The sequence below is a fragment of the Chiroxiphia lanceolata genome, chromosome 1 (genome assembly GCF_009829145.1).
Source record: "Chiroxiphia lanceolata isolate bChiLan1 chromosome 1, bChiLan1.pri, whole genome shotgun sequence".
NCBI lineage: Eukaryota > Metazoa > Chordata > Aves > Passeriformes > Pipridae > Chiroxiphia > Chiroxiphia lanceolata.
The window spans coordinates 110,490,951-110,779,308 of record NC_045637.1 but is presented as its reverse complement, the minus strand read 5'-3'; the positions used below and the strand labels follow the sequence as shown (position 1 = coordinate 110,779,308).

Sequence of the window (288,358 nt, the reverse complement as noted above, 5' to 3'; positions counted from 1 at the left end):
TGTGGCCTGCTCTGCACTGAGAAAGACCCCAATTTTCACTGTATTGGATTCACCTAGAGCTACTTCCTCCCTCCTTTCTATTTTTCCTCTATTTAAAATCAGGGAATTTATTGATTGTCCACAGACACCTAAAATTCTGATCTGCAGTAACACTTCTCTGCTCCATGTTTCCTTCTTTAAAGCCTTTAAAGATATTTTCCAGCCCTTCCCTGCTGGAAGACAAGGTGTGGTTTCCTTGCCTTTACCATCAGGAACCTCTTTCTAAATGTAAATATCAACACAGCTTTACAAGGACAACATGTGGTCAGATACCTTTCCCTCAAGCTTGAGCTCAGAGTAGCTGAGAGATGATCATCATTTGGAGTTTCCTTCCATCAGGTGAGGCTATTTTGCTGTCAGTTTGTTCTTTTTTTAACAAGGGCCCAGTTTATTCCCCATCTACTTTTCCTTCCAAAGGCTGCACTACTGGTTGCATGATGCCGCAAGGGTCCTAGACCTCAAACTTTCTGCTGTTGGGAGGAGGTGAGTAAAGGAAGTGTGGAGGTCTTTGCAGTGAGAGGAACATGAGAATGCACAATCTGGGTAGCACTGTCAGCATGAATGCACCAAACAACTTGTATTTCACCAGCTCCTCACTATGACCCCTTCCCCACTGCTAGTAAAAGACAGCAGATTTAGTGCCCAAGCAAAAATTGCTGCTTCTCTGGCAGTGAAAGGGTCATACACCAGGCATATATCCCATAGGCTTGTTCTTCCAGGGTTTCTTTCTGTATTCTTTGGAAGTACAGATGTGGTTTTGTGGCACTGCCACTTCACAGAGCAGGGGACTCTGGCAGTCCCTGGCAGACCCAGTCACACTGATGCCATGCAGCTGGAGTCAGCACACCATGTACACCTCCAAGGCACAAGAGTGCAGGCATGTTTCGGTCAACAACTTTCCTTCAGAAGTGTTTAAAAATGAGCAACTTCTTTTTTTTTTTTTTTTTTTACCTGTGGATTTTTCATCAAAAGAGGAGCTCCTGTGTGCCCCCTTCTTTCCCTTTCTATCATTAAATGTGAAATAAAAGGATTACAAGTAAGTTTGGGTTCCCCTCCGCTCACTTTTCTCTTTCATGATTTTCATTTTGGCTTTCTGAAGCTTTTTTAACTTTGGAGCTAGTAAAGGAATTGTAGGATAGTCTAACTCTGTGCTTGACTGAGGTTCTGACCTGAAAGGAAGGGTTGAAAATCAGCAGAAAGAATGAAAGACGGGGAGGAAAAAAAATGATAAAATAAAAATCTCTCTGAATATCATTGCTGTATTTTCTCATGTAGGGAACTCAGTGAATCTTTAGCTGGTACCTATATCTGCAGGGGAAACCTCATCTGCATTTCCTTAGCAAAGATGCAGATGTAATAAATATTAACTGAATATTGACTTCTTTGGAGTTCTTGAGATTTAGTATGATAACAGGATGCATGATAATGCTCAAATGAATGCCCTAAAACCTTCAGCACATATCAAGGACTGCACCAGTTATGTGTGAATTTTATTTTCCTTATTTACTTGGCCAGCTCAGGCTCCTGGAAACAGGCAGGTAGTCTCCTACTTTCTTTCAAATAGGGGAAAGCATCCCCTCATTTGTGCAGGAAGAAATCTCTCCTCCCGGGGACCTGTCCTGCATCCCCACCACAGATGTTGGCTGCAGATGGGGTGTGCTGTCCCAGTGGGGCCAGATTTGGGGTCACTATGACCCAAGGACCTTTTACATCCTATTTTCTTTCTCATCCCTCAGCATTTTGAAATTGTATCCCCCTGCTTCCTCTTGGCTGAGAACGTTGTCTGTTGTCACTTGTTTGCCAAATTTTCAATCACGTTCTTTTCTGCTTTCTCCTATGCTGTTCTTTGTAGTGGAGAAGAAAAAAGAAAAACCCTGACAATGGCCATAAATCCAGATTTTCAAAAATTCTTCCAGCAGACCTCACTCTGAGCTTTGCACAAGTCTGGATAACCCTGAGCAGGCTGGGGAATGGGATGCTGATGTGCATTGTGCGAGACGGCGCTGCCTCCCCTTCCCTGCGTTCATCCCCCAGTCAGCCCCATAGATATCTCCCGTCTCAAGCACACGGCATAATGAGCTCCTTGGGGCAGGGAGGGGCTTTCTTCCTGGGGCAGGGAGGCTGTTGCTTGTCATGAGAGCCCTTAGGGAACATAGGCATTAATTATAAATAACAGGCAGAGACCTTCACTTCCGTGAGGGGGTTTAGCAGCTCTGTATGTGACAAGGCAAAGATTCCTCGGCACTGGTTTTCTCAGTGTTCCTAGTGTGTCAAGGATAATTCGCACTCACGGGTGTTATTTTTACTGTGGCATTTCATTAGCTTTTTATCTCCCCTGAACCTTTCCATAAGCTTCCTGCTTTAAAATGCAGGCACAAATGCAGTTGCCACACGTTCGAGATTTAAAGGTGAGCTGCTGCCAGCTCCCCTAGAGCCAGCCGTGGGGAAGCTCAGCTGTAGGTAGTGCTGCAGATGCTGCTGCTCTGAAAGGTAGAGGGGAACAGAGAAAGGGAAAGCACAAGTGAAGAAGGAGGATGGAAGGCAAAGCAGATGCATGACAAGAGAAAATGAAAATAGGTCTGTTCTAAAATAACTTATTTTCTTTTTAAAGGGAAAGGTTTCCATATATTTCTATGTTGGACAACTTAACTACAAATTTTGTATAAAGTTGTCTGCATTTATAGCAATTCATTCAAAAAGAAACTTAATTTGGATGTGTTAACATGAACTGTAATTCCCTCTAAAGCACCAGTAAATATGAATATATTCATATTCCTACCTCCCATGAAACAGCCATGGGCAAGTCTGATAATTACTAACTTCTGCTTACAAAACAAAACTGCATTTCATCTACAGCCAAATGTTCAGTTCTTCTGAATGAAAAATACAGTATTTTTCCATACCAGAATTTGATTTCTGCACAAAAGCAAGTGTGGTTAAACCTTATCTAACTGCTTATGTAAGTACAGCTCTCAATTTACCTTAGTGTTAGTAATAACAGAGTAATGTAATTTTCCCTCAATATACGTTAGTGTTTGTAATAACAGAGCAATGTAATTTGAGTACATTTTAACCCTGCTTTGAAGTAGTATGTTTGTTATAGCAAGTGTTTTCCTAAGTAAGGAGCCAAACAAATTGCTATTCAGCTAGAAGAAGAGGTTGTAAAATATTCTCTGACATATCACAAAAGCATTTTCAATTGATAGCAGTAAATAATAGAGGGATGTACACGATTGCAGGACTTGCCTCATTTTGAGAGGAGTCACAAAGGAAGAGTTATACTGAAGTTATCAGTAAATGTTTTATCTTGAGGTTAAAAGAGGACAGGAAAGAAAATCATGTAGTCATGAAATTTAAAGACTGAACATTTTCAGTGACCTCAAAATCTTTCGGATGACAAATAGGATGTTAGTTGGTTGTGGACTTGAGGGTGCTGTCAGCGCTGAGTTTTTCATCCTGAGATAACCGGATGTGCCATGAGCTAGCACATACATGTCTATCAGTGCACTTGCATATCCTTGGATGAAACTGTCTGCTAGTGTGTTACATGTTGAGCTGACACTGAGCTTTGGTCATCTCAGAATTTCAGCAGAAGCCTTGTGCCTTTCTCTGTGAAGTGATAGGGTGCAGGACACAGAGCCCTCAGGTTGGGTGACAAATAATGGAAGACTTGAGCCCTCACAGAAATTACAGACACAGAAATATGTTCCTGATGCTGGAGCAGGCTGATCTCCCAGGAGGGACTCCTTGGCCAGGCTGGGGACAGTGGACTTACCGCAGCAAGAAAGGGAGCTGTGTCTTAATCCAGGGAAGCTGCCACAAGCTGCACAAGGGACAAGGACAGCAGTGCCATAGCACCTCCACTCCTCCCATATACCTTTCTTCTTCTCATGGGGGAGGATGGGAAGCCAGGGCCGTATTTATACCATTTGGCTTATATGGAGCAACACTTGCCAGAACAGTTTTACTCAGCTTCTTGCATGGTGCTTCACTTCTTCATTATCTCTGCTGCAGACATCAGCTCACAGTGCTGGTGCCCTGATATGACTGCTATGGGACCTGGCTGCACCTCCAGCTGTGGTGTCCAAACAATGTGGGCTGGGAGACCAGATCGAGACTGATCCCTGCTTGCCAGTCAGCCCACCCTAGCCTGTGGTGCTGTAGGGCTTGTCACTTCCCAGCCACAAGACTGTCTGAATTTCAGGATGTTCCTATCCACACTCTCTCCTGCCTGCCCAGCCCAGCTCTCTGAATAGCAGCCTGACCTACCAGTGTGCCCATTGCTCCCCCAGGTTGGTGTGGTTTTGTGAACTTGCTGAGGTCACTTCATTCTGCTATTCTGGTCTTAGCAAAAGTGCTTAACAATAGTGGCTCAAGTATCTGTGAGCTGCTAGGTGGATTTTTTTCTGTTGGTCATAACCCTTTGACCAACCAGGTTTCCACCCACCTTATGTTCCACTTCTCCAATTGATACCACACCAGTTTGGTTACGAGGAGACTGTAGGAGGGAATGCCAAAGGCCTTGCTAAGTTCAAAATACGCAATATCCAGTTGCCTAATCACAGCCTGTGGAAGTCAAACCCTCATGAAAAGACCATTTTAGCTTTGTGCCGTACTGATACAGACACACAGTCTCTATTTTGGCACTGGTTTGGCTGGTATTTCTGGCTGGCACAGAGCTTGAAGAGAGCAAAGGCTCATGTTCTTCTGCACAGTTACTCATGCAGATCTTTTCAATGTCAACCCAAACAGTCCAGCCCATTCACAAAGAAGACCGGATAGGCAGTATGTCGCTTAGCTCTGACAAGATGCAAAACTCTGAGCTGGCCTCAGGGAAAGGACTGAGTAATGTTCATCATCAGAGTTTAAACAAGGATTACAGCTTTTAATATTACTTGCAGCCTTGGAAAGGCTTTCAGTGATTTCTCTAAAGCCACAGTGTTGATTTTGACCATTTTTAGCTCAGCTGAACTTTAAAAGATATTGAAAGCTCAGGTGCCTTTGGGACACAGAAAGAGCAAACTCCAGATAATGATGATAAGATGTACTGTTCATCATAGTCAAAGGGTTGATTCCAATTCTGACTAGAAGTCAGCAAAGAGTATACAACCATAAACGGGAATTTGCTGATTGGCAGAAAATAGCTTTCTGCTTTTGTGTTCAAGATTTTTGTCTCAAGAAATTTCCACTTGATTGGTATTCTGACTGGGAGATGCATGGTAGAAAGTGCCCAAGCAAGCAAACATGATCCTACTAAGAAATAAATCATCCTGCTCATGGAAAAATGCTTGCTGGCCAGGAATATTTTGTGTTGGAAAGCTTCATATCTGCTAGGAGATCAGGAGCAAAGCACCGATGCAAAGCTAATTAGTGGAGCTGTGTCTGAAGATCTCCTCATCCACTTATGGACTGATTGTACAGTGATTGGAAGGAAATGTGTTTATGATATACCTATTTTTTGAGACAGTTTCTTCGTAAGTGCTTCTGCTGCGAAACCTGCTGTCACTAAGTAATGGCTTTTAATCTCTAGGGCTCTGAATCCAGTGTTTTCTTCAGTATTATGTTCTGTCACTGGGGCTTTTCTTGGCTGGTAGAAATTGTTTGTGCCTTTGAGTGTCTTGCTTGGAGACAGAATAGGCACCAAGTCTGGGATTCTTAGTGCACTGGTCAGGTTGGGTGTTTGTATACCTTCCCTCATGAGACACACTTTTGAGAGTAGGGTTTTCAGAATAACATCAGTACTAAGCTCATTCTGAAAATCAGCCCCTTTGAAACTGCTCTAAATTGGATGCCCAAAGCCATAAGCCAGACTGGAAAATGATTGACCAGCAAAACATTTTTTAGTATTCATTGAATTATATAAGAACAGAAAAGAGAGATTTCCCCTTGGCCACATTTGGGTTTTTAAAGACTCTGAAATGAATCTTGTTTAGAGAAGATTTAGAGGTAAGGTTATATCTTGACCCTAAGCCACATTGTCAGGGCCATGGATGAGAGGGAGAGATGTGCTCCTTTTTTTGCCAGTATAACTGGGCTTCTCAAAATCCCTGGTGAAGTGGGAATGTTGGGTGTCTAAGGCATGGTACAACTAGTTCTGATCTGCAAGGCGTGAGGAGCTGAGCTCTAGAGAAGCCAAAACATTTGCCATCCCTGCCATGATCACCAAACAGGTTCAGATTTCAAGCTGAGATGCCCAAGACCATGTTTCCCCACGTCTAGAGCAAAAGCATAAAAGCAACCCTGAAGTTCCTTGTGTTGGCAAGGGAAGGGAGGCAGGGGCATGTGCTGGGGAGAAGGAAGAAAGAACATGGTCAGAAAAGATGTTATTGCTTTGCTAAAGAATGATACCACTCTCATACCTTGAGAGAGGTGTAAAATGTGGCTCCCCAAGGAATAATGAAAATGAATTTGCAAAGTCTGAAGCAGTGAAAACAAATAAGTCCTAAACTTTAAACCACCCACACCATGACAGAGCTGGTTTAATAGCAACCTGTACATTTTGCAGAACTGTAGAGTGTCGTAAAACAACTTTTGAAGAACAAAAGGAGCTGCTCTCTTCTCTGCATTGCTGGTCTGCCAGCACCAACAGGAGGATATTTTGCTCCAGATCTTGTCTCTGTGTGGTACCATTATCTGAAGAAAGTCATTACATAAAATTGTAAAGTGCACCAGGAATGAAGGTAACAAGCAACTGATTTACTTCTGTTTTCTTTACTGCAGATACGCACAAGTATACAAACACACGCACAAATAAGTAGGGAAAGTCTAAGAAAAAACTGTTGTTTTGATGATCTTTTTGATAGATACTTCAAAAAAATAATAATCACAGTATCATGCATATCACCACAGAAAACAGATCTGTTTGCTGGGAAAAGAATAAAACACAGAGGATGGGAAAGCTGCAACTGGATAGACAAGTAGAGGTCCCTTTAGAGATCCCACTGCCATACTCTTGATGCACTATTTGGGTTCTCTATACAGGGACAGAGCCACAAGATTGAAGTGAGCTCCTCTGCACCACCTCATGCCCCAGCACTGCGATAAGGATTGCTCTTTTGCCTTTGTAAAGTTTTTCCCATCAGAGATGACTAATTAACATTTTCAAGCCCTCGTGCAGAATCAGTTTAGCTTTAACCTTTTTGTCACTTGTGCTTCTCCTTTCCCTTCTTCCGGCATCCTCCTTTCTCTGATCTGGTTTTCAGCTCCAGGTGCTTGTGCAGGCAGGGGAGCAAGATCCTGGAGCTCCCAGTGCCTGACAGCGCATTGGGAGTTAAACAAAGCTCCACCATCTCAGCAGATCCCTCAGCATGCCTGGAGAGAAGCAATTTGCTTGGCAAAGACTCGGCACTGGGTCCCTGGCAGGCTGTGAGTGCATGGCTGGGCAGCAAGAGGCAGAGAGCAAGGCTGCAGCCCTCTGTTTCTGGCTTTCAAAGAAAGCTTATTGTGATCTTGCTGGTAAGTGCAAGAAAAACTCTTTGATGAGTCCTGGAGTTTTTGTTCAGGACTTGAAGTGTTTGGTGAAGCTGAAAAAGCCAGTGTCTACAGGATAGAAAAGCACTTCAGATATCCTGCTATTCCTACAGACATGAAAGGAAGTGCCCCTGTGATTTGGGGCAGATTTTAATATGGAATACTATGAGCAAGCCAAGTAGATGGCTATGGTTCATAGTCCAAACTATGATATTACACAACTTAAAATGTCACATATGATTACAGCATGCAGTATAGAGACAATGGGGTAAGGAAGTGTTTTGTTTAGTTGAGGTTGCTAGTAATGTGTGAGTACTGTTGATGTATATTTAATCAGAGTAGTTGAATGCAAGACACTGTATTTCACATCTGAAAGCTTAAGCTGAATTGCTATTCTGTACTGCTTTAGCAAGAAAGCTACAAGATTAACACAATTATTTTGTAAGCAAGAGGTGGAGATCTGTGTGTTATAGAAAAGCACATTTCATTGTCTTCCCCTTTGCACATTCAGGTAAGGAGTGGTGGAAGGCAAGAAGGTGTTTTGAAATGACATGGAAAATGCTTTCCCCAGAGGAGAGGCGAGTTTGCCTGGGTTCTGGTGATTTCCCACAGCTTCTAAGGAGAGAGATGACTCTCTAGGGCTGTATCTCCTGCTGTGCCTTTGATCTGCCTTCTGTGCCTCAGGGTGAGAGAAGGATGTGGTGGAGAGTCCTGCAGCAAAACTCTGGTTTTGTTGTCTTCATCAAGTAAGGACTGCAGCCTACACTGGCCCGGGTGCCTTTTATAGAGTTCAAAGCTCTGCTGTCCTCAGGTTAAGACCTTCTTGCTCAAGCTTAAGGTCTATATGGGGGATCTTTATGCAGCACAAGGCTTGGAGGCCAGGATTCATTTTGCATGTTTAAATTCATGCATAATTTAGCTGCAAGTCAGAGGTGCCTAGGCCTGAGGGCTCCTTCCAGTGCTTAATGCAATAGCTGACTCAGGAAAACTGCAGGGCATGAGGAGATTTGTTGATGGGGTTGCTGCGTTTTCCTGTAGACTTCCGGTGGATCTAGCCAGTCTTTCAGAGGGCTGACATCCATGTTTTGTTTAAGGGCTGCTGTTTTGCTTTCTTGTTTTCTTTCTTTGCCAAATACGAAATGAGATGTCTAAGAGCAGAGTACCATGGCATATACTTCAGCTCCTTCAGAACAAAGGAGCTCAGCTTTTGCTTGAACACAGGCAGGTAGATGAGACACAGTTCATATTTTTATCCTGATTGTCCAAAACTATGAAACATTTTCATTATTTTCTACATAAGCCCAGGATGCCACCTTGTTTCTATACAAAATGCAAGGTTGTCCCTTTCCCTACAGCATTACCTTTGCAGGACAAATTTAAAATTCTGTGTATTCGTAACAGCAACAAATTAAAAAAAAAAGTAGACATTTTAAATTAAAAAATGAAATCTCATGAGGACCTGAGCTTATGAATGTCCAGATGACATTCTCCCAGGCTGAAAGGGTAGAAAGGGCAGCTGACCCGTACCTGAGCTTGCAGCCAGCCAGCTTACGAAACCTTGGAGTAGGGAACAGAGGAGATCCTGTGGAACTTGTCACTATTCACTAGAATCTACCAGTTCTCTCTGAAGAAGTGAGGGATCAGAAAAGAAAAAAAGACTAAAGATTTTTCTGGGGAGGAAGTGGGGGAAATATTCTTTTGTGCTCTTGTCCCTCCAGCGGCTCTTTCAGAGATGACACTCAGCAGCGGTCATGCAGAATGGGTGGAACTGGGAAGAGCAGGCACTGAAATGGAGCTCTGTGTGACCTCCCCAGTGTCCTCTCCCAGCTGTCTGCCCAAGGCACTGAAATCCAGCACCAGGCTTGCATTCCTGGCCCTGCCAGTAGGGCATGGGAAAAGAGGGCCTCCAATAGCTCTGCTAGTAGCAGCCATTAGTCTGGGAACATCTGATCTGTCCCAGTAAAACATGGACAGTGATATTTCTGCAGGAGTATAATTTTCTAGGATTTCAAACATGTAAATCTGAGTCTCAGAGAAACATCTGCCTTCACCTGGAACACCAGATTTTAAATTCCATCCAGGACCAAAGCACATAAGGCAGTTACTTGAAAAAGAGGTGAGGGTCTCTAGGTTTCTTCTAAGGTATAGGGAGAGGAGGAAGTGCTGGCAAGACTCTATCTGGTAAGTAAAGAATGCACTCAGCTATATTTCACCCCTTCTAGTCAGGAATGAATGCTTTAGAAAAGGGGAGGAATGCATCTTCTACATGATGGATTTTCTGAGGTTGATGTCCCTGTGGTTTGCAGCTTCCTCACAAGGGGCAGTGGAGCGGCAGCTCCTATCTCTGCTCTCTCTGACCAATGACAGGAGCCGAGGGAACAGCTGGAGCTGTGTCAGAGGAGGTTTACATTGGACATTTGGAAAAGGTTCTTCCCCCAGAGGGTGGTCAGGCACTGGAAGAGGCTCCTCAGGGCAGTGGTCATGGCCCCAAGGCTGCCAGAGCTCAGAGAGTGTTTAGACAACGCTCTCAGGCACATGGTGGGATTGTTGGGGTGTCCTGTGCAGGGCCAGGAGTTGGTCTTTGATCCCTGTGGGTCCCTTCCAACTGAGGATATTCTATGATTTTATGAAAAGCCAGAAAAGGGAGAGGGTACTGGCAAGGTCACTGCTAAAACTGGAAGTGCAGCTGCATCTCTGCTCATCCTCTGCAGCAACACATCAGTGAACATGGACTAACAGGATGCTTTGGAGGTGTGTTGGCAAATCCTGTGGGAGCTGATCTGTGTGAGAATTTGCACACTGTAGACATCAAAAAGCCCCTAGACAAGGGCTCTTGTGTCCTAACACACTGCAAGCTCATGGCACATCAATACCCATCAGGGGGCCAGACCTATCACTGTATTTATTGTGGCATTGCATATACTTAGAGGAGAGGCTGCTGCAAACATCACCATAAAATTAAAGACAATAAATAGAAATATTGAGTTTTTAATGGCAGTTGTGGTGTGCTGCATCTCTAATGAACAGTTTAGGTTTGTAATGTGATTAATTTGCTGCCACAGAGGAGGTTTTGTTAATCTTGGAGGACATAGAATTTAAAGGGGGGAGGGAGTGGAAAACTGGCTTTTTAAGCCTAGAAATTTAATTGTGAGATAGGTCTGAATTGATACATATAACTGCTTTCGGTTACCAATGATGGTGGTTTCTGGCAGACAGGATCATCACACTTATGAAAAAGATACTGCTGTGGGCTTTACTTTCTAATTTTTATGGACATGAATTTGACATAATTGTCTTGGCTACTTCTCATCCTGTAACATGGCAGTGAAGCTCTGAAATCTTGCTATGGGCACAGGACTTTGTGGAAATACCCAGATTCTCCCTGAAATACAGAGTTGTGAGAATCAGGTTTATGATGATTTTTTTCAAATTCCCTTAAACCTAGTGTTGAATTCACACTCCTGCACTGGCGTAAGTCCTTGAAAGGAATAGAAGAACTTATATCTTCCTAGAATAAGGCAAGGCAATTTCCATTTATTGGGATGTAGCTGAATTATCTCATAATAATTAAAATAATAGAGGCAGCACTCATCTAATTTCTTTATTGCTCTCGTGTGTTTGACTTTCCAAGCACTTGGGATTTTTTGGGTGGTTTTTGGTTGGTCTTTTCTGCTTTCTCAAATGTTCAGTAATTAGTAAGAGAGACACATAAAGCGTTTTCACATCACAGAACATGGCAAAGTTTACAAGTACCTTTAAAGAGTCTAAGACAGGATTCCCACAGTGATAATGGATGAAATGTTTCTAGGAGCCATTTATGCACTGAAATTGACCTTTTCTCTGTTTGAAGGCTTGAAATAATTATTTTTCTTAATCGTGACTTCTGAACCATGTTTAAAAGTGGAAAACTTTGAACTCACAGCTGTGCTGGTCTTCTGCCTATCTTGCAATAGTACTGTTGGTTTCTGGTAAGGCAGGTGACCACCATGTGCAGGATCTTTGGAATTACCTGCTCCTGCGTGGAGCTCCTTCAGGCTGCTTCATCCCTCCTTGGTAATGTCACACAGTGCAACACCAAACCATGCAGAGGTACCAGCTCTGACACAGAAGAAACATAGCCATACTCATGGGGTGCTTTAACTCCACAGCAGATGTGTGCAACTCTGCATAGGCACGGCTGAATTGCTTCTAGCAGCGCAAAGCCCACGTGGTGCCACCTGGTACAGTGATGTGCTTCTGACTTATGGGTCCCCCAGGGTCTCGTTTCCATCATCCCACCTCTGAAACTGGTGTGCCCCTACGGGTGGAACAGCTCCCCAGTCATGAGTGGAGCACCTCATGCATCTGAATGTATGACTTTCAGAGACCAAGAAGGGGATTATCTCATACGCAGTCCTAAATGAACGCTGATCCTTTCTGACTCTGGCAGACCCAACACCCTCAACTGTGGAAACTTAAAATCAAGAATGCATCAACTTTCTGGTACCATTCTGGATTTAACCCACTTCTGAAAGCTTGTTTTCTCTTTTAAATTGTATTTTCAATGGAAAATTACAGTAATATCCTTAGGAGCTTGACCTATCATATAAATCCCATATTGTATGTATTTCCAATTCATCATGTAGAGGAACTGTGTGTTAAAGAGAGCAGAAACAACTACAAACCAACAGAGGCAAAACAGCTGGATTTACAGCTTTGCCTCCTTGGATTACCAGGGACCCACAGTCTGTTTGTAATTCCAAAACCACAGTAACACTAAAAATACACTGCTCTAAATCAGAGCAGCCCTGATGAGGGTTGCAAGAGTGTAGAAGGAGCAGAGACCAGGAGACAGAACTGCTTGCTGGATGGGTTTTCTCAAAGAAAAGGTAGGTGCCTGACCCAGGTACTCGAGGTATTTTTGTATCAAAAATTTTGTATTGCAACATGTGTGAACAAAGCACATTGGTTGAGCGCACCATATATAATATTAATCCCACCCTTAGAAGGCAGCAAGAGGAAAAGGCATTTGATTATCATCTGAGATAAAAGCAGGGAACTGCAAGAGGGGCTCAGATGAGCTACCCTAAGTTCTGCCCAACCTGAAACCAAATTTTAGCTGAGGCTTGATCAGATTGATTTCACTTTCTGCCGTGCTTAATTCCAGCCATAGCATGAGGTACAAGGCATAGCCCTCTGAAGAGACTTGTGCCTAGTAAGTGTATTTCATCTCTGAGAAGTGAATAAAGAAACTAAGGTAAGAATAACAACGTTCCAGTACTATATAAAATATCTTGTAAGTAAACTACTTTGGCTGTAATCTTCCTATTGTAATCACAGTCCCTTTTCTACACTACATCTCCAGCAGGTTATGTAAAATTATTGTAGGGGGCATAATTTATGACAATATTTAGTAATCAGATAAGTGGTGTAGTCACAGGAAGGAAGACGTTATAGCATTCAGCCCTCTGTTCAGCTCAAAAATAGCTCAGATGTTAAAAAAAAAAAAGAAAAGAAAAAATTACATGATTGCAGGCACTTACTGACGCGAGGTTCCAGAGCTATTTTCAGTGATATGCAGTGCATTGCTAGATGATATAAAAGCCATTTGATACTTAACAAAAGAAAACCGCAGTGGCTCAAACAGGCCAAATACACCCAAGTGGCCACAACACGGAGCTGGATCAATGACTCATGGGCAATTATTTCTGGCAGTAATTTGAATTGGCAAGAAACTAAACTAGGAATTTCAGTTCTTGAGAGAAAACCTTCCCAAGGTTTGTCAGCCTACTTGTGAGTCAGAGGCTTCCTTATTATTCCCTTAAATTAATATTTTAGGTGATGTCCTTTTTAACTGGCTTAGAGACTTAGAGGGGGAAAGCATGCCTATGCACTTACTGTAGCTCAGAAATGTGGCCATTAGTGAAAGGCAGAGGACAGGTGAAGCATGTACAGGGCAAACACTGGTCAGATTTTGCTGGGTATAGCAGGGGCAGCATGCCAAGCTGATGCAGGAAAATGCTGATACTGCTGCCTCCCAAAGTGCTTGCCCAGCAGCACTGCATGAAATCCCTTAAAACTCACAGCCCAAGCCTTTACCCAGCCACAAGCATAATCCTCACCTTCCTTCAGACCAGCTCACCATTGGCATAGCTTTGATGATTCCAAACCCGAGATGTAGCCTGGGATTGCCTCCTGATCCCACACTAATCCCTAGCTCAAATGAAGACAGGATCTTTAAGGCCAGTGTTAGCATTAAATCTAGGTTTGTAAACTGGTTTAAAGTGCTAATAACAGGAATGTTTGAGATTAGACATTGGACCAGGCTCAGGGGGGAACTGGAGTTGGTGCAGGTGCCTGTAAAGTCTTTCTCCCCAAAGTTTGGCTTGACCAAGTCCAAAAATAATGTTGGGGTTCATGCTGGAATCCATGCCAGAAGGATGGGAGAGGAGTTGTGTATAATAAGGCTCAGTATGTTAGTGGTTGTTTTTCTAGTTTTAATGTTAGAATGGCAGATTAAAATAAGAGTTAAATGTGGGGTTGGGACTAGAAGGGGCAAATGTACACGGTATAGCACTGCCTGGTTTCAGAGCTCTCTCCGGTAAGCACCTATGAGTTCATAGGTTGAAGATGACAGGGGTCTAAAGCAATAGAGCTAATGTTAATCTTCCTCACCTCATCTTTACCCCCCAGCTGCAACTGGAATTTTGCTCTAAATCCAGAAATACCTACTAATGCTAGATCTAAAACCAGATTTTAACGTTGTTTTGGCCTGAGTCATAGACTTCATATGGCAGCTTTTTTGGGCTTCAGTGAAATTCTATCTCATCAGTTTCTGATTGCATTAAAAGTAGTTCCCTGACTTCTACAATCCAGCAGCATTTGCTTAGAACAGGCTGCATAAATACATGTTTTTGCATTGCTTAAGTCTTTACAAATGAGTTCCTGCTAAGAGAGTTCCAGATGTCTTAACTATGCTAGATGAATCAGTCATTAAAACACTTCCATGTTGGTTGTGCTATTTCTGCTGTAACTTTCTTTATTCCCTTTCCCATTAATGACTTATACATGTCCTGAAACTAGGCATAAAAAATTAATAATCTCATTATTAAGAGTATAGTTGCAGCATATACTTTGTTCAAAAATATCTAAAACTAGTAGAGATGAGTAGAGGTGCAAGAAGGCACTAGATTCTCTGCAGAGCAAGAGAGCAAAATATTCTAGAAAAGGCTTTTTGGAAACATCAAGCTTAGTTAAGAGTTTTGCATCTCTAGTGGTTTCCTACAGCCAAGATTTAGACATGGCTATACAAAGTCCATAGTAAAGATTCAACCCATGGTCTGCTGATTTATGGGCAAAGAATATATAAAAGAGAAAACGTAGAGAAAAACTACCCCTTTCCGTTTTTTATGTGAGTGTTCCTTACATCGACACTGCTGCAATCCATCTGACCAAAGCATGCTTTGGTGAACCTGGAAAACTAGCAGTTGTTTTCTTCCTGTAGGAGCTGTAATGACCAGCCTCAGTGCAGCCTTCCTAACACCAGGAGCTGTATATTTGAAATTATTGCACTTTGGGGAAAACTGATCTGAGAACAAATTGTGCAATGCCTGTGTTCCTTCAGTTCACTCTGGGAGCAAAACTAAGGCTGTGCACCCTGTGCCCCTCACTGAGCAATGCCGTCAGAAATGAAGGACACAATTAAACTTAAATGGGATGAATTATTATTATTATTATTACTTGTTAGAGGTCATTAACTGAAACTGAAATGAAATGAACAGGCAGAAAACCAGTTGGAAAGTTCCCAGAATTCCTCGTCTTGGTGTTTCAGTGAGGTGTCTCCATAAAATGACAAGAACTTTGTAACAATTTTTCAGTGGTCAAGGCGGAGTGGAAAGTTTCTTAAGAAGACAACAGGGAAATCCCTAGATTTTCTGATGAAGGGCTACTGCTGACTTTTCTGTCAAACATTAAATTGTTAATATTAAAATGGAAATTCCCCTCACCAGCTTGTGTAGAGGAGTAGGAACCAGCATCTTGATGGGTTTCCAGCTGGGCCTGTTTTCCTGTAACCAGCAATGTGCCAGTGATGTGCTAGTGATGTTAGCAGAAGCGTGTTGGGATGTTTTCAGGGCTCTTTTTGGCTTTGCATCTCTGATGTGTTGGCAAGTGAGCTAATTCAGTGGGAGAGCTAGATGCACACAATTGCTAGTGAACAAGGGCAGCAATAAATCTTGATTTGTTGGTAAATGAAGCAGACAGGCCAGTGTTTGGAATACCTGCTCTGCCCTATCTCACATGACAGAGAGCATCCTCACAGAGAAGTGTTGAAACACATTAGCAAGCACAGCTTACACAGTCTCTTCTAGACTACTGCATCATTTTCTCTTGTCATCAGTGGAGAAGCTTTTGTGAGCATTGAATGAAAGTATTTTAATTCCATACAAATAAAGCACAAAACCACAAGCAAGAATCTCACAGATGCAGTGATATACACAGATCAAAAGCAAAGTAAAAGTTCTTTTGTATGGCATTAAATGGCTGCAAAAGATGGATATGCAGTCACCTATAATCATGTAACAGATAGCAAGAACATCTTACTCTTCAAATATAGTTGTTGAAACCTTTGATGTTCAAATATTATAAACTCTGCAAGGAATTCCACCATCTTATCCTGTCAATCTCTTAACCTGGGTATAACAGAAGATAGAAAGCATAAAGAAATAGCACCAACAAGAGGGTTGCAGAATAAACATTTTCATCATTGAACAAATAGACAGAAAAAACTCTCTATTTAATGAAAATGCCCAATATGATATTAGGATAATACAGAAAGGCAAAGATGAAGCAACTGATATTTAAAGCAATCTGGAAAGCCAGTAGAGCAGTATCTCATGGCAAAGAGAGATATCTCACTTACTGTGCACCTCTGACCCTCTCATATCAGCCAAATGCTTCCCCTCTCAAATCTGAAACTTCTACCCCTTTTGGGATTTCACACCATTCTCAGGTTTTGATCCACAGTTGCCAGCTATTTGCCCTGTGTCCCTTGAGAAGTGGGGAGAGGTACCTGCCATAAGCTATCATGGCAGACTCTAAAGACCATGGTCTTTCAGCAAAAGATGGGTTATTCAAAGGCAAAGTACTGCAGCAGAAAACAATCTTAAGGCAATAAATGAGCTAGAGGTATGTCAGGTTCTCTGGGTCCCATCTGTTTACTTTTTCAGTTCATGTGGGAAGCTCTTTTGAGCAGCTACTGTCTCATTTGACATTTCAAATAATATTTCATTTGACATGTAAAGAAACTTAAGAAAGTGTATCTCAGATCTAGTTGTAACATCTGCTTTCCATGCTGAATCCAAGAGGATAGTGTATTGACAATAAGAAATACAGGCATTTCTGCTTACAACAGCGTTAGGGAAATGGCAACACATCAAATCCTCTTTTTAAATATTCATTTGTTTATTTTGGTTCTAGAAATATTCATAAAATTGGCCTACAGTGGCACATTCACCTGTCTTAAAGAAATCTGTTCGCTGTGAATTGTGGGAATCTAGGTAACAGGGAAAGACCATTGCAATATTATGGAATGATGTCAATACTAGTCACTGGGGAAAGAATCTGGCACTTACTGCTGAATTGGAAGACATCTTTTTCCAGAGAGATTAATAAATTATGATATACAAATTAAACATAGTAGAATCCAAATAAGCATGGAGATGTTCCAGGACTGGATCTGAGAGCAGCTTAAGTCAGAGCTCAGAGTTGTAGAGTTAGTCACCGGAAGGAAATCTAAATAGTTGCTCTGTCCCTAGGTCACCAAGGATTCTTTTCTCTCTAGTATTTATCAGTACCTCTGACAGGTTTCTTTCTCTTGTCACCTCCGTTGCATCTTCATATAAAAAACCCTAGCTCATGGGAGCACTCCCATTATCAGAGTGCAGATTCTGAGCCATGGGAAGAGAGCATTTGGTTTAGCTCAGGAGGGCTGGTCCCCTCAGCTCATTGCAATCTCTCACAGAAATCACCAATGTGAATCCATCCCAGCTGCACTAGCCCTAAAAATCTTATCTAGAGGGATATGCCTGTTATAACTGCTGTTCCAGCTGCTTCAGGGAGCACTTCCCAATCCTCTGCTCACAAAATGCCTCATGCATGGGACCTGAGTAAGTCCATCCCACCAGCATGTTGCCAGATAGCACTCACACTTGAGAGAATCAGGACCAAGTAGTTGATATCTGTGGATGCCTGTGCTAATCAAGGAATATGCCCCAATGCTCTCCTACAGTCACTTTGCAGCTGGAGGGATCATGATGCAAGTGGTAATTAAGAAGCATGTCTTTTCTTGTTGTTTGGTCTTTGTCCTGCTAGAGCTCACCACAGGATTTGCAAAAAGGGAACAAAGACAGCTTTGCATTTATTTATTTATTTATTTTTAAGTCAGTTGCCTCACAAGGAAATTACTCTGTAATCAGTGCAAATTGCTTACAGTCTACTGATACCACTTTGATGTTAAAAAGTTTATTAGTGGAACTGCATTTTGTATCTGAATAAAGCATTATTTTGTAGGGCTTCTCTCTAGACAAACAGTCAGAAGAGAATGGGCAGTCCTTTCCCCTCAGCATCTTTTGTACCATCCTTGAAATCTCTGACGTTTTCATGCAGAAGATTGAGCTGCTTAGAATGAGGCATTGCTTCAACATGGTTCAGTGTTGACATGCATCTTCCTATTTTTAATAATTAATTCTTTCTGTCACTCAGTTACTACCTGAGATGGATACTACAGAACCACGGTGCTTTGAATAGAGAGCTGGAAGGGACTCTGTGGGACCACAGCATCATGCCCCTAGTGTGGCAGGCAAAATATGCCAGACTGTTGTTGCTGGACAAACTCCATATGGAAAGCAGCAAGGATGTTTTTTGAGGCCAGTTTAGCCCAGATCTTTCAGACTCTCAATAAAAATGTCTCCACTTGTTTTGTTTATAGATATTATTCCAACTTGATTTGAATTCTCTTAGATAGTTCAAAGTAACCAGGGATGTGGACTGTACCGTAGATGAGGCAGCAGCAGTTGCTTCTGCAGTAGCATTAATAGTTTCCTATCTCTCCTAGAAAAGCTTTTTCTGATGCATATTAATTGCATTTGGCTTCTGCCTTGTCAGCTCCTTCATCAGCATGTACTTCTGGCTTTTACTTCACCCTGGGGACACCAGCTCTCAGTGCTCCAGGTGACCTCCAGAAAGCTATGGACAGCCTGCTATGCTGGGAAAAAATCTACCTTGTCAAATTAGAGTGAATGATGATATTTTAGGATGTGTAATTCACATAATTTGCTGAGAGTCATGGATTGCTCAGGTGAACTACAGATATACTGACAGTTCATCTGCAGAGATGAGCTGTGGATGCAGGTTAGGACTGCCTAACTGCAGGCAGTGTTAGGGCTGACTGCAAACTCTGATGGCACATGATACTCACAGAAAGGTGAAACCGAAGATTACACGCTTGCAGCAGCAATATTAACAAAGCTAACATGAAGCTCTCTCCTGCAATGAAAGGTACTCTCCTGCGGTGCCCACAGAGGTCTTGGAAACGTAACTGCTTCTTCCTTGAATGCAAAGCTCTGTATAGTACCATCAGCTTGCATTAACCCCATATTAGAGGCACTTGCTGTTCCCCTGTTGTGCACCACTGCAAGGTTACCCAGCTCACCTCTGTGATTTGCCACCGCTTTTCCATTGTTTTAATCTCTAGCTACAAATTTCCATGTGTTTGTAAGATTTAAAGAACAAACTTAGCATTCTGGGTTTCTTTCCAGTGGAAAGTGGAGTCTCTAGAAGCTCGTGTATCTCCTATCTGCTGTCTTCCACCATATTTGCCCGTTACTGGTCCTGGTAGAAGTTCACTTTAGATCTCTAGATATAATGTTTTAGGCTGTTTTTCACAACTTTGATTTGCAGTTAAACAAGTTGTCCAAGCAGCTAGGTGGATGAATGGATAGATGGATAAATACATAGACAGATAGATGTTTGTTCAAGTAAGTGTAGTTCAGCTCTTCTGGTGAATAAATTATTTCAATTATTGTCCTGCAAGTGAAAAATGTTGTCTCAATTTTTATAGACTGAATATTCATAGGAGGTGAATGTTTTAGCTGTTTGCAGAGTGAATACAAATGCAAACATTAACATCACAGATCCATGTCTGCTAGAAATGTCTGGCACAAAACAAGAGAGATTTGAAGTGACAAGACTTTCCCACTTCACAGGAGATGAAAAGCAATAACTTAATTATAATATTTAAAACACCAACAATTAATGCTTTGATCAGAATCTCTTTCAGAATTTTAAATTAATGTGTACACGTGGGACATGGACAGCTTATTGCTGGTCACCCACACTCTACCTTGCTGTAGCTCTGCCATTTCTCCTCCTGGGAGTTTAACACTGATGAAGCAACCGAATGCCTCCAGGTTACTGTAATCATTCAGAGTAAGTTTAAATCTGCTAGAGAAAACGAACATTTAAGGCAAGGACTAAGAAAGAACATCTTCTAGAGTTTGTCTTGGATTCTTAAGTTTATTTCCTACTGCAGATAGGTTTTGTCACTGCTATGTTTGATTGAACACAGTACAATGACATTGCTGCCTTAAAATTATTTTGGCGGAAAGAATGGAATTCATAGGGTATTTTTTGAAAGAATTTGTTGAATACTTTTTTTCTGAGGCTCCACTGAAGTGGTTTCATTCTTGTAGGTTGTGACTTTGGTGATGAGAAGCACTGTGTTTCAAACCTCATTAAAGCATTTAATGCAATAAATCAGGTCTCCTAGGAGTACAGGGAATGTAAGAATTGTCATAAATGATATGGTGATTTTTACCTCAAAGACAATGAAATGAAGTGACATACTGGAGCCAAGAGGAAAAGATGGAAGCTGTGGTTGGACCCAAGGATACATGGGTTATGATTCTGGCTTAGATGGTATGCTGTTAGAATCCTTTCCTTTGGGTCCACTGATTTTCACTTGGTAACCTGCTGTTGATTTTAAAGGTCTCCATTAGTTCCATGTCTTGAGGATGAAGGCCTGATTTTTCCTAGCTGTCCTGGCTAAAGAATGACAAGTATGGAGAATTTTTGGTGTTACCTGCACTGCTTTGTCTTTGTGCCACCTAAAAGCCATGAATAGCACTGTCTTTCAACCATCCCTACACAAGCAGATCTCCCTTCTCTAGTGCCTAAAAGTGCCTAACATACCTGAAACTGCCAACAGTTAATCTGCTGGAGTGCTGAGATTATTCATTATCGCCCAGACTGACATTCTTTCCTCTCAGTGCTATTTCTTGATGTATCTGAGGACAGGAACTCTCTTTGCACTCTGCATTGGCACAGTTCCTGGTGAAACAACCATCTGGCATGGGGCTCCTCAGAGTGTCAGTGGTGCAGATGGGAAGTAACATCAGATCAAAGCTCTGCATGTTTGTCTCATTGCTGTAAAGATGTTTAATGTAAGGAAAAATGGGTTCCCCTCCAAGGCATGGCTGGCTGGCTGCACAGAGGGAAGAAAAGGCAGGCCGCCCCCTGCCACACTCCTCTTTGTTATCTTGGAGGGTAACACAAGAGCTGTCTGGGTTCCTCACCCTATATCCAAAGGTAGGGACAGAGTGACTCTGACACGGAGGCGGTGAGAGGAGCTGGAGGCAGGGACTGACAGCCAGCTTTCCAGGCAGTGCCTGAGAACCCTGACTCATTCAAAGTCTCTTCTAAAGGATAGAAAGCTGCCTGATAAGCATATAGGGAATGTCCGGATGGAGCTAAGTCTTTTCTCTCTCTGTTATACCCTCTGCAGTATTAGGATTATGTTGCACTTTCATTTAGGACAGTTATTTTGGGTTGCCTTGGTCTTAGGCAATGACTCAGGCTAAGAGAGGTAGGATAGTATTATTCTGTCCCAAAGCCTGTGGGCTGAGAGAAGCAACTTGAGGGTGTAAGGCTGAGAGCTCTGTTTCATGCTGGGGAAAACACTGATCAGTCACACAAGGGATATACAACCACATGGTAATTTTTTCCATGTAATTGAAAAACAAATAAAAGAAAAAAAAGTGGGGGTGTGGACAGTAGCCAGCGAAGTCTTAACACAGTTTTTTTAGGACTTTTTACAGATCTTTCTTGACATTTTTATTATTATTGATACCTCTTATTATTTGTTTTGGAAGTAATGATTTTTTTCCTTACATTCTAGATTGACAGAGAAAATATATAAAATGCATAATTTTTTATTATTTCTTGATCCAATTACTGACATTGTTTTCCCTGTTTGGTAGGACATACACTAACCTTCTAGGTAGGACTCTGCCAGAAACTCTCCTTTAGGTCCATCAATTACCTCTCAGCTATTACCAGTGCTCAGGACCTGAGCCAAAGAAACAGAGTTAATTCAAACACCAAAGATCTTGAGCAATAGCAAAGGGGCTGAGAGAGTACAGAAAATTAATGGAAAAGTAAATTACTTTATGCATAGATATAGATACTGGGTTTTTTATTTGCCCTACTGTGAAAATCACTCTTTGAAGTAAAATTAGCAGTGGCATAGCACTTTGTGTTTAATCAACATTAAAACTACAAATGAAAGGACAGCTAGATAGACATGGAAAATAATTATATAATCTGAAGGAAACAGTAGCAGTAATTAACTGGAGAGTTATATGGCTTTGGACTTGGACGGGAAATGAAAATACATGAAGTGTAAAACTTATTTCTAAAAATATAGACAGATGGGGTGAAATGCCATAAAATTATTGTTGTCTGTGTGACATTTTGAAGAAAGATAGGGGTATGCTTCTAATGGATAGAGAGTTGCATTCTGAGAAAACACAATAAGCCAGACAGGGAACTACAAAGCATAATTGTTTTATCCAATTTCAAATTTGATGCTAATAGAAAGAAAAATTGATGCCTGTGGATGGAGTCAACAATACCTTTTGGGTGACTGACTATAACTACTGAATTAAAGGTATAAATTATTCTGGTGAAGAAAGGGAATGTTCTCTGCTCATATCCTTGTGACTTTAGTATTGAGCAGAGATGCTCACAGTGCAACAACCTAAGGAAATGGTTCTCTCTAGAGCTTTTTTGATTTTCAGCTGATGTTGGAAAGCAATAAATCAAAGCAACTCCAGCAGATGGCAACTATTCAAATTTCTGCTTCCTTTCCTGCGTATAGTGCAGGATGAATTGCTCTCACATTTCATCCAGCAGAAGCTAGTGAAGTAAAGAAGGAAACACAAAATCTAGCTATTAGGGCCTGGAGTCTGGGGTGGCAATGAGAGCACCTGGCTTCTTGCCTCCGTTCTGCCAAAGATGAGTTATGTGATCCTGGGAAAGTAATTTAACTACACCACGAACTCCATGAAGATATAATAAACTCAGTGCATAAGACACAAGTGGGTGAAAGTCTGATTGTGTCAGCACCCAGCAGTAATAGAAGCACCAGATTACATCTTTAGAGGCACTGAGCATTGGTTTTGCAGTATCATAATTTTTTTTTTTTTTTGGCAGCTCAGTCTATCTAAATAAATGCAAAATCACTGACTGATCAGACTTCATAAAGCCATCCATCCAGGCTCTGTGCTATGGAGAGGATTGTTAGTCATAAAGAGCAAATTTATTTCTCTGAGTCTCGTATGTGTTCAGATTACCTGCATTCAACCTGCACCACATGCAGCAGACCAAACCTGCTCCTGCTACCTCTGTCCACAGGGCATTCCTTCACTGACAAACTGCTGCACAAGGGTCTGTTCACTGGGCTTGGTCAAAAGCCACTAGCAAATTTTTACTGTTGACTTGCTCTCTATCCACACAGTCACACATCTACAACATGTCTGTAGTTGCCTCTTTTGCACACCCTGTGTGTGTGCTTTGAAAAAACAGTGTCAGTCACAGCAGGAAGATAGTCCTTTAGAGGATCTTCTCATTCACTCCCTCTGCTTTGTTAGATCTTCTCCATGTCTCAGCTACTGTATGTACCAGCTTGAAGCACTCAAAGAGACTGCACTGGCATTCCTCCAAAGCTAACTGTGTCTGGAGAGCAACTTGCTTAATATCGGCACCTCAAAAGTAAGCAAACCTACTTCTTCAGACTGCATGTGAGTGAATTTGGTCACTCTTCTTTTGTTAAACCACTCTGTTGTGGCTATTCAATAACAAATGGTTGACAAGGGAAGTGGTTTGGTGTTCATTAAGTCACTTCACATTCCTGCAAAGAGAGAAACCAGTTGTAAAGGATTTTTAAGACTGGTCTAGGTGTGGCAGCCTGAGCTGTTGCAGAGGGAAGCATTCACTCATAGCAGGTGTACTGTAAGACTACCTGATTCTTGATTAGGAATGGACTAGCTATCTCTATGAAATGATCCTTTTCAACTCAATTTTTCCATGGTGTAGCAGTAGAGTAGCTATTTAATTGCACTGCTTAATTTTGCAGAAAATGTTGATGTCTTCATGTGGTATGAAATCCTGCGGGATTGAGTGGACTGTATCTGCAAGCAGGAAAATGAGGTTCCTTAGCCCTGAAGGATCATATTTGATCAAGGTCCTCAAATGCTTTTTTCATTATATTAATTTTGCAGTATCATTCAAGGCAAGCTGGGAAGATCATTTTAGGAACTATTAGTTGGCTTATTTGTTCTTTTGCCTTTAAAATCTGAATACCTTCTCTCTATTCTAATACAAACTTTTCCTTGGGGACATAAATAACTAGATGTTAAATGATGGTAACTTAATTTTGCAAATGTGTAAATTGGCCACAGAGTTTCCAGAACTGAATTGCACTACCACATGTTTTCACACAGATCAATGTTAATTCTGTAGCAGAGCTCAGAAGTGGCAGGATTAGCAGCAAGATCTGGCTAAACTGGCTTAAGAGACCTCCACGTGGTGAGGTCTGACTTCCAGAGCTACATTCTGCTCATGTAACCATGACTCCAGAAAACTGGTATGGATTAACTTTGCTTGCACAGAAAATCATGTCCTATTTCTTTCCATTAAGGACCAAAACCAAGGGCAAGTTTCTGCTCAAACATTTTGCTAAGGTGGGAGGGAAGCTGTGATAACACTTCCTGTGTAAAGATGGCCCTGAAGTATTTGAATCGTGGCCATTCAGTTTCCCCCCATGTTTGCTATGTGCTGAGGTGCTAGTAAGGAAACTGCATAGAAGCAGAGAAACACAAAATAAACCCTAAAACACAGTATCTCAGAAGTTCCATACAAGAATAGTGAGGATAATTGAACAAGAGAGAGTTTCAGAGGCTTTCTTGGTTAAATATCTGAGTAGACAGTGTTCCAGAATGCCTTAAATTCGTGTTCCATTCCTTGTCCAGCCCACTGGGCTTAGGTCAGTCCCAGCAGCTATCTCAGAAGCCCTGTCTCTCAGCAACAGAGTTTTCCAGACATTGGTTCTTCTAACCTTTACCCCAGGTGGAACTTTGCCCCCAGTACTCAAAAACATCATGTTCAAATATCACAAATATCATGTTCAATTAAACATGAAGCAATTGGAGAACCTAAATCCATCTTCCTCATGGCACTTTGATATTTGCTGCTTCTGGTTGTGGGATTTCTAGATGGCTTGCCACCACTCTGCCCCCCACATCCCCATCCTCCTTGCCACTCAGAACAGTGCTGGTGTTTATTTTACTTGGATATTCACGGAAATCTGACACACTGAGAATTTGGGCTTAGTGCCTTTGCTTTCGATTCATCTCATTTGGAGGATAATTACTAAGCTCCTGTTCAGTGATATGATGAGGTTGCTGTTTGTGGACACAGAAGCAGTTTCCCAAACACTGACATTAGTCTTTTTATTGTTATTTGTTAACCTCCTCCAAGCATTAAGATGCACTGGCTGGAGTTAGAAAAGAAAAGCGGTTCATAAAAGGACTGTCAAGCAGCACAGGGAGATCTAAGATGTCCAGTCCATGTGCCCCCTGGGCCAGGCAGACCTGGAGAGGCAAAAGAAAACAGCCCTAACCCTGAGCTTAGAACACACAGAGCCTAAATCAATGTTCTGAACATTGCACCGATATGGGAAACAGCATTTCCTGCTTCGCTTTCTTCTTTAATTTATCTTTAGCTTGCAGATTCCCTTTCAGTTTCCACGTTTCCTCAGTATCACTGGTGAGATGGCATCTGGTGAAGTGACACGCGTTCACCATGGACCCGCTGTGATGGTATGGTTCTGTCCCCTTCCACATCAGAAGTGCCCTGGGACTGCACTGCCATCCTACCTCTCCAGGGTTCTTCCTACCGACCCAGATGGGGCAGACAGCGGACAGACGCCAATCTTGTGGTCATTGCCTGTCTCCTGCTCTAAGTGCTGGGGGGATGATGTAGGACTCTGGGCAAGGTGATAGAGCCATGTGGATCTGATGGCTACTCCCTCACTTCATCCCTAGAACCACCTCAAATAACTTTTAGAAACAGATTTCAAAGGTTTTGTCACAGTAGAGTGTCTGGGATTAAATACACATTAGTTCTCCCCTACCCTCATCCCTATCTGATCTTCATGGCTATCTTGCTAGCCTAAAGCCTTCATCCTGATCTACTGTGACAGGTCAGAACAATTTGTGCTATTCAGGGAAGCAGTGCTGGACCCTTCTGCCACCTTTGTAATTTAATTTGGCCCGGAAACCATTGGTTCAGATGATTAAATCAGCTCTGGAATTATGATGAGTTGGGATTGGCAGTTAAACATGTGATTTTTTTTGGTGGACATTGATGCCATGCTTGTGTACCTTAATGGACCAGTCATGAAAATCCTGGTGTTCTTCTGGGCTGCAGAAAGTGGCAGTAAAACTTTGTGACTCAGAGTTCCTCCAGAGCTCTGTTGGTAGAAACACCCCTATGTCTCACGAGAAGGAAAAATCATCAGGGGTGGCTGGCCTGTTTCACATAACTGCGTGCTCTCCTAATGAGGAAATTTCCCCTCAGGGAGAATAGGTTTGTGCTGTCTGTGCCATCCTGACATGTGCCCCCTGAGACAATACAAACTGGCTGGAGGGTGCTAAAATCTGAATGGGACCAAAAAATATCATTGAACAAATGCTCTTTATGTGAAGTCCAAGAATGTCAAAGTGCATGAGAGACTGGAAATGTTCAAGATTTTGATTATCTAACTCAAGGTATCTGATGTGGTTTAATGAAGGATGTCAAGTCTTACTAGGGAGGCAGAGGAGAAAAGCCAAACCAGAATAAGGGCCCTAGAAATAATTGTCTCAAAAATCACAATTCTTTTTTGAGTGATCCCACTTTTTTTTACTGCTTTTTTACCCTGTTCAATTCTTTGTATACATGTATGTATTTGATTGTTAGAGCTCAGCAATTTCATTAGCAAGATACACCTGTTCCAGACCCAGAGGGGAATGTAGGGAGGTAAACCTATCCACTTCTGATGTGTGAGAGCCTGACTTTCCCGCTCTCATTCAGCTGATTTAATACTGAAAAAGCATTTTGCAGTTTCTCTAATTTAGGCTACCACCTCAGTAGGTGTAGGCAATTGAGACAGAGGCTCTACTCCAGCTATTTCATGTTGTGTCACAGTGTGACGTCACCTTTCCGCTCTGAGATAATGGGTGCAGAGGTGAAAATTGGCTCTCAAGTTACACGTGTGGGAGGGCTCTTCTTCTGCCAAGATAAGTGGTAGCTGCCATCCCGCTGGGATTCAGGGCGGTGCAGCGATTGCCTCAGGGCATGGCGTAAATAGGTGTTGTAAACTGAGTCATAGCAGGGGCTGGGAGAGATCCTGGCTCTGGTGCTCAGTGTGTGAAGCCAGCAGACCAGCAGTGGGGAAAGCCACTTTGCTTGTAGGTAAGAGTTTCAGAGAATGACCACGTCATAGTGGTGGATTTATCATTACAGGGAAGGAGCTCTGCTACCCCACGGGTATCATGGAAAAGTCTATGGCTCAACTTGAGGAGACAAGACAGACTACAGCTCTCTTTGCCAGCTCACCTGGCAGCATAAGGGCAGAGAAGCATTTTATTATTTATTTTATGTAGTTAAGACTCACTTTCCCACCCACCAGCCTGCCTGGATGCAATTTCATTTGTAGGAAGGATGGATTTAACCGTGAACTCAAGCCTGGCAACAGTTAAATATGAACTGAAAAATTAGGAGAAGCACCTCAAAGTAGGTGAGACACAGATGGGGAAGAACACAAAACACCCATCCTAACATCATTCAAGTTGTCTGTTTGAGGGAGGCAGGGTACATCTCTCTCTGTGGTGGCAGACCTGTGTTTGGCCCCCACTAGAAAAGAGTGGCTAGGAGTAGTTGGGAGCTGGTCAGGTTTTCTGTACTGCCTGAGCTGATGAGTTCCTTTGCCAGCTCATCTAGCAAAGTTACAGTGTAATTGCATTTCATCTACTTTGCCAGTCTTATATATATGAGATGAAATGCCATTTTTTTTGTGATTGCTCCCAACTCTTCTTCACCTTTTCCTAAACGTATTTCCACTTCAGGTATGGAAGGAAAAAGACAAGAATACATATTTTCAACAGAGATGCAGATATAGTATCTTAACTTTTCAAAGGGGCAGATTCACAGTAGAAACAGGAGGGGCAATACTGGGGAAAAAACCCCACTCGCAAAAACACACACAGAAACTTTATGAGACTTTATAAATAAAATATATTCTTTTTTTTTTCTTGTTCTCAGTGTCTAGCAAAAGAAAATTCCCTTGATACTCTCCAGTACCAAAATGTTCCAGTATTTCAGCAAGAAATGTTCTTTGAAACAATTTAATCCAAATAAGATTCTTAGAACTAATCACCTCTCTCACAGTAATGCTGCAATTTGGGATAGCACAGATTGATAATCTGCATCTGATATGGAATAATCTGCAACATATCCCAACCCTGAAACAATCTTTTGGAGTTGTTTAATCATTTGAATGTTTCTCTGCCATAGGAGAGTTCTGTGCAAAATACCAGTACAGTGAGGGAGAGGACATCATGAGCACACTGCCAGAAGTTAATTTGATCATGATTTTTTTGGTTTAGGAGCTGCAAGAACAATGTGGCATAACAGAAATGGAAATGTGTTTGCATTTTAACTACTCTGGGATGTTGACTTGCACTTAAACCAGACCTGGGGTATGAATTGTCCAAGCATAGCAAGCAGGGAAATAACTTTGCCACCAGTCTTGGAGATAAAGGTGAGTTACAGGACACAGTGTGCTGGAGTTTCTGAGGTGCCAGTTGGCTGCTCCCTCCATGCTTTGACAAAGCTGAATGCTAGATGAAGCTGAGACTCTGCCTTGGCATTATGCCTTTTTAAGTTGTTTTTTATACTTAAACTAGTTGCCAGGCTGCAAGGATGTGCTTCAGAGATGTACAGGAGGAATGGTAGTGCCTGGGATTACTGTGGGACTGACTGTGCCAGATACCACATACAGGGTTCCTAATATTTGCAGAGGGCCAGAGCCAGTGACCCTCCAATCTTAATGCCCCCCTGGTTCCTACCAGGAGGTGTAACATGGGTCCTGACATAACTTTTTTCTATACACATCCAGCCCTGGAGCTAAATGGAGCTGAAACAGGAACAGATGAGCAGTACCATCTCTGGTGGGTGGTTGTAAGCAGGGGTTTTTCATTCTAGATCTCCTCAGTTAATCTTTTCTGTCTTGCTTTTTATTTATTGTTGAACAAATGAGAAATATTTTCACTACCTCTTATGCTGCCTCTAACTTCTTGTTAATCTTCTCTAACTTTCACTTCTCTTAGAAAGAATTTTTTCACTACCAGCATCTGAGGGGGGAAAAAAAAGCAAGGACTTGGAAATCAACTTATTTTGTTTATTTTTTTTCCTGCTTTAGCTAGCAAGTTTTGCTAAGACTGTATTTCTGCTGGACAGTTTATGATCTTCTAAGATCTTCTATAGTATCTTCTATATTTTTCCTGAGATGACACCTACCTCCAGAGAAAAAGTAAAAAAGAAATACATAGTCTGTGACTGCTCACTGAAGGGTAGCCAGCTTTCTCTAGCCCAGGGATGAGACCATACGTGTCAAAATACATAATGTACAGAAAACAGGAGTGATTCACTTGGATTTCAACAGCTGTAGGAATCAAAGGTTTCAGAAAGCTTTGCATGCCCTTTTGATTAATTTCTTTTACAGCAGCATGGTGACTACCCTGCAGCAATTTATGCTGTTCTGTTGGTAACAGATCCAAGGAAACCTGCTTTCCTACAGATTTGGATTATTGGCTCCTATATTTTCCCCTGCATGTCTCAGCAGTGTTGTGCCAGTGTTGTGGGGTCAGTGGGGTGTTCTGGGCACATGTAGGATGATTCCCCTCCGTCCTTCGCCAGATATGCTCTGCTGCCTCTCTGCCTTCTGCACATCCATGTTTTCACAGGCTTTGAGGCATCTCCTTCTCTCTGAGATATGGTTGAAATTGTCCTTTGGATTAAATGTAATTATGTAGGCACTCACTGACAGATAAGACCATTTCATACCTCTATTCTTAGAAAAACAGGATAAGAGAATGTGTCACTGACCAGCAGCATAAGGCATTTGCATTAAAACTGAGAACAGCTCTGGGCTGCCAGGAAAGTAATATATGCAGAGTCTGAAATGTAATAGCAGGATATACTCTTCTGCTCAGATTTTTTAATAAACTGCACAAAATAGTAATTTATTATGAAATGGGATTGCACAATCAGGAGGCATCACAAAATACACCCATCAGGCCTGCTAATGCACTGCCTGCAAGGTTTTTTACTGCTTTGCCTCTGAGTGTCTCTGTGATGTTCCCGTTTTTGCTGATACACCCTCTCTTAGTATAATTATGTATAAGTTATGATAAAAGTAAAAAGAAAAAAAGACGAAGAAAAATAAAAAGATAAAGAAAAAGAAAAAAGTAACCAAAATTAATTATCATTGCAAAATCAGTTATCTGTCCATTTACATTGGAAAATAACAAAATCATTTGCAGTGGAGGACACCTCCTCTCTCAACATTTCATTATTGTAAAGGAAGCAATACTAAAACTTTTAATGTAACAGACAAACCAAAATATTTCCACCAGCATCACTCAGGGGAATAGAAGATAAATTTCAGCTGAAACCTTCCATAGATATTTTTGCAAGCGAGCTCTCTTCAAAATTTTAGCCAGAATGGTTTATTACATTTAAAATTTAAAAAAATCCACATATTTTAAAAGAACCAGCATTACAACCTGAATGCCATACTTGCCTGTGCTAAACATTAGGCTGAACTAGTCTGCCAAACTTCAAGGCAGATTGATGCAGGCTGTGGTCAGAGGACTGACTGGTTGGTTGTTAGGGTATAAGGGGAATAGTGGCACACCCATTGCAGCTTCCTAATGAAAATTGTGATTTACCTTTCATAATTTCTTTTGGTAAGTTATGAATTATTTTTTTGATAGGACAAGGAGTAATGGCTTTAAACTGAAGGGGGGTAGATTTAGATTAGATATTATGAAGAAATTCTTTACTGTGAGGGTGATCAGACAGTGGAACAAGCTGCCCAGAGAAGCTGTGGGTGCCCCATCCCTGGACATGTTCAAGGCTGGATGGGGCTCTAAGAAACCTGATCTAATGGAAGGGAAGGTTTCCCTGCCCAAGGCAGGAGTATTGGAACTAGATGATCTTTAAGGCCTCTTCCAACCCAAACCTGTGATCTTGTGATTTGTGTGTGGCTATTTTCAAACTAGAAAAATGTAATTCAGATTTTGGAAGCCTAAATATGATGTGATCTTAAACCTCTTTATAGAAACATGTGTTGCCGTTTTGATGTCTGCCTGGTTTCACCCTTATGCAAAACCAAGAGGTTATTCCTGTGCTTGTTTATGTTTATTGTAGCCTAAAGGAGAGTGTTTGCAAATAGTCCAGCAAGAAGAATTTGTTGCTCCTGTAATGTCATGGGTAAGAGGGCTGGTCTTGGAGGTTTCTCAGATACCCCTTTGGTTTTTAGCAGGCTGTGGAAGAGCTGAGCCTCCTGCATTCTTGCAGTGGGGACAGCCCCAGCAACCCACTGGCAGGAGTTCCAGGTCAGCTGGGGCATCCAGGCTTTCTCTGGCTGCTCCGTGCTGGCTCAGAGCCGGCTGCTCTGGCTGTGAAGGCTGCCTGGGGCAGCCCTCACCTTTCTTAGGTGCAGAGCACACAAAAAAAACTCGGTCACAGGGGTTTTCCCTCTAGTTCAAAGTGACTGTTTAGAGAGGTGGGTATTTTAGAAAAGACCTTTTTTGACATGGCAAGCTTTTAATGTAAGAAAAAAAATGTGTGTATCTCTATCTCCTTTAGCGTCCAAGAGCAGCCTTTTTCTGACAGCTTTGGGACTGGTTGTAGTGCTGAGCAGCTCTAAGGAAAGGAAAAGAGAGAGTAGACAACAAGGTACCCAAATACCGAGGGAGAGGGTGGCTATGTGGGGTTACCTTGTTAAAAGATGAGAAAAACCAATAGGAAATTCCACCTGGATCAAGCTCAACTTTGAAATTTGGATGCAATGAGAGCGTTTTCCTGAAATGGAAGGAGAAAAGGAATGTGTTGTTCTGTGTCCAGCAAAACACACTGTCTTCCCAGAAAGAAGCTGTTTGTTTTCAGGCATTTGACATCAAGGCCAGAAAGGAAGTAAAATACTTGATTTGCAGAACTGCTGGTGTACGAACAGCCCAAGGCTTTGGGCATGTATCCGGGGATGCTGGAAATCAACATCTAACTCCCATCAGTGCCTTAGGGAAAACAGACCTCAGAATTTGGTAAGCTTACAAGACTGACTTTTCAGAAAAAAAATGCCATTGGGTATATTTGTTTCTCTCTCATCTGTAACTTATGCTGTGGGCCACTAAAAGTGGCTTGTTAACAAAAGTTGAACAAGCTGTTATTCTTGTGGTACCCTCTGGTTTAGAAAACAGAATTAAGGTGATATCTTTGAAAATGACAATAAGAAAATGGAAACAAGGGTCACCTTTAGGTGACCTGGAAGCATAGAAAGAATGATTATACATCCCAATATCACAACTTCTATTGCACAGACACAATTAAAAACATAGTCTCTGTATGTCTTGATTTCCTGCACAGAAGCCACAGGCCTATCTGACAAGCAGACATGCTCACTAAGGATTAGCTTCACTACTTGAAGTTTCTTAGGGGAATCATTAGAAAAATGTGCGTACCTTGATCCTTAAGGGAAGCACCAGAATGGTATTGTCCAAAATCACTGCCTAAGCAGTAATGATTTTTTAGCTGTTTTAACACAGCTTCAGAAAAGGCATCTTTCAAGCAATGCTGGGAGCTGATTGTTGCTTTGGTGGGGATAAATTGGAACTTAAGAGTCATTTGTGTTAAATTAAAAAAACAAAAAGCCCTTAAAAGTATTGAATTGGCTAGTCTCTCTGTTTATTGTCTGTGGGCTCAAGCAGTAAAAATATCTACTCTATTCCTGCTCCCTAATTGCAGGGAAAATGGTTTTCAGTAGGCCAAAAGGGCAGTAATGCTGCTGTTTTCCTGTAATCACCTCCCTCATAGCCCCAGAGGGGCAGCCAGCACACAGACCAGCCAGATAGCAACATGATTAATCCATAAAACGAACACCAGCCATGTACTCACATGCTGATCTACTGCCCCATAGAGCCTGTCCAGTTGGGACTTTTGGGTGTTTGCAGTCTAGGTCTGTTCACTGCAGATGTTTTCTGAAACTGGATGTGCTCCCTTTACAGTGGTGCTGTGCAAGGATGCTCTCTCTTAGTCATGGGCATGCTGTAGGGCTCTCAGGAGATGTAGCTGCAATGAGTTCTCTATACAGTGACCCACTGACTTTGAGCAGCTCTGTCAGGTCTGAAAATCCTTATGGGAAACATTCAAGTGACACTTGAGCCTGCAGATGCTTGGAGAGATTTTCCATTAAGAAAAAAATATCATGTGGCTTGTTTTGTTTGTGGGTGTTTAATCGCTATTTTGATACATTTCTGTCAGTCAGCAAGCTGATCCTGCAATAAGCTGATCTGTGAGCTTTTTTAAAGGATACTTAACAATTTAATGCACCAGTTTGCACCAGTTCCTCTCAGCCAGCCTTTGATTGTGCCATCCACTTGTATTGTTCTGCCAAATGTACTTGAAATGCAGTCCTATAATCAGGAGCCTGAAAAGAGCGGCTTCGCTGCATTTCCACAGCATATGTCATCCCAGAGCTACTGCATCACCATCCTCCCAATACCGGACTTCATTTCTCCCCATGCCAAGCCAGACAGAAAACTCAGGAAAGGAAAAGGTCATCCATACAGAAAATGTGACATTTATAAAAATAGACAGGTTAGAAGAGGATTTGCTATTTAAGACAGACACAATTACAGTAGCTTTGCCCCTCGAGGCTCAAACGAGTGCGACTTTGCCAGCCGAACTGGAAAGTGGACGTAGGGACAGTGGGTCCAGGCACAGTAGAACCAGCCCACTTTCCAAGTGCCATAAGGGTTTACACCACTGGTTTGCAGTTCATTAAATGGGTTATATCAGTAACACCTGGAAGACTCACTGGGCAGGTTAGCATCTCCATGTAACCTACCTAAATAAAACCACTCTCTCTTAAATACAGCTGGTGAAGGAAGGATCACAACAGAGCAAATCTCTGGGCACATTCAATGGGAAGCACTTGGTGCTCCAGAGTCCTACCAAGAGCAGCAACATTCAGTATGTGACTGTAAGAGTGTAGGTGTGTGTGAGAGACAGGAAAAAGATTGTGGGGGACTAGTGGAAGAAGATACTGCTTTTCTTCCAATTATTATTTTTGATCCATCTGGTGTTTAAACCAGCCTTGCCAAGTCATAAGAAAAAGATCTTCTCTTCAGCAGTATTTCTGTGAGTCCCAGTTGATTTATGTTCATGGATCATTAGGGAAGTATCTGGAGAGGAAACAGCCCTTTTGAGGCCAGGAAAAACCTGACAACTTTCCACTTCTTAAGCTATGTGAAAAGCAATCCAAAGTTTATAGGGTCAGTCATCCACTCTGACTGCACTGCTACTAAAAGGAACTGAGAATATTCTTTTCTTAAAATATTATATTATTCAAGTTGGTCAGATCTCAGTAGGGTCAGAAAAATCTAAAAAGTCTACATAGGTAAAATGCAAGTTCTAGATATAATACAGATAATTAAGCAAATTAAGCATATGCCTAGTGGGTTTTTTTTGCCATATTAAAATCTCGTCTAAGCTGACATATATTTATCAACCTATCTCAGGAACACATTTTGTTATGCAGTGTGGAAATTCAGGTTGGAATAAATGATGATGTTTTGTATAAATCCATGAGTTGAAATTTAATTTTCTAAAAAATAATTGCCTGTTTCCGAAGACTATTATAGCAATTATCTGGGGACAGTTTTTACTTTAAAGAATTTGTCCAAGGATTTTTCAGAATTTTATAAGCAGTCATTATTGAAGAACTGTATCAAATCTGTGAGGAGGCATAATATGGTTCATGATACAAAAAATAGTGGAAACATCCATCTTTAAAGACTAAATATTTCAAAACTTCTAGATTGTCCATCTGACTAAAGTCATCTTCAGAAAAAGTTTTGACTTTTTATCTCACATTTGAATAAAGACTTCTCACATACTTTTAAATTGTATGAATTGTTTAAACTACGAAAGAGAAATTACGGGAGTGGGTCAGTCTTTACTGTTCTGCTCTTTCCCAAACTGTAGGGCTTTCCTTTTTCTGTCTCCTAGGATGTGTTTTAATATCCTCATACACTATGTGTAAGTTTATATTAATGTGAGATTTCAGGGAGTTTGTCTGTGAACAGTGATTTCATCATTCCTTCATTAAAGCTTCCAGGTAGAAAATGGAATTTGAAGCATTTTGCACAACAGAAATATAATTTCAGGTTTTCCACAGGTAGTTTTAGAATCTGAAGTTGTATGAAATACAAGCCTTGATCCCCAAAAGGCCAGTTCTGACCATGATCACTAACTTTCTCCGGGGTGGCTGTTCCAGGTAGATCCAGTGCGAAAGCTGAGACAATGACAGTGATGTGTTTTAGGCAGATGCAGAACAGTGGGGTGCATTTGAGGATGGTCTGGGATCCAGCAAATCAAAACCTCCAGATATGGGGCCAAACATCTTACCTTCTCCAGACATCCCAGATCCCTAAACAGCCTGGGGCAGGGAGGGCAGAAGGAATATGCTCTCTTTGGTGCAGCATCTTCCACTGAGCAGGCAACAAGCACTGCCTGTATCTTGTCCAGCTGTAAGTTTGCTGCATGGGCAAACTAGGACTCATAGGCTAGTTGCTTAGGGCAGCAGCAACATGTTGGTTTTGAACAGGGCTTCCTTTGGGTTTCTGTGTGCCCACACACAACACAGAAATAACACAGTATTACTTTTTTCCCTAGAGCTTTTTTTTTGTGTACGTGTTTCAGAGTGCAAGCATATCTATTTAATCTAGATGATTTAAGACTGACAGGTCACATTATGAAGAACATGCTTAGTCTCATCTCATGCATAACATTGGTATGAGAAAATTTGCCAGTGCATCATTACAAATGTTGCTCCAGGATAAATGCAGAGGTAGAGGTCTCAGAGGAGAGGCTGTTTATTTGACTGTGCAGGGATCACTCCTTAGGACCTTTCAGCTGAAAAATTTAAGTGCTGGAGTATGCCTGGTTTCTCTACAGGGACAGAAAGAGTAGGTGAGAAGCAGATCCTGCTTTGGAACCAAAGGGATTTCTGATGGAGGAGCTGAAAGTTGACGTCACTGGGGGAAAACCCATGCAAACACACCCACTCAATGCCTACACACAAAGGGCATCCTCTGTTAAGGGGAATGGAGGGGAACAGTGCAAGCAGCATTTTGATCAGAGACGCTGTACCCTGTGCTGTGGGCTTAGCTTGGGAAGGACTGAAAATCTCCTGCTAAGAGGAAGGTCTCTGCTTAGATTGGATCTGTCACAACTGAACAAGCAGCAGACTGGTGCTCTTCGAGGAAAAATATAGCCTGTGGGTGGTTAAGCTCCTCTGAAGGAGTGAAGAAATGAAAAGAAAATTTATAAAGGTATTACTTGGGAGAGAGATAAAAGGGACATATATTCCTGCAGCAAAAATAAACTGCATAATAGATTGAAATGGGAATTTATTGTTACAGTTTTAGGGAAAGTATGAACAGTAATATCTGGGTATTAAAACACCTGGGAGTAACAAGAAGCTTATCAAGGAATACTGCAAAGAGTCAAACGTAGCTAGGAAAAAACATGATGTTGAAGGCATTTCCGTTAAGAATTGTAGCTAGAATGGGTTTCTGTTCTAAGTACTCATGTAAAATGGATAAATAGCACTGGCTTCTGCCAGATACTGGGTAATTTTATTTTCTTTTCCACATTCATTATGTTACTGGCTTGTAATGTGCAATGCCACCTTTTCTTCTGGATAGGAAATGACTCTGAGATTTGTTCCCAGCTGTTGTTTGAAGTTTCCAGAGTTGAAAGGAACCGCTGCCCTATTACAATAGAATTTGGAGTTCTCTGGTATTGTCCTTTAATTTTTGGTAATTGGGGGTGGTGGGAGGCTTTCTCTTACAGTTACTGCAAACACAACTTGAGTGTATCTGTACAAGTCCTGCAAAGATTTACAAAAATATTAATTTTTCTGTTCACTAATAATAGGAGTAATTAATTTACTCTTCTAGATGTCATCTGTTGTTCTCCAGCACCCCAAGATGGGATTCCTTTTTAAAATGAAGCAGGTGAGGGAACTTCCCTCGTTTCTTCTGGGACTGTGTGGTGCACAAATGTAGAAGAAATTTCTTCCCACTTAAGCCAGGTCAACTCCACTGATACTCTGGACCTATCCATAGGTAAGAATCAGGCCTACTATGTGTGATACTTTACTAAAACAATATAAACATCAGAGATCTGCTAAAACATACTGAGATCTGGGGCTGGCAGGTAAGCCAACATCAGTAAATTCCTGCAGGACTACCAAAGTCCCCAGAAGAATATTGCTGTTGGTCTCCGCAATGCCTGCACTGGTTGAAATTTCTCAGTAAACTAGCTCTTATTTTGTAGCCTAGAATTAAGGTGCTGAAATCAAAATTCCTTTTACAGAATAATCCACTGATGACTGTGCAGAATTACTGAGCCCAGTGTGTATTTTTAAAGTGAATTTCCTGTGCGTATTTCTCATTTTTAGTATGCATTAGTTGAGCATTTGATAACTGGAGGATTTTCCATTTTCACCGATATATTTTCCCTGCAAAATAAGAATTTAAATATAATGCTTTTGAATTCCTATCACAACAGTTTTCTCTGTCTTAATGCCAATCTGAAATTTAATTTGCCTTGTACAGCCTTCCGCTAAGCCATGATAAAAACTTATTTAAATAAAGTGGATATCATCTCCTTAGAATTGTGAATGCCTTCTTCTTGGTAGGCAGGGGTGAGTATATAATTTCTTTTCAGCCACTTCTAGAGGTAATAGGAACTTTCAATTAATTGCAACTCTCTTGGCAAATCTGATCTTTCTAGCCAAGCCAAGACTGTGCAATAGTCTCTACTAAAGCTGCTGCTGTGGAAAATTGCAGAGAAAACACATAAATTGGTTGTTAATTGTATGCTTGATTGGTTAAAGAGTTTGTGATATTGTGCACCGCTCCTATTAATTTAGGAAGGGAGACAAAAAACATGGGACTTGTATATATTATAGTAGTTTCCAGGAACTTACTGGATAGATGGCTTAGAAGGATGACTTGAAAGGGGGAAAGCCCAGCCAAACACTAACACATCCCCGCTCTGTTTATAGTTCTTTATCTGTCATACATATATCAAACTGATCTGGGGTAACCGATATGTTAATTTTTCTACTACAAATATGGCAGGAAACTTTGTAAGCGATTGAGACAAAAGCTATATGATTTTTTTTTTTGCAGTGTTGGAGGAGCAGATTACATAATGATCCCAAACCATGAAATCCTTGCATTTTGACAATCATCTAGCAGTGGGCCTTGCCATACTAGTTAAACACATATTAAATCATGTAGTGACCCTATCAGCATTCAAAGTACCAAAAGAAGCTGCATGTGCAGGAAAGAGACTCTTATCTTTTTGTACCCTTTGTAGCACATCTATTTTTAAAATCTCACAGAGGACCTTGCCCCTGTCTTCTTCAGAGCACGTACATGTCAGCACTGCTTGTCACTTTTATTTTCCTCTGACTAGAGTAACTTGTAGAGGGAATTCAAGAAGTAAGCAGACAGCCGACATGACATGAGCACTGTCAAGGTCTGATGGCAAGCAGTTTCAAGCCATGCTTGGAAATAGAATCAGTTTTATTTCCTCCTCCACCAGTTTGCCTTTTCCTCTTTTTCCTCTTTTCCCTCTTTTTCCTCTTTTTCCTCTTTTTTTTTGTTATTCTAAGACTCCACAATTCTGCTCAGCATTGTGTTAGGGAAATTTCCAAAATAAAGATATGCTGGAGAAAGCCAATAGAGATGGGGCAGAAGCACACTGAAAACGCTGAGAAGATGAGGTTGTGTCCAACCCTGTGAAGTGCAGGGGGTCTGGCCTGCAAAGGATGGCTTTGGGGCAGCAACTGCTCTGCAGCCTGAGCACACAGCGAGGAGTAACAGAGTTGATCCACCACTTTGTTCTGCCTGTTTGATGTCCATGCAGATGCCACTGAAACCCACAGCTGAGTATGAGTAGCCCCTGAATGAGCTGCCAAGCTGAGATGTGCAATGCAAACTGGAGTTTATCCAGGGTGAGCTACTGAATGATGATCACAAGTTAATTTGGTGATAGGACATGGGTCCTTCCAGCCATTGGAAATCAAAGAAGGTATTAAACTGGCAGGTTTAAATGTCTATAATTGTATGGAGAGATATGAGCAAATGGCAGCCAAGCAGGAAGCTCTGGGCACATTTTATTGTGCACCAGGGCTGTTTCTCTGCACCTGTCTGAGCCATTCTCACAATTTCTGCTCCCCTGGTTTGGCAGCTCATGCCTCCTCACTCTACAGACATGTCCCTCGCTGGTCACAGCGCATCCCTTCCCCGGGCACAGCCAGCTCCAGTGGCATTTCCCTTCTCTCCTGGCTGGCTCCGGATCAGACTCACTGTGTGCGCATGCACCCAAGGCAGGAGGCATTTTTGCTCCTAATCTCTGTGCAGACAGTGCCCAATTGCTCTGTTTAAGCACTGTGGGGAATACATGAGCACAGCTGTCATCTTTAACACAGCCAGTACTTGCTGAGAAGTCAAAGCCTGGTCATGGCTGTTTGAGTGGGTAAAGAGGAACTTGGCACCCACTGGAATCCCTGTCTCTCTTATCCTGTCTCATGGAAAAGCCACATCCACTCCTTGCAGACTATTTCCTCTTCTGAGAAACTGCTCCATTTGAGGTCATCTGGGAGGAAGCAGACCCTGCTCCTCTTGCTTTCTTGCCCACCCATTTCATCCTAGCATCAAAAGATGGACAATGTGAGATCAAATGTTTCCAAGGGAATGGGAAGATGAATGCCTCCTTGTACGCCTGTATGCTTGGTTAGGACATGTCATTGCCTTCCTCAAACCAAACAGTGAGAAAGAACACAGGGGTTTGTAATAATTTTCAGAGAAACTCCCAAGTAGTGATTTTTAACTCAACCCAGCCAGCCTGGTAACATTTCACCATAACAGCTGGGAAGTGAGGTTCTGGCTGGGCTGAGGCCAAGAGGGTATGATGTCTACACCCTCTGCTTTAGTTAATTATCTTTAATGCAACAATAGAAACTTGTATTTAGGAGTGCAAGGCCTGGGCTGTGAAATGCCCCAGCTCTTTAGTGCAGCCCCAGCCTCTGCCTGCCTCCTTTGTTCTTATGGAGGAAGACTGCACACCCCAGTCTGGCTGCAGATGGGCTACACATCAAGTAATGCAGCTGAAGGGTTGTGATAGTCCTGAATGCAGGTTGTGATAGTCCTGAGCACCTTCCCAAGGCCCCTGGATGGGAGCAACATAAACTGGCTGGGGAGAGCAGATGAGTCTGGGTGGCTGCAGCAGTGTGAGGTATGCAGGCACACGTACACCAACATGGTGGTGTGGGCTGACTTCTCACACCTGCCTTAGTATCAGTGGCATAAGGCAAGAGTCTAACCTGGAGACAGGCAGCCTTCATACCATTGGCTGTTCTTGTCTACGAAGAGGTCAGAAAGACCCTCAAGTGAGAATATATGAAATACTGCAACTAAGATGTGCTCTTCAGCTACCTAATTCTGCTGCTTATGAGTTATTTACAGAGTATTTCTTTCCTTTCCTTCATCATGCGGTTTAGCCTTAACGCCTTACCCACCCCCCCGCCTTGCATCTCCTGGCTACCTCTCCAAATTGTGATGAGCTTTAAACATTTGCTTAGCCATCCTTGACGCTGAGCTAGGCTTTTTTAGTCCATCTTAACAGTCTTTTCTCCTTTTACAGCAAGGTTATATACTTTCTCACACTATCAAGTATATGATCCTCTTCTCTGAGCTGCTCAGCAAACATTTCACATTGCCATCAAGCCTAATGGTGCTTACGATCTGGGTTTTTTACATTTAATTTTAGTAATCTCCCCCTGTTTCTACACTCAAAGCTGCAATCTGCCAGGCTGTGATGGGGGAAAAAACCCCATTAATTTTATAGGCCCTGAATACCTGTGTTTGCTGAGGTTGTACCAGTAAAAGCAAAACAACCTGCACTGCAGAAATTAATCTGGACTCTCCATGCAAACAGCTGTACAATGTGCCCAGACTTGGAAACTTTCCCTGTGGCTCTGCTTTCTCCAGTCCACTTGATTGTGAATATGCAGTGGATTTCTGTTCCAGGAATAAAAACCTCAGCATCCCAGTGCTGTGACATGGCTACTTGCTGGGGTGCATCAGCCACCTACACTGGCCTCTGGAGAGCTCAGCTTTAAAGAAGATCATCTGACTTTCTTGCTGTGGTTGAAGGAAGACAGTAACACAAACCTTCGTCAGTGGCAAACAGAGAGGTAAAAGCTTGTCAATGAGTCATGCTGAAAATCAATATTCCTTCTGTAGGTTAGAGGAAGGGATTATAAGGAAGATGGATGTCCAGGGTATGTTGATCTGAGCATGATCCATACCAGCACACTTCCCCACATCCCACGGGAATACATGGTGGCCTAATCCAGCAGAGTATGCAAGTGGACCTCAGTGTTGGCATGTTCACCTGTGTTGGCACTGTAGGTTAAAGGGCACCTCTCAGACACAAAGATAAACCAGAGACAGAGTGACCAGGTCCTTCTGGAAGGAGAACATGTGGTAGGTGAAATTAAGGCTATATTAAGGGAGAACCTGAATATGTCAGAACTGTGGTCAGGCTGTGATTCATTCTCTCATTAAGTTGACTGAAGTACAAGTTGCTGGATCAAAAGAAAACAAAAAACTTTTTGAAAGGTATATTAAAAACTATATTTTGGCTGGACACGTTCCTTGAGCTAACTCACTATGTGACTGCCAAGGGAGAGAGAAAAACATGACTGTGGAGGAACACAGTGGCAACATCATTTGAATATAGACTCCATGTAGACTGGCTTCTCTTGAGTAAGGAACACTCAACCTCAGAGAATTGGTTTCTTGCTATTACGATGTTTAAATGTTTACAATGTTTAAAATGGCAATTGTCCGCCACCTTTTCCCATTCACGTGTTCCCATTCTGCTTAACGGAGAGCAAACTTTAAACAGCAATTCACTCTCATCACTTGAATGAGGTTCAAAGTGATGTATAAATCATGGATTTGTGATTAATTCTCATGCTATCACATGATGTACCAGGGTGAATTTATGTTGATATTTTTGGTCTGTGTTTGGCCCAGATAACTGTAAAAGTTTTGTTCTTTCCCTGCCAAGTTTTGAGAAAACAAGTACTGATAAACGGGTACATCATCCTTGGAGAGAGAGCTTCTTGTATAAACTGTCTTAATTGGTGTTCTGTGATTGGCTAGTTGTCCTCCAAGGTCGCTTGAAGGAGAAAGTGAAGACTATAATGATGAAGTAGCGCCCCCAGACTCATTTGGAAAAGACCCCCCTGAGTGCAGTGTACAGGCGCAGGGAAAGCCACGTGTGCACAGAAGAGATGCACTTAAATAACAAAGGGGGTGGGACGGAGGGCCTCTGGCTGGGCGGTGGTGACCACTCCTGCCCAGGTTGAGGTCACTCAGTTAGTTGTATAAAAGCAGATAATGCTTTCTTGGAGGAGAGCTAGCTTTGCCTCAAGGACAACATTGCCTTTGGTGGGGACGCCTGCCAGTTTGTGAACTTACTGACTCTCCAAGGATGCAGCTTCTGCTATGGGTAATTATAGGCATGCTAGGTCAGTAAGATAACTTTATGGGCAACAGCTGGATAACTGGGGAGGTCATGTTGGGGGCTTATTTCTCTCCTCCTTCATCCCTTTTGGGTTTGTTCGTTTTGTTGGCCACCTCTTGGTGATAAATATTGGTTTTTGTTGAGCTTTTAATGGTGTTATGGTTTCAAGATTCAGTACGGTTCGAACCCTCCCTAATACACATGACTATTCAAGCTTAAGTCCCTATAGAGAGGAGGTATTGTAAGACGAAATAGCATAAATATAGCCAGATCGTTGAAGATATCTATTGTCCTTATCCATGAACTACATGGAGTGAACTCCAGGGGCATGGTGCTTTCTGTGCTTTATTACAAACACAAAGGTCAGATCTTAATATGGAAGGTCTTGAAATTTCCTATAGGAAAGATTCTGTTTCAGACCAGTAGAGGGAGAAAGTAGGCCAAAGACTTGTTTTCATGAAGATTTATTGGGGGGAAAAAAAGTCCAATTTATCTCCATAGTTAGAGAGCAAGAACTGTTATTTGGGTTGCTGCTGGGTTCTTTGCTGATACCCTTTATTATTCCATTCATTAAAAACCTAATGAATAGTAGGTATATGCTATAGTTTTCTGACAAGGGAAAAAAGGAACAGTTTAATTTGAGAATCAGAGTTTTAGTAGTCAGAGCTGGAAAATGTACTTGAATATTTGGCAAAGTAAAAAGAAACTATTTCTGCACATGTGAAATGCTTGCTGCAACTCAAGTAAATTAATCTGCTGAATGTGTAAGGTGTAATGTCACAGAATACCATTCAAAAATCTTCAAAATAATAAAACATAATAATAAGCAAAATGATATGTGTAGTAACATACAAATTTTGGAAAGTGGCAGAAGTTGTCACTTTCATCCAGAATAGATTTGGTACAGCATAGGCAGAGAGGGGCAGAATAATTTGCACATTCAGACCCTGCAAGACAAGGAATAGGCATTTAGGAGAAGAACTACCAAAGTAATCACACCCAGCGAATAATGAGGTTGTCTGAGACTCACCTTGTCGGTGCCACTGTTTCAAATGTAGTCATTCTGATACAGATTTAGATATCGTTCTCTTTGCACAGTCTATTCTCATTTTCTTGTAGAAATGAATATGTCTGCCATTTCCAGTGTAGAGTGTATTCTCTCCTTCCCTTGGTGTCCGTAGGATGCGCTGCAAAGTGTCTGGGTCTTATTGCATTTACTTTAAAATGCAAATTATATCAAACATTAAGACAAAGTTGAAGCCAGCAGCATGATTTTATAGCAGAATGCTGGTAGCTTTTGACTGTGTAGCTCTCTCAGCGTTGGCTTCACTGATAAGCAATACCTTTGGGAAGCTCTGTCCCCTACCAGGGCCATGTCAGGGGAGCTTCAGAGGAACAGTCAGCCTAGATGTCTACTCCAGAGCCTCAAGAACCTTTTATATACTGAGCCTGGGTCATTACGGACCTGGAAGAAAGGAATGAGATGCTGAGCTTCCCACTCCAGCCTGTGTAATGTGGTCATACCAGGGCTACCTCAGGCTGCAGAGCTGCACTGCAGTGTCCTGCTGCTGTTGGAATTTCTGTAACAAGGCCAGAATATTGTTCACTGCTTTGAGATGGATTCTCTTAGTCAAAAGGAGATCCTGCGATTTTGGAGTGGAGTGGCAGGAAGGAACCAGAGTTTACTATGAAACAATGATATGACCTCTCCAAAAATGACTTGTGACTCCTGTGAAATGAGAGTTTGTTGCTGCTGAGAGCTCTTGGAAATGTTTTTGGAGATTTTTTTCTTCCTGTACATCTTTGCACTTTTGTCTTTCCTGAGTTCAGCTTCTGTTGGATGAACTGATCTAAACCAGTACCTAGACTGTTTCACTGTTGCTTTGTTCTCGTATTGCTGAAGTCAGCCTTTCACATAACTTTTACTTTTAATAATAAATTTAAGTAATCCTATGATTACCACCTGTGAGTGGTAGTCCTGCAAAGTAACACACGAGTTATGTCACAACATGGTCACACAAAGGAAGTTTGAAAGGCTTGAGTTTTTCTGCCTAAGGGAATTACTGACTGTAATTACTGACTGTAGTCTCTGTCATCACTGATTATAAGAAAACCATCTCTCTTAACATATTGGGTACAGTATAAGCAGAGATTGGAAAATGAAATTGGATATTATATGATTTTTATCTGTTCATGTAGTGACTTTAAAGAGGCATCAAATGAGTCTGTCTGGAAAGACAACTAATTAGTGTGTGTATCTATACTCAAGGGCTATCTTGATGATCCTTGTGGGTCCCTTCCAACTCAAAATATTCTGTGATTCTATCTTGGTTAAGGGGCCATATTAATCACAAACTATTGGAAAAATATTTAAAAGGTTTTAGCAGATTCCCTGAAATCTACAGACATTTCTTTATCTGAACAGCAGGATCTATGGCCTAGAGTTAGTTAATGCTCCAGGTAAGATTAGGGGAATGGATTCTTCCATTAACAACTGAACACAGTACACCAATAATAAATTTGTACTTCATTTATAATTTCCCTTTTGCCTTTCTCTGAGCTCCTGAGATCTGAGATACCATTTTCCATGACTGTGTGTACCTGGTCCTCTATAATTTTCTCAGTAAGTAGGAAAGGATGTTGAGGCCTTCGAGCTGGTCAATGAAGCTGGTGCTAATGTCCTGCTCCTGAACTACACTTGCTCAACAAACAGCAGGATTTTTATTATTCATGCAGCTGGTAAAACCCTATGTATTTCTGTCTTGCTCCTTATCAAGAGTTCATCCTTATCTTCGCTATCTTCCATTCAGAGAATCTCACTTCACAGATAAAGTTGTGTCTTGTGGCTACAGGCATCCTGATTTTTCTCAGCTTATCCACTTGCATTCCCATTCATTTGTCCATTGGCAAAATAACCCCTTCCACCAAGTGAAGAGCCTTGATAATGCCTTCAAAGATAGAGCACTTTTAAATTGTTTAGTGCTTGATATGGAGATTTTTTAATATATTTATGCATCCAGTAGAGCTAAGATTACATTGCAAGAAAGGGCAAAATAGGTGTAAGTGAAACAAATGAACCTCAGATATAAAAGCTGAAGTCATACAGCAACATTGTCTCGATAATTTATTTGCTATTCTGTTTGAGGGTTTGGTTTTCTTGGAAAGAATTATAGCTTGCAGTAAAGCTATTTACATCAAGTACATCAACTGGGTATTAAAAGTGTAACTGAATTTATTCCCATTAATGTTGTTTAATATAGACCATCGAATGGTTTAGAAGTAATGAAGTCACATAATGCTCATGGTATATGCTGGGTCCCCACTAATAGTTACTGTGGAAACACTGTCTCTTCTACTACAGCAGTACATAATCGTAGTGGATTTATTTTTTCAAGGATCACATTCCTTGACCTTCACCAAAGATAGTTTCATTAAAGGACAGCACATTTTTCACTTCTCTGAGCCAGGTGTGGGAATATGAGTGGCACTGCATTTCAAATGCTACCTCAGGACCACTCCAGCTTTACTCTTCAGGTATGAGTAAACAAAGCTACAGAATTAGGAGCACAAAAATAAAAAGGGCTAAAGTTCCCAGTAAGAGCTGTGGGCCATTCATGGATGCCTGTTCTAAACGGGTCCACATACAGGGAGGATCCAGATAACAGGAACTTGTTACAGGGAATGTGGTAGCATGTGTGCAGCGTGCTGGTACTAACCAACACATGGAAAACTCACCTGCCCAAGAAGGCCATGGATGGCCATGCTCATGCCTAAGTGTATTTAAATTAAATAAACATCAGCCTGCAACTTTATATTTACCTTACAGTTAGGGATCAGTTCTTTTCCACCTGGGTAACCAGCCTGTCAGCCCTCTCAGGCCCTGCTGGAGGGGTCACGGGCATCTTTCCTGACACAGAGCTGCTTTTCAGTGAATAGTCAATGCATCAGAATAATCTCTCACAAGAATGACCACAAGAAAACAACTGAGGACTTCCAAAGTGAATGTCGTAGGGTTGGTTTTATATATATATATATATATATATATATATATATATATATATATATATATATATATATATATTTTTTTTTATCAGAAGGGTTGTTGGATTAAGACTTGGCGCCAGAGCTTTCTGTTCCTGGCATCACAGACAGCCTGGGCACAGGAAGACTAACTATTCTCTGTGCTAGACCCTATTTCAGTACAAATTATCTGTGATCGCTTTAATGACTTTGTTAATGATTCACAGATATCTTATATGCCCTATTTACTCATCTGTCTTCATTACCCCACGCCGTACAGCGGAGATGCCACCAAGGAGAACAATAATTATTGGCACCCATAGGAAAATGAATAGTTTGAGCTGTGCAATTAGAGACCAGTCTCTCCCCTTAAATACTTAATTAATAGATGTGGGTATTTTAGTTTTTTTTTAAATTCCAATCACTGTATTTTTATACATTCATGAGGAACTTGCATAAGGAAGTGAAGCTTGGTACATAAATATTTGTCTGGAGTGACACACCCTGTTGGTCTGATAGCTGAGAGTTTCAGAGCTGAGCAGGGAAAGAAGACATGTCATCTGGTCCTGGGTCTACTGGAGGGCTGGTGGTTTGCCAGTTTGCAAACTGGAAAGATGGTTCCCATAGGAATTACGAAAATGAGTAACCCCCGAAGTCTAGTTGTTGTTAATTTGTGCAGGGTGGAAGGAGGTAAGGAATAAGTCTTGCAGGGCTGATGCTGGTCTTGCAGAAGAGTGCATCCATGTGGTGCCCACAGCCCTCCACGAGGACAAGCCAAGGTGAAGTAAGTGACACGGTCTTGTCAGACACAATACTTCTAAAACAAGATTTAAAAGTAAAATGCCTGCTGTCAGGTCCCAAGGCAGACATAAAAAAAAAACCCCAAAACCAAACTTGTGTGGATTTGGGACAATCCCTAGAGGATTTGATTTGCATAAAACCACACAGTCATTTCTCCAGCTTGTGACAGATATAATCCTTCTCTAGTACATCCCATGCTCTTTTGGGGGTAAATTAAATAAGAAGAATTTTGCTCTGTGTGTGAGAAAACACCAAGGAACAAACTGATTATAGAAAATCCAGGGAGAGGAATTAAAGCATTCATGGGGTAAGCTCATTGAAACAAGCACAGTGTATTTTCTATGAGCTTGTACAGAACAAGCTCAAAGGGTACTGAGCATAATCAAGGCATGTGATAGGTTGTGCAAGAATATGTCAAACAATAACATGATTAGATGTGCCAGCATCCAACACATCTACTTTCACAACACTTCGACTAAGTTCTTTTCTGGAAAGGGGTGCTGGCAGGCAGCTTTCTTTCAATTGTCATGACTATTGCTGCTATGAATTTGTCTCTAAGCTTTGGGTTTGGGAACAGAGAAACTACCTTTCTGAAGGAGTCATCGCGGAAATAGCTCTTGCTTGATAATTTTTATGTCCATCTCTGCTAGATGCATTGTGGAGGAAAGTTCCTCAGAATATCCGTTACTACTATGTCTGGGTAAATCTTACCAGTCAATGTATCTAATTATTATGGTCTGCTTCCCTGGCTCAGAAATATTCATGAACTAGCTTGTGTCATTTGCAAAGAACTTGCCTCACTGTTAACAGATATTTTTGCTGCTCACAACATCCATTTTTTTCTCAGCTGTGTGCTACTGATTCGGAACAGATGAATATCACAGAAGAAGGGACTTGGATGTAAGATGGCTGCCTAAAAGCTTTGTAAATGTGGATGAAATTGTGCCAATGGTGTAACTGGAAGGGAAAAGTTGAGTTTTCTCTTTGACTCAGAAGTGGTTAAATCCTATATCCCCAATTAATTGGTTGGAAAATTCTGCTGAGCTGGTTTTGTTGACCTCATTTCCATGTAGAAATTACTGTCAGGATTAGGGTTTCTTTCAAAAAAAGAATTTCTGAAAACTGCTTTATTCAGGATGTACTAAAATATAAGAAGTTAATATAAAGTATTTTAATTTTGACTAATCTTGCTTAAAGGAATTCACTGGTTTTGTACTGCCTAGGATTTTTAAGACTCTGTTCATGAGGATTTGATAATTATTGCTGTGCTTTTTCTTGTAAAATATAAGCATAGAGTTGTATAAAGTATACTTATGCATCTGAGGATAATTTGTCTGTATAGAGTTATAATAAGGGGCAGAAAAGCTTTTAACACTATCATCCAAGTTTGTCACCTTTAGCCCAAGGCAGTTGGGTTGATGACAGCTTCTAAAATTTAAATTTTTATAATTTCAAATAATGAAAAAGCACAATATATTTGAAGAAGAAAAGTATTTAATACTCTTTCTATGAAAAACAACCTACTGTAGTCTTGTAGTCTGGCTCTAGGTATCAGAGGCATTAAATAAAAGCTATGTTTAAAAGTAAATGAAAAATTTCTGATAGTGCTAAAGAGTTGAACCAACAAACACAGTAGAGAGCTGCAGGCATAATAGTTTTAGATGGGTTTGTTTTAAACCCAAAATTTCACAGCCATCTGTTGATTCTGGTACAAAGAAACCAAATGAGGCTGAAAAGAAAATACCACTGAACATAAAAGATCAAGCGGTAAACCAACACTCACTCCTGTTTGTTCAGTGCTTGAATCTGTGAAGTCAAAACTGATTTAATATGAGCATTTTCTTGTTTAGCTGGAGACTTTCATGGTTTTTCTTATTCCTCCCCTGGGCATCACACAGCTTTTTCACATATTTTTTAATTTGTAAAGAAGAGAGCAGAGCTGAACCACACTAAAGGTGCTATCACATCCTCAGCACCACTTTGCACAGGATGCAGCTCTAAAGAAAAGCTTCAGTAGACTATATCCCTCCTGCAACTGCTTGTCCTCAGACTGATGAGCAAGAGGGAGTTATTGCATGAAAAGTGGGGAAAATGATTGATATAGAAAATGAAACAAACAATCTAAAAAATCCCCCGAGGATGAAGGACACTTGCTGCATGTGTTTCAGCCACTGTCACAAAATGAAGTGAAAGGAAATTGAAGAATTCATCACACCTTTTTAAGAATTTTCTTTTTAATTGCAGAAATGAGTGGCCATTTACTTGCAGTTAAATCTTGTCCTCACTGATATGCATTTGGTGGCAGACATAAGTGAAGAGCCTTCATTTCTTTGCATGCAGCTTCTTCTGCAGACACCTTCAAGCTTGCATTTATGCACCCTGAATTTTTTAATAAGGAAATCTGTATTAGCAGTGGTACAGTCCAGCAGCATGTTCTCTTCTGCAATTTATTCCCATTTTGATTATTCTTTCCAGTAATGATGGGTAGCTCTTACCATTGATCATAATTATTTTTTTCTCTACCATCTCTCATATTAACTCATATTCCTGTTGCTACTTTTTAATTGACCACAAGACCATCACCACCATAAAAAGAAAAAAAATCTCCCTCTTGTTTTCCCCCCACTGATCATAACAATTTTTACTGTCACTTACAGTTTGTCTGCTAGTGTTTCCAACCCAGTTGTGAGACTTTGGTAAGTTTGTTTCTTTTCAAGATGTTATCTTGCTCAAGTTCTGCTGCTGCCAGTTAAATAGCAAAACTATTTTTGCTATTTAAGGAGACACTAGCTGTCTCCTTTGCTAGTGTAAGTTTATAACCCTAATTCTGACTTCTTTCAGCTTTCCTTTTTCTCTTTTCACACTTAGCATTTGTCAGAGCTCCTACATGCATTGCGAGGCTTGCAGGGCAGGGAACCTGCCTGTTGAAATCTCCAAAGAAAAGTCATGGCAAGGTACTGTATCAAATTGTATGCCCTACATATTAATTACTATTAAAAATTTGTCCATTCTTCTCAGTTCTTTCACTTCTTTCTCATTTACTTATGGACTATGAAATACTTAACTTGTTTAACTGATTTATAATAATATTCCATATTTTGTATACACGCTTTATAAAACGGTTTTTATTTATTAAGTTCTTTGAGACCCTAAGTTAAAAAGTTACAATGACTTCCAAGTTATTGCCATCAAACTATTGTTAACTACAATTTGTAAAAATACTCTGAAGTCTTAAGAGATCAGCTGAAAGCAAGAGACTTCTAATTACTTGTTACTGTCTTCATTTCCTGCTCTGAAATACCAATAGACTGGAATAAATTCATAATCAGTCCCCATGGTTAACAAAGCAGCTTCTGGCTTTCCAGCAGGTACTGTCTGCATTTGGATGTCCAGTTTCCTTACCTACCATTATTGAAAAGGTTGGGACATTTGGAAAGCAAACTTCCAAAGTTCTCCCAGAGTGGTCTGTGATTGTTAATGAATAACCCAGCATGACTGCATGCATTGGCTAACATCATATTTCTGCATCCCCCTGTAGATACTCTGAAGGAATCCAAACCAGCACAAATTTTTTTTTCCCAAAAATCAATTTATTTGAAGGTTTTGCAACAGTCATATTCTATACAAAAGGTGGCCATAACTCCTGACCATATGAACCATGCTCCAGAAATCTTCCCTGTGACTGGGGGCTTCATTCCATGGATGCTGAGGGCAAAGGGAAGCTTTTTGTAGAGAGGGACCTCCTACCCAGATCTCTCACTGTCGGACTAAGGCAGGTACCACAGGTCCTGGGGTCAGCCTGCCCATAGCTCCTTACACAAATGCAGCCAGCTCGTTACACAGCAAAGTTTGGGGACAGGCTGAAGAGTCACCTGTTGGCCATTGCAGCCCCATAACCACATATAGCTTATGGTATCAGTGGATTCAGTGGTGAGCTTTCCAAGCAATACCAGCCTCCTTATTTCAGTCTACCTTTGGCTGACTTTTTTCTTTGTGGAAAAAGGCTGTATTGTGACAAGACACACTCACCAGCAAGAAAATACATATTTTCTTATCCTGCACCCCACTATTACTAGATCTGCCATCTATTTTTTTACAAGATTTTTTTTCCATGCTACTGCTTATTTAGCACCATATGGCAACATGGTTGCTGTTACTATAGATACATACCATGGGTCTGACTTCTTTTTTGCTTCTCTCCATACTGAGGTCATTATTACTGAAAGATTGCATGGCCTGCAGTTTAACCTAACTGTTGTGAACTTAATGGGAACTGGGAATTTCCGAGCTACACGATAGGACACAAACATACAGGGCATTCCCCTTTCCCTCATGACTGCTCAGTCTTGCCACTATCCCTTGCACCTCTCAGTGCCCTGCTCCTATCTGCAGTCGTAGGCACTGGGAAGGTGCTTGGGCATGTATTGCTCATGGGGTAAAAACTTCCACGCTACCACTTGGGACTTGTCTTCGGCTGAATAGTTTCCCTTCCTTAGACTTCTGTTTATTCTGCATGCTCATTTAGATACTCATTTTAATTATTCAGTGGCTGTGTCTCATGTGATTCCAGAGAAAGCCTGGCATATCTCCGTTTTCCCATCTATCCCTGAAAAAGAGATATTAGTTGGGGGGGAGGGGTTTGCCTTTTTTTTTTTTTTTTTTTTTTTACTGCAAATGTGCAAACAGCATCCATCAAAAAATACTTGCTATGGATGCAAAGAGAAGTTTATTTATTTCCAAATGAGACACCCAAACCTGTATATGAAGACAATAAGGCATTCAACAACTAGGGAGGATGCACTCAAATAGAGAAGTCCAGCACACTATCCATAAGGCCATTACAATATTGCTGCACTTATGCTTTGTTCTCTTTTCTCTCTCTCAGTTGCAATCTGTAAGTTATTGGCTGGTTTAGCTATGCCCCAAGTTAACACCTTCTTCCTGGATTACATGCAGTAAAAGCATGTAAACATGTAAAAATATACTGATTACTGTACTGGTGTGGGATGGAAGAGCCTCTAGTTCAATGCTTTACCTCCAGTGGATAAGAATTTGAAATATTACAGAGAAAGGAGTAAACTCTCTATGTATCTAATTGCACACTGTTGAGGCAAAGGCAAAACATTACTTTCGAACTCAATATTGGCTTAGTAGCTTGAAAGTGAGGGGCCAGACAGCTTCACCTGTTTGATCTCATGATTGTATAGTCCTCGGCATTATAGTTAATTGGTATTGATGACTGACTTTTAAACGTTATTCTTTCAGTGTTTCAGCTGGAACTGTAAGATTGGAGAGGGATTTCTATACAAATATTTTTTTCAATTATTAAAAATGCTCAGTGTGTGTTATTGATTACTCTTCTAATACAGGCAATGGGTGACCTTTTGTTTAAGTCAGTCCTCGATTTGTTGCCGTGTCATGCTGCTCTTGAAAAATGTTACTGCTGAAAATGACTGGTTCTTTTTCTTGGTTTTATTTAAAGAAGTAGTAAGTTTCATCTGTTTGGAAAACACTCAGACGTGTACTTACCTATAGGTGTGTTTGGGAAATACAAAATAATGCCTGATGCGGAGTACTTCCTGAAGTTGTTTTTGTTTGGGTTTTTTTTGCATATACATTTGAAATGAATGTGATCTCTGCCTCACAGTGTGACACCCATTTTACTACACAGACAAGTGTAGGTTAGCATAGAAGTAAACGTTTGCTAAAGGAGTTTATTTGTAATACTGTGAAATTAATGTAAACAAAAATACTCTCCTAGAAAATATTTTCCTTGAAAACCTGCCAAGATTTATTGAATGCATCTGTCTTGACAGAGCACTTCAGCTGAGATCAAATAAACCTGTACCTTGCAGCGAACAGCTGGAGCTATTTTAAAATGAAGTTAAGCAAGCATGAAGAAAAAAATCAAACCGGGGATGGAAAATAACACCAGGGGGAAAGTAATTAGCCTGATACAGTACAATCTGCAGTGATTCAGGACATTAAAAAGCGCGGCCACGTTACAGCGGTGACTCACTGATGAGCTGAACGACTGACCAGGCCGCATTATGACTGCCCGGTGCGCCGCATCCATATACACGGAATTCTCTCCCGTTCTTAACAACCGGCCTCTCTTTCACTTTGCTAGACTCCACCACGCACGGCCCGCACCACGGCCGGGCCCAGACAGGCACCGCCTGGCAGCACCTGTGCCTCTCCCTGCTTCGCGTGGCGCCAGCTGGGGGTTTGGTGTGCCCCCCGACCAGGGGTGTGACAGCGGCGGGCAGCCCCGGGGCACACGCCGGGGGGCGGCGGGAGCGCGGTCGCTGCAAGTCAGGGACGCAGCTTTAGGGATGTGCGCTGGGGCGCGGGGAACGAGGAGGTGCGCGCAACTCCCCCCCCTTGCCGGGCGCACCGCCCTCCGCCCATCCCCTTCCCGCCGATTGGCGGCAACGCCCGGGCAGGTGCCGGTGCGCGGCGGGAGCTGCTGCCGCCGGCACCGCAGCAGCACTCGGTGGCGCGTCCGGCGGAGCGGGGAGGGCTGGAGGCGGCGGCAGCGGCGGCGGCGGCGGCGGCGGCGGCGGCAGGAGGAGGAGAAGAAGAAGAAGGAGGAGGAGGAGGAGACGGCGGCTGCGGGCTCTCGCCTTGCGCCGGGCGGTGCGGGCGGGAGCGGCGCACCTGTGCCCGGCGGCTCCGCGCAGGTGGCGGCCGGGAGCGGGCGCGGGGCGGCCGCAGACCCCGCTGTGCATGAGCGACAGGGCGCAGCCGCCGCTGGTGGCTCTGCCCGTGCCCCGAGCGCGGGGCACTCGCTGTCCGCCTGCCATTGCGGTGCAGCCCTCGCACTTGGCCGAGGGTGAGTACGGCCGGGGGCGCGGCCGCCGCGGGCTGGGGCCGGGGCTGGGGCTGGGGTTCGGGTTCACCCTCTGCGACCCCGCGGCGCCGAGGGTTGGCCTGCGGCAGGGCCGTAGCCGCGGGACCGCAGAGCCCCGTCGGGGGGCGGCCGGCGCTGCAGAGCCCGCGGCGGGTCCCCTGGTCCCGCTGGTGAGGGGTCAGACGGGGCCGGGTCCCGCTGGTGGCCCGGGGGCCGCCACCCTTCGCGGCGTTCGGGGGCGAGGCGGGCCGCTCCTCCGCGGCAGCGCGGCATTAGGCATGCTTTTAATTACCGGACAGATGTTTCGCGGCGTTCTGCTGACCGCGTGGCTATTCGAGCGCTGTCACTGCAGTGCATCATCATCATCGTTGTCATTGGAGTGTTTTACTCTTGATCAACTTCCCCGCGAGCCCGGGGAGGATTTCAGCGTGGCACTGTCGCTGCCCCCGTTCCTCGGGAGCATCCCGCCACTCTGCGCTTGTAATTTATGCCTCAGACAGAAGCAGCGTGCATTTTCTAGTATCAAGGTCAGTTTATCGTAACTGCTGAGGAAAATACCATATGGCTCGGACTGACTTTTCTTAGGGAATCTAATTAAGTAGGAGCCTGTGTTGTGCTGGGATTTGTGTTATGTTTCAGGCAAGTGTAACCAAATTAGATCACAAAATGCCTTAGAGTGCATGTGCATCCCTCCTCAAGCGTGTTTGCAGGGACATTAACTATATCTACAATCTGTTTTTGACAAATTATGAGTTTTGCCTTATATCTACCATTTTACTATTTCCTGTATTTCTGAAAATATGGGTAGCTGTCTTGCTATGGAGACTGGAGTTTCTTAGAATAGGCACAGCAAGGATTTTGGGAATAAAGGCTTTTGCTCATTCCTCTGATAACCGTTTTCTGGAAGGCTGGAGAGAGAGAACAGAGGGATAGTTAGTTTTGTTCTCACATTACCAGACATTTTTTCTGGTCTTGAGGGACCTGTCATTAGGCTGGACAGGTTTTTATGTTTTCTTATTAATGGTGATAGCTGTTCCCCATGAACTGCATTGAGACCACTGACTCAGTCCCTGCAGTTAAATGTCAAACAGTAGTATTTGATGCTTAATTCTACCTCTAGAAAGCAAACAGAGCTGTGTAAAAAGCAGAAGGTGATGTATCTTGTATGTAAACCCTCAGGCTACTGCCTTACCCATCATTGCTCAGGTACCAGATTGTATGAGAATATATTTACTGATGCATTATGCCCAAGTGTCTAAAAATGTACAGGGCAATTCTGTAGCCTTCCTGTAGAGTTTGATAACTTAGTACAATGCATTGAGCAGTTAGAAACAGGGAAGTAGCATTTTCAGTAGCTGTGATACATTAATTGCCAGTAGGGAGAACTCACAGAAGTCAATTCCACTCTAGTAGCCCCTACTGGGGCAAGAGATACTTAGAGCACTGCCCCCTGTGACAGGATTTGCCTCCTGGACCTGCTGATGATTCAAATGACACAACATTGTCCTTTTTTTATATCATCTGAACCAGTACTGTCTGAATCCAGAAAAAAACAGGATCAAGAAAACTAAGCTAAAACTTCCATTTCCCTGAGCTGGTTTCTTGCTTTCACACTAATCTGATGAATACATCTGAGTGCACTACATAGGGTGTACCCAAGTGTATGAACACAGTAGTAATTCACCTTTTTCACTTCATACTTGCAGTAAACAGAACACTTGAAGGCCTTGTACTTAAACAAGAAAAAAAAAATCCCCAAGTATGCATGGGTGATGCTGAAGAAAAGCTGTATATACCAAATGCACTCTTATTCATAAACAGTACAACTGTATGAAAAAGTGACTCCTTTGTATAGATGCCAACATTAACATACCCTATTGTTATAAGACTGGAAACTGCTGTTTGGCAGCATAAATCACCTTAACTTGCCCTTGGAAAGCTGGACAGGTCAACAGAAACTAGTTGAATACAGTTCCATGGAAGCTGTAGGGACACCTTTTCTCTTTGAGAAAACTCATTAATTTGAGTGGACTAATGCTGCCTTCCTGTGGAATGCTTTATTCACCTTCCTTTTTGGATCCAGGTAGGTTATTTTCTAGATAGATTCTTAGAGATAATAAAGGCCTCTGGCTTACCTGTGAACCACTGACAGTCAGAGAATAAACCAGCCCTGAGTTTCTTATATCGAGAGATTTATAGCAGCTTACTTTCAAAAGAAGATTTTTGGGCTTAAGGGAAGAGGAAGATGACTGCTATATTTCAGTGTGAAGTAAAGCATGTAATACTGTTGCTCAAATTACTAAAGAAACTTTGCCTTTGTCTATGACATAACCAGGGAATTTTGCAGAAGGTCTAAGTACAGTGTAATTTGGTAAGATTTCAAGCTATAGTCTAGTTCTGTGTATCTCTTTGTGAGATTGGTCAAAGGTGCCTATATCCAAAACTTATGTGAATTTACAGAAACCCAAGAGGAAGTTGGCACATTAGTAAGATCTGCTGTTTGTATGGAAGACTAGTGGCTGTGCTTGCTAGCAAGATGTGCTTTCTATTTAACTTTCAGTTGAAACAAGTTATCCTTTTTTATTTTTTAATAATCTTATAGAAAAATGGCATGCTGCATTTTTTTAAAACTTCATTTTCAGTAAATATCATATTTGACATTTGATGTCCTGCAAATTAATTAATAAAACACACTGTAGCGGAAAGCAGTTAAGTGAATCACCTAGCAGCTTTTTCCTAGATGAAGAGGGTATAAAGACTGCAGTTGCTTGACTGATCAAAAGTTAATATCAGCATTATTGCAATAATGACAGATTTTTAGATCTTAGGGATACTATTCTGGGAGTAGGAACACGACAAATTTCCAGGCCAATATGCATTAAATTTTAACAGCACAGCAATTTTCTTTTTTCTTTTTAAGAATGTTATACTGAGAAAACCCCTTGTCTTTCATTTTTTTACTGACCCATTAGTCCCTGAGCTGGGTAAAGGAAACAAGATCTCTTGCTACTTTTTATTACCTGTATGCTTCATTTACCTTATGATCAATTGATGATCATAAAAGGAAAAACTAATATTCGGGTTTGGTATCCAGATTATTGGAGTTAGTACTATCTACTGGTTGTTTTAAGATATAAACCATTATCAAAGGAAATGAATTTTACATTCTTCAAGGCAAAGTATACTTCCAAATAAAACATCACTTACTGAAGTGGAGGTAACTACTGCAGAGGTTAGTCTTGAAGATGAGGTGCTTTCAATGGTATTGTCTCCAGTTGACTCACAGTAGTCAATTAAGCAGTCTTCTTGAGTTTTGCTGGTGCTGGCTAACAGGCAGGAAGGAAACTCTAGCCTTTCCTCCTGCTGAAGACCCAAGCTCAAGTTCTGCTGTGCAGTAGTTTCAAGAATCTCCTTCTGGACAGCAACATCTGCTGTTTATTGATGGAGAAGAATAAATGGATTAGTGACTTAGTGCACCCATAGTTTCTGGATTAAGTCTGTTTAAAGGGTGCTGAGGTAATTTAGTGTAGAAAATGAGATGTATTCTCTTGTGATAGCAATCTGAAGTACAGAACCTCTTTCAAAGGCTGTTAAAGTTCATGGCATTCTCACTGGCTTTAATGAGTCTTGAAGCCAGGCAACAGCTTGAAATTTTTGGGGTTTTAAATAACAAAAGAAGCCCTTCCCCAGCACCCTCCACCTATCTCCATGCAGAAAAATATGTGGCTTTGCTGTTGTAAACCAACCTTCTGTTCTTTGAGGAAGGCAGTACATAATCTGTTGTTTTCTTTCTTGAAAGGAAAAAAAGCAAAATATATTTATAACTCATGGAATAAACTTTTCTGCTCTTGTGATGAGTTTTGTCTCTTCTGAAACTAACACAAGAACTTCTTTGCTTATTGAGTATTACTTCTGATACTGAAATGGGTTTTAATGATGTTTTTTTCTGTCCTTTTTGAGCTGTGTGAACAGGATGTTGTGTCCCAGGGTAATCCAAAAAGGAAAGTGCTGGTTTGTGCCGTTATCATTAGTTGCTATGGCATGGATGTTCAGTGGATGATTTAAGTGCTGTTGACTGAGATGCAGCTAACGCTGACGTGAAATACCTCAAGCTGCAGAGTGTACCTATTTTTCTAACCATTGTTTATCTTGCAAGAGATTAATTCCTTTTTTTCCCCTTAAAAGTACTGATCCATCTGCCCCTTAGTGATCATCCCCAGGAGTGCTTGGTGTACCTTTCTGGAAGTTATCTCAATGCTCACATCTAGCTGTCATAAGTGCTTTGACATTTGTTTGACAGACCGTGACTTGGATTTAAGTTAAATCATAGTGCGTGAATTGGAGCAACATCAGGTTTTAAAAACAATTGAAAGAGCTTTGGGGAGGACTCAAAAAGGTATATTCTGATGATGTTGTTTTTCACAGTCTCAGCTGGTCTTGATCTAAAAGGCAGTGCCAAAAATTGTCCATATTTTAATCACTGTAAGCACAAATGCCATGGGTTGCGTCCCAAATGAGAAGAAACCAGTTTACCTCTAGAGAAGGATAAACCTGATTATTCTACCTCTCACAGTTCTTTTCTAATGTTTAATGATGAGGCTTCATATTCCTGCTTCAAGGTAGTATCACAGGTCAAAAAGAGGCAAATCAACGGAAATACTGTGGTCTTAGGTTCTGCATGTGATTAAGTGAGGCACCCTAGTTAGTTCCTAAAGGTGATGGCTTAACTGGATTATGTTGTTCAAATAATATGTTATGTGGGACTCAAAAATCTGTCTGTGCTGGCTGGATGGTTCCCTAAACCTACAAGAGCATGAACTGTTTTGGTTCTATAGTTTAAACTAAAGGAGCTGTGAGACTGCTCCAGTTTAGATTCAAATATAAGTGAACCAGCAGTCAAAACCTGGCAGTGAAGTTGGCCTTTGAACTCCAGAAAAGGCCTGACAGTGTCTTATGCTTGAATATAAACATTCTTTGTTTGTATAGACTTGGGATCCAGAACTTCAGGTTTGTGTTTGTTGGTCCAGGCTCAGGTTATCTCCATGTTGTGCAGTGTCAATATAAAAAACTTAGGCAAACCCAGATCCAAAGCAGAGCCTCTTCTAAGCACAGTGTGGAGTAGGTTCCAGTGTCAACAAAGGAATGCATTAACTCCCCCACCTGATAGACTAATATAGCTCCTAGTTTGGTTTTTCATACAGCTCTGGCTCTATTTTACTCTTGCTTATTGTCACTTGGCAAATGATTATCTAAACAAATCAAAGATGACCTGCTACTGAAACCTTTTTTCAGTGCATGGGGCATAAATTGTGTGTCCACCAGCTACAGCGCATCACTGTCTCAGTGAAATGGGACATGTGGCTTCACTGATATCACTCTTTATTGTTGTATCTCTTATGATTCATGCTTCTTCAAGCGTAATTCAGGGTTAGAAACACTTTGTAGGTGTCACAGTGAATGTGGAAGGCACAGTCTTATGAAATTATTTTTGGTTTTTATTTTGTTCATTTACTTGCTAATCTGTAAAATTCAGTAATTTGCAGCAGGGATTCCTGTCAGTGTTTGAATTAGAAGTGATTTACTGTATTAAATTTGTTTTCACATCTGGCAGCACTAGAGAATACTGCCTCATTGTGGCAACTGCTGCTGGAAGCATTTTCTTACCTCTAAAAATAGAATTTTTGTCTTTATTCTAGTCCTGCAGGAATATCCTCTCAGTCAAAGATTAGTTTTTGGATCAAACTTTAGGATATGCTCATGAGTGATATTTTGTAAGAGGGATACAGGATATCATATGTTGTGGGGAAAAAAATCCATTTAATTATGTAGAATATTTTAAGTATGCCTGTGGTGTGTTTGCATATTGGTTGGATTTTATATTATGGATGTTTTATAGCAGTCAAGCAATCCACACTTTAATGTTTACTTTTGTAGTTTGCATGGATTAATCACAATATGGCTTTCAGGCTTTGAGATTCTTAATTTGTCATAACCCTTTTGCCTGTATTATTGAGATGCAAAATTAAATGCAAATGGAAATTGTTTAGTGCTTCCAGAGTCGTTTAAGCTTTTACAAAAGCGTCACCTTCCCTCTCGATGTTTTCTTCTCTAGATTAAAGGTATGAATAAATCAGATGAGAAGCCTTTCCACTGCTTTACCCAATAGTGATGCTTCGGCATCTTGAAGTTGAAAAATTTATCTTAATGGACCTATATTTTCTTGGTTGGTTTGTTGAATTCTGTCTGTAGAATGGTCCTACAGATGGTCTCGGATCCTACAGATCCTAGAGCACATTGCACAGAAATGGTTCTTGAGTATCTCCAGTGAGGAAGACTCCACAACCTCTCTGGGCAGCCTTTTCCAGGGCATGGTCACCTGCACACTGAAGAAGTTCTTCCTCATATGCAAGTGGAATTTCCTGTGCATCAGTTTCTGCCCGTTTCCTCTCATCCTATTGCTTGGTATCATCGAGAAGAGCCTGGATCCATCCTCTTGGCACTGTCCCTTCGGATACTTACAGACATTGATAAGATCCCCTCTCAGTCATCTCTTCTTGAGGCTGAGCAGGCCTAACTCTTCCAGTCTATCCTCATAAAAGAGATGCTCCAGTCTGCTAATCATCTTTAGCCCTGCACTGGACCAACCCCAGGTTCTCTATGTCTCTCTTATACTGAGGAGCCACAGATGTGGCCTCACTAGGGCTGAGTAGAGGGACAGGATCACCTCCCTTGACCTGCTGGCCTCACTCTTCCTCATACACCCCAGGATGCCATTGTCCTTCTTTGCCACAAGAGCACTGCTGGCTCATGGACAGCTTGTTGTCCACCAGGACTCCCAGGTCCTTCTCTGCAGAGTTGCTTTCCAGCAGGTTGGCCCTCAGCCTGTACTGGTGCAAGGGGTTATTATTATACTCCAGGTGCAGGACCCTGTATTTGCCTTTGTTGTACTTCAGACATTTCTTCTCTGCTCATTGCTCCAACCTGTCGAGATCCTTCTGTAGGTCTGCACAGCACTCTGAGGTACCGACCACTCCTCCAGATTTGTGTTGTCAACTTGCTGAGGAGGCATCTGCCCCTTCATCCCAGTCATTGATGAACAAGTTAATATCCTGAGTTGTGTTCTTTTACATACTCTTCCACAAGGAGGGAGATAAGTATTTGAGCCTTCCCAGGAGGCTAAACATGGCATTGAACCTGAGTCTTTTTTTGAGTGCATGTATTAGACTGGTATTTACATGTATTTCCACGGGTAAAGCAAGTGCTCACTTCTCTGCCTGCCTTTTAAGATGAGATAGAAGCGTATCAATTCTTTGAAGGAACAAAGAAGGATTCACTGTTTCTTTCATGTCCTTTCGATCTGTGTGGCTCATTTGAGGGCCATTGACTGGGAAATGCTGGGACTGACAGGTGTCTCCGGAGAAGTTTGTGACGTGTGTAAATGCAACACAGGTGAATCTATTTTTGCAGTCCTCACTCTTGATCTAATGCTGAGGAGAGAGGTAGGAATACAAATGAGCTTTTTGTTTAGTATTCTCTTCATGCTGGCTCAAACTTAGAAAGTACAGTGTGAAAACTGATTTGCCAGGTGTGTTCCAGTTTGAGTTTTGACAGGAAGGTGGAAGAAGGAACGTAACTCTGTTCAGTGGCTGCTGTTTTCTCTGTGTGAAGTGTCTGGGTGCAGAGCATTAAGCTCCGAGCCCCACTTTGCAAGTTGGACATCCAAAGGGAAGCCCTTGCAGTCTCGTGCTTATGGATGTGCAAATGTCTCATTGCGTTGGGCATTTTGGGATCAGTTGCATTCCCTGAGAGCGCATGCTGGCTTTCTAACTGACCTGTGATGGTTCACCTTGGGGTTGGTTGACAGTCCGTTACAGTAATGAGCTGCATTTCATGCTTTAGATTGAAGACACATGGAAAAGAGGGAAATCATCCAAGATAGAATGGTGTGTCAGCGTATTACCACTCCAGTTTTGTCTTTTTTTCCAAGCTGTCTTCTTCATTTCTGGAAGAGTGATAGTCCGTCTCACACAGTCAGAATACTGTCAGACACATCATCTTGACTATGCATTCTTCAATAAGACAGTTGCTACTAAATAGAGAAAATAGAGCTGAACATGATTTGCCTAAATTCAGCATAAACAATGGAAGATGAGACTGAAGTAGAATGAGAATATACAGTAACTAGAAATCCAATTGCAATGAAATATGTGCTAATATTATATGGCAGATAACCTGTGATCTTTAGCAGCTGTAGGGCCAAATTCTGGATAAACCTTTCCTCTAGTTCAGTTTTACCAGTGAGAAGATTTTTCTGGTCAGTGTGTCTTTTGTATCACATTTTGTATTCCCAGTGGGTTTTATACTTGTGTATCAGTTGCAGACCTGATACCTAAGTATAAAATGGTCATGATTTATTATTCAGACTCTCTTTTAAAATGACTTTTTTTCAATCTGTCAAAAGTAGATGACAGAAATTAAGTCCTACAGTGTAATTTTTAGTCTTTTCTAAAAATATTTTTTCTTTTTTTGCTATTTAAATAAAATAGCTTCTATTTTTTTTTAGAAACAGTTTTATATGCTGTGTTCTGCCTTTGGGAGAGTGCCATCCTTAGATGAGAGATGCCATTCTTTCTTGAATAAAATGGGACTGAAGTGAGTTTTTTTACTTCTGTGTCATGGTTTAACCCCACAGCGCTGTACCAGCTACCAAGAAGAAAATGATCTCTATCCCAACTGTCACCTGGACATTCTGTTATTTCATATTCAGTACTTAAAATAACGTAAAGTATAGAAACAAGAAGAGTGTGAAACTCCTATTTCCTAAATAGATTAAAATTTAAAACCATGCAGTACTAACCTTTAACCTTTAAGGTTTACGATTTCCCCCATTATAGTATGTCCCAGCACTCTTTTAGACAAAAATACATACAATTATTGTAATAACTTGCATTAATAAGGAACATTTCTCCCAAAAGGAACTCAATGAACCTCATGTCTTCTTTTAAAACCTGCTGCTGTTCCCCTTACACTCCCCAGTGAAACAAATGTAACTTTGCTCAGGGACTTGCAAGTTGTTTCCTTTACTACTTACAAATCTCACATAAAATTAGTACATTGCTTTGGTTATAGACCAGGAAATATACGCAGTAAAACTCAGTTAAAATCAGTGTGGCTACAAAGAATAACAGCCTCTTTAAGATCCTTATCTTACATCATTTAAAATGTGACACACCAGATAGGAGTCCCCATGTTGAAGTCTGTTGGGCTGTCCCTAATTTTTCAACTGAAGAGGTGGCTTTGTATTTCTGGTGAGTAAGTACATCATTATTTTGGGACATTTGTTCATTTCCAGTGAAAAGTATTTTCCAGTGAAAAGTCTTGTTTACTGCAGCTTCTAGATGTTCTTGTTTTAAAAAAGATTAAGAAAGTTTAAAAAATATTAAGAAACTTGTTGTCAGTGTTAATTATGCCTCATTTTAGATTTAATGATGTGCTGCTAGCTGTAGTAGAAATTACTTTGGACAGTAATGTTCTTCAAATGTTGGTTTTTTTGCTAAGGTTTGTTTTGTTCAAGTGTGTTTACATAAATCAAAGCACTTTAAACATTCAGATAGATCTTATTTTTGTCATCAAATAAAGTGTGCAACATTATGTAATTTATATGCTAAATATTGTGACATTTACATTTAAAAAATTACCATAATTACCTTGTGCTGGCAATGTGGTCACTTCTTTTGGACATTCAGTAAATGTTTTAAAATATGAGGTATGGTGAAAGAGCCTGTGTTTTGGATGAAGTGTTTGTCTTCCTTTTTGGCTTAGAAAGGTGGTTATCTTGTTTTATGATTTCAAAGGGGAAAACATTCACCAGTAAGGCTATACAAAGAATTTATTTTGGTACTAAAAGAATTCTGCAAATAATGACAAGACAGATTGAGTAGTGTCATTTAGGTCCTGACTGACTACTGAAGGAAGTAAAGATGAGATTGTAAGTGACAGAAGCAAAGACATAGTTACTAGCAGATTTCTTCTTAATTTTCTACCTGGAAAAGTCTAGAAGTGGCAGAGTAGCAAAACAGAGTAGAAAAACTCTGGTGAAAAGTTTGGTGACTCTAAAGCTGGGAGCATGTGGGAGAAAGGTATTCTATATTAAATATTTCAAATGCAAATAGCTGCATTGTAGGAGTTTGTGGTCTTGGTTCCTCAGGTATCACATTTCATCAATGCACATAAGCAGCATTTTAAAGCAGAAGTTATACTGTGTTGTGGAAACAGCTGAAATCTTGATTAAAAATGCTCGGAAATGGAAAAAAGTGTAGGACATTCTTGTTTGCAGTTCCAGTGTATTGGAGGGGTCTCTTCCAGATACACACTGTACAGCCCCCTGGAGCCTTCTTCAGGCTGAGCAGTCCTAGTGTGCCCAGCATCACCACCTGTGAAAACTGCTTCAGTCCCTTAACTATCATTGTGGCCTTAAGCTGGACTTACTGCAGTAAGTCCACATCTTTCTTGTGCTGGGAAAGCCCAAATTGGACACAGCGCTCCAGGTGCAGCCTCACTAGTGCTGATTCCTTTGCTACAGCGTAAAGTCTGTCTTGTATAGTACTCAGTGTGACCACTTGCATAATTAACTTTATAATGTGGCTCTTTGTCATGCAGAGAATCTGTTTTAAATATTAGTTGGCACTTAAAAAGAAAAAAAAGTTTCTGGGCTTTCTACCCTCCCTCCCAGTAATGCTAGTCATCTGCTGAGACTCCAAGTCCGAACAGCTTAGCTGTCATATGAATGATGAGGAAATACACGACTCACCCTCATTTCTCCTGTTGATCCCTTGTCCGTTTTAAAATTCAGAAGCATTTCTCGCAGTTCTTGAAAAACTTTTCATTTGCTTGGTTTTGGTTCTGTTGGGGTTTGATTTTGGTTTTAAGGTTGAATTCAAGAAATGTTTTCAATGTGGAAGTTTTAATTAGATTTTAAAATAGACTGTAAGAAGTATTAAGATTAGAATATTACTCAAACAATACCCAATCATGTCTTGTAAGACTAGGCTTTTCTGTTATAGTGTTTTAATTTGTTGAAGAAAAGTTTTCTAGGGAATGATACTGTTCCTTGTAAAGTCTGTGAGAGCTTAGATTTTTTTATTCAGTTTGAGATTTAACAAAGAGTTACTCATGAAGGCAAACATTTGAACAGCCTCACGTAAGTTATTTTAATTGAGGCCAGAAGTTATTTTAGGCTGAGAAGCTATTTTGTTGTCTTTTTTTTTTTTTTTTTCCTAAGTGTAACATTTCCTCTAGAGAATTTCCCATTGTGTATTTCCAAAATACATAATCCGGATCTACTCAAAAAAGGACACTTGAGAGTTGTTTATAAATATTTATGAACTGCTGTGATACTCCCAGATCAGAGGTGATTTAGTAATGTGATGAAAAATTATTTCCTGGGGAAAAACACACTAGTTTCTTACAGATAAATGTAATATTGGAATGCAGACTGAGAGTCTTATAGGGAAATAAACCACATGGAAATCAAAAGTTAAAGTTGCTTGTGATTTTAAAGCATATCTATACTTGAAATTAAGTCTTTGCTAACCTGAAAAAATCAGAGGTGGTGGGGCTGCCCACTTACTCCCAAATTTAGAGGTAAATTTACCCCTTCTAATAATACATGCTCACAATCAACAATGGTAGCTGTATAAAAGGGATAAGTTTCTTTACTGATGAACCAGTTTGTATGTGTGAAAAAAGAGTATTCATTTTTACACTGTTTCCAAAAATATTTTGATGAAGACCTGAAGGGAGAACTTATTATGACGATAATTACAGTTGTTAACTTGATGCTGAAGATAACTGGAATTGCATCTTTGATCTCCTAGTGTCTTCATCATCCTGTGTCTCAGAAGACTGCAGCCCTACCACAAAGGTGTCTCTACTGGCTCCAGCGATTGCTTAAAAAAAGTTTATTTCCTTCTAGCATGTATTCTGTGTTTTCCCCTAAAGTGTATGTGTGCGAAAAAAATTTAATTGGAAAAGTCCTGCTTACTTCCCCATGAATGTGGCTTTCCTGTAGTGAAGCCGTTCCATCCTTTTAGAAAGTCAGAGGCACCTTTGCACTCAAGTGCTTTGCATGGGAAGAGCTCAGCAGCTATCCCAAAGCCTGAAGGGAAGGATATGTCCCAGGGCGCTTCATGTTCTGTCTTTGAGCTGCAACATGTCCGTGTAACCTCAGCAAGCCCTACTTCACCTTTTTTTATGCTTGACAGTGCTCAATGAGGCTTTGGTACAAGGACTGTAGATGAAAGGGGAATATCTTAACATTCTGGTGAAAATTTCATGAAGATTTATGCATGTGTGTGGCATGGAAAAAATCCTGCCAGTTGTTCCCTCACTGTGTTTTAGCCAACTTTAAATTTTAAAAAATATATTCCTGGTCTTGCAAGCAAGATTAGTGAAGATTACATATAGTCCTTTGTTTCTGTGGCACTTTTTTTTTCTCTACAAATCAGGGAAATTTTGCTTAGAAGTACATTTTTATAACCTTTATTAACGTGTTGTCGGCTTCCTTAGTAGGTCCAGAGTCAAGCCAGAATACTGTGACTTTTTTTTAGCTATATTGTGAGCATGTGTCTCGTTGGAGGGGTTTTGCATCTTGATTTCACCTAAGCTTCTATCCCATCTGCTTGGTTTTGTTGAAATGTTTTCTTGAATGAAGAGTTTATGCTAAACTTCATGGTCAGCCTAACCAAAGTAGAAAAAGTAATCAGTACCCTCCTTCCATGTGATTGTTTTTTTCTTGTTTGTAATCTGGTGGTTGTAGGAAGGTAGAAATTGTGTTAAACCACCCTCCCAAACTAAAAAAAAAAAAACAAATAAAACCCAACCAACCACATCCCACATAATTATCTGAGTAGGAAATGAGTTATATTTAGAAAATAAAGCTGGTTTTTTTACCCCAATGCTTCTAATTGCTATAATGTTTGGAGCACTTAATTGTATGCTATAAGTCTTGCTTAGAGGTGGTTTTTTTGAGCCAGAACCAGCTTGTATGCTTACATAGCCTCATTCACTTGACACTCATAATGGATAAAGAGGCAATAATAGTTGCCTCTTTTGTATAGTGTAGGAATTTTAGTATGTTCATAATATTTATATAAGTTTCTGGGAGCTCATAACAGAGATGCAAAAACTGTCTGATGTTTCTGAAACCATAACACAATGTGGAGATAGATACCTTTATGATTGCCCAAATAATTACATACATCAAATTACAAAAATCTGTACTGAGAGCTGAATTTACTAGAACTCACTTAAATTATTAAAAGTCCTGAAAGAATAAATTAGAACAAATTTCCTTAGTGAAATTAAATGGACCAAACTCTAATTCAAACTTTCTAGTACCTTCAGTTCAGACTTAATATTGACTACACTTTTTCTCCACCAAATATGAAGTAATGATACAGTGGTGATAGTGGCATCTAAATCTATCTAAATCTTTCCAGTTACTGAGAAAACACGTTTGAAATTCATATGCTTACTTTTTTTTAACAGTTCTTTAATTCCTGATTTTGTAGCTGGTAGCATAAAATATTTTTGAGTGTTACAGGAGAGTGTGTTCTCTGTCCATACACAGTCACGGGGATTGCACTGCAAGTAATTTTGCAAAATCTTGGCATAAAATCTTCAGAAATGTCTAAACCTGATTTCACCTGAGTTAGTTAAAAATGTATCTTTTTGCAAGCAACACTGAGATCTTCCCTCAACATTTCTTAATATCCCAAATAATTTATCTTTTGCATTTATGTTTAAGTTGGGGCTGATTGCTTTCAGTGCCTGGAACCTGAAAAATAATTCTGAAACAAATCCTTCAAGTTGTACTGGGGAGGTTTAGATTGGATATTAGGAGCAATTTCTTCACTGAAAGGCTTCACAGGCATTGGAACAGCTTACCTAAAGAAATGGTTGAGTTGCCATCCCTGGAGATATTTAAAAGATGTGCAGATGTGGCACTTAAGGACATGTTTAGTGGTGGATTTGGCAGTGCTGGGTTAACGGTTGGATTTGACGATCACATCTTTTCCAACCAAAAAGATTCAATTATTTTCTGATGTTTGTGGTAGCAACTTTCCTTTTGTTAGGCAGATGGGCTTGTGATCTCAACACTTATGAAAAATAGCAGTGCTTTCAATTTATTTTGTTATTTTCTGTCTCTGATTTCAGATATTCCTTATAGTTATTCATATCCAGGACACAGTATATAATGGGGAGAAAACTGGATCTTTCTGGCTTGACTGATGAAGAAGCAGAGCATGTACTCCAGGTGGTTCAGCGAGATTTCAGCCTTCGTAAAAAAGAAGAAGAAAGGCTGAGGTAAGAATAAAAGCATTGGTCTATTTGGATTATTACAAACTGGTTTTGGAGGAAACTGGAAAAGACAGCTTTTTTCTGGTGTTCTGTGCATTAATTCCTGTCACACAAGCGAGAAACATCCGATGTCCTCTACCTAAATTCAGTTATTGAGTAGTCATTCATTTTTGTGTTTAGTCTATTCTAGCCTAGACCCCAGTAATGGTCTCTAAATCATCTCTGTATATTTCCTGAGTAGAGGCTAACCAGTGTTCGACTTTATCAAAAGCAGAAGTTCATGTTAAGGGAATTTTTTGCTTGCTGTAGTCAGTTTCTTTTCTTTTATTCAGAAACTTTGTCTACCTACAAACATCTGAAAGTGAAGAAGTTCAACCCATGTCTTTCCCCCAAAATAGTCAATGGGATTAAGCTATCTGTTGTGTTTTAATTTTGCTTTCAGTAGTCTGTGTACAAAATGATTGCAAGCAGAAACAACCCAGAAGAAAACAAATGGAATTTCTTGGCAAGGTAACTTTCTTAGCCCAGCGTGCAGGTTTAAAAGTAAACCAGAGGAGAAATGAACCAAACTCAAGAGACTACAAGTCAGAGTTACAATTTACTAAAAAGATTGCAATAAATACAATGATACAGAGAAAACAGCCCTTGTTTAAACCCACAAGGACAGATGTATAACCCAACACCCTGTAACGAGAACAGAATGGTGTTTGTTAGCTCCGTGGCCCCACTGGTTGCAAAGCAAAAGGAAAAGGAAACCTGTTGGTCTGGATGATTGTCACAGTCTTGACAAGAGTGGCAATCACAGTCGTGTTGAAGTTCTGGTTCTCCTCTGCATTTGAGGAGACCTGAAATCTCAAAACCCCAAGATTGTATGTGCTCAGGTTCAAGTGGTAATGTCCAGTACTTCCTCCAGGGTTTAGAGTTTCACAATGGGTGATTTAACTCTGTGAGTCATGGGATATTTTTGAAATCTTCGATCTAGGTTGTTGCAGCTGCGTCTTATACCAGTTCATTGTGACCCATTAGCAGAGATCACCCCTCACGCTGGGTGTGAAGGTGTTAATGCTCTCCCCCTGAGGGGAGTTATCACAGCTGAGTTACTGATATGAAGACAAAGGAACACTCCTGTCTTGCGGTGGTTTTTTAACACCTATCTTGTAGTCTGAGGTGTCAGGTGTGCCCTGGGCAGCTGCTGCAAACAATCCATTTATTAACAGTCCATCAGAAATGACATAGAGGGTGTAGAATACACAGTTTTGGTTATACCCACATAGTGATAAACTGGTCCCAGCCCTTGTAACTAGGACACTCAAGAACTTCCGTATGTGACGAAGGGACCATGGACAGAGACCTGAATTGGTAGATGCAATATTTCCTTGAATTATTATGTTGGATTTTTATATTACCTTCTTTGAAAACATCATTATTTATTATCTAGCATACTCTGAAGTCTCTATCTATGGTTGACAAATGCACCTTCTCTTATTGTGCTATTCATATCTAAGGCATTCAGCATCAAACTGAAGTCAACAGAGCAGGAATATGACTGAAATAAACAGAAAACTAGGTATATGTCTTATATGCAATTGAAACTAAGGGAATCCTTTCTTTGTCAATTTTCTGTTACTGTTTTCTGGAACTACTTGGAACATTAGGAACAATAAAGGCGGCTTGCGGCATAGACCTAATTCAATTTTGGCATGCTGTGCAAGTTCTTTTTTGGGTTGGTAGTGAAAGCTTGCTGCGGGGAGGAAAGACTGGATGAGGATGGCATGCAGATCTTTTTTTTTTTTAATGACTGTTTGTTTGTACTGGTTATTTTGGTAATCTTTCACAACAAAGCCAAGAGATACTGGAAGCAGTTTTAGGAGAGTGAGTGCATGAACTTTATCTGTCTTTTATAATGTAACTGATTGTATCTTACTGGAGCAAGCATACCACAGTTAGGAGGTGCTGGGGCATCTTGCCTTTTCCGTACAACTAAATCCTATAGTGGGAGGAAGAAGGGGAAGGATGTAAGGCACACACACAGAAAATTGACCAGAAAGCCTGGATAGATTCTGTTGCTTGTGTTTTATCATTTTGCTACTGAGGTTTTTCATGAGACTTGATAATTGAATGATCACGAGTAGAAAACTGGTGTGAGAAGAGAGATAAACCACTGGAAAAGTAGGAGAAACACACAGACTCAGTTTATATATGAGTATGTACTCTTTTCTTCTTGCAAAGTTCATGCCTTTTGCAAGTATTAAAGTATATTATAGTGCTGCAAATAATGAGCTGTACGGACAAAGCAGAAGTTTTGAAATGTAGGCTGATATTTAAGATATGAATTTAAATAGTTTTAATGACTTTAAAAACTGCCTGTGAAGTTCAAAGCTTACTTCTGACTTAAAAGCTACGACTTCGTGGGTTTGTTTTAAATCATGCTAGTCTGGTTGGTTTTCGTTCATTGGGGTTTTAATTTATTTTTTTTTTTATACAAAATGCAGAGCTAAAGGAAGTATGTAGCAACACATCTTTTTGTTTTACTATGTGATTGAAAATATAATCTTATAAGAAACTTCTATGATCTTGCTATAGATTAGATTTTTCAACCTGTAAGAAAACAGATTAGATCTTGTGTCTGATTTGATATTCTTGACTCTATTGCATTTGTATTTAGAAAGTTATCAACTGACAAGGCTTAAAGTATAGTTTTACTTTAAAAGTGAAACTTTGTAAAGCTTTGTGATCTTTTATAGGATAAAAAAATCGGCATCTATATTTTATATGTTGGACTTTTAGACTTTTGTTAACAAATCCGAAACTAAGCTAAATCCGAAGGTATGTTTTTGTAATTAATTTGAGGTAACAGTTCTAGTCTTTAACTAGAACTAGTTCTAGTCTTTAACTAGAACTGTTAATGTTTTTGCATGTGATACTTTATTAAAATAGAGCTTCTGTATAATTCTTCATGTCATAGATAGTTTTATTTTTGGGTGCTTTTCCCCACAAAGACTGAAGTAGCTGTTTCATGGATCTGTCTCTGGATTATTCCTATTGTAGCAATTATTTCTAAAGATCAAGAACTAGTTAAGGGAAGATATGATACATTTCCACTGTATCAGGAAAAGCTAAGAGAACTGTGAGTGCTTGATGGCTTCAATTTTGCTTTGCTAGTGGCAGCTGAACAGTTAAGTAACATACTACAAGAAGTGCAGCTTATCTTTACTTCTAATAAGTGTTTTTAAACTAGTGAAGCAAAATGGTAACTGTTTTAGAGCTAACATGCCAATTTTTTTTATGATATTGTAGTTGTTACGTGTTAATTTATTTTTCATATTCTGTAAACAAAATGACATAATGAATGTGTGGAGAAAAGCTATACTGATCCATCTGCATTTTCCACTGCAAAGCTGTTTTAAATCTCTCTGCAGTGAGAATTTTTTGCAGCGGTTCTCTAATTTAAATCTTTCTCACAACTTTATCCTAGTGTTATCAGACAGGCTCTTTTACATTTTCTGAAAGAAAAAGATTGGCTAAAAATAGTAAGATAATAATAAGATAAACATATGCACATATGTAGTGTTTAGAGTGGTTGATTTATTATGCCTTACTGCTTCATATCGGTTTAGTTTCTTTTTTTTGCAATGGCTTTCAGCCTGGTATCAGATTAATAATATTTACTGTTCTTTTTCCCTTGTTCACCCATTATCTTTCTATTTTGATTATGCACTGGCTCTGTTCTTTGGCAGTAGCGTTCTATTTTTATTTGCTCTCAATGTTAGTGTAGTCATCCAGAGCCACTGAGGCTAAAACTGTAATACAGACTTGTAAATAGATGGGCTTAGTTTACTGTGAATTAGTTGAAGTAGAAAAAACAGGCAGATCTGGCATAACTAGGAAGGTGATTGTTTTGAGTTGCTTTTCGTGTGTGCTCAGATCGAGGCTATGATAGTACAAACTTGTGTACATCCCCTCTGCCACTGAAGCTCTGCCAGGCTGTCTCTGAGCTCCTGGGAAACTAGGAATCATCGCTGGCTTTTTGAGGAAGTTGACTGGACATGCTAATGATTGATTTTTCTCATGTACATATTTATTAATCTTGAATTTCAGACATGCAGATGCAGAATGTTGCAGTGGGGAAGATTGGACTGTGTTGAGAGTTAAATGTCTAACGTTTTGCTTTGTCATATCTGCAGTTCATGGTGGGGTTTGTGTGCTCTTTTTTTTTATTTAATTTTTTTTAAGAAATGACAGAGGAGAGCTTGCAAGGCCAAATGTGTGTTTGTGAGATATTTCTCTTTACAGAAACAGACGTGTAAAAGAGTTTGCTGTCTTTTATTTGTTGCCATTTACTGCCTGTTTTCAAGTGCCACTTTGGTTTGTTTTTAGAGTTACCACTGTATTTTAAAAATGCTTGTCCATTTGTTTTAGGTCAGTAATGCTGAGAAGTAAGGGTGTTTTAAATAAGTGAAATTATCATTTTATGGAAAATAATTGATGAATCATCATATCGTGGTAGATGTTTCTGACCTACTACATTTTAGCCGTGTGGACAGGTTGAAAGATGGCTGTTCTGATTCTAAATTTAACATTCAGAACAACTGCAAAGGGAGAAAAGTTAGAAGGGTGGAAGAGGGCAGGCATAGAAAGGGCTCAGTGCTGATCAGCTGCAAACAAAGCAGATGCTTTGCCTGTCAGCAGCCGCTTTACTTTAGGAGGCCGTGGTCAGAGTGACTTAAACTGTCTTTCTATAACTCTTAGTTAACAAAAGTGTCCATTCTGGTAGTGAATGCTGGATCAGCCATTTGTGTGGTGGTATTCTGCTGAAAAAACTTAAAAACTTGATTTGGGCAGGGATGAAAACATTTTTTTGCAGGTAATGTGGTTCTCTTTTGTTTAAAATGTTTCTGTTTTCTCACCTGAGAAAATTACTGACCTTATGGTGCCACATTAACAACTTAAAACAGTTATGTGGGATTGCTGGAATAGCACAAGGGAAGTGTTGAGAATTGACTGTCACCCAGAGGCAGAACCATGACAGTGTTTTTCATAGCTGGGTTGATGAATATCAGCTTTGCTACCTTTATTTATACAGTCACATTTTCAGCTGTAGTAAAGACAAACATAGTGATTCATGATCAAATCTCCAGAAGTATTTTATTTGCAGAAAAAAAATTAGATGTCTGTGCTCACTGGAGGGCCCTCTCTACTCTGGTTGTTCTAATTATCTTTTTAGTCAAAGAATGGATAAGGGATTAGAATAGAGCCTTGTGTAAAAGATGATGAAATGTTTTAAACTGAGAATTGGTTTTGCCTGCTTTCTTCTTTCTACTCTCTTTTCAGAATATTCCATTGCAGCATGAGTAGGCCTTATGAAGAAGCTTCTGAAGAAACAAATTCTCATACCTGACAAAACCCAGAAACCAGTTTGACACTTTCTCTTGTCAGACTACTGTAAACTTTGGTGTTTTTACAGTATGTGTCATGGGTCTTATAGTGGATAAAATATTGAACTTCTTCCAAACTCCATTAATCAAAATATTGTCAATGTGAGTCATATCAAACTGGCAAAATGCCAAGTCAGACATTTGGATAACTATCTGTTGATTCTACATATCAGTTCTTGTTTTTCCTTCCTGTGGCAGGCTTGTATCAAATACCTTAAACCAAACAAAAACCAAGCAAAAACCCCCCTGTCTGTCTTCCCTCCTCTCCTCGCCTCAAAGCAAAGCAATTTTATAGCTGTTTTCCTAGTGAGGAAGGAACAGGAGATTGGTCTCATTGTCACAAGCTTCAGTGTTACAGCAGATGGACTTGTGATCAATACCTTGTTACTTGAAGTAATTTCATAAGGTCAGCCTTGCTACCTTTTGCTCTGATGAAGTGTGGGGTGAGCCCAAAGAGCATTTCTGTCCAGTACCCTGAGTTTGTTTTTTTTTTTTTTTTGAGCAGATAGTCACTGTTCTGGTTCCTGTTCCTGCTCTTTGACTTCTCAAGGGATCCAGAGAAGGAGGCTGTAAAATACCACATCATATCCCTGCTTCTGCTCATGAGGCTTGGGAATAAGGCCACACTAATGAGTAGCATGTCTTTATGTGTTGTCCTGACAGACGTGTTCTCTCCCTATGAAAAAAGGTCTTAGAGTGTTTACTCCTTCTCTGAAAATGGTGCTCTTTGTGCTTCCTGTGTTAAAACAGCTGCATGCTTTTCCAGGGCAAGGCTCTGGTGAGCTGTCGTAAGTTTAGCTCTCCTATGTCTAAAATTATTTTTGAGTGCAAATAATGATTCCTCAGAATCATATTTGCAGCTTAATACATTATTTTGCTACTGCTTTGACTTATAAAACAGGATTAAAACATATCTAGGGCACTACAGCTGTTTCCTGGAAGTAAGAATTCATTAACAAGATTAAGAGCAAGACATCTTTTTTTATAGCGTATCAGCAGTTTTGTTACATAATGTTCCAAGATTCAAAGGAACCTGTTTTCTAGCTCACACAGACTGTCAGGATTAAGAGTTGTCAGTAGTGCATCTGTGTACTAGATGCTTTCCCTCTCTCAAAAGCTGTGTTTAATATTTTAACAGATACCCCTTAGCATTATTCTCAGGTCAAGATAAGTTGCTTATCAAAAAACATTGACCTGGACGAATTCTGTATGAAAGTCAGATAATTAATGGTTGTTTTTGCTACAGTCAGTAAGGATGCACTTTAAAATGCATTTAGAAACCATAACTTGCCACTAATTTCAGGAAATATTGATCCAAGCGTTCTGCTTGCTGTGGAATTATGCTGTGTTTGGGGTTAGACAAGGAAGCAGGCATCTCAGCAATGATACAACATCTTACTTCATGTGCAGTACAACGTTTTGAGTCCTTTTTGTGATTTGCCCAAAAGTCCCTGCTCTGACACCACCCGGTCCTGGTACAAAGGTAGTGAGGATGTAAGTTCTGCTGACTCAGCATTGGCCCTTTCTGCACCTATAAGTGGAGAAAGTGGTTGAAGTTGACAAGAGGGTAGATTCTAGTTTATGGTTTACAAGACAGAATTCAGGGCACTGGAAAGAATCTGTCATTAGAAGCAAAGATTAGTTATAGATTTGGGTCCAGATTTTTTCTCTCTAATTGAGGAAAAAATGCCAGAGTACTTCCAAAGAGCTTAGGTGCCTCTAAAGCAAGTTCTGTGCATCTTGCTTGTGCACGCTTGTGACTACAATGGGAACCTACTATGACTGTTCCTGTTACCTGAATGACATGTAGATGCTATAGCAAAAGCACAGATGGAATTTCTCAACAAATTCTTAGTGCCAGGTGTTTGAATACAGGCAATTCCAGATGTGAGTTTTGGCTTTTTCAAAACATGTTTACAAATGCAGCTTCAACTGAGAGGAAGTGAACCGAGCACCACCTCTCAGGTTTCTTGATGCTTATGAAAAGGTGCAAGAAGCCTGGTTTTAGGGAATGTCAGAGAAACTTGTGTAGAAAGAAATGTCTCCAGCTAACATTTTTAATATTGGACAGGCTATGGAGATATACCTGAAACACAGCTGGCATACACTGTGCTAAGCTTGCATAACCTGTGTGTAAGTATTAAAAGGAAGCAGTATGATGTTGCAGAGATGTTATAAAACTTATTGCAGGCTTTTTTTAATGTAATTTGGTCTTCGTTCTGGGTTATGACTGATCAAATTATTGGCTACAGTTTAGCTAAAAGGAGTGAGTGTTCCTAGTGATAATGAATGGCTATAATGTAAAATCAATATTTAATCTCTGATGCCTTGTGTATGAAGAGTCTAAGATGTTAAACGTGACTTGTAGGAGTAATCTTCTCTCACTGGAGTAGCCCTGCAGTGTGGGTTGTTTTCTTGCATGAAACTCCTGTCTTTACAATTTAGTCTGCCTTAAATATTGATTTCTCTGTTCAGGTGTTACTATAGCAGTACAATTAGTAGTACTTCCAGGTTATGGAAGTAAACATGAAAAGAGTGGCTACATAATGTAACCTATTCAGGATTTATTCTTCAGATTAGAGTTTAGAGAACAGGAATACTCTGAATTTATTTCTGTACAACGTTCACTAAGTTGTAAATAATATGTGCGAAGTCTTAGTTTTGGAAGAGGTGTTGTATTTAAAATGTGGGTTGGTTTCAGGTTTGGAGGTTTTTTTTAGTGCCAAAAAGGAGTAGTTTTACTCTAAGTTTCTATAGCAACATACTATAAGACCTGTCCTTGGCTTCACTGATCTGGATGGATCTGCCTGAAGCTGCATGGCTTCCTATCTTCATTATACTTGCCTTTGGTTTTCAAGAAAATAAGAAATACTGATCATCATTGTGAATGATGAGACTTGTCATTTAGATCTGAAATTTGACTTTTAATCCTTTTTTTCAGAAACGTGCATTGTGGAAATGTAAAAGTACACATTTAAGAAACACTAATGTCTGTGAAAGGAAAAGACTTGTGCTTCTGCCTACGGAGCAGTAACCATTCTTAAGAAGTATTATAATATTTCATAGTTAGTAGATTTAAGGAAATTAGTATTGACTAGAAGTTGGATTTGCTGATATTTTTATTTCAAGTACTGTTGGTGAATCAAGGGATTGTCTTTGTCTTTCCTTACTTCAGGAATTTCCATGCTCTGTGTTCTTAATAGATGATGAAATTTCTCTGGTAATTTTTTGTGGCCAGTTCCAGTGCCCACAGCTATGAGTAAAACCAAGAACAGCTGTAAGTAACAGCAGGAAGGTGACAGTGGAAGAGGACTGTTGTGAAGTTGAGTTACCTTTACGTACTGAGTAGGGAGCTGTATCCTACTGTCCATGCTTTTGATTATAAAAAGGTGCATTTTGTATACTTGCTAATATTTCCTTTCTGAAGCCTGTGAAGAACCAAAAGCATCTTGGAATACACATGACAAATGTTCAAATAAATGTTCAACAAATATTCATGGCAAATAAAAACATGTGGAATGAACACTTTGAGAAGGTAAGGCCATTGTATTAGAAAGAGCAAGTTCAGGTTTTTGTTCACTATGCTGACGCTTAGGGAGTATGTCACAGGATCTACCTCAAACTATTGAATCAGCAGAGGTGAATGAATGTTAATAAATTGCTTTGGTGAGCTTGTATTCACCTAACACCTCATCCTTCAGGTTCTCTAGAACTTATCTTGTGCAGCTTCCTACTTCAAGCTGCCCCAGAAGAATGAGCTGTGCTAAATGGAATACCAGTTCTTAGAAATCTGTCCCGAGTCTAGGAACCTGTGTCTTGAGAAGTTATGAAAAGATAGCTACTTTGTAAGTTACTTGGTCCAGATTCTTCACTATTCTACATCATTTCAAAATGAACTATTGCAAACTATGATCTACTTGCTTTCCAGAAATGTCACAGTGTGTAACTAGAGGTGAGATCAATTTTTAGTGTTTATAAGCATGTTCTCTGTTTATGGTGAGTTCCAAGGACTGCTGGACAACTTTTGGGAGGGGAACGGAGCTGACTGAGTTGAGGTGCACGTTAAAGATCACTGATCTTTGTTTCACAAATGGCAAACTTCTCAGCGTTTTTCTTTCTAAACGAAATTAGTGAACATTTTCCAAGAAATGAAAGAGGACTATACATGTATGGGAGAATACCAAAGGTGTCAAAACACTTCGTTGACACTCCCAAAGTGTCGCTTCAGAAATGTCTTTGGAGATACTTTTTACTGTAACACATTCTACCACTTGTTGGTTCATATGTGAAATGAAATGGATTTGCTTTTGTTACCTCTGTGAAAATAATAAATAAAAGAGTAGTGGTAGAAATTTAACGTGTTAAATTCAGTATTTGTAATATTTTAGACGTACAAAAATTGTAAGCTGTAACTCAGCTGAAGGTATTATGCAAGTTAATATACCATAAGGTTTTGCTGCAATGGGTGTTGCTAAAATATATGATCCTACCCTATGATAAATGCAAGATAATTATAATTTACCCCTGAGGAGTTACAATAAAGAGCTTCATGTTTGCTTAGGGGAAGGAATTAACATATGGGCAGTTACTACGGAGTCATACTTTTTCCTATAATTTCACTTGGGGTAAATTGTTAATCTGCTGTTGCCTTTATTTACAGTTGGTATGTATTTGGCTCTGTGCCGGAGGCAAGTCTTTGAACTGCACACTAGAGAAGACTGTGTAACAGGCTCGTCCTTTGTCTTTGGTTGAAATGAATTATAACTGGTCAATATATTTGCTTATGCCTCTTTTCCTTTATTGCTGTAATAATTTGATTCCTAAAGGTGACCTAAAGTTCTTCTGAAAGCAGCTGAACTCAAACATATTTTTTAAGCTTTTTTGTCTATGGTACTTATTTTACCTATTCTTCTATACCAGCTCCATAAAGGAAAATAATAAATATCTCTATAAAATTGGTTTACAACAGAATTAGTATCTTAGAGAATCATAGTAAGTCTTCATTAATGCAGTTCTTCAGTGCACTATGAAGGTGCAAAACTAATACCACTTTATGGCAAATCGTGTATGGTTCTTGATACAGTGTGGATTATAATTTGACTGGTAAATATTGGAGGATATGGGCTGCATAAGGTTTGATGTTTCTGCAGCACTTTCAGCTTGAAAGGACGTTCTGAATTTATCTTGGTTTTGTGAAGCACATTGGAAATGGAATAAAGCACAGAAGTTGGTGTTTGCATCTTAACAAAAGAACTCTAGATCAGGAAGCAATTAAAAGAGATGGAGGTGGCAGGGATTTAATAAAATTTTTCTGCTGCTCAGAAACACTTTGGTTGAGACTTAAAAAAAGAGTCTTTAATATCTCTCTTGGCTACTGTAGTATTTGCCAGTGAAGGCAGCTGATTATGTGCTAGTGGCACTTCTCTCCTTTTCCCCACCTCAGTTTTCCATCAGTGCATGATGGACTTTATGGTTTTGCTCAGAGCATAGCACTAGGAGGAAGGGGGCCTTTGTATTGTGATAGAAGATCTGTCCTTAAAACAGGGCAGCTCGTTAATGTTGCCACTGCGGTCCTATGGTTTTTATAGTTCTTGAACCTGCAGGAAGCTATGAGTTACTTGCTTCCATTTTGACTTTGTGCGTTTTTTCTCCTTTAGTTTCCTGTTTAAGAAAACAAAAATAAACTTGTGTTGTTCTGGTAGGCATGTTGAAAATATGATTAATTTTAAAGGCTTTTTTGTAACTCTGTGTAGGCTGTCAGTCATCCTGGAGATAATCCTGTGGTAATCCTTCCATACCTTGGTCACACAAAAGAATGAACCTGTCTTTTCAGTTGATGTTGCTTCAGTTGATGGCAAGATGTCACCTGTGACTGTCTTTTGAAAACTTTATTTTAATGAATTGTGGACTAATATGAAAATAGTCACATATTTGTATGACAGGTGTGGAACATCTCTTCTTAGATTGGAGACTAATCTAAATAATGTCAGTAGTAAAGAAATTTGCCCTATGCCATAAGATACCATATGAAGTTTCTATATGCCTCATAAATGTTGTCTGTTGTTTTTTCACTATTGTATTATTACAGGTGATATGCATTTAGTATATGCATTCAGTGCATAAAAGTGGAATGTGAATTTGTGTTGTGTATAGCAGATCGATCATTTTGATAAAGAAAAATGTAATTTTACTGTACAGGTAGCACTCAAAGGTGTTTTTGATGTTTTATAGTGGGTCTGAGGATGAACAGCCTTTAAATTCTTTACATTTGCCAAACTTTTAGTTTAATTCCAGGCTGGTATTTTTATCTTTTTGCATTCTGAATAAAAATGAGAACGGAAAATAAGTATTAGTAGCACAAGAGGGAATAATTTTTCTTTCTAATCAAACAAAATATTATTCTAGTCCTTAGCAGAGTCTGTGATCACCAAAAAGTATTCTCCTGGCTGACAGTTCTCTCAAACTTCATTTGCCTTTAATCAGTTGAGGAAGCAGTTCCAGGCGCTCTAGTGCAAAGCATTTGTGCCCTTGGGTAATTTAAAAAGATGCAGCATTCCATTAATCAACTTGGGATTTAGTTTCATAAAAGAAAGGACAGCAACTCTACCATCACAGAATTTACTTTTGACCTACATTTCTCTGGTTAAGTTGATAGCATTGGCACTTTTTGTGATAACATAGGCTGTTCTTAATATTCCCCCAGTCTCATGTTTACAATAGCTGAGTTAAGTAATGTAGGCTTTGGATGCATTAGTGACTCCTGCTAGGAATGGCAGTTGGAACTGGTGACATTCAGCAGTTAAGCAGTCTTGTAGACTGTCGAACAGGAAATGCCCAACAACAGGTCTCTACCTTAAAATGTTCTTTTAAGCAAACAGTCCCATCCGTACAACACTTACTTTGAATAAATTAGCTGAGCGGTTAATTTTGCAAAAGGAAAGTGCAATGTCATCACTTTGAGCAGAAACGATGATCTTAAATAGATACGATATCTTGGTATTGCAAGCATTGCTGCTTTAGCGTCGATTATCAACATTAGCATTAATTACAATTGATGTGATGAGTAAATCAGCAGTATACAACTGTAGTGTATACGAAGAGGTAGGAATTTTGAAAACTGCTGTGATGCTTTTTTCATTCAGTGAAAAAAATCTTCTAATACTGATGCTTGCTGCAGAATAGTAATCTCATAAATTTGGCAGAGCATTTCAGTCATATATTTGATGTCTCCACATTTAGCTCACCTAGTGTGGTGTCATTTTCCTTTGATTACTTTGCTTCAGCATTTTACAACACTTTGCAATAGTGATTTGTGTTATCTGAGACAAGGGAGCTTGGAAAAGAGGCAGAAGAAGAAAATATCATGGAAGTCACTGTTATCTGGTGAAACCTGATGGTCTCTTTATCCTGCTTATATTCTCTTGATTTGGCTGCCTCTAGTGTGGTTTATGAGTCTAGATCAGTTGGCTTTGCATGGATAAAACTTCTCTTCAGTACTATGGATTTCTTTCTTAACTCAAACAAATACTCGATATTTGTTCTCGATAACAGCAATTAGCATGGAGGATGTAAAGTCAAGACTTTGTCTTTCTGAATAGTAAAAACCAAACAATGAAGCACTGCAACTCCAACATACATATGTATTTAGTCTTTGCATTTTGGGAATCTGGTCCTATCTCCCGCCTAACACTGTAGATGCCTAATGTAGTAAAATTTGAGACCGAAACAGCTTGCCGTAGAGATGATAATAGATATTAGCTTTCATGAAGCAGTTAGGAATTGGGTGACAGAAATAACAAACACTGTTTCTTTTTATATGCTGCAAATCTTGGAAAAATAAATATCCTCCACAGATATCTGTGATGAGAAAATATGTCATGACTTGGGAGCAGTTATATTTTATTGTTGCCATGTTCTGGGTAAAACATCAGCAGATACTTTATGTTTGAGCATGTTAGGCCATCTTATTATTATGGCTTTTGTATTTGGGATTGCAGAAGAAAGGTTTGAGGATATAAAGAGTTTCTCAGACCTCTCTCTTTCAATTTGAGCAATTCACTTAGGAAAGAGATGAATTCATTAATTCCTTTCCTGCTGGTGAAGAGGCTGGTCTGCCCTGAAAACACTTGATGAAGGGGCTGAGTAGATAATACCTTTTGTTTCTTTACACCTCTTAATAGCTGGCCAGGTAGGATGTTGTTTACTGACAGGAATTTTTGGCAGGGAATCCATTTTCCCTCCATGTTTTTTGCAATCTGGTGAAATTATACAAGAAACTGACTGGAAGGGGAGCCTCGTACAGAAGGAATTTGTACAACGAGCAGTTACCATTAAAAGCAGAAAAGCCTGATGTTTCCTGAGGACCAGAACCTAGATGCCACTGCATTGCAGTGATCCTGGCTGTTGGTTTAAAGCACTGTGGGTGTAGGAACTTTCTCCTTGTGCTCGGAAGGTCTCAACTAGCACTCGGATTTTGTCATGCTACTCTTAGTCTCCTGCCTCTTCCTTGGGTCATGAAGCATGTGGTAGGGCGAGAAAAATTACACTCATCTCACTGAAGTGACTGTCTGTGTTTGTGCACAGAGGGTGTGAGGTGTGGTCTTGAAGATCTTCCATGTGTTGCCATAGTAGACTCAAAAATCTCTGTCCTGCCTTGGGGAGGAAAGGGAGGTAGTTTCACAGATGTTGGCGGCCTGTGACTTAGCAAGGTGCTGCAGGTGTGATTGTTTTGGCTTAATGAAACCCTCTAAGGTATGCCTGGTTCAGAAAACTTAAATGTAAAAATTCTTATTTGAAGTCCTGTATTTACTGTTTTGTGGTGTTCTTTTACCAAATACATTCTCTATCGCCTTGATATTAACTGCAAAACTTGACTGCTGCAAAAGTGGAGCTAAATTCTTTCAATTTCAATTTCATTCATTACTGTCCTTTCAGGGTCCCTTAAACACTGGATGGAAGTATTGCTTCTGCAGCCTTTTCGTCAGCAGTAGGGTTGCATGGTTGCGAGTAATTAAAATTTTTTGTAAAATATTACACAAGAAGTAATAAAACCATCTGTGTTTCAATTTAGCAATGTTATGTCTTCAGGGCTTCTGAGGAATAAGAAGTTATATACTGATTTTCATCAAACAAGTATAACTGAACACTTACTGGGAGAGAGTCTGCAGCATAAAAAAATAGGGGAATTGTGTTTCAGTTCAAGTTAATGTTTCTGGAACCATCATCTCACAATTCCATGCCTGAGGTACTAACACTTCAAAAGCTAAAATTTTAGACATACTGAACCTTTTGTTTAAGACCTGTTGCTTACCATTGTCCTGATGTTTTTAGTCTCTGTAGGTTAGATGCAAATCAAGTACCATTTCTGCATCTGTTTCCTAAAATGAACCTATCATGAGAAGCTTTAGCTTTTATTATAGACCTAAATCTTCGATATTTAGAGAACTGGCATTATGGCTATTTGTCTTTTGTCCATCCATTTACAATTGTTACTTGAATGTTAATGATAACGAACTAAATTGTCCTATAAAAGATAGGTTGTAGTTTATTACAAACATGCATATAATGCACAATATTCGTATTTCCCCTTCCTTACCTGATTTCTACTAGCATTAACAGATAATCTGTCATTAACTTTTGTAGCTAAAAGTGAATTTGTTATAAAATGTTTAACAGCGAAGTAGGCTTTTAAGGTTTTTGCCTGCTAATGTTTGTCTTGTGCAAGAAACAAAAAAGAAAAAATACATGACATTGCAGAATGTACTATAAATACTTTGAATTTTTTTTTTTTTAGTTTCTAGACTCATCACAAGGATTTGGTAAGCAATATGTAAAAATTAGCACTTTTTCATAATTTTTTCTGAACACTGAATTACACTGTGATTGCTATTACTTGCAATCCATACTGAAATATTTGTCTATATATCATGCAGTAAATTGCTGTAGAGAAAGTTGCAAGTGGTGACTTACAGTTGAAAGTGTCTCAGAATTTATATTCTGTGGCAATTTCTCATTTGATCATAGAACAGACACATTTTTACTGTTTGATTAAATTTAGGCTATAAAAATTAATTGTCCTATACTTAAGGTTGTGAAATACTAAGAGATGGAGGAAGTGTAATGTTTTTCCCCCTCTTCTTTCTAATTTTGTAGACCAAAGGAGGATATGCTCATCCTTCCTTTTTCTCCTCCCTTCTTCCAGATGATACAACTGCATTCTCCTCTGTTTCATGCTTTGCGCAAATGTAATGTTTCTACTTCCAGTCTACTATATCTTTTTGCCTAACAAATTTGATTAAAAATTTATTTGTTATTTAGTTACCAAGCACAATGCAGTACAGTCATTGTATTGGCATCTGACATTGAGGGAGTTGTTCAACGTTCTGTGTAGCTGTTGTCCCCTGTTCAATAGGTAAGGGTACTTACCTATCTAGAGAATAATACTGTAAAAACTTTGTTGTTCATGTGAAGGGAACTTTAGATGGCCGAAGTCTGTATCATCACCAGCAAATGCCTGTGTGAAGAAGTTTATCTGCTTATATAAAAGAAGTGGTTCAAAACTCACTAGATAGCTAAAATACCCTCACCACTCTGGAAGGGGACAGGCATTCACTTGAATGTTCTTGAAGCATTGCCACGGCCTGTTTTCCAGCTTGACAGGAAGAGGAGGGGGACCAACCTCTGGTGCCAAGACACTCTTCCAGGGACAAATCAAAGCTCCATTCACTCAATTGCATCTTCCTGTCTTTCTTGCCAGCTGGTCTGGTATTGTTTCATTAATCTGAGGAGAGTGGAAATAGACGATTTGAGTAAATTATTCCCAACAGCAAAGAGATGGGAGAGTCTGCTTGTCTCTGCCTACTGGGAGGAGGTTGAGAACACCTGTAGAAGAGAGGCCTTTCTTGCGTTGACTGCCAGATGCTCTGAGTTCCTTCCAAAGCTTTTCTTTTTCCCTATAGATCAATGCATCAGTTGCATTGACTGGAAGATGTGACTCGTAATTGTTAAGCCCATCAGCATGCTTTTTTTGTACTTCTTGCTTAGGGAATGCCTGTTTTGGGCAGTAAAGCTGGCAGAGATCACAGTCAGTAATGTAGCATGCAGCAGTACTGGATCTCACCAAGCAGAACTATGGTCTTATGACTGAAAGGGGGTGTATCTTTCCCTGCAGGGCTTACTAGCTCCTAGGCAGTACAGACAGGACTAAATTGTTTCTGGAGTCAAACAGATCTGTTGTATATCTTAATGTGCTCCAGCATAGGTGCAATCCTAAAAAAATAACGTGTGCAAAGTGTTTGCATGAAAGAGCCTTGCAACAGAGAACCAACTGCTTTTGTGTAAATGGTGTTTTGCTGTAATTGCATGTACGAGAAAAGTCAAATCACCTCAGTGTGGCTAACTTAGGTATTAAAAATACAATGGACCTTCCAGTAAATTTCTCAAAGATTTTTGGTTAAAGAAGGCAAGAGTTATTAATTTTCCTTTCCAAGTCCAGGAATAGCATTTTCTACTTTGTGTAGAAGAACAAAACCTAAAATGTTATCTGGTCTTAGGCAAGTAGAACTTCACTTTTAGGCGTTTCTGTCATCTTTCAAAAACATTTGCGGAAAAAAAACCCCACGATGTAAGTTTCTCATTTTTATGTGTCTCATCTTGTTCGTGTGGAACTTGAAGTGTGTCACAGTGTTAAATAATCTATTCCTGATCTAATAAAAGTGAACTTGACTCTTCTGACTGTAAACACTAAAACATGGCTGATGTTTTAAAAAAATATTTATTATTGTAAGCAGTACATGGAAGCTTATATTGATTGGTTTAATATAATTAGCTTTATGACAGGTATAAATTACTCATTGAACTAGAAAGACAGACCTTTACAGCATATCAGAAAAGTCTTTCAGTTTGATGAACTTATTGCAACCGAATAGTGCAGTGATAATTGGTTACAATATACTTAGCTGCCAAGTGTGTTGCAGTGGCTTTTTTTGTAAATGGGAGTCACACATACCTGACAGGGATAAATGCAGGACCTTTCTGGGTTATTTAAGTTCTATAAAATCCTCTGTAATTGATTTGATAATACTTGAGGTTCCATAGATGACAGAGGCACGGGTCAGAGGGAGTTCAGAAAGGTTTTGGGGAAATAAGCTTAATCTGAGTTGAGTGTGTTCCTTGTTTTCTTTCCCCCATCTCCTGCAACTGTTTTTTTTAAACCAGATTTCTGACAGATCTTTTTACAGTAAAAGTGTACTGGTGAGTTTTGTAGTTACCAGAATAAAGTATTTCATAGGACAAATGTAACCTTTGCAAGTTCTGAAGTGTTAGTGCAATTGCTCTAATCTCCATGAAGCGTTACTGATTGCTGTTGTGACAGCACTGCTCTGGCCTCATCTCTCTCAGCTGTCTCACTACAAAGTTCTTCTGAAAAGTCACGTTTGTGCTGTATGTCTAATTCTGACTAGTTTCTGATTAATCTGTATGTACTGTCAGTCTCTCTCCCTTGCAGGCTTGCAGCTTTTGGCATGAGTCAAGAAGCAACAGAGGGCTGAACCTGTCCAAGGAGCAAGGTGTACTTATCTCACTATATCTGAAAGGCAGCTCTAGTACAGTGTAAATAGTGTTGTATTTCATCTGAAGTTAACTCTGCTATTTGCTGCTATGTTTCTTCTACCAATTCAGAACTGGTTTTAGCTTTGCTCTGCCTCAGGGGAGCATGGAACAAAGGAATTAGTTTGCTTTTGTGGGTCTTTGATCCTGCTCTGAAACTGGTGGCCCCTGTCTGATTCTGAACTGTGCTGCTTCTTGGAGGTCTTCATTTTGGTTATTGACTCTTCATACAGGAATTTGAAACTGGACGGGATTGACATAAATAGAGGAGAAGCTGGTAGCCAGTTTAAGCACCCTGGGTAAAAAGCCTGATCCTCATCTAGTAAGACTTGCAAGCTTAGCAGAGCACATACTCAGCCTGAGGAAACCAACAGTGTTCTGTGAGTACAAGGACTGTAGCTGCGCAGAGACCTTTACTTAGCAAAGGGTTAGCTGGGTGCAGTGACCAGCCTCAGCCTTCCTGAGATTGTCTTGGGGTTTTCTTTAGCTTCATGAGTTTGAGTTAGAACAGTGGCACTTCTTGAAATGAGCTTATGTATCTGATTTAACAAGGTTTTGTTCTTACTCTTTGTAGTATTAATAAAAAAACAAGGGTTTAATCTTGAAGACGCAAGCTCTATGGAACCATGTACCCATGGAGATTTGTCAGCTTTAATCCTGTATGTGACCTTCTCAGCAGAGCATGAGAGGGCTATTGTTGCTGCCTTGGCTGGTACTGATTACACATTGTAACAATGGGTCCAGTCATTTAAACTTGAGGTTTTTCCTTTTTTATGTCTTAAAGAATTCTGTCAATATGCTATCAACTCCATTTTTATTTCAATGAAATAATGCATAAACAAGTACTTTCTGTTTGCATAGGATATTCAGTCAAGAAAATAAATTAATAAATGTTGGAATAGAGGATCCTGGCAAAAAGAGTCAGTTTCTCAAGCCAGAAAAGTTTCTTTGAGGTAATGGGCAAAGGAGAACAAATAGCTCTTCCTGTGTTAGGCTGTAGTCGATGAAGCAAGGCAAGTCAGATTAGTGTTGCATACAGATTTATCCCTCTGGAATATCCTCTGTGTGTAACTTTGACACACTTAATATTGGTCCTAATAGCTAGAAGAGTTAGGACAAAAAAAGTTGGGGTTTGAAAGTTTTTTTCTGGGATTTTGGCAGTAGATGGGGGGATGGTATGACCAGCTTTGAACTCAGTATCATTTTATCATGTCTGTTTTGCTACCTGCTTTAGTTTCATTCTATTTTGCAATCATGACTTCTTACTTCATCTCATTCAAGAATTTGTGTATTGAATACTACTTTTTTCACTTTTAACCTTCCCCTCATCAATATACTGTCTTGTTTTCTAAATGTTAGAAATGCTAGAAGAAGGCAGTCTTAGAATCGTATCCTTCATAGTGTGTTATTAAAAAAAGAATTCCAAGATGGTATATCTTTTGGGGAGCATTTTATGCATAGGTATGTCTGATCTATATGAGACTTTTATCAGACTTTTCACAGGTGGAGTTGGTCATTGCACTGAACTTGTCCTTTGCAATCTATTTATTGTGATGTTAATGTCAAAAAGGAAGTGGTATGTGCATGGAAAGAGAATATATTCAAGCTTCATGTTATTTGTACTTCTGTTTAATGTGTTGTTGTTTATTGTGGTTTTTTCATCTTGTTAGTAAGAATTTAAGTCAGTTGCTGGCATATATCTGCAAGTTCACTCCCAGCTGGTTTTCAGCATTTTTTTTTCTCCAAGATATTGATAAAATCTTAACATTTCCGGCGGTGCCTTATTTTTTATGTTTGACAGCCCCCCCCCTCAGCTAATAGCATTCAAGTACAGTGTTCTCTGGGCTGGACATATAACGCTTAACTGACGCCTGTGAAACTGAAGCATTCAGATCCTGCTTTCAGAACAGATATATTATAAGTGACAGGTAGCTCATAAGTATATATTTTGTTCCTTTAAAGTCTGCTTGGGACAGGTTCTCTGCAAAGCTGCTGACCTTGGCATGTGTATGTCTGTAAAACATAATTAGAATCCAGTGTTGGAATAGCTGCTCTTGCTGAACAGTAGATGGAGGAGATGAGATTTGGATTGTCTTCATAGTCTTCCACTGAATTTTGAACCTTTGATTTTTCAATGTTTGGGAAACACTTTCAAGTGTGGCAAAGACTGTCAAAATAATTTGTAATCTTTCTAGTAAACTGAAGTGTGCGCTGCAGTAACTCGCAGCAGACAGAGAGGTGCAGCAATTGATTTGATGGGTATTTAAGGTTCTACACGTCCAGTAGAACTATTATCTGACCTTTATTAAAGCTTCAGCCTCATTACATGAAGACCACAGGAATAATGAATGTTTTGTTTATCTGTGTTTTCTCAACAATTTTTTGTCAGATGTGAAGCCCTTTATGAAGATGCAACAACAGCCCAATTTGTGTTCTAGTTCCCAAGGCAGTTGTTTTGGGTGTAGCTGCCTGTGCACTGAGTGGGTTTTATTTCCCATTGTTTTCATTTATTGAACCTCTTATCTTCTTGGTTGTGGATAAATCTCTTTCTAGATCTCAAGTCAAGCCTAATTGTATGTTTCCTGTGATCTCTGTCTGGTTTTACAGCATCCTTGGTCTCTCTGCTTAAGTGGTAGGAATACCTAGCTGAAGGTCACTTGAGTACAGTGTCCTGCAGAATCCCTCTTCCCTTGTGCATTGGACTAGTTGAGGCAATAATGGCTGCATTAGTCCCAGCATGTGAAGAGTACTTCTGGCAGCAGAAGCACAGTGTGGTGGCTTGTGCTCATTCTTAGCAAGGTTGTCTGTGCAAGAATGTTGTCTTTTCTGATCTTCTTTTAAATACATGCAAGTTATTGGCTCTCTTTTTGACTGAAAGTATCAGTAAGCGGATCTGTTGAGTAAAAATGTGTCCTTTTTTTCCTCTCCTATAGGTAATTTTGTAGTGAGTAACTGTTCTTTTGGTCTGTCTGAAGCTGGCATGTATTATTCATAAAGGTTAGATTGGTTGTAATAAAAATAATTCTCTTCAGATACCATAGAAAAAATACTAATTTATTAGGTTCAGGTTCTTCATGTTCCTGGGTCACTGGTCATGAACAATAACTCTGATATTGTAGGTTTTCTCTTTGTGTTAAGTGGTTTGGATTTTTTTAATTTTATTTTTTTAACTTGAGCGCTTCCGTAATAAACAATGGCTTTTGTCCTTCCTCCTTCTGTATGTTGGCAAACATACAGAAAGTTGAAAGTAGGCAACATAAGGTGGCTAATCAGCTTGAGTGCTCCAAGTTTCTTTCTCTGCTCCTTTTGGGACATCTTTAGTTCAGGCTCAAACTACCTTTTTAAGCTAATGAGCATTGGGAACTCTTCTCTTGTTAGGAAAGCTCATATATTGGTCATTGTATACATTTATTGCTCTGCCTTTTAGTAGAGTTCCATCAACCTTCTGATAGCAATGGCTTCTGACAACAACATGGGAAATAAAGACAGCTTCATACTGAAAGTACCTGATTGAATAGTCAAAAATACCCTGAAGGTCATCAAGACTATTTATCAGTGGGAGAGCTCAGGAGTATCTTTAAGCTCTAGCATGAGATAGTGTAATTAAAAGCTGACTCCTAATTCAGAATTAATTTATGACACATTCTGTATGAATTCATGTATTTCCTGACACTTGTTTAACTGTGGAAGCATAACATCCTGTGATGCTACTTTTTTCAATAGAGTTCTCATTTGTTTTTAATTGGAAGTAAAAATAAATTTCGTTGTCAGGAAGAATTTCCTCATCATTGTCTTTTCCATGCATTAGGCTCAGTAAATGAAGTCAGGGAGGCTACCTGGTCCTCTCTCATTAAGAGACTAATTCAGAGAAGTACTAAGTGCCCCTAGCTCTTATTCTCTCACTGAGAGTTGAAAACACACAGTACTTGCACAGCAGATGAGGTGTATGACCCCAGCTCAGTGAGGAGATGGATCTTGTAATGTTATCTTGTTCTGGAAGGGTGCAAAATTGTAAGAGCTGCGTATAATCTATGGTTTCAGAAATGTTTTGGGTTTTTTTTCCCCCAAAATCTTGGGCATTGTAATCAGAGGACACTTGTAGAATAGTGTATCCTGTGCATAGACGTAGATAATAAAGCTGATGAATTTAAACCGAAGCAAGATGTTTTGGGGTAGTCAAACTGAATTAGTGATTCATTTCATGTGAAGCCTGGAACTGCTGTGGAACTATTCCAAAAGTTTTGATTGAATGCCTTGGGCCATCAGGGAATATTTTTTCATATATTTGTTTCCAGATTTTTATTCCATAGAAGATTAATAATTGATGACTTTAAATTTACAATGGGGAAAACCCAATGATATTTAAACTGGCACACTGTAGATGAGTATTTCCGTTCAGATGCAGTTTAACATGAAAATTGTTGCATTAGAGTTATTGTATTAGGTGATGCATTAAAGTACTATATTAAAGTGTTGTCTTTGTGCTACGCTTGTCCAGTTCAGGGTCTCATTTTGGAAACAATGTGGTCTTTGCCTGGATTTTAGTTTTTGATGAACGTCTCTTCTTGTTCTCTGTTTTTGCCATGGGTATCATTTGTCCCATGAGAACTTCATATTTGATTGATATTGCCTTATTAATTAACCTTGCCAGGGGCTTATTAACTGCTGTGATTTATATTTAATATCAAAGCATAGTAACAAAGCAGAAATTTGTTGCCTTATTACTGCTAAAAGTAATTTTGAAACGTAATTTCATCCATTTTAATTATTGATCCAGCAGTGATACTTATTCAGAATTTTCCCAATCTGTATTTACTGAGCCATGTTCTAAAGAGTGCGGCATCGATGAGAACTACAGCTCAGTATTTAATAACGTTGCTGAGGTTTGAACAGCATGTGCCATTTAGAGTGTAGTTTATTCTGAAAATGATAAATCTTACTTCATTGATGTTCACAAAATCATAACGTGGTTGGAAGGGACCTCTGGAGGTCATCTTGTCCAATATCCCTGTCAAGCAGGGTCACCTAGAGCCAGTTTACCAGGGCCGTGTTCAGATGACTTTTGAATTTCTCCAAGGAAAAGCTTCCCACTGCCCTGGGCAACCTATGCCATTGCTCTCTTTTCATGGAGGTGACTGCTGTTTTCTGCTGTTCAGGGTACCCATCGTCTATGATCCTGTCACTGGGAACCACTGAAAAGAGCCTAGCTCTGTCTTCTGTGTGCCCTCCTTTCAGGTATTTATGAAAAATTGGTAAGATCCCCCCCTGAGCCTTCTCTTCTCCAGGCTGAACAGTCCCAGCTCGCTCAGCTTTCCTCGTAGGAGAGGTGCCCTGGTCCCTAAATAGTCTTACTGGACCTTTGCTGTACTCCTCAGTATGCCCGTCTCTCACTTGTCCTGGAAGCCCAAAACTGACAGTTTCTTATGGATATTCTGAACACTCATTTGTTTCAAGGTTTGATGTCCACATTTTTTGCATGATAGCTAATAGATGACATGATTTACCTATAGGAACCCCTCAGTCTCCTGTAGGGCTTTTTCTTCCCTTCAGAAGAAGGAAGTAGCACCATGAGGTGTTGGAGGCATGACTTGTTTTGTGCATCTCTGGAAAGCCAGTCCCACTGACAAAATGCATCTCCTGTTTGGGTGTGCAGGCAGGCTGACTTTTACAGGAGTGATTATATAGGAAGGTCTTTCTTGAAGAAAGATGCTACTTCACTTAATAAATTATCATATTATATATGAAAATGACAGAGGAAAAAGGAGAGGTGCCAGACGTCAATTTGCCCCTTTTTCCTTTTACTGAAAACTTCATTTCAAAGAAAAATGTACTAAATAGGGGGCTGGAGAAGAGGACAGTGAGACAGGCAAGCAGGCCTTAGTACTTTCCACCTTATTTCTAATTTATAAAGGGATTTGTATTTATTTTTTTCATATTGTAAAGATGAAAGTCCATTTCATAAAGTACCTCAAGTGGCAAACTTACTAATAGCTTTAAAAAGAAAAGACAGAATAAAACTCCTATCAACCTAAACTGCTTGGTGCCTCTAAACTGGAACCTTCCTGTCTGTGCAGTTGTTTGGGACTAGTTCTGTTGTGTGTTCTGTGAGTGTACTTTTGATTCAGGTGAATGCTTGTTGCTTTTGAATTGTGCTTCTAAGGATAGGTGTGGAAGAGGTCTTGTACTGGTTCAGTTTGCTCTGGTATACTATATACTGTTGCATGAGGATTAAACCAAGGTCCATCTTGTAGGCACAGCACAGGCTCAAGTGAATTCTTGCAGAAGTCGAGTTCAGTAAGTTTGACTTTCTGGACTATCTGAGCTTTTCAGTAGTGGTATATCCTTGTTACCCTCTATTTATGTTTTGTTCTCTATAAAATAGTCCTGCTATTGCCTTCTGGAAAATGTATGAAAAGATATGCTTGTGTTCTTCCCATAAAAGCAGATCAGTGGTTCTTGAAAATGTATGAAAAGATATGCTTGTGTTCTTCCCATAAAAGCAGATCAGTGGTTCTTATAAATCCGTCCGCTCCTGATCACTTCCAACGTGACATCCTAATCCTCTGCATATGACAGCACAATCCTCTTCACAGTAACCAATTGTGAAAAATATTTAAATGATTCAGAATATTCATGTAAGTTGGTCTTAGGCATGATTAATTTTTATTAATTATTATATTCTTATTTATAGGGAACAGAACTTTTTAAAATATGTTGTGAAGGTACCTTAGGCATATGTTACTCTAGTCAGAGTTAATGCAAGTCAGTTTGTACTGGCTTTTTTTCATTTAGTGAACCCCAGCTTTTTAACTTGAGCAACTTGCTTCAACTGCTTATAATCAATTTTCTCAAAATATAAATGATCCCTTATGCAAGGCTGACTTGCAGGAAGTCATCCTGGAATACTAATTCATTGTGTCTGAAAGACCTACTGCAGAAGCATTTCTTTCTTTCTTATTGAAAGAAAATGAAAATGCGACTTTCAAGTTTAGATTCGGTTGAATTGTTTCTTGTTGGTTTGGTTATTTCTTGCTAACCAGCTGTGTTTATGTATTGAAGTTACTGGTTATTTTAACTTCTGTAATTTATCTTTTCTTGGCAGAAAAACAGTTACGTTCCACTGTGTGTCAAAAGCATTATATTCCACTGTGTGTGTCTTTTGGGAGCTCAGTCTTTTATGATCTAACAGAAATGTTTCTACCAGACAAGTAAAGGGACAGAGTTTATGTGGCAAGGCTGAGCCTTAGAGATTGCTGAAGAAGTAGCAGTAAGAAGGGCGAACAAGCTAGAAGCTTTCAAATTTTATCTTTGCATCAAAATGAAGAATTAAGTAACAGCAATATGTATATCATTACAAACCTTTAATAAATAAGTAAACTATTAGAGTGTAGAATATGGGCTTACATATTTTACCTGTTTAGCGAGACGACACCAAACCTACATAAGTTTGGTGTGTTTCTTTGGTTTTTTCCACTCAATGATCCCAATTCTGTAATAATTTAAGAAGCATAGAATGGCTTGGATTGGAAGGGACTTTAAAGATCGTCTAGTTCCAACTGTTCTGCTGTGAGCAGGGACATCTCCCACTGGACCAGGTTGCTTAGGGCCCCCATCTAACTCGGCCTTGAACACTGCCAGGGATCGGGGAACTGCAGTTTCTCTGGGCAACCTGTTGCAGTGTCTCAGCACTTTCACAGAAGAGAATTTTTTCCTAATATCTCTGTCAGTTAAAAGCCATTCCCCCTTGTCCTGTCTCTACATGCGGTTGTAAAAAGTCCCTCTCCATCTTTCTTGTAGCCCCCTTTAGGTACTGGAAGGTATTGTAAGATCTCGCTAGAGCCTTCTCTTCTCCAGACTGAACAGCCCCAACTCTCTCAGCCTTTATAGCAGAGGTGCTCCAGCCCTCTGATCATCTTCATGACCCTCCTCTGAACTTGCTCCAACAGGTCCATGTCCTTCTTATGTTGGGGACCCCAGAGCTGGATGCAGTACTCCAGATGGGTTCTCTGGAGAGCAGAGTAGAGGGGCAGAATCACCTCCCTTGGCTGACCATACTGCTTTTGATGCAGCCCAGAACATGGTTGGCTTTGTGGGCTGCCAGTGCACATGACTGCCTCATGTCCAGCCTCTCATCCACCAGCACCCCTAAGTCCTTCTCAGTAGGGCTTCTCTCAGTCCATTCTCTGCCCTGTCTGTATTTGTGCTTGGGATTGTCCCGAGCATGTGCAGGAACTTGCACTTGGCCTCAAAGAAGCTTATTCTTTTCTTTAGAGGGGATGACTTAGCTAACTTAGCTGTAGAGGTGCACTACATAAAATTTTTGGGGAGGGGGGTGAAGAGAGAAAAAAAGGCTTGAAATTTCCAATAATCTTTATTAATTAAGCATAGGAATGCTTTGCATTGTGAAGTCAAGTCCATATGTAATCCTGGAATAGTTATGTTATGAGCACACAATTAAATGTTTAGGTTGCATTCAATGGTAGGACTAAGCAAGTTTTGTTGTCAAAGTTATGTCACTAATTGAATAGTGTCCCTGAGTTTTTAAAACTTTCCTTTTTTTTTTTGAACTAAATCTTATGTGTCTTTTGCCTGAGACTGAGGAACAATGGCTGTGAATATAAAAGCCTTTTATTTTTTGCAGAACATTTTCAGCAGAGGAGGTAGTGGCACAGTGCTGAACCCTTGGTTTACTTTTGTCTAATGTTTTGAGATACAAAAAGGATTTTAATTTAAAAAAAATAAAAGGAACAACTAAAAGGGAGGGTGCTTGGAGTCAGGATTAATAATGTTGAAAGGTAGAGACTCAAGTAAATGTGTCCCAGTTAAAGGATAAAGTCTGAAAAGAAAAAAAAAAAGGCATCAAAAGCAGAATGAAAGATCCGTTAGAAATAAAAATACATCCTTTAAAAAGTGAAAGTATTATCCACTGAAGAAAATTGAAAAGAATGTAAACTCTGACATTTTAGAGACAAAATAACAAAAAAATAAATATTTCAAAGCCAAATTTTAAGTGCATAACAACTATTAATAAATACATAATAAGCAAGAAACAAGTCTGCTAGGGAGTCAGCAGAGCTGATAATTATTAGGATGAAAAGGAGACACTACTGATGGATAATGTGATTGCAGCACAGCTAATTTAAATATGTTTTCATTGGAGTTCATGTCTGAAAAATTTAAGAGTTTTTCCCCCATTGAAATATTAGACAGGAGGTCCAATATGTTGTCACCTTTTCATTATGGAAAAGATTCTTATGAATAAAAAGCAACTAGGAAAACTTCTGTAGGACTCTGTAGTTGCAGTAATTAAATGCGGATGAAATTAAACTTTGGCAAGTACCAAGCAATGTACATGGTGAAGAGGAAAAAAAACCTTTAAAAACTTTAGCCTTTAAATGAGTAAATCAACTATTGCCATTAAAGAAGGACTTAAAATTGGTTCAGTACTCAGTGGTACTGAACTAATGAATCTAGAAGGATGTTGAAAATATAGTAGTAAAGGAATAGAGAACAAACCAGAAAACTTGACTTGTGGGAATGTGTGAATCTATACCACATCCATTTCTTAATACTGTGAACTTCCCCAACACTTTAAAATATTACAGCAGTAGTAAATGTATAGCAAAGGTTTTCATGTTTGCTCAAATAATTTCTGTCTTAAGACTAAAACGTCTCAGCTTAGGAAAAAAACCAATGGTATGGGGGTAGATCAAAGAGGTTTTTTAAATCCTGAGTGTAGTAAAGAGTGTGAATATAGACTTTGTTTTCATCATTTTGCATTAATGGTATGAGTTAGAGTACATGGCTGAATAGGGAGGAAACAAATTATTTAAAAAGAGCAAATGAATGAACAAACCAGACTCTCTTCCTTCAAAGACCTTAACCTGTTTGTACTGGCAATGCAGTCAAGATTGTCTACAGAAATAAAGAAGATAAGGTCTTCTTAGGAAGAGGTTATATCCTTCATTACGCTAATAGTCACAGTTATTAAAATCAGAGTAGCCCGAAGAAGGCCCCGTGTGTCCAAAAAACGTGTCTTTCTTCTTCACCTTCCCTGCTGCCTTAAATTCTCAAATAACCAAGTTGTAGAAATTACCGTGGATTAAATAAACATATAATTTATGTATAGCTGCATAGTTTAAACAAAGGAAAAGCATTTCTTTGGAATGCAGATTTTCTTGCATCTCTACCTGTTTCTTCTAATGACCCCTTGGCTCTGTGATAGTGGGGGCATTACAGATTGATGTGTTTCTGATAAAGGCACAATTGTTTTACTCTTTTTTAATCTTTGTGGCAACTGTTGTGCCAGTAATGCATTTTACTGTAATTTTATTTTTTGTAGGCTTTACCTTTTAAGTTTTACAAAGTTTTAAAGTGATTATCCCCATTTCCAGATACACAGCCTAGTTATTGATGAAGTCTGCATGTTCTTAATATGCGTAATTGTGAAATATTGTACGACTTCATATAGTGTGTACCAAATTATCAGATCCATATTTACAGCTAGTTGTAGCCTAGTAAAAGCTCAGATGTCTTTTGCATTGTTTGCATATTTTCCTTGAGAAAATCCACAGTCCATTATGAAATCTAGAAGGTCTCCATTTGATGTTGTTTTGTTTTGTTTCATAGCATGACTTCAGTGTATTTTTATGTGGTCATTTCATTTTAAAGTAACTTGGTTGATGCATACTGCAGTATGTTAGATTAATGAGTTGCTAAAGAAGTTAGCAATTACTTGCTGGGGAACTAAGGAAGAGAAGGAAGCTGAAAGACAGTCTAGTTGATGTGCCTGTTAGAGAGATGGAGTCTCTTTCAAAAGGGAATTAAAGGAGACCCACTAGTAAGCAGGGGTGTATGAGAATCATCTAGCCTTTATACCAGACATAAAAACTGTTACTGTTTCAAACAGCAGAAGAATCTGCACTCTCCTTAATATATGTGAATATCTTGTAGTTAATCCTTTTTTTCTTGTGTATAAGACTGAACTGGTTCATATTTGTTTTCATTCTGCAATTCCTGAAACCTTCAATATATGCCCTGTAATCTTTCAAATAGTCTGGAAATGATAACACTATCCACTGATAAGTCTTTAAAAGATATAAATGTAGCAATGGTATTTTAAGAATAATTAAAGTAGTCTTGTTTAATGAATCACTCATTTGAACAGATAGCCCACTGGCTTCCTAGATTATATTCATTAAACATGAATACTGTTTAAAAAAAACCCCACACAGCTGCAAATTTATTTTTCCTTTTTAAAGTTAAAATCTGACATACTTATTTCCTAAAAGAAAAAAAATGGACCATTTCAATATTCTTGTTCCTTTATCTTACTCTTTTGATATCCTGTCAGATTTCCATTAATTTAATTTTTTTTTTACTTTTTCTGCTTATATACATACATTTGTTCTAGTTGTTTATGCTATTTTGTTAGTCTTTTAGACTCTTAATGTTTTGGTTCCTTCCCCTCCGCCTTAATGTTTTCAGCTTTTTGACCTGTAATTATATGTGGTTTTCCTGGTTTTACAAGAACAGCTTCTGACTTCTGAAATGTTGTGCCTAAGCCTTTCCTTCCTCCAATTGTTGCTTACCTCACTGAAAAATAAAGAAAATCTCAACTAGGAAATTACTTGACCCTTTCACTCAGTTGCAGATCATCTTAGTTGTTCATTTTTGTCAGGTTGGATAATTACACAGCAGTAATTCTTAGTTCACGAAGTCCTTATGAAGTTGTACAGAGTTGACAATAGTATTGTTCTATTTGGAAAAATACATAGAATATTAAGCCAAATAAACAAAGTTCTAGTTTGAGGGAAGAAATGTAAGGACTTAACTCCTTCTCTCTTTACTTCTTAATCCTCCCTCAAGTGTGGCCCACCATCTTGGTGTAGCTTCATTTTTTGTCCCATTGGCGTTATTCTGGTCTGCTCACACTCTGAACACTGAATGGACTCTGCCTTGGAGTAGGGGCTGCTTGAGTGGCAGTTGTTGCAGCAGATAGTGATGGGGATCTTGTTGTTCAGAGGGATGACCTGGGAGGATATAACAAATAACATGCACTACTTCAGGAGGGCTGAAAAGCAAGAACCAGAATGGGGTGTTGAAGCAGTGTTTTGGTACATAGCCACTATGCTGAGAGCAACTGGTTGGTGACCTTGTAGTTTAAAATCCATCTCTGCGAATAAGTTTGATGGGCATAAACCCTTAAAGGGCGTTTAGTGTCCTCCACCACCTCTCAGGAAGAAGGGTGAACAGGTCCATGAGGTGGGCACTGTCATGCTGGATGCATGTGGCAGTGAAGAACTGCCAAGCAGATGTACAGTGTACCCAGCATCCTCATTTTCCTCGTGCACCATATACAACCTCACCTAACTATTGAGTTACAAACCTGCCTTAGTCTAACAAAAGCCTTTATATTCTGTTAAGTCTCAGAACAGTTATAATTTTGCATGCCAAACATCTAGAAGAGTTCCTGTTCCATGATCTCAGGGTGACAGATGGCCTGAGGTGCTTTGTGGAGATGAACCTCTAGATATAAGGGTGCTTTGACTAAGGCCAAAATGGATTCTAGCAGTCACCATAAAGTAATGGCTTCAATAGAAAAGGCAGGCTTATTTCAATGGATGCTTTCAACTGAGATGTAGAACTTTCAGTGCCTTGTTTAGTTTTATTTGTTATTTGCTTCCACTTTACTGTATCTGGTTCTTACTTGGAGAGCAGGCTGATCATACAGTTTAGAAGTTCCCTGTGGTTGCTGTAGCTTTCAGTAAACTTTTAGAGTGGGGTCAGGATTTGAGTTGTTTGTAAAAGTGATGTTAACTGGGGTTTTCTCCCCCTGCCCCCACTGTAAGTATGTTTATTTCATTCAGTAGTACATGCATCCAGGACGTCAGGGTTATGTGTGTGTATGTGTGTTACATGTCAAACAGCATGGACTGGATTGGATTCACTTTTTACTTTCCCATGGTGGGGAAGGAAGGGAGTTTGTAAAATGTGATGTGTGAGAATAAAAAATTGCTCTGTGCCTTTTAAATAGTGCAGAAGTTTTTCTTATGGTGACATGGAAAGGAAGAGGTAGCAGCTAGAAGTGGTACAGGTGGGGAACTGGATACCTGTGTGTATGGAGAGGGCACAGCAGCCATGCCAAATCTGTGTGCAGTGTTGTTGGAAAGCAAGCCTGGTTTCTCCCACCTCCAGAGAAGCAAGTTCCCAGTACCTTCACAGGCCTCTCTTTAGAGTTATGTGGAGGGCTCCAAGGAAGAGACCATGAAGAGAAAGGTCTAGTGGGCTGAGCAGAATCATGCCTGACCCATCAACAGCCTTGTCCAGCAGAAAACTTGGAGCAGTCTTGTCCAACAGAAAACTTGGTTTCTATTGCTTGTCATTAGCAGTAGTATCTCATAAGTAGGAACTCCAGAAGCAGCATTTTATTCAAAAAAACTTCCTGGAAATAGGAACCATCTGTGTTGCAGTTCTCACGAAGTGCGATGACAAGCATCCCTTTTCTGATAGGATAACTGAGAGGAAATATCCCTCCCCAAAAAGACTGGAGGTAGAAATATTGTCAAAACTGAGGGAGTAAGAGGAGAAAGAAACAGTTAGCATCAGCTGGCTACAAACACAACATTACAATCTCCTCCTTGGTTATCCTTTCTTTTTTTCCCCATCTTTATGGGCCTTTTTGGGTGCTCCACCTTTGCTTTCCGGTGCTGAGACCACTGGAGGAGTGAGACCCCAGTGGACGCAAACCAAAACTGGAAGTCCTGTTAACTGCCAGTCAGCGTCAGCATCCTCAATTAAGAGCCACTTGGATTCTGAATTCATAGGTTCTATTGATTTTTGTTTTCAAAAATAAACTCCCTGATGTTGCTATGTCGTACTTGAAAAAGAGAAGAAGCAATCAGTGTACTATATTTAAACATTGGAATTATTAATAGGCACAACCACTGTCTTTAAATGATTCATTAAATATAAATAATAGAGCAGCTTTGTCTTCCTTTTTTTCTAAAGGAGAAGAAACAAAGTGCACTAATGCTTGACTCAAATTTTAGTTTGAAAAGGTACTGTCTAAGGTAACATTTTACTTTTTATTATCCTTTATCTCAGGATCAAGATAGTTTAGCTAGACCTAGTTGATGACTTCTGATTGTCTTTGACTGGAATCCCATTAAGCTTCAAAATTATTGTCTACCTCAGGGAGCACTGGGTGTTGGTAGAGGTCTGACAGTACAGGGCAGCATTCTCTCCTATCTCCCTGTCTCAAGAGTTTAAATGAATTTACATAGAACAAATGGGATAAAAAAAGGAAAGGTATTTAATGCTATTTTATAGTGCTGCAAGATTTGGTTGTTAGATAAATGTCTGAGTACTGAGGCCTCCATCTACTTGGATGCTTGGGGGAAAAAAGAAATCTGTGTAACTTTTTTTAGTGTTAAGAAGGAAGAACCCAACAAAATAATACAATTAAATACAGAACTAATTTTTAGCTGTTATTTCTGTGTCATGTAATTAAAAATCTGGGGTTAAAATATTACAGGTGTACTAGCTAATACTTTTAGAGGAAAGGAGAAGAAATTAGAGGCTTCACCCTCATGGGGTAGCTGCTGCTGCTGTTGGAGCACAGTCCAGTCCTCTTAGACACCACACAGGAGGAACACATGGAAGGGAAGGACAAAGACCAGAAGCAGCATTCATTTCTGCAACCAATTCTCAGTGCTGAAGGCAAGGGGGCAGCATGTTCCCTCCTTGACCTCTGCTTGGCAAAACTTGTCGACTTCTTGTCACCAGTGAGCTGCTTGAGACACTGACTTCAGTATTGCCTTGAGTTGCTGACTTGCAGTAGTAATTGTGGAAATTCAGTGGTGTCAGTTTGGAACAATAGGTATTAGAATTTGTGTGGCAATTTTTTGACTGGGTTCCATTTGTTTTAAAAGTTAACAGGAAACGTTTACAGTAGCTAATTCATTAATATTTTTGTACTTAATAAATGTAAATTACTTGTTTTCTTCAATGTCCTCATATTTTCCATGGTCCTTATGAAAATCAAAGCTTCTCGTTTGTTTCTTATTACTTCCTTAGTTGAACCAGTGAACTGCTGTTGGCTCCACATATTTTGTTTCAGTTTGTTTATTGCAGGTGGGTTTTTTATTATGCAGTGTGTACTGTAATGAACATTTCTTTTTATCAAGGTTGCAGTTTTTACTGCATTTAGGGTCAAATGAGGAAATGTTCATTCAACAATGTCTCATTCCTAAAAGATCCCATCATTTTGCTTTCATTTACTTCAGTACTTTCTGTACTATTATAAGCAGTTGAAAATAGCATCAAAACCATCTCCCCTAAAATCATACCAGAGTGTAGAGAAACTTCTGCATGAGCAGTGACAGCCTGCTTTGTGTCCTCTCCACCCCAGACACTCTAGTCCCCACCTATCTTCCTGTGACTCCTTTTGGATAAACAAAACTGACGTCCTCTCTGTTGGAGTGTAACCCTTCTGGTCACTTAATTGTCAAACTCTATGCAATCTTGACTTTACCTATTTCTTAAAATTTCTTGAAACGTGCTAACAGGTTCAACCCACAGTAAAAGTACTGCTCTGAGAAAACCATCATGTAACAATCTAGTAAATACAGGCAGATCCAGATTGTTTCTCCTAGATAAGAGAATTCAGGTACTCTTAGACACAACCAGTCTTGGGATTATGCCTTTTCGGCGTACAGTGTTGGTGTCAGGTTTCCTTCTGTTTGCACCAGTTTATCCTTCATGTCCTGTGGCTCCCCATTGATTCTGCTGGCAAAAATTTGCTGATATCTTTGAGTGTTCTCCGATTTTGCTCAGTTAAAGAAACTTTCTACGTTTTAGAACTGATTAGGAGCAAAGAGGCTAATTTCTGTATTTCATCCATACAGAAAAAAAATTGGTATGCATAGGCAAAATTTACAGTTATATCGTGCTTTTTGAACTAGAAGAAATGAAATTCTGGTTTCGTAGTTGCTCCTAAGACATCAGAAACAGTGTAAATTTTCTGTGTATCAATATAGAGAAGTATATGATGTCGTGTTGCAAAGTAATGGATCATTTATGACTGTTCCATAAAGCATGATGAAGTTCTAAAGACAGAAAAGAAAGTTAATTAAGCATGGTATTAAATCAAGCTGTTTATTCTTCAATTCCATTTAACTGAAAGATTACTGGTAAATTTTCATGCTGGAAGTAACTTTTATTAAATTTCAATGTGTAGTCAAGATGGCTATGTAGGACTTCAAAATAATAGACTTTGTGTTCTTCATTCATAATTTCTTGCAGTAGGGGTATAGTTCACCAACAGGAAGTAAAAAGTCCTGCACCTGGAGATGAACAACCCCAGGCACCAGTATATGTTTGGGGCTGCCCAACTGGAAAGCAACTTTGCAGAAAAGGACCTGGTGAGCACCAAGTTGAATGTGAGTCAGCAATGTGCCCTTGCCACAAAAAAAGCTAATACTATTCTGAGATGCATTAGCTAAAGTACTACCAGCAGTTTTAAGGTGGTTTTCATCTCCTCAGCACTGCTGAGGCTACACTTGAAGTGCTAGGTTCAGTCCTGGGATCCCCAGTACAAGCACATATGGACATGCTGAGCGAATCCAGTGAAGGGCCACTAAGACTATTAAGGAACCAGAGCATCTTTTCTATGAAGAAAGCCTGAGAGAGCTGGGACTATTCAGCCTGGAGAATGAAGGCTCAGAGGGAAAACTGTTTTACATAAATACCTGAAGGTAGGATACAAAGAGGATTGAACCATGCTCCTTTCAGTGCTTCCCAGTGACGAGACCAGAGGTGCTGAGCACCAACTGAAACACAGGAAATTTCCCCTGAAAATCAGGAAACACTTTTTCACTGTGAGGGTGACCGTGTTTGCCCAAGGCTGTGTTGAAGTCTTGGTCCTTATAGATGTTCAAAAGCTACCTGGGCAATGGTCTGTAGATGGCTCTGCTTGAGCAGGAGGGGGTTGACCTGAGGAACTCTGGAGGTTCTTTCAAACACTAACCATGCTGTGATTCTGTGATGTGTAAATGTTCCTGCAATTGCTGTGCTTGTGGTAGTGTCTAAAGGCAGTAGCATTTATTGCACAGTATTGATAAAACAGTAAGTAAGTAATGATAGAGTAAAAGAAAACCTTGCAACCCAGTCTGAAAAACACTGTATTTGAAAGCCACTGCATTAAAAGCAAAGCAGAAGTGGTAAGTAGATTCATGCTGTTATACTGCAGATGAGTGTAATGGAAAAGAATAAAATAAAAAGGTATCCTATTGTAATACTGTTGCGTGTACTATGGTAATATAAAGGACAGTGACACACAGATTGATGTACTAACATATTTGCTCACTCTGGGGATTTAATTACATAAAGAATTTTATAATTAGAAACACCGCCTCATTAAAATTAATTGCAAAATGAAGAAGTTTAGAATTTCATATACCTTTGTCACTCTTTGAGAATGAAACTAGTGACAAATAATTAAATTGCCAGTAATAAAGCCGTACAGTGGTTAAAAAGAACCCCTCACCTTAATTGGGCAGGATTGTACTTTGTGATAATTAGTAAAATGTGAGGCACTTCTGCTCTTCAGTCTTTCGAACTGAAAAAGTCAGGATGCATACATCATCTATATTATGCTATGGTGAGAGCAACAGATATCACAATATCATCAGCAAAGGAAAGGAAAAACTGAAAGGTACACTACAGTGCATCATATTTCATGGCAATGACTTCACAGAGCACTTCCTCCACTAATTTTTTTTCATCAGCATTTGCCATTTACATTATTGTTCCTATGCTTAAAGAACTGAATAATTTTAATACATTGATGACAGGATATGCAGCTCTTCACCTGAAGATCGCAAGTTCAAATTAAAATATAAATTCGCAATGACAAAGTAGTTGCCCTCTGCTTAGCAGTCTGTCTTAGAGTGGGTTGTTGGTCCTAGCCTCAAGCTCTGTGGAAACATGCCTGTGTAGCACATGGCATGGGAGTGATGAAGCTTGCCAGAGGGTAAGAATTAAGTGGCCATCTGGACACTTAATTATTCTCTGACTCCTATAAAATATGTTTATTTTTGCAAATATGTTGTCAGACAGCAGTCAAACCCAAATGGATTGCCTCTGAGTATTTTCTTTGCCCTGACTCTTTCTGAAGCTGAGATGTGATATGAGCACAAGCTCAGATGTCTGTGCATGCTTCTTTAATGCAATGCATAAATGGATCTGTTAAGAGAGATATGTTTAGGGGGAATTAATTTTTCATGCGGTTTGCTTCAACTAAGTTTCTCCAGTAATGTCAAATGTAAAACTTTCCTGACACTTATTATTCATAAATAAAATGTCTTATTCATTACTATTTATAATTTTTCTAAAAGAGCAGTTGTTTGGGTGGGAGATGAGCTTTTTTACTTTTAAATATTAATGAAGTTTTTTGCTTTTGCCAAATCTTTCTTATAACTGTAACTCTGTGGCCAAAATGTGTTCTTCTAAATACCTCTTACGCACTTTTTAATCTGATAAACAGCTGCCTCTATTGTGTTGGTGCCTATATTACTGAAAAAGGGTACCTTACCCTGGTTTAATGAACTTTACTGAGACCTTATCTGTGCAGAGCAGGGTGATTTCAGGTGTTTTACAGGCTGTTACATTTAATGCTTTGTGGTTGTGCAATAGTATTGAAAACATTGTTGCCTTATACTCAGCTTTTGCTGCTTTTCTGGGAGAATTCATCCTTAAATAACTACTCCTCCACCACTGTCTTCACCCTGTGTTTGCACAGTTGATTCTCTCTGTGTAAGTCTTCAGGCTTACAGAGGTTTCTTTTCAGCCAATTTATCAATAATCTCAATCATTTTGATTTTCTTCTGACTGCCTTTGTCATCTGCAAACAAGCATATTCTTTCTTCAACATCGTTAATTAACAGTGAATAGGTTGCAGTGCCACTTGATCTGTCTTTCCATTGTGAGCGATCCATTGACAGCTTCTCTTTGTCTATACTTAGCCAGTCCATTCTGCGTCTACATTTCTTATGTCAAGACTGTGCAGCACAGATTAATTCAACATTATTTTTAATGATTTTTATAAATGATATCTAAACATTTAGCTTGTAAAGTTTTCATCAAGAGGTAAATGAGAAGCTTTTTATGAAGATTACTGAAAAGCTTAGTTCTTGCTGTAATAAAATCCTGTAAAAACAGCTTTTTCTGGCAGACGCAGTTACTGCAAGTTGCATAAGTGAAGCTGATTAGGTTAGGTGTTGCTGCAGGTAGATTGAACTTAAATAGGAGATAGTAAAAGAATTAAATTGTAGCCACTATTTCTTTGTTCTGTTAGAAGCTAGGTTGCCTGCTACTGAAGTGTATTATTTATAAAACCAGTTAATCTACATTACCCCATCCACTCAAATGGGTGAAATGCCAAATTATGTAGTGAGGTAGTATGGGAGACCCTCTAAAGCAATTTTGCCCTGATGCTTTTCACTCTGAAAAGAACTCCTCAGTCACTTTATACAGCCTGATTTGCACCTGTGGTCTCACAGAAGAGATGGAAAATCCTGTGATCAGAGTTGAAGTGGAGTTTATACAGAAGACTTCAGTGTCTGACCATGGAGAAATAAGTTGGTTCCACACCCTTTGGAGGTATCGGAGTTCCTTACTTCCATTGATTTCCTTGAGTTAAATACTAAATGCCTTGAAAGGGCCAAGCCTGACAGTGCAGTTTGATGAGTTGAAGTTGATGTTAAGGCTGTGCTCAGCACGGACATGGGGCTCCTGTCATCACAGGCAATGAGTATTAGCAATCACATTGCCATGTTTATCTAAGTAAAATCTAACTCTCCAAAACAGAATTGGCATTCAACTGTCTTCTCATCTTCACGGCACCTTTGAATACATTAAAGAACGTGGGAGCCCAGATCATATGGACTGTGTAGTCCCCTAACACCAAAATTGGTAAGGACAAAGACACTAAATAACAGTCTTTTGGTTTATAAAAAGTTAAAAGAGATGCTGGTTTTGAATATTCTATAGACTTTGGTTCTTAAATTGTCTCATCCAATTCTAGCCACTGATTTTTTTTTTTTTTAACTTGTATGTTTTTCAGTACCTACTAGGGGATATCAAATATACTTGTACATGCTCTTTACATTATGAAAGATCAGATTTACTCACAAGAGGGTTCACCCTTCCCGCAGAGTTCTTTGTGCCGTTTTTTTTTTTTTTCCTTTCAGAAACTCTTTAGGGATTTTCAGGTAAAGGACGAGTTACCTTGTCTCAATCTACCACTAGCCTTAAATCTTTTTTTGTGGATGTGATAGTCAAATTTGTATAATAGCAGATTACTTGCAATATTACCCTGGAAAGCCTTCCTCCACTTTGTCATTCTTCATTATGTTGGTAGCCAAAAAGCACAAAATCTTTCCTTCCTTTTCCCATCAGATTATATTGACTGGTACCTTCATAATGTAAAGAAGGAGTGGGTTGCGTCCTTGCGTATTTTATCAAATGTGCATTTGATGTGAACTATTTCAAATCTTTTGGGAAGTCCTACAGAGGCAGCTTTCTTCTGAAGCTGCATTTGACTTCTGCTGTGAATTAGAACTCCATATATTCCATTGTGAAAAAGTTGAAGACCTCTATGATTTTAGTCCATTTAACTAAGTTTTAGAAAACAAACTTCTGCCTACTGTTTGTCAGGTTTTTGTGTCTTGAATGGTTCCTGTAGTTTGTATTGTCTTTACTCCAAGCTGTTGAAGTTGCCTTTGCAGGAGGTGATTTCTTTCTATATCACCATACTCCTAATTAATGCGATGGGATTTTGAAGTGTCACCTTTATGACTAGAGGAAAACACAACAGCAATGAGTATAGATCGTTTTGTTTCTGCAATGTTTATTCAATAATATTTTAGTTAATTATAATTTGGGGAAAACTAGCTTCCCTGCAAACACAATTGTGTGATTGTGTATGATCCTACAAATGCCTGTATGATTAAATTAATAGTTAATGGTATCAGGATCTCGACATAATTAAATTATGCAACCACATTTGTGTGTAAATGATTCTTTACAACTGACATTTTAACAATGATAGCCTCAGGAAATAAGAGTGATTTTCTCTATTTTCAGCAGCCTTACATTTTGCCAGGCTCAGGAAACTATTCCCCCCTCTTGCTGAAGGTGACCAGATGCCACCGTGGGTTTAAAACAACAGTTTGAGTCAATGTGTATAGCTCTGGTCTGGAAACACGAGATGCTTTTCTTGAGTGTCAAGAGCTGGCTGCATGCTATTTGTGCAGGAACTCTGCCCCTCTCTATTCCAGCACCTGTTTCCCTGTTTGCATTACACTTTCTTGTTTCCTATTAAGGCTTTGACAAGTACCAAGATTTTCTGTATATCTCTTTCACTTTAGTATTTACTTAATTTTTAATTGCAGTAGCATCTGCATACTCTGGTCTTTAGTCTGTGCAACCTTTTATGTATCCCTAAGACTACATGATAGCCAGGCAAAACTGGGGATATGTGTGGGGCCTGGAGGCCAGAAGGCAAGTGACTTGTCAGATGCCACACAGGAGCTTTCCATAGTGCAGGTCACTACCTCTTGTGACCAAACCTTAGCTCAAGCTGGCAGTTGTCTTTCCCCTGCATAATTGTTCTGAAACAACCATTTCCAAGATCTTGTGTTTTCCACAGTGTGGAACAGAGTGCAAAATATGCAGCTGAGAGATGTGTTATTATGACAATGATGCTGTCCTTCCATCTTGAGAAATATTAATAATAAATTCTTCCAGTAACTGCTTGAAACAGGCCAGAAAGTATGTTTTTTCCACCTCTTTGAGTTGTATGTATGTGTACACAGAGAAGTTACAGCACAGATTATTCACAGAAGTAGCCTGTTTTGCCTGTTTCTGTTTCAGATCTATTTTTATTCACTGCTTTCGTTTCAAGGTCCTGTATAGCACTGCTTATTTGTGGAATTGTGCATATCCTGAATCTTAAATTTCTACTGTATCTAAATTTGTGCCCTCCTAATGAAAGCATCATAAATAAGTATCCTTTAGAGACCTGGCACATTATGGATGCAAAAGCAAATGAGATACAGCCAAGCTTAGAATGTAAAAATTTGTGATATTGTGATATTGGTGCTTTTATACTAAGATATAAAAGCTAACTTTCCTTGGGATTTTTGACTCATAGCATCTTTTCCCTTTATATTATGATATATATTTTTTAATCTAACAGAGTACAATAAATGTTATTTTGAAAATTAATATTTAATATTTCAGTTTGTTTTCTTGTTTCTGCCCTGTGCACTCCCATGTGGTTTAGGGTTATGCAGACATGGAGCAAGCATGGAATCACCATGGGACAGCTCTATGTGTCCCTCCTCTCCGAACCAAGCATTTTGAACCACTTGTAAGATTCCTGTTACAGAAAAAGTAGCTTTTCATTATTCCTGGGTACATAGTGTACTCGGAGCTATCTAGAATCCATATACATTATTTAGACTCTATATAATGGCAAGCAACCAGTATGTACGTAATCATAAGATCAAAGAGACTTGGAAAACAGCAGCAAAAAGACTGCTTTCTCATTAAATTTGGAGATAAGGACGCAGGCAGAAGTTGAAATAAACTTTTTTCATTAGGGAAAAAACTTATTGCCTGCAGAGCATCCCAACTGTTTGCCTAATACTGCCAGGCTTTAAAGCGCTTGCAGGGCTTGTGTCCTCTGTACCTATTTCCTTCATAATGCACCTTCCTTGGGGAAGATAATCTCTGTGAGAAGGGGACAGTGTGACCCAGAAACAAGGCAGCTCTGGTCTTGGGAGAGCTGAGAGAACATTGTGAGCTCTGTGACCAAGTAGTTGTGTGAGTCTTGGCAAGTTAATTCCAATTGTCTTTCAGTGCTTTGCCTAACTAGGCAGGGCAGGCAAGACCAGTTACTGGCACAGTTATTGTTTCTTACTATACCTTTGTATAGTGTCTGTAGTACAGCATATTCCTAGTTGTAAAAGGCCTCAGTGCCAGAGAGAACACATGCTGTAAGCTGTGCAAAACACAGCTTCAGAGAGACCTTTCTGGACAGATTGTAGTGTGACACAGCTTTACAAACCAGAAAAACAACAATTAATCGCTTATTTTTTTTTTTTAATACTTTAAACTTCAATTGATCTTGTGACTTGTTGATCCCTAAACGATAAAGGTTTATAGTGGCTAACTGTAGTGGAGAGGCAATGGGATAATGTGCTGGTTAGCTAAACAAATGTTGTGAAGAATGTGCAGTATTTTCCATGATTAAAGATTCTAATTCTATTCTCTCAGGTAAATTTTTTGGATGTGTGTTTTTCATGGGTTTGTTGATTACCCAGGAGAATGGAATTGTAGTTAAGCAATATTAAAAAATGCATATTATGTACCTAATAGGCCAGCGCTGTTGAATATACATAATTACATTTCCATAGCTTTTTTTTCCTGAGTTTGGGATGTTAATTACTTCTGAATGATTGAGTATTTTGGATATTTCCTGTTGAAGGAAGTGAAAGATTTGTTAATGTCAAATGGAGAAATCAAACTGCAACCCTAGAAGAGGCTTCTTTATTTACAACTGAATTCATTCTTGTGTTGTTTAGGACTGTAGCTGGTCTGTTTTTCCCTTTCTGGGGTAGTCAGCGCTGTTGATGGATACTTTGGGAATATTCAAAGGGGCATCTCCTAAGCTTAGCAGATGTTACATTAATTTAGGAAAACAATTTAAAATTCACACACAGAAATTTGGACCTAGTCATATGCAGAAGTCCATATGACATTACTTATTCGTCTTCTTTGCTGTTTACGTTGACTATATGCAAGTGTTAAATCCTCCAAGTCAGTTCTCTTTCTGCAGTTATTAAAAGAATCACAACACGGAGGTAAGTTTTCTTTCTAGGCTATGTTGTCCAAACACACACAAAAAAAAAAAGTGAAGTCTAATCTAAATTATATGAGAATTTATTATTGATCATAATGGAATCTCTCATTTTCCATCTGAAGTAAATATTTTTAGAATATGCAACATTCTGAATTCAAATGAGCATGTTTGCCTTATTGAGATAACATTTGTTTGAAATTCAACACACTTTCAGTAGTGTTTAAATGGACCAATGGCAGTGATAATGTTTCACAGTTTTTGTGGAGTATAAGAGTAGTGAGTATCTAATGTAGCTATCAGTATGCTAGTTACGTGATCTTTTTTCTGCTGCCTTGGTTAGCAAAGGTAATCAGGTTAATATTGCATGCTGCTAAGTTCAGTTATTTGTGATGCAAAGGATGGAAGATTTCCATGAAAAATCAAAGCTGCTTTATATGTAAGTGACAGTGAATTGTATTCCATGTTCAAGTGTTGAGCATACTTCCTGGTTTACGTGCTTGTACATAATGCATTCAAGAGCCTGAACACCCTGAAGCGTGCAATAAGAAGGCAAAACACAGCTGCAACTTTAACCTTATTTTGTTTGCACAAAGCTCTACTTCTACTCAGTCAATGCAGAATCAGCCTTTCCATATTAGTAGCACGTGTTGGAGCAAAAAGCATATAAACCCTCACTAAACACAACAAAAGATCAGGAAAATTAAAATGTTGCCATCTTTATTTATATTTTAGAGAATTTTGCCATCTTGTGTTTGGTCAAAAATAGTTTAATTATGTTTTCTATTTTACAATTGATACCATCAGTGTATATGTTTGCCTTTAAAGTAATTTTAGTTTCTGTCTTGCCTCTGGTGGTTTTTAATCTCTGTGAGATGTGTCTGAGTGGGATGTCTCCTACCTTACTCAAGAAAGTCACTGTAGCTTTGGAGAATCTGAGAAACTTTTACTGTTTATTCCCTTAATGGCCAAGTTGAGGTAAGAAAGTGCTTTTTTGTCCCCATTTCGTACCTGGAGACTTAGTAAGGCGATGCAGTTGAAGACCAAATGTATTCAGGAAGAACTTTCTGAAGATGACTATGTGACCTCTCCAATATTGAAAAAAGATACAGCTCCTGTGCAAGAGAGGGTCTCTTGTGCACATCTGGAAGGAACAGGCATCAGAAAAGCTGGCCTAGGCACCCCGTGGGAGCAGGGCTAAATATCGTGCACTGAGGCTTCTCAACCTTGACATTGTTGTAGGTATTGCCCTGAATGCTGCCTCAGCTGGGTCCCTTTTCTGATTCTTGTCCGTTCTGGATCCCTAAACTGGTTGCTGTCCTACTTAATACTGGGGAAAAATGCGTGTCACCATAAAAGATGATTAAATTCCCTTTTACCTCTCTGAGAAACATTTTAGTACATGAATTTAAGGGGATTGTCATGAAAGCCTTACATTTTGTTATCGAATCAGATAAATTTCCATGCTTCCGTGTCTTCATAAATGCATCTTAAGATATTTTTGAACTCACTGACTGTTTGACTATATAAATAGAATCTTTTTAATGGTTGTGGTGGGTTCACTTTGGCTGAATGCCAGGTGCCCACCCAGCTGCTCTATCCATCCCCTTCCCAGCCAGACAGGGGAGAGAGTAAGGTGGGAAAGGAAAACAACACAAATCATGGATTGCGTGCGATAAGGTAGTTTATATTTATGCAAAGCAAAAAAAAAAAAAAAAAAAAGGCAAAAGCAGCGTGTGCATGCACAAAGCAGAAGCCAGCAGTTAATCTCTGCAGCGATGGTCTTCTTCTCCTAGAAGCAGGGCTCCAGCTCATGTAATGGTTGTCAGCAGGCAGCCATCAGAGACAATGAGTGCCTCCGGTCCTGCTCCTTGCCTCAGCTCTTATATCTGGGTTGATGTCATATGGTATGGAATATCCCCTTTGGTCAGTGTGGGTCAGCTGGCCTACTAGAGTCCCCTCCCAGGATCTTGCCCTCAGTGCTGTGCTCAGCAGTAGACAAAACGTGGGTGTGTTATCAACGCTCCTCTAGCTACCAATGCAGAGCACGATGCTGTGAGGGCTACTACAGGGAAATAAATTCCTGCTCAGCCAGACCCATCACAATGGTCCTTTTAATAAGCAATAGCTAAGGGTTATTTCTATAGATTTATATTTCTTGCCCAGATGTCACTGATTCTTTACTAGTTTGCATGGAAGTGGCAAACTCTCTGTTCGTCAGCCCTAAATAGCCAGAGAACAAGAGTTTGAGCATATTTTTATTAAAGAAACCCCTAACCTTTATTAAAACTACTTCTTTTTCTTTTCAGAAAATGGTGTAAGCTTGTGAGATATCTAATAAAAGAACACCATGAAACTATCTCTGGGATATTAATGCAAACCCTAAGGCTTTTTTCTATATGTTAAAAGTAAAACAGCATTTCTTGGAAATTCATTCTTCTGTCTTGGTGGTGGTAGTTGTTGAGGATAAAATACGATTTAATTTTTTGTCCAAGCAATTTGAAATGAAAGAAGCTTGAAGCTCACCAGAAGTACTTTATATAGTCAAATTTGAGAGACTCTGTTTATTCCTTTATGACAACAATATCCGAGTGTTCAGATTTCATGGAACTGTGTTTATCTCATAACGGTATGACCAGATTCATCACATAAAGTGTTGTGAGATCATTCAGCAAATGATTACAAGTTTAGAAGTTGCAAAAGCAATGTGTAATTTTATTTACTGGTGTATCTAGTGTTATGAGTAATATGTGCACTTGTGAGTGATTTGCAACAGCTTACACTGTTTTAAGATAATGAAAAATGTCTGCATACTTGTCAAATGAGGGCACGGTGGTTGGTTTGTTTTGTTTTGTTTTTACCGACACTCTTACTGTGATTATTTAATATATACTGTATTTTCAGTGGTGGTGTGAAGCCTAGACACACCAACCTGAGCTGAGTTATACACTTTTGGGATGTGAAAAATAGTATAAGATGTTTTAAAGGGAAAAAACACAAAACAACCAAACAACAAAAAATTCCCATGATAAGTTCAGTCTCTGCTGTTATTAAATAGCATTATTTTACCCTGTTTCTGTAGCATTGTATTTATTCTGTTGTATTAAAATCAATTTTCATTTTGTTTGGGGGGTGATGTGTGTAGAAATCCATCCAGTGGGGAAAAAAAGTGCAGTTAATTATAATTACTGTTCTGTCTGGCAGAACAGTACGTGTCACGTTGTACCCTACATACAAGGTAGAAGTGTATATATATTGTGTAATCCTGTTCATTCTCACGGTGAAATGGGAGACTGTTGAATGGATTTTGTGGGTTTATCTCACTCTGTTCACTTGACAGACAGCATCAAAAGATGAACTTAATGTACCTGACCTGAAATGTTGAACATCATGAACCACGGAATTCTGAAGTAAAACACAAATTTGAGTATCTTTGTTACTTGCATTGAGGTTTCTATCACTTTAGGTTTCTGATAAAATTTGTTTTCCCCCAAGCTTTTCTCTTAATGCAGGATGGCAAGAATTTATATGTATTGGTATGTGCTTTGAACATATCATGCCAATGTATACTGAAGATACACTTCGTTTCTTTTATCAGTTTTGGATGAAAGCAGAAAAGGAGTATCTTGAAATGAGCCAGATTATTTTTCAGAATAAAACGTTAATTATTTTGTTATTTCTAGCATAGACCTTTCTTGTTTTCACTTAAAACAGGTCTAAATTTCATATAGGTGTTTGGTTTTGGAAGCTGTAATGTAAGTAAACTCCCTTCTATTGTAAAACCAGAAAACTGAACATTGTAAAACTAGAAAACTGGACAACTGACTAGTTGTCCTACTCTGTCTTACATATATATATGTGTGTGTGTGTGTGTATATATATGTATATAAAGCGTTGAAATATTTAGTTTCAGAAATTAAGATAAATGAAGTGGGGAAATAATAATTTCTCTGTAACCTTTTAACATTCTTGGTTTACTCTGTAACAACAACTCAAAGAAGTATTTGAAGTGGGTTCCAACCAGTTTGGATAAGAGTGAAAATGCATACAAAATTTCCATAATTTTGAGCTACCACATCATATTCTCATTCTTAATTAGTCCTTTCAGGTTCTCTAACTCCCCAGGGAAATTTTAGTTTATCCTGCTGAGTATTTGTAAAATTAATTAGGCCTTTATGGCTTGACCTTCTTTGTTGAAATTCAGTTAACTGAAGCTGTCGTGAGTAATTATAGATGTAGATTAGTAAGAAGCAAAGGAAAAGCTTTTCATCTTTGTACCTTTTTTGTTGGATATTTTATCTCTATCAAAAGCCAAGAATACCTTGTGTAGTAGTTTGCTATACGATAAAAATTCAGGCAGCATTATGACTATTAAAGCAAGTTTTATTCAAGCTCTGGAGATGAGAGAATATGGGGAATGTGAGTTTCAAAGAATCAAAAACAGGCACTCTTCATCTACCCAAAGGTTAAAGCCTAATTCCATGTTGGTGTGATCCAAGAAATTTTGGAAGAGTTGTGCTCTTTGTTGCAATGTCAGACCAAAATGAAAATAAGAATCCTTCTTGGGAAATTTCAGTGCAAGGTAAATAAGATAACCTGAACTCAGTCAGCTGCCTGAGGAAATATCTTCTAAAATAAAGTGTAAATAGATTGCAACTTCCTGTTGTAGATTTCCTCTATTTCTGATTATATACCATTCCATATTTTAATTATTTTTAATAACAATTTTCAATTATCAATTGAGATTTTGGATGAATGTGGTAGCATAGTGTGGATGCATCTTTATTGGTGCTTTTGATTAGTTAAGACACTACTGTCTTTCTTGAAAAATCTGATCAATTTGGATGAGTAGGAACTGAAGGCTTTAAAGAGGCCATGAGTTATTATTTCTGACTATTTAAGATTGAAAGTAGCTGTGAGGACTCCATCTCTGTAAGATGGATACCACAGCACTGACTGAAATTGCAGTGTTTCAGTGTTACCTATTTTCTCCTAGAATTGATTTCTGCAGCATATTTTATTGCCTTTTGGCTGATCTTACCCCCTTTGTCAACCCTAAACTGCTTTCTATTTAGAGGAAAGCTTTTGCATGTACCTCCTCTTTTGAGAGGAGTATTTTGTGACCTCTTCTCTTACACTTTTGTGTCTTGTGGTTTCAGTGTGGGTGAAATTGCTTCAGAATAATCCTGTTTGTGTGATCTACTCAGGAAATGTTTTCATTGTGTGCTCAAGAGATGATCAAATGAGTGAGTCAGTGAGGTGCATAGTACAAAATGTAAAGCAATATCCTTAGAGTACATAAAAACAGGACAAGGCCTAATTTCATGGTTGGTATAGTAGAGTAGCAGAAGTAATTAATTTGAGTTTTAGAAGGATTTGTTGGATTTTACAAAACTTTCTGTACTTCTTAACTTTGTAAAAAGTATGACAATAATATTTAGTAGACCTTCTCATGTCCATTCCTGTCTTCCTTTGTAAAGATTGATCTTATTAAGCTGGGGGATATGAGTAATACGTATGCTTGAGTCAAATAGGTTAAATTGTCCTAATTCCAAACTCATTAAAATGATTATCATATACTACTAGCCTTTAGATAGATGATAAGTAAGTAGACTAAAGCTAATTTGCATTTTCCTTTCCATTGTGGACTTCATTAAGTGGGGCTGGGGAGAAAGAGAGGGTGACATCATTACGTTTGTGTGTTGTAGACCTGATTGTAACACAGAAAGCAGATAGTTTCCCAATAATCAAATTCAATTCATTGTATCTCCTGTTGACATGTCATGCAAGGTACTACTTTGCAGTTTCTTAGATATAAAGTTGTTTTGACTGACGCTTAGTAAGGTGTGAGAGGCAGTGGCATGAACTCAGAAAAGGATGAATGGTTCCTGACCATGACATGAAAAGAAGGAACGTCAAAGTGTATTGAATTAGAAAACATGAACATGTGTGCTGTTCCCATGTCCTCATTTGACCATTGCTGACATACAATGAAAGCGCCAGAAGGTGGGAGCTGTCCTTCAGGAGGTTTACAGCTCCGATAGCTGTTAAGCCTGAATGCTTGTTGAACAGTAGCTCTGTAACACAGAGAAACCTCACTTAGAGAGGTGAAATAAACATAGTGTGCACCAAAGAATGAGTCTAAAATACTTCAGAGCTCCTGCAGGCTAGCACGATCAGGCTGGCTTGTACTACATAGACTGATAAGTAAAGAGTCTTGGAATAAGAGAGGGGCTAAATGGCTGGTGTTAGGATATGAATTAATGTGTTGAAATTGAAGTGAAAGTTCACACTGAAAGCACTCTTAAACACTGAGGGTAGTGAGACCTTGTAGTGCTTGCCCAGGAAGACTGCGGGATCTCCTTTTCTAAAAGCTTTTTGGAATAAGGAAATATTTGCTAGAAGCTATATAGTAAGTTATTCTGTCCTGGGGGAGGTGTAAACCAAATGTTCTCATACAGACTCTTCCTTGCCCAAATTTCTCTGTCCCAGCACCTCAGGTGAAGCACCAAGGCAGACATATTAGCTGCGTTGATCTTTGCTTTTGTTGCTCAAAGCACTTTTTTAGTTACCCACTCTAGCAGAATAAAAGACGGGAGGTAGGACACTGAAGATAACTGAGAGAATTAGTATTACAAAGTTTTTTGAAATTCCATGTTTTGAATTTTGTGTAAAATCAATGTTTTAATTAAAAAAAATATATATAGAAAAAGACAAATGAATACAAGGTGCCCAGATGCTCTATGGCCATATTACTTGGGAAAAAGCAATGTCAAATTTTGACCTATGTACTCTTTATAATTAGTATCCTTCTACCCATCAGCCACAAAAGCTTAGAGTTTAGTTTAATGAAATACAAAGATGTATAAACACTTAATGAAACATTTAATTAAGTCTCTTTTGTTTCACTTTATCTTTTCAGTCTTAATGCATCTGCAGTAACTAAGGTTGCAAGTAATTGCAGCCAAGGCTCCAGGTAGTAAATTGTCTTGATATTGAAAATTAGCCAGATGAAGTTTTAAGGTATCCAGTACTAAATGAAGAGCAATGTTTTCTCACCTAATCACTGTGAGAAACAGAACCGTACCTCGATCATTTCTTTAACCTGTGAAGTACAAGCAGTATTCCACTGTATTCTGAAACAGACTGAAAAGATGTAAATCATGGTTGCAATATCAGTAATCAGTATGCATGAAATTTTTTGAAAGCTCAAAATTGCTCTAATATTTTATATTAAAAAAAAAAGTATCTAATGGCCCAAATCCCTGTCATGTCTGTGTATTTTATTTCCTTAGTGAATTTTATTAAGTGAATTTTAATTTCCTAAGTAAATTTTATTTCCTTAACATGTTCTAAAGTATTCCCATTGCATATGTAAGGAATTGAGGGAGAGAGAACTTGTGATTTTTTTGAATCAAGAGTGATTCTTGTATTGAATCAGCTCATCCTCATGCTCTGTTGGACCTCATTTGGACATTGGGTTAGCTTGTATTCTGACCCTTTTTGGGATGCAGGTCTAGATGCAGCCAGAGTGGTCTTCCCATGTACCAGTCTTTTTGTTCTTGCCTTTTTTTAAAAAAATAACAGCAGAAAAGAAGAAGAGAAAGGCATGACTTTGATTTCTGCTATGAACATTTTTTGCCTCTGGAATTTAATAAACTAAGAATTTTTTTTTTTTATAAGACATATGGAACCCTTAAGGCTTGGCATCTGAACAAACGCTGCTACTTTTTTCAGTACAGTAGAGCTTTTGTTGTTACTTTTAATAATAAAGTGCCAATAATGAACCAACTTATTTTATGCACATTGTTCTGGTGCTATGTTTTCTTTTTTGTCCACATTTTTTCTTATATTTTTACACTTTTCGAGAATGCTAGATTTATGCAGTTAATAATGTTACAATATATGAGAATAAAAGTTTATAATGACAGTAAATACTAAATCTTTCAGAATATCTTAGCTTGTTCTTTCTGATAAAATTCTATTAAATTCTCTCATAAAACACTAACCCAAAATCATTGTTAAGGCACCCTTTCTGACTTACTTTACTGTACTAAGCAAAAGAGGACATTACAAAAAATAGAGGAAATAACATTAAGCTTTTAAGTATGTTGTGTGAGTCTGGCTGTATGTTAGACTTTTAGACGCAGCATTTGCCAGGATTTTAGAGTATTTCACATTTGATCCGTCTAAAGAAATACAGGATTTACCTGGTTTATCCATAAGAAAGAAAAAAATTACAATTACCCAATTTATTCAGACTGAGACACATGCAAAACATAAAATTACTAACATTAGTTTTAATTGCAACAAATATTTTTATTACACTGATGCTAAAGCTTTGCCTAGGATTGCTTTTATCACAGGGTTCAAAATGAACTTTCTTGCTGTACACTGATACAGCATGCTCATGGGTCTTGATTGTTTTCTGACTGGACTTTTCTAAAGGAGGACAGCCCATATGTTTACTCTGCTGCAGCAAAGGTGATTGTTCATGGTTCATGGCACACATTAATGAAACTTGATAACGCATACAGTGACTTGGAAATCTCCTCTACAAAACTTTTGGTCCAAATAGCAAATGTCCGCTTCCTTAGAGCTGAGTTGTTAAATTGTGGGGGTTTTTTGCAGGTGAATTTGCTGAGCTTTTTTCTTGCAGTGGGCAGTGACACAAATATTAAGTGGCGTAAGTGAATGAATAACTGTGGCTTTTCTGTCTCGTTGGACATGAAAATCAAAACAAGATCAGGAAAACTGCAGCTTCACTGTAGTCACATCAGGTTGTGCCCAATGTCATAGCTAATTCATGTATCCCTGTTTGAAAAGCAGCAGAAATTGCATGGAATTTAGTTCAGCTCACTAGTGCATTTATAGGCATTGCTTTTGGGTGGGAGTCTGTGCTTCCCTGCATGCATGGATGGTACTGGCCACTCTCTTAAAGTCAACTTGAACTGTGTAGTTCAGCTTGAATGGTGTAGCGTTGATGAACACAAAGCAAAGTATGCAGCCCTGTATCAACATACTTAGTTTCTGAGTGTCTCAGTGTGCCTGAGAGAGACTAGATAATAGCAGGCAAGGGGAGTGCTGTTGTGGCAGGGCATAACTTGCAGGACAGTCCTTGTGGATGCTTGAGGTGAAGCCAGGCTTCTGCCAACCATGTTTTCACTGCAGGGAAAGGGAAAAAAATGTGACTTCCTTGAAATGGACGCGTTTCCACTTACTATCATAATAATTGTGGACAAAGATGCTATACAAGGCATTTAATAAAAAATTGCTCCTCGTTTAAAAAGTTTTCATATTTATTGACTGGGTCTCTATTTATGAAAAATGAGTCTTACACTTGCAACTTCTGTTTTTGAAAGTTTTGGCAGCAGTGTGCTGCTGGTAACTGTACTTACCCTTCTGGTTAGCACCCCATGGAAAGGGTAAGAAGGTTTTGCTGCTTTTTCCTAGAGTTAGGTTTTATTAGTATATGTATCCTTCTGAGCTGTGCTGCTACTGAAATATACTCTTATTGAGTGTGTGCCCCACTGTTCCTCAACCATAAAAGCTTGCAGTGCCATCTACTTGACACAGTGTCAGATCCTAAATTTAGGAGCTAAAGCAGACTCTAGTCAGAATGAGACAGAGAAAGATTACTAGAATAAGGATCTTGGTATGTTCATTGCAAGTTTGCATTCTGGGCTGTAAGCTTTGCATTTGATGGCTTCACATTTGGCAGGTGACATATATAGCAGCAGTGAACATCAGGGTGAAGTAGTGTGACTCATGATCAACCGGAGGCTCTGGGGGAAGATGGCAAAACTGTGTGAAAGATAAGCCATATGCTGCTACTGTGACTTCTGTTCTATGCAGCTCTCTCCTCTAACGCCATTACTTCATTGTCAACCGGTACAAGCAAATGAAACTGGGATACTTTCAAATTCCCAGCACTACTCTTCCCTTTAGTAGGTGTATTACAATCAGTTGACATGACTCTTCATACCAGTTGGCTGTCGTATGAGCAAAAGTCAATTCTCAACAAAGTTAACCTCAGTGTAATTTATTTGAATCATCCTAGTCTTATTTTAAAAAGAAAAACACAACCGAAAAACACAACCAAAAAACACTTAAAAGAAAAAAAACCTAGAAAAATTTCCCAAGTATTTTTCTTTTTTTTTTTTCATGACAGGTATTTCTTCCATCTTAAGTCACAGTAATTTCAAACTGCTGTTTGCAGTTACAAATCTGGTAGTACTATTCCATGCTAGGGTGATAGATGGTGATGAATGCTGCCAGGATACTGCAACTGGGAAGTCTCATGACATTTTTCAGAGAGCTATCTGGACAAGCTCTGCTCTGAGTTTTTCACAAGCAGGTCATAGCTCAGTTTTTCAAAGGTGCTTAAAGCCTGCTGATTAGGGTAGGAGTTATAGGTGGGCTATATTATTTTAATTTGGAACATAAGAAAACTGACTATCCTATAGAGCATATAAATAGTATCTGGGTTAATTTTATATCTGTTGAGTTACTAGTTACTTAAACCAGGAAATTTTGCTTTTAAAATGTTAAGTTAAATAGACTTATTTTTCGCTTTGAAGAATTATGTGAGTTACAAACCATAGTTTGGGGAACAGTCTCAAAGACTGCAAGTTGTGTTTTTCTGAGTACCATATCACTGTAGTATCTGAATATTTTTGTCATACTCAAAAGGGAAGGGAGTACAGTCTGTCTTTCTTCTCCATTGATATCTGATTTGTTCAGAAAGCAGAGTTTCACTGAGAAGAGCTGCATTAAAAAGCTGAGCAACTCCAAAACTTTAGGAACTGGTCAGATAAATTTTGGCCCTTGATTGGATAGTGGTTGATACAGTGTTGCTCCTCATGTCATACAGAAGATCCAAGCTCAAGCTAACTGTCTTTTCCTTTTGCTGGATACTCTTCCTCTCATACACAAGAATCTTGCATGTTCAAAATTCACAAAAAAATCCACAGCAGATTGTGTCAGGCTTTGATTTGGCCTATGTAGTGCCTTAGTATTTTCCAGCTAGATGTGTTTTTCCCACTGGGAGACAGACGACAGCAGTGAGAGGCAGCTATTTTTGCAAGACACGAAGAAACCAGGACCTGCTGGGGAGCATCTTTCTCTTCTCTTGTAGCACTGTGTCAGGAGCTGAGCAGTGGGTTTCTTACGCTTTTTCTGACTGGGATGGGGACCTTCATCTACCTAAAAGACATGTGAAGAACTTCAGAGTGGGATTTTACATTACTGGTTCTTTTCTTCTTTTTACTTTGATATTAATGTTTTTCAGACATAGCCCTTCATTGCAAAGGGGCAGGCTGGAAAGGATCTGTTGTATTTGCCGCAGCCTGGAAATCTAAATTTGGGAAATGCTTTCCTTGCTTCTGGGACAGTAGGTGGAGCTGTTTATTGCACACTTGAAACCTGCTCCTTAAAAAAATAAAAAGCTCCAAAATGTTGTTGAGAAACAGTTTTCATTTGCATTGATGGAGTGACATAGATGAACTAGCTTGATCACCTTAGGGATCAAAGATGCTAGTTCCTTAAAGATCTGTCAGTTTAGAAAGAAGACTAAACAGGCGTTTTAAAAATAATGCAAATTCTTGGATGCTGCTTTATCTGTCCAGTCTTTATTCTGGTATTCATGTAATTTTCCATGCTGATCAAATGGAGCAGTTCTGTCCTACTGTGCTGCACATGACTCTTTCAGTTTTCTGCCTTCTTTTTGTGAGATTACACAGATATTTGCAATTAAAATGATCATATTTTTAATGTGACTCATTTTGTGTTGGTTTTGTCACTGTGGTGGGGTGGTTAATTTACTTTTTTTTTTCTTCTTTACCAGTATAAATTAATTTTTTAAAAAAGTCGTTTTGAGGACTCATCCAATGTTCTTTTCCATACCTTCAATTTGCAAAAGTGGTGGAAGTTGATTTTTCCTGCACAGAACTGGAGATCCAAGTAACCACAAAATGACCTTTGAGTAGTTTCCTTTGCACACAGGGACTCGGTTTCATTTACGTGAGATGGAGGAGCTTAGGCTCAGAAAGGATAGACTTGTTTGTATTTTAACCTTGCTTTCGTTCTTTGTCTGAATGAGGATCAGGGAGATCCAAGGAGATAATCCTGTTACAGAGGGTGTTCTGAGAGTTTTCTTTAAAAACTTGCATCACTTGCAAAGGTCCCTGGCTCCTTCGCTATTTGATGAGTGACTGTGTGCACTGTAGGGCTCTTGGAGGTTTTCTGCAAGAGCTTTCTCAGTCCCTTCTGGTGGTGAGATCTCCTGTAGCATTATAGTAAATCTGTCCAAAATATAACAGATTGGCTTATGGGAAACTGACATTGTAACTGAATTTGCATTGATATATTGAGAATTAAACATTTATGTTGCCTGCTTGCGAGCTTAAAGAGCAGAGTCAGTTACTGAATTAAGTCAGAGAATACTTACTAGTAATATATATTCTTCTGTTTTCTTTTGCCTAATGAAAGCCAATAAAATGGTAATTGCAGTATCTTTTGCCAATCTGTACTTAATGACAACCTTTGATATAAATTAACTTCTTTCATATAACAGACTTCTTTCCAGTGTTGGCAGGTGAGAAAATTCATAAAGTAAGCATATAATTTAATTTTCTGCAGCAGGCAATGTAGCAGAACATTACGATACACAATTAAGAGCACAAGCAAAATATTATTTGTAGTCTTTATTTTCTTGGTGTTGTACAGGACCTCAGTTAATAAGGTTTATTGATGAAATAATCAGGTTTACAGGAGAAATAATAAACAATAAACAGCAGTATGTCAGTTGCAGAACCCCTGGGTTCTTGCTTAGTTAATTGTATACTCAGTAAAACTATTCTTGGAAACCAGAGGGATCTGCTTTTACAGTATTGCATAACTACAGGCTGAAGTCAGGAATCTGAAGCTTAAAAAAAATAGCAGCAGTAGCTCAGCATCTCATTTCAAACTCAAATTGCCTAATGACTTCTAAAGTGAATTACTCAGTAATGAAAAAATAGCAGTGTATCATTCGTTATTGCTATTATTCATCTTATCATCAGTTCTGGAAGACTTCAGGATGTTCCATGAATACAGGATCATATTTTATTCCAGTAATTTGAAAGCTCCTGCATAGACGATGGTGCCCTTCTGTAAGTCAGTGATAGTAGATTACTTATTTCTGAAATGCTTTTGGCATTTTCTTGAAATGTGATTATTTTCATATAAGAAGAATTTCCTGCAGACATATCCTCTTTGATTTTGAAAATCTGAGCAAAATACTTGGCTACAATTTTGGTTGTTTATCAGGGAAATAAATTTAGCTGCTTTATGGAGAAAGCTTTGGAAAACATGGCTAGAATCAAACAAATTAAGTCATGTTTGCTGAATTTGTAGAAATGATGCTTTGGAGGTGTAAACTGTCCCATTTGTATCAATTTAGATGGCAATAAGGCTGCTGGTGGTGTTAACTGTATTTTTGGTTATCAAAATGTGTAGGAAAGGAGAAGCAGCAGCCTGTTACTAGGATTTGAAAGGGAAAAGGAGTTTCCTTGTGGAATGATTAGCAATTCAGTTTTGATTACTTCCTTTGGTTTTCTGTTACATGGGTGACTGAACCTGCCAGTGAATTAAGACAGCTAAAGCACTCTTTAAAGGTAGGGGAGAATAATTAAAAAACCCCCAAACAAACAGAATTTTGTACAGAGCTATCATGAGAAAGCTTTCTGGAGAATCTCTGAGTGTACTGTCTGAAGAGGAGGATGAAAGAGCACTATGGGAAGATAAAGTCAGTTAATGACTGCAAAAGAAATTTTTTACATTGGCTTTATTTTTTTTCTGGAAGAGTTTAGAAGAGTTTTCACATCAGTCTCTCACAGTGTGGGGGTTTGCCTTAGTTGGAAGTGTCAAGAGTAAGTTTTAGACTAAATCAGTGAAGAGAAATTAGTCTCCAGAACCAGATGGCAATTGCTCACAGGTTGCACAGGAACTCAAAAATTAAATGGTCGAACTGTGATATGAAAATTGTCTCCTAAATTGTTCTTGATACCAGGAAAATGGATGGATTTGATATGTGATGCTAGTTTCTAAAAGGAGCTGCAGGAACGGGGAAGCTGCACACTAGGAAGGCTGACTTCTATGCTGAATGAATGATAAAGTTGCTAAAGAAAATAGTCATACTAAACCCAGGAATACTGGGGAGGAATCCACCTGATTTTGGAGGCAGAGTCACTCCTTGCTAATCGAGCAGAGGGCCTTGAAGGAGCTAAGAAACGTGAATTATGATGACCAAGTTACTGTACTACACTTGGATTTAAAAGGTTTTTAATGAGTTCGCTCAACAGAAGCTCTTGAACAAACAAAGCTTTTGAGCAATAAGAGGGAAAGTATTTCATGGATTAAATGCTGATTTTCAAAAATTGGGGCAGGCAGAAAAATAAGACTAAATCACTGGTTTCCTTAGCATGAGGTTATTACTAGATTTCCTTTAAAAACTGTGTTATTACAATTTGAAAAAAGAATAAATAGTGAAACTATCAAGTTTTCTGAGAAAAGTTGCATGGAGACTTCTTGTTTTTAGTGACAAGGCAGCAAAGCAGCATCTGAGACTGAGTGTTGATAAGTTCTATTTTTTTATACACATGTGTACTAACATACCAATGTTCCTATATATAATGTATCCTTAATTTTAAGAAAAGCAACAAACACACCTACCAACCTTAAGACCCTTGTAATATAAATGTTTTGGTAGGGAGAATGCAATCCATCATAGAAAAAGTGTTAATGAAAACAGTGTACATTAAGCAGAGTTATGTTTTAGAATGACCATTTGTGTCTCAGGCTCAGCCTCAACTGAAAGGTTTTCTGATCCAGCTGAAGCCTTTTACTGGCTTCAGCGAGGTTTTGCAAAGGTGTAAAATTCGTCTTAATGTGCACCTGCTTGAAAAATTTGTGCCCAGTTTGTGATTTATGGTGTTGTTACATTTGGGAAGGCAATTTCAGCTGTTTCTGAAGACTATTTTTATTCATTTTTATTCTACTTCTTTATTCAAAGGTTAATAGCCATTTTTGCTTACTAAAGGTTGAAAAGATTTGTGACCCGATCACAAATAAATATGTAGAAAATTATTTATTTAGGCCTATACAGAGGCAGAAAATGAAGCTTCCATAGCTTAAAGCTATTAAAAATAAAAAAAGTTTTTAAAATAGTTTTGATTGTAATATTTTCTCCCATAGATGCTTAAATGTGCAGGGGGAAAGTATATATTTATTTTTGAGGGAGACAACGTTTTCTTAGGCATGCCTGAATAATTTGAACAACAGAATATGTGATGGATTTGTTCATGGTTCAGGAGATAATCTCACCATCATTTCCAGCAAAACGTTTTGATGTGGTTTGGAATTCAGCTAATTTTCTACAGGCTGCAGTGTTTCGTGTCTACTTTGGTTATTCTGAAAAGTATTTGAATGTGGTTGTTTTGTTAATATAATAAAAATATTGGTAGCTAATTTTATGTTAGCTGTTAATTAATGAAATGAGAAATTATAATAGATTTGGAATCATCTTACCTTACATTTAAATTAAAGCATGTTTTCAAATTTTTAATGCCATTATCTCTAGCAACAAAGAATAAATTAAGGTGAATCCATTATATATATCTCCTATAGCACTTTTCACTTATAGGTGTGATGGTTCCCTACAAAGGAGTTGGGTAAATATTGTCATCTCCATTTAGCAAATGAAGAAAGAACAAAACCAGTACTCTGAAAGATTGTTTTATTAATTAATTGTGTCCAATTTCATTTTAATCCATTAGTGTTTGTTTAAACTTTTAAAAAAACAGTAGGCAAAACGCTTGTAGTTTTTATCAAGCTCCAGGTGCTATAGTTAGGTTTTAGTCTTGAACCATTTTGCTATTTGCACTGCCTAATTCCATAGGATTAATTCTTTTGATTTCCAAAAAGCTTTTTAAAAAAATTCTCATTGGAAAAAAAAAAAATGAAGAAAAGGTCACGATGTTATCAGGAGGTTAGAAATAAAGAAGGGTTATAGCTTAGAAACTGCAACTGAAATTGAGGAGTAGGAACAAATAGCGAATTTTCAGCTTTGTTTAGAGACATGTGGGGCTTCATATTAAAGGGCTTCTTTTCTTTAGCTTATTAAACAGTGATTTAGAAATGAATGGCAAGATGTTCAGAAGCAACAGAAGGATTTAGATTAGGTGAAGTCAAAATGTCTGTAAGGATGTAGGTAATGATTTTATTTCAAGCTCTGACTGGATTGGGATTTTTATTTTCCTTTTTTTATTTTTTTTCCCCTCTTCTTTCTTCTCCTTGCCCTTTTGACAAATGCTGGGCAATGCCACCTGGATAGAGGAACCTAGTCAGGTGTGCTGTAGTGAGTTTGAAAACTCATGGGAAATAGTCAGGTAGATGCCTCAGCAAAAACTGTACTTGTGCAAGGTAAATACTAGAGGATGTAAAAATTATGATAGAATATAGCACAGATGTTCTCATAATTCCACTAGCAATCTGAAGGTACCTTGTTGCCTAAAACAGTCATTGCTTCTGATCAGGATAGAATCTAGCATATAAAAATGAGAACTTTCATTAGCAGCTTTCTTGTTAAAAGAAACATAAGAGTTTAAGAGTTTGCGTTACAGAAGAGAGAAGAAAGGACACAATCAAACTACAGGAAATATTACGTGGTATAGAAGTGGTCTTGAAGTTCCTTTTGATAACAAATGTACCATCATCAAATTTACACTACATAAATCTGATTATTTTTGCACGGTTAGGCTAGGGAATTAATTTTTCAAATAATATTGAGATTCAGATTTAACAGGACTTTTGAACAGACAAGCAACAAAATTTCATGTTACAAGTCCTCAATATGATACCAACTTTCACTCTTTGAAGAATAAGACTATTTCTTCAGGCAGGAGCAAGGAGGGAAATTACAAATAAACCAAATAAACCTTTGTTCTGATGATCCCTGCCCATCTGATCTGACATCTAAGCCAAGTGTTACAGGGACCATAGTCCATCTTGGAATTTACTTTCCAAGCCTGAAGTCTATCACTTCACAGCTGTTGATCACTAAAGTGAAATATGGGGTGGGGGTGGGGGGAGTGGAAAGGGAAGCCATACAAAGAATAGGCAGGGGAGGTACCCTGATCAAAGTGAGGGAGGTATGTGTAAGCTTCAAAGTCTGTTACAGACAACCCAGGATGCAGCCTTGGCAAACTGTTGAAATGCTGATTGCAGGTTTTGATTATGTGTGTTTCAAAAGAAAGAGATGGGTGAAATTTAATCCTGAGATTGGGTTTTTAAGTGAAGGCTGAATGAAGAAGCTGTTGAGATAAATTGCTAGCTGTTGTTTAAACCATTCGCTGAAAATAAGTTTTAAAAATTTGATTTTAAGAAGTTTAAAAGTCTCCCAAGCTTGATATGTGTGAAAATCCAAATTCTGAGAGCAGAAGGGAGAAAATGATAGTGCTTCTGAATAACAACAACAAGAGCACAATCTACAGTAAATAGTCTGTATGTCACCTCCTTTAGACAGATAGATTTGAGCTGGCATGGAAAATGTATGGTGTATTGCAGGAGCATATTGATTTTTTTTATATATATATACACAATAAATTTCTGTGCCAGAGTGTCTGATATCTTTGTAATATGGTGATGAATTCTGTGGTCTCTGGCAGACAATTAACAATAGTGGGTACTCTAGAGTCAATAGAAATGAATGCACTCAATGCTCTAAGACTCAGAAGACTGAATGAAAGCCTTAAGGGAGGCAGATGATTTTTAATTAACTCAGGTTGAGAATTTTGCTCAAAAAGATCATTGGAAATCTAAAAAAGAAGATTAAATTAACAATAGCGGAGAATATGAAACTAATTTTGTTCTTAAAAAAAGCAAGATAGAATTAATGAAGCAAAATGTGGGATAATAGGGTTTAAAATTCATATGGGTGAAAAATGTAACAGAGACAGTTTGTGTTGAGCAGTATTTGAGTGAATAAGCATTTTACAATGGTGAAATGTATTTCCAGAGGCCAACACTGTAATGATACCTTTATAGTTCCTTTTCTCTTAGCAACATCTGGAAATGTGAAATGAAGTGGGAATCGTTTCTGCATAGTTAGGCCTAATGTAAGATGAGGTAAATGTTACTGGCCACACATCTCCAAAGCAATATTGGTGCTCTCAGAAATACATCAGTTGGCATGACTTCCTTTCTGAATGTGCCAGCACAAAGCCCTTCATGAGAACAGGTGTGTGTGTAGTCATTGCATGCATGCATTATGGGATGGACAGCTGCATTAGCAGAAGGTAGAGAAAACAGGAGGAGGAAACAGAGGAAAGAGGAATAATAGCAATTAACCATAATATGGTGAAATAAAAGTTAAAGCAGCTTCTCCCCTTGACTTCCACTTGCTTCTGAGAGCAGACGGACCATGGCCTGTGGGAAGGCACAGTATCTCCTTACAGACAAATATAATACTGTGAATTTTCCTCTCATCAGATTTGGTAGAAGGACCATTCTTCTGAGTGACGATTGAATATGGTTCTCCTGCTTCTCCTTGCTAAAGCAAGGTTCTGTATTGCAAAGTAATAGGGGACTAAAAGGTTGTTTAGTCAAATATCTGGGGGGTTTATATAATTTGCTGTGATTTGGTCCTGTTGCCTAAACAAAGAATGCAGCTTGGTTTGGTCACTTGTTTTTGTACTGTTATAATTAGTGATTGGGTTGTGGGGGTTTTCGCTGGGAGAGGGGGAGCTGAGCTGAAGGGTGAAGTTGTTTCTCTTAGCATTGTTATGGTTTATATACTGTTAGCTGATAACCTGCAAACACACAGGGTGCTGAAGGAAAGAAGTAAAAGAAATCGCAGAACAGTTGTTGGTGCTCTGGGAAGAGTATCCTAAGTAAAATGTTGAATCCTAAACAGTGTGTTTTGATATGAATACATGTCCAAGCTTGAGAAAGATATCCCTCTGAGTGTGAAGGTAATATTTTCACTGACTTGAACGGAACTTAGATAGCTTGAGCTTCTGAATTATATAATTGTCCTTAAAGATACACTTTCAATGGCTTGATAAAATAGATCAGTATAATTGACACTGAGATGCCAGAGACATCTTAGAAATAGCCAGCCTACTAATTAAAATAAATGCCATTTATCTTACCTTTCTTTGTTCCTTCCAAGTACCAGATTCTATTATACTTGCTGTATCTGATGTACTGTGTAATATTGAAATTGGTGGATTTTGGGTCATTCTTCTTGGGTCACATGTAGTCATACTGTGTGGGTTATGCTAAATGGCTTGTATTATGCTCTTATTTCAGTGAAGGGCAAAGCCCCTGCCAATTTCAGATGCGCGGATAAGGGTCCTAATTACATGTAAATTACATATTTTTGTTTTATAAGGGTTTTTTGTGTGTGCAGTATTTTTGGGTTTTTTAATAGGGTAAACCAGAAAGTCAAAATCTGAGTCACTTGTGCTTTATTGAATAGAAGATTAGACCTCCTTAAATAAACTACTTGCATGCTATCAAGGAGTTTGGTTGGGATTTTGGTTGTTATAATTGGACACACGCAAGTGGAACAGGCATATAATGCATATTTTAAAATGTTTCTCCAATTTATGTAGCTTACTGCTTTTTTTACTACATCCGTATTTCTTTGATCTCTTACAAACATCGCTGTATGTTCTCCTGATTAAATAATAAATCTGGGGATTTCTACCCTGTTGTAAACAAATATTTTATCATTTGGGCTTTTGAAGAAGTTGAAGTCATTGAAGATTTTTTAAAGGATTCTTGAAGAAACTTCTCAGCTACACAGAGTAGAGGCAATCTAAACGGTTTACTTCAGCATAGCATTTTCTTTTACTTGGATATTTATAATATACCTTTAAGACAGAAAAAAAAAGATGCAAATATTCTGGGTAAATTATAGTGTGTTGAACAACCCATTTTAATGGAGTGTGAAAAAAGGGGATATTGTACTAACTAGCAATAGTGAGTAAAAAACTCTATTTGATCAATGCCTTTAAAATTTGAGGTATGCAAATAAAGAAGAAGAGGGAAAGAAATTTAAGGTACTTGATTTTCCAGAAAGGCTAAGCCTTCACTAGAAAACAAGCTCCAGTAAAGCATGTGTCATTCTACATTCCATAACTACGGAACCAAAAATCCGATCTTAATCATGCAGCTAAAGTTATATGCTGTACATGAATGGTATTATCTAATATTCATACGTATCTGTACAGACAGACTGAAAACATTCAAAATGTAATATTGAAAACTTGTCCTGAACACAGAGCACAGACGACCAAACATAATAATGATATTGGGGGGTTTATTGCTTTTCATTGCTTGGTTGTGCTCTGGGGCTTAGCTGGACACTGTACAGCCAAAAATCTCTGAAATGGCTGCTGGCTTTTACAGCATCACTGTAGTTATTTACGTGTTGTTATTTGAGCTCAGTCTGTTCATTTTCTAGCTGTTGGGTGTAACTGATGTTGTTTTGTCCCATGTGAGCCTGAACTGGTATTTCTGCAAAGTTAGAGACAGGTTCAGCTTTTTAAGTGTGCTGGGGAACTTAATTGAGTTTGTAGAGTGGTTTAAGTACTTCTCAGACACAGACTGTGGTGGCACCGTTCAAAAAAAGAGCTGAACTGCAATTAAGATAATCTTTCTAATTCCAGTGTTTCTTGCAATGGGGAAATACTTCAGATGCTACAGCTTTCTCCATCACTGATTATGTGTGTTAGACCCTGTGTGTGCTTTGCCTATATAAGCAGAAAGAGAAATGCTTTGCTTTAATTGCTTGCTGATTTCAAATAGTGTTTTTTATAAATCAGCAGCTCTTCTCAAGTGTGCCTCTGGTTTTTGAAGTAAGGCTTTGCTTTGATTTATAAGCTATTGATTATAAACTGAGCTTTTGTTTTATCTGCTTTTGTAGCTACATACATATAACCAGCTTACTGAATGCCTCTAAAGCTTCTCTTTTTTTTTTTTTTTCTCTAGGGAAGAGTTCTTGATTATAAGTATTGTTGCATCCCAATTTGTGTTTTAGAGCTCTCAAAAATGTTGTATATCATTAGCCTTTTGCTTTAGGCAAGAATTTGTACAATCTCAGTAAAGATAATCAGCTGTCAATCAAGATTTTTTAGAAAATTTTTGTGTTTTGCTGTAAGTTCTAAAGTACTTCCTTTTTTGTGTCTGACTTAGACGTACTACTGTAGTAACTGAAATTTGCACCCTTAGCCTAGAACAGTGGTTTGAAATATGTCTAGGAGTGTAGTACAGAATTGGGTAAAAAATTATATAACGCTGTATGTGAAGAAAATCATCACCTTTCTGTGTCAATATTTGCTTGTATTTTTCTTAGTCTTGACTTAATATATGTGGCTGCTGAAATGCCAACAACTAACTCTTGATTACATGCTTCTTTCACCCCTGCTTGTGGGGATAACTACTTGACTTTTGATTCTTGTGATCTGCCTTTGACCCTCTATGTCATATTTTCTGAATTTGGCTTGCACCTTTTCCAGGATGTTTATGCTTTAGACAGAAAATACATAAAAGTGTAAAGGGTGTCAAAAGTGTGGTATGCTATAGAAGTGAAAAAAAAATATTATTGTTTTGCTTTCTGTGGAAGAGAAAGGAGTGGGAAGAAGGGAGCATCAAGACAGCATCCTTGTATGCATCCATATTGAAACTGAAGTACCTGTACTCCAGCAAACTTCTCGCTTGTTTATTTGTGACATCTGCATCACAGAATGACTCTGTATTGGACACACTCTTTTACATAGCACTACCTACCATAGACATCACTTTTTAATAAAAGAGGCTTGCTTTCTTTCTCTTTATTTGACACAAGATGGTGCAGCAGAATGTGCTTTGCTAAGCTTGACCCTCCTGCACCCAAATCACACTGCTGAGACAGATGAGGCACATTTCAAACAGAGAGCACCTCCACGGTTAGGGGATATTTATGGAAAACATAGTTTTGCCTTTTCTAAGCAGTAAAATCTTGATTAAATATGCATTTTAGAACTGTTGTGAAGGAGATCTCTACTTGCATTTCTCTTACCCTCTGAGCATCAAATGGTCACTTCTTAGTCTTTTCATATACTTGCAACTAAATGTATAAAAGTAAACTGAACAATAAATTTATTAAAAAGAAATATTTATTTTGTCAGCACTAGAATTTTTAATCCTTATGTTGTTATGGTTCCCACTGGCAGATCTTCCTCCACTTTCAGTTTAATTACATTTACAGAATCACAGAATATGCTGAGTTGGAAGGGACCCACAAGGGTTGAGTCCAACCCTTGGCCCTGCACAGGACCATCCCCAAGAGCCACACCATGTGCCTGATAGCATTGTCCAAATGCTTCTTAAACTGTCGGGGTTGGTGCAGTGAGCACTTTCCTGAGGTGCCTGTTCCAGTACCCAACCACCCTCTGGGTGAAGAACCTTTTTTTGTTATAAATCAACCCATATTTCAGTTACAGAGATATTCCCTTGTGACCCCTTAATCATGCAAGTTTTGAAGTCCTGAATTTATGACATGACAATGCTTTTATATTCTGGTTATTTTGAAAGATTTGTGTTTCCTAGTCACTCTTTCTTTTCCTTAAGAATAAATGTTTGGTTTTAAGAACAAATTATTACTCTTAAACCAATAATTGTCCTTTTGATGTATTTAACTTTAAATCACTGACAGTCACACATCAGAAGCAGATTTGATCTGTAATTCAGGTGATGCTGCATCAGTGCAGATGAGGGCTTTAGGGAAGGACTGTCTGCTGACAGTTCTCTGCCCACAGACTGTCAGTCCGGCTGCTGAGTCCGGAAGGTAAATCCAAGCTACATTTATCTATGAGGAAAGCAGCTTGGTAGAGCTTTGGTTTCATTTGAAAGCATGCTGAGGGAAGGAAGATTTGCTGGAAGCACAGACATTTGCAAGGGAGCAGAAAAGTCTGAGGAAAGGTATATGTGTTTTCCTGAGAGAATGCCTAGGTTACTCTGTACCCATTTTCTACAGCATTGATGCGATTTGTGGAGTGACACCAACATGAACCAATGCAGTGAAGTATACCAATCCAGAATATGTCTTGAAATGAAATGGGTGTATGATACATTGAACTTCTAATGTTACTTCAAGGGAAGTTTTCAAAAGCCCATGAGTAAGTCTTGTGCCCCACTGAATTATTTTAAAAGAAAAAGAATTCCTAATCAGAAACTTCTTCTTCTTCTTACATATTTTTAGAAATCAGCATCATGCATCTCTGTTAACTGTCAGTAAGATAGATGTAGAAATGTATAAAACTTTGCCACATGTAAGTGATGTCTAGGTACATTGCAGGTATTGAAATGGTTTTCCAAACCATCAGTAGATAAGTTTATTATTGTCCTGTTAATGAAAAATGACCTGCTCAACCTGTGTTGAGAAAGCCACTTCTAGTTGTCTATGACTGCAGTTATGATAGCATTTCAGTTTAGAGCTGTTATGGAGCAAGCCTACTCCTCCTCACTTATCACACCATGGTTTACGTCACAGGCTAGTTTTGGTGTGCACAAGGTAGATTCTTTTTGGAAGTAACTGAGTCAGTGTTTCTGAACCAGTAAATCATGCATTCAGACAGGTTCAAACTGTGTGCAATGTGGGAATATTTGGTGCAGGGAATCATACTGTCTGTAGCCTTCTGTGTCCTGTCAAGGCTGAGAAAGAGTTACTAGGATTCATCGAGCTGTAAGAGCATCTGCACAATGGGACTTTAGTTACTAGTTCCATACTATCCCCTTTGTCTGGTAACTTGACTGTGTTTCCTCTTCTATAGCTGAATTGCCTTGTCAAGGACAGTCTTTAGTACTATGTTTCCATGGGGATGGGGTATGGGGACTATTAGGTGGGTGAGGTTCCCAGTATTTGCTTGCAAGGAATATTGAACAATGCAGTTTATCTATCTCTGTATGCATGCTTACACACATATGCAGAATAAAGCTAAATAGCTGCATTTGTAGTCACAACTACAAAATAAAGATGATTATCTTCTAAATAAATTCTGAATTATTAGCTTGTCCTTTTTTTGTGTGTGTGGTTGCTTGGCTTTCAATCCATTACTGTACATTCTTTTATATGTTAAAATATCAGTATGTTACTAAATTTGCAGAAACATTCTCATAATAAAAAGTTTCTATATTAAGTTAAGAACATTAACTGTGAGATATTCGAAGTATTATAAAAGAAGATTTTGTCTTTGTTAAATATAGGTGTTACCATAGGAATAGCCTATGCCAATATTTTTTAAAGGACTACTCTAGATATGTGTATTTGGGTGGGGAGGTGGAGGTGCTGTTGATATTTCCTGCCCCTTTGCAGACATTTCTCTGGGGGATATGATACTGCTTTCAGAAAGTATTAATATTGTTGATATGAAACACATCCAGGTAACACATCATGTTAAATATAAAATGCATTCTGTAAAAATAGATTCTTTTGTCTGCCAAAATACTTTCTTGTGTACAATACAGGTAAGTGGTAATTTTAAGCTTAAAAGTCTTTGGCTTTAAAACAAACAAACAAAACCTACATGGATATTGCAAACAATCTCTATACTTAAGAGAGCATAGAGGTAACTATACTTCTATATACTTACTATTGTTTATGGGCTTAAATTTACTAAAAGTTTTATTTTTTTAACACATGTTGACTGTTTGGAATCACAGGCCTTGCCTTGCAATCTTTAAGCTACTTGAATTGCGGAGTCTGTGTGGAATATCTAAGAACAGTATTTACTATATGTTAGAAGCATGGGCAGCATGAAGAGTTGTTGGACTAGGGAAGTGGACTTTGGGAGCTATGCATGTATGGACTTCTTGAAAATACAGAGTTAAGTGCTACAGTTGCAAGGAATTCACACGGAGACCAAGTTAATGGGAACCTCTTGTGTGCTCCTAGGATTTCATAGGGGGGATTTCACCTGAAACAATCCCAGGGATGGCCCATTTGTGATGCCTTCTGCTTTCTCCTTGTGGCACATTAGGGTTCTCATGGTTGTTACAGGAAGTGGCAAAATACTCACTGGACATTGATGTGGGAGGACACCCACACAGATTTGTCTATGTTGTGTTCCCCATGCTTGTGGAGGATATGACTTTCCCAGTGTGTCCATCCTGCCTGGGTTCTGGAGTGGTAGCCACTCTCTGGGAAGGCAGTGGTCAGGATGGGCAAATTTTAAAGCCAACTTCATGGGGCAGAAAGCCCTTGAGTATGTAGCATTACTCATCTTGTCTACCTACACACCAGGATGAACGTCTTTGTGCTGCTATTTTGAACAACACAAACTCAGTCTGATGCTCTGACTTGTCAGGCTGTGAGACCCACTTTCTTAGTGAGCTCTGCTGTTTGCTCTGCTGCCTGCGCTTGTTTATTGTGCTGTGTGTTCTGCTGGAAAGGGCCAAGTAACAACACTGATTCTAGAGCAAATCTTTGTAGGTCTGTGTTGCTGGAAGTTCAGCCAGGAAGAGGGAAGAATGACTCACAGTGAATACTTCAGAGATTTTCAGAGTCGATGTCTCAGTTACTCTCCTGCTGTACGCTAGCCAGGCTATGAATTGTGTTTCACAAGGTCAAGCCAGATGGCACTGCGAAAGGAGCACTGAGAGAACTGTTCAAGGTAGTAGGAGTGTTTCTATTATTAAATGAAATTTGTCAAGCTGATATGGGCAAAAGATTGGATTCCAAAGGATAGACTCACAGATGCGACAAGTGATGCAAAGAATGTATTGCATCTAAGCATGATGGAAGAGTATATACATTTTAAAAAAAACCATGTTTTCACTAAATATTTTTGGTCTCTTTGAATTGAACAATACTCTATTCTAAAGAATGCTTATCTGTATTTATCATTCTCTAGGTATGGCTCTGTACTGAAAGTCAGGACCTGGTAGGAGAAAGGTGAAATTCTTCAGTGAGAGGCACAAATGGAGGGGAACAAAGTGTGACAAATGGCAGGGGGGAATGCAGGTCAATTGTGCAAGTGTACCAGCATTTGATGAATACTTTCCTTTCCTTTACAATGAAATAATCAGAGGAAGCTGGTAAATATATGACTAGGAATTAAGGTTTTATCCCTTTAAAATTAGATGCACCTGAGAATTAGTTCTGTTAAACTATTTTTTCCACTTGCTACAAGGAGAAAAAAGATAGGATTAAATATGTGATGAAATACACTATTATAAGCTGCAAAATGGTAAATAGAGAATGACTGCTACAAAAATAATGCATTAAAGAGACTTTTAGAACTGCACTTTGGTTGCTTCATATGTAGGATAACAGTAAATGCCAGGGAATAGAAAGCTTTTAGGCTGAGGATTTTGTTGGTCAAATAAGCTGTTTGTGGTAAGTAGTTATCAATGCTGTTGATGCAGTGCGATTTTATAAACTTCTTGCTGTTTCTGGAAATTACTTGGAAAGGACATTGAAGGATAAAATAAAATTCTACTATAATTAGCTAAAAGAGACAAGAAACACTGATATACTAGTTCAAAAAAAATACCAGGCAGACAGTGAGAAATACACTTTGGGGAGAGCAAAACGACATTTATTGAGAGGAAATGAGATAGAGGGGAATGTAGCAAATGTTTATGTTACTATAAATCCCTACCAAATGTGGGAAGGAAAAAAGCAGAGAAGGTATATAAGAAAGGTGGTAAAACAAATGATGTTTTGCTAGGCTGTTAGGCAGTTTAATAGGGTAGTATCACATAAAGTATACATGTTTGTAATCTAAAAGGAAGGTGTCACAATATGCTATTGTAAATGATAATTGAAGCTTACCATTCTATAGTCACATTGTGGGGCTGTGGCATATGCAGGTGAAATTATTTGAAAAATCACTCAGATAATAGTGGTCAGTGGTTCAGTATGAATGAAATAGAGAAAAAGGGGGGAAATTTTTTAGCTTGTGGTTGATGTCCAGCAAGGATAAACACCTTTTGGCCATTCTCAGTCAAACCCAGGATTTACCCAGAAGGTTCTGCAACTGCAGCAGAAGTGCTTGACCCCAACACTGATGAATTATTTCACCTCAGAACACTGTACCTCACTGCTGACCAATCTTTAACTGAGATAGGAGAGCACACGTGAGGAAAGAGTGAGGGGGAAAAAGTATGTTAAAACCCAGATTTATTTTCATGTGTCCCATGTGACAGTATTAGAATGGGAGGGCAAAGGAGTTCGTACTCTCGGCACTGTGTCTTGGAAAAGATCATTTTAGCTTTCATGTGGAGATTTCCAATATCCCCAGAGCTCTCCAGAGTATCTGCTCTATAATGCTAAACCTGCCTCACGCTCGCTGCTCCACTTACCCGCAGAAGATTTCAAAGCCTTTCAGTTAAATGTGGTGCACAGTCTGTGCTCCTGTGATATCCAACATGACAAAAGAAAATGGGGTTAAATACAATGTCCCTTGACAATTTATGGGTTTAGAAAATGAGGAGGAATTTCAAATAATACCAGTATATTATTTATTTCATTTTATCTGCACTCTGACATGTCAGTCAGTTCCAGCTGATGACAGAAACCAACTAATAGTGCTTGTACCAGCAATAGAAAAGGAAACATCCTTTAATAACCACTAGCATGGTGTCTGTAGAGTAATACAGCAGGAGTCACTCATTTTGTGAAATGGCTTTACCTGACCATGAAATTGTTAACAGATTAGGGTAGAACCTGATAGAACAAACAAGGTACTGTTCTGGGGCAAGCAAACCACAGCATATCTTGGTGCTGACTGGATCCATTCTCTCTCTAGCAAATGCAGTGCTTGATATGCATTTTTTTGACTAAGCTAAGTGTTGAGTATGTTGTTGTTTTTCTGGTTCTATGAGCGGTTTAATTGGTTCAGCTGTGATTACCACAAACCTTCCACAGGTTAGTCTTCACAAAATTTATTTTATGGTATTTAATAAGAAATATGAAGGTTTCAGTGCAATTATTTTCCCATGATAAGAAGTGTTTTGCAAATCTTCAAACAAACAAACAAAACCAAACAAACAAAACCAACAAAAACACAAACCAAAGAATCCCAAACCAAAAGTAAAACCACCAGAACATTTCCACTGTGATGGATTTCTTTTAGTTTTAGAAAGAGATTGTCCACAGAATCTGCAATATGTTTTTATGAATTAACTTTTTTTTAATGATGGTGTCTCTGGTTGTAGAAGGATAGCTGTATTTTTTAAAGTTAGGGCATACATCTATCTTTTAGAGTTAATTCATTCAGCTTTGAGGAACATCAGTTGCGGCAGATGGGTATTTTCAGTAGGGTGGTATGGAGTCCACTTAGTCTGCACGTTTTTGCTGCAAAGGCTAGTTTGAAAAATACTGAAATAGGGTTTTATTCTTGCACCTCATTTAACCTGAGATAAACATAAAAGTAAGTTATTTTAAGTTCCTAAATACTTTTCTATCCTATGAGACCTCTGATGGCACTGAAGTTTCATGCTAGTCAGCTCATCTTAAATATGTCTGCCTCTGTTACTTTTTCTTTGACAGGTTTCATACCATTAGTAACTGCATGGTGCAATGCTGTGGGACACAGTGTTTGGTTCGAATGCACAGTAGTTGCTGAATCTATAGCATTGATTTTTAAGGGCGATGGGATATCATTGTAGGCTTTTGAGTTAAGCAACAAAAAGACAAAACTTGGACAACAATTGTAAAGAATTTCATAAGACCAGATCGTAGCATGGCATGTATGCAGCACTATCATGTGCTGCATACAAGTAGGAGCATGTTTGCTCCTACTTTTGAAAAGAGAAGGAAATCAAAAAGTGAGATTTTATAGGAATACCCATTAATGTTATAGAAACTTAATATTACAGAAATGAAAAGCTGAAGAGAAAAAAAACTCAAGAGATGTTAGTAAGATTTAGGTAAAAGAATCAGTGAAATATTAATTTTCCTGATTTTTGTACAAGTGACCTACTCATAACTATTTATGAGTTTCTAAGTGCTCAAATCCCCGTCTCCCCCCAAAGACTTCGTGTTTTGCTCTTTTGCTTTAGAATGTTTTTGATGTTACCTTCCCTCCTGCTCCCATTTATGTTACACTCCCTGCTGTCCAATTCTCTCTTAAGGTCTGCTACTGCTGCTGGACTGATACCTCTCTGAACAGATTAAAGTGATGTATGTTCTACGAAGGCTCCCCAAATGCAAGTGGTGTGTTTGTAGGTGTGCTAGCATGGCTTTTTGATAGTACCAGCAATGTGTAGAATGCTTCTTCATGTACTAAGTGTTAAATATAGCATGAGGCACAATCATGGCAGGGTTGATAAGAGCATAGAAAAAAAGGCTCTGATTTTAAGATAATGAATTAACTTGGCTTCTGCTGTAAAGGGACGTAGTACTATCCTGTGCTCTACTTCTTCAAAGAGAGCAAGTAGAGTTTCACCAGGGACAATTTAGCAAAGGTGTAAGAGAAACAAAAGGGGGGTGAGGTGATGGTGTAGCCCTCTCTGGGAGTTGTGTTTAGTTGCCCATTCTGATAGAGAAGAATAAACTACTTGAGAAGAAGAGGCGGCAGAAAAAAAATAGCACTGAACCCTAAGAGAGTAAATAATGATGGAGGCATACGCCTGGGAGAATTTGGTTCTTGCTGTACACCACAGGCAGGAAAGATGTATGACCCTGTCAGCACATAGCTTCACCACTCTTTGCATCATGCCACACGTTGAGAGATACAAAGAACATGGAAGGGATAAAATGCTGAGGAGCTGTCCTTGGCAGTTTTGGCTAGTTCTCTCTGATCCCTGCCCAGGAGTCGGGCTTGTAAACCTTACAGTTTTTTCCCTAAATTTAGCAGCATTTTACTAACCTGGTTGGTCTGCTTCTGGGGTCTGTGAGGTTGGGAGAAGGAAAAAGGAAGCAAGGGCAGAGGTGTGAACCACTTCTTGCAATCACAATCTGGAATCTTGAACATCAAGTTGAAAAATTGTGAATGGGAGAGAAATTTCAGTCACAGTCAGCCTGTGACAACTCCTCATTGTACTAGTAGACAAGGAGTGACATCATGTTGTCCATGAATTAAAGGACCTATACCACAACTCCAGCATCTGGTACACATCTGGCAGGTCTAAGGAGAGCAGAGATGGGAATACTGTATGCATGTTAGCCTCTGAATATGGAAAGCCCTTTTTCCTCCAATATTGTAGTTTAGAGAGTATTGGTGGAACTTATATTTTTAGCTGATCTCTGTAACCCAAGGAAACTCCCAGCACAACAGACCAAGTCTGGATTCCCTGTGGGAGTGGAAAAACATGAGATGCAGCTGGAAAAAATGGTTTCTCTGAAAGGCTGGGAACAAGCACATCAGAACTTGTTCACCTGCTCTCCAGAATATGCAGAAATGCAGATTTTTGTGCTAAGCAAAATGCCTCAATAGCTTGTTATGTATAGGTGAGTATTAAGGATGCCTGGATAGAAGAGTGACTGAAGGCATTCTCTTCTGTGGATGGAAACAATGTTTTAAGGCTCTTAACAGTTGTCAAACTAAGATTAAAACCAGTTTTGAGACAAATTGGTGATCTTCTAGTTTGGGAGGTAAGATACTGCAAACAAATACAGAGAAGAGAGACAACCAGTTACACAGCTGAGCTGAACACTGCTCCCCTAAGAAAAGCACTTTTCAGTGTATGCTGCCTGCTCATTTTTCTTTGAAGGAAAAAAGGCTTCAGTGCCAAATGGATAAAAAGTAGCTTATCCTATGAAACAGTTGTAATTTGAATTAAGAGGACAGGAAACAGAAGCCCTCATCTGTAGTACGGAAGGAGAAAGTTTCTACCTGTCCTTGATAACCTGTGGTCAAAGCACTGCTCCTCTGTTCAGCAGGAGGGAGTGATGTGAAGGAAATAGGATTCTTTTGTAACTCCTACGAACATTGTCCCTCCATTTTCCTCTTATCCTGTGCAGGCAACTAGAATAGATTTAACCTCTACTCTACTGGGGAAAATAAAAGGTGATTAAATAGTAGGAAAAATTGTATTTGTCCATCACCCAAGAAAGTAGCAGAGCAAATGGGAAGCAGTCCAGCTGGACTTTACCTTTACACTGCCAGGTGCCAGTCTGAAATGGAGATAAGAGTAAGCTAGCTGCAGCCCAATAATTGGGCTCAGAGAAACCCTTAAAGAAGAACAGAGAGCTGGGTTTCAGGCAGCCTGTCAGTCAGACTTGCATATGCAGACTGTCTTGGAGCTCAAGCTAATTATCAGGTTTTCACCAGGAACTGTTCTCCTTGTTATATGAAAAACAGGTGGGTTTTCCTAGCATTATGTTGTCACATACCTGACCATGGCCTGCTGTTTTTTGGACTCCCTTTCATTGCTGCAACCAGTGGAGAGGCTTGGAGTTTGATCATCCTAGCCTTATATATGCAGCAAAGGCTTTTTTAAATTGTTTCTCAAACTCATCATAGGCTTCTTTCAAGCTTTTTTTTTTAAACTTCACAGTATCATCTTATTATGGCAAGTAGTCAACATGTATATTATTGTTGACTTTGCAGTTTGAGGTTATAGCTCCACCTGCCCCAGCCCTTGAGTATGTAATCACAGTAATGTCCTTGGTGGGAAGCATACAGGGTCATCTAGGATTTGTTTCATTTACTAAAATATAGAATAATTACAGTCAGAGAGCTTTGTGAATATCCAACTGTAGCTCAGTGAAAAAACGATCATTGTCACACTGCTGGTTCAAAACAAACAACAAAAAACGTTTCTGTATTCAGGACATGCAAAATACCAATTGTTTTAAAGAAATTTATTAGAGGAAAAGGCGTTGTTCAGGCAAACACTAAAGAATTATGTTTAAACCTGCCAGCCTGTTTTTGAAGCTGAGGCCGTTGCAATAGCACAGGAAAAAATGCCTCAGTCCTGTTTAATCCCACCAGAATAGTAGTAAGTAGTATTAAGTCCAAAGAATGAACATTCAGTATTACAATAATGCACGGAATACATCTTATCCTACTTGGTTGTAAGTAGGAACTCAATTTGCTGTATACTGTAAAAGTGACTTGAAATAGAATTTTATTTAGATAAGGCAATCAGGTCTTGTGATAAGAAAAGTTTGAGGATCATTTGCTCTGAGCATTAGTTGTAAATATGTTGTTTACTATAGTAGAGCAGAGGAGAGGACTGTATGACAGAATCACAGAATGGGTAAGGTTGGAAGGGACTGCTGGAGGTCATCTAGTCCGACATTCCCTGCTCAAACAGGGTCTCCTAGAGATCATGGTACTCAGGATTGTAACCAGAGACAGCTTTAAAATACTTCCAAGGAAGGAGACTCAAATGGTCACTAAATGAAAGATGCTGTAAAGGTGTTCTACAACTAACTGAAAGAAGGTTTGTAGTGAGGTGGGGGTCAGTTTCTCCTCCCAAATAACATGGGATAAGACAAGAGGAAATGGCCTCAAGTTGTGCCAAGGAAGGTTTAGATTGGATACTAGGAAAAAATTCTTCACCTAAATGTTTATTGAGCATGGAAAGAGGCTGCCCAGGGAAGTGGTTGAGTCACCATTCCTGGAGGTATTTAAAAGACATGTAGATCTGTCAAATTAGGGACATGGTTTTGTGATTGACTTGGCAGTGCTGGGTTAACATTTGGACTTGATGATCTTAAGGGTCCTTACCAACATAAATGATTCTATGATATATTTATCTATATATGTAGACAAAAAAAGTTTATTATTTCCATTGGGACTTTTACTGTTATTGCTATTGTACAGCAGTTAAAATGAAGCATGTAAAAAGCTTGTGACTTTGGACAAATCACTCTGTAAATCAGTGGCAGTGAAGAGTAAGGAAGGCAATCCTGTAGCTTCAGTTTACCAAGTTTCATCCTACTTTTACAAGTCTGAAGTAGTGTTATTTGTAGAAACAAAAGGGGATGCCATTCCTAGGATCCAAGGATGACTTATCAAACAAGGTATTTCAGGCAGGCTGTTGCTCAGCTGCTGAAGGGTAGTCATGCGATGAGGCATGTTGCATGTCTGCACAACTCACCAGCCACATTTCAGCAATGTCCTCCCTTGCAATCTGCTGTGGCATACCCACCTTCAGCATAACATGATACCTAACCTACCATACAACTTGCAAATCAGCAAAGCAGAATCTCATTCTTCCCACAAATTCAGTTAAAATCCTCGAAGACACTAAGAAGAAATAAACCATGCCAATGAAAGCTATTTAATTTATGTTTTAAAAAGTCACAAAAACATAGTGGGTGATGAGGGAAAGACAACTATTCACCCTCAGAATATAATAGCAAAACCTTTATCCAAAACAGTATGCTGGAAAGTATTCCTAACCTGACTGTGTGGGAATTGCATGCCAGGAGTTTATCACCCCAAACATTTACTGAAATTAATTGCATATTTTTTATGCAGACGATGTAAATTAATTGATAAAAGCCTCTGGAAAAACCTAAATATGCATCTGCATATGTATTGAACTTATAGTTCAATAAAACAATTTTTGACAGAATTTTAGTTTTAGTGACAGACGTATTGGGTATCTGTTATGTACTTTTTGCTTCTTTAGTATTTGTAAGCAATCAGTGAAATGCAACCACTCAAGGCTGAAAATGAAATTCAATCTGAGATTCATTCAAACAGCAGGAGTTCTCCACAGATGCTTATTACTATGTTACACATAACCATAATAGCTGAGCACCATCAGTTATCACTTGTGATGTGAATAAATTCTGTCATTTGTGGTTCCCACTCTTCTGCGCTTTCCCCAAAAGAGACATTTTTTGTGCAGTCTTTTTTGTTGCTTGTTTTATTTGCACACATAATATATCTATATCTATATCTATATCTATAAATATATTACGTTCCCTCATTGGGGAAGTATGCACACATGAGTGTCCACTTCTCCTTTTTTTCTCTGTCCCATCCCCCTCATCTGTGTTTTGTTGAGGGAAAAGGTGTTGCATGGGAAGGTAGGGGGAATGTTTGCAACGACTGGGTGGTTTGACCTGCTTTGTAGAAATAGCTTCTGCACAGGTGGCTGTCGTCTTTTTGGAAGTGAGTTTCATTGTGTGAGAGATTGACTGCTCACTGCTTTCCTTAGACCATTCTTACAATCTTCTTGTGCCAAGCCATTTGAACGTTCTGAAAGCAAAGTCTGAGACTTTCAAACTCAGGATGCCTTGAGCTTCAATTTGTAACTCCTGAATTTCAGTGCAACTTTCTCAGTGTATTGAGATTAAAGCCTGCATTAATTATCCCACTCACAGTAATCATCCAGCTGGAGTCATGTACGAGTCAGGTTTTCACATATTGCTGGGAGTAAACCAGAGCTTATTTTTCATTTTGACTAATTTTCCTCAAGCCAGGCAGGTTGAGTTGACTACCACAGTTGTGCAGCACTTTGCTTTCATATGAAACCCATGTTTTGCTTCCAAGGAAAGAGTGTGGACTGTAGCGTTTTGGCTTGAAGTGACAAGTCCAGTTGATGGTCCCCTTTGCCATTTGACTCCTTATAGGAACTAGAATAGTCTTTGGCAGGCAGTGCATGAGAGCCTTAATTTGTTACAGCTATCAGAGAGATGTGCATTTCTGTTCTGCCTGGTTTCCTGTGGAAGTAAGGCTTTTTCTGTCATGCTCTTTATCCGCCAGCCTGTCCAAACCTATCCTATTTACTTTTTTAATTCGTTGCCCAATTTTAGTCCTATTTAACATTGAGACAGATGCCTTAATGATATTGAGGTTCTACCACTGTAATGAATGTTGGCAGCCTGATGGAGGAGAGAGATGTAATTAATGCTGTTCTGATGTGTGTGCTCGGCTTTTTCTAGGTATCAGGCTTTATTAGCTCTGTCCTGAATGAAATTCCTGGTTTTATATTGTGTGAGCTTTATTGGAGCACCTTTAATTGGTGGCTTTGCTTCTGTGGTTTATCTTGAAATCACGCATTAGAGCCCTAATTAGGTTCAAATGACATTGAGCATGACAGTGTTTAGTATGGGAGCTGATACTACCAAGTATCAATGTTACTAACTCTGGCAGATAATAGAACTCCATAAGAACAAAAACCTCTTTTTTTCACCACTCCTCCTGACCTCAACTCCTTAGCTGTTCTCATTTTATGGGGAGGCCAGCCTGCTGCCTGGGGTCTCCATCCTGAGGCAAATTTTGCAGCACTTTGGGCTGCCGATGCTTTTCCATGCCAGAATTTTTCTGTGAATCATACAGCCCTCACCTTCATCAGCTTCTCTTCTGGGACCTAGGGTTCCCACCTGACCCTCTGTGCAGGAACATTGCTCTGTCTCACTCCATTGCTGCAGATTAGCATGCGTGCTGTGGATGAAGGGGCGACGTGGGGAACAGTTCACTTCCCCTACTGCTTCCCAAGAGAGATTGTCCATGTAGTACCATGGTAGGAGGGAGCAACGGAGATAAGACAAACTAGTCTAACCATCCCATTTAATCTGTGGCATAGTTCTATCTGTTTACACGAGGAAGCCAGTTTGACTTGCATATTTTAGGTATTTCCTCACATGATAATCTCTTACTTTTTTCATTTTTTACATTCTGTAAAAATGTGGAGTGTGTTTTGCCATCTGGACAACAAAATCACAAAGAAAGATTATTGACTTGAAAGTCCAAAGAGTATTTATCTGGATTTGAGCAGCTAGTCTAAAACAGTCAAACCCTTATACAGGGAACAAGCAATAGATACATACATTGTTTTCAAGTTTTAAATTTATAAGAGGCATATATCAGGATTATGCTTAAATATGATGCATGTGCAAGATCAAATATTGTATGCTTTAGACCACTAATTGTTTTTTAGACTTGACATTTAGAATTTATCTGTCAGAATTTTATAAAATAAGCTGTTTTTATTTTGAATTATGAATCTGGGGCAGAAGTGGCAAATAAGATGTATAGCCCATTAATGTGATCCTTTTTAATATTCCAGGCTTAGCTCATAATGATGTCTATAGATTATCTTGGTTGAGTTCCTGAATAAGTATGCAATAAGTGTATTCTTTTTTTTCCTGTAGCAAGACGCTTAAGCATTAATTTAAGTGTAAGTCAGCATGTCATGACTGTGTCTTCCTGCAACTTAGTCTGTGTTTTGTGGTACCTTTAAATTTTGTTTAGACCTCTGTGTTACTCTAGTCTTAAAAGTGGTTTTTATTAGCAATTGAAAATAGTAAGATAGTCACCACTAATTCTGAGAAACTGCAAGAATGAATGTAAGCATGCTGTTTTATAACCTTTTATTTTACATGTTTTTCACTAATTCTGATTTTTTCTTCTCTTAGAGTATATCCTTCTCTTAGAGTATATCCTTCTTATCTTAGAGTATATGCCAGAAAATGTGTGATGAATTTGGAGGCTTGTCTGCTTACACAACTCTTCCTTCTGCATGCTTTTTTATTACTGTTATCACAGAATATATTGCCTCATTTGTAAATATCAAAAGCACTGTAAAATGGAAGATAGCAAAGTACTTAATACCATGCATACACAATTTATTTTAGTTTAGTTTTTTTAATAAGTGAGCCTTTCTGCTGGAATACAGGAAACTTTATACAGACTGTCTGCAAACACTTTCACAGTCGGTAGTTGTCTTAGTATTGGTCCTAACTAGAAAAGCACCCAAATCTCTCTGAAATGGTGTGTTATTAAATGACACTATGGCTTGGCAGAAATGGAATACCTGTCATAGCAGCCTGGCTCTCCTGAGGGTTGTCTCTCTGGAGCAGAGTAAATTTTGCCCTGGTTTACGACTCGGAGAGTTTAAATGGGTTGCACATGGGTGACTCCAGGGAACGCAGGAGTTTTTGCTTCCCCATTCTAAATCTAGAATATGCGTTTCTGACATTTATTTCACATCTGCAAAAGTTATTTGAAGATTATAACATGAATTTGTGGAAAGAGGAGAAAGATTTGCCATTGAAATCTTGTTTACATTTTTGTTCTTTTGCTTTTTATTCCAGTGAGATGAAGCAGAAGTTGGATGAAGAGGGTAACAAGTGCAGCATCCTTTCCAAGCAGCAGAAGTTCAACGAGCACTGCTGTATTCGCTGCTGTTCCCCTTTCACATTTCTTATCAACAGCAAGCGACAGTGCCAAGACTGCAAGTACAACATCTGCAAGAACTGCAGTACTTACCAGAAGAAGGAGAAGGCTTGGATTTGCAGCGTCTGTCAGCAAGCAAGGTAAAGACTGTTCAGCAACCTGTGCAAAGCAACTGTGGCCTGACCAGATCTTTTCCTTTTATTTGTCAGTAGTTAACTCTGGTGGGATAGGACATGAAGTACCTGTTTATGTAGGAGTTGATTTGTTCCTGAGGTGTGACATGCCTGGTTTTTGTAGAGGTTAATTTGTTCTGAGAGTGTTTGGTCACGTGTTGCATTTTCCAGGCTTGCTTAGCTGGACTGATGTATCAGCAAGCAGTAATTGGACATAGCTTGTGCAGGACCAGGCTCTCCTGAAACACCTGGGTTACTAATGGAACCTGAGCACAGATGGTGGTAAAGCAATTAATCATTTTGCAGCAAATCCCTTTGATGGGTGGGGAATGGAAAGAAGAATATTGGTGAATAGATCATACAGCTGTGGCTGTTTTGGAGTGCTTTTCTAAATGCCAGCTTATTGGTGGGTATGCTTTGAGCTTACTTTGGCAAGTACCCAGAGAAAATAACAGTGCAACATCTGTTAAGAATATGCTGCCAGGCTTCTATTTACAGAGAGTATCAGGGATTCGCTCTCTCACCCTTCTGAAGGTAACAGAGCCACCACATTTAAAGATAGCATCAGAAAAACAAAGCAAATTCAAGCAAATGTTTTACAGCAGCAAAGAGGCCGTTCCTTGGATGACGACTGTGATAGTCCTTGTCTGCACTGCAGGCCAAGTTCCAAGAGCAGCCCTATCTGTGACGATGTAGCACTGACCAAGGCCTTTTAACTCAGACAAGAAGGGTGAATGAAGTGACTCAATTCCTTATGGTTTAATTTTGAACATTGGTAACTAAAGCAACTGAGCAAACGTGATGAAGATGGCTGTTTATTCTTCATCTTTCCCTTTAGTGGAGAACACAGGATGAGGACAAGAGCAAAGTCCCTTTGCAATGCTATATGATATTCCTGTGCTCAACAAAGATTCAGTGCTCCCTCATGTTTCCCATAAATATCCACTTGAAATTTAAGCTTTCTTATAATATCTGTGAAAGAAGTGGGTGCCCTTTGACACAGGGCCTTAAAATCATAGGGATCCCAGATAGATGATACCATGTTTCCAAATGCTGAAGTGTTTGACGGCAAAGGTGGTTGTATTCTGCAGGGCACCTGATTCTCCTCTGACTTTTATTCTGGAAAACCTACAGACACTCCTTTTCCCCCAGTGAGGAGGCAGGTGAATGATAAGAATATCTTTTCCAGCAACTCAGAGAGATGTGGAGCCAGTGCTTGTTTCTACTTTAGTCATGCAACCATTTCATATTACACGTCTGTCTTCCATTTATCCTGAGTTCACCCATATAGGCAACAGCACAGGCAGCCAGGTTTGTGGATGCTGATGAACTGCACTTAAAATAGCTTTTGCTGACTCCACAAAAAAAAAATCTCAAAAGAATTTAGTTTCAGAAGAAAAATTTGTAGCTGTATGACAAAAATGCTATTTCTGACCCTTAAAGTTGGTTACCCTCCTGTAAATAAGTTATAAATATTTTCTTTATTTATGAGACCTGAGACACAGCTTGAAGTTACTTTTCAGTGAATAAATTTCAGTGATTATATTAACTAACACTGCTGCCAATCATTTTATGTTCTGGTTTATTGGACTAGAACATTTAGCAGAGAGCAAATATTCAGGTCAGCATTTGAAAAATAGAACATCTGTAGAAAATTGGCCAAAAAGTTAGTATCCACTTCTTCCAAAAGCAGAAAATTCAATAATGAGCCAAGGAAAATTTAGGCGTTTGAACTCCTTTAAAGCATATCTCCTTCACAATGCATCTTTTAAATGTTAGAAATTTGTCTTGGTGTAGAATCTCAGGCTCAAAAATGTCTTTACAGCAATGTCTGTATTGATCTGGTGAGGAACTGGAGAACCTTCCTTCAGTTTCTCAATTTTCCAGATTTAGCACACATTCCACTAGTGCATTTTGATTTAGACTTATCTCTGGATACTGTTATTAGTGTTCTAGGGTTTTTTTCTCTCATGCATATCTTCTTAATCTGTAGGTACATTATGATAAAATTATATATTTCTAATTTCAAGTTTTTGATTTGTGTATAGAGCATTTCTGATTATTTCAAAGTTTTGTACGATGTCTCCTTGTTAGACACCCTTCAGACAATGTATTTAGGCAGCTTGCTGAGGTCTGTACTTCTTAAGTCTTCTTGGCTAAGAAGATTCCAGGCAGTTTCTCTACCCTCTGGATTAATGCTTTTGATGCAAGACAGAAAGGTTCTTTGCTCATTTAGTAGAGATAGGGAGTGCTTTCTATGTGTCTGAGACCACTTTTCCATTCTTCAAGGAGCTGTATCGCAGAACACCCTGCTTGTGATACTCTGCTTTCCAATTTAACACCTGTACTAATAACAAACAAACAAAGTGTGAGCCATTAAAATGCACATTTTTGCAGGTTTTCTAAACCAATCACACTTTACTTTGGGACAGTAGGATGAGTATGTAGATTCCAATCCAAAATAAGGTACACAAACATCTGACTGTGGACCTCAGCTTTTCATGACTGTGGCTGTGGCCAAGAGGACATCACCTGAACTGCAGGAAATCATTATTCTGCTTTATAAGAGCTGTTTTGTTGGTAATAGTCTTTTGCTGGTGACAGTTATTAGGAGATGGAGACCCAGTTACTGCTCCTTTTCTTCGTGTCATTAACTAATGAGAAACACAGTCATGCTGCTTACACTTGGACTTAGTGCAAAGTAGTGTTCTGAGTGGCTCAAAATGGGTCCCAAAAATATCACACTGTTGTTTGCAACACAGATTTATTTGAATGTTTAAGAGAACTGCTCTTTTCTTTTGTTTTCATACTTCCGATTTGACTGCTGCTTTAAAACAAAAAAATCAAGACAATAACAATTACCTTCATCAACTCTTCAATCCAGAGTTATTGATTAATGTTGATTACATTTTCTTTTGAGCTTGGTGTGGTGGCCAGTTGAAAAATAGGATTCTAACTAGAATCTAACAATTTGCATCAGTAGTAAATGTAATTGTTTCACTGGAACTTGAAAATTAATTAGGTTAGTTTGATATGCATTAGGGTTTCTTAATGCACATTAGAGTGAGACTTAGGAAAATCTATTAAGGTTAGTCTACCTGCAGTGTCCAGTACATTTGTCTGCAACTAGCATGTATTGGGATTAATGGTAATGTAAAAATGGAGCAATGCTTCTGATAAAATGAAAATTGCAACAGGAAATAAAAGTCTAGGCTCATTTAGCAGGCAGAACACTTCTCAAATAGAAAGGAGCTTTGCCAGCCTGAGGAACAGTCCTTAATAAAAGCTTTATACTTCACATGGTTTAATTTGTAGGGCCCTGTAAAATGCTGTAATGTGCTTTAATGTCAGCAGAACAGTGCAGGTATTTGTGGAAACATGATAAAGTTGATGGTAGACGGGATTTTAGCCTGCCAAAGGATACATCTCTTCTGCTTAGCTGATGCAAGTTTTAGTGTAAAACTTGCTACAGTCTCTAAAGCGGAAAAGAAAACAAATCATCAAAATTTGGCAAAACCTAGTGATGGTACTTGAGAAAAACTAACACTCCTAGTTAATAACTAAACCTTGTATTTGATTGTTGATGCATTCGTCTATAACATAACAGTCGATTTCAGGACTTAGTTGTGGAAAGCTAATGAAGATTTAATGCTGCTTAGCAACCTTGTTTTCCTTTCAAGCAGGCTAAACCATCTGGTAAAAGGAAGCTGAAATATATTTTAGGTAGTCTGCTTCAGCCATTGCTTGGAGCTTTGTGTATAGTTTTGTGACAGTTGCTATTTCTGCTGTTTGAGGTCCCTGTCTGACATTAGAGAGAACTTCTACAGAACTTGGAAGCTGTGACTTTGTCACATAAATGCCAAGAAATGTGTTTTTTCTTCCAAGATCATAGAATTGTATAGGAACATTCACTGTGTGGCATAGCACAGAAGATAAAGTCTTAGTTCTGCCTTGTGCATGTTGTCTTCATTGGACACATATGGATCTTGTTCTGCTTTTTTAAAAGTCCTCTGAATGATCCTATTCCTATTGTACTTAAGGGATTTACTAATTTTAAGTAAATTGCAGTGAAAATTATTTTTCTCAGCTGTATGTACTTGTAGAAATTGATGCAATTCCTTCCAAAAATGCCTGCCACTCTATTCAAATTTTCTTCCTCCTCTTTCTACTGCCGCTGTCTCTCTATTTTGTATCCTGTCTCTTGATCTCCTTACTCCTTACCATGCTTTAGCATTGCAGTGGATCATAGACTCCATATCCTTTTGCTCACTGTACCCACGAAGAGCAAGGGCAAGAGCTTGGATTTTGTACAAGAGCCAAGAGCAGTCTTTGGTTTATTCAGTTGTTCTCTAACTGGAGGAGGAGAGAGAGGAATGTGCCAACTGGTTGCTTTGACAGGTTGATCTCTGCTGGTTTTTTTGCTATACTGATCTGTGTTAATTATTTTGAAGTATGCACTGTGAAGAATTTAATTTCTGCTAGACAGAATAAAGCCGAACTTGCATAACGTACAGCAGACTGCAATGCTACACTGAGCTTTAAGAAAAGTATCTAAAAATGGAATTGAAGAGGAGAGTAGGAAAGAGAGGTCTATTAAAACAGCTAAATACGAGTGCTAATTAAGCGATCTCTTCTAGCTTTAAGTAGCCTTGAAAGTGAATGTGTGTCTGAGTGCCTGGAGGACTAATCAGTGTCTTAAGTACTGAATTCCAGTTTTAGCTGTCGAGTGACCTTGGGATAGTTTCTATGTATCAAGTTTCCCCATGTGCAGAATGGATTTGATGATGCTGAACTCTTGGAAGTTGGTGGTTGAAAAGTTAAATGCTACGGCTGTAGAGTGCTAAGTATTATTAATGTACTCTTATTATAATAGTTTTGCTGCAGTCAGCACGGTTAAGGCCTATGTGTTTTAGTTGCACAGAAAAGTGAGTGCTTGGATTCTTGCATAGAATGAATGAGGGTAGAATACCACAGCTTTATATTCAATTTTAATATATAAATACTTGTCTGTAGGCTCCACCTACCTTTGGCAAGTCATAGTAGGAAAAGTTATCAAACATCTTCTCTAGTAGGAATAAATATTATGTAAATAGTGTGCAAAAATATTGGGACTGCTAAACTGGGAGGAGTGGAATATGAAAGGATGTAACAGTTTTTCCACATAATAAGCAGCATATAAGTTGCAGATTCAACTTAGCTTTTCAGTTTCTCAAAAGCTAAAGGACTTTCAGTCAAGGTGACAAGCTGAGACCTAATTAAAATTACACAGGATTCTTTAATTGTGGGCACTTAAGTGGCAAGTGGGAACACCATGCCTTACAGTAGCTGAGATAGATCTTAAATATCAAGCACAATTTATGGAAGAACTTCCCTTGCATCATTTCTGCAACTGGAACTTCATGTGCTGTTCACCTTGTCATTGACCGCTGTTTTAGGAGACTTGGAGGGCTGTGGGGCACCACAGCCCCTACGTTGTGTTGGTGGCACTCGGGGAAGACATAGGGTTAATGGGGGTCAAACAAGGAACAATAAGAGATGGCATAACTAGGGGGCTCAAGTTTACAAATATGTAAAGGACAAAAAGGACTGAAAGCCAAGATTTTCCTACAAGAGTGAATTGAAAAGAAGTTATGTCAAAAAATAGTCTGTCATTCTGATTGCTGGGCAGTTGACACAATAATACTTGTACCTTTCTTTTTAAGCATAATATCAGATTTATGCATTCCTCATTAATACAGTGATTCTGCCTAAAGCAAGACCACTTCAACTAATTCTTTGTATCAGTAGTATAACTATTCTTAGTTTTTAAATGTATCAGATGTTTAATCTGCTGTCTTTTTGTCCTGAAGAAGAAAGTGATTACTTCCTTTCATACTGTCTTGCCAATGGCTTGATGTTTTCAGATGCTGAAACTTGAGAAAGTTGTTCCTGGACATATGTAGTCTAAGTAGGGTGCTATTTTTGTGTGTTGCAATGGAGTTTTCCCGGTTGACAGAAGGGATGAGGTTTGCTTTTCTGACAACTCCTCTACTGTGGAAGATTTTTGAGCAAACTAAGACAACTGTTAGGAATGGTAGTTATAATAAACTCGACATGTCCAGGCAGCTTTGGATTCTAATAAACATCTCTGCTTTACCCATGCTGAGTCCTCTTTTTCTCTCCAGCTGGCGCTGCTGTCTGCTTCTGGGTGACATTTAGGGTGTTTCCCTGATACCCTGTGGAAGGTCACAAGTGAGCTCCTTTTGGTTTTCTGAGAAGGGTGAGCATTTTGGCTCTGTTCTGTATTAACATTAGCTGAAATGCAAGACACTGTGCTTCAGAGAAGGGCTTTTCAGCCAGCCCAAACTGTAACATTCAGGAGGAGACGCTGCCCAGCCATTTCAGCCCCCCTGTCCCCCTCCCAAGGTCATGCAGCAGCACTAAACTATCTGTTGGCCTTGGAACACACTGGGATATTCCTCAACACTGGCAATCATCACCCTTTCCTTGTCCTCTTCAGGACCACTGTATGTTTACTTCCCTAACAGAGACTGATTTCTGATTTATGTTTTTCCTCTCTGTGTTGGGTTTCCAAAATCCTCTTAGCATAATGTTCTTTGAAAACTGTTTTTCAAAACATGTTGATCTGAAACCCAAATCTTCGTTCGCAAAGCCTAGCCATGATGATGATGATGATCTGAAAAAACTGTTAAACTTCTTTATTTTAAAATACACTGATTTAGTACCAGTAAAAGTCCCCTTTGATAAAAAAGTGAAAATTTAAAACTAAATCTGCTGATTTTTTTTTGTAATAGTAAAAACTTGTATAAGCAGAGTTTTCCATGACTGCTCCTCTAGATCAGATGTTCGATTTTTGGGTCAAGTCAGCGTACCTTTTTATATCATTGCCTCATTTTTTCTGGTCTCTATTGAACGCCATCTATGCTGGATTATTTTTTAAAAGGGAAAATCAGATTTAACTTGTTAAGTCTTATTGTGCTCTATTACTTTTTTCCACATCATGAAATGAATGTAATAAAGCAAAAAGTCATGCTGTGGTTAACACTCTTGAAGTAACTTTAAGAAGTAACTTTCTTATAGACATATTACTCAACGTTTTTTAACTATCAATAATGAAAGATTGCTACTTGGCTTGATGTATGTTTGTTTCAGCATTTGCTGAGTCATCATGTTTTCTTCTGTTGTATTTGTGCAAATGTCAAGCTTTAACAAAGTACAGAAATCAGTCACTTACTTCAGCTGATTCTGACATTGCCACCTTGAGGAGTGAAGTCAGCTTCTGGCCTGTACTCTGCTGGTCTCCAAGGGACATGTTGTATGCATGCTCTTTGCTTTTTCTATTCTTAATGTTTGGTGGGGCCCACTATGGATTTGAGGAACTGTGGGGTGATGTCTCTTGGGCAAGAGGATTGATGCTATGTTTGCCATGAAGGAAGAGTCTTCTCCCACTAAATCACCACATAGATTTACTGCCTATACACCTCTTACAAGGAAGGAAGACTGTTTTATACCTGTATTGTATGCCGCTCCGACTCTGTCATTATAAGATGTATATGAAGACTATTTTGACAGTCCATGAGAAATTCAGATTACTTTCCCAAATTATATTATTTTTATCCCACTTCATATGGATAAAGACCCTCTCTGCCTCCTCAGTGTTTTTTTTATTCCAAGAGATTTATCCTGTTAACTGTGAATAACTGCCCAATTATGTATGGGTACCCTTAGAATCATTATAAATGCTGTAGTTAGCATAGGGGTTTTTTTCTTGATGAGAAAATTGGAAATCCTCCAGACTAGCAGTAGCCACTAGCAGTGAATGGCAGTAACAAATGTGTCTTTCCTCTAGCTAGCGCTCTTAAAACATTCTTGTGTTACCAAAAAAGTTAAAGTGAGAACTTAGTTTGTCATTTTAAAAAAGATTGGCCTCACCAATAAATAAGTCACTCTATGTTCTTACTACTCAGGCCAGCCTCTCACATGAAACAGGTAGTGAAGCACTTACTGCTTAGTATCTTCAGTAAGCATCTATGAGATCAGAAGTTTGCATATTTCATCCTACTTCCATAACTTGGGAAAGAAGGAAGATGGAAAAAGCAATTGCCCTGTCTTTCTGCCAAAGATGACAGTTTCAAAAATTGTGTGTAAAATTAAGTATTTGGGTTTCTTGTACTTCTTTCATAGTAGCATATCTTTTCTGCATCTAGCTTTTTGTGAAATCTTATTCCAAATAAGCACTGCATGAGTCTGGTTAGAGAGTGAATTGTTCTTCTTGCATCTTCCATTCCCTCAGCTTTCAAAATATGACCCTACAGTTGTGGATCATGAAATAAGTGGTAATGCTTGCCAGTTACCTGTGCTGGAAGTATGTTGAATGCCTTTTCCTGTCTTACATCACACCTACGTCTTTTGCTATAGCTGTCCAGGCAAACGTCTTGTTCACTTCAACCTGGGAACTAACAGGCAGCTCTTTCATTTATTTTGTATTCACAAATAAGGTCTTGTTAACGAAGGGGGAAAGCAATCTGTGACCTAAAGCTGTCTTTGAATTTGCATCTCCATTCATTTCAGGTTGTTCTATCCCTTTTTTTATTTTTTCCCCCCGAAAACAGCTTCAAAAAATGAAGATGAAATTTTGACATAGTGCCGAAATAAAAATTGCCTAAAACTAGAATACTTTTGCATGCAGAAATTGCGAACTATTTGAAAGTGCTGTTTGACCATAGCAAAAGAAAACTTCCTGTTTGTTTTCAGATTAGTATTGGATTTATAGTGCTCTTGGGATTTACTTTGATAAATTGTTTTCATCCGAAAGCTGTTGTAGTAAAAGTGAAATTCTTCACATTAACTGGAAAATGATGAGGCTCGACATGAAAAATCTGAAAATGAATCTGTAAGAGATTGTAGTTCAGTTGCCTGAAACATGGGCACTGAAGTTAAAACTTTTCTTCAGAATTATACCCAATATGTCTTCCGCTCTCCTCATAGCTCTCCCTTCCCCCTCCATAGTTTAAAACATGGTATGGTTTTACAGTTTGACTTCTGTCTCTGGGTTGTTGGATGCCAACAGGGAGTTGCTAACACTTCTTTGAAGTGGTTTTGTTGGTCCCTTTTAGGGGGAGGGCTGTTCTGTGAACAAGGGGTCTTGCTTCTTGGGTTGAACACTTTTGCTTTGGGAAGGAATCTTTGTAAGGTAATGATGTGGGTGTGGCTGCTGGACCTGTAGTACTGCCAGTCTTGATCATTTTGATTTGAAATTTAATATGCTGTAACCTTGTTGTTATAATTCAGGAAGTGATGTCTCTTGGCAATATGTGGGAGTTAGATGTCCATAGTGGTTCATTTATGTTTCATCTCTGTTTCTGTCCAGAGATGTGAAGACTTGAGGGGTGCTTCTCCAGACCTCAAGTTGAGAAGGCCATCCTCTTTTCATGAGGGTCTCAAGAGAAAATTAGTCTTGAATGAAAGAGTTTATTCATCTAATTAGGCAATATTATTTTCCATCATCTGTCACACTCTGAGGTTGTATGTGAGGTTAATAGGGTAATGGAGATATCATGGTTCACATTGTTTTCAATTTGCTGATGACAGATTTGCTTCGTGTTCCTGATTTTTCCTGGCTTTCAATTTAGCGGCTTGTAGAATAGTGCCTGGAGTATGGAAACTTGAATGAATGCTTGTGATGTAGAGGAAATCCGTTTAAAGGATGGTAGAAATTATATCAGGAGTCATAGCTGTGATTTTGTCTCACTGATGTGTTTGCAGGACTTTGTAACCTAGGGGATTTCCTGAGTTCTCTGTAGCTCAGTTAGCTGCAATTGTCAAAAGCACTTTCAAACTCTGGCAAGATAAAAAGTGAATTAATATCTCTTAGCAGCAGGGCAAAAAATTGTGATGACTTGTCCCAGTCCTGCAAACACACCAATAGCCAGGCCTCTGTCTGTGATGGCAGTGCATACTTCTGATGAAAAATGCTTTTAGAAATTGTCTCAAGGAAGAAAAAAATCTGTAAAGTGCTCTACTGAGAAGTGTCCACTGTGAGCTACATTTTGAATGCCCCTGCCTCCTGTGCTCCGGAAATTCTGAGCCATTCATTTTGGGGGGAAGTACTTCTGTTACCTGTTTCAAAAAAACCCACCACATTACAACTGATGCCTTTAAGTCTTGGGCATTGTGACCTATGATAAAATGCCTTTTTGTGTTTTGCTTCTAGGATCAAAAGGCTATTGGGTATAAGGGAATTTAGGGTTAATGTTTTGGAACATGTCTGTATCAACATTGCTCCCTGGAACTCTATCCGAGTACAGAAACTAGACTGCTCACACAGAGAACATACATAACTAGTGTCTCTGTTGCTCCTAATCATAGTGTGGCAATAATGGTTATTTTCTTATCATACAAATTGTAATTACAGATTGAATATTCTTGAGAAACACCAGCTTTCAAAGCAGTCTTCCACAGGGTTTAGGTAGAGAGGGTTGGTTTTGAGATCTGCCAAAGCATATTTTTCTGAGTCTATTCTGTGCAGTACATTTAAATACCGTATTTTCCACTTCCAATGTTTTGCAGTTGCGACCAAAGAAGGTGGTTCTGGTAAGAGAAAGAGCAACAGAGTAGAGTGAAAGGAGATTGACAAGAAAAGTGTAAGGAGGAGGGTGGGGGAAATAGCACGATTGTAGTTTGAAAAATTAGTCATGTAACGTGTCATGGTAATTCCCAGCTGGCAATTAAACAGCACATATCTGCATAAAGGATTAGTAACACTAGAGGGATCTTGAACAGCACTTCCACTATATAATTAGCAAATTTTTTGGTGGATGCCTGCCTCACACGCTCCATACACTAACATATTCCAGTGCTTAATAGAATTAGTCTTAGCAAATCCAGACCTGCAGCTCCATAGGTAGCTGGCTATGACTTTACAGTATGACTGTTGCATGAATAGACTTTATAAAAAAAGGACAGACAGCCAGAAAAATTACACTGTTTATTCCTCCTCATGTGTCAGGGTACTGTGCCAGCCACCTACTCCCTGGGCTGTAGTGGCTGGGGCTCCAGCAGGCCCCTCTCTGGTGATAAGGGAGGTCCAAGGTGAAACAGAGCAAGTGATTCACAGCAGGTTGTACAGGGCTTGCAAAGGCAGCACTGCTGGAAGCTGAACCAGCTTGAAGGCTGCTAGCAGATGTGGGATGCAGCTACACTTGCACATGTGCCTGCCCCTCAGGATGGTCTCTGGCAGGCAAATTACAGAATCATTCAGGCTGGAAATGATCTCTGGAGGTCTCTGTCCTAGTCCCCTTCTCCAAGCAGGACAAGGAGGAGCATTTTACTTGGGGACTTTTCCAGTTAAGTTTTTAAGCGCTTCAAGGATGCAGATCCTGCAGCCTTTCTGGGCCTCTATCCCAGTGTTTGAACACAGTCATGATGAATAAGTGTTTCCATGTATTTAATCAGGATTTCCCATCTCCTCAATTGCATCCACAGCCTCTTGTTGCTCCCTGAGCACTTCTGAGGACAATCTGGCACTTCCTTCTCTAAATCCTCCTACAAGGTAGTTGTGGGTGGTGGTTTGACCCCCAGAACCTTCACCTGGCCATTTATGTGCAATTTATGTGACTATGCAACTAAAAGTTGCATACTCAATTTCTTTTCACGGTTTTTCTTTGCAAAAAATAGCCTGAGAAAAATGCAGAGGTAAATTCAAAAACATACACTTTGAGCTCACTGTAGTGATATCACTTTTTTGATACCTGTTTTTAGCAACAGCTCACTTTTGATAGGATTAATGGATGACAAATAAACTTCTCAGGTGACCAGCGTGGACTAGCTGCAGTAATAGCATCTAGAGTAATCTGGATGTGAAAATCATCGAGGAAGTAGTTTCAAGACAGAAACCTTTTGTGATCTCAGACACCCAGGACTTCAGCCTAGCAGGCTTTATTTAAATCTGCTGACTTTCAAAGGGATATGGAGTATTGTGTTCAGTGAGCATATATGTCACCTCTTGAAGGCTTGTATTGAGTTTGGCAGTGTCCTTCCCGCAGCTGCCATTGCTCAGATGCACCAGCTACTGATATCAGAGAGTCATGTGAAGAAATTACTGCCTTGAAATTCTGAAAGTCAGGACTTAGCTCCTGGCTTTCCTTCAGATGATCTCTATCTAAGGGCAGCTGTGTTAAACTTTGCTTGCCCCAGGTCCTTTTTGGCCAAATAGAAGATGATGACAATTCCTTTATGTTTAAGTATAAAGCTTCTTGGGAAAGGACCACCTCTAAATTCAGCTCATAGTTCAGGTACAGAGTACATCTCATGGGTGCTACTAGAATGTAAATACAGATCAGCACCAATTCTGAATTCTCTCATTTCATAAACTGCCTTTGAGTATGTGGTTTGGCCTTTTCAAGGGCTTTGTTAGCGCCTGTCACACAAATATTCTACTTCTCTCAGTTCAAATGTACCACTCCAGTTACTAAAGGGCACATTGAAAAGTTGCCATTGCAGCATTGCTTAAGCTGAAAAGTGTTGTCAGAATTACTTTGTAAAATAGAAAGTGAATGTATGTATTCTCGTTGTTGAAGCCAGGCAATGACTTCTGAATTGTGTTGAATCTCATGAGCTATCTGATATTTGCACACTTTTCATTTAGGTTATGAAGGCATCACTGTGGCTTCCAAAATTATTTGGACACTTCTGTTTTCCTGAATGGTTGCTGATGCTGATTGTGTGCATTTCAAATGTCTTTGAATGGTCTGTGAAGGGTAGAAGAACTTCAAATCAAAACATAGCTTTAGTGTTTATTTAAAGGTAGAAAAGTAGTGCACAGATCCTACTACAGAGGAAAAGAGTGTTTCCTCCATGTCTCTACGTATCTTATATCACAGATCTATATGAGGATTTGTAAATATTTTTTTATAGCACATGAAGGGAGGAAATATTTTTATTACTCTGTAGGTGACAGAATTCATCAGGTGAGGAAGTAGATGGTGGACCTGGGTCCTGCTTCCTACTCAGAACCTGCTCACCATCTGGTGTTGAGTAGGTCACTGTGGCTTTCACTTTTTTGCTCCATTATGACAGGAATGTAATCCCTACCTTGATAAAGTGTGCTCATGTGCTCTTTCTTTTTTTTTTTTTTTTTTTAACTTGATATCTTACAGACCTGGAATGTTTGAATGACAAACAGGGATGTGACAGACTCCATATGGGAAATCAGGGTTCTGGAAGGTTCCAGGTTCTGTTAATCTTACTGCGTCTTGAATGGGGAACAACAGATACACCATCCAGTTACCTAGGTCAGACATTTTAAAGCTTTTCACCTTCTGCATCCTCCATAAGAATCAATCCAGAGTCTCATCTCATCTATCAGAAGTAGGGTATCTCTAGTCTACTTTTCTCTTTTAGCCTTTCTGTGTGTTCATGTGTGCTCTGTGCCTGCTTTTGGCCAGAACATGAGTTTGAAGAAGGGCTTTCCAAGGCAGAAGAGCGTGTTACTTAGTTTTATCCACAGGTAGGTCCGTGGTCAGAAAAGCATCAAGATGGCTCAGATTTCGCTCCCCTGTGTGCTATAACATGCAAAAATGGTGAGATGGTGGGGACACAGAGCTGTGGTTTCTGCCTTCAGATCAAAAAACCCCATAGACTTTTAAAGGTTGATGACTATTGCTGTTACTGCAGTGATGTTTTTTCAGCGGTCAAGGCACTGCAATTGAACCTGAGAGACACCTGTGAGAAAAGCAGCCTTTCCTGTCCAAATGATTGTCAAGTGAAGTCTGAAGAGATCTCTCTGAAAAATTCGTAGTTGATAACATAGCAGATGGGAAATCTTGATCAGGAAAAAAGTAAAACATAAAAATAAAGCCTTGCCTTTAGCAAAGGGAAACACCTCCTCCGTAGTAGCTGTCTTTAGCTGTTAGATTTCATGGTTTTAATAATTTTTTTAATAGTGAAGCAAAAATCTAAAAGTGGTGCTTCTCCTAGTTATCACATAGATAGACATTATCATACGTTCTAACTACAGACTTTAAGATTTGTGTCCGAGGCTAGCTAATTTGGTTGAAATCAGACAACTGATATAATAAACTCTTAACATTTTCTTCTAATGAGATTTTTCACATGTAGTCTGATGCATTGTGATGGGATTTCTTAAATCCTAGCAAATCTTTTTCATGAAATCAGATATGAGTGTACTCATACAAGCAGCAGCTACTCCTTGTTCTTTCTGGGGGGACCAGCAGATGAAGTTTACAAAGAAGATATATCTGGGGAGCCAGGCCAGGAACAAGTACTTAATATAAATGAGAATTTGGATTCTATAAGGAATTTCCTTTTAGCAGGGGTTGTAGAAATAGAGTGAGCTAATGTAGTTGGTTAGAGCATGGTGCTAATAACAGCAAGGTCGCAGGTTTGGTCCATGTATGGGCCATTCACTTAAGAGTTGGACTTCACAATCCTTGTGAGTCCCTTCCAACTCAGAATATTCTGTGATTCTGTGATATATATCCTACATGTTTCATCCTGCATGTTACTTGCATTGTTATAACCTATAAACATGCATGCAGAGAAAATCAGCATATAACAAATTGAATGATGCCCTTCATTAGTAAGATCTGGATCGTTCTGCAGAGGCGCTTTTGTGTGTTGAGGAAATTTTTATTTAAGCATTATTGATGGAACCTCCCAAATTCCATTTGTATTTTACAAGAAAAAAACCCTAAAACAATATGTGGTGGGAAAGAATTAGCTTCATCAGAGAATTCTTTTAACTGGGGCTCTGTATTAATTTCCTCAGTAGAGTGACGTTTCTGTTAAGACAGAAAGCATAACTGCCCTACCATGCTTTTGAGATAGCTTCCTCTTGCTAAAAACATCTTTTCCCTTTGGTAGCAAAGATTCTGGCAAATCTAAAGAGAGCTGGGGTGGGGAACCAGGTGCTAAATAACTTTATTGCTTCTCTGTGATGTGACTTTTCCTAATCCCGTCAGAACAGTAACATATTGGTTGCTTGGCTTTTTTCTCTATTTGACATATACACAAGATGAGCAGAAAATCCTCTCTTTTCCTCATTTAAAATTGCTAGCTTTCACTAGTGGACCATCTTCCTAGATGAGGTGAAATGTTCCATGGTACTGAAACCCTTACAACAAATCTTCAGAGCCTCTGCATTGGCAGAGTGCTGTTTCCAGTGCAGAAAGGCTTCCTCCTTCCAGACTCAAATCTCACAGGTCTATTCTGCTTTTAATTCTAGCTAAATAATTGTCTCCAGATGCTCCTACAGATTCATCTCAATCAGAACACTACCCTCAGAATAAATGTAGCATTTACGGCCTCTGAGAGTCTGCAGAAAGTAAAATACTTCTGCCATTATCATTACTGTTGGGATTTATTAAGAATGCTGCTTTTATGCCTAATAATTAAAAAAACTGCAGTGTCAGGGAATATTGCCATGGGTCTAAAATAAATTAATTCAAGCTGACATCAGGATTTAAATGAGCTTTGCTTTTTCTTTTGACAGGGAGCTGTACCATCTCACTTTTTTTTTAACAAATTGCTAAGTTAGTATGTGTGAGTTTGCAATAGAAAAATATTTTTTTCCAAGAGATAATAAGCTCATCCCATGAGGTGAGTTGCCTAGCTTTCTACTGTTCCAAAATTATCTCATTTTTTTGGTTATTTTCCTCCACTTACTCCTGTTCTCATAAGTTTACAATGAAAGATCACAAAATATTTATGGCCTTTTAACTGGTTTAGACAAAGCCTCTGCAAAATGTCATTTCAGGTTCTGTGTTTCATTTGTTGCCAAGGATTTCATTGTATGTAAAAGTACCATGTCTAAATGGCTTTTCTGTGTATTTACAACCTCTTCGGCCTTATTACAAGAAGGATATGAGAATTGCTAATTTGGTATGTTTAGAAATTCACAGTGGTGCTGTCAGAGAGAGGAAAAACCACTCTAAACCCAAATTTGACTTTCAGAGTCAGTGTGTATATGTCTAATGGGATCATGTGGTCCTGGTTTCATTTATATAAATAAATAATCGTTATAAATAAATATTCCCAAACATCATCTGTGAAATTGACTTGATGTTATTATGTCAATACTGTTTGTGCTTCCATAATTGAAGTTAAAATGAATTTAATATTTGAATCAGAGCCCCACAAGAGGGATACTTCACAACAGGGATGCTTCATATTACTGCTAAGATTAACAAGTACATTTAGGGGTTTGAAGTAAATATTCTGAAAATTTTATAAGTATCTTGATTAATTTGAATTTAATCTAATTTCAAAATAATTTCTGTCCATAATACAGCATAATGGCAGAACAGGGCAAGCTGTGCAGACTTCCCATTTCACTAAATCACTGAAACCTTTTGGTATATTTGGAGAATTTGCTCTTAGGTCATGATTTTTCTGCCATTCTCTATGATGAAATTTCTTTTTCAGCAGGGAATTAAAACATAATGTTTCACTGACACAAACTCTTAAAATCCCTTTGCTCTCTCAAAATGGCTTCCCCATACACTTACATTCAGCAGAATAGCCTTTTAAAATACGCATTACTCACTGATTTCTTAAAGGGACTAGAACTAAGTGCTGTCTGGAGCAGACAGTGACCTTAAACTATCCCTGCTGTGTTCAGTATTGGCATATTCATGTTGCATTCCCACATGAAACACAACTTTTGTTGTGCCACAGTACTGTATGAGTGGGCATGGAAAATATTGTTTAAAAATCTTTAAAATCTAAGCTGGAGTTGTGAACCTTATAGAATTGTAGGCTTTTAGTTGTTTGAGTAATTCTGCCTTACAGTGACCTACCTTAAGGTAGCTGGATCTATTTCAGATGTAAGTTGACCTTTTAGTTTGCTGGGTTTGGAATAGAAATTACAAAATTGCAGATTTTTTTTTTAACATAAATTTACTTCTACAGACTCTTGACTGCAATGCCAGATTGAAATAGGCTTAAAACTTAGAACCAAATGTTGAAATTTTAAAAGGGGTAAAAAAAATTCCTAGATATTTGGAGACAGTTTTGACAGTTCATTTCCCAGTAAAAATACCAGGAATTCCAGATTGTAAACAATAGTCGAAGTACTCAGAAAACTCAGAGCGAATAAACAGGCAAGTAACTGAATGCAAGGAAAAATGTAACTTAGTCTGCAGAGAGATTCCTTTTTTTAGGATTTTGTGCCTACATTGGATACCTGCTGTTTAAAACTTCAGCCATTTTCCTAGAGACCTTCCGTTTGTCTTTGGTGTCAAACATTTCCATGGTAACATTTCACTTTTCTGTTTTCCTTTTCAGTAACCTTACCTTGAAATATAAGTGTTGCTTATTATTGAGAAAATATACAATTAGGTCAATCTGAGTGGTCCTGGTTATTTTTATCAACATTATGTTTCATTAGCTAATACAATAGATTTAGTCTTTGCATTGGTAGTGATCTAATTACCTTTATCTTTTCAGTTTCTTTAAAACATTTTTAACATTCTGTAGAAGGGCTACAAAAAGAAAATCACTGGGATCGGTTAAAGACACTGTGTCATCTCAGTGACACAAAGATGTTTAAAGAGCAGTTTAAGTTGCAGTAGTGAGCACATGAAAGATATATTTTGCAATGATTAAGAATACTGTGAAGGGATAACTCAGACATGTGCATTATAAATTTTTTTCAGGCTGTGATTTCTTACTGATTTGCCCACAGGATGTCTGCCTTACTGCAGTCCCACTGCAGAAGAGAAAAAAGGACTATCTAGAGGCTAAAGCAGTTGTTTTGTTTCGTTTGTTTCAGAATCTGAGAGTAATGTGGTCAATAAGCCAAAGATTGCCCTGGAGGCACAGCTTACATTTCTACAGGAGTCACAGCTTCTGTAGTCCTTTTGCGAAGAAAAGAACAAACCAAAAACAGTCTTCCTCATGTTCTACTAGACTGAGATCTATGTGCATCTTTAGCAACATCTGTATGTTTCTGAAGACCTTGCAGGTCTTTGGCATTGGAGGCAAGAGGAGTAGCAGGTGGTTATTACCCTTTGAGAGGCAGCCTGGGAGCAGAAACGGGACGCTTTGTCAGTTTGTTTCTTAAGAGATCTGTCAACAGCAGATGACTCAGTCTCTGCTCCTGCCTTTGCAAGGGTGTGCGCTTTAGTGAGCATTTATTTTTACATAGAGTGTGTTGGCAAAGTCACACTACTCTGAAAAGTCTCTGTAAACTTTACTGTGGTTTCTCAAAATCACATGACTTGGCCAAGTTCGTGTTGCTTTTTTTTTTCCGTGGAGATGCACAAACTGTCCGGTGTCTTTCAGAAGCTGTCCTCCAACCCATGCAAGAGAAAAGCATCTCAAAGAAAAAATCAGAAGATTAATGTTTCCATATATTTGAAAAATATGTTGTTCTTTAGCCTCATCCTTAGAAATTGCAGAACAACTTTGATATTTTAATATAAGGCAAATTCCCAACACAACACAATTAATTCAAAGGAGTTGAAGTTTATCAAAGTAACAAACAACAGATGGAGATGTAGGGTAATCTTAAGAGTAACAGTAAATTACAAGCCAGTTTACAATATACTTCAGATCTTACCTGCCCACCTCTTGACAACCATTTAATTAGCTAATTTAATAGGAACACACTTCCTACCACTGATTAGTGTTTTCATTTCTCACTGTCTGTTTTCACTGGTGATGCTAATAAACCTTTTTCTGATCATTGTACCCCCTTTGCACTTAGAAGCTAATTGCATTACAGGGTATATTTATCTTTCTCTACACTTAAGTAGCTGGTTTCAGCAAGGGAGCCACCACATAAGGATGTCACACTGCCTTGAAGCCATATTGCTTTTTATTCTAACTCTACCAGTTTTTGCAGTGCCATTTCATTTGCTGGAAAAGCATTAGCATACCAGCAGGTGCTGAAAAAGAGCAGAAAGCAAGAGTCTTGTTTCAGTTATGAGCACTTGTTTCTCTCATTTCAATTTGCATCGTGGGGATCAGGAATTTATTCAGGATTGTAAGATGTGCTCTATGAAAACACCCATGTTTCTTGTCTGTAAAGGAGTGCATCAAAATACTATTTTTTTTTTAATGCTGGTAGGAAGGTTTTCTTTCCCATTGGAGTGTGAGTTTATATAAAGTAAAACCTCCTATCTAAAGCAGAAGTTTTTGAGTTCTTTGGCTGCAGCCTAATCAAAATCTTGGAGTGCATTGCTGTAGTGGAGCCTCCACATGCTCTGGTTAGGAACATCCATCAAGGTTTTGGTAGATCAGTAAATTTATTTTTTTCTCATAGATTGTTCCACATATTGCCAGACTGAGGGCTCTTCTCTGCAGAGGGTATCTCCTTACACTTGTTTTCTTTGTTGTCAGGAGGGGTAGGGCCTTAATATTGATGGACTTGCTGCAGAAATCCTGTGTGATATGCAATAGCTAATGCTAATGCTGATTTCCTTCAGGTCTGGAGGGTTTGCTTTCATCCTCTCATTCTTCTGTGGAAATTTCCTTTAAAGCCTGAAAATCAAGTTATAACCTTAATTAACACAGAGCTGGGAGTTGTTCCAGCATGGATTATTTGATCATGTGAATGTGGCTTCTCTTGTCATTGCAATCCAGGCTGAACTCAAGATCCTTTTGCTCTTCCTGATGATCAATTAAGTGTTAACCATGTAAGGCAAAATTCAGTAGTGGGAGAGATTGCCTTCTCTGAATATAAGGGTGACATTGATATTGAAGTTTTAATTAAAAGTATTGCCAACTTCTCTTTAAATTTTGCCCTCTAGGCTATCCGTTGTAATCATTTTTTTCTAAGGAAGTTTAACCAAAGATCACAAGATCAAGACCACTCGAATGTGAAAATACATTAACAGGATTTTTTTCCCATGCTTATAGTACCATTAACTAATAATTCAAAACAATAAATGTTTATGTCTATGTATTTATATATATGATATGTACTTTTAAAAAAAATTGTTGCATGCACATTCCAAAACTCTTTTCATTAATTATGTGAGTTAACATGGAAGTTTCATGTCAGCATTACTTAATGAAACATACCTTGCATAAATACATATACTATTTCCAGGCCCGAGGAAGCAATTTTGATGCAATATATATGAGCATTTAAAATAACAATTGGACACGATCTGAGCTGTACTTCTCAAATTTGCAGACATATTTGTTGACTGTTTCAGAGCCATTGGATTTTAAATTTAATTGCAAAAGGAGGCCTGCAGTCTTAGAGATGTATGAAGAATAACTCTTAATTTTGTTTCTCAAAAGCCTCTTTAAATATTACTGTCCTCATCGCTGTTGGACTTAGTTTTACCTAAAGCATACAACAGAACAGCTATGGGTAGTTCTTACACAGGACTTCATATAGAGGAAAGTATGAAAATTTACAGCTTCATGCATGCATTCTCTTCTAGTAGAAGAATGTTCAGTTGTGATCATCTTTTTAATAATTTTCTATGATACCAGGCAAAACAGTTCACCTACAGGTAGAACAGTGTATACACAGCTATTTTAAAAACCTGTGGGAACTAGTATTGTGAAATCTTAATCCATATTTCTGCTATCTTGCTGTCAGATTGGGTTTGTGCCTAGAGCAACTGTGGTTTTCTTTTGCTGGAAACTACTTTTTCAACAGAGTGCTGCATATCCAGAGGTCCTGAGGAAGTATGTTTTCCTGTAGGCAAGTATGCCCATTCCTGTACTAATTCTTCGAATAAACTAGCCATGGTAGTCTGCTTTGTAGTGTACAAGAACCAAAATTTAGTTTGAGGGTTTTTTTGTGCTGTCTCTTACTTGCTTTCCTTGATTACACAACAGTATTGACCTGAAAGTGGCAAGTTTTCAGGATTTGAACTCTACTGAAGTAAAATCCATGTGCAACTTAAGCATATAGTGGACTTCAGAGCAGACTGAAGGGAAACCACAGCTTCAGTTTTCTTTCTTTACTACTGATCTGGGTTATGTACTTGAGCTGTTTTGGAAAACCTCATTTTAACTTTACCACCTTACTAGGGGTTTTAATTTTTTTTTTCTCCAGGAAATTACACTACATAAATTTCCCAACCTTGCTTTTTTTTAAGTCTAGTTTGACAATGTTGTATTTTGAAGTGTTGCTGTGCTGTGCAGATTACAACAGGAAGCCAGAGTTGCCATAGCCACAGGTGTTAGTATCTGACTGTTAAATCTTAAGACCAGCTCACTGTCATCATAATACAGAAGTCAATATTTTATTTAGCTTTTAAGGTATATTATTTTTAAATATAGTCAGATTCTTTGGGAGGGAAAAAAAAAAAAAACCAAACCTCCTTGGATGAGGAGACCTTCTTTCTACTGCTGTCAGACGAAGTTCAGCAGTTCAGGTGTGAATCTTGGGGATTTGCTGGTAGATAATGGTCTTAAATAGATAATGTCTAAACAAGAAATGGGAACTCATAACTGTTTCATTTGCTGTGGTAGTAGGAAGTCCCACATCCCTTCTCCAGTCTCCCCATCCTAATTCTCAGATCCCAAAACTGCTTTTTCAAAAGTAAAAGGATTCAAAGTAATTTTAGAATTACTGCTTTTAAGTTCATATAACTAATTTCTCTTAAACTTTATCAAGGCCTTTGTATGTGTTCAGGAATTTTTCACATCTCATCATTTTAAAAAGTAGTTGATCATAGCTGCAGAACTCGTATTCAAAAATGTTGAGTGTGCCGTGGGTAGCTACCCATGGAGGAAATTTATTTTTTCCAATAAGGTGGATCTTCTTAATCCTCTTGCGATTTAAATGACAAGAGGATTCTCCTGAAAGAATTAGCAACTGGTGATATTTATTCTACTGGTGATACTTACTCTATTATTATTTTCTAATATATTAGCCAAATATATGGAAAGATGCAGTACTTTCTCAAAATAGAGAACAGACTATGCATACAATTCTGTAAAATCTTTATCTGTACTTCATTTCATTTAAGAAATTATAGTCAATTGATGCATAATTGTTTTGTATAATTCTGAACTTCTGATGTTATAGTGTGTCACCCTGTATTATTGAAAAGGACTGCATTCCTAGACAGTATTGGAAATGTGGATATGTGGAATTATGAAACTGCTTCTGCCCTCTATTTTCAAATGTGTTTTGTATATGGATATCCTAGTATCCTAGTAGATAGAGAGAAATCCTTATTACAGACATCTAGGATTACTAATTTCTCAATCAATTCAGTCTAGGAATAGTAGAAGTTTTACTCTTCAGAAAAATAATTTTCTTATCTTTTTTTTCCTAAGAGAGGAGCAAGTACTATATATTTTTATTTGATAACACGCTGAAATCAGTCAGCTTAGTGCTTAAAAAGGTTAGAATGCTTTAGCATTGGTAAATTAAGTATTTAAGATACTTCCCTTCTTTCAGTTAAGGTATGGTATTCTGACTCATTTCAGTGTCTGAATGTGAGTCTGTATCTTTCCTGTATTGATAGTTGACTGCAATATCTTTATAAATAGAATTGTTTCCCTCTTCTCACAAATTTCTTCAACTTTTGTGCCAGACATGATTACTTCCGTTGAAGTAGTATCCTCTACTTCCTATACAGAAGTCACAGTTGTGTATTTGCCTTTAATTTCTGCATTTTCATTTTCAGTGGGAATGGGTCAAATGAGTGCAGTTCACATACCAAAAGGTAAGAATTAGTGGAATATGCACAACAGCTGTAACAAGGACCTGAATACAAAGGTGAATTAGCACACCTTACTAAGGAATTAATTACTTGTCCCATTTAAGTCTTCAGACTAGAATTAAATTCTTCAATTTGATGGAATCTGTTGTTGGCAGAAAGAGAGAAAGCTCGCCAAGAAACCATGGTGAGATGTTTGCATACACCTGCACCAATTGTAGTATGGTCATTGCAAGCAAACTGCTGTTTATGTACTGAAGCACCAGCAAATCACAGAATCACTGAGATTAGAAGCAACCTCTTGAGATCATCTTGCTCAGCCCCATTGTTCAAGCAGAGTCAGCTGGAGCAGGTTTTCCCGGAACATATCAAGTTTTTAATATCTTCATGGAGAATCCATGGTCTCTCTGGGCAACCTGTTCTATTGTTTCACCACCCTCAAAATGAAAAATGAAGTGTTTTCCTGTGATTAGACAGAATTTTTTCTGTTTTCATTTGCCTCCACTATATCTTGTCCTCTCACTGAGCATTACTGAGGAAAGCCTGGCTCACTCTTTTTCATTCCCTCGCATCAAATGTTTATACACATTGGTAAGATCCACACACTAGTCTTCTTTTCTCCTTTATAAAGAGTCCCAGCACTCCCAGCCTCTCCTCATCGACCTTAATCATCTTTGTGGCCTCGCCCTGGACTTGCTCCATTAAGTCCTTATCTTTCTTGTACTGGGAAGCCCAGAACTGGACACAGCAGTCCAGATGCATCCACATCAGTGCTGAGCAGAGAGGAATATCACCTGCCTCAATCTGCTGATGATGCTTCTCCTAAATACAGCTCAGGATGCTGTTTGTCCTCTTTTTGCTGCAAGAGTATGTTGCGGGTTCATAGTCAGCTTCTTTTCAACCAGGATCCCCAAAGTCCTTCTCAGCAAAGCTGCTTTCCAACCAGTCAACTGTCTCGCCAGGTGCAGGACTTCGAATTTCATCTTGTTGAACTTCATGAAGTTTCTCTCTGCACAGTTTTCCAGTCTGTTGAAGACCCTCTGAATGGCAGCACATCAATCGTCCTAGTTTTGCACCACCTGCAAACTTACTGAGGGTGCCCTCCATCCCACTGTACAGGTCATCAATTAGATGTTGAACAGTAATGGCCCCGATATTGCCTGTAGGATACACCACTAGTGACTTGCCTCCAACTGGACTTTGTGCACCTGATCACGTCCCTTCGGGTGTAGCCATTCAGACAGTTTTTAATCTGCCTCAGCATCTGCGTAATTAACTTGTGCTTTTGTCAGCTTGACTGTGATGGTCTTACAGGAGACAGTATCCACATTTTAAGGTAAGTGACATATACTAGTTTCTGCTTCTCCACCAATCCAGTCATCTTATTGCAGAAGGCAATGAGGTTGGTCAAACATGATTTCCCCTTTGTAACTCCAGGCTAACTACTCCCAATTACTTTTTTGTCTTTCATGTGTTTGTAAATGCTTTCACAGGGGCATTTTGTTCATCACGTCTCCAGGGATTGAGGTGAGGCAGACCAGCCTGTAATCCCCTGAATCTGCCTTCTTGCCCTTCTTGAAGATCAGAGAGACATTTTCTGTCTTCCAGTCTGGGGGATGAAGGCTGTGTGTGTAGTACCAAGGAGGTGTGTTTAAAAATGTAACTGAAATAATTCTGTGTGATTTTGTTCTGAAATGAATGGCATAAAATATCAATGCAATTAGGAAAAGTTGTCCTTGTGTTGGAACACAGGTAACTGAATTCCTGTTCTCTGAGGACAGCGTGTGGCTTTTCTTCCTGCTGAGGCCTCCAAGTACTATGTTATACGCTCATTAGGGTTATCTGAAAAACTGCTTCAGGTACACGTTCGTGGAAGTCTTGTTTTGCATTTGCAGTGCCTGAAGTAACACTGGTGCAGCCCTTTAAAAACATATATATGAGTCTTTTGGAAGACTTTACCGCGTTTTAAAGTGACATTTAAGGAGTATGAAAACATGTGCTTTAAAAGAACAAGTGCCCTGCATCTTGGAGGAGTGTCCAGAGCAGCCAGGATCTTCATCAGTCATCAGCAATAGTTCATGTGCAGTGCCAAGTTCTGCACAGAATTTACCCTGCCAGTTTGAGAGCTACTGCAGACACCCTTACAATCTTCTGCATATCCAGGTCCTTTCTCAATTCTTAATGGTGTCTGCCCTTCATGGCATTCTTCAGCTGCACTTCTTGTCCAGGGTTTCCTCTGGTAAAGGCACTGATGCTTAGAACCTTCAAAACTGCAGTAACCTTTGTCTTTAATGGCAGAGGAGTAGCTGGTAATGGGGATATGGTCTTTAATCCCTATGTCCAGGGGCCTTGCTTTCTTCTCTTAACAAAAGTTCTCCATGGTATTGTTTCTATAAGTGCTTGTGTGGCCTCGATTACAGCAGCTCAGTACAGAGACATTGTCGTCATGCTTTATTTTTAAAAATGACAGCAGCAAAACAGAAATACCAATTTAATGTCACATTCACCATGGGAGATTCAGTCTAGTGGAGGGAACAATGGCCTGACAATCAAGGGGGTCAGCCTCTATTTTTGGTTTGCTTGCTGACTGGCTGCGTGGCCTTGGGCAAATTGCTTTCACCTCTCTGTGCTTCTGCTTTCCCTCCAACTCCCTGCCTGTCTTTTTCGTTTAGATGATTAGCTCCCCTAGGCAAGGAATGCCTCTTGTTTGTACAGTTGTCTATGTTTTGTTGGAGGCCTTGAGGTCTCCAACCCTGTAACAATAAGGATTCACATCAGTTCTACCACTTATCTCTCATATACAGATCTGAGGAGCCTAATCCTCACAAAGGTTCCTGGCCCTTGTGTTAATAGTGTACAACAGGGAGCTGTAGTGATAAGACTCCTCTCTTTTTGATGTGTCAGAGCCATCACATCTCCAGGGCCTAGATCAGGACTCACACAAGGGCCTAGATCGGGACTCATACAAGAGCACACCCTGCTCTGTGACACTGGTGTCACACACACAGGAGTGTGACATGCCCTGTGCTCGTATGGGTGGCCCAGGAGTTAGATGTGCTCAGTCAGCACGTGTTCTGTCAACCAGCTGGCCCTGCATATCTGCAAGGTATGCTCATGCTCAGGCCTGCAGCCATGTAGTAGGTTTTGGAAGAGCTGATCACCTATGTCCCTGCATGATCTGTCTGAATTGCTGTTTGGAGTCTGGAATAGTGAAAGGCCTTACACATTGTTAGAGATCTAGATCTACGTGAGCTAAGAGAGAGAATATTCAGTATTGTCCTCACTCAGGACTGGTTGGAGCCATGTACTACTGTGCTTGCATGTAAAAGCAAACCAGGATACCCACTGTAAACTAGCTGTTGTAAAGGTAAGCAGCATACAAATGTCATGAGCTCATGATTTCCTTAATCCTGACTTGTTCAAGTCATTCATCCTTGAGGGGTGCTCTTCTTTGGAAAGGTTTTTCAGCAATTTTGTTTGCCTTTTCTCACAGCTCTCACCAGATCAGGCACTGTCAGTGCAATACATATGGCACTGCCTGTTGGGCTGACATTTGTGTGTCACTCCCTTCACAACCATGAGCTCCTTCCCCTTTCCCAGCCAGAAGTGTTCCAGCCAGGCTCTTCTGTTGTACACTAAAATGACACTCATGGTCTAGCTTGCATTACTTGCTGTTTCTTCCTTGTAAGTTGTCAGCAGTTTGTATTTAGAGACAACGTGATGTTGCTAAGGGGTTTCTTCTTCATGTGCTATGTGAGGTGGCTCCTGGCAGTCATGATTTTATTATGGATCTTGTTGTGATTTCCCTTAAAGCTTCAGTTTCTACAGTGATGGAAAGCTCTGGATTCTCTTTTTAAAATAGTTGTGATGCTCAGCTCTTTGGAACAGAAAATGTGAATCTAAAATGCTAGGATATTGAAGCAATAAATAAAAATACAGCAGTTTGTTCTATTTCTTATACTCTGAGTTTTGAAGAGGTCAGGATTGAACTAATTACATAATGTAAGAAAGAAATTATAACCTGCTACCACCCACTGTCCATGCCATTTTAGTGGTAGCGAACACCCACTTTCCAAAGTGGAGGATACACTCCCATGATGGATCCATATCTCATCTCTTGTCGTGGCAACAATACAGGCTGGGATGTGTTCATCTTCCAAAGCATAATATGACTGTGATGATTTCACCAAATACATGTTCAAAATGGACAAGTATTATAATAGGATGTGTCAGTGGGTTCTTAATTTACATAAGAATTAGCATATATAAACCACATGGGGATGACAATTCTCCCTGAAACTTCTCTGAGTTATTATTACTGGATTACAAAGTACAGTCATTACTATATCACAGTGAATAGTATTAACACTTAATAACTATTACCATTGCTTTTCTAAAACAACTAATTGTAAATAATATTGTTATTTTAAAGTGGTGGGTGAGGGAAAACTGGGTTCATATCACTTAAAACTGGTCATTAAGGTCAACATAGACTGTAGTAATTTAAGAGTTAGAGTTCCCTGAAAACATCCGCTATCTGTTAGCAATGTATGTATGAGAACAAACATTTCAGCTCCTGTTTAATGCAAAAGGATTTTGCATTAAATGTTTACTAAACTAATTATTTGCAGTCACGTGCTGAGGCTAACTGTGAGATTACATGTGGAGGATCCAGCCTTGGGGAAGGGGCATCAGGGCTGGAGGAAAGTACCAGCACCATACAATGAACATCAGCTCAGGCCCTGGAGCTGCCTGGGAGCTACAGGAGGGGATACCAGATGAATAGCCCTCATGCACAGCATGAGGCTTGGCAGGTCTTTAACACTCCAGTTGCATGATGGCTAGATGAGCCTTGCATCTGAAAAAAAGTCTCATCTTCTAGCGCATGAGCTGTGTATATTTGCTGGCAATTTGTACGTGCAAAGTAGTTTTTCATCTTTATGGTCACTTAAATTGCCATTCATCAATGGGCTGTAAACAGAACTGTCTAATGACCTGCAAGGGTTAACGTCTTTGTTTTTTGTTCATCATCAGAGGGGAGAAAAAACTAAAGAATACATTGGGGAAAAATGATATCTGTAAATTCAGACAAAATTTAAAAAGTGGTAAATGGATCTTGAGGTGGAGTAGTACAGCAACACTGATTTTGCAACTAGATTTCAGGCCAAAGATGTTATCTCACACCATACTGCTGTTTATCTCAAAATGTACATCACGTTACAGGAGCTATAACAGGGAGGTGTTGATATTGCTGTTGAAAACTTAATATTTTGTGTTCCCTAACCTTGGTTATTATAGCCAACTCTGTGTGTTAGACCTTGCATAGCATCTCAGAGCCTTAAAATCTTTGGTGTGCCTATCCTCATGAGACCCCAGTGAAAGAGGGATGTACAGCATGCCTTAGCTGAAGAGAGAAGCAGCTTCCCAAGCCTTCTCTTTCCTTGCTTTCCCTCACACCCCCTCCTTCGCTTACACTAGCACTTGAGAAAATCTCTTGTTATTCTACTGCAGGCTGTTCCACTGCGAGTGAGCTGCATTTGCTGGGGAGAGAAGCGCTGCTGAGAGAAGCTGCATACACTGCAACTTCCCTTCAACAGAATCCTTCTGTCCACCTGCATCATAAGAGTTCACCTGGGAGAGCTGAGAATGGGGGGACTTCTGTTCCCCCCACCTTCTGCCTTCCATCTGAAAGCCTTACAGTTCTTCACTTAATAACGAAGAATACATATGCTATGAATAAAATATTCGTACAAAGTGGGAAATATACTTTAGGGGTGTTTATCCGGAAAGGAATATGAAACAGAGCAGGAATAGAACACAGTTACTACTTCAGGTAAATCTGCTTATTGCTTTATTTCTTATCATTTGTAATGATGATACCCATATCTTTGTCATGCATGATACTACAATGAGATGATTTCATTCCTTGTGTTGTGCATCACTCCTTGCAATGCAGTTTTTTTGGTTCATAACATTAATGTGTGCTTTAGTCATAAGATTGGGAGTACCTTTCAATATTGAATGCTGAGATGCAGTGAACATGACAAAAATTTTAAGTTTCAGTTTTTTGAACTTGTGACAAATATATCTCTGCACAATATTTATCGGATTATTTAGGGAGAGCTTTGTTTTCCTGAGCATGCTTTGATTTATCTTTACATTTATAATGACTTTAAAAAATATTTTGAAATAGTTTGGTCCCCAAATGCAGACTTAAAAAAACAAATTTTGTGACAGAGAGGCTTACATGAGTAAAATAATTTTACTTCTTGAATTTGTGAGTAAATATAAATGTCTAGTCAGTGTTTACTGGCACTGCTGAAATCCCAAGCAGTGCAGTGCTGTGTGGACACAACCACAGCAGTAGTTTCCTCAGATATGTAGATGTGCTGAAATCTCACATGATGTTTTGATGATCCATAGTGTTCTCTGTAACTGATGTAGGACACGCTTCCTTCAGCATTCCATATATTTTTTTGTAGACAGTGTTTTGATAAACATTCTGTAGTGCTCCTGCAGATGTTCTCTCTTAATGCCTTTTAACTGTTTTCTAGGAAGCAGCATGAACATTAAACACTGTTTTCTACTGCTGCAATCATAACACAGGTTTTACAAGCATCAATGTGAAGTCTTGCCAGATGCATCACAGCATCTGTGTGTTATGATGCTAGAGTAGTGGTATGTTATCCCACTAAGGTAGGGGGAATCACAACTTCTGAAGTGAGCAGAAGCTGAAACATTATTACACTGCATATACTGGCGGATATTTCTCTCTGTTATGTTCTATCTTGCCAGCTACAGCAGCCTCAAAATCTTGGATGTTTATTTTTATTGTAGGATGGACAGCAAAAAAAGTTAGGCATATTCAAGTAACCAACTGTTTTGGTTCATTGTGAAACATATTCCTGTTCTTCTGTAAGGGCAGCTTTAAAGGATGTAATGTCTCTCTCACATATAAACGCAATTTGAATTGACACAGGGCACAGGACATGCCATTAGAGACTGTACCTTGAGCTTGTTATTGCTGCTGAGTTGTTCCATCTCTGCTGCCTGTGCTATGGAGATGATTTACTGTCTCTGCCCATGACTCTCTCTCTCTGTACTGTTTGTAGAAAATAGGGCTGATAGTTATTCATAATTCTGGAGGCAACAGACAGCATAGCTCTGGCTGCCAGCAGAAAAAGTAGCTGCAAAGATACTAAAGAGACTTTAGCCCTGGGACCCTAGTTTTTATAATTATAAAAATTTCTGCAGAGTTTCCTCCCTTGATACCCAGTTTGGGAAAACAACTCTGTCATGACTCCCTCCTTTGCCAGGAGGCTAATGAGAAATTTCTGCCATCCCTGCTAATGCTTCTGCAATTAGAAGTGAAGGCCCTTGTAGTAGAAAAATATACATGAGCTCCTGGAGAGTGTGCAGCAATAGGGGAAGGCTGAGGGAGAGATCGAGAAACTATCTGTATCTTTGTATAGCCAGGTTGGCAGCAGAGGGAATTCTTGAAGGGACATCAGGTCCACCTGTTTGTCCATATGAATTTTTGGCTGGCTGAGTGGGAACCACAGGCAAGGTGTGGAAGTTCAGAACAACCTGCCAGTCAGGGCCTACCGCCTCAACTTCCTCCCCAAGTTTTTAGTAAAATAATACTTGGCACACCCACCAGAGTACTGCTCTGATTGAGTATTCAGCCTCTCTCAAGCAAGAGACTAAATACAAGGATGTGCCAGCAGGTTCAACTAAAAAATATTGTCTTTGTTGCACCCTTACAAGCTGCAGGTGCAGAGTAAAACATGCACCAGATTTCAGGTGTTTTAATTGCATGCATTGGCACACTTTTTTAATGTCTGAGTTTTCAGGGGAATGTTAGATGCAGTACACAACAAAAGGGCTTGTACAGTGCTGTGGGGAGGAGGCAAAAGTAAAGCAATGTAATATGGAAAACAAAGGGACTAGATTCAGTTGATGGTATATTATGAGCATGGATTTACCTTGGAAATGCCTTGGAAATATCTGCAGTGATGTAGGATGCTGGGAGGTGTCTTTGGAGCTCTGACATGTGCTAAGTATTTCTTTCCACCTTCTCCTTTCTTCCCATCTCCTTGAGTGACTTTTAGGAGCTTGTCTTTTGCATTTGGTTGCATGGAAAGGGTGCCAGCCCCATGGTCAGTAGCCAGGTCTGTCGGGTTTCTCTTGCTGTGCTGTTCTCTCCTATCTTCTGAGGAGTGGTTAGACCTAGCTTCTGTTTTTCTAGTAAAGCTTTCTTTGCTCAGCCTTCACTCTTGGTAAGCCTTAAAGATCAAGGCAGGCTTCTACCTACAATTTCTGAAGAAGGCCAGTCAGGGCCCACAGGGTCATCAGCTCCAGGTGCTGACATTTCCCAGTGGAGTGGAGCTGGACTTCTGGCCCTGCTTCTGCCCTGGCTGCAATAGGAGGAGGGTGAAAATTGTGATTACGTAACTGGTTACTCTCACAAGTGACTTGTTATGATTAGTTCCCCAGTAGCAACTTCCGTTATCCAGTAATCATTATAATTATCAGGGAATTAGAAAGGAAAGGTGGGTTTGCAGCTTATGCCATGAATTTAGGAAAAAGTCAATTGAATTTAAAGAGAGAAGATCTCCTTGCGAATCTTAAAATTTACACAGTTACCCCATCCTGAACTTGTATTTCAAAGAAAGTTACCAATAAACATAATCTTTGAATGCTGCTAAAATAGCAAATGACAGAGGTGCTTTTTTAAAATCTGTTGAACTGAAAGCGATGTTTGAACACATTCCTGTTATCTGGAAAGAAGTATCAGAAATATCTTGGGGTTTTCTTATGCTCTCTCATTCAGAAAAGCACTGAACAACCAAAAGCCGCAATAGGAACAAATCATAGAAAAATATCCTATTGTGTACCTTTGTAAACTGGTGAATTCTTGTCACGGACAAAATGTTTATACAATGGCAATCTTAAAGTACATTTTCTATTCTACTTCCAATGGATTCTCCAATATGTCTCCAACTGATAAAATATATTTCACTATATGCAAACAAGTTAAAAAATACAAGAATGTTTGTATATAGATACTAGAAGATGCTTATTGCTGATTCATACAAACAGCAGATATTTTGTGGGTTCATAGAGCAAAGCACAATTCATGCCTACTTTTACCTTAAGATATATATACACGTACATGTATATATATGTATAATAAGAATGAGAAAAAGACATGGAAAAGCAGTCATTCTTGTGGCATAAAATATAGGAGAAAACCCATCTAGCTGGCTAGATATGAAATCTTATTTCAATTATTAAAGTCATTTACCAGTAGTTGGCAGGATGAAAACCTGTTAGTTAATTTCATTTATAAGAGCTGGATAATAAATTTAAAGAAATAGAGAATAAGCACTTTCCCAGCACTCACTGAAGAATGATGCCAAGAATACAATTAGCTTTGTTGCATTGCTCCAGTTAAGTTTATGAATGATGCAGAACACAAAGGTCTCTCCGCACAGAGCTGATGTGCATTATAAGTTACTGATTTGTCACAAACCCATTTCAATAATGCCTTGATGTATTGCAACAGACTGTGTCACCCTAAGGGGAGTTAATCATAAACAAACAGTCAAAAGCTTTTCAGTCATTTTGTTCCTTACTGTTGTCATGAGGCTGATGACAGCCAGAAATGCTCCATTGTATCCAACATTAATGGCCTCATTTTACACCATGACAGTCCATGGCAAAGCTACCACCACATTTTGAAGTGCAGGTGTTCGCTATTTGCACCATAAAGTGCCTGTTGAGGTCTGTATTCCAGCTGCAACAACTGGATGAAATAGGTAGATGAAAAGGGAAAAAATACATAAAAGAATCACATGATAATGGATAATCATTTTGCAGTCTCAATGACTCTGCTGACTTTTCCTTCACTTTGGGAGAATAACTAGGTAGAATATTTTTAGACATTTTAGTCCTCCAGTCCCTCTAAAAAACTTTTTTTTGGTAAATTGAGGGATTTTGATTTTATTTGTTCATTTTTTTCAGGCAGTTTTAGGGTGTGCAAGAAATAACAATGAGCTGCTAATTTCCTTTGGACTCTGAAAAATTGTATTCTATATTTTTATCACAATCATAGTCTCTGTTGCTATAAAGGCTCCTGAGCAGGAAACAAGTGCTATATAATTGCATGTCGTTAATGTTCAAGTATTAAGAAGAATAAGGATCCCTTTCAGCAAAAAAAGGAAAATTCATTCATTCACCAAGGCAGAGTAAAAAAATCTGGGCAAAAATATGGTACTAATTATCATCAGTTTGAATTTTTCCAATGTCATTTGACCACGTGTGTAAAGCAGTAGCAATTCTGTTCCAAGGAAAAATTCTCTCTCTTTTCAATTATAAAAATTACTGCATATTGAGTTCGTTTTTTAATTAAAGAACTAAGCTAGATTATTATCACAGTTAAAATAAAACATGAAAAGTATTAGGAAGCAACTTGACTGATCTGATAACAAGCTGCTAAACAGGGTCTGTTAATTTTGCGATTGTGAAATCTTGCTTACATCCAAGTTAGCCCCCTGTGTCCTAGTTTTCCCTGTTATAAAAGTGAGTAATAGTATTCCCCACCATTGTAATGTAAGTTGGGCTTCCTTGGAAGAAATCATTGTTCAGAATTAGAGATAATGCTGCCTTTTCATGCCTGATGCTGGAACATGTAATTCAGTCTGCTTTCCTGACACGAGCTTCATCAAACTCATTAAATTGACCCTCGCTTATTCCTGCTGAGGTTCTGCTTGGTAATATCCAAAGTGTCAAATATTACCAGTTCATCCTACTTTAAATGCAACCTATGGTTGTTTACCCTCTTCCCCCAGCCCCCAGTTTATTAACAGAGAATTTTTGCCTTTAAAGTTGTAAGAATTGTTTTAATGAGAGAAAAAAAAGTTAACTGTGTTTTATTACATTTAGCCTTTTAGTGAAAGCAGCTACATATGTCTAATTACAGTTATTGAATTCTCCAACCTCCTCTTTGTCCTACAAAATATTAAATACGCTCATGATAAATTGTTACTCTCTCAGAAAAGAATAAACAGCCTTGAAGACTGTAATTTGTTAATTGTCTACAACTTAAGTAAATGCAAAATTTCCCTTTGAGAGATGGGTAGCTGAAGTCATTACAGTGCTCAGATTTGGCCGATGAGCCAACTCTGCAGAAAACTGGGAAAAAAAACCCCAAAACAAACCCACAAATAATATATACTTTTTTTTTTTAGCAGACTAAATCCTGCAGGTAACTCTTGGCTGTGGTGCTTAGGTCCTACCCTGCTGTGGGGCCAGCAGACACGGCTGGGAACTAACTTACCACTGCAGTGGATCAGTGTTTTTCTGTTTTATAGACTAATCTGAAAGTCTGCCATTCCCTTGCTGAGATGTAGAAGGCAGCAGGCCATGTCTTGGCAAGTGACTTTTGCCTTTTTACATGGCATCTTGCTCCTTCCTCGCTGGCATTAAGAACTGTCCTGGGGAGCTCACTGATCCCAGACAGGCTTCCTGGAGTCTCTGTCTCTTCAGGAGAGCAGGATCAAGCACCACCATCAACAAACTTGATCTACAGCACTGTTGCCAGTTAGTGGTTGTGAAACACTATATATTCTAGACTATGGTCTTGATGAAGTTCAGGTATCTAATGCTACCTGTGCTGCTCCTTTTGAGAACTTTTAGCTGCAGCTCATGCTTTGTGACAAAAAAAAAAATCCTTCCACATGCTAATTATGTTTTTCATAAAAAGTCGTTAGTCTGACACATGGATTTTTTTAATTATCTGTTTCACAAATAATCTTAGTGGACTTGTCTTTAGCTTTTTTCAGCCCATTCTTCTGTCACTGTCTCATGTGTAACTCTCCTTTTTTGTAATTCTCATTATCCCTCAGATCAAGGTTAGAGCTGATCCACTTTTCACTACCTCTTTTCTATAGGTCTGCTGCAACTTAGATTGCTTTAGTTACCCAGATCTCTTCAGTTTCTAAATATATTTCTGTCGATATCAACTGTATGTATGAAGGTATTATTTGTGTGAATGTAGAAGCACATTTTATTCACTCAGGGTTTTTTTGGTTTTGTGTTGTTTTTTTTTTTTAATTTGCACACATCAGAGCTTGGTGATCTCTATGAGCAACTTAAAATTATTTCTTTCAGTGTATCATCTTTCCCTTTGCAGCCATAAACAAAACTCAGCTCCCATCACACTGCCTCATTAGTTTATTCCTGATTGATCAACCTGAAGAATATGGTCTGCTCTGGCCAACACTTGAATGGAGCTGCTCAGGTTGTATGATAAGACAAGACACTCGTGTTTCTCAGTGGTGGCTGTCACTGAGTTACCTTGCAGGTGACAAAAATTCTCCAGTTGCCTCCTGAATGGTTAATCCATGAGCTGCTGCTGTCCATCTTTAGGGTCCCATCTAGTTTATAATAAGGTCACTTATTTAAAGTGATCCTATCACGGTCGAGCAGGCTATTGAAAAGTGGTCTGATCTCTTAATGGAGGCAAAATGAACTAGAAAGACAGTTGACTGTATGAAACAGTTGTGTATGAGTCTTCCTGCAGTTGTATTTGTTGCTTCTGTACAGGGTAATGCATACTTATCAAATTTTTCATACAGAGAGTAGAACCATCTCAGTGCAAGGAGATTTAGAGAGGCATTGCCCTTCATGAGCAATTTTATTTTAAATCTTTACTTCCTAGTTTTCTGACAACGTAGGAATAACATGGTAAAAGTAGGGCATCAGAAGAAAGGATAGAAGTGGAAAAGTTTGGAAAGGAAAAACTGTAACAAATGGAGAAACCCCAAAGCACTGGACAGTAATGACAGATTACTCTTTTTCAATACCTGATTTTTTTTCTTCATGTTAAAATGTATTACCTATAAAACCTATCTTAGTTGAGTTGAAATATAAGATCACTATTTCAGAAGTCTGGGAATGAAATAACTTAATAATTTCAAATAAAAAGTAGAATTTGACCAAAAGAAAGCATATTTAAAGGTTGTTTCTGCATTTCCTATGTCAGTATATACTTTCCTATAGATTTTTACATTATTAATGCCTGTAGGCATTTCAACTCAGAATAAAAGCTCATCATACGGAAAAAGATGAGCGAGTGTGATCTGATGCATTACTCTGAAGGGCTCCAGGATGTCATTTATGGATTCACAATCTTTTCTGAAGGTTAAGAACCAATATCCCAGTGCTGATAAGGGAAATAGTCTATTACATTTTTGGTATTCTTCTGTGATTTTCTGTAGTACTGTGTCAGCATGGTGTGATTTCGGTGCTTTTCTTTGGTGATGGCTCAGGAGGAGAAAGTTGGGGCTTTGGTGTTTTGGTGATTTTGGTTTTTGCTTGGTTTTTTTGTTTGGGTTTTTTTTGGTAACACTTTGCCTAGAGTAAGGGGTTGCAAAAATTGCTTTTGCAACAGCTTCCAATTTTGCGGGATGCTTACAGAGGCCAGTGAACTCTACAGCATAAATCAGAGAAGGAAGAGTTGGTAACTGACAAAAGTGATTTTTCTTCTGTGAAACAATTTATGAACACACTTGCTTTCTAGAAGCATAGGTTAATACCCTTTAAATATGCCTGAGAATAAATCTTTCTAAAGAGACGCAGAAGCAATTGAGGAATGAAGGAAATGTGAAGTGAAGCAAACATAGCTGAAAGCTAGACCTGCCCTTTTGTATCAGGAACCTTGCTTCAAACACACTCAAGTTGCGTGATGTTTTGAAGTGCTCTTGAACAGATCCTTGCGGTGTTTCACAGAACTGCTGTGAGGTGTGCAGGTAATTTGGAAGAAACCATGACCTGCTGTGTAGTGCTGCTGAGTTCAGGAGACTCATTTTTAACTCCTGTGGGAAGCCTGTAACACATTGATTGACTTTAAACTATGCATGGGAATTGGTGTTTTCTTGCCCAGTTTCCAAGATTTTGCATTCTTCAGAAATTGCAGAACTAATGATCCTACGTGATCCATAGAGTTTCAGTAGCTTAGTAACTTGACCAGACTGGAAGTGTTATGGGAGCAGTAAGACAAGAGCTCAGGCAAATTCTGTAGTAAACAAGTGGTTTTAGGGAGGAAGCTGAGACTGAGATTTTCGTACTACTAATCGTATTAGCTACAAAAGGAAATCCCAATAAGAAGATTTAAAGAGAAGTGGGAATGAATACAGATTCTGTTTCAGATATTTGTGTGGCCTCTCTACCACAGAGTTTCATAACCTTTTATATAATTAATGTAAGAAGAAAGAAGTGTTATTGTTGTTGTTTTAATTAGCCCCAGTTAAAAGAGAGGGCAAGGTCTAGAAATTGCATCTGCTGAGTCAGTTTGTAAGCCTGTGAGTGTTTTTGGGAAGGGAGGGGTATTGCTGGTTTTGATATCACATCAGGGATGGACACTAAGATTTGCAATTTATAAGCAAATGTGATTCTGTCATTAGGGCAGAGAAAGAGTTATTTTCAACTTTTTTCTCTAATGCTTCTAATGAGCTTGGCATACTTCTTGCCTTTTCTGTAACATTCAAGCTGCTGCTATAGCTTTTGCTCTACTTCGGCTGTCATGGTTTCTTAATGAAAAGAAAAGTAACACCTCTTTTGCGAAAAAGTGGCTTAGAAAACTGGTATGTTGTCTGTTCAGACTCATTAAGTAACAAATTAATCAGATACATTTTACGAAAACAAGTCTCTATCAAAAAATATGATGCCAGATGAGAACAATATTTTGGTAGTCTTAAGATTCTTTTCTGTTATCTGGAGTGCAATGGAGAGATTAAGAATACCTAAGTTACAGAGGGTGTTTGGCCAGACAAAATGGAGTTAATAAAGTAGGCTTTGAGCAATGACTGAAAGATCCCTAATGGCTAAAAGTGCTCATCAACTTCATCAAAGAAGTTATTTTTTTGGGAAAAGGTAAAGGCATTCATTTACTAGAAAATACTCATACTAGAAAATACTAAATCTACCGGTATTTTACCAGTGTAACACATAGTTCATTGGAATTCTTGCATTCAAAGCATAGTTCTTAGGGTTGCCCCATGCAGTTTGTGCAAAATAAGCTAGTAGAATGCGTGCACTTTAAACCCTCCCTTCCTTCCTGACTACTGATGGAGAATTTAGGTCAGTGAAAGCAGCACCATCCATTCCTGAAGAGGTTTTTGTCCACAGGCAGAGTAGGGACCAGTGATGCACAATGCTGCTACTTCATGGGGTTTGTTCTGTTCCACGTTGGAAAATGGTAACATTGCATCTCTGCTCACTAGATCATCTTTTAATCTGAACTATTTATCATTCGTTCCCTATCTCTTGTTACTCAATGTGTTTATCACTTGACTGTAAAGTATTTCGAGTTTGAAGAAATTTGTTTTTGTCAGACATGAGAAATGCAAGGCAAGTGGACTGAAAGCTGATGTGTATTGAAATCCTGAGGGTTTGTAATTATTTACTCCTTTGATATGATCATTTGAAATGACAATTTCACTTGTATGCCCCATACACAAGAGATTTTAGTCCATTATGCACTGAACCACTCCTCTCTGTGCTTAACAATTTTATCCCATCTGTAAAATGGAGGTAAGACTTGACAACCCCAGCAAGGTTCTGGATCTGCAGATCAAAAAGTGCTGCAAAAGCCTTGGGCAGTGTCAGCATTAGTGTTTTCTTGGCATACAAACTGAATGATGTTCTTGGATTTCAACCCCTTAATCCTGGCGATGGAGGCTAGGACTTCATCCCATTTAATTGCTGACCTATTAGGAGGAATAACATCAATTCAGGCTTGTGTAGTTACCTTGGGGTCTGTGAAATGTCCTAGCTGGGTTTTCAGTTGGTCTTCGTGCCTGCCCATGTCTGGCCAGTAGAGAAAGATGCTCTTTAGTGTAAGTGATTCATGTGTGCCTATGAGTAGCTGTGCTTCCAGATAGCCTTAGTCATGCAGAAAACTTCTCTGCTTCTCCAGGGGAATAAGCACTACCACTAGAAGAACAAGCCCCATTCAATAAGCCTTTAGCAATCAGTTTGTTTCCATTTCTCTGGTGGCGAAAAAGTGCAAAAAAAAAGAAAAAAATCAACTTAGTCTGTTTCTCTTTCTTTACCAGCTGCCTCATGTAACTTTTTATCTCTGGCTCAGCCTATCTCTGGAAGCAGCCTCTAAATTGTATTGCAGGCAGTGCGATAGGAATCGTACATTGTCAATAGTTCTCAGTTCATTTGCTTCTTGCGTCACTGGGGAACAGAAGTCAAATGAATGGCCTCATGCAACAATGTCTGTACTTTCATAATCCTTGTTATTCACTTGTTATTCTGAGTCATTAGATAAAGACTCTGTCTAACTCAGTTTTAGTGGATTTGCTTGTCTGCCCTTTCCTTCCCCTGTTACGCCAGCAGTGATACAGAGCTGGTTAATGACTTGGCCAGTCTTCTGCGGAGGCAACGCGATGTTTACAAGATAGAGGGTCACATGCAGGTACAAGCTTCTCTGATTAATCCCTCTGTTAGCACCTGCTGGGACATATTTTCACTTCTTTGGACAAATGCCAGATACCTGGGCAATAGGTGACGGAAGGAGTAATAGTTGGAAGGAACATGGGTTTCCTTCTCCCTGTGTAATAATAATCTTCAGTGATGCTTCAGTTGGTGATATGTTGTTCTATTTGATGCAGGTGTGTGGACATGAGCAATGTATCTCTGCCCCTTTTAGCTTCATCACCACACACTTATAAATCAGCACCACGAGAAATGTACTTGTGCATGTTAATGCACAGCTCAAGAAACTGAGAGGGGATTAGCCCTGCCAGGGTGGGTTCTGCACCTGTGCTGTGTTGCTAATCTCATAGAAACCCCTTTTCTACTCTGTTTTGGTCGATAGGTTGCAGAACAGTTCCAGTTCTTGAGCTCCAGTTCCCCCAAATTTGTTCCTTTTTGCACATCATTGTTTGAGGACCTAATGAATTTAAACCCAAATATTTTTTCCTTTTAAACATCTTAGTTCTTTATGTATTTCTGTAGGATTTAAATGTGGGTCCTAAATGACCAGGCTGTTTGGGACTGGTTGTGTTGATGTGCTGAAGGACTCTGTATGTTTTGGAGGCTGAAAAAAAAAATGCAGTTGATTTATTCTGATGCTTTACATAGAAATTAGGGAGTGTACCTATGCTGTACTCCATAGTGATCAGTGGAGCAGCATTTGTAATGCAGTATCTCTCAATTTTCTTGACTTCATGGGAACTCTAGCTCCTGGAGAATTCAAGTTCTGCTTGATGTCCAGTAGTGCAAAATTTATGTCTTTACTCTGTGTGTGCATTCATATTTTTATGTTTCTGTAGGAAGTCCACAGACAACAATACTGATGTTAAAATACTACAGCTGAAAGCTTACTGGTCAAGGTGAGCCACAAGATTTTGTATGTGAAATAACACACTCATGCTTATGAGCTCTCAGTGGACAGCAGGAGCAAAGTAAAAAGGAACAACCTGTTGTTAGTGTTGTCACTGCATGGTACTCCAGGTCTGTAGAGTGTTTGTTAAGGGGCAGAAAGTATCTACTGGAGCTCTTCTGTTTTCTCCTGGTGGAATTTCCAGACCTGCTGGTGTTTTGCCCTGGTTTGGGACAGCAAATGCACCAGCAGCACTGAGGGTGCCTGAGCATCAAAGATCCTGAGCTTCCAGGGGCTGTGCTTCAGCTGTGCCTAGCTGAGAGAGTTTTCCTGAAGTCAGAGATGCCACTGCTTCTGCAGGCCCTGAGCTAGTTTGCTTCTGGCACTGAGGAGTCCGGGTGCTCAGGCAGCAGCTCTCTGTATTGGGCTGGCTGGTAACTGCAGTTCTCAGGGTAACTCAGGTCTAACAGTGGTAAAAAGAAAGAGAGCAAAAGAGTAGGCAAGACCAGAATGAAAAGGGAGAAGAAGTGGTACACCTGAGACCAAGGGAGAACAAGCGACATCACTTTGGTACAATGGCGACTTCATTTGAAACAGAAAAGTCGTCATCAAACACCAGTGTTCATTTCACGTGTCTCATCTTAAGTTGAAAAATTGTGTTACCGTTAGTGAAGATTTTGTAAATGGATGTTCCTTATAGTAAAAAGAAGGTGCTGTGATAAATGATAAAGAATTCATTAGTTCTTGTTGTACTGAAAGCTAAGAATAGCCACCACTCTTATTTCTGGGTTACAGATACTAATATGAAGAGTAATAATAGCCGTGTACCTCCATTGCAGGAGTCTGAGTGCCTTTCTGAATAGTTGCTGCCACCCAACATAGATTTCAACATGTTTTCTCGAGAATGTTCCTCTCTGGGACTTGCATTACTGGCAGCCTTTGGCATTTGTGATTTGGTGGTCAGTTTTGCCTTCCTATGCGAGAGCTTTTTGTGCATTATTGCTCATCAAAGACTCCAATAAGAGTTTTACACCTATGGCAGTGTCTTCTCACAGCCACTGAGGCAGGGCAATATATGCAGTTTCAGGAATCCAGTTCTGATCATAATAACACCAAGATAAATATGAAATAGTGTCAATGCTAAGAAAGATGTTCATGTAGAATAAAGAGGATAAGCCTACATCTAATTTTTTTTTTATTGGAGCATTTTTTCATCCTGACGTTTTGTGGTACTTTCTAATGAAGAAAAGTACCTTCTCATTTTAGATATAAATCCTAAGAATTCTAGAAACCAGCTATATCCAAAAATAAAGCAGACCCATCTACTTCAACCAGACAAGCTTTGTGAATAGCAAGACATGAACAAATTTGGTATTAGAAATATCTTTTAATCTGTCAGACTATAAATATACGATCTTTATTCTACAGAAATCTTATGAGTTTATTTCCAAATGTCTCATCTCCTATGCAGCAAAGATTTATACCTGTTGTAAGAAGGATCTTCAGAACAAATGCTTTGAAATTCTTCTTCAGTAGGGCAGTCATCCTACTTCAAATTCAATACTTCCTTTTTGCCTGTATATATGTTCTGTAAACAAGCAAACTCTTAAATTCTGATTGCAATGAAAATGTAGTGAGTGGAATAGAAAAAGACTACTTAATGTTGTCTATTATATGCCTCTTGCAAAATTTTGGTTAATCCTTCATCTTTCCCTTTATCAGATACCAAATTAGTCTGAAAAAGCATTCTAGGGCTAACTCAGATATGCAAGATGCAGGTGTGTGCAATCTTGTGGTCATGTTTCTTAATTCTAAGGTAATTGTTAAGAATAAACCCCTTTAATATTACCTGTTACATGTACTTGCAGTCATTTGGTGTCTGGAGCAGAGGGCTGTCTGTAGCACAGAAAGTTTCTAGTTTTACATACTGCATATTTATGAATCATTAACCTTTCTTGGGCCTGCATATAAACATGAATCCCAGTCTGTATCTTAAAAGTCCAGCCACTGTACCTTTGGTTTATCTAGTGATGTCAGACGAGTGCCTGACAAATTATACAAGTGAGCAGACAATTTAGAAATTAATTTCAGAAGCTGCTGCTACAAAACACTTCCTATCAAGTATCATGAAATAATGGTGGTCCAAATACTATTCTGAATTGTCTGGCTGAACTTTGACAGAAAGCATGGAAATGACATTTAACGAACTGAGGCAATCATTAACCTATCTGTCTCTGTGATACTCCTCTCTGACCTCTCGTTTAACCAAATAGATATATACATTGTTTCCCACGATAGTTTTCATCCTGCAAGTATTTATAGCATATGTATATGAAAAGAGCTTCTCAAAGACACTAATTCTGTGTAACCTTCTGAAATACATAAATCTGCAGGTTGTATAATATTTTGAACATGCTAGTTGGCATATTCAGTGCTATACCAAGTGCAGTCAATCCACCTTTCTCTCGAAGAATGAGGAAGAAATTTTTGGTGGCATTTTATCCTTTCAGCTTTCCCGCCCATTGTAACTTGGCACACTGTTGGACTAACATAAAATTTATTTTGTTCTTTGCTACCTGCAGTAGATGTTTTTTTCCTGCATTTCTCAAGATCACTACCAACATATTGGCAGTGGGGGGCATTCTGTTCCAGCAAGCGAGTGAGGCAGTCTGATGTGGGCAGTGGGTGGCTGGTTTCCTTGGCCACCCTCAGATAACTCTCATGCCAGCATACCAAGTGTGAACAGCAAGCTGCTGATGATTGCCCAAGACCTTAAGTCTTAGGTGAAAAAATTTAAGTCATCCTAGAGTGGAGAAAAGTTTTGAAATCTGATAATCTGCAGTTTTTATTTTCTTTGAAATTCGATAGTTAAGGAGAGTATCAGTACATGCAAAGCAAGAGCCAGAAGAATTGGCAGACACAGAAGAATCAGCTGTTGAAGCCAAGGCGGGAGGCGGCATTTAATTATAGTAGGGTTTGCTGGGCTGGGGATGTTAGTGGGCTGAAGTGTTGATGTGAATTTGGCATAGTGGGTGTAATGCACAGAAGTAAGACTTCAAAAAGGCATTTTGTTTTGTGAGAGAGTTAGGGATTTTTGGACACCCCTTTCTGAGCTGGACTGCAAAAGAATTAGAACAAAGATGGTGAGGGAATGGAGGAAGAAGTGGAGCACAAGTGAACCCAACCCCCTTTTCTCTTTTCTGACACTTCACCTCCAGAAGCTGTATTAGACTTTTACTACAACACCTGCCCATCAGTTAGACCATATTAGTCCTGCTTTGAGGACTGAAAATAGGTCCAGGTGGAAGGATCAACATGAGTTAGACCTTTAACAGAATCCCAAGAGGTGCAGAAAAAAAATGCAGATCTTTCAAAATGGGTTTCTTCACTCCTCAAATCAAACTTTTAGGTCTTGTTTGCACAGTAAACCGATTTTGTTATCTCTTGTACCAAGCAAAGGTTTTTACACAGAACCAGAGCTTTTAGGACAGGCACACAGAGGCATGCAAAATTTCCCAAGACTTAGGTGATCCTTTATGACACTCACTGTGTTTACTCCCTAGGGGAAAGGATGCTTGTTATATTCCTATCTTTTGCAATAGCTGTAATACATTACAGTAGCTTGTGGTGACACCGACAAATAGCAAAAATTTATAGCTTGGTTTGCCCTAAGTCTTTTAGACTAGGCATGCACAAGTAAATGTCTGTTTAAGCTGCATCTGTTGCTCTCACCTATATTGATACATCCAGTACTGCTTCATGCCCCCTATTTTCTACCCACCTCAAGACCACAGCTCTTGCTGTGTTCATCATCTCTTTGGCTGGCAGGCTCAGCGAGAGCTGTTACACATGCCAAAAATATGTGAGCTGGCCCAAGGGGTGCAGCTGCCAGTGGATGTGCTAGCCTGTGCCTGGCTGAAGTGCTACTGCATGCCATCAAGGCTATTATTCAACAGAATTAACAGGAAAGGGTGAAAGGAAAATTTGTGAGACGAGAAAGAAACTCTGCACACAGTAATTGTATAGTCTCTTTAATTGCTTGAGATTTGTGAGTGTTCTGTATCTAATCCTACTGTGATCATGTTAATTTTAATGTTTTGATATAATGGTTGGATATGATGACCTTAGTGCTCTTTTCCAACCTTAACAATTCTATGATTCTGTGAAATATACCCCTTGGAAACTCTCTCTTCCTGAAAGAGATACAAATGTCTTAGCAGCCTAATATTCAGGGCTAACTGTCCTGAGTTAGTGTTTCAAAATCAAATGTCATCTTTCACTAGAAATGTACAATATTTTCAAAATGCAGAATTGAAATGTTCCTATAAAGCATATAATTAAACTTCTTATTACTTGTGCATTCCTTGTGGTTTTTAATGTACTCATCCATTCCATGTAAGCACTCTTGTGTCTATTTGTGACATTTTAATGGCAGTTCTCACCAAAGCCATTGCAAGTTTTTGGCTCACTCTCCTTCTCTGTAAAAGACAGCTGTTTAAGATATACTTGCTTTTGTGGAGAAAGAAACTATGAAAAATTGCTTCAGCACTGATCAGTGTCTTATAGCCACCTGTGCCACTTGAAGTGCTCTATACTCAGCCAGCAACAAAAGCTGTGATAGCAGCTTATGTTCAACTGCATTAAAAAAATAATAATGGAAGAGTGTGTGTCTCACTATAGTAACTGGCACTGTGCACTCTAAACTTTTTATTTCTCTTTTCTTGTTACTCTATTCCCAAATTGCTAATTAGAGTCAACAAATTGGCTGTAGAATACAACAAGACATCATGCAGTCTGCCAAAAGGAATGGCTGGCATCCGTACAAACTGGGTGGCGATGTGTTTGAAGACTTAATGTTGGAAAAAGCTTTCAAGATTCTCTTAATCCTCACTGTCCTCCTACTGAAGTGACTCAATTCCAAAGGCAGCAACATATTGTTCCTTTATTGTCAGAGGTTTGGTTAACAGAAAATAATTTCCCTGTGAAGAAATTTGGACCTCCACCAATTAATCATAGAATCATAGAATCAACCGGGTTGGAAAAGACCTCCAAGTCATCAAGTCCAACCCTTGATTCAACACCGCTGCAGTTGCTAGACCATGGCACTAAGTGCCACATCCACTCTCATCTTAAAAAACCTCCAGGGATGGTGAATCCACCATTTCCCTGGGCAGCCCATTCCAATGGCTGATTACTCTCTCTGGAAAAAATTTCTTCCTAATATCCAGCCTAAACCTCCCCTGGCAGAGCTTGAGACCATGCCCTCTTGTCCTACTGCTGGTTGCCTGGGAGAAGAGCTCAACACCCACCTGGCTAGAGCCTCCTCTTCTACAGGTTGAACAACTCCAGCTCCCTCAGCCTCTCCTCATAGGACTTGTGTTCGAGTCCCTTCACCAGCCTTGTTACTCTTCTCTGGACCTGCTCCAGCACCTCAATATCCTTCCTGAACTGAGGGGCCCAGAACTGGACACAGTACTCGAGGTGTGGCCTCACCAGTGCTGAGTACAGGGGCAGAATCACTTCCCTGGTCCTGCTGGCCACACTGTTCCTGATGCAGGCCAGGATGCCATTGGCCTTCTTGGCCACCTGGGCACACTGCTGGCTCATGTTCAGCTTTCTGTCAGTCCAGACTCCCAGGTCCTTTTCTGCATGGCTGCTCTCCAGCTACTCTGTCCCAAACCTGTAGCGCTGCAGGGGCCAAAGTGCAGGACCCAGCACTTGACCTTGTTGAACCTCATCTCGTTGGAATCAGACCATCTCTCCAGCTTGTCCAGGTCCCTCTGAAGAGCCCTCCTGCCTTGCAGCAGGTCAACACTCCCTCCCAACTTGGTGTCATCTGCAAATTTGCTAATGGTACACTCAATCCCCTCATCCTGATCATCAGTAAAAATATTAAACAGGATTGGGTCCAACGATCCCTGGGGACACCACTAATGACCGGCTGCCAACTGGATGCAGCACCATTCCCCACCACTCTCTGGGCCCGGCCCTCCAGCCAGTTCTTAACCCAGCAGAGAGTGCCCCTGTCCAAGCTGTGGGCTGCCAGCTTTTTCAGGAGTTTGCTGTGGGAGATGGTGTCAAAGGCTTTGCTGAAGTCCAGATATCCACCCTCATCCATCAGGCGGATCACCTGATCATGAAAGGAGATCAGGTTGGTCAGACAGGACCTGCCCCTCCTAAACCCATTATGGCTGAGTCCGATCCCTTCTCCATCCTGTAGCTGTTGTGTGATTGCGCTTAGGATGATCTGCTTCATAACCTTGCCAGGCACTGAGGTCAAGCTGACAGGCCTATAGTTTCCCGGGTCCTCCTTGCACCTCTTTTTGTGGATGGGTGTGACATTCGCCAACTTCCAATCATCGGTTTCATTGTTGCACTGAATAACCAGTAAGTGCAGGCCCTGAGTGTTCGGTAATTTGAACATAACCCAGCTGAAGTGTTGTGATAATGGTTGAGGTAGTTTGACTTGGCAAGCAGAGAAGTCTTGAGTGTGTGTCTTCTGTAGCTGCAAAGCACCATGTGTAGACCTACTACAGTCCTGTGATGCTGCACAAGATGTGCACATGTGTAGTGCTGTATGTTTGTATGCTCCCTCCCTATGTCTTGTACCATACATATGGATGTTTGAAAAATGTCAGCTGTTTAGAGTGGAGATGGATATTCCAGTTTGTTTCTGTACTGTATGGTCCACTATGACACTGCTGATACCATCCCTTGCTTTTTATTGATGAATTTGCTGTACTCATATCCCCTTGTATTGATCAATGACTTACAGTGGCTGATTTGTTCTGAATTTACATGTTAATACAAAAGTTAAATCAGAGCACTGATGTTAATTTTCCAAATATGTTTTTACTTGTACAATGGCGGACACATTTAGCTATGAATGTTATACAGCAATTTCTGCATGTATTATTTTCTAACAGGATCAAAGACTGTTGTGAAAGCTTTTACCCAAAATAACATGCTACAGGTGGATTCAGAGGTGACACTGGATCTGAGGGTGATATTGGGGAGTAAACAATTCCCTTTTCTTCTGCAATCTCCTACTTTACCGAGCTTTCAATTAGCCTGGGATTCAATAATTTTCAATAAGCCCAAACTTGGAATGATGATCTTGTGTATAAAACACAGGGAATATAATTAAAAGCATTCAGCTAGGCTGATCTGACTTCTGCTACTGTGAAAACTTAGGAAATGGGATTGATTTTGATCACACTGGCAAAAAAATATTTCTGAAATATGTTTCCCCATCAATAATTGTTGTCTTGAGCAGTGGTGGTGTTTTTTGAATGAGGCAGCATGAAAAATCTTAAAGAAGCCCATAGATGTGGGCACATAGGTTCCTGTGTCATCCCAAATCCTCTGAGAATGAAGCCAATGTTTGGGCTACAGGGCATACAGGCTTGCACAAGGGGATTTGTAGGGCAGGAGATGGCTTAGATATATGATACGTGTTTGAGGCTTGTTGGCTGTAAAATGTGAGTGTCTTGTTTCTCTGATACATTTCTGAGCACAGCAGTGTAGCTGTTGCAGTAGAAGAAGGGCTAAATAGGCTTAATGCAGATGATCACTTTTCAAGATTTGCATCTGTCCTCATGTATTCAGCCATTAATAATTCTTGCCGTATATCTTAAAAAAACAATCTGCAAAATCCTTGGTTTCCGGCTGTTTCCAGGTTCAGATATTCTGCTTGTCTAGTGGATTTGGAAGAAGATTGCACGCATTGTCACATTGCCTTATTCGACTCTTTGATCTCGCTCACAGTTCTTCGTGCGTAGAGACTTTGAGAGTATTGGTTTCCTTTTCTCTTCAACACAAGTATCTAGTCTGAAATATCTAATTTGAACAAATTGCAGATATGAAAACAGAGCTTTAAGACAAATGTTTAATGGCTCAGAATTAGAAAGGGGTCAACTTCAGTCGAAAATGCAAACTCTGGAGTCAAGATATCTGAATTCCTTTCTCAACATGCTGGATTTCCAAAGTAATTGGAAGCGAGTCTTTTGGTACCTCAGTGGATTTAAAGGATATTTGGCCATTTCTTTTATTTGCTTGTTGAGATTTTAGTCAGCTTCCTTTCAAAGATCTTTATTGATTTAAAATAATGGTGTTGTCAATGAGGTAGTAAGTTTTAAATAACTGTGATATATGATATATACTTACTGATTGTAAAAAGTAGCAAAAAAAATATAAAAATGTAGCATGAAGTAGGATATATGTAAATTAGTTTTATTAGCTACTTCACTTACTGTTGAATTGTGGCACTTTGTCCCTTACAGAGTTAATCTCTCAAAAAATTAAGAGTTGGATCATAGGCTGTATCACAGGCTTAGTAGTTGACTCTGACCTGAAAAATACTTTTGGTTACTATTTACTAAAGAAGTTCTTGTTTTTGACTCTGTTTCCAGACATTTACTGGAAAATCTCTTTTCACTACCTGTGTTTTTATTTTAGCTATACTTAATAAGTAGTCTCATTGTTGCAGCTTGAAATGTATTTGTTATTATCATCTGAGATTGTGTTATTTAATAATATTGAGATGGATCAGATGTATAAAACCTAAATATATTAGAGCAGCACTACTAACCTGTCATTATTGAAAGTATGATTCATTCTAGGTCCATGAATGTAGATCTTTTTATTATTTCCTGTAATATGCTGAAAGTAAGCATACTCTTGATACTTTATATTAGTACAGCCTGTTACTTTTGGGGACTGGGAGAGAAGAATGACTTTTTTTTCCATCTTGAAACTCAAGTCAGACAGGGGTTTTTTCTGATTTTTGTGTGTTTTCCCTCCTTTCCTGGTGTTTCTACCTGTGGGGTCTGTACTCAGTTTCAAAAACGAATGAAAAATAAGAAAGAGTACTTTTTTTAACAAAAGTTCATCATAACTAAAGGAAAAGTTGAGGGTTAACACCCTTGAGTAGTCAAGGTTTGTTTGTTTCATATCTAGAAGAGATAATTTGCTTTATCTTTTCACTTTCCTTTACACAATTACCAGATTTAATGTATCCATCTGACTCCATATAGTTTAATCTATCTTCTTAAAGACTAATCTGTTCTGTGTCTCAATGATATAATTCTTTTAATGCTTTTCTGGGTCCAAAATAATTTTAACTTGTTTTGATTGAAAATATGTGTGCTTGATCCATAAAAAACGTCCTTTAAAAATGATAATTTAATTATTTTCCCATGGGTATTTACTTTAGCAGCTTTTCAACAGGGCAAATGCAGAATTGCACCCCCTGTGTGATAAAATTTAAGCATTATATATACTAGACATTTCATATCCCTGGATCTTCTGGACAAGTCGTTAATGAAGCAACACATACACTGGGAACATTCTTAGTGTATTGCCTTCTACCTGCCTGCCTCAGTACTCTCCAAATTTGTCTTCAGTAATGCAAGTGAATCATTTATCCCAACTTTTATGTTTTGCTAAGAAAAGGAGGAAGAATGGAGAGAAAGGAATGACAAGAAAAAAGGGGGAGGGAGAGCATGAGAGCTACCTACAAATGTACTGTGTATGCGCAGAGAGAAAGAACATTTTAATGTTTTTTAAGGCATCTACCTTAGATTCTCAGGATAGACACACACACACACACACACACACACACACACACACACACACACACTCTGTCTCCAACCCACTCAGGCCCAGCAGCCATTTGGCAGCATCATGAGCCATATTAGCAGCTGGTAATTCAATAACCAGCCTGTTCAGCAGGAAATCCTATAGATAGGATTTCTTCCCCAGAAACTGCTGTCAAGTTTCTCTGTTTTTATGAGAGGTTCTGCTTGAGAAGGGACCTAAATTCCATCTCCTTTGGAGAGAGGTGAGAGTAAATGATGTCTCAGAAATTACAAATATCTTCTGTTGGTGGCATCTCTCCCTGTGCTTGTCACACACAGGAGGGATGCCCAAATAAAGACACCTCCTGTTATTACAATGGGACATTTTCTGCCACTGTCAAATGAAACTACAAGCATGTCTGTATGCAGCAAGTCTGCACTAAATCACTTAGGGCCTTAAGCAGCATGGTTGGAAAAATGTTAGATAGAACTTGATTTCTTATTTTTAAAAAATTACCTCTTTGGGTTTACCTTAACCATGAAAAGTTGTGGTAGTGATGCCTCATGCAGTTAAAGCAGGAAGAGACATCTAGGTCAAGTTACATAAATCCTTTGGCTACCACATATCAATCCCAGTTTAATGGGAACTCAAAAGTCCTTGGCATGTGAGGGAAGTGGAGACTCTTCTCAAACAAGCATTGCGGACATAGCAGAGAAGGGCTGTGATGTTTGCGCTCCACTCATTGCCAGCAGTTGAAGGCCAGCACTAAGGGACTCAAAGACCCACTGCATGCTGTCATCTCCATGTGCATGACCAGGGTAGCTTTGCAGCTCTTCCTGTTTTCATCCCACTTGTTCATACACTGATTCTTCTAGTTCCTCCCATTTTTCTTGATTGCTGTTGTTCACACTTGCTCATATCACATACATCTTAGCACAACTGCGTGGCCCTATGAGGAGGATACCCCTTGCCTTGTGCAGATGAGAATAAGCTTGCCGTGGAGAAGACAGGAGGCTTGAATGGCTTTGAAGCTTTCTATTTGTTAGAGAAGTGAATCCTCTGGACAGTAGATCAGTTTGACCCAAGAGCTCAAAGCAGGACCAGTTTTGAGAAACAGCTGTATTTCTCTGACAGTCTGGCTAATCTGTGCTTGCAGGACTGTTTGGTTTTTTATTACTGTGATACAAGTATTTACAAAAATACCGATGTGAGTTTGTTTTTTTTTTTTTATTTTTCATTATTCAAGTAACTGAAAATCCATATGAAAAGTACATTTGTATGTGTGCCCAGATGTAGAGTCCCTGTTAGTGAGGCCGGCTGGGATTAAAGTCTCATTTGTATAATTTGTAAAGGCTTTGGAATTTTTCCTACGGTTTTCAGCCATAAGCTGGAATTTAGCTTTTGTCAGACTGCTAGACAGCTTGCACAATAAAGCTCCTAACTAAAAATATTTTCTCTGCAACCCGGAAAACCTCCACATTTTAAATGCAGTGACTATGGAATCAGTTTGAAAAAGGACAAATTATTTTTAAAAAATATATATAAAGGATGTTTTAAAGACTTAATCAATGAGAGCTCCACTCACAAGTAGCACAACATACAGAAAAGCAGAAAGAGAATGGTAAGCAAGTTAGGAGGAACACATGGGATACTCAGGATGCTCACTTGCACAGAGCAGTAGAGAGTACTGTTATGCAGCATCAGAGACCCTCGCTCAGTCCTTGCCCTTGGCTTATTCTGGGAAGAGCTGCTGAGGTGCAGTGGTTGACTGAGCCCACCTCCCAGGGCTGACCAGTTATTCTACATCTAACTCATTTTCCATTGTAGTTCAAGCAAATCTTATTGCTTGAACTTCTGGATAAACATCTGAACCATGTCCAGGTAGTTTGCTCTCTGGGGAGCGCACCATCACTCTGTTGAATTCTTCCTCCTTCCACAATGGTGGATGGGAAGCAAGGAAGTACATTTCTTACACCTCCCAGCTAGGGACCTGCATAGGTCTTGGATTTGGAGGTGTCATGTTCCTGCTGGATAACATGGCACTGCCTCCAGCTGAACAGTGTGTTTCTTAAGCTATTCTGTGGCTTAGGGAGTCACAAAGCTACAAGTATGTCATCTCAGAAAGGGGTGGTGGAATCACTGTGTGCACAACTCCTGGAAAAAAACAGTGCAGCTTACTTCAGCAGAAGTTGGGCTTGCGGGATGAGATAACCAGTACAAAAGATAGGAACCGAAATTGCAGCTCTTTGCTTCCCAGCAAAGTGTTAAGATTTTTGGTGCCTTTTTTAAAGTATTTTTCTCTTTTTTTTCCCCCTCTTTCTTTTTTAAATAATCTTGAAATGAGCCCAACTTTCTCTTTGATTTTACGTGGTGATGAATCTTCTCATCTTCCCTGGCATTTCACAGCTGTTTGTTCACAGCTTTCTCCCAATATAAGAATAGAAACAGACCTTCAAGCAGAGGATTGTTGTCTTTTTTGTGTTCTTGAGCTCTATATTAAAAGCCATGCGTATTTTTCTAATCAGGATTACAGAATTAATTTGCATGGTTTATCCTCTGGAATTTTTTTCTGATAGAGCAGAGTTTGCATCTCTTTCATGAAAATTTTTATGCTTCATCGACCTTACTTTTTTTTGTTGTTCAGCTGTTTTTCGAGAATCTATGGATTAAAAAAGCCTTCACTTAGGTAATATGAGTAATGTATCAAAGTGCCTTTATGTCCTTTTGTTTCATTTGGTATCTTCTGTGGTTATGGAAGACATTTTTTGTGTGGGTGAATGGTGTATTTATTCATAGCCATTTATGTTCAGTTGTATTTTGACTGTAAACGCTTCTGTTTCGGTAACATGAATGCAAAGTTCGATGACCAGATGTTCCTGAGGGTGTTTTGATGTTGCTCTCTGAATTCTGAAGTTTATTTACATGAGGTTTCTGTATGAATTTTCCTTCACTTCAGTGGGTAGGTGCAAAGGATAAATTCATAGCAATAGCACAGCAGGAAGTTAATGTCTCTCCAATTGAGAATTTATTAATATCTATTACTGTTGTTTTTAAGAAAAGCAGCAGGATATATTAATTTTGAGGTACTGTCAGTGTGGATTTTTGTTCTTGTTGCTTGTCGTCTTTCAGAAATCTGAAATAAAAATTACACTGATGCATTGTAGCAAGCAAAAACAAATATGACAGAGAAAGACAATATATGTGTGTTCAGTGTAGCTGTAATAACTTGCTGTGATTCATGTTTATTTGCGTTTTGCTTTGGCATGTTGTGTGCATGTGAGTGTCATAAATTTACTAGTGATGCAGTATTGATTAATTCTTACAATTTGCCTAGAAAATTATCTAGTCTCAGATGGCCAGAATATAGAATTTCTTTCCTTTGAAAAATGTGGGATATTGAAAATGTATTTTACTGCAAATGAAGATTAAAAAAAAAAATGCAAAAAACAAAACCCAAGATTTTACATGAAAATAAATTTGGGGGGGAAATTACTTAAGGGGGAAAGATTTATGTTAATGGTAATATTTTATTTGTATGTTTATGATTTTTATGTCATGAAGTAAATCCTGTGGATCATATACAAATGTCAGGACAGTATTATGTAATGTAAAATAACCTTACCGAAAGCACTTTGAAGTAAACATGTAGAAAGTTTCATTTTCGCAGTATCCAAGTGTTCCAGCTTTTACACGGGCATTTGGACTTGTTTCCATTAGTTTCAAATATCCAATGGCTACTTATTTAATTTTCGTCTGGGTTGACAGGTAGTGTTAATGAGCTGTGTAAAGATATACATTTTAATGAAAGGCTTTAATGAAAATACTTGGCAATGTGGTGGGGAAGCAATTTCCAGGCATTGAATGAAATATACACCTAGAAGGGCTGAGAAGGGGACGAGTTCTCAGTTTTCATTTACACAATTAGTGATGAGCTCTACAGACCAGCTTTGGCCACTGAGTGATCCACAGTGGCTGCAGTAACATCTGGGGCTTGTTACACACCAACCTAGAAGTGAAAGCAAGAGTAAAATGATGAGAACTGGGCTTTTCGTGCATGTGGAGTTGGTAGTGTTATGGATATGACCATAAGGCTTCTTGTGAAGGACAGGGTTCATGGTTCTCTTATGCAGGAGAGTTATTTGCTGGTTGATAACAAGGTGTAGCAGCTGAGTGCCAGTGAGAGGTCTTTAAACCTCATTTATAAAAGTGGCATCCATGTCATTGTCAGTTTAAAGAAAAGGTGGAGTGAAAATAGCCTTGACTTAGTTCAACCAGATTTTTTTTTTTTTTTAAGAGTTGACAGTTTCCATGGTGCAAGCCTCAGCAAGATTTTGAAGGATGTGTGACTCACAGCATTGCATTGCCCAGATTCAGTATCAGTATGACATATCTGGTGGGATGTCATCCATAGGGACTGTGCTGTGCTAAGTCTTATCCCCACAGTTACATTTGGTTTTCTTGAAAGAGTACTGGTATGGCCTCAAATTATCAGTTCTGGGTCTGTATTTAAACAACACTATAGACCACTTGGGTATTTTCTTCCGCATCCCAGGAAAAAAAAACCAGTGAGAATGATTAGATTACTAAAACACGATCTGAGGTGAAACAGGATTCATTAGCCTTGAAAAAATGAAAAAGGAAAAGAGCAAACATCTTAAACTCTCTTGTTTAAATAGAAACCAGGAAGGTTCAGCTTAAATGCTAAGCAAACCTTTCAACGTTAGGATAGGAAAAGACCAGAGTGGATGGCTGAGGAGCTCTGCAGCATCAGCAGTCATTAAGAACAGACTATCTGTATATCTGCTGGGAGTGATCTAGATATAGCTCATCAGGTGTGGGGGCAAGGGGAACACCTATGTGATCCTATTTCTTTCATGGCCTAAGGCTCTGCCAAAGTGCCTTGAAAGCAGCAGTAACTTGTACTGCAAGCTCTCTGCAAGCTCCCCTGCAACGCAGCCTTTTGAACTTACAGGTTCAGAAGTCAACTCTGAATAAATAAATGCCAGTTGACTAATGTTCACTTTACAAAGCAAAAATAGAGAAAGAATATTCACTAATGACTGTAAGACATGGAAAACATCTTTATCAGCGTGTTGTTATTGCAAAATCTTATTAGGTCTTGCTGAGATAATGTCAGGAGCTGTATTGGGTATGGATTCTTACATCTTTTACTGCTGGTAGATGCCTGAAGAGAGGTCCTGCCCCTTCTTAGGTCATTGCTTTAACTGCTGTTAACTCTCCATGATCATGTTTTCACCCCTGGCATTTGTAGTCAGCTAAATTACAGTGGAGCACTGGGTTTGAAAACCCTCTTCTTTTTAAAAATTGACTTTCATAACTGCACTTGGATTACCCTAAAACAAAACATGCTTTCTGGGAGTATTCATTTGATGAGCCAGGGATTCCTGACATGCAGCCTCACAGGGAAAATACAGGGCAAAATAGCTCAGTTAAATGCTGACATGTTCTATTCTTATGTCTGTTTTCCTGCTGGAGGAAAGAAAGATTAGCATAGGAATTACAAATTGCCATTAATCTTTCTCTTTTTTCTTTTATTTAATAAAACATGGGTTAAGTCTGTGATTTTTTTTTAAAATAGGGTCACCTGTATCTTCTCCATTCTTGTTTTGAAAAAGACTGTTAGAGACACATTTGACTCCTGATTTTTACATACTGATTACTGTCCAATAATTGAATTATATGTTTAAGGATCAGCAATCTCGTGGGTTTTTTAACATAGATTAGATTAGAACAGACTACCAATGAGCATATTGGTCACAAACCTATGGCACAGAGAAATGTCTGTGAATGGAGAAAGGGTTTTTAGTGGATTCTGCATTCCACATATTTAAGATATTTCTCATTTGTTAGTGGGCTTTGAAATGTTGCCCAGTAAAGGGAAATGTGATTCTACATTAACTTGGACTCATTTTGAAACCAGCTCATTATCTGCTGGTTTTCCTCAGGTGTTCTATAGTGCCTGTATTTTCACTTAAGCTTGTTCCCAGTTTTGCATGCCAGTGTTACACAGCTTTACTGCAGCATCCCATGTCAGGGCATATATGGGGCATCCAGAGAATTAGGAGGTAGGTGTTTAAGCGAAGAAAGGCAAAGCATCTCTATATGGCATGTACCTGCAGACTCTTAGTATCAGAGAGCTCTGAGCAGGCCAGAAGTACGCCTAGACTTAGGTAAGAGATAGCCAAATTTATGGAATATAAGTCCATCAATAAGTGTCTTTTGAGGGTAGTTTGGTTTAATGTCAAACAGAGTCCTGAGCTGAGAATGCAGAGTGTGCTGAGATCAGGGTTGCTCCACACTTGCAGCTTTTCTGTCATTTCTTTCCTAGTATCTGCCAGTGGCCAGAGATAGAGTAAGAGGCTAGGTGAACCCTCTATTTGAACTAGTATGGCTCATGATCCTATTTTTACAAACTAGCAATCACTTACTGCAGCCTGCTTTGTAACACAGCAAGTGATTCCTGCACTTAGGCATACACTGCTGGGACCAGTCCTTGTCATCTCCCTTCAGAAAGGCACTGAGGCTTGATTTAAAGGGGCCAGGGTGGTAGAGGTTTTAGCACCTCCTTCAATAACCAGGATTAGATGAGCTTGTTATGAGTTTTGGTCTTTCTTCCATTCATAAAGTATATGTATGTTTTCAGTATAAAACCTACTCTGTTCCCCTCGCCCAACTTCTTGATTGCTGATTTCAGAGGTAAAGGAGACAGAGTAAGCAAATTTGAGGGTTATATATACAGCTGTCTTTTGTAAACAAACAAACACAACTTTGTTTTCTCTCCGCTAACCTTAATTTATTATTTCATGTATATTGCTCCATGCTGGAATTTAAAAACCCAAACCAGAGCAGTGCATTTCTCAGTGAATGGCTGGAAGGATGTGGGGTTTTTTAGGAAATTCCTTATGTAGTACTGTACTGCTGGTTGAGCTCTCTGAATAATTAACATACTGTAGACTGCAGTGAAGTTACTGGGCTGGCACAGGAAAGTCATGATTTCACTGTGAGGGACACGGACAGTTGTTTTGTTCCTCTTGTGAGAAAGACAGATGATATTTTCACTGGGCTGCACAGTTTTCATTCTGGGGTAGATTCTTTGACCTGAGACAGTCTCTCCTCTACTGTTACTTGGACTTTGCTGACCACAGAGCACTGCTGTAGCCTTTCCTGGAAAGCACCCGCAGAGTCAGTGTGCCATGGCACTTCCACGTGTCACAGTGTAATCCATGTGCAGACTCCTACTGTGGATAATTGGAGGAAGAAATTTTCTGGAACAGCACTTCTTGAATGATAGGTGATCTGCAGAATGCCATGAAGAAAAAAAATAAATAGAATTTCAACTTAAAGCTTGGGAAGGAAATGTTTCAAAGTCTTAACAGTGGCATGCTGGACTAAATGATTAAGAGCTGTTACTCTTGAGGTGTGAACAACTGCCTTTCATAGGCAGGGGATAGATGCAAAACGATCAGGGAAATATAAGTGCCAGCTTGAAATGACATGAGCTTGGCCAAAGTTCAGGGCTTCAGGGTGCTGAACTTTCTCAATATATGTTTTTAGAGTCTGATTTTTAGAGAACTGAGCATTGGCGGCATATTCATGTGTGTGTTGTTTGTGTGCTATAATAATGATTCATCCTGAAGGGAATGAAGGTGAAGTTGCATTCTTGACCCTGGAAGTATGTTTGATTTCACTGAAACTGAAAGGAACAGAAACCCTTTAATTCAACAATTTACAATGAGCAGTACATTACAAGCTCTAAAACATCAGCCCAAGGAGAAAAGCAGATATTGCTATTGGCAGAGAAATATTTTAAGATGTTGAGTTTGAAGCAATTTTACTCCAAATCTAGTAAATAAAAAGCGACAGGTTAAATCCTAATTGTTTCCTTGGGCACCAGGTTGAGGCCACTTAGTGCTGCAAAATGAAAACAAGGGCCTTGAGCTTCATATTGTGTGTGTCAGTATGGGGAGAGAGCCCATGTTGGGGGGGCCTGTGACAGCCGGCGTGCCTGAGACAGCTTAATCTGTATTAGCTGGAGTTTCCCAACCACTGGTGCATAACATGGCAGTAATGCAAGCCAGAGGGTGATGGATGTGCAGCTCCCCAGGAGGGGCCAAGGTTTCAAGGATGTCAGTCCCACAGCACCAGTCACCTGTCTGTGAGGGAACATCAGGGTTAAAGACAAGAATATTTAATATTTAACTGCAGCATGACTCTGCCTCCAGACCAGCAGTGTGGCTAAGCAGGTCTGCTTTGGAGGCACCCTGTCCACCGCTGTCCCAAATCTGATATGGTTCAGTAGGCAGTCTTCTGGTTCCCACTCCCTCCATCACTTCACTCATGGCTGAGCCTCAAGGCAACTCAAGAAGCCTTGGGGTGCTTTCAAAGAGTGAAAACTAAACATTGATGTTGCTTTTCCACTAACAGTTTCCACTAACATCTAATATTTCTTCAGTTTGTTGTGGTTGTGTTTTGGAGTGTCCAATAGAGCAGCAGTTCTGATCTGTGGATAGTCCTGTATTTCAGAGGTGGGTTTGTTTGACTTTTTAAATTTTCTTTACTTAATTTTTAAAAATTGTCACATCCGCAAAAGTAAAAAGGCCCAATAATTGTAAAGCAGCTCCATTCCTGAGTGAAATGAGCGAATTGCTGAATGCAGATCTCGAGTGACTGGAGGTTGGATGTTACACTAGGTCCTCTGCGCAGCAGGAGAAGCACAGGATGGCCATTGAGGGGCTAGAAGAGTTTACTGGCCTAACTGTTGGCACAAAGTTATTGAAGATGCATTAACATAGATTTGAAAAGCTGAAAAAGGAAGCTTCATTTTCCAGTGCAAGTCAGCAGCAAGGAAACTCCTAGTGATTATATGTTCACTCTGACAAATAATGTAAGTTTGGATTTCAGGAAGCACCTCCAGACTTACAGAAAGACTGCAGCTCAGTAAGTGACAAGTTCACCTTGTGGAGGAAAACTTTTCACAGAGTTCATGGAAAAATGGCAAACGGAAAAATATTTTTATTATAAAATGCTTCCTTGTAGTCCAGCTTGCTTACGAATTAACAGCAAGAATGAATATTAAGTTTGTAATACCTTTTTGAGAAAATTTCTTGAAGAAGCTTCATATTGCCTTTAGAATAAGTAAAACCTCACAACGTTTTAGAACAGAAAAGAATTAAATTGGTAAATTAGTCACCAAAGAACCTTCTGTGTTTTGAGTAGTGAGTACTTGTGTGAGTGATGTTTTTCATGTGATCTTCTTGTGGCAATCACTAATAATGAGAGAGATGGTACATGTTGCCACTCCACGGCACAGCTGGTGTATTTTTTTCATCAGGAAAATATTAAAACTTTACTATTTGGGTGCTGCAGGTGCAAAATGTACTGAAAACAACTTGTAAAGATTTTAATGGACTTATTCTCTCTTATAGTGCTGTTTGATTAAGACAAACACATTGCTTCATTATAAAAAGGACAGAGACTTTTTCATACTCATTCAGATTTTAATGTTATTAAATCAAAAGTGTCTGCCTAGCTTTCACACTTGCTAGTAAGGCAGAATCTTAAAATCACAGTATTCTCCTCTGCCAAAAGCACATCAAAATGTAACTCAACTCCATAGCAATATTATGTAACATAAATAATGTCCTTAGTATTTAAAGCTACTATTTAGCAATAAAGACATAACAGTTTTTGTGGTACAGAAAGAGCAAGAAATGGCTTTAACCAGTCCTGCTTCTTTAAAATGCAGACAACTAATATCCCTAAAGTGTGAACTTTTCTTTCACAGAGAGAACTTGCACACTTTCTATTAGAATTAATAAGGGAAAGGTTTCATTCCAACAATTTAATGCTAGCGCTGTCATAGTCTTTCATTATTCTGGACTCGTGGACCGCTTTTGCAGAAAACAGCTTTAAAATATAGGTCAACATTAAAGGATTTTGAAATAAGGCAAAAGCACTCTTATTTCTCTTTTGAGTGGGTCCTTTATTTTAATACCTATAAGAGAAGTTCTCTCTTCTCCAAATCCTTTCTCCCTAGGAGGAATCAGCAGGGACATTGTGACTTATTTGAAAGTTAAGAGGCTGAAAAGCTTTAGAGGAGGCATTGTAATCTGTTATAAAACATGTACAGGCCAGAGGCATAGATTTGGAGTTGTTGGTATCTCTCCAACACATAGGAGAGAAGCATGACATGATTAGGTTACTCATGAAGTGTTAATCTTGCAGCAGTGAGGAAATCTAAAAAATAAAATCCCAATCCTCATGTTTACACCAGATTAACTAGTACAAAGAGGCAAGCATCTCCGTTCATTGTTGCTTTGAGATGTATAATCTCTATCCTTTTGAATCTTCTGAAGTTCACATACAGAAAATGTAATTATTACAAATACAAAACCTGTTTTAGTTGCAAAACACTCTTATTTCATAAAAAAACCAGTGCTGCTAGCATTCTGTTTTTACAGAAACAGTATTGATCAAACCCAGAACAAGATGGTGACACAGGAAAAAAGATGATGAAGCAAGCTTGCAATGAGTCCCATCTTTTGTTTTTCCCAAGCTGCCAGGTCAGCATTTGTAACTGGCTATCTTAACTTGCATGGGGTGTACAAAGATAGGTGACTCTGCTTTTTTTACCTTGTCACTCAGTCTGAATATTAAGAACTGGGTCTACTTGGCTTCCAAGATTACAAGTTTAGCGTTTTGAGCTAGTGAAACTGAGGTTACTCAGTAAACATGCTAAGGTAGTTGGTAGGGATCTTGAAAGCCCTAAAGCAATGTGTTTGAGGGCTCCCAGTGCTCTGAGTCCACCAATGGTGATGGTGCTGTGAAACTGTTTTGTGAATCACATGGAGAAAGCTGCATTCACTGGGCAGAAGAGCATCCTTTCTGGTCAATAACTCTTGCTAAGCCACTTCCAACCCAGTTGTGCAGTTTTATCCATCATAATGATTGTTACTCTGCTATTGACTGAACTCTTGTACTCTCAGCACCTGTAGAAACTCAGTGGACAAAAGTGAATCAAATTCAGCAAGCAGAAAGTATAGCATTCTGATGCACTTTCCATGAGAGCAAGTGGTTCCTGCCCACAAAGAAGGCAGATTCTCAAAATGCCAAAGAATTGCAGGTTTGAGAGAGAAATTTGCGTCCATTCAGATTCATCACTGTGCCAGCAGCTGAGCCCTGGGTCAGTGGGTCAGGTCTTGGGCAAGCATCTTAACAGATTTCTTGGTGACAGTATTATAGGAATTCAGAAATTCTGTACTTCACAGACAAACTAAGGCATTGCTTGTGCTCTGGACACTTGTGTTTCATCAGATGTCCATCATCTGTGCACCATGTGTAAAGACATTTTCCATTAAAAAAAGTATTTTTTCTCTTGTCACATGTTAGTTATATTTGTAGAATGGTGAATATCGAAACCAATCAGCCTCCTGGGAGCCATAGTTAGGCTTGGGATATTACTGTGCAAATAGATAGTAAAGGACTAATATTCTTACATTATCTGTAAATACCTCTCCTGCATCTACTTGCTGGCACGGGATACAGAAAAAATAGGCTTCTCTTTCATTATGTGCTTTTTCTTCACATGACTTAAGTAGAGCAACTAATGTAACTTTAAGGGTTCGCAGTTTGAATACGATAGGCGTCATTGATTTTTATTTTTAATTTCCCACTGCTAGTGTTTGCTACTAAACACTTTCCAGTGGTGACAGAAAAGTGGACTATATCATGATGTTCTGCTTTCTGTGAAGTGGATGTTCCTTTTTTATCAGTATACTGAAACTTAAAACATGTGGATTTGGACTGGAAACACATAGTTGAAACCCCAGGCTCAGAATATTTGTTTCTTACCAATTATCTCCTGAGAGTCGGTGCTGAGTAAGAACTACATTGCTAGTCTGTAAATATGTGAGGTTTTATTTGCTTATGAAATGGTGTGTGTTAAACAAAAATTGTGCATTGTCGCTTGCCTTGCACATTATAAAGAAAACTGCAGAGTCCCTGAAGGAGAATCTAAAGGTTACAGGAGGACTGTCATTTTATTTGGTTTTTCACACATAGCCTCAGCTTTAAAAAGTGGAGTTAAATCATCTGAATATGTTCAGGTCTGGAAGTGCTGAGAGTTCAGCACTCCTGATAGTAACATCATTTCTTTAGGAGTTCCTATATTGACACTGGATACTAACATTAGCATTTTGTTCTCTAAAATCTTGGTGCTAAAAATAAGTCAGCTTTAATTTATAGGCAGAACCCTAGAATCCCCCTCTCCAGTGACACCCTCAGTAGGAAACGTAAAGGTCCACTGTGGGTTGCCCTGCAGTCACCTGTGGTTGTTGTTGCCTGGGAATATGGCACAGATTCTCTCCACACTCTGCTGAAGTAACAGGTGAAGCAAGTTGTCACATGCCACATTGAAAAGAATACAGAGCTTGCCAGTATCTCATGGCTTTATAAAAGTATCAGAACTCTGGGGAGAAATCCATCAGGATGAATTATCGACGTCAGTGATGCTTCTGGTTGAAAGTGAGAAAGCAAAGTGCAGTTGTGCCATTCTTTGCTCATTCTGCTTTGAGGTCCTCTGGTTAGGCTTTTTCTACTCTACGGATTTCCCCAAATAAAAACAGTGATGTATTTTTATGTAAATGTTATTTTTTTTGTGGTGCATTAATGGGCTGGTGTTCTTACAGTATCTGTAAATCTGTTTGAATATAGGCTATTTTTAAAACCTTCCTGTGCTGTTCAAAGTCTTGTTTGTATTTTTCAAGAGGCTGTAGTGTTGGCATTATAATGTAAAAGGGGAGGCCACCTCTTCTGGTAGAACCAAAACCAAATAAAACTTTGGGTAATGTGAAGAAAATATTTACTTATGAATTACATTGTGGGGGTTTTTTTGCCTCAATATACCAAACACTTGCAAACTACAAACAAGAAAGAAGTATTCAGAAATTAATATGTTTATGCTGTGAGGTCTAAAAGATCCTCTTTCTTTTTTTTTTTTATATTTATTTTTGTAGAATCATTCTAAATATGTAGGTTATTTTTCTGTTTTAGGCTCCTAAGGACCCAGTCTCTGGATTGGTACTATAATAATGTCAAAAGCCGCTTTAAGTGTTTTGGAAGTGCCAAAGTCCTGAAGAACCTGTACAAGAAGCACAGACTGGAGAGCGGAGTTTGTCCTGATACAATAGGTAAGAACAGCTGTGTTGATTTCTTACAAGATTTATTCTAATATACTTTAACATACAAGTTGAGACAAAGGAAATTCTGAGATCATTTCAACAGAGCTTTTTTTTAAGGCAATTTTTTTTCTTTGCAAAAGAAATGCCTCAGTGGAGGAAAAAAAAAAAAGTGAAGTGTCTAGAGAGCTGTTTAAGAAATCAAAGAATGTTTTATCTTAATTATGTCACTGATACAGAACTGTCTGTAAAGTAAATTGCAGTTTGTATTCTAGCTTGAGTCTCAAAATTTTTCAGTCCTGAGTAGTCAATGAATGAGAAAATAATTTTGCATGCAGCATTTGATCTTAGAGCATATTTCTGTGGTGCTTGAAACAAAATTTTGTTAACATGGGATCCATTCAGTATCCAAGTTGACCAAAACTTAGATTCCCTCACTTAGAGTTTTGCATGTTTAAGGATCTGAAACTGGCCACACCTTTTTTTTTTTAATCCATATTTGTAAATAGTTAAAAGCTACTGATAAAGTATTGGCATCATCCTTTTAAATGAAGACACAATTCTCCCTTAACTATGGTGTTCTAATGCCTCACCCCATAAGAAGAGTATAAAATGGAGATATAAAATGGGTTGGAAGAAGTGGAGTTTGGTGTCATACTGGTAACTTCAGCAAATTATTCAAAACACAGCTAGCTGAATATTTGACATTTCATTGGATTTATTGGATCAGATACTTCACTAATGTAATTCTTTTAACATCTGTACAAAAACTGGTAATTTTTCTATGTCTTTGCTTTTTTCTGAAATTACTGAGGATGGTAAGTAGACTCTCTATACCTGAGTGGAAATTTCAGGTATTTCATATGAAAATTGACATAAAATCTTCTAGGAAGAAGTGACCTATGCATTAAATTGTGATTTATTAGTCTTTTTTCTCTCTCGGTATCAAATCCATTTTTCTTGAGAAGTTTCCTTAACAATGGAGAACAAATACTTATGAAACAAGCAAATCTGTGTCACTGAGGGAAGAAGTGGGATAATGGAAGTAAAAACTGTGGCAACGGATGCTTCAGAACTTTCTTATGATGTGTTGCCATTACTTAAGCCATAGTTTCACTTGTTCCTTGAAGGGAAGTGTGAACGGTGCAGTGATAAGTTGCAGTGGCACGTGCACTCTCTGTGAGACCTTTCTAAGGAAGGCCTTTGAGTCTAAATGTCATTGCTAACTTTCTGCTACTCTCTGTGTGAATGTAAGGTAAACCTTTTGTTCTCTTTGAAGATAAATACTAGTATAAGTGTCTTATTTATACAGCATTGCCCTTTAAAATGTAGAATCTATTTCAACCCCAAATGTCATAGTGAAGGCAAACTCCCTGTACTCAACTTCCACCATGTGAGTTTTATGCCTACTAACCTCTTCCTTTCTCTTTTACTGTAGTAATAGTTTTTAGCTTCTTCCTCTCTCTTTTACTGTAGTAATAGTTTTCTCAATCCAAAATGAATGAGAGGTCCTTGATATAAAAGCAATCATGTTTTGTACAAAAGCTGCTGCAGTCATGATTTATACAACAGCTAGGAGGAATTTTCCGTTTATGCCTCATTGTTTGCGCTGCCACCATATCCTGAGTGAATATTCTAATCTAATAATGCCTCTGCTGTTAATGGGTACATCTAATACTAAAGCAAAATTCTGTCTTTCTTTTTAGCTGAAGGGAGTTTGTTTGAAGGAAGCATTGAGAATGAAGGAAGCATTTGTGGCAGTGACTCTACATTCTACCAACAGACAGAAGGTATGCTGCTAAAAACTCGTTTGATTAAACACAGGCCTTACACTTTGAATTACTGGACAAGTAGCTTAGAGCACTGGTAAGTCTTGTTCACAGATCCAAAAATACTTTGGCTAAAACATTCAGCAGGATACTAAAAGTCTTTTGCCTACGATGCTGGGATATTTTGCTTCAGTATTTACGCTGATACGCGCCTGTTCTAGTGTGATTTTCTTAATGTTCATTTTTTGTTACTTCTCTTCCAAAAATACTGTGTTTTCTTGTGTTTAAGATTTACATTTAGGAAGAAACATGGAGATTGAGACAACTTTATCTGTCTTAAGTTGTTTATTTTACTGTGCATAAATACGGATTGAGGAAATGAACTTTTTCATGAACAATTTAAGATTTTAATATATGTCCAGAATATGTCTGAATTTTGGAGCTCATTATGCAAAATGTGCATATATAAAGAACGTGATGGTTTTATCTTATTCTTCATCTAGGACACAGCATGATGGATACCCTTGCTGTGGCTTTACGTGTTGCGGAGGAAGCAGTGGAAGAAGCTATTTCTAAGGCAGAGACCTACAGTGACAGCCTGGTAACACTCTCAAACAAAATGTATTAATTTAAATAGGACAATTATGTTTCTTTTGATTTGGGTAGTGGTACAAAACCAAGTAGATACAAAAGAAAACATAAAGAAGTAGTGGCTATCTCATGCTATACCTAAAGATTTGGGCATGGGTTTTATGTACTGGTATCCAAGATGCATGTTACATTTCAGAAGGTGACATGCAATTTAAGTGCCTGGAATTTTTTCCCACAGTGCCAGTAGGGTGTATTACCCCTTTCCCAATCTATACAACTTCTGTGGAAAGGCTGGTTTTATGTGATTTTAGCAAATACAGATATCCATTTTCATGCAGGACAAGCAGAATGAAGCGTGTTACTTGCAGGAGCACAAGGAGGACCTCATAGAAGAACTGGCCACAACCATTGTGCAGAAGGTATGGGATGCTTTTTTTCCTTAGCTTGTTTAATAGCCAAAACACAATGCTTTAGTCTGGTGAGCTCAAACTCCACTAACAGCAAAAAGGATGATACCAATATAGAAAGTAAAGTAAATGACAAGTTGGAACTTCAACTATGGCAGTATGGGCTTAGTCAGCTACATCTGACAGAGAGATCAATTTATAAATAAGATTAATCCAGTGCCTAATCCGATGCCCTACACCCTCAGAGCTGAGAGGTACCACTCCCTGAGGTCTGTGATATCCTATCTTGGCCCCTGCTCAATGGAATTTTACATTTGTACTTCACTTCCCCAAAGGCACAAAGTTTTCCAGTGGCAAGAGGTGTGGCTCTTGATCATACCCTCTGCTGAACCCTGCATCTGCAACACATTCAAAGAAAACATCAACCATTAAAATGGAATTCTGTTAATGATACTTCTAGATACACACACACAAAATCACAGAACCCTTGGTGTGTCAGATTTCTTTGGTTTTTTACATAAAGCTCGTTCTTCTCCCCGAAAAGCTCACAGTTGGCACTGATGCAGAATGGAAGTGGAGGGCTGCAGATGCAGAATGGCAGTTGAGTTTGTCTGGACAGTTTGGAGCAAGGCAAGATGAGCATGAACAGAGTGCTGTTGAGCTCCTGGGGTCAGTAAAGTAACCAGTCTGCTAAGTTAGTCTCCTTCCATATGAAATAAGCTAGTTGCCACATCTGTGTATGGGCTTTGGCATTTAACAGTGTATGTATGACACACCAGAAGAGAAACATGTTGTTTATAAGGCTATTAAAAAAAGCCAAAGAGCAAAATTTTCTCAATGAAAAATAATCTGCCTTCTTTTTTAATAGGGATGTTAGAAGATTAATTCCACTTATTGAGTCTTTCATAGTCATGAGCCTGCCTCAGCCAAGCTCGAATTGCTACCACTTTTGTGAAGAGCTGCCTAATAAGATCTTTTATGCCATATAATAATATTCTGTAGATATTTTATATTTGAGTCAAAGAAAGTTGTGGAATCTGTCAGTGAAGGGAGACAGGTAGTCTCCATGATCTCTGTCTCTTAAGATGGTGTAGATTTTCAAAAACAAAAATAGTGCCTAGACACCTAAGACCTCATTGTTTTCACTAGAAATGTGTCTAGATGCCATGGGAGCATTTGAAATTCCCCTCATATGTAGTATTTTGTGTTTCTTGGCAAAAAGCCTTGTCTGAGAAAATACTTGACACTTAGATGCTGCTAATGTTTAAAGTGTTACTGTAGCAACAAGTTTCCATGTTTATTTAATTCACCTTCATTAATGTTCCCACAGGCCTTGATTTTGATTTATTGTATCAATGCTTATGTGCTCGCAAGCAATATGACTTCAGATGAGAAGAAGTGCATGCAAGTTGTCAGAATCATCCTTTGCCCGAGCTGGAGCAAGAGCAAAGGGAAACTCATATGTTCTTCCTAGGCAGGTTGCCTTGTACACAGGGTTAATGTAGTTTTTCTCCATACAGCTCAGACAGTACTTTCTGAGCTCGTCTTTCCTCTCCCCTCCCACCCCTTGTTCTCCTACCTTACAGATTATAAAGAAGCAGAAAAGCAAAGCTGAGCAGGCCGAGGCCGACTTTGAATGGCCACCATCCAGGAGCAGTGGCCTGGCGTCTGTCGCTGTCTCAGATCAGAGCATGCTGACTTTTCCAGGGAGCCGCAGGGGGTCCTACACGTTATGGGTGAGTGGCACAGCACAACTATTGATGTTTTCTGATGCATAAAACCAGCAGATTGCAGTCATGCATGAGTATACTTCTTGCCTGGAATGGTATGTAGAGACTTGCAGAGAACAGGCATTAAACCTATGGCTGGACAACCTGTTGCCCAGTTGCATGTTTTCCTAGCATCCCACTGGCCATGGAAGTACATCGCAGACATTGTGCTGTGTTGGGGAGTAGTAAGTTTCAGATATGAGAAATCTCACTGCTTGATTTAAATGCTAATAGGACTCAATACCTCAGTGTTTATTTTTCTGAACAGTTTTTCTGCTCACTTAGCTTTTTTTAGATTTTTGCTGAGCGTTATATTTTCTTTCATATAACATTAGATTTCTGTAATATTTCTTTTTCTCTTTAGCAATCTTAAAGAAAACAGCCACCACCCTCAAATAAAAAGTAAACCCAACTCTAGAGCACCATTTATGTCTTACACTAAAGAGTGTTTCCTCCTTTAACTTATTTTGCAGCACAGTGTGTTTAGCTCCCGCTACAAAGCAGAAGAAAATCTGACAAGCTGCATTAGTAACACTTTTAAAAGAGCAGCAAGTAAAAAGAAGTTAAAATAAGCTGTAGGCTTGGACAGGCTGTTTGACAATGGGAGAGGGAAGACAGTGACAGATGAGTTAGTTCCAGTGCATTTTGATACTGTGATTTAAGTGTCCTGCTACTGTGCCAGTAACCACCTCTCCCCCACTGAGCAGAACCACCAGGACTGAACGTGGGCTATGTCTTAGTTCCCAGCTAAGTTTGCTAGCTTACACTCCCAATGAGAATAGATTTATGCCAGAATACCAGAATTGCTGAGATACAGACTTGCATTCTAATCCCCCACCTATTTCCAGGTTGGAGGTGTAATGCTTATAAGATGCTGCTGTTAACCAGGTGATCAGAAGTCAGGGTGACCATGTTTAAGAGCTTTGCTCTGTCACTCCTAGGCCAGTTGCTTGCAGAATATAAGAGCCAGGACAAAGAGTTAATTTTGCATCTGACTCAGGTGAGGTTTCTTTTTTGAGTTTAAGGACAGGAACTAGAGATATATGCTGTTCAAATCCTTGGTCGTTATACCAGAAGCTTGTTGTTCTGCATTTGGAGAGTTAAGCTTGAACTCAATACATTTTGAAATCCTCTTCTAAAGTAACAATTTAGTCCTAAGTTTTTTACCAGAGGGAGGCTCATTGGTTTTAGTAATAGTAGACTTTCTGGAAAATACTGGAGTAGCAGAAATGTCACACTAAGGTGAGCACAGCTTCAACACTTCTGTACCCATCAGTCAGTAGTAGAGATCTAGATGTGTACAGTGCTTTATAAGGACACTCTACCTCTTTACAGAGTTTTTTGTCACATTGTCACCATTTGTTCCAATTGCCTCCCCACAGTGCTTTAAGGAACACAAATGAATTTGGCCATCTGCTGTGATTTCTTTCACCTCTCCCATAAGTTTAGTTTCTGCCTTTTGCTTTGCTAGGGTTGTTTTATTGTTTTCCCTTATTCTTTGAAGTGTATAAGTGTTTATTTTTGCTTTGCTTTGAACAGAGGAGAATTTCGTTAGCATGACAAAACACCCTTGGAAAGGAAGCGTAGCTCCAGTTGTTCCATAGCTAATATAGTTGCAGTTATGTTAGCCAATTAGACTAGCAGAATTAAAGTCACAGAAGCTCTAACAAAGGGCCTGCTGGAAAGCCTTCTGAAAGGCAATTTGTGCAGAGCAAATGCAGAGCAGTTACAGCCTGCTTTATTCTCATCAACCGTGCTGAAACAACCCAGATTCCTTTTCCTGAGTTCGCTTTCCGTTGCACTTTGTTTTCATTCAGCTGCAATTGGGAAGCATGTGTCTGTCAGTAGATTTGCAGGATTAAACTACATCAGTTTCTCCTCTGTATATCATAGGAGAAAAGTTATCTTTTCTGCCAACAGAATCGCAATTATTTTTTTCTTTCCAAAACAAAGCTTAGCTTCTACAGAAGCTGGCAGAGAGGGCTTATGGCCCTATGCCCATTCCAGGCAAAGCTCCTTACTCCCTCCCAGGAACTCTTGAGTCCAAGTCTGTAGCAGCAAATCTTCGTGGGTTCCACTACAATATATGAAGTTTTCTTAGTTCCTAACTGATGATGTTACGTCAACAAAAAAAACCCTAAACTCTTGATTTGTGTACACATCCTGACATTGAGCTGTGTGTGTTGACTTAGTTTGAGCGGAGTGCTGCCTGTAATGGAAAAAACCTTTTAATATTAGTACACACTACAGCTAACAAGGGGTCTGTTGCAACAAATTTATTAGCACAGGTGTTCCTACTGTAACCAAGGGTTTTGTAGACAGACATTGTGGCCACAACAATCCCAAGGGAAGGAGAAAGAAAAAAAAGTGTTCATTTTTTTTCAAAAGCTACCCAAGGTGACTGTTGTTATGTCAGAGTTATGTATGTGAACCTGTTTCCCAATAAGGATTATTTAAGTAGAACTTCCCCTATTTAAGTATTTCTTTGGTACCTGGCAAACACATTAGGAGAAACAGGACAGATTAAATAAAAGGAAGGAAGTAACAATTAACAAAAAGACAGACATGCAGGGGAAAGGGAGGTAAGGATTGCAATATTAAGGTAGTCAGGATTTCATAATTTAAAACTGGAAATTTATGTCAGAGCAAATATTTTTATTTGTCTTCAGTGTAGAAAATAATACATGCAGTTTTGCTCACACAATAAAGCTAGTAACATACAACATAGGGCAGTTGCATGTTATAACACTGGCCTTTACAAACCCATTTTATTGTTGCATTGCATTTTATTACCAAAGTCACTTGCTTTCAGTGTCAGGGGTGCTATAATTCCAGGTATCACCTTGTGGTTATACCTGCCAAGCAATTTTTCTTTTAATGTCAGCTATTTGCATGCAGCTCATGCATATCAGCCAGAAACTTCCACTGGACTCTGGAAGCCCTGCATTACCTCCCTTGCTCATCCATAATCACTTGCTTTGAGATCATCATTAAATATATTAAACTTTCTCCCTGTTCCCCTCCCCCAAATATAGTATTGATTGTTTAACTGCAGTACTATGGTGTGGTAGTGTCTATAGATACTGTCTTTCCCTTTTTTCCTCTTAGATTTCTTTGAGATCCCTTGCCCATGCTAAAAATAGTCATACAAGGCTGAATATTTTATTTCACCATCCCATAAAAAGAGATGGATGGCACCATCTGTTTCTCATTACCAAAAAGCAAAGGCTATACAGTGTTGGGATAGGAGGAGCTTAGAGCAATGGGCAGATGCTCCTCTGCTTTCTCAGTCCAGTTCCCCTCTATACATCACTGCCAATGAGAGAGAAAACGACCAGTTGGCATATTGTATCCCATTTAAACGTTGATGGAGTGCAGGCACCCTGGTGTGTTTTAAGTGCTGTATTAGTGGTCTTTATTTTACAGCTAAAAGATTGCACATATAAACAGAAGCTCATCCATAATTTATAGTATATAAAACAGCTAGGGATATAGGGAAAAGGAGGATTTCATTAAATACACATTATGATGCACCTCAGGGGAAGCAGAAATTTACTGGTTAAGCTAATTATAAGGTCCACAGTGTACTGACTGTTTATTTTTTCTTCTTTATTTTTTCCCCCCATTTGATATGTTTTAAAGAGAAGGAAGGTTCTGCAAGGAGGAGGTTTTGCAGATGCTCAATACCTTGCTAGGTTTGTCTCAAACAAGCACTTGAAGAAAACCATTTTGAGGTGCATTCCTGTTTAGTAGTCATACAACACAGTGGGAGAGTGATTTCAGATGAGGGAGGCATAACATTGTAGGAAGTTGATACCAGCTGACATCAGTTACTACCTGTCAATGACTCTGTCTCAGAAACATCATACTTATGTCTAATTAATAAATGTGTCACATCATAGGGAAGATGGAGCTTTTAGCTTTTATACATGAGCTGCCATCTGAAGTTTGCATGACGTGTATTGCTGGGACCTACTTCCAATGAGGCAGGTGTGCATTCGTCCAGAAGCCCCTCAGCTGGATCTGATGGGTTATTTGCTATCTTGTTTCCTTCCAAAAGAAGCCAGCTGCAGCACCATCTTCTCTGCACAGAATAGGAAAGAACAGTACATTTTGAGTGCTCTAAAAAAAGGGTCTTTTTTATTAATATTTATTATGTGAAAATCCAACTTTCTCTGAGTACTTTCCAGATTGCAGATAACACTGACATCTGCTGACTTCACAGATGACATTGTAATATTGTAATCTCACTGCAAAAGTGATCTGGATTTCAGATTAAGACAGCCCTGCCTGTAGTAATCTGGTTGATTTCCCTCCTTCCACTGCTGCAGAGAGATAGGATACAACTACTTTTGCTGTTCTGATTCAGCAACTACTACTAGTTTTTAAGGCTCAGGTCACTAAATAATCAATGCAAGGCTAAACACAACAGCATTGTCCTTTTAAAGTTGTTTGTATAGTTCGAGTTTGTACTTCATCTTGAGATGTATCTCTAGCATAAGATTACTGATTTTTGGTTTCATAATACTACCCATACACTTGACAAACGTTCAAGAAGACAATTTTGGATGCTAGGTACATGATCAAGCCCATGCAGGCCTACATTTAGCTGCACTACACTTACTCTCAACAAACTAAGACAGGTATTAAGGCAGTATTAAGGGCGTAGGAGAGAGGACAGAGGTGGGTGGTCATTCTATAATGTTATTTTCCAAATAATTTAGATCATATGTTGTTCTCCCAGCTTTATTCCTGGGTATCTCAGAATTTTCAGGTCTAACTTAAAACCAGACCTAGGCTTCCTGACAAGTCTTACTTTATTTTTAGATTAAAGCAGGGTGTATGCTGTCACAGCAAGAAGCAAATAAACAGAGAACACTTAAGATTTCCTTTGTCAGTTGGTTGTTTGAGTAGGAGATATAGCAATTCTCTCTGATGGGTGCGTGCTGTGCTGAGCACAACTTTGTTGATGAGGGTCAGAACAGGACACAAAGGGTTGCATAGGGAACCGAGACACCTAGAGATTAATAAAAAAAGAATAATTGTGTTTAGTGAAGAGTATTCACTTGACAAAAATGGTAAGTTTGTGTGTGAGGCTGCAATTAGACTTCAGACAAAGATGCCAGCTCACCCCCTCCCCTACCCTCCTATATGCACACACTCTCCCAGAGGCATGCACTAGTAGCAAATGCAAATCATACTGTCCTACACCAGAACCAGGGATCTGGCTTTTGCTGTTGCTTAAGTCTTTCTTCCGCAAGTAATGTCTTCAAATAAAGGTTTTATGCAACTGGGAAGTGTTTGGGTTTTGTTTGGGTTTTTTTTTTAAGGAGTTATACAATATTCCAAATTTGGGAGGAGGAAAAAAGAATGGGCCATAGGTGAACATAAGAGGAACAGTAATGGCTAAATGCACAAGGGTACCTTGTAAAGGCACTGCTTGGATTACAGTTGCATTGGTATATCAGCCTCTATTCCACAAACTTCAATAAACTTGTTCACATAAACCCGTTATGTTGATTGAACTGTTATATTTTATGCTCCTAGCACTTTCCTAATTGTTAGCTCTGTAAGTACAATAAAAGGATGTTTATACTCATATTCAGAACCATATGAATCTGTATGAAACCATATGTATGAAACTGAATTTCATACAATATATAATATCCGTTATTATTAGCTTATGAATTCCTTTCAATCAAAGCTGTAGCACTTTCACATGTGAGGCCAGAGGGAGGGGGGAAAGGGCTGTCCCTCAGACACTGTGGGTGTTGGTGTAAGGCTACTTGCATGCCCAGTAGCAATAGGTTTATCGGGGAATAACCTCCTGTCTCTCTCCCTTATAACCCTTCCTTCCGTCTCTGGATCATCAAGGTCAGCCAATCCAAACTGAACCAAAATCAATGTGCACCCAAATGTGGATCTATGTATTTTTATACAGCTGTGTAATTCATCCTGCTGACAGACCCATTCCTGATTAACCAATCATAATTTTTGTACTCTTTTTTAAAGGAACAGTGCTTTTAAGGGGATCAGCTGTCTAAGAGGCAAGGAGAAGGATAGAAATGATCCAGTGCAGCCAGGCTATGTCTGTGTCACTAGTAAACAAAAAGCCAATTTGGGCAGACTGTAGAAGGTTGTATGCTCTAAGGCTTTTGCAGGACAGGGAGCAGTCATCTTTGCTTTCTCCCAGCCTGCTGTTCAAGGATTTTCCCTGATGGCTGTGATATTCCACAAAGGTTTTGGTCAGGACATGAAGAAGGGAGCTTTCTTTCAATTGAGTGTTAAAATCTTCCATTCATCTGCCTCTTCTTGCCCTTTTTCAGAAGGTTGTTAACAGATCCTTTGCCACATACAAGATTAACTAAGGAACAGATGCTTGAAGCCCTTGGTATTTCACTCCCACTGCTAAATGTCTGGACTGCATACATTTGAGCAGAGCGAAAATCACTTCCAGGGATAAATAGGTTGTGGCAGAGTGGCACCACTTGCAAGCTTATACTGACTCCTTCCTGGTGTGGGAGTTTTCTTACCAAAGGATAAGAAGTTGTTGATGCTTAGGGATTGCTACTGTATTTGCTACCAGACTTCCTGCTTCTGTCTGTGCATTGATTATGTTCATAAAGCACAGCTGAGAAGCAGGCAAGGGGTTTTGCTGCACTGCTGTCAGGCATAGCTGCAGAATTTGTGAGTGAGGATGGGAGGGATAAGATAAGGTTGCATTTAAGTCATCCAAGTTTATGCTGTCAATTCTAGGTTGCTTCCCTGAATAAACAAGGTAGTCCTCAAAGCTCAAATTAACATATACCCCACGGGTCAGAGTTTGCACAGCACAGGATTCGCCTGCCCAAATCCAAAGGTATCCATCCTCAGCCCTGCAAGGGCTCCTGCTGTGGTGACCCTGCAGCTGCCTTGTGGCACCCAGGGTTCTCAGTCCCTCCTGAAGCTGGGAGAGTCTTTGATCTACTCTAAATAACTGCAGAATAATTTACTGTTTTACTAGTTATACCACACTCCAGGCTGGTGTAAGGGTGGAAATAAGGTGAAATAGGAGGGAAGTAAGGAAAAAAAAACATGCGTGATCCAGAATACCTTTTGTAAATCCAATCAGTTGCTTTTGGGACCTGTTTTGAATGAACATTTTGGCTTTTCTGTAGAAGAAAGAGGAATTAGCCATACTCTTTCGTCTTTTGAGGAATGAAATAGTGCAAAATCTTCATGTTGCCTCTCTAAAAAATATGGTTACTTATATAAGGTAGTTTTTCGAGGTAAAGAATCCACAGATTGTCAGCATTAGACTCAATATTCACTAGTGGTTTGTAAAAAGCTTTTCTTTCTTTTGATTATTTGTTTTGTTTTCAATTATCCAATGTTCAGAAGAATGAACTGGTAAATTGTTATAGACAGAAGATGGAATATCTATATTTATTAAGTAATAGAAGATGTGATTACTTTTTATTCACCCCTTCTGTTTTTTAATCTTCAGAAATCTCATTTTCTTTTTTTTTTTTTTTTAATTGAAGGACATTTAGTAAACAGATGACTCATCTTAGTTCTAGCCCAGTAAAAAATGAAGGCTGAGTTCTCTCTATCCAGACATTATAACTATTCAGCAGCAATCCCTGAAGAGGGATTTTAAAAAAGAGAATAATAATGTGTGGAATTTTATTTTGAAACACACATCTTGGAGCAGATGCAAGTAGGCAAGAATTTGTAGGGAACTCATCTAACTCAAGTGTTTGGAAATACCTGCCAATACTGTAACTATATTTTGTGAGCTGTGCTGCAGAGCACAGCACTCCAGCATGCAGCCCATGCCTCCATGGAGTGTGTGCAGTGAGCACAAAAAATGGCCTGCTGGGTTGCAATGCCATCTGCTGATGTACTAATTTACTGCAGAAACTAGCAGTGTCTGACCACAAGCTCACAGGGCAGCCTTTTAATTCATAACACAAAAGTACACCTAAAATAGCACCTGCCTGACGGGGGGTGTTTCTTGCTGAAGAACCAGAACTTCTGGTTAGAAAAGACACTGGGTAGCTTTAGCTCCCTTCTTCACATCTCATGTCAATCGGCGCCAAAGTTCCTACATTCCTGCTTTCTTCTGAAATTTGTATTTAGGCTCCTGTGTTTTTTGGATATTTTTGGTTCTTCTGCTCTGAGATCTTGCTGCAGTTCAAGTATGTAGGCAATTGGTAAAGATGGAGGGGCATGGTTGCTTCGTTTGATCAGTAAATATCCCTTGTTCCAATGCAAACTGATCCAAAAGCTTACTGTGGTAGCTGGCCTTACCTCTAGGACTTGCCTGCATCCGTGCACAGGGAAAATACATGGAGCACCAGCTTCTCAGTCCTGTTCCCTTATGTTCAGTGTTTTCCTTCCTGTACAAATCTCTCCAAGGGAAAAATATCCCCTCTGGATCTACAGGTAGGCTGTTACCTGTGTGAGGAAGGGAGACACAAACGCAGTAGAGTAACTAGTTCTGCTGCTGGTAAGTGCAGCAGTGAAGTCAGCAGCATGGACAGGCATGTACATGGGATGTAGCCCATGCTGAAGCCCATGCTGTAGCTGTAGGGATGAAGGGTCAAAGCTGGTGCAAATGTGTCAGGCAAGATTAGGGCTTCTGCTGCATAGTCTCACACAAAATAACTGACTTTCTCATTTGCTCTTTATTGCAAAAACAACAAAATGAGGTCTTGAGTCATTTGCATTTCAGATAGAGTCGCCAGTCAGGCTGCTAATTGATTGGAGATGAACTTGTAGACAAACATTTGCTTTTGTGCTCTGAAAAATAAGGCTAGTTTATGCTAATTTAGGCTGATTTGTTCTCATGCCAGGATATGCTTCTCTCCTGTTCCTACACTGGACTTGGCTAATGACACTCTGAGGATGAGTTCAAGCCAAACTTTGAAGGCACCAAAAGCTTTACCCCTTCCTGTATTTAGATCGGATTTCCTGGGAATTAGCAGTAGTTTCTGGAAAATACCAATTTCCTTCTCACCACAAAGAGCTTACAGAAACTGTGAAGAGCAGTTTCCCTCTGATCTGACGCAAAAGTTTTAGCACACAATTTTAAAAAATCAGCTTTATTTTTTAGATAAGCTTGTTTGGACAAGCTTATTTCAGATCCTAGTCTACTATACCACATGGGACTGCGTCTGATTTTTTTCTGCGCTTCCTTGTTTTTCAGTGCCTTTTGTTCATCAGGCCTTTCATGCTCATCTTCTCCTTTTCAAATCCTTCAAGCTGTTGTGTATCTTCTAGTCCTTCTGAAAGCTCTATCTGGCCTATAGCATAGACACACCTGAGCCAGCTTTAAATTGCTCAAACAGTGCTAATTGCAGCATTGCTGTGCAAGCATCGATCTGGGGGCAGGAGTGCCCAGCTCCATTGGTGGGGTTTTGCATCCCATGCCAAGTTCTGTGTTGTCAGGGTTATCTGCCAGCAGCTCTCAGGTTAGTTGAGAGCAAAGTGCAGATGCTGCCACCATTGCAGTGCAGCCTTTAGTGTGATGTTTATGAGACAGTGAGTAGGCACAGGAGAAGCTGCCATTTAAACAAAAGAGAAAAGTTGTCAAAACTGCAGATTTTACATAATAACAAAAACATGTTACTGTCATTATCTGAGTCCAGGTTATCATTACATAGACTACTTCAGGTTTTTCTGATATTCTTCTTCTCCTTCTTACAGTTCAGTTCTGTAAGTAATAAGGGAAAATAGGTACTACTGATAAAACTGTAGGCTATTCCTTCTTCTGGGTCTTCAGCATCTCTTATCTCTCATGGAAAAAGAATGTGCTCTGAGGGAATATTCATGGTACTGAGAATATAGTGACAACTTGCTGCTTTCAGTATGTAACAACTTTAACAAAAAGATATCAAAAGATATGACAGATATGTACTGGACCTAATTTGTTGAAAGCACGCGAAGTTTGGTAGTTCTTGCTTTACAATGAAGGGAAGTGAACCACAGCACAGTTAAAACTCACCATAGTTCGGGTGGCACCTTGTGGCAGAAGTGCTTATATTGCCCATATATCCTGACAGGATGAAATCAAAGTTAATGAGCAAATTTCCTATAGCAAAACAATTTATGTAACTGTATGTATTGTGTTAAATTATTAACCCTTTTACAGGTTAAGGAGGATTCAGATGAACTTGATCAATTGAAGATCTAGTTCAAGGTTTGGTTTGAAACAGCCCAAATATACACTTGAATAAAATGTAGGCTAAAAATAGTGATTCATCTGAAAGATTCTCTGTGGTAAAGTTATATGGTGCTATGAACTTATTGTGAGTAGTTTATTCCCTGAATTTGAAAGGAAACACTCCAATGCATCCCATTAGGACCTGTGTCTTACTGTGGAGAAGATTAACAAAGTTGTGTGGTCATTGCAGTTACAGAAATTATTTGATTCTAGGGCAATAATTCTGGCTTTTCCTCCAGAATTCAGAAGCCAAACAAAACCCTTGTGCTTAGCCGTGTTTCTTTTTACCAAATTTGTTATGAAATCTCATCACTGAGCCAAGGATACAGGAAGATTTGCAGTTAATTAAATCTTCTGGTATGGTACACGGGTCTCATACAGGAGCATTTCAGATGAGAGGAAGTGCAGCCAGAAAGTGTTGTTACTGTGGCTTTCAAGCCAGCAAAACTCCCAGCAAAGCTTATACTGTCCTGGGAATTGAAGGGACTTGAAAATAGCTGAAAGTCAAGTTCCCCTTTACCTCATCTGCACCAGTGCAAAGCAGAGCTCTGATACAGACAAAGACTGGCCCTTTTGAGAGTAACAGTTTTAGTTAATTATCTGTAATTTGAACATCAGCAAAAATGTACAAAGATTTGAGAGTGCCAACTTGGCCTGTGCAAAGCAGCTGAGCCACTTGGAAGCACACTTCTTAATGAATCCCTGGTGTATACAGTCTTCTACTGACTCTGCTGCGAAGACAACTTGACTTGAGCTCTGTGGCCTTGTTTCTAGAACTACATATGTGATTTGATATGCAAGTGAGAGTTCTGAAATCAGTAGGACACTACCAGCTTTCACAGCTTTTTAAAATGGCCAAATTTAAATGTCTTCTGTAGCTGACCTCTGCGCCTAAGTCAAAACTAAAATGTCTGATCTATTTATGTGGAATAAAAGGAAAGTCCCTTCCCCTCAGTAGTAGTCAGGGCTGATCAACAATCACAACAGTATTTTACCTTATTTTCACTTGAAATGTGACCCTCCTAGAAATAAATAGATGTGCAACTGTAGGCTATGTTGACTTCATTAGTAAGACTGCATAAAACTGCTCAGCATATTGGGTGATATGTATGTCCTAGCAAATAGAATTCTAAATCATTTGACTTGCATATCTATTTCTGAGGAACAGGCTGTTTGTTTGCTTTTTCTAATTTTTAACTTCTGCAAATTGTTACACCAGATGGCCTGTTAAGCCAACAATACATCATCATGTCTCACCACAGTGGGATCCCTTTTGACTAACTTGAGTCACAGCAGTTAGATATCAGTCCTCACCAAGCACATTCCCAAGAACTTCACCTCAATTATTTCTTTCCATTTGGCCCGTGATAGTATAAAAAATTTCCTGCCTCCTTGCATAGCATCAGAAATGCACATAAATAAGCAATCTAATGCTGAAACAATTCTTCTGAATACATTAAATTCCATTTGTGATGCTAGCAGATCCCAGACTTCCCTGGGTAACTGAATATTGATTACAGTAAAGAGTTGGATAATTATTTCTATTTTTAAATTATACTCTTTGATTTTTAATCCCACAGAGGTCTCAGTCTGCATTCTCCCTGGCTAGCGAAGATACGACCAGTAAAGGACAAGACTCTGCATCAACTGTGCCCGAGGCTCTTCAGAGGCAGAAAAAAGGGCAGTCCAAGAAGCAGAAGGAACACAAGCTCTCTACATTACCCAGCTGGAAGAGTGTGGACAGGCTAAATGAAACAAGTAAATATTTCTAGTACGAATAAGATTCTTTTTTTGGTTCTCACTCACATGTGGAAAAATACGACTCAAGGCAAGGACCTTCCTGCTGACCTCCATGCTTTCAGAGGTCACATGCAAAATGTATATTTGATGATGCTGTGTCACTATTTCATTGAGCTGTGTCATTGCTTATCTTACTTTTTTATCTAAAAGAAGGATTCAAAATTTAGGCCTTTATGGAGTTGATTTTGGATTGTCACAAAAATTAGACAGCTAGTTTGGATACATTTCAGAGCTTCTAAGACACAAGAGCCCAAGGACCCTTCTTTGTGATCTGTCCTCCAGTTGAAGGAGTTTGCAGCTGTCCACAGTGTCCCTTCTGTTTGCACAGGGTAACTGTTCATGAGGTTACACGGTGAACCAAGCATTGAAACAATTCACATTTAGAATTCCCCCTTGCAACTTTATTTTCAACCCTGATGAATTCACAAATGTGCAGCCCTACTAACTGATGCTTCTATATGAGTTTGAGGCAGCTATGTGAATAAGAACTTCACAGACCAGCAGTTTCCCTAGATCTGTCATCATGTGTTAGGTATGGATGTAAATACAGATGATGGATCATGAGCAGCTTTCCAAGTCAGCCCCATTCCTGAAGCAGCACCCTGGGATAAAATGCAATTCCCTGCTTACTTCAAGATGACATAAGGACAGGAGGGTAGCACCAGGCAACAGGTGCACAGAAGAGTTGGTTAGTTTTCACCCTACAGCTGCACAAGGGGAAGAGCTGAACTGCTCACTGTAGCAGCATTCCCTGGCTCCAGGTGTTGTCCTCCCATGACAGAGTCTGTTTGTTCCTGCTTCTTCTCTTCTAACAGCTGTAGAACCTATCTGACCCCTGTGGCAATTGGTTCATGAAGCTACACAGGCAGAAAACTTCTCTTTTATAGGGTGTTTACTGGTGCTGTGACCCCCACAGCTGGCTCACTAGGGGCTGGCAAGCAGAAGCAGCCAAAATATGTGTTTGGGTTTAGTGGAGACCAGGGATGGGGACTACCCATCCATTCAATTTATGTATCTGTTATGCCAGTAGATAACTTGGGATACTGAAATTTAGACACTTTCAATACCCCTCCTTCCCCCCAGAAAGAAATTTTTAGTAAAGTAGTATTAAAATCTGACATAACTAATATGCATCACTTTGTGAACTGCTCATTCAACCCCCTGTCAGAAGCCTCGTTCTCCTGGGCATTTTAGTGGAAGGCCTATTTTCAGTAAAGCAGTTAATTTGGTGCTTAAATTTAAGAACCCACTTCAATCCCATTGAATTGAACTGTTGAGCAATTTAGTACTTAACAGTTGCTTAACCACAGCAAAATGACAAATTGACACAGTTTCTTTTCAGGTGCTCTACTCAGAGGATTTGTTCTGCTTCTTTCATCTAAAAACCACATTTGTGATGAAATTGTGGTACCTATTGAGCTTACAGAAAATAGCTGATTGTGCTAATATGTGTAAATATGGTCTCACCTATGCAGTAATAAGCAGCTCTGTATTAGGACTCAGAAAACCAAAGAAATCTCAACTAAGAGTTTGAAGTGATAACATCAGTGGGCTTTTTAGTCATGTAGCCAAAAAGCAGTTCACAATTCATTTTGATTACAGTTTGTATTGGTTTAAGTGATGACTCAAGAGCCAAATCATGACTTTGTGGGGGTTTTTCCCTTTTATCAATAGTTTTACAATGAAACTTCTTAAATCTTTTTTCATTTTCACATGGATGAATTATACCTTATGCCCAAAGAATTGTGTGCAAAATTGATTCTTTCGAGCAAGTGACTTTGTTTTGAAAAATCAGTAAGGGAGCACTTGGCAATGCTTGAAGCTGGGATAAAACTGAGTCAGCCTTCTGAATATAGAGTTCTCAGTGGCTTTCTACCCTGCTTGCCCCCTAAGATGTAATCAACTACTACCCTGTCCTTTCTTCAGTTAACAGAGATTGTTTGACTGATTCTCCTGTGTCTTTGTTAAACAAAATAAGGGGATATGGTTTGGGGGAGAGAAAAAGTACGTGACACTCTCTTACATTTGTGTAATGTGCAGCTGAATTCAATTCCTGTTGGAGATTTATATTTTGTTTGAAGGAACAATGTTTTTAAGGAGAGATCTTCTTTCTCTCATGATAATCCTATACTAAGATTAGTGAGCATAGTTGGAAAGAGTGAACAAGCAGAAGTTTCTTATGCTTGATAGCTTGTATTCTTTCTTTTTCTCCAAAATCAGGGGTTACAATGAACAGTTATTAGTTCTCCCTACAAATCTGACTTCAGTTATATCCTCAGCTGGTCACTGCTGCAAGAATACTAGTATTATTTAATTTCCTTTTAGGCAGGAGTAAAAATTACTTCAGTGATGTATTTTCTTAAGTTTTCTGAATTGACGTGAAACTTAGGAAGTGAAAACAAGCCAAAAGGATTCAAATGAGTAAAAAATGCAAAAATTGTTCTATATTTTGCATAGCTCCCAAGTTTAATTACCATTTAATTTTTGTTTTATTTTTGTGGGGTTGTTTTGTTGGTGGTAGTGCAGCTCAGACTGTTTTTTTTTAAACTAAGCACACCTTCTTACTGCATAGTGGTGTACTTTATGAACAATACCAGGAAAAAATAGTCTTATCATCCAAGTATTTGTAATCATCTAATGCAAAATTCTTAATTATCATCTACAACAGATCCAGCTATTACTTTGTCCATTTTAAAATAATGATGTTCTGTTCACAGTTTGAGAAAACTAATGTTTATATTAAGAGTTTCTATAATTTTCTGGAAATGGTAAATTCAAACCCATGGGAGGAATCCGTAAGTCTGAAAAGTTCATTCAGTAGGCTGAGATTACTGTGTAAATCTGTGGCATTATATATTTATTAAACTGCTGCAGAACACAGAGTCATCACACATTTATATTTCCCAAGAGGGGAATTTTCAAGTTTGATTAGACATGGAATCTAAATTTAGAAAAAAATTAGATTCTCTGAGTTATACAGCACTTTTTCACCATATTTGTGACTCTTTTTTTTCTGCTGAAGTTGTTAAACATACTCTGAAAAAGTGTAAGAATACAAGAGCAGCAATGCTTGTGTCAGACAGAAAGCTATTTAGTATTTAGTCTAAGGTACAACAACAGCAGCAACGGTAGCCACAAGCAAGAGTCTAGGAAAGATTAGGACAAAGCACATATTTTTCATGCTGCCTCTGAGTAGGCTCTGAACCTCTAGAACTTTCAACTTATCTAGAAGTGTTTTTCTATATTTAGTAAATGTCAGTGGATTTCTCTTCCATGTCTATAGCCATCTCTGTTTTATCCCAAATAATTTCTAGCATCCATAACAAGTTTGGCAGGAAGCTCCATAGGTCTGGTATCCATTGCATCCCACTTCTTTCTTTTGTTGGTTTAAATCCTTGATTTCTCTAGCTTCACTTCGTGTCCTCTAGTAGTTAGGTTGGAAGAGATTCCCCCATCTCTTTTAGCCTGTATCCTCTCACCCTTTTCTTCTCTAGATGACAGAGCTCTGGCTTAATCATTCCTTGAATGGACACCGTTTCAGAATCTGTTACAACCTTTATTGCTTTTCTCTGATCCTTTTTCCATCTTTCCTTTTTAACATGGGGGACCAGAACTGCACACAGAATCAAAGACATTTGCAAAACTCAGGATTTATACATGTCTGTGTACTGATGTTCCATCAGCCTTTCCTAATAATTCTTTTAGAAAAAAAGATTTGGTCCAAGTACTCTCACATTTTAAATAGTCATCGCCATGACTTTAAGTGGTGGCTTCTGAGTAGTACAGCATCACGGCTCTCAGCATGGAAGAGTTCATGTAGCAGCAATACTTGCATTTGTTTGTTAGTTTTGTTGAATCCTCCAACTTGTATCATGTAAAATGAGCCTTTCACACTGTGATCACAGTTGTTCTTGTTTCATTTTCGTAGGTCCACCTTCTGTTTTGCAAAGCACTGATGGAAACTGGGTAGCCTTGCAGAATGTCGCTTTGCCTCGTCCTCGAATGCTTGCCAAACCAAAGAGTCAGGTATTCAGAGCTTTGGAGAATGAATCCAATGTTGTGTCTGCCTATGACGAGATGGGCTCAGACAGTGAGGATGACTACGACTGGAATGTGGCCTTGAACAAGCTGCGTAGGAGACCTCGACAATTACCAGACGATTTCTATTATACCAATTCCCAGTATGGTACCGAATGGGTTTATGGCAATGATCAGTACCAGGCAGTGACCTCCCCTTCCTCTGGGTTATACACCAATACTGAGACACAGTTCTCTGATTCAGAAACATCTTCAGTAAATTCTTCCCAGGAAGCTAAAGGACCTAGCAAACTTCTCTGGTTGCAAAGCAGAACTCAAAGTGATATGCCCAGAATGGAAAAGAAACATTTCCATGGAGAACTGGATGTAAATTTTAATCCACAGGCAACTAGCTTAGAGTATTCAGACAGCAGTGAGACTGAAGAAGTCCATTATGATTTAGAAAAGAGATCAAGAAGGTGGAGGAAGAATAAAGCAACCTCTGAAGAATTGTGTGAAGACAAGAATCAGGCAAAAACCAACAAGATGAATATAAGTCAGGTAATTGTGTCTGAGCTTAGCAAATGCACTCTCAAAATGAGCTAAACTAATTAAACTATACTGGCAATAACATGTGAATCTTGAATGGGAGGTGGAGCATTCTTGTAAGCTTAATCTTCCTCATGCTTCCTAAATGAAAAGAAGCAAAGGTGAAGTGTTACGTATATCATGAGCAGGCTTTGCCTCTTTCTCAAATATGCCACTTTCATCTGATCAAAGACATTGTTAATACTGTAAAATACAGTGCTCCTAAAGAAAAAGAAAAAAAAGTCAGGATTTGTCAACAGCTAAAAAATGTTAATTAATCACCTGTTTTGTTGTGCTGTTTGTTTGGGGTTTTTTAACTCCTTTGTTCTTGGAATAAGAAATAACACATATGCCTGGGAATCTGCTGTGCAGTGTTTGAAAATGTCCTGATAAGGGATAAAGCTAATGAGAAGCAGAAACTCAGAAAAGGCTTTTTGTGAAATACAGTCCAAGTGATGTCTGCTTTTAATTGGTCGCCTTATGAGGAGTTCTGACATGTTAGGGTGAGTGTTTGCAAACTACCTCACTTTAAATAATTTGTCAGTTGATTAACAAAACAAACAAAAAGCAAACAAACAAGCAAAACTCCGCAGAAAGTAATAGCTCAAATTTGGAAAAACTGATCATACAACTTAAAGACAGCAAACTTCTCAAACATTTCTTTTAAACAAGTGTTGGATAACCAGAAAGCCAAAAAGTCTTCTCTGTTTGGAGTTTGTCCAGGCCTGGGACTGATACTAAGTAAGGGATGTGGTTGTCCCCCAAAATTTTTTTAGCAATACAAGCACACTAGATGAGGAGAATACTGATCCCCTTCCAGTCCCATTTCCCATGTCCTACCCCTCTTAAATCCTGCAGCTGCATCATCGCTGCAGCAGAGTAACGGTAAGCCTGACGCAAGAAGCTGAGGGCCATCTTCTCTCTATAGCTCTGACAACAAGCAACCTGATGCAGTCTTAAAGCTATCTGAACAAATTTAGGATGCCTGGAATATTTTTTCTTTGCTTATGCTACTAGCCTGTATTTCCTGTAGAAAGACATCAGTACAGCTGATTGTAAACCAAGATTAGGATTCTAGGATTTCAGCAGGGCATTACTGCTGAGTAAAGTATTGTTAATTCTGTATCTATTCCATCTGCTTTTAGGACAGAGGTGTGGGTGTTTGGGGTGATGATTCATTTATACACATCCTCATATATTTACAATCAACAGTTGTTGAAGGGGAGTTATGCATGATAATGTGCTCTGACAGCACATGAGAGGCCATTAATGACTTCTTAGAACATCAAGCAGAATTACAAGACTTTCCAGGGACTGCACAAAGATCATATCTTTTACACAAACTTCTGCATTTCCCTTTCTGGTTTTGTGTATTTATGCACATTCTATGTGTGTCTGTATTCATATTGTGGCTTTCTAGGTACTAATGCTCTGCAGAGCATAGAAGATTTGAGCTCACAGAGAAGGTCCTGGAGATGTTATAGAATCATAGAATCATTTAGATCAGAAAGACTTTTAAGACCATCAGGTCCAGCTGTTAACCCAGCACTGCAGGGTCCACCACTAGACCATGTGCCACAACTACACATCTTTTAAATACTTCCAGAGATGGTGAATCAACCACTTACCTGGGCAGCCTGTTCCAGTGCTGGATAATTCTTTCTGTGAAGAAATTTTTCCTAATGTCCAATCTAAACCTGCCCAACATTCATACTGAGGAGATCAGAAAAGTAGGGTGCTTCCAGTCATATGTGATGGCATCCTTCAGCCACATAGTGTGTTCTTCAAAGTACAAGCTGGTGCAGAAAATTATTCTTCTTTCCAAGTCTTTTGTGCATTGCTTTGCCTCTTATAACCTCTCTGTTGTGTTGAAAATGCAAGATTTGGAGCTCTCCCCTTCATTTTACCCTTTAGGCTGAAAGAGGCTGTTCCTGTTCCCTCAGCCACAGTGGGGCAAGCAGGGGCACACTGCCTCCAGATCACACCAGTGCTTTCAAAGCAATGAAGTTCTCACTAGGAAGTTTATGTATGGGTGGGTTTGCATGTGTTTAGTTTGTGTTTGGGGACACACACACCCCTCCAGGTGGCTGACTGGACAGCCAGTGCTCACATTTGTAGAACTGTTACTCCAGCCTCTGGTACACAAATACTGTTGGGAGCAGGATTGACTACCACAATTTATAGCAAGGATATTGCATGGTTGAATAATTCTAGGAAGCAATTAAAATGGTCATGAGTGTAAGGAATATGATTTAAGGTATCAAAATGAATTAGCCAGACATCATTTATATTGCTTAGAAAAATGAGATTAAAAGGATGTCAGGGTTTCATATATTCCCAAATGTAATGTATTGATCTTGGTAAAATGATTGAGGCTGCAGCAGGGAGAGCCCTACATGTGAACAGTTTGTACAAAATTACAGTGTAGGTGCGTGAAGAACTGCAGACAGCATAGACTTAAAGAAGATTCACTGTGGCATCTTAAACCAGACACAGATTTTCACATGATGAGGTGATACAGAATTTGCAGAGACCATACAAACTCTTCTAAACCATGTTGCACCTAAATATTAGACACTGAGCAACTGATTATATGTAAATTGAAATATAGTAACATACTTTTTCAGTACCTTACTGCATTGCAATAATAACCTTTTAATAATATTAGTAATTTAATAATATATTGGTAATATTAATAATTTAATAATATTTTAATAGTATTTTACTGCATTGTATTAATAAGATGATAATTCGTTAATCATTATGTTTTCATCAGCACTGTAGAACAGGATTTCAGTTTAGCAGTTTAGAAGTCGGGGTTTCTTTTTTAATTTTTAAATTGTGAAGGTTACTTTCTTGTTTGCTGCTCTCCAAGACTCTCAGTGCAATGAAAATGGGCCTTTTCTCCTCTCTGCTCCAAGTCTGGAGAATTGTAAGCAGTTAAGTTCTGGAACAACTGCAATCAGTTCATAACTCACAACTGAATTTCAATTTAAAATCAGGTATTTTTTAATCAAGATCCAGTACCTAGATTAGTGTAATGCTGTGGCATGTTTTTTAAAATACATTTTAGACTCAACAATGGAATGCTGACTATGTGACTGAGAAAGAATTTTTTATAAAGTCTTCAGTAACTTAATAAGGGAAATCTGAGAAAAAATACCAAAATGTACTGTATCTGAGTATCTGCCACTTAATAATAGGTAAAAGAAAAAAAACTGTACTGAGTTGCGTGTAGAGATGCTGTAAACATAGTCATGAAGCAAGACGTGAAAACCATCCCGATAAAACCAAGGTCCTACTATAATAATTTTCTGATAACCTGATTGCTTATGTACCACAGAAGACTTATGTTCCTGTGGAAACTGTACTGGGAAGTGCAACCTTGCTTTTAATAATGATTATTTTTCAAATTGTAACTTTTTAAAAGAAATTTACACTCAAACCACTAATCCTTGTCTGTTTTTAATATTAATAGTTATAGTAATATTGAGATACTGGTTTTCATTATGTTTTTGAGAGGAGGATATGCTGCTTAATGTACCTGCAATTCTTATATTTCTGAAGGAAAGTGGAGTGGCTTAATTGCTTGGAGTGAAAGAAGTGTCCTCATTATGAGTTTGCTTCTTTGATCAGGAGACCCCACCTGTTAATTACAGTCCTCCTGCCCTGCCGCCAGGTGAGGGGTGAGCACTGTCAGACTGCCGCTCCCCACGGGATGGCGCTTGGGATGTATTTATTGAAAATAGCTGCCCTAAAATCACACTGGCTCTTACCACAGAGAAACTGTCTGCAAACCTCACAATTCGTGTATTCTCCTAAAAATTGTAGTCTCTGATTTTTGGTTTCCTATAGAAAGGGAACTTTCTGTCAGGAGTTTATAGTTTAACAGTATTTGGTTCTGGAGCCTCCAAGTCACTACTTTGCTTGCTTGCTTTATTTTGGGGCCTTTTTTTGTTATTGTTGTTCACTATGATTACACTGAGTCATGAGTAATTTCCATACAAGGATTTGGACAGTGTGTATGAGGAAAAGTGTATTTGCTTCTTCATTGTCTGCTCAAGGACTTATGCTTGCATAGAGACACTTGGTTTTCTTTTAGTGAGACTAGGTCCATGGCTGTGTCAATCTGCCAGGCCCTCACTAAAGCTCAGTTTTCAGATAAAATTTATTCTTGTTTGCAGACATTAGTATTATATGTTGCTGATAAATGCAAATGGTAATTTAGACAATGATTTGTGTAATGACACAAAGATGTCATCAAACTTAACAGAAAGAGTGAAAATGTGAACAATAGAGAGTAATGAAGTTTAAGGCAGTATCTATTAAATAAATAATAATAGGAGTACCTTTCAATTTATTTATTTTTTATTATTGTCATGGTTTCTAATGCATTTTTTAATGTCAGTCCATGAAAGATGTATAATCTCCTCACAAATAGTTCACTGCTACTATCTGAAAAGCCCAACACACAAATCAAGTAGCCTACAGTAACAGAAACCACAAAGTGTAGCAGTATAAGATATCATTATCTCTGCATGTGCCTGAATCCAGCTGTAATACAATCAATACTCTCAAGGTGAGTCCTCTCCCAAGAAATTATGTGTAATTCAAAACACAAATTTAGCTGATGTGGAATGAGACCTCTGGGTTGCCAAGGCAGCTTGTGATTCTTACCTGTGCTGGCAGATGTAACAAAAAGCTCTCTAAGTTTCCTAGAAAATTAGGAAAAAAATGTATATGTGTTGAAGCACAAGCTAGTATTTCTATTGTTTCTGTAATGGTGTGACGTGTGGCTAAGGTAACATTGCAGATTACTGTTGCCAAAAGAGGAATACCTCCATCCTGTTTGCCTTCTTGCCTTCCCTCCATCTGCCTCCACTGCAGTCCACTCTCTCTCTTGTCAGCTTTAGCACACATTTGGACCCCTTTGCCAAGACTGCACAGCACCTTTCAACCAAGTAAAGGGGAGGAAGCTTCAGGATGACTCTATTTCAGTAGCACTAGCTTGTTACATCCACTCACCTTGTTTCATAAAACTACCTCAATTTTTTTATCCTGCTGAATCTGAGCAATTTGACAATATTGTCCTTCCATGCCTTCCTCCAAAATATATGAGAAATGAGCTGCAAGGCTGTACAGGGTTTTGCTGAGCTTTGTATAGAGGTGGTAGAGATCAACCCAAAAGGTGCTGCTATGTGTGATCCTATGAAGACTGGTATATTTTTAGGATCAAGAGACATTGTCTTTCTGCTGTTGTTAATGTGGATTCTTTAAATTAACTAGTGGTGCTTCCCATGGAGGTATGTGTGCATTGCTACTCCAACAAAGCTGCTAAAAAATTAAAGCTAAGCAGATCTGTGTAGGAAGCCCCCAGAGGAATCACGCATGTCTTGCTGCACAATGAAGTCTGTCAGTACGTCATGGTACAGCAGTGAGGAGGAAATGTGGAAAAATCTCCCTCTCTGGAATGCCAGCCTCCCTCACTGCTCCACTAGATTTTATACGTGTATTTGTGAGTTGTAATGAGTTGTTGAATAGCATGCAAGATATGTCTGAAAAAAACCATCTCTACTTACAACTTGAGGAAGTGCCGTTATGATAAATACAGATTTTTAATTAAAACTGTGAAATGCACCACTTTTCTACAGGTATATAAAGGCATATCGTATTATAAAACTAAAGTGGAAACACACTGATTTGAGATCTTATTCTTGATCATTGAACAGCTTCAATGTTCATTTGGCAGAAAAAACTTTTTATTCTGCAAAAGCTGATGGTTTGGAAAAAGAATTCCAGCACAAACTCATGGTTCCACTACTATTGTAGTTTTCAAATTTCTATTTTTCTTTCAAATCCTGATTTTCTAGAAGGGCCTTCTGCATCCTGAAGGTGAACTATAAAGCAATAATTTCGTTGCGTAATTGATTGAATTGGAAATAATTGCAGACAAAAATTGTCCAGAAAGCTGTGAAAGTGCTTGACACTACAGTACAGTTTACTGTATGAGAGAGGAGAACTGACATTATGAACACAAAATGTCAATCCATTAAAAGCACTTTGGCAAGTAGGGTTTGTGAGGGAGTTGGCAGGGTTAACATTTCCTGTGAGAACTGGAGGTAATTGGATCATCCATAAACAGTGCTGCTATAGCTGCAGAGAGAGTAGCTGTGCAAAGCAAATCTCCTACTTATGTATTTCCAAATGAATGGTAGAGAGAACACAGCTTTTAGTCTCTCCAGCAGTGTCTGGTCCTGTCACAGTATGAAAGCGTAAAGCAAATACGAATAATTTGCTATCTGAGAATTGCTTCAAATCATCCCTTTAGACCCACTGAGGTGTGCCTACCACTCTGGTGCCGGGCTGAATTCTTCACAGCCTCCTTCTGGATGGTTCTGCACGATTATGCTCCATTTCAAAGAATTCATCACTTTTAAAACCACCTAATTCCATCTTACTTTATGGACTTGGCTGAAACACTGAACAAACTATCTAATGGATCAAAACTTTCCCTTAGCAGTCAGCAGGGAGAGAACATTTCCAGAAGGTAGTTAACCACTATAGGTGGAACAAGTTGCTCTGGGAGATGCCTGTCTCTCTCCAGGAATGGTAGTGAAAATTAGGCAAAATTGGGTCCTTCTCAGACAGCCCAGATCCAGACAATGAATTAGTGTGTACCTGGGCATTAGTTTTCAGAACAACTAAGAGAGATTCTCAGATCTTCTGCAAGGGCTGACAAAACTACCCCCTTTCCACATTATTAAATGCTGGGCAGGCACCCTGCTAAGCAGATTTACAAAAAGATTTTGCTTTTCTTCTCTTCAGCCTCCAAAGTAAGGGACTTGTGATCAAGTCTGTAACACCTACTGTACGTGACTGACCCTCTAAGTGTTTCCCACATTTAAGGATCCAAGAGTCAGAAAAGAAAGTGCTCCTGAAGATTTAACTCGTTCCAAGGAAGTTGGCATTTGGAAAACAGTCATCTCTGTAGAGGATCCACCTATGCAAATAATCACTGGAAAACTGACAATCTTAAGCACCGTCATGTAATAAAAGAGAGATTTTTCCAAACTTGTTTCCAGTCATCTTTAAGAAGAACACGGATAAAGCTCAAGACCAAGCAGTCAGGGAATGTGAGCGCAGCTTTCAACGGAAAGCTGAACATAACTGTGAGGTCACAGGTTACTTAATTCCCACAACTCACTTTACCTGCACCACACCTGAGAGTGATTGCGGTGCTGGGAATGGGAAATGCCACTTCGATGTATTTTATTAGTTGCACACAGATACATAATGATTTTCATAGTTCCTTTTTAGGGAATATGAAAATAAGCAGGAATTATAAATATAATCCAACAAGTGTTTTTTTATCAGAACACTTAGTGTGCTTTCTGTCTAGCTTCCCTGCAGGGTGATCATACCCATAATTTTCTAGGAAGCTGTTTTTTCTTTCTGTGCCTATGCAGGAATTATATGGTTCTTCTAATTTCTTTGTAGGATTTTGATGATTTATCAGAGACAGATATAAGCAATGAAGATCAGCACCATAATATCAAGCCTGACCTTATGGAGGAGGAGCTTAAATCCAGGTTATTTCAGCTTGCTGCTAAAATGAGTGACAAGGAAACATCTTCTGGTGAAGAACAAGAGTCAGAACCTGGAATGGATCCTGAAAACCAGAAGGAGAGTTTGTCCTCAGAGGAAAATGGCAGAAGTATTCAGGAAGAGCTAAAGAAGGTAAGTGTTCATTGTAGAGGAGTGGGACAGTACTGTAAAAGTTAGAATCCAAAAATAGAAACTTCTGATTAGAAAACTGAATATAGTTTCTTCAAAAAAACGCAAGGTCCTTTATACTGTGTCTGAGCCTGAAACCCTTGCATGGATAGAAGTTCAATTAAGGTGTGTTTTCCTCTCTGTGAGGACCAGCCTACAGCATCAATTTCAAGTGGGGAACTTAGCTTGTGCAACAAAACTGTTAACTGAGCAATATTAATGGAATTCTATCAGTTTATACTGACTTGAGAATCGACTTATACTTTTTTATTTAAAAACATATTCAGTTTTTCTTTTTTGCTGCTTGCTAACCAGCCAAAGTGTTTTTTTCTGTCCTTTTCTGATGCCATGGATTATTCTTTTGTCTCTCTATCAAAATATTTTGTGCTTCTTTAAAGCTTTCCAAACCTGTTAGTCTGTCAGCTAATAGGTCTCTGGGAGTAGTAACATTTTCTAATGAAACTGAAATTCAGTGTCAGTTCTGATAATGTGTGAGATCCTTCATTTGTGCTATTTCATCCTTACAATGCAATATCTGATTTTTGTGTCACTCTACAGGACCTACCACCTCCCCTCTTCCCTTTCTACCTCCAAATTTCTCTTCAGATCATGTGGTGTGCTTGAATTTGGTGCTATAGGAGCCCAGTGCTGCCCCTTGCCAGTCAAGTACTTACTCCTTAGATCCACTTAGGCTCATCCTAGTCTGCTGCATCTTCACTTGTCTCTGGGGTCTTGGCTGCACAGCAGCTCAGCTTTGACAGGGGATGTGGACAACTCTCTAAAGGAAATCTGTTTGTCATAATTTGAAAGGTGTTTTGTTCAAGTTATATAAAGAACTAATACACTAAGAGGTGAAAGTAGGATCAAGTGACCCAGGTGGATGATAGAGATGCTGTCTAAGTGTGCAGGAATGGTATCAGGAAAGCCAGTGCCCATCTGGAGTTGAATCTGCCGAGAGACCCAAAGGGAAATAGGAGGGTTTTCTACAGGTATCTCAGCAGCAAAAGGCAGATGAGGGAAAGCGGGGCTCACTACTGCAGTGACCTGGTGACACAGAACATGAAGAAAGCTGTTACACAACATTGTTTTCACCTCAGTTTACAGGTAAGATTTTCCCTCAAGAATTCCAGGCCCCTGAGACCTGTGGGAAAGCCTGGAGCAGTGAAGACTTATCCTGGGTAGACGAGGATCAGGTTAGCAAATATTTCGACAAATGGGATGTGCACATGTACATGGTGTCTGATGGGGATGCACTTGCAAAGACCTGGGGAAGCTGACCCATGCCATTAGGAGGCCACTGTTATTCATCTTTGAAAGATCATGGAAATCTGAGACATTCAGAACTATGAATATTGTTTATTTTGGCTGTAACAAAGCTTTTAACAGTCTCATATAACATCCTCCCAGACAAATGGAGCAAATGAGGATTGGATAAGTAGACAATGAGGAGAATTGAAAGTGCCTGAATTGCTGGGCTGAAAGGACTGCAGTCAGAGGCTTGAAACCTTGCTGAAGCCCAGCCACTAGTGGTGTCCCCCAGTACTATTTAACATCTTCACTACTGACAGACAATAAGAAAGAGTGCACCCTAAATTTAGAGGAGCGGTTGATACATGAGATGGTCCTGTTGTTATTGAGAGGATCTTGACAGGATGGAGAAATAGACCAACAGAACCTTGTGCAGTTCAACAAAGGGAAATGCAAAGTCCTGCACCTGGAAAGTGATTATCTCATGCACTTCCATTCAATATTGGTGAGGCCATTTCTGGAGTGCTGTGTCCTGTTCTGGGCTCCACAGTACAAGCGACACATGGACATACTGAAGTGAGTCCAGTGAAGGACCACGGAGATGATAAAGAAATTGGGGCATTTATCATCTGAGGAGAAGCTGTGAAAGCTGACATTGCCTAGCCTAGAGAAAAGGGAAGGCTCAGGGAGAATCTGTTCAATGTGTTTAAATACCTGATGGGAGGGAGTGGAGAGTGTTTGATATGGGAAATAAGGAAATGGAAATTTAACTCTTTTAATTGACAGGAATAGAAGCAGTGGGCACAAACTGAAATACAAAAAATTCCACCCAAACAAAAGGCTTTTTCACTGTGATGGTGTTAAAATACTGGAATAGGTTTCACAGAGAGATTGTAAAGTCTACGTCCTTGGATATAATCAGAATTTGACTGGACGTAGCCCTGGGCAATCTGATCTATTTGACTTTGCTTTGAGCAGAAGGGTTGGACCAGGTGATCTCCGTAAGTCCTTTCCAAATTTACATAGTCCGTGACTCTCTGATTCTGAGTTATTTAGCCACAGACTACACAGGAGTAGTACCTCCACGATGTACACACAGTTTCCTTTCCAAGGAAATAATATAAAACTTTTATCATCAGTGCTTGTTAGCAGCATTCAATTTTCTTTTCTTTGGTTTACAAAAACAAAACAGCAATATCACATTATTCAACGGCATATACAGGCTAACTAGGGTATAACATGATGCAACTGAAGTCTAGAATTAAAAGCTGTAAATAGGACTTTCTGAAATGCTCCTATATGGTGAACTGAGCAAAGAAAATGCCAAATGTGTGTTTTGTGGTGTACTTATTCATCTGCATGCATCTACAAAGTAATATTGGTTTTTTCCTCTTCTAATTTTGTTATTTCTTTAACATTTGCAAGTCAGTTATTTAAAATAAAGCAAAGATTAATATTTTTTTTCCTCAATAAAATTTTCTTAAATTTAAAGAAAGAAGAGGCATACCATGTTCAGCAAAAAGGAAATGCTTGGAATTCCCGATTCTTTATTGGATTTGGTTAAAAAAAAAGTCTTAGTCATTAATGGTCACAGTATTTATTCTTTTTGTCTATAATAACGAAACCAGAATACCCCAGTACTCATCATGATCTAGATTTCAGTGGAATTGTAAGGGGAACTTTCTCCACCTGTAGAGAAACAAACATGCTGCTTTCATTCTTATTCTTGACAGTTGTCCTTAAAGGTAATTTAAAATCTTCTGACACATGCCTTCTCTCTGGAAATGTGGCTGACCACCATCTTACAATGAAATACTGAAGATGACAATGCATAATACTAGTTGTGGCTGTAAGAATCATGACAATCTAAAATACAAAGACATGGCTAAACTCATAAAAGATGCAATATCTTTAAGATGAGTAGATGACATGTGAAGACAAGCATAGAAAATCTATTTTCAGGGAACCAGTAATTTTAGATGCCTTCAAAGCCATATGTCCCAATATGCTGTCTCTTTAAGAAGCCTGAGAAGCATATGTAGGGATTTACAGATCTTTCAGACTAGCACTCAGCATTCTTGGTCAGAGACAGACTTCTGACCTGGGCATCAAGTTTCAAATTAGGTATACAGAAGCACTAATTCTGAACCACTGAAAAGAGAGCTGGAGTGCCTACAATCTGCTTTGTGTTCCTGAACATAAATTAAATACTGTACTTTAGTCATCTTGCTTATATTTTAGCGAAGTTGCTTGTCTTTGTTTTCTTTAGTCTTCTGTTCTCATAAGCTTATTCTGGAACACAGTAGCAACTTTAAATCACTGTGAATTTCTAGTTCTAGTACACCTCACTATAAAATAAAACTTCAAAAAAAATCTATTGGTTTTGAATCGTTGAAAATTAAGTACCTGGTGCTCATGAAAATCTGACTTTCACCTCTTGGCACCTTTAAAAATTTAGACTTCTGTTTATAATGGAAGCTGGGAATATCATGTAATCATACATTGAGCTGGTGCTTTTAAAATCTGATGCTTTTAATATTTAGTATATTAAGATCTGAAGCAATGGTAAAAATTGTCACAGCTTGAGTGGAGAATTAGCTTAAGTTGTTAGGAATTTATAGGTTCTCAGTTCTCACTTCAAACTGAACTTTTGTGTTGTATGTCTGCCTTTAAAACGCAAATTTGAATATGATGACCTTTGAGTTAATTATTTAGTTCATGTAGGGTACTTGAGGAATTTAGGTGGGATTAATTAACACAAGTTAATTTTGTGGCTTAGACTTAAATTTTCTTAGATTTCAACACAATCATTTTCATTATTTCTCAATTCGTGATTGCCTAAAATGGTCTTATGGAAATTCACAGCTCTTGTTTTAAAACAAACGTAGTCCTACAGCAGACTTGTTTTTATGGAAAATATTTTGTGTTTATTACGCTAGAGAAGTAGTTCATGGTCTTTCAGAGGTGTGCAGAGCCCTGAAAAGCCCATTTGTCTTAGTTGTGCAGTGAATAGCAGCTGTTTTCATCCAAAGCCTTGCTCAGGGCAGAGTTGGCCTTCAGCTCCTCTGCACTTTAGGTGTGAGCAAACCAAAATTCACACTTGTGCAACTTTGTCTTAGTGAAACATCTTGTACGAGCACAATGATTTGCACAGTTGTTTCTGTTGTGCTCATTTTGTTGTTGTTGTTGTTTTGTTGAGGCCTTTGTTTGTTTGTTTGTTTGTTTGTTTTGGTTGGGTTTTTTGCTTTTTTATTCACTCCCCCCCAAACCCTAAACAAATGTCTGAAGAAAAAAGCAAAATGTAAATCCCTTTGGAAGTATCTTAATGATACCGATCCTGAGAGTGGCAAGCATGATAAATAGGATGTATTTAGTTCATGCTCTCCTCTGTCCATTCTCTTTCTCTTTTAATGCTTTCATGAAGATAAATAGGTTTGGTCTGTATTTCACAGTATATGCCAGAATTACATCCTAGAAGGCAATTTTGGCAGGCTGCATTCTGAATTCATTCTATCACTGTTACCACTTTATCAGAAGCTATAGAGATACTGTTTAAAAAACAGAACAGACCCTGCCATTTTTGCAAATTGACCCATAGCATAAAAATTGAAGTAGTTGTTTAAACCTTGTGTTTTTCTTTTTTTCTTCTACTTTGTTCTAAAATTTGCTTAAGATATGCTAATGAGCAAGCAAGTTAAACTTCAGTAGTAACGTTGAGTTTCTCTCCTATTTGCATTAGCTGTGTGTGCTGTGTGTTTAGGAATTTCTTTTAATCCCCTTATGCATTTAGTTCTGTTCAGAGAATCTTACAACCAAGGCTTAGTAGTTGTCTGTTGAAATTATTATATGACACAGTAGCTCTTTTCTGAATGACAACCTCTGAGTTTGTTAAGTAGCACAGTGGGATCCTGTTTCCTAAATGAAACCTCCTGAGTTTCTTGACTGTATGAATAACAGCATAAATAATCTTTCCATAAAATATTTATGCTTCCATTCTCTGGAAACATTTTCTTTCTCTTCGATTTTATAAAGCTTTATTTTGGGAAAGGTTTGTACTACAAACAACATTTCAATGTGAATTTGTGCCAGAGGCCTATATACTTTGATCCAAGTACATCTTACATTTTTCACCAGGTAAATTAGCACTGTACAGCTACTGGTATAATGAGATTGACACTTGCTAGAAAGTCTACTGAAGTCTCTCTTTAGCAAGAGCAGTAGCCAGTAGCTGTGCATGTGGGTGCATATTACAGCAGCAGCAGAGACAGCCAGCTCCCTAGTGTGGTGTGTGCTGGTGCCTGTGCCTGGAGCTGGCCTTGGAGAGGGTGGCCAGTGCTCAGGAAGGGAGGTCAGGTAAGGGAGGGCTCATGGGACTTGGTCAGTGGAGAAGTATATGCTCACAGCCTTGATGGAGCTGGAGAATGGCGTTGCACATGCACGTCAGTGAATCTTTCCTGTGTATCACAGACCTGTTAAAGCATCACAGTAGGGTAATGTTACACCCTACAGCAGTGCTAAAATAATAAGACTGAGCCCGTGTGTCCTGGTGGCTGGACTTCTGTTAGTCATTTGTGCCGGTGCACGCACTGCCCTCAAAGAGCATGATGCTGTAGTTTTTGTGATCGTTATCTTGCAACTCCCTGAACTCCTGGCTATTTTGGCTGGTTTGTTGGTCCGGGCAGGGGTTAATAGGAAACTGCCATCCAGCTTCATATGCTGGAAGCTTTAGAAGTGTCTGAGTAAAAGTTCCTAAAGGAGTCAGAACCACATGGATCGCTTAAGCAAGAAAACATAATAGTGTAAGTATAGTAGCTTTACTACATTGCTACCAATATGATAATAATGCTGAAAAATGTAGTACAGTGATATCTGCCTGGGTTAACAGCTTAGAAGATATTTATGTGTCTTTTGTTTCACATTTTTGTATGCAAGGTGCTCAGACTAATTCTTGTGTTTTCATGGATCATTGAAAATTATGTTAATTATCTGGGCAGTCTCCCAAAGTCCAGGGTTGAAAACTGAATGTCAGCATCATTGTAAAAAGTGATCTCTAAGGTTTATGAACTGCAGATAATCTATGCACAGGATTTTGAATGACAGCAGAGAAAAAAAAGATTTTGGTTCAGGAAGGTGAAACAGTGGCTTTTTTGTCTAAAAGAGGTATGATACAATAATCTTCAAATGGGGCTAATAGATCCAAAGTTTTAAGTTCTTAATTTAAGAAAGCAGTCAAGTATATGTTCAGTTTTAAACTGAGGATTAAGTGGTTTGCTGGATAAAAATCCCATTTAAGATGTTTCTCCCATGTATTAGTTATCACTCTTTAGTATGAAATATGAAGTTGATCCTAAGTTTATTTTGTCAAAATCTGAGTCTTCGGTTTCAAGAATTGAGACCACAAGCATTTATTTTTTTTAAAGTTTTGAAAAGTGAACAGTGATGTTTGTGGTCCTTCAATTCTGACACTTTCTGGGCTCAATATAGTTGCATAAATAGTGATATAGACAGACCATCTGAGATGCCTTAGAGTGTCCCACAGGGCCTTAAGCTGCTAGTCCAGAGCAAAAATGCATCTCCCAGGTCCATGTCATATTTGACAGTGCTGTTTCAAAATCCTCACATGCTTCAAGCTGTTTCAAATTGCACTTTGTCTGTGTTTGAGCAACTGAATCAAAGCCCTGTGGAATCTACCAGGAGAAGTAGAAACTTCTGGTGAAACTTCAGCTGGCTTCACACAGGGAATGCAGTGTCTTTGTCAAGCATTCTTTCTATAGTCTCAATTTTGATACTTACGTGCATGAACACCCAAGCCAGCTCTGTCCAACGTGCATGTAAGGGGAATCTCCTTCAGTCCTCTGATCACCAAATATTTATTTACTTAGGGAGAAAATGTACCAGCCATTTTTCAGGTACAGTTGCAGAAAATCAGTGAAGACTAGTGTAAGCTGCTGGAAAAAAATAGTGGGAAAATAGACTGGAACAAAAAAATTACTATTTTCTTGTCTTCTTTTGTAAGCTGCTCAGAGACTTGGCACTGAAAGTTGAGGTCTTTCAGATATAGCTGGAAGAGTTTCAAGGAATCTCTGCTTCTCAGCTGGAAGATACTTCTGTTCCAGCACAGCCAACAGGGTAACTGTGGTTGCGTCATTATTTCAAGGCAAAACCAGCCAGTTTAGTTTAAACAGGCCTATGTAAATTAGGGGGCTTATGGTAAGCCTACTGACTGGTCACTGAAGAGTACTACTTTGAAGGGTTTTACTTGTTTGTTTTGGGACAGTGAGTCCAGGAGAGGGACAGCAGCAAACAGAAGGAAGTGATTTGGCACAAGACATCTTACTTAATTTAGCCCAGGTGTTTCCCACATTAGCATCTGACTGTAGCCTAAGTGAGGTACAGACCCTTTTGTAAGTAGGAATACCAGTGTCCAACTTGCAATCATGTAGACCCCAAAATTGAAGATAGCTGGCTTTTATTCTTCTTAACACTGCTACAAGCTATTTTTCCATTGCTAGTGCCACTTTATTTTGTGATGGTGGAAATCACTGTTTTCCATCTGCTTCATGTGTGATTTGCAATATCTGTCTTAATGAAGTCTTCTATTCTAAATCCCACAAATAAAAATAAATTAGGCATTGCTTTATTTTAAATAGATTACTAATAAATGTAAAATATAAATTTTGTGGTATTTTATTCTTGGTAGTTTCTTTATCCTTGTTGTTTATCCTAAAGTTCCCTGCAACTCTTAACCTATATAAATGTTAACCTCTGTAGCTGTTAATGTAACTTTTCTGCCTTTTTATTTAACTGCTTTCCCACTATTTAGGAAAAACAAAAGGCTTTTGATCTTCATTTAAAGCTGCAGTTTTTATCCACTGTATTGCAGCAGGTGAGAAAGCTTTGTTTTGTCTATGTCTTCTTACATCTCTTATGTAGTAAGAGATGCCATAAAGTGATATTGAGGGTTTCCACATTTCCCAACCAACATTCTCAAACTCATAATGTTTTCCTGGAAATATCAGGCCTGAAAAATCATACCTTTTGGCCACAATCAATAATCATTGCAGAAAATTACTTTATAATCACATCTAGCCATATATTATGATGGGAGCAATGAGCATGAAGTAAACATGTGGAGCAGACTGGCTCTCTTGTTTGTCTTTGTGATGAGAATTTGGTTTTATCAGTAGAGAAGAACACAAGACAAAGATAAGGTGTATGGTCTTTCTATTCTCATGTACTCACCTGTATTAAGAGATCTGGAAGGAAATTTTCTGACCATAGCGGTCTTCAAAAATCTTTCTAAGCTCCCAATTTAAAAAAAAAATCAAAACCCTTAATTCATTGTAGAGTTTTTACATGGTGAGTAGATATTTTCTTACTTTACTGCTAGTGTCTGTTGCTTATCCTTCTTCTAGATGGAAAGAGAATTCATATTCTATGCTATTTGAGTCTCACGTTATGAGGATCAGATATTAAAACAGATTTTCATTATATTCCCTGAGCAAACATATGCTTGTATTTTAAAATACATGCTATTTTTAGCACGTCATATATCATTCTCTCCATCATAAAATAAGAATCACTTTTTAGTGTCAAAAGTTGATGCTTAATTTAGCAAAACACTTCTCCTTTCAACTTTTTCTTTTTTCCTTACTCTCAGATTTAAATTTTGTTCTATGAATTTTAATCATCTTTTCATTGTCTTGGTCTTAGTTTGTAAAAATATCAAGGGTGATTTTAAAGTGAAATTACTTTTCCATTTGTGCAATGTCATCAGCCTGTGTCCATTGTGGATTTTATAATGTAAATATATCCATTTTCAACTTAGCCCATAATATTTCACCTCTTGGAAAATCACTTCCTTTCCCATGATTATAGGCGACTTGTCTCTAGAAATAAGGCATTACAAATTAATAGGCATAACATCTGTAACTACATTAGGATAGTGGATTGAATTAGAAAAATATAATATTCACAGTTACCTAGCACAAAGAGAGGCTGTATTTCTCTGTGTTGTACTTTGGAGAATGTCACTAGAATAATAGCTCTCAGTCTGTAAGATAATTATTTTTGTAAAAGAGTGTCCATAAATGAAGATATTGACATTAAAGGCCAAGACCAGAAGTCTTAAACTTGCACAGAAGAGTAATTCCTTAATATCAGAGTTTATGATAGTATACTTCTCTTCCATCAAATATCAATGCAAATTTTAGCTTTTTTTTTTTCCCCCAGTCTTTGTGGTAATGAGTGGTTACAGCTCACTTTTAGGAAAAAGATCTTTTGAAGGTCAGGTTTGATGAGTTGGACACTGATGTCTCTTCTTCCCACACTGTGACTTGTGTCTCAGACCTTGCTTGCCTGTGAAGGACTTTTGTTGGGCTTTTCAGGGCCTTCTCAAAGCTGTACAATGAACTCCCATAGGGTGGGGAGATGAGGGAGGTAGGTTTGGGGATTTACTTTTGTTGTCATCAGGCTTGGATTCAGTCAGGTTAATCTGAAAGGACAAATTAATCAGTGGCAAAGCAAAACTTGACTTCTCCCCAGCACCCCTCAACTCCCTACAAAAAAATGGGGGATATCAACTGCACAACAGGCACGCGACTCAGAGTGTGATATAATGCCTTGAGACTGGAGATAAAAATGATTGCACCACAAGTAATCAAGAATGGGGACAATATGCCAGGGCTGCTAGTGATGGAAAGGTGTTCTTGCTCTGCTTCTTGATCTGACTGTTGCTGTCACTGCTCTCTGTTGAATTGCAAGTCACTGCCTACCATGCCAGTTTAAAGGAACCTAGAGATGACATAATGTTATAGTAGCAGAAAAAGAGAAAATGCAATGTGGAGAAAAAAATAGTGCAAGTGATGGAGAACTTCACTATTGTAAGAGCAGTAAAAATAAAAGCAATAATGTTCATGCTAAGGAAATGATGTGAAAATGTCCTAGGCTGCTGAGATGCATACGAGGACTTAATGCTCCCCTTGTAGCTACAAACTTGTAGCAGTTTGGACATTTACATTGCTTTCATTTTGTCATCCTGCTGTCCTTCAGTTACTCATCATCCTTTGTGCAAGAATGTAAAATAATAGTCTATAAAGCACCTTCCATTGTAGCATGCTTGAGTAAAACAACAAAGGAAATATTGGCAGCATCAGCAGGAAAAGGAAAGAAAGAAAGACAGCAGAAGGGAAGGGGAAGTGGCTAACAGCAAGAGGTAGCTTAGACCACTGAAACACAATCTTCTCAGAACAAGAATCCTTTCCATCTGTCAAATCGCACACAGAAATGACAGAAAAGAAGTTTTCCAAGATGTTTGTTATATTCAATGCACACATATATGTATATGTGCTTGCATACACACACTTTTTTATTATTTCATTGGTTTTAAAAATCAATCACAAAGAACTCAGGGAAATTGAGCATCTCCTTTTGACTGTGTCTTTAACATATTTGTGATCATGCACATTAATTATCACAAAAAGGATAAATGCATGTTTTCCTCATTTCATTAAACTCTTAGTCTCAAATTCAGTAAAAAAAATGAAATTCTCATAATTACTAGAAACATTCAAACTTGGATCTGCTGAATTGATTTGATTGGGGAGGAGTGGTGTTAATTCAGAAGTAGGGTATCACTGCTGAAATCAGAATGCATCGCAGTGTTTCAAGTACAATGGTTGCATTTAGCTTTTCTGTGCTAGATATTTGTAATAGAGATTACTTCCTACATCTACCACATCCCCATTAGTTCTCTGACCTGCTTGACAAGGAAGGTCTTCCTCATGGCGTAACAGCTGTCCTTCTGAATCACTTAGACATGTTAATAATGACCTTTCCTGCAAGGGCAAGATAAATTAGCCAAGAAGTCTTTAGAGCAATTTGAAATGTCCACCTACCAGGATGATCTTGGTGTGCGTGTGCCTGTGAATTTTAGGTGATTTTTATATGATCTCATAAATCCTAAGATTGACGTGGGTGGGAGGGGAGAGGATTGTGAAGTACTAAAACCTGGGACATGTTTTATTTTTTATATTATTTTTTTAATTTATTTTGGTTTTTTCCCCTTACAAGTGTTAAGTAATTATATCTAGAGTACCCCACTAGATTTGCAAACTGACCATGTTGGAACATGAGCTGTTTTAACAGCTTTTGACAGTTGCTCAAAAAAGAGGCTAAAAAGCAGGCAAAACCATTAACTGAATATCCAGTCTTTCCAATTTGAGAACCCTTGAACTCCCCACGTGTTGATTTTATGTTTCCTTCAGGGAGATATTAATCTCTTCTTGCTTCTCTGTAAAATACAGCCCAGGTACAGCTGAATTCTAAATACCTCTTAGCAGAAAATTTTCACAAATGTTAGATTTAAATACATTGAAATATTGCTTGTGGTCTTAAGTTTTGGGAGATCTGCTCTCCAGATATATTCTAAGGAAAATCAATTTTGCTTGCCATGTATTTCTTTTCAGTGTTTAAACTCTAATCCTGTATCTTTGTTATACTTTAAAAGCAGATGTTTCACAAGCTTAAATTAAAAAGCTTTAATGTTGTGACTCCTGTGTCTAGATGCTTGCAGGCTGGGATTGAGATACATTCAGTGATGTCCACACTCTAAGAACATTCATCTAGTTGCCTTATGCAGTGTTTAATGGGAAGCAAAGCTTCAGTTTTAAAAATGGAACTGTGTCTCCACTAAGAACTTACCTCAAAATTCTAGAAAAGCTAAAAGTCACATTTCTGCACCTGCAGAGGTTTAGACTGGACTTCGGGAAGCATTTCTTCACTGCTGAGTTGATCAAACTTCCTAGAGAGGTGATCAATGCCCAAACCTGTCAGTGTTTAAGAGGCTTTTGGACAATGTCCTTAACAATGTGCTTTAACTTTTGGTCAATGCTAAATTGGTCAGGTGGCTGGACTAGGTGATCATTGATCATCTTCCAAATGAAAAATAATCTATTTTATTCTGTTCTTTCCTGTTGAGCTTTTTTTCCTCTATCCATTACCTATTGAGAAGGTAGGGTATTTTTTACTAAAAATCTTGATTTCACAAAGATTTCTATCACAGACCACTTTACCTGGAAAACAAAAAAAAACTCTTTTGTAGTAACTAGTCTGTAAAAATGCCAATATGTATTCTCATATTCTGGTATAAAACCACCTCTTTCTAATTTAATTTAATATTTTTTGGAAATCCATCATTAACTACAAAGGATAATAAAAATTTAAGAAATAATGAACAATAGAGTAAGGCTACAGTTCGTGAAATGGAGAACATACATCAGTAAAGATGATGAAGAAAATGTAGTGTCTGACCTTTATCCTTTTTTTTTCCACTACTCACAGAATAGAATAAGAATTAGGTACTTGTAGAAGCAAATAATAAAACAAAGTAACATTGATTTCCTCTTCTGTCCTATAAAATTATTGATCTGTTTTTAACCTAATTGGCTCTTGTGAAAATAAATGGAAAAAACAGTAGGCTATTTATGGGGTTCAAGTAATTTTTCTCAGTAGGAGAGTCCTAGGCCTGCTCGTTCAGGGCTCTGTTGGCTGTCCTAACAAGCTAAAGGTCTGAGTGCTGTAGCATACTGTATTTGCTTTGTTCTTCTTCTCTTTAATCTCATGTTTCTAATTATTTCTTGTAATTCAGAGAAGGTACATTGCTAAAGATGTCTTAATGTCTTGATACACAACAATTGAGTACCTACTGTTAAAAAAGTAGTTTGTCAGTGAAAATCTTATCTAACATAAAAATGGACAGCTGATTAAAGGAAAGAGATAAAAGAGGTTTTCAAGTTTAGCCCACCAGAGTTTGTGGGAATCAAATGAACATTATTTCTCCTATATCCTGCCTGTAGATATTTTTAATCAGTTATACTTTCCTGTACTGTATAATTTACTACATAGAATCCAAAGACTATCTGTTACCTCAATATGGATCTGCAGATATTTTGTTTGTGAGAAAATTTACAGATGGTTGGGCCCCTAATTCACATGCATAAGTGTTTGCAGGTTTGAGGAATTAATTAAATTTTTGGTCTAAACTTCCCACACTTTCTTTTAGGCAAAGCAGCATTATATATTCAGTGATAGTATTTGTATTGGCTTTGACAAGCCTTGGCTCAATCTCTGAGCTGTATAGTTTGGATGTTGAGCCTGCTGCTTGAAGATATATCATATGAAATTTTATTGCCATCAGAAGTTGTCCTGAAGCTTAAGGCTATGTGAGAATCAGAATAAGTATAGTTAATTACAAATTACAAGTAAGAAACAATGATAAAAAAGTTTGCAATTGTTTCAAAAAATGGATAAAGCTGCATGCTTTTCCTTCATATTTGATATAAGTTATCTCATAACTTTTTAAAAGTTAAATTGAAATTTTTAAAAAACAAAGATACAAGTGTTTACACACTTATAGCTCAAATTATGGTTATTTGGGGTGATCATTTAATTCATAGCAAGCATTTTAGCAAAATGCTGTCCTCATAAGGCTGCTGAAGATCACTGTCCCATGTTTGCATCTGCAATGCAATAGCTCCTGGGGATACAGAGACAGATGATTCCAGATGACAGACATCTGTTTGCCAGTATCCAAAAAGGAAAACTGTGTTTTAAAACACTATTGCAAAACCAGCTTTATCTAGCTCATTTGGATTTTAAAGCTGGATATTTGTGTGCTCCTTTGGGATAAGATTTGGACCATCCCTCCTGTAGAGTTTTGTTGTAGAAGAACTGCATGTGTATGTTATTTTGCATGCTGTAGCAGTGTGCATATGTGAAAAGGGGAGGGAGGAAAAGAGAAGTAGATTCCAATACCATTAGATGGTTCTTGTGTCTGTTCGAAGCAGTTAGCCATGGATACGGTTTTAGCATGGCTAAAGCTGTGGCTATTAGCAAGATGATTTATATCTTACCCCTCTGTGCTAATTTAATGCTATTGTTTTCTCTGTCTGCTCTTGTAAACAAAACAGAAGTACTCTGCTGTCTCTCTCTGCAACATATCTACAGAAGTCCTGAAAGTCATCAATGCCACTGAAGAACTAATAGCAGAATCCACCGATCCCTGTGATTTCCCAGATGACATTCAGGACAGAGGAAGAGGAACCCTCCCACTGGGTACAGACCCTGTCAGACTTGATGAGCAGCTCACTACACTGGAAGAAAACGTAAGAACATGAGTCAGTATGTGAAAGACTCACATGTGTGAGTGAGTGTGCCTACGTGTATGCACCAGCTTGAAAGGGAAAGCACACAAGCAGCATCAGTGGATGTTCAAAATTAATCTGAGGTTATTGAACAAATACACAAACAGAACAAAAAATCCAATTTCAACAGGTTCTTAGCTGTGTTGGTGGGTTTATGCATACCTTAAAATATTGTGGGGAGGGGAAGCTGGATGCTTTGGTGCTTACGACTAGAATCTCTATCTCAAAAGTTAACTTAAGCCCTCCGAACCTCTGTGGCTGTGCCGCTGTGCCATGCCTGGCTGAAACCACACATCTCCCAGTCTCAGCACAACCTCATTATTCCAAGGGTAGGTGGGGAAAGCATGTCCCCAGCCACACAGAGAAGTGGAGAAGCTCTTCCTCACCCCACACATCCCCAGCACACTGTGCTGAGTACCCAGGGAGCTGGAGCTCCTTGCTACACTGTTAGAAAGTAGGCTGGAGAATCTGAATTAAACAAACTTTTGTTTGGCCACATCCAAATCATCCATCCTTTTTCATGAGTCCCTGCCATCTGCAGGAGAAAGTATGGTGCTGAATCTTAGGGGGAAGTCACTACCCATTGGAAATTTTTATGCATCCATTTTTATAACCTCTCCTTGCCACCTCTGCTCAACCTTACCAGGCATCTCACTGTGCCAGCTGAGGTGCTCCTGCTTGTGGGAAGCAAAGTGCCTTCCTTGTGCCACCTACCATGATATCCATGTCATTGTTACATGAGAGATGTGCCCTAACAGCAACTTCTAGCTGACTTTAGTTAATTTTTTTCAGAATAATGGAAGTAGATGAGTAGATGGAGATTTTTCTCTCCCGTGAAATACTAAAGTGTCCTAGCTCCAAACACCACAGAATTCATCTGGCAGGAGAGTGAATATGGAATGAAAATTCAAGTCCAGGCTGAACCACATCTTTAGAAAAACTAAGAAATTCTGCAGTACAGAGACCAACTTGGGAAAATCTGCTCCCACATTTTTTTTCTGTAGAGAACTGTGTCGTAAACGATCTTAAGGTGCTTTCCCCACACACATACTTGCACTCTGACAATCCCTCAGATCCGTGTCGAGCTTTGGCATCTCTGGTGCTGTGGCCCCTAGTCGTTCATTTGGGTCAAGCATTTCTCACTGAGCAGAGAGCAGGCACAGAGGCAGAGCATTCCTTGCTTTGGTGTTACCCTCACTGCAGCATGTCTCTCAGCTCCCTGCAGAATTCATAAGGTATCCAATTTAGCCTTGCTGTGTCCCCACAGTACATCTTTCTGTCACACATGGGACATGAAGTAGTTGGCAAAAACTTCTCAGCTTCAAGATTTCCCCACCACACTCCATGGCAGAGTTAAAGAGCCTTTAGAAATTCAGGAATCCATAACTTTTCCCATTGCAGCTGGAGCCAGATCTACATGCAGCACATCATCTTTGCAGCAAATTCTGGAAGAGGATCTGGGTGTTATAGACACTGTTCATTTTTGCTCTCTCTATTTTGGGGACTGTGCATGCATCAGTGTGGAGAATGTAGGGCCACCTGTACCTACACAAGGTTGGGTTTTAGTAGAAGCTGTACATAAATGGCGGTAAAATAAATTTCCACCATCTGAATGTGAATGTATAAATAAGGGCATCATTTAGGGGAGTCCTGCAAGGACACCATTGCTGTTGGGAAGTGCACCAATTGTTCAGATAAAGAGAATATTCTTTAGAAAAATCTTTTCTTTAGATCTAGCTGGAAAAGTTTCATTAAAATTTAACAAAGGTAGGGACTGAGCGAGTTACAGAAACATTGATGACCTTCCTTTCCCACATTTTTCTATCAGTTCTACTTTCTTTAGATTTTTTCCCCCTCTTGAAAAGTATATCTTAATTTGCAGAGATTTTTGGTATAGCATTTAAATGCAACTTTTCTTTAATTTTCTAAAGATGCTTCTGTTCAAAATGTTTCTTCTTCTTCTTTCTCTAAGCTTTTAGATGTGACAGAGAAATTTTTAAAAAATTGCCTTTTAATCTGAAGTACTTGTGGTATGTCATACCACAAAGATGTGTCATTTAAATGAATGAGAAGAATAATTAGAACCCACAAAACCAGAATCATTTCTATTTAAATCAGCATGTTAACTTTATGGACCACCTGTGTCTCCAAGTACTCAGCAAAAATGTTAAATGAGATTACTTATTTGTTCTAGGTATGTTTTCCAAAGATTTCATGCCTGCAGTTAGCCTGTGTTCTTACAAGATGCAATTTGTACAGATATAGTGAATTTGTTTCTTAGGAAACTCACATGCATGAAAAAAAACTATCTACATTTATGCCTTGAAACAACTGATACAAAGGGAAAAAACACTTCTGCAAGCAATTAAGAAACAATAATGAAATAGAAAAATAATAAAAAGTAAACGATTAAATTTTAATCTGGTCATTCTTCAGCCCTTTTGATCCATAAAGTCACAGCATGGCCAGAAATTGTTTGAATACCTGTTAAGTCAAAGGACTGCATGATCTAGGAATTGTGGGCAGATACAATGAATGGAGTGAAAGACATGTATGAAATGAAGGTATCGGCTCGAAGATCTGCTTTAGATTCTGTTTGCTTGCCCCCTGAACAATAAAGTGGAGCATAGACCATGTTTAATTCATTTGTAGCAATACAGTCTTTACTGCTGTTACAGTTAGCGAGGCTGCCACTGTGGAAAATCAGAATATATATTTCATTTCCACTGTGTTGTTACCAGCCTCATGGAAACAATCTCTTGGCTAACTAGTAAGTAGGCAGAAAGTACAGTATTTTCACATGGTTCTGTGCAGTCTTAAGCACAGATATCAAAAGTTAATGCTTGAAAATTACCCTTTTCTAAATGCCAGAGACCTCCATCCAGCTGTGTACCTTAGATTTCTTTGTGAAATAAAAGAAACAATAAAATGCAGTATATCATGAATTATTGCTCTGAGGAGCTGAATGGAAAATGAAACCTTTAGCTGTAGTTATCATAAGTGTCCTAGGTGGATCAAAATATTAAAAGTTGTTTGTTTTTAGATAAGAACTCTAAATTAGCAAGTCAATAATTCTGTCTTATCTGGCCCAGATAAGTCTATTGATCCTCCAAAGATTCACTAAAAGGCCCAGGAGGTGGGAAGGATTTGGCTGCTGTATATTTGGGTGAGAGTAGTATGGGAAGGAAAACTGTTATACATGTAAGCACAGTTAGACTGTAAGAAGTTAGTAATGATGTGCTGCTGAACAGTTATTGATGCACCTTTGATTGCCACAAGGCATTAGGCATCTTTTAATAAACGCAGCTTTATATGAGGCGTGATCTGTTGATTTTCCCTTATAGACTTAGGGGGTTTGTTATGTGATTGAATATCAGTAACAAAAAAGCAAACTTTTCAACTTTTTTCTTTGCTGATCAATCTGGAACAAATATGTTTTGGAATACCATTGTAGCACCTATGAAATTTGTAATGCAGCCACCTCATTCCTCCCTTCTCTTTGTGGGTGTGTGTGTTTCAGATTATTCCCCCATGCCTTTCTTCTGCCAGGTAAGTCTCCCTGTAGTGGGTTAGCAAGCAGGGAAACTCAAAGGTATCATGGAAAATGCAATCTGATCAAACCTCCATGCCCACAAAACATTGACATCTCTCCCTGCTTTGGCCCTGCAGGTGTACCTGACAGCCAGCACGGTGTATGGGCTCGAGGGGCAGCTGACCAACCTGGAAGACGCCGCACGCAAGATCAACAGTGTTACTGAAGAATCTGAGCTAGCTGATCTGGAGGATCAGGTGGCCACAGCAGCTGCCCAGGTTCATCATGCAGAGCTTCAGGTGAGGACAGCAGCTCCTCCCTATCTGCAGTTTTCCCACTGCCTTGCCTAGCACTCACCTCACCGCACACACTTACTTTGAATATTCTTTTGTACTGCAGTGGTCTGATGATTTAAGGATGCTGACTGCATCACATGAGCTGAGCAGAGCATAACTGAGATGTGTAACTCAGCCCAGGCAGATGTACTCTGTTTGTTTGTTTCTTCCCTCAGCTTGTTTTTGGACATGGGAGTGCAGCAGCCTGTTATTGCAATGCTAACACCGAACAACTCCTTGCTGCCAAGCAGCTCACGTGGTGCACTCTGTGTCATGTGTGTGGCTGTGGTCAGGCTGCACATACAGTCATAGGCAGTTTATCTAATCAGCAAATCGTAAAGCACTTCCCAAAAGAAACCAGTGTTGGCGGCTTTCTATTGACAAAGGCCAATGCCAGTCAGAGGCTGAGCCAAGCACAGGGCCTAGCACTTGCAAGCCTACCTTGGGATGTAGGCGCTAAGCAGCACACATCCCAGCCAAAAGGCACTAGCTTTTGTGGGATGCAATCTAGCATCACTCTAGCAGGCTCCAGAAGTTCTAGGGCTCAGAAAAACACATCGTGATCTGGTGCTAAAATCTGAACAAGGTAATGCTGCCAGACCTCAGGGTGCTGACACTGCTTGCAGGTCACTGTCAATGATTTCACTGACCGGTCTGTATCCAGCGGGACACCCTGAACTGCCTGTGACAGGGTCTAATAGGAAGTCGCTGATGATTTTACTCAACAGAAGCATGCTCAATTCAGGACTGAGCAATAATCTGACAGTCTGACATCTCCCTGATGCCAGAAGTGCATTGTCACACTAGCTGGCAAACTGGCAGTGATGTTTTGTTGGCTTTGGTCATTATTTTATAAATCTGTTAATGAGGTGACCGGTGAGGAGGAGAGAGGCCTAAGCTATGCAAGGAGGATGGCAAAGAGGCCAATGGAGGGTCTTCTGCAGAATGAACAGCTTCAGGTGTCGTTATGAATCAGGATTCAGATTATATGTCTGACTTCTTCGATACTTCTTTCCCTTTTGTCAATACTTGTTTCCACTACTCTTGATATCAGACTACTTTCCCCCAAGCAATTTGTTTTCCATTCAGTGTTTTTATATAGTGTGTGCTTGCATGCTTGTGTTTAATATACATATACACTTAAATTATAAATATGTAAGATCAAATGTTTAGATTTTGTGACAGAAGATGTACTTTGCATGAAATTAAATTTGAGTTAGGAAATGTGTCCCATGAAGTCATTCTTTGAATGTAGCCTTTGAAAAACACAGTTTGAATGAAATCGTGATTATGCAGCTAAAGGTAACTGGGAGATGGCAGATGCAGGTTTTCTCTCCTCCTTTCTTTTTTTCCTCAAAAGGAGTAAAATGCCTCTTCCTTGGATTCACAAGGTAGGTTGGATTGTTCTTTTACTCCATCTTTACTAACAAATTAAGCCCCTTTTAACATCAGGACTAAAGAATTCAGGGAAGTGTCAGAATTGCTGAAGAAGTTAGCCATCTGTTTATATTTTTTTAATAAAGAGGATTTGACTGGGGGTGGGTTATATTTTAGTAGTGGCATCCACAGTAATTTTAAAACTTCTTTTCCCCCCTCCCCATCTGTCTGTCTCTCTCTTTATTTTCTTTGAAGATTTCAGATATTGAGAGCAGAATATCAGCTCTCACTGTTGCAGGCTTGAACGTGGCTCCCTGTGTTCGCCTGACAAGGAAACGGGATCAAAAGCAAACAAACCAGGTGCCAGAACATTATGTAGTATTCAAAAATACATTGGGGAAATCTTGCCTCTTTTTCTATAATGGAGTTGAGTAATGCATATGTGTTATTTACAGATGCATACAATAGACACATCAAGACAGCAGAGGAGAAAACTTCCAGCTCCACCAATAAAAGGTGCGCTTCAATTATTATGTGCATTAGAGAGAGAGACTCTCTTTATAAGGTTCAATATAATGTATGGTTCAGCAAAGTAGGGGAAAGATTGCGCTACAAAATCAAAGCCTAAATATGTCCATCCTCCTCATTTTCCATTGTATTTGCATTATACAGTATACCCATTTGTCATATTAAAAAACATCACCACTTTCTCTTCAGTGAGAGTTGTGACAGTGGCAAAAAAATAGAAACAGAAGCAGAAGGCTGGAGAAAGAAAATGAGGAATGCTGAATACTTGCAAGAGGCATGCTGCCCCTCCAGCATGCCTGGGGTTAGTTTGTTACACCCAAGTGATCGCAGTGACCAAGAGCCAATTGCCACCCTCCACAATCCACCACTTTCTTAAAGCCTGTGTTTGCTAATTTCAGTCCATATGATGTGGCTCAGCAATGTTCCTGGTATGTTATGCAATGGCTGTGAATTTGCTTTATAAAATAAAGTGCTTTTTTTCTTTTATGTTTTATCCTTTTGGTTTGGTTTTTTTTTTAGCCCCATGGTGCGTTATCTCTGACACTTCTAGGACCCGATTCAACCTTGCATTACTCTTTTGTAATTCCACAGATTGACATAGCCTCAAACTTTAATAAATTTGGAGTACCACAGCCTGCTGTTTTTAATTTAAATTAAATCCAGCTTTCCTCATACATCTTAGGGGAAGTTTTATCTCTCTGGAAGCTGTGACTCTTCATAAATACTTTTACATCCGCTTCAATCTCTTATGTGAAAAATCTCCCTTTTTGTATCTTTCTCAGGTGAAACAATAGATGGTTCTCCAGTTACCACTGTCAGAACGTTTAACAGAAACTTCATGCTTCAAGGATCTCTAACACAAAGAACTAAAGAGAGGAAAAGCACTGCCAAGGACTTAATGGTAAACAAATGTTTTTAAAACTCTGTTAAAAGCAGTAAATAGAGAGATAGCAGTATGTGTGTAGGCAGCTATATTTCAGCATCTTCACAAAACATCTCTTGATAGTTTGAGGAAAAAAAAAATAGAGACTGCTGAGGCAGGTCTAAAGAAATCTGACCAGTGTCCTGGAAGATGTACACCATAGTATAGCAGCTCCTGAATGTCAGCCTGTGAAAATGTACCTGGCTGCCAGCTCTCCAGGAATGTGCTACCCTTACTTTTAAAAAAATAAATAAATTAGTGGTCCCCTGCAATTCAGACTTCTGAAACAGACCCTCACAGAACCAGCTGCACACTGTAACTTGCAGGTGAGAGTCACCTTGATTCTCACTAATTGTTGAGAAATGTTCCAATGTTATCTAAGTGGAATTTAAGCGGTAGTTAGGCCAAGTATTGCTCTGCAGGATTTGAACAAATAGGCTTCATTTCTTCTATAGCAGCCATATAAAGGGAAAAAACTGATTGTTCTGAAGCAGTCTGGCACTGGATATATGAGAAGGGGAAGGACCTGGCTCTATAGAGCTTCAGCAGGCTTGTTTTGTGTTTCACTCATGTTTTCTTTCCTGTCCTTCTCTGTTCTAGGAACCTGCTATAGGATCTGCTGTGATGTACTAAACTTACACTTCCCTACTGCCAATAACACACTGCCTAAGGCTGTACACTAGAGTGCCTTTACTTAACAGCCATTGCGTATGTCCAGCTGAAAATGGACCCTCAAGAACCCACAGAGCCTCAGTTATAGGGCTTCATTTGGATACCTCACTGAGAAAGCTGTCCAAGTCTTCAGCATTGTGGTCTGCTACAGGAAACTCTGCCTTAAAGTTCTCACAGGACTCTAGACAGGATGCTGAGTTTCAAAAGCAAGGCTCCACATTTTAAGATGCACTTTTTCTCCCTATTGATTGTACTAAAGTATGTTGTCTTTAAACTGCAGTATGTTTTTGTACACTCAATCAGTCATAATTATAGGCCAAATTATCTGCCAAAGCAGACCTGTGATCCATATTTGCTGGCCTCTTACTATTCACGTAGGCATCCGTCTTGTTGAGCAATAAGAACAACTCTGTGCAGTGTGTGCCGCTTTTCAGCTGCATGGTCGGTGTGGAGAATCAGTGTACCTAGCTCTGCTCCCAGGGAGTCAGTGGAAGTTTTGAGAGGGTTTGTAGGAGGAGATGTGACGTGCAAAGTTTTCTCTGTTCACTGAGGGTACGTTTGGCAGACTGAATGCTCTAGAGCTAGGTAAATTGCTCTTGGCAGCATGGGGAGCATGGATGTCATGTTGAACCATGAACTGGTGGCCACACATGTGGACCAGATGTCTGTTGAGTTACAATCCCGGTGTCTGGAAACATCTGAACACTGTTGTGAAACCAACACCTTTGTATGTCTTGTTCTTCTTGGTAGCATTGTCCACTTGATGGTGGCCAGCCACGCTGTAGTTCAGAATAAATTCTGTCCAAACCTTTAAGATTGGAAAAAGAAAGTAAAAGTGTTGTGGATGAGATCTCTGCTGACTGACTGGTGGTTGTAGGGTGACTGCAGCCTGTAAGAGGTTCCTTTCTAATGTTCCCTGGTGTTTCTGAGAAGGGGGCAAATGTAGCCCATACATCTCTTCCTTTACTAGTCTGTAGCCAACACAGAGTAGCTGAGTCCTGTTGCTGGTGCCACACGTACCCCACTACCACTGGACCACTCTGAATTCAATTGTGAATAGTAATATTTCTTCTTTCATTTCTTGAGACCTTTAAATTGAGTCAAACTGGAAGACCCTTGAGCAGAAGTCCTGGAGGAATATGCTGCTTACAGGGTGTTCCTCTCACCCCCCTGGGGAAGGGTGTTGCCAATTCATGGTATTTTATGCTCTGAAGAATACAAAGGAGGTAGTTAGAGGTGGTGATAAGCGAATCCCTTGCCTTCCACACAAGTGGCAGAGCAGGTACCCAAATGCAGACAGGGTTGGCATGAAATGTGCTGTGAAGAAGGGCACAGGCTGGCAAGTTCCACCTCAGCACTGAGGAGTGGCTAGCTCTCCAGGGAGCGCTGGGTACCAGGAAGGGAGGAGAGTTCCTTCTTTCCCTGGGCTCCCAGTGAACACCCACAGGCAGAGTGTCACATACAGCAGGAAAGCAGTCCTCTCAGACACCAAGCCATGAAATGTCTGTGGTTAGGCAAATATGAGCAAAACTGGGCAAATTTCCTGACTAGGCTGCATTTAGGGGGGCAAGTGGGGAAGACAAGGAATGGCTGTATAGGTTGGTTGGAAAAATGGTTCCAGATGCAAATCTGCTACCCACATCTGACATCTAGCTTGTCAATACTCTGATGTCCAGCTGCATGTAAGGAACCCTTGGAATAAATACAACCATCTTCCCACCTAGAATACATAAGCGTCATTCCATCCCTTCAAGGAATTTCCATCTGCCCAAGATCTGAACCAGTGTGTTCATTCTGGGTGAAATTAGGCCTTCTTTTACTCTCATACAATACTAGTTCTCTAAAACTGGTTTGCACAGATGTGAGGGCAGAATTCGGCCCACTCTGTTTAATATATAAATATATACATAAAACAAATAGATTTTATTTATATATGCAATCCAGTAAAGGAGATTAAACAGAGTAGGATGCCTAGTAATTTTTTTGTTATTCAGTCTTCTCCTCCATTGACTGTTCTTGTGTATGTATACAATACATTCCCAGGTTCTGGTTTATGCAGGTATGCGTGTTATGAAATGTCATTAATGGTGGTTGGTCTGCATATTTGTTTAATAAATAATAACTAATATTGTGTATGTAATATCAATACAAAAATTACTCATTTTAATAGAATAATTCTTTGGCTTTTGTTCTGTTAGTGTGATTTAAACAAGCCAATGAAGTTTGGAATAGGTTGTTTTCCTTAAGAGGCATGAAAAGCAACTATTATCGTGTTACAATGTTAAAATATTCAGTCTTCTTTGACAGAAAAATGTGTACTGTGTAGGCATTGCAAAAAAAAAAATTTAAAAAAATCCCACCTGCTCTAAGGCATTTGAATTTTTACAAATGTTTATTGTGCCAAATACGTGCAAAGATATAATTTACTGTTTTAAAAAAATCATAAAAACATATGTTATAGCACACAAAGAATTATTTTGTCATCAAGTGATTTCAATCTTTAGTGTTAATATTTATAATTAGATTAATTTTTATAAATGAAAATATTTTAATGCGTAAAATCAAGACTATATGATCTATTTGATTAAGTCTGAGTGAATATTAAGCTTGCCTTGTTGTTGTTATCTGCATACTCACCAAGAATTATATGTCAAGAGAAATTATAAAAGAGTAAAAGCGATTTATGAAAAGAATGCCTTTTCAAGGACTTGATTCATAAAGAAAAACAAAAAGTTCTTCTCTGTGGTTTCAGTTTATGTGCACTTTGGCCAGGAAGCGTGCAGAACACGCAGCCACGCGTGGTGCTCAGGTGCTGCCTGTCTACAAGTGACACGGTCACACCTGGGAGATGGGCAGCTCCACAGAGGTACCGGGGTTTGCCGAGGGGAAGGGGACACACTCAGTTCAGACTCCCTTCTTTTGGGCTGGGGTGAGAGGAATCGTGTCAGGAACATTTGATGGTTAGTCTTCTCTAAAATATCAAGTCTGTTAGGTGAACTACCATCCCAAACAGTTTCTCAGGTGGAATTTCTTTAACTCTCTTTGGGATTGCTACAAAATCTGAGCAAGAACCTTGCCAGTAATCTTAATCTCATATTTCCAAAGTCCTGTGATCAAAATAATTATCAGTATATCTTCTCCACCATGAAAGAATTCATTAAAACCAGCATGTTTTAAGTAACACTTTGGGTCAGCAGATATGTTGTATTATAAAGGGTAGTAAGTACCTTATTATAATAAAAATCCATCCATTGCTGACAGACCATTTGCAAAGAGAAAAAAGGGTTAAGATATCTGCAATGTTTAATTCAATCACTGTTCAATTTTAGTAGTAATTCTAACAAAGCACAACTAGAAGCGGAAGTTCATTCTACTTTGTTGCAGAACGATTCATGGCCTGGATTTAACTATCAGTCATTACCTAATTTGTAAACTATCTATTTTGGATATAAACCATAGATTAAACATCATTATTCCTGCTAATAGTTATTAATCAACATTAAACATATTCTAAATAAAACTTCTTATAAAATTAATATAACAAGGTTATATTAACATGAGTAAACATGAGTGTTGAGCCACAACCCCAGGCTTATTGATGTGGACTAACGTAGTAGATGGTACATGGCTTGTGATCCTCAAAGAATGACTTTAGCTTGCTCAGATACAGTACTTGGAAACAACTACATTGTTTTAAAGGTAATCAGCTAGTTCAGGCCTTTACCCCTTTTGGAAAATGGTGGATGATTATATGCAGTAGGCACAAAACTACTCCAAGGAGTTCAATTAGCCAATTTTTTTTTTCCTTGCAGGGGAAAATACTTATCTTTGATAGGAGCTCCTCTTTGTTCATTAATATATCTCTCCAGCAGTACAGGAAGAATCATGAAGGGCCAAGGGGTACTTCAGGGCAACATTCTTATGAGTGGTGTTAACAATCTCTATAAAAGCTACACACAGAGAACAAGCATTTCATGCCATTAATGCATGAAGGTACATTAAAAATCAGTGAGAGCCTTTTTTTCTTTCTTCCAACCATTGCTTTTTATTTTTACATATCAACAGCCATTGACTCTGAAATGAGACAGGAGGGTTTCATGATACATTTCATGCTGCGAAGTTTAAATCGCAGCCCAAAAGCTGTGTTGGTTCTGGATAAACCTAGCATTACAGTGAGCAGCATCAGGAGATTGCTGGGGATGCATGACGAAGAAACATTTTTATAAGCTGTGGTGGCAGTCAGTGCTTGTGTCCATGCATTGTCTTTTACCTGCACCCTGAACATGTTTCTTTTTGAATGAACTTGCACAAGGAGCAAAAAGAAAAGCAGCGTGGAATTGCTGGGCAAAAGCAGAACTGTAGGTCTGAGGTGCAGGGGAGGGCACAACTCAAAGAACAGAGGCTGGGTCACCACCTTGGGGAAGAGAGATCACCAGTCATTGTCTTCTGTGTCCAACATTTTTTGCTCCCACAAAGTGTTCAAAATGAAATCCAGGTGTCTGCTCACAGGCCTGAGGCTGCCATGGCTGCTTCTCAGCTGCCTCTTCCCAAACCTGCCGATGGGACGAACCCCACGGCCCACATACCAAAAAGGATCAATCTCAGGACCTGGAATTCAAAGCAGTCAGTGAGGCATCTACTACTGCACTTAGAGGCAGTGTTTCCTGAACATCTTGAGGATGTAGCCCACAAGGAAAAACAAGGGGAAAGGCTGCAGCCAGACACACGACTTGCTGGTGCCTTTGAGAATTGCTTTCTATGTATAGACTCTGAAAGAACAGAATTCAGACACAAAATGAATTTTCATCCATCTGGTCTGCAACCTGTATTTTTAACATATGCCAAATTATCCATCAGATTTTTCTGCAGTGTGTACCACATACACTATTTCTATAAGCTAACAAATCCAGTGGATTGCAGAGGGGATTCCTATGTGAGGGGTAAACATTAAAATTATTATTCACTTAGCAAGTTGTTTCCATGGGTGACTTTTTTTTTTCCCCTTTTAAAGCATCTGACTTTGACTTATTTTTGTAGTCTAGTACAGTTCTGGAGCAGGTGTGGAGAGGGGTATAGTTCTATTAAAGGACTAAGATATAGCAAGAGTGAAATTCTACAATGTGCTGGAGATGATCCCACCCCAAGGAAATGCCAAATCATTCCAAACCCAGAGACCTGTCAGGAACAGGAATAGACTACAAGTTAAGCACATTATATATCATCCCAGTGATATGAAAGTCTCAGGCAAGGCAGGAGGATTTTCCCCAGTGCATTTTGATGCTTGAACAGAGAAAATAAAAAATTCACTTTGCCTTTAAATTTCTCCATAAATATATCTTTTAAGTCTTTCAGCACAATGTTGAACACCCCTCCTACCCAACAAAACACAAGTAACTTAATTTTTTTCACCCATGTACCTAGAAACTGAGGTTCCCAATATCTCTAGTCCTCTTTAATGGAGAAAGATGTGCTACCGAGAGCCCACACACCTTACTCCTCACATCCCCTTTCTCCCACTCCACATACAACTATCAGCCTTTGGTCCTTGGAGAAAGACAAGAATTCTTGGTATGATTTTCTCAAAAATCTTTTGGACTGTGTGTAAGCTTTTATTTGGGACACATGGTATTGTCCCTCACCTGGCCAGCCTCATTTCCTCACAGCATCTCTGAATAGAGACACTTCAACTACTTGTAGTTGGACTTTCAGACAACTTGTGCTCCCAGACAGAAATGAAGATGTCTGTAAAGTGAACTTAAGCTTCTGGCCCTTGCTTTCTTGTTATATAGAACTGGTTGTGAACTACGTCAGGTCTACAGAATACAGCTGATATTTGGTGCTTAAATATTTGATGTATACCACCTTACATTTTCTTATCTTTTGCATATTAGTGTCTTCTCTGATATTTATCAGCAATATTGCTATTTGCCTCGGTTAATTAAAGGCTATGAGAAAGACATGAAGTTCTGCATATGGTTAAATGGAAGCACAGGGTCCCACACCAACATTTCACCATAGAAACACCTACATGGATTTGCTGCTGAACTTTTTCTGACAGCCCAGCCCTGATCCCTCAGTGCAGCAGAGACTGTGGGGTCACCATTATGTCAGGTGAGAATCATACTTACTTCTGTTGTCTATCTGATGTTTAAATGGCCTGCTCTGTCCTGAAGCAAAGCTGAGCGATACCAAGAGCACCAGCACATAGACAGTGACCAGCTTTAAGCGGTTTGGTGACCACTGGGCACGTGGTGTCCAGGAGATTGGATGCCACATGACAGAGCAATGGTGGGAAGGCTGTGAGGAAAAAAGCGAACATGGGGAACACATATGAGTTAAAGTTGTCAAGGTGAAGTAACGTGTCAACTGTAAGAGCGTGCTCCTGTCCAACAGAGACATTTTTTGGCTGTGTAAGTCCTGTGGAACACTGATGCTGGGGATGTCCTGGGCATTTCTGTTTGAAGGTCAAGGCTATGCAGTGAGCCATCTACTGAGGTAAAAAAATATTTTCTCTCCAGCAGTGAAAGCCCCTGACATGGTTTCACAGGGCACTTGAGTCCTGGCCCTGAGCTCAGTGCTGACTGCTGTGTGGCCCTCTGTATGACCATGGGCATTGGCCACCAAAGTGTGTTTTAGCCACTACCTCCGGCATCCTTTCCTCACTTGTAAAATGTATCTAACATTTGCATTTTACACACACTTTTTACAACTAAATGCATTTCAGTATTAATTATCCTCCTCTGTCATCACACCCAGAGTGCAAAAGTACGATTTCCAGTTATGGTTTCCACTGATAGATGTTGCAATCCTGTAAATGCACCAGATGCAACTGAATGAGAAATGCCTCCCATCTCCCCATGGGACAGGCTGGGCAGAACAGAAAGTGCTAAGCTGGGAAAATTGCATCCAGGAGGTGAATGAGCCCAGGCTCGGGTTACCACTTTCTCTAGCATTTTGTACAAGCTTCCTTGCAGCAGTTTTCCCAGCTGACATGCCAGGACAGTCTGTCTTGTAACATGCAAGCTCTGCCTACGTATTTGACAGCCTAAAGCCTCTCCTACAGAAGTCAGCAGGAGCCCTGTTTACTTAAGCATCACTTATAGGAGATATATAAGCACAGAGCTATAAAAAATCCTCTCAGCTCTGGCTACATAGAGGCTTCTCCTTATGTATGGGTGGGGTTTTTCCCCAGTTGCTGCCAAAATCATAGCCTGCTTTCAGTACAGGCAGAGCGGGAAGGAAAATCTTTGATGCGAGATGCTCCTAAGCACACCAAACAGGCAACACAGCAAAAGCACATGGAGAACCTGGTGGAGTCTTTCATTAAAATGCAGTCAAAAGCTCCTTAACCCCTAGTATTCAGTGAAGGTTTCTGTAAGGCTTTTTCCCACCCCAATAGTTTCTTACCAGGCAATTTAGAGGAAAGTGATTTTAACTCATGATATCAGAACTGCGGTTTAACTTTTTCTAACTTAAGTAGCTCATAACAATCTCATGACAATCACAGGACTATCTTAGCCTAAAACCACAGGGGGTGAATTCTGCCTTCAGTTTCAGCTGGGGTACATCTCTTCTTGCTCCATGTTTAGCAAAGCCTTATGTTCACTGACAAAAAGAAGGTGTTTTTAGGCATCTCTCCAGTGTGTTTACAAGGGTGCTGACAGGTTTTCCAGATTACTTGCTCTTTTGTTTTGTGTCTTGTTTTTTGGGAACTGTGTTACAGAAAGGAAGAGCTTGTCTGAAGCTCATTGCTGATGAAGGACAAAAATACAGAGAAAAGCTTTTAGCACACACTTTTTCCTAAGCATGCCAGGTTTCAGTCTCCACCAGCTGGTCCTATGCCTGAATCAGTCATCCCAGCCACCTTCTACAGTGCTGTTATTTATTGAACTTTTTACTCATACTCCTATCCTGGCTAGGGTTTCTGCAAAGCACATCGCTCCCACTGCTCCTCAGTAACATGCCACCCCTAAATAATCAGGGGGCTCAGCATCTCTAATCCTCCCTCATTTTTCTTCTCCTAAGTGTCCCACCCCTGTTTATATGGGAAGAAACACAGGCAGAGGTAATGCCAAACACTTGACCCTGAGTATTTCTAACACCCAGCTCTGTCTTATCACTAAGCAAAAAATCCTGGTTTACCCATGCACAGTCCTTTCAAGAGTACTGTGGCTGAGAGATGGTCTGTAATCTCCTGAGGTCCAGACCTGCCTCAGCCCATAGACCTGCAGCTTTCTTTCGAAGGCGAAATTGAAAAAAAAAAAAAAGAAGACCTCATACAGTTGCACTGTATGCCATCCATTTTTAACCATTAAATAATCATCAAAAAATTTAAAACCTGACTATTTGGAACAAAATTAAAAGTTTCAGGAATAATTTTGCTCCTGGAGCTCAGCAAAATTTGGCACCGCTGCTATCTGGTCAACTTGCCAGTTCTGCTTGGTGACTAAGCAGAGTAAGTCTTTAAATTTTGGCTGAGCAACATCTGTGACAGTAGTCTGGCAACTTCCATTGACATGAGAGAGGAAAGTTAAAGTCAAAAATACAATTATAGTGAAGCCACGGTATCACAGATTGCCATGGGTCTGCCTCACACAAGGAGTGGGAGACCAGCCTGGCTCTGCCTCTGGGCACACAGGGGCTCTAAGCATACAAAACTCAAGCCCTGCTGCAGACCTATCAGGTACAAGCCTACCATGGTTGTCCTTGGAAGACAAGGTGCTGTTAGCTCTTCAAACCCCAAGTTAGGTGCTACTAACTATTTAATCCCCAAGCCAGCATCTTACAGGAGATCAGCAGCTGTGTTCACCTCCTTTCATGTTCAAAAGCAGCCCTGGAAGTACCCATGAGAGATCAGAACCTGGGTGAACCCAGGCCTGGGACCAAGGCCCATTTCAGGGCTGAGTGGCATGAGAGGCGTATGGCTGCACTGGAGGCTGCTGCCTGTGCTCTCCCTGCAGGGACACACCAGTGCCTGAGGGCTCAGCCACATTGCCTCAGCACAGTCTCCTTTGCTACAAAAACTGGACAAAAGTCACTCAGCACAGAGCACAGCTGTATATGTTAGTGTAGCTAAGCTAAAGCTCAGAAAGAAAAGAAGAAATCCAGCAAGAGCCTGGACAAGCACTGAAGCAGATAGAGGGAGGCACTCACCTGTTTGCACCAAAGCTGCTTCTCAGGTAGTCACTGCTCCAAGTAGAAGCAGGGCAGCTGATGGGGGCTTGTGCCTTTTATACTGGAGGGAAGTGGACTTGAAGCAGGGAGGGGGAGTCAAGAGGTGGACCAGGAGGACGTCAGCAGTACTAGTGAGCAGGATTTAAATTTACAAAAGGAGGAGTAGAGAATGGTGGCTCTATTAGAAAGCCATTGATCAGGGAAGGGGGCAGGGAGCAGGAGTTGAGGACAGCGCCAGCGTATGCAAGGGGGGCCTGGCAGGACACGCGGCTGAGGCCCCAGGCCCACCAGGAGGAGAGCAGAGGGGAGGAGGCTGTTGCTGTGTTCCTATAAGTGAGGGGACACAGGCAGCCAAGAGCAGCACTAGCTGCTAAGCTTTCTACAAAGGAGAGCCAAGCCCTCTGTGCTGCCCGGCTGAGATGCTCTGTCTGAAGAGCATCTCTAAAGGGGGGAAACACTCATGGCTGGGGACGAGGTATGGGGAGAAAGGAGAGTGGGAAGGTCTCAGGGCCAGCAAGCTGGAACGCTGCAGTCCGTGCACTCCTTCCCAAGCCCTTGTTCTTCTTGCTGTTGTCCCGTCCTTGACTGTTGCTTGGGATCTTATTTGATGGCAGCCCTAGTTTCATTAAGCCCCTAACTCACAGCTGGGGTCAACTCACCCACGTATAAGTTTTAGGTCATACTGCAGCACAGCACCCAAGTAGCTGATGAAATCAGTTGTGATTCAGTGCTTAAGCAGGCACTTACCAGTTTAGTGGCAGAGAAAATTTCACCTGCATGAGACTATCTTGAGCAATATTGTATTTCTACAATAGGCATCTCTTTGGAGTGGTTATTTTTAACTTTGTCTCTTGACTAACATGTCATCACAGCCTTGCTGGTTAAGACCTCACTGTGTTAAGACTTAAGACCGTGTTTACCGTGAAGGTTTGTAGAGGAGCAGCAGCTGAACTGGCAGGTGTTTCACACCTTGGGCACCATCCTGCAGAGAAGCTGAGACATGAAGCATTACTGGGCTGCCTGGGAACCACAGGCTCTCTCTTCACAGACACAGGGTTGTGCTCCAGTCCTGGTGGGACTGACTACCTAAAGAAACAATTTTTAAGTCTGTGCTTAGAAAGGGGGCTCTGAGGCCTGACTCTGTCTATAAACTGACACTGGATAGGAAATGCTGAAAACCCATTAGGATGAAGAGGAAGTTCAATAGCAAATCTGTCATGCAATTTTTCTATAAAGATGCTTCCAGTTGGGAAAACCTCAAAGTACAAATAATGCTATTTCACTGCAGCATCTCCAGAAAGAAATAAAATTATTTTATTTCCTAGGGGCAATTGTTGGGTACTTCTACAAGGAAGTAGGATTGATATTTTGCCTGGTCCTGCCCTTACTCAGCATCCAGGCATCAAGCAGATGACCCCACCACCACCACTTGGGAGAGTATGGTCACCAATTGTGGGGATTAAAATAAATTTCTCATTTCTGGGTAACAGTTTGTTTTATGGGTATATGTATGAACAAAAATGGTAAAGAAGCCTGAGAAATACTTTCTATTCTCCAATTTTCACCTAGCAAGAGCTAAAAGAAGTGTCTTCCTCATCCAAGTTTTCAAGAGTTTACTCAGACTACTCAGGATTACAACTACAAAACATGAAGAGCACTTCAAGTCCATGATGGCACAAAAAGTCTTTTTACAGCTAATACAATCAATAATAGATATAAATGCTTTCCTCAGAAACCTCCTTTTAGCATTTTGCCTTTGAACCTTCCAAGTGCTCCCTACATAAAAATCAATCTGTATCCAAGAACAAGGCAGTAGCTGTGCTTCTGCCATTCTAATTTTGTGTGCATGCATGCAGAGGGTATCTTAGTAAGTAAGACTCTTCATGGAATCTCATAGTAGATCTTTTCCCTTACTGCTTTTCACATTTATTTTAACCAGCAAATGTGGGTATCCTTTCTCAGTGTGTCGTATGCAATTGCTGGAGTAAGAGGGTTTTTTTTCCAGAATATGCAGAATCCTGTCTTGTTTTGTTGTTTTGCTAGTGACTCTAACATCTTAAAACAGAAGTAAAAGTCTTTTTCATCCCATTTATTCTTTCTTACTGGCACTGCAATGTGAGCCTTTCAACAGCACAATCATTTTCACCAATTGTCACCTACATGGAAATTACTATGTAAAACAAAATTATTCAATGTCCTCATGTGAACATGGTTTGCTGATTGGTAAATGCTGCCTGCAAAATAATATGTCATACAAAAAACAAACAAGCAAAAAACAAGCCATTTAGGAGAACCACTATTTAAAATGCTCTGATACAATCACCTACCTTCATTCTGGCCCAAGGTTGATCTACTGCAGCATCTTGGTTTTGACAGTGGACAGCAAAAAACATCTATGGAAAAGTCTAAAAACAGGGAAACATATTTTGACATTCCTCACTAGACTCTTCTCGCAGATTCTTGAGCCCTGTGGTCCAGAGGCCTCCCAAGCCAAACGTTTCTTTCTGGTAGGCAGCCCTTGACAGACTACTTCCCTTTCACCATTGCTTCTTGAACCCATGTAAATTCTCAGCATCCACAAAATTGTGTGCCAAGGACTTCACAGCTCTTCCTCTGCTACCAGAAGGATCAGGGCTCTGCATCTGTTCTGGACACATCACTTGCCACTTTCAAGAACTTCCATTTTCACTTTCATTCAAGTATTTTCCTTTTCACTTTCAGTCATTCTGACTTTATAAAAGGCTACTATAAAATGTGCTTAGCAACAAAGACTAATAAATTACGTGGCAGTCTGCTTAAATGAGCCTCATCAGGTGTTTCTCTTACTAAAGTACTATTTTACTCCATCCTCATTGACTGGATTTCATTATTTCTTTCCACCAGAGCACAAGTGAACTACCACAGTGCTACGTACAGTACTCAGAAGCTTCATAGAAATAATCCTGGCTTCTCCTTTGAATCAGAGGAGGGGATAAGATTGACACTTGTGCTGCCTGGAGCTGGAAATTCTTAACTGACATTAACTAGGAAGAATTTGATGATTGATAAGAGGCCCAGTTGCTCTGAGTTTGAAGGATTCAGGACAAGTTGTATTCACACCTATTCAGAAAACCATGTGAGTTCAAGCAACTACATGAAACTTCTAATTACGTTTAGCTTTACACTGAAGCTGTTCTCTACAAACGTTCAGGTTCAGAGAAAAGCCAGGACTGGCTTTATTTTGGAGCTATTTTTTTTCTTTGAGAAAGAGGACCATCTAGTGGTTAATGCTGAAATTATCTTGTTTTCAGCCATTACTGAGCAAGGAATGAACCCCCACATTCCAAACAAAAGCATGTGTATCTTGAAATCTGGCCGTTTACTGAAGCTCAGCCAAACTACATAAAAAAAGCCCAATTCTCACGAGTTAGGCTTAGCTATCCAGGTGTTTATCAGCAGCACAATGCCCAGGTTGCCCAGTCTCCCAGTTAGTGCATGCTTATTGGAACAACTTCTTAGCAGCTGGGCAGCTCAAGCATAGACTACAGCTAAGGACATCAGCCAGCCTCCACAAGCCCTTCCTCAGCACACTGTGGAGGCTTTGCACCAGAGTTAGAGCTTGGATGGAAAAATACAAGTCGGGGTTGGCATGGTTACAGCCACCTTCAAAACTATTCTGCTGATGGGAGAGGGAGGATTTCTCCTGACACTTTTGCTACTCTTCCTCCATGCTAGAAAACCACCAGGCAATCTCCTGCACAGAGGTTCAGGATGTGCAGATTGCAAATGGAGATGGACATTGTAGGTAGAATCATGTAGTGGGAACAGGGAAGATTAAAGTTCAAGGAAAAAAAAAATCAAGGATGGAAATATTTTTACATATCTCTCAGGCATCCAGCACTTTGACATTATTCTCAGAATGCCAATATTAGGCCAGCAAAGGACAATTTCTGGTGCTGGAGTGGAGCAGATTTTGTGCACAGAGTAGTTGCAAGATGGAAATTAGTGCTGCTATGTGCCATTTGCATATTTCATGCACAGTCACTTTTTCAGGCAACTTAAACTGCTCTTTTAACACTGAGTGCTTCAAGCAGTAACTGGGTTTCCAGGCTGTTGCAGAGGACTGGTCAGCATGCAAGTCTGCCATTTTCTGGTAAGGTAGACTGCAGGACCAGGTACAGGAGATGTGTCTACAGGAGCAAGCCTTAATTAAATTAAATTTTAGCTTTGTAAAAGCACCTAAGGAATAAAACTTAAAATATTAGGATGCTGCACGTGAAAATAATAGTAGCATATATTAGAATCGTGTTTGTAGGAAGTGAAAAATGATGTTGTTCATTCTGGTTATTACAGAAGGGCAGCTGCAGGCAAGTGAGGCCCTGTGCAAGCAAACAACCAAAGATATATGCCATACCAAGTCCTAAACTAAAGCATAGCTTGAGCCCCTACTGTGTAGGTAACTTGTTTTTTTCCTCATGCAAGGCTTTTTCATGGCATTCCCAGCCCATTTTTCCAACACAGCAATTATCTGGAAGAAAGTTTCTCTCACTGGTCTGGGTTACCTATTGCTCCTCAAGAGCATCTGAAGTACTTCTGAGGGTACCCAGTGAAGGTGCAGTTCTGCACTAGGGTGACATTTTAAAGTGTACTTTATGGCTTCAGTATGTCATATTTATCATCTGTATGTCAGTGAGTCTCCAGTTTTAATCCCTGCAGCTCATCTAGTCATAAATAACCTCTAATGATTCACATGCAGCTTGACAGATGAACTGAAATACAGTAAAAGGCAAGCAAGGGGATCTCTAAATGCTATTCATAACCAGGTCTTGCAACTATTACATTTAAATAGCCTGAAGCCAGGATCAAGTTAATTAGTGATGATGTTCTTTTTTTCTGGCACTGTAGTTGGCAGGTTGTATGTTAGTTACGAAGAGGCAAGAGTCTGATGTCTAATATTAGTGAATGAGATTAACTCCAGCCTCTGCTATAGGACAATTAGCCGTAATCGGAAATTTAACAATTAAGCAACAACACCTCTTGCCTCCACTTAGGTTTTAAACTTACTTTAATTGCTTCTACCTTTCTTGTTTGCTGCTGTTTGCCATGTCTGCTTTGCCCAACTTTCTTCAGGTTGGGATGGCTGGAAGCCCTCACAGTCAGGACTTTCACAGCTCCTTTGCCATGAGCGGCTGCTCAAGAGCATTGGGAAGGACTCAGTCAGGACAAAAGACCTCAGAACAGCTGTCAAGGGGCAATAGCAAGAGAAGCATGTCTCCAGCAGGATGCCACCTGTCTCTGCCCACAATCACCAAGGTTTGGTGCAACGTGGTGGCACAGACTGTATTTGTGTCTGACCTTCGTGACGGATGTGACACAGAGACCTGCAGCTCCCTCTCAGGAGGACAGCAGAGGGAAAGCTCTTCGCACAGACACGGCCCCAAGAGACTCCGCCAATGCACACGGACATTGTGGCAGACTGCCAACAGAACAATAAGGGTGCTGGCCACCACCTTTGTTTTAATTGCTGCCCAGTACATGTCGAGTTGTGCAGTTAGGGTTTGTTGCCATTCCCTCATCATTTGTCAAGGTTTACACTTCAGAACTATTCACTGTGGATCCATTTTAAGGATAAAATAATCACATCTTCTTGGCTTATAAAGGAGCTTTGTTGCTTCCCAGACACCAAATCTCATTTGTCTGCAAACTGTAGGATGACTTCCAGGGATGCCCAATGAGCCCATAGGATTGGATTAACCCAGCAGTGAGAATTAAAAATGTAAAACTATTTTAAATGCATGAGGATTCAAAGTAAACACAAGAACTGACACAGCAAGCAGCATACTTGCCTAAACCTGAAGACCTGGACTTGGGATTTGTGTCTGAAGATTCACTGTCCTCTCATTCATAGCCAGGCCTGTCCCCAGACTCTGTCCTCTTCGGTTGTCTCAGCAAAACTGTTGTAGTATTATGCAAGTGGAGTGGATTTGATGCAACCTTTGAGTTCACTTTTTAACTCAAATCACTTTGAAGATCTTACTCATCCCAGTGCCCCACAGACACTAGGATTGGCCCAGATAAAGTAACAAAAAACAGTGGCTGAAAGAAAAAAAGGGGACGGACCTGCTTTGCTGCTAGGAAAAAGTTTCATGGGATGATGATGGGAGAGCAAAAGAAAATCTTGCAGAGAGATGTAGAATTGGCAAGAACGTATCACAGACAAACATTCTTGACATTAGTAGTAATGTAAGTTCTCTGAGAGAGTTGCTATAGACACCTCGGGGTCATTTCCCTGAGGACAGGTGTCCTGAGCTTCCTCAGCCTTTCCAGAAGGTCTCTCAATGTCTAGCTCTGCATCCTGAATCCACAGACATTGTCCAAATCACGGCATGTCTCTGACTGAAGCAGGTACCTCAAGTTCTTGCCTCATCCTCCCATTACAGCCCCAGGAGTGCCTTTTGCAGTTGCTTCGGAAAGACTTAAACAACCCTCCTCTAGAGCCCATGCTGCAGTGAAAGGCTGCATCAATCATGGTAGCAAAGAGTAAGCAGAGGTTTTGTACCATAGCAAATGGCCTTGCCTTCCCCATGGGAAAAAGAAAAGGTTCCTTGTAAAGCACCAGGACCAGAAACTTTCTTAGGCCATTGCACACTGGCATTCATAAAACTACTGCAGTTCTGATCCAGGCCTTGGATCACAAAAAAAAAAAAAATCCCTCTGATTTCAGAGGACTGAAGCTTAGTATAAAAGCAAAAAAAGGGGAAAAAAATACAAGAGATATACAGGTTCTGGCAGTTGTGCCAATGCAACTAGATTATTGGACATCTGCAAAGCCATTAATCATCTCCTGAGAACTGGCAAGCTTTGTAACACCTGCACACCTTTTTAAATGCAAACTTTTCTCACTACAGCCCCCACACCGCTGATGTTCTCCCAAAACAGGGATGGTCAGTGGGCAGCTGTCGCATGGGTGCCCTCTGGGGCCACACACCAGCCGTCCATCATGGCCCCCCAGGGCTGGGGAACGGCATCTGCGCCCACCTGAGAGGAAGGGCGAGGGTGCAAAGCTCACAGAATGACAGAACTGTAAGGGTTGGAAGGGACCTCTGCAGATCATCCAGTCCAACCCCCTGCCAAGGCAGGGTCACCTCGAGCAGGTGACACAAAAATGCACCCAGATGGGTTTTCAATGTTTCCAGAGAGGGAGACTCCACAGCCTCCCTGGGCAGCCTGTTCCAGTGCTCTGCCACCCTCAATGGAAAGAAGTTCTTCCTCATGCTGAGGTGGAATTTCTTGTGTTTCCAAGTTGTACCCAAAGTGGGGATGCAGGTGGTTTGTGGGGCACTGACTGCCTCCCTTACCATGTTCAACATTTAAAGCAGCACTTTGTTCAGAGAAGGGAGGCCTGAAGGAGGGGTGTTTGCAATGTATTTTAGTGGGGAAAGGGAAAGTGCTCTCTCAATTTCAGATCAGCTTGAAAAGCACCAAGCCAAAGGGATGCAAGCATGGAACGGGCATCTTCCATGTGCTGGGGCACAGCAGTCCCTGAGGGCTGTCAGGGTGGAGAGCAAGGGACTCCAGCAACCTGCCAGTGGTGCTGTCAGGGCCCCTGCTGATTGAGGTGAGGAAGGACACTGAGGTGCCAGAGAGAAGGGCCCTGATAAAGGGTCTGGAGCACAGATCTGATGAGGAGCGGCTGAGGAACCTGGAGTTGTTTAGCCTGGAGAAAAGGAGGCTAAGGGAGACCCTACTGCTCTCTTCAACTACCTGAAAGGACGTTGTGGCAAAGTGGGGGTCGCTGTCCTCTCCCAAGCAACTAGCAGTAGGACATAGTCTTAAGCTGTGCCAGGGGAGGTTTAGGTTGACCATTAGGAAAAATTTCTTCACAGAAAGGGTGATTAGACATTGGAATGGGCTGCCCAGGGAGGTGGTGGAGTCACCGTCCTTGGAGGTGTTTAAGGAAAGACCGGACGTAGCACCTAGTGCCGTAGTCTACTTGACGTGGTGATGTTCGGTCGCAACATTCGCTTTCCAACCCGAATGACTCTGTGATTCTCGGAACAGCTCTCCGGCGGGTCCGTCACGTGCGGGCGGCCATTTTGTGCGGAGCGCGGAGGGCGGTGCCCGTTAGCGGTGCCGTGGGGCGGTGCGGGCGAGGGGCGGGGGGTCCCTCCCTCCCCGTTTTATTCCCGTTTGCGCTTCCTTCTCCTCTTACTCCTTCCTTTTGTTCTTGCTGTCTCTCTCAGGTTCGCCCCCCGCGTCCCTCTGCTGTTGTTACCCCACCCCTCGCTCCTTCCCGCGCCCCGCCCCCTCCTGGCACTGCGGAGCCGGAGACGTGACCCGAGCGGACTCGCTTCCCCGCAGCTCCAGCCTCTCGCCGTAGAGTCGCATGTCCTCGATCCAGAACCTCCAATCCTTCGGTAAGAGCCGCCGACACCCTGCCATCCCCGCAGCAAGTCCACTCATGGCCCCCACGTTTCCGAGGCCCCGGTGCCCCCGCGGTGACATTGAGCGGGTGTCGCCGTCCCCGCCTTGCTCCGTGAGGCAGCACCGGCGGCTCATCCTTGTCCTCCCGTGCCGGTGGCCTCGGGACGTGCTCAGGGTGTGCAGCGGAGAGACCTGGGGCGGCAGGGTCAGCCCCCTCGCTGCTCCCCTAAGATGCTGCCATGTTCCCTGCTCTGATACCCCCTATCAAGGGTTCGTATCCTCTGTTAAGGAAGGGGGTGTTTTCCTCAATTCCAATTGCTTGTTGATCTGCTGCCTCATCTTATCCTTAGCAATGTCCCAAAACGTGATACAAGCCCTGCAAGGGTTGTTGTTTCTGTAGATTGAGCTATACAGATGGCAGGTAATTTCTTTTGTATCAGCAGGGAAGTTTAACTGTGCCAGGTGCCTCCCTTATCTATAGGTAGCAGAAGTGAGCAAGTTAGCAGTTTATACAGTAATTTCGCCTGACTTTCAGTCACAGCTTTGACTCTAATCTTTTGCACGTATAAACCGTTTTAACATCCAGTTATATATTTGTATTATACATATTATATATATTTTTGTTATATATATTATATTTATATATTTTATATATATTATATTTAATACCTAAAGTGCTGGCTTATCTCTAGCTTAGAGCCCCAAACTCTGCCAAGAGATCTTGGTTTATCTCCAGCCTAGTGTCCTAAACCACGTGATCTTTATGCCAAAGTCCTTTTTTTCTTTCACTTTTTTGTTGACTAAAATTTCTGTTGGTGTTTGCCCCACAAGCTGTGGGGTGCAGTAAAATTCAGCATGGTTAAACAAATGCCTTAGTAGAAGTTAAACTACTGAAGATTCCCACTTCTGTGCTGTGGTGCTTGAATCCTCATCCTGCTTTCAGTTGCTTTAATGGTCTTGTTATTCTTGTTTCTACAAAGGTCTGTCAGTCTGTAGATGAACTACTTCTTTTTGCACTTCTGCTGAAGTTTTACTCATTTGGGACATTTCTTTTGAGTGGATAGCAAAACTTGATCAGTGCTTTTAGGTCTGAGGTTTGGATGGAAGTTTGGGAAATTTTGTTTGGCGTGGCTGTTGAACCTACAGGGACTCTTCAATATCATTCTGATCGGTATAAAAAATTACTTGTGATTCATCTTAAAAAGTAAAGGAGTACTTCATGCTTCAAGTTTTATTTGGAGCTACTGATTAGGAGACTTGCAGACCTGTAAAATTTCTTAATTGAGTGTTAAATATGTTTTTTGAAATACAGAGAATAAGCCGTATTAATGCAGAAACCTCCCATCTTTCTAAATGCCTTTCTGTTTCACCTGTGCTAGATAAATTTTAGGCTTGGAAGAAATTGAAAACTGACATTTCTGTAGTCAAAGCCTAAACTAATTTTGTTACAATTCTCACCTAAAGCTGACTGGAAGGGTGCTGGTTTACAGATAGCTTCTGACATCTGTTAGTGTGTGTCTTTGTTTTGTTTCTATTAGTAGCCAAGAATTACATCTATGCCTTAAAGTGCTGGTAGTGTGGTAGTTGTCACAGTATAAGTCTTCTCTTCTGGACCTGTAAAGGGAGTGTATATAGTAGAGTTTGTTTCTTTGTACTTACCAGTTGACCTGATAAGAGATACTATTGCTTTATTTCACTTTAAATGCCTGTGACTGTCTAAAACTTATGTGCACTTGACAGTCTCTCAGAACCAGGTTTTCAGGTTCAGAGCTGCAGGATTTACAGTTTGCAAGAAACAATGAGGCAAACTGATAGCAGAAAATTGTTTTTATCTGGGAAGGCATTGAAGAAACTGGATGCACAGTAGTTGAGAGTGCTGCCCTGAGTAGGTAGCTGAATGAGACTTAATACAGCTGTAGAAAAAAGCGCTCTGATTTTAACAGTGTGTTTTTAAACAGGGAGAAAACATCAGGATTATCCCCTAAATAATAATAAATGTTGTGAAGTGAGAAACTTCCTGGTTAGTTTTGAGCTTGGGTGTTTTCCTTTGTGGGAATTACATGAATCTTTTTGCCTCCTACAGACCCCTTTGCTGATGCAACAAAGGGTGACGACTTACTCCCGGCGGGGACTGAAGATTACATTCATATAAGGATCCAGCAACGAAACGGAAGAAAGACACTAACAACTGTTCAGGGAATTGCAGATGATTATGACAAGAAGAAACTTGTGAAAGCTTTCAAAAAGGTGAAGTTGCTGACTTGGTTTGAATAAAGATATATAAAGTATGATAGCTTTTAATACTAAGTAACAGAATATTTGTTTTATTTCATTCTTGGCAGTGCACATCCCTTTCATATTCAGGTTGATCCCTCTCACTGTCTTCCGCAAAACACCTATCAGTGTCTATAAGACTGATCTTTGCTAAAGAGTTAAACATTTCTATTCTATAAAGAAGTAAATAAAATATATTCTGAATGTTTCCTTAAAATTTCCCATATATATGACTTTGTTGATGTGAACAATAAAACCAACTTAAAGTAGAACGGGTTTTGCACTCCTGCCTCTGTTAACAGCTGGGTTGCTGTTCAAAGTGGAGACCTTTAATTTTGCTAGGATAAAAATACTTATTTTAAAATAGTGTGGGGTTGAAAGGCTGTATCTTAGGACTTTGTTTTCCGTTCTTGCGATGACTGTTCACTAGTTTCTTCTGCACAGTAGCTAATCCTGTCATTGCCTGAATTTACCAGCAGCAACCGCTTAGTTTGTGTATGTATGCATCAGCAGATATATTCCATTTGCTCTCAAAACCAGTAAAATAGATTTAGCCTTTGCCTGGCTTGTCATCAAAATTCAATAAGCACCTTCTGAGACAAAGTTCTCCTGAAAAGACTGACTAAGCAAAATCATGATGTACATCAGATGTCTTACAGTATAAATGTTTCTCTCTAGAAATTTGCTTGTAATGGTACTGTGATTGAACATCCTGAATACGGTGAAGTTATCCAGCTGCAAGGTGACCAGAGGAAGAACATTTGCCAATTTCTCTTGGAGGTGAGGGGCTGCAGATAAATATCTAAACCTCTGTGGAAATAGTAGAGGGACAGGTGGTACTGATGCTAATTAACCACGTAAAGATGTCCACTGTAGTTCCTTTGTGTTTTAAGCTAGAAAGTAAAATGACGCACAGTGAGAGTAAACCTCTGGTAAGAATCAAAGCACTGTAGAATGGCTTTACCCTGTCACAACACACCACTTGTTCTCTGGCAGTGCAACTTCAGCTCTTCATTTGTAAAGTCAAGTGTTTGATGCAAACCACAATCGTGAGACTGAAAATACTATAGAGGAAAGAGGCTGACTGTTGCAAATGACAATGCAGAGTTACACTGTCAAAGAATAAGGGCTAAGACTATAGAAGAAATTAGTTGTCTGATAAGATTTTCTTTTTGTGTAGTGAGTTCTTCTGCTTGGCCCAGAAACATTCTGGGAACTAGAAGAATGTTTTTCGAGTATATACTATATAGCAGTTTTTAATCAAAGTATAAGATTGTGGTAACTTGATATTGCTGTAATAAATACCCTAAGTATGTAAGCTTTACTGAAATATGTTGCTTTTCTTCTTTAGATTGGCATTGTCAAGGAAGAACAACTGAAAGTTCATGGTTTCTAATATACCTGTACACTTATGAAGAACCCTGCAGTATTGGTCTTACCTAACCTGGCTCTTCTGTGAAAAATGAATCTTTGCAGTGAATGGACTTCCCTGTTACCTGAACATTTACAATTTAATTCACATTTGCATGACTGCATGAAACAGGTGGTGTGTAGACTAGAAACACATAAGAAAACTTCAGTAAGGTGGTAAAAAAGACACTTGTGAACTTTACCACATTTCCAATGGAAATGTATTAGTGATGATTGTTCAGTTTAGTACTCTCCACCTGACTTAAATGTGTGAGTTGTATTCAAATAGTGTGTGTTGTTGCTTAAAAATAAAAGTTTGTTCATATGTTTTCTGGCATATCTGAAATGCTTTAGCTGAAGTTTTAAACTAGCACTGCAGCCTTGCTGAAGAATGGCTGAGCTGCTTTATGGCAAGTGTAGCTCACTGCTGATTGAAGAAATTGGAAAATCTACCTGATGAAGTATTAGCTGAATTATCAGTAGATTTAGCTTGATGTGATCTTATCCTGTGGCTGTAAGATTAGAGCTTTAAAGTCTGTAGTGTAGGTGTATCTTAATAGCAGCGTAAGACAAATTGTTCACTGAGTAAGTAACTGAATCTTCTCTAAAATTTATTGCAGTGACTATGAGCTATTAATGTGAAGCATAGTAGAGGTGAAATAAGCTGAACTTAAGACTGCTGTTACTGAGAATGTGCTAAATATCTAGGTCTTACACAGTACTCCCAAAATATTTGAAGGAAGGGGATGGGATATTCTCACTGGGTGAGGAGGGAAGAGATTGATTTGGCTTCTACCATGACTGTGCTTTTAATGTTGACAAACAGAGTGTTTTAATGAGCTCATAGTGTTAGCTGCAGGAGTAAGGAAGGGAACAGGCTCTACTCTGACCTTTTTCTTGGTATGAAAAGTTTTTTTGAGATTAAAAATTGATGTAGAGAGTTTTGTAATGGAGTTTGGGTGTTACTGCAAAAAGCTGATTTAGTCTGCTTTTCCAGAAGGCAATTAATTCAGCATTGTTGGCAATTATAATGTTTGTTCCACCATGCATTTAATCTAGTTTAGTTAACTAAGGCATTTGGTATTCTGCTTGTAAGACATGTCTCTTGAAGAATGAAATTAATTCACTTGGTGAAAAATGCAGATCTTGTCTTCCTTTTGAGATAGACATGGAAATTTTCTCTGAAGCAATTCAAAATATGATGAGCCATGAAACTATAACAATAGTGGGAAATGTTTAAGAAACGTTATGTAATACCATGTATTCTCTGGAAGGGAAGAAAGAGACATTTATTTACTGCTAACACTTACTAGTAACTTATCCAGAAAAAAAAAAAACATTGATGACTACCTAAGTAAACATCAGGCATAGGCAAAACTATATTACTTAATATCACATGTGCCTGTACTTTGTTCCCTATTCAGATTTGCCTTTCTAAACAGAAATGCTCACTTTAAACTCATTTGAACTTTTTTTTTCTTTTTTTTAGATTTCTGAGTTCAGATATGAACCCTTATGGCACTAGCAACAATTAGGGGAGCATTATATGACAGTTTCTTTCTCCGTCTGGTCTAGACAATTCCACCTATAAGAATCCAGTGTCCAGTCTCTCAGTCCCCACAAATTGTGCCTGGTGTTACAGATCTTAATTGTTCAACAGAAAGGATGTTCCAGAACATTATAACTACTAAGGTATAATGTGTTCAGGAGGAAGGAATGCCTGCTGCAAGATGCAAAATACCTACACACCAAATGAAAAAAACAAAAATAAGTCTTATGCAAGTCTTGCAGATTAGCAGAATAAAATCATTCTACTGCAAGTTTATCTAGTCCTGATTCTTAGGTGCTGAAGTAATTAATCTATTGGGGGTACATAGCACTTCGTGATTTTCATTTTATCATATGCCAGAAAAACTGTTGTTCCCATTTAAAGCTTGTTCTCCTGCCCAAGAGGAAAAACAAGCATTACCTTCTCCTATTTCCCTGCTATTACATGAGTACTTCTAGTGGGCTTTGAATTGGAGATTAACAAATGACTAGCAGATCTCGTGTTACTGAGTCAGTCTTCATTTCAGATGGCATTCCATTAATTTCTACTACCTAAGCTTGAGTCATTTCTCAATAGTCATTCTTCTTGGAATAAATAAGAAAAACCTTTTGTTCATCCTCCTTGTTTAAAAATCTGTTCTTGCAGTTGATAGGTGGCTTGGCTTTTGTGCTTTAGGGGAGATGCTTGTGTTTTGACCTTTGAAGGGCAAAATTGGGAGAAAGTAAGAAGTAAAACCTTTGAAGTTTAAAGAGATGAGATTTGTTGTGGTGACAAACTATGTAATCTTTCTAGAAGAAAAGCAGAAATTTTTGTCCTTGAGTGTTTTAAACCAGAACAGTGTCTCTCAGATTGTAGTTAGCCTTGTTACAAGCCCAAACCTCTTTGTATGTTCTAGATGAAAGATTTTTACAATTTCATGTTTTGTTATCTTACTCTGAAACTTCTTTGTCAAACTTATTTGGAATACATATTCATGTTTCAAGAATGCTGAAAATGAAGGCTTTGGAAAAGAACTGTTTAACATACTGCCATGAAAATTTGTTTTCACAATGAAGGCAGGTTTCAGTCTTTCATCTGTGCCTTCAGTAAAGGATGTGGCCTATAATTGTCAAGGCAGTAAAAGGGAGCTTATAATAGAAAGCACTTCTGAAATTCACCAGTAGGACTTGAGACTGGCCAAGCTCAGACTGCAAAGGGTGGTGCTTTCTTTTTGTTGGAATGTTGTGAAGTTTGTGCCCTTCAGATCTGCAAATCAACATGGCCTTCTTAGTGATGCTTAAGCTTAACCACAAGCTGTTATTGGATGTAGAAACTGTTTTTCAAATTCACAGCCTTGTGCATAGTTATATTAAGCTGCTGTAGCTGACTCTGAGTTGATACACTGGAGTAAGGTGTTGCATAAATAAATTCATTAAACTGACTGTTCTGAATCCACATCTACTTAATGCAGCTATGAGCATGAAACCCTCACTTGCCAAACGGTGGCAGCAGTCTTTATTTGTAGAATATGAGATTTAGTAATTTAAATCTGTAAACTGCCTACTTCCTCTTGCTGTGTAAATTATCAGGCCCTTGACCATCACCTGCTAAATTTGAACGTGTGTCTCAGAGATGAGCATGAGGAGCACAGTGATAGCCAGATAATAATTTTCTAAAGTGGTAGAACCTTTGAAAAGAGGAATACCTGAGTTGTGTGTGTGTATGACTATTCATTGGTTCAGTGGCTTTGCTTAAACCTTGGTTCCTGCACTGCATTCTTGCACAGTCTAAATGAAAACCATTTTGCTTTGGAGAGAGAGGAGGGAACTCCAGTAAAAAAAAAAAACTGCCTTAGGAAATCTATTTATCTCTGAAGTCTGTTTTTATTAACTTAGATTCCTGGACTGCAAGACCTCTGTAACATTGTTTCTGTATCTTTTAAAAATCCTAGTTAAAACTTCCTTTAGAGTTTGGCATTTAATGTTCTAAATACATCTAAAGCCATAAGAATTGTTGAAGCTTAAGTTTCAAATATTAATAATAATAATAATTAGACAGAATTCTTAATTCTGTCCTGTACTGCCACCCTGCTTATAATTGGTGTGTAGCTGCCTTGCAGATGCATGTGTTATTTAGAGTGTGTAGTTTTTGTAACATCTTGTCTAACATGCTGCAGCCTCTTACAGGCCGTACTACTCTAATTTTACAGTGTAGGATAGATGTTCCTTGAGTTCCAGTCAGCAATTATTTTCCTTAATTCTTCTTGGAAGGCTCTAGTGGCGCAGTAGTTCCTCATACCATGTGAAAATATATACAAGATCAGTATTTAGCCAGTTAGAGAATGGGGGAGGCCTTTTTTATAGATCACTTTGGCACACAGTAGGGGTTACTGTCCCTCTTATCTCTTTAGTGTTGATTAGTGTCACTGAGTGTTCCTCTAACTAGTGTGCTGTTGCTGCTAGGGAAATGCAAGAGGGTCATGTGTATTTAAGTGCTATGACTCTTTGTGCATCCGTACTCAGTTTAGTTAGGAATGTGTCCTCCACACATGGCAACATGAAGGTTGTTTTCCAGTTGCCAGATCAAAAGCTCTTGAGATGAATAAGGGGAAAATGGCATAGTTGTTTTATGTTTGCTGTATAGATGTTTCATGCCTACTGTTTTCAGTCTGCATTAAAAAAACATAATCTCAAAAGAGGATTTGTACTTGGCTTGCCTTCTTAAAGTTTGCTACATGCCTGTCATTGATCTCTTAATGAACAAGTCTTAACCTGTACTGGAGTATTGCTACAGAGCTGAGACAACAAAAGCTTTTGAAATAAAGTGTGCAAATGTTATTTGGTATATCGTTTTCTAAAAGAAATGGAATTTTATGCTGGTGTTAAGGAGGGGTTTTTTTCTTGATGGAAGATAAAAGCATAATTTAATAGTGATGTGTGTGATCCTCTTGTAAATGGCTTTGATTTCTTCTAGAAATGTTAAATTTCTACCATAATCTCTACCAAGCAACTTAAAAATACTGTGACTTGTCCTGGAATATCATATCTCTAAAACAAGATGATCATATTGGCTTGAGGTCTAAAATTTTGTGTGGAAGAGAATCATCTAATTTCTTGAATAAGCAAAACACACAGTGTTTTAAGATGAAGCCAGTGTTCCAGTCTGATCTCAGCTGTTTTAGAATGTCTTGCATCTGTGAAATGTGGCAGCACATTTCTGAAGTTAATTTGGGGTCTGATTAAAAGTACTTGTATGTACAATAAATGGTCGATTTTTTTTTTTCCATTTTAGGCCATCTGCACTGTGATTATGCAAAAAAAACCCCAAAACCACAACATGTGATTCAGGCTCTGTTCTCCAAGTTACGAGTAGCTGAATTCAGCAGATGTGGTTGCAAGTAGAAGGGTCATGCTCCTCAAAGGCAGGAAGGATTTAGCTATCAGCTGTGTTTGGGGTCCCTCTCACCACTGGATGGGGGGGGAACAGCTCTATTCCTACAGCACACACAAGCAAGGCTCAGGTATCATGACGGGACAGTCAACCCCAGGGAAGAGGTGGCACTGCAGTTATTTCGTTTGTTGTCCCAAAATGAACTAGAAGGTTGCCTTTTTAGGTAGACCCAGCAAATAACATAAATCCATGGATGTGAAATCAGAGACTAGTTATGGGGCAAGAAAGGTTAGAAATGTTTTATTTCCAAAAGTCCTGCTGGAAAAAATCTACTGAAGGGCAGCCCTGTTGCAGAGGAAGAAGCCTTTGGCTACACTCTAACAGAGAAAATTCCATGATAAGGGTGCCTCGTGATCGGTGATCAACTACACAACTGATGTTGATGGTATCAGCACACCTGTACTTGGTAACACTGGTGAAAGATGGCCTGGCA

General features: G+C 39.3%; 2 protein-coding genes across 9 annotated transcripts; both read left to right on the top strand.

Moving 5' to 3' along the window:
* Nucleotides 1-54,367: 54,367 nt before the first annotated feature.
* On the top strand, nt 54,368-264,421 carry MYRIP (myosin VIIA and Rab interacting protein). Of its 7 annotated transcripts, none has more exons than XM_032678771.1 (18): nt 54,368-54,484; nt 68,720-68,869; nt 147,864-148,085; nt 210,825-210,961; nt 212,656-212,739; nt 213,222-213,319; nt 213,648-213,728; nt 215,303-215,452; nt 227,273-227,450; nt 231,421-231,518; nt 239,595-239,834; nt 240,968-241,063; nt 254,087-254,281; nt 257,990-258,151; nt 259,820-259,924; nt 260,020-260,080; nt 260,875-260,993; nt 261,615-264,421. In XM_032678771.1, the coding sequence occupies exons 2-18, from the start codon at nt 68,760-68,762 to the stop codon at nt 261,645-261,647; spliced, it is 2,169 nt and encodes a 722-aa protein (XP_032534662.1). In that variant the 5' UTR covers nt 54,368-54,484; nt 68,720-68,759; the 3' UTR covers nt 261,648-264,421. The 7 variants fall into 7 exon arrangements, with proteins under 7 accessions (XP_032534662.1, XP_032534616.1, XP_032534644.1 ...); XM_032678725.1 differs by having other exon boundaries at nt 54,369-54,484; nt 231,421-232,070; XM_032678734.1 differs by lacking the exon at nt 240,968-241,063 and adding an exon at nt 247,942-248,004 and having other exon boundaries at nt 54,370-54,484; nt 231,421-232,070.
* A 14,522-nt stretch (nt 264,422-278,943) lies between these two features.
* Nucleotides 278,944-287,739, top strand: EIF1B (eukaryotic translation initiation factor 1B). 2 transcript variants are annotated; one of them, XR_004355201.1, is made up of 5 exons: nt 278,944-279,256; nt 281,347-281,510; nt 282,216-282,317; nt 282,889-283,080; nt 284,437-287,739. XR_004355201.1 is itself a non-coding variant. In XM_032678802.1 (4 exons), exons 1-4 carry the CDS (start codon nt 279,226-279,228, stop codon nt 282,931-282,933), a joined length of 342 nt encoding a protein of 113 aa, XP_032534693.1. In that variant the 5' UTR covers nt 278,944-279,225; the 3' UTR covers nt 282,934-287,316. The 2 variants fall into 2 exon arrangements, 1 of the variants encoding a protein (XP_032534693.1); XM_032678802.1 differs by having other exon boundaries at nt 282,889-287,316.
* The last annotated feature ends 619 nt before the right edge of the window (nt 287,740-288,358 follow it).

Coding starts and splice junctions, on each gene's coding strand:
- EIF1B (XM_032678802.1), top strand. CDS start 279,226: ATGTCCTCGATCCAGAACCTCCAATCCTTCG. Junction 279,257..281,346: donor CCAGAACCTCCAATCCTTCG/GTAAGAGCCGCC, acceptor TGCCTCCTACAG/ACCCCTTTGCTGATGCAACA. Junction 282,318..282,888: donor TTTGCCAATTTCTCTTGGAG/GTGAGGGGCTGC, acceptor TTTCTTCTTTAG/ATTGGCATTGTCAAGGAAGA.
- MYRIP (XM_032678725.1), top strand. CDS start 68,760: ATGGGGAGAAAACTGGATCTTTCTGGCTTGACTGATGAAGAAGCAGAG. Junction 210,962..212,655: donor AGTTTGTCCTGATACAATAG/GTAAGAACAGCT, acceptor CTTTCTTTTTAG/CTGAAGGGAGTTTGTTTGAA. Junction 254,282..257,989: donor TCACTACACTGGAAGAAAAC/GTAAGAACATGA, acceptor TTGGCCCTGCAG/GTGTACCTGACAGCCAGCAC.